The sequence below is a fragment of the Phyllostomus discolor genome, chromosome 1 (genome assembly GCF_004126475.2).
Source record: "Phyllostomus discolor isolate MPI-MPIP mPhyDis1 chromosome 1, mPhyDis1.pri.v3, whole genome shotgun sequence".
Taxonomy (NCBI): domain Eukaryota; kingdom Metazoa; phylum Chordata; class Mammalia; order Chiroptera; family Phyllostomidae; genus Phyllostomus; species Phyllostomus discolor.
Genome location: NC_040903.2, coordinates 27,311,093 through 27,599,450, shown reverse-complemented (window position 1 = coordinate 27,599,450; position 288,358 = coordinate 27,311,093). Strand labels below are relative to the sequence as shown.

At 36.6% G+C, this 288,358-nt stretch overlaps 1 protein-coding gene and 2 long non-coding RNA genes across 3 annotated transcripts; 1 reads left to right on the top strand and 2 right to left on the bottom strand.

Moving 5' to 3' along the window:
* The first annotated feature begins 72,186 nt into the window (after positions 1-72,186).
* Positions 72,187-273,523, top strand: KCTD8 (potassium channel tetramerization domain containing 8). The gene is made up of 2 exons (XM_028508151.2): positions 72,187-73,855; positions 272,172-273,523. Exons 1-2 carry the CDS (start codon positions 72,904-72,906, stop codon positions 272,630-272,632), a joined length of 1,413 nt encoding a protein of 470 aa, XP_028363952.1. The 5' UTR covers positions 72,187-72,903; the 3' UTR covers positions 272,633-273,523.
* Positions 110,297-125,333, bottom strand: LOC118499378. Its single transcript, XR_004901877.1, has 3 exons — positions 125,322-125,333; positions 121,200-121,202; positions 110,297-110,720 (listed from the first exon to the last, which is right to left on the bottom strand). It is a non-coding gene; the product is annotated as an uncharacterized LOC118499378 (long non-coding RNA).
* On the bottom strand, positions 132,754-133,921 carry LOC118499377. The gene is made up of 3 exons (XR_004901876.1): positions 133,408-133,921; positions 133,197-133,200; positions 132,754-132,805 (listed from the first exon to the last, which is right to left on the bottom strand). It is a non-coding gene; the product is annotated as an uncharacterized LOC118499377 (long non-coding RNA).
* Positions 273,524-288,358: the final 14,835 nt, after the last annotated feature.

Genomic DNA, 288,358 nt, shown 5'->3' with positions numbered 1-288,358 from the left:
TTGGATGAAGTTCAGTCTCTAGTTTTACCCAAGAAGAGCTCATAGGTACAGAAATCTCCCAGTTACTGAATGTTTAATATCATTTTTTCTATGACTTTGATACTTGAAAAACAACTTAGCTGGGACTAGTAATCATTGCTTCACACTTCTTCCCCTTGAGTTTCTTGAGAATGTTGCTCTATTCTTGCCATTCTTATAAGGTTGCTTTGAAAGTCTGATGCTAGTCTAATTTGTTTTCCCTTGTAAATTCTTTGGTAATATGGTCCAGATGTATTGAGGACTTTTTATCATTAAAATTTAATATTTTAATAGTACACATCATTGACTTGATTGATGTAGGCAAATTTTCCCAGAATCATGGTAGGCCTTTTCAATATATAAATTGAGGTTTTCTTTTATTTCTGAAAAGTATTATTAGATTATACTTTTAAATATTAGTTCTGTTCCATTGTTTTATTTTGTTTGTCCAGAGTCAATAATAATGTGCCTGTTGAATTTTGTTTGATAGCTTCCTGCTATTTTTCTTTCTGTTTTTCCTTTAACATATTTTATGATTAAATCTTCAGTATTTTGATAGTTTTCCTCCTTTTAGTGACTACTGTGCATTTTCTTTGAATGTATTCTCCTTTGAGAGAGGAGAATCTTGTAACTTTTAAATTATTTTAATATTATTTTTCCTTTTCCATTTCTTTTCTGAGCTCAATCATTTATTATTAATTCCCTTTCTGCTTTTTGATATATTTTTGTTTCAATTTTTGGATTTATGTTTCATATTCTTCTAATTTTGTATGTTCAATTCTATTTTTATAGTTATTTAATTCAATGTGGAGTGTTGTTTTACAGTTTTCTTACACTTTTTGGTGGGTATAGGGTACTTATTAAAAGAAATATTGAATTTCCATTTTCTAGTTGATTATTTTTAGTAGCTTTGTATAATAAAAACTGCTTGCATTCTAAGTTTTCTGGACATCTGTGGTGTTTTAAGCTTGTTTGTATGATTATAGTTCAAGAACATATTCTGTCATATTAAAAGACTGCAGTCTCTTTAGTGGATACATTTTTTTCTTTTTTGTAAATGAGGAAAGGGTCATTTTTTAAAAAGCTGTATTTTTATCTTGAAGATTCTAAAAATCTCCCCCTTACTTCTTTTCCTTTTCACCACCCAGCCTTCAGAGTGTCTCTCTCTCCCTTCCTTTTCACCATTGTTGCCCCAGAAGTAGCACCTCTTCAAGACCTCCTCCTTGAACCTTACATGCTCGCTTTGTCCCTTTTCCGTAGTACTCAGTGTTCCAGGGGACCAGAACTCTTCTTCAGTATTTTTGTTTGTGTGGACTTTCTCACACTGGAATTGGTGCTAGCTCACTCCTCTGTTCTTTATTTAGCATGTTTTTTTTCTGGGCCTTCCTACCATTCTGCAAAGAATTGTGTCAGGGACTCAATACATAGGTATGTTGGAAATTGGTATTTATTTTATTTTATTATTTTTATTTACAGATAATTTTAAATTTGTTATGCTGAAAAGGTAGGGGTTGTGTTGTTTATTTTTTGTTTGTCTGTACAGTTTGAGGAATGACTAGAAGGCCAGACAGATTTGGATTTAGACAACTGTGCAGCTGCCTGGAGGTCTTCTATTGTTTCTCTCTTACAGATCAGACAGCCAACACTTAGTGAGTTTATATATAAACTATATATATAGTTTACATTTCTGTGCATACAACTCACATGTCTAATTTACAGCAATTACTCCAGAAAGCAGGATTGATACAGTGGCAGAATAGAATATAGAAGTGTCCAAACTATATAAGAAACACCTTTAAGGTGATTTGGTCCAAGCTTTAGGGGAGAATAAGAGAGTAAGGTCAGAACAGACAAGACTATCATGAGCCTAGGTTCATGATACAGTCTTTCCGATAAGCCTGCCAAGCAGCCCGGCACCAAAGAATAGACAATAGTCACACACAGTAACTATGCTATTCACTCAGCTTTTATTGAATGCAGGTTCTCTCAAAATAGAACATCAACACACGTTGATATCTTACTCACACTCTAAAAATCTAACAGAAGAATAATACACACAAAGAGCAATCAGTGGAGAATAATAAACTGGAGTCCCAGAGTCTCATTCTGCAGGTCTGGGAGAGAGCATGGTGGGCAAGGGAGTTGTCAGTGTGTTGCAAGGAAGGGTCTCCAGAACCAGGGTGGGCAGTAGGGCAGACAAAGTCCTCAGTCCTGCAAGGCAGAGCCTAGGGCAGCCAATGCCAAGGGAGATCAGCGTGTCGTGGAACAGCACTCTGGTGTATGGAGCTCAGCTGTCTAAGCAGTGGGCTGGAGCCTGCCTCAGTTATACCTTGAGAGTGGTGTATTCCCACCTTCTGGGTCTTTTGATATGTGTCTTGGCACCCCTGAGGCCAACTGGGGAATTTGCCCAGGAGCCTATTGGTGGTGCATGGCTGTTTAGCTTGGCACTGCAGATGGCAAGTGTGGAATTTGCCCAGGAGCCTATCTATGGGTGGTCCCGCTCTGCAGACATGGTTGTTCTGATCACATGTGCACAGATCTTAGTTGTATCTCCTCACCAGATGTATCTGCTCTAAATTAGGTCGTTTTCCTTTTGAACCAAAGTGTCATGGCAGACAAGCAGCCATCTTGGTGGACATGAGTGACTCCACTTTGTTTTATATTCTTTATGCTATCTTGATTGGACAAACTGTGAAAACAGGCAAAGTGAAACAGATAGCATCAGGATAAATGCCCAGTGAGAGAAAGCAATTTCAGCAGTAGTAAAGAAGTAAAAAAGGTGGTGGGGTTAGAGGGATGCCATTTGTTTCCAGGGAGAGAAATCAGCATAAGAATTGGCTTAAGTCCAGGATAAGTACAATTAGGGAGATAAATTTGCACTTTCCCAAAAGCATAAAAGCCAAAGAAAATTAATGGGCTATAATTAATCTTTTGCATAATCCACACCATTATTTACATCTAAAAAATTAAGATTTGTATTTGCCTGGGTACATGTCATCTTGCTGTGAAATGGCAAGATGTATTTTCAAGGAGTAGTCACTTTCAAATATCTAAAGACTCAAAACATGAAGCTACTTAGAGGACAGTTAATTATTACTTCAAGACTTAGAGGAAGTGGATCTATGAACATGCAGAAAGATAAGTGCCTTTGGAAGAATGAAATATTCCCAGTGATACATTATATTTCTATGCCTCAGATGGATTCGGAGAAATGAGTGGTAAATCTGACTTCTGGATCTAGGGGATGATTAATATGAAATGTGTATAAGTTCAACATGTTTCTCAGGAAATCTTAAGCTTCCAAGGTATTAAGAGACTACCGCACCAGTCTAAAACCATATCTGCCTAGTGCCCATCTTGTATGTTTCTGGAAAACAGGCTTAAAGTTTTTATTGATTGATTGATTGACTATTTTCGTATTCTTCTCAGGGGGAATGTGGCCTGGTGGAATAGATAGACAGCTAGCTAGTAATTCTGTAACCTCAGGTTATTTTATGTTTTGGTGCTTTATTTCATATTAAGAAAATATTTCTTCTATGCCTATTTTTTAAAATCAGTGAGTGCCTAACTCACAAAGAACAGAGATGCAATTTGTAAGTGAATAAATCTAATTCTTGGGAACACCAGCAACATTTAACATTGTATTCTCACTCAAATGAGGACATGAGATTTTACTGGGAAGTATACAGAAAATGTATTGAAATTAAGGGAAAATGTTCTTTTTTGTCATTTATAGTGAAATAAATCACTTACAGCATATAGTCACCTATTTCATTTGACTTCATTGTTAATTGCTCTCTTCATCTTGAAATGTTCCTTATTTTCACACTCTCACCATTTTTCTCTCTCTTTCTTTTTTTCTTCCTCTGGGAAATAATGCATATTCACTTTAATTTTAATTTTAATTTTTTTAAATCAATAAAGCACACATAGCATGGTGTTTTATCATCTTAACCATTCTTAGGAGTGCAGTTCAGTACTATTGGAGATATATATATATATCTCCTATATCCATATATATATGGTTGTGGGAAGATCACTGCCCTCCATCATCAGAATTCTTTTCATTTTGTAAAACTGAATCAAATTTGCATTTCTCCCTCCTCTCAGTCCTTGGTGAACTACCATTTACTTTCTATCCCTAAAGCTTTGACCACTCTAACCATCTTATATAGGCAGATCATACAATATTTGTCTTTTTGTGACTGAGTTATTTCACAGTAAATATCTTCAAGATTCATTAGTTATAAAATGTCAGAATTTCTTCCATTTTAAGGTCGAATAATATATATATATATGTGTGTGTATTATCCACACGCACATACACATGTATATGAAGTCTTTTTATATAAAAATGCAGCCATTGTTAATGTAACGAGAATGGTTGTGTGACATTGATGGCAGCCAAGGACAGTGGACTGGAATGCACATGTGTCAACAATGATGACTCCACTGTATGAGTCAATGAGGGTGGTAGATGCTGTTGCCTGAGCATCTGTAATGTGTGATCATCACATTCAAAATGACTGAGGGAGTAGAGCAACCAATCTTCATCAAATTTGTCATTGAGCTTGAACATTCCTCCTTGGAAACTACTGGTGTGATCCAGAAGCCTGTAGCTATGGGCAACAGATGATTGGCAGCTTCATCACAACAACACACCCACTCAGTCATGAGGTCGTGTGCAGAGTATTTTGGTGAATCATCAAATCACCCAGGTGACTCAGCCCCTCTACAGCCCAGGTTTGGTGTGCCGTGACTTCTGATGACAGATGTCTCTCCAGGGCTTTGTTTTCAATTCTTTTGGATGTACAGCCAGGAGTGGAATTACTGGATCATGCGGTAAATTTACTTAAGTTTTTGAAGAACTGCCAAATTGTTTTCCATGCTACTTGACATTCCCATCATCATCGTACAAGGGCCCAATTTCCCCACATCCTTGTCAATACCTGTTACTTTCTTTTATTTTTTGATAGTAGCCATCCTAATGTGTGTGAGGTAGTTTTTCATAATGGTTTTTATTTGTATTTCTCTAAGGTTAGTGTTGTGTTGAGCATCTTTGCATGTGCTTATTAGTTCACTTATCTTCTTTGGAGAAATGCCTATTGAAGTCCTTTACCCATTTTTGAATGAAGTGTTTTGTTTTTGTTATTGTTGAGTTTCAGAATTTCTCCATATATTTGCATATTCCTATTTTTTTCTGAGCTTTTTTTCTACCGCCAATGAATATATCTCTAAGTGTATTCAGAAAACTATGTAATCAGAATCACCTGGGATATGTGGTTAGACTACAGTTTCTCTGAATCCACCACTCTACCTAGTCAATCGGTGACTAGATTTAGGGACCCTGGATAGTGCATTTAACAAACTTTCTGAGTGAAACTTCACAAGTGTTGAAATTTGAGAACTATTTCCTTAAATGTTAGACCTTTCTGGGATTTCTTTCCCAACTCACAGTTCTCAATTTCGTGGTTTAAGTATCAGCTACTGATGCACTGTGAGCTTTCAAAGGTATTATATCAGCTCCGACCATTTATTTTCAGACAACCAGCAGACCCAGACACCCCAAAGTCAATGCTTACAAAAGTTAACTTATCATCTTTCCCCACAAACCCGCTTTTTTATCTGTAGTTTCCACTGGTAGCACCATCATCTACTTAGTCACCGACATTAAAAATTTGAAAGTTAGAAAAGTGGAAATGACCTTTAATTTTCCCCTCTACTGCCCTCTCCAAGCAATTAGTCAGTACATTCGACAGATTTTACCTCCATGTATTTCTCAAACACTCCTGCTTCTCTGATTCAGCCATCATTGGTACAGGTTAGTCCCACACCATGTCTCAGCGGGAACACCTTTTCTCTCTGCTCTCTAAACCATTTCCTTTACAGCCCTCTGTTTGGCTTTCCTTTCTTCCTTCCTTCCTTCCTTCCTTCCTTCCTTCCTTCCTTCCTTCCTTCCTTCCTTTCTCATTTTAACTTTCTTTCTTTATTTTAATCATTTTTCAAGTACAGTTTTCTCCCTTTTACTCCCATTCCAGCCCACCCTCCCTTCCTCCCCTCCTTCCTTCCTTCCTTCCTTCCTTCCTTCCTTCCTTCCTTCCTTCCTTCCTTCCTTCCTTCCTTCCTTCCTTTTCTTTCTCTTTCTTTTTTGAAGCATGAGTTTTCTTTTTTAAAAAAATTATTTTATTGTTCAAGTACAGTGGTCTGCATTTACCCCTCACCACTCCATCCCACTCCAGCCATCCCCACCTCCCTCCCTTGCTTCCATGCCCCGCCCCCTTGGTTTTGTCCATGTGTCCTTTATAGTTGTTCCTGAAAACCCTTCCCTGCTTCCCTCCCATTATCCTCTCCCACCTCCCCTCTGGTTACTGTGAGATTGTTCTTAATTTCAATGTCTGTGGTTATATTTTGCTTGCTTGTTTGTTTTCATTGATTAGGTCCTACTTAAAGTTGAAATCATATGGTATTTGTCCCTCACCACCTGGCTTATTCTAAAGGCAAAGTATATCAGCTCAGGTCCCAACAAAAAACAATGGGCATTTTCAAAATAAGATCATACAAGGAAGTTTTTTCACAAAGAAACAATTTTCACAGGTTAGCATGTTGCACAACCAACCACAACAGATGGTATAATTATCTAGTCAAGTTGTTATCACCTTTAAACTTCATGGCATGAGGTGAGGGAGCAGTTACTGGAATATGGACAAATTAGGGGGGTAGTGCTGGCTGATTTAAAAGAAGTGGAGATCTCTGATTAATGAAGAGACATCCCAGACCAAAGTGTGTCCAGGTGTCACACACCAGGTCAGTACTCGGTTCTCACTCCCACTCTCCCCGATCTCCTGACTGGGGTGCCTATTAGCCAAACCAACTGAAAATCAGAAAGCATGAGAATGCTGTGATGCAGACTGTACTGGTTAGGCTTCAGGACAGAGCAAGAGAACTGAGAAAGGTGGAGAATGGACCTAGAAAGGCAGTGGAATGATCCAGCCTACAGATCTTACAGTGTATCTTCATTGCTTATAAGTATTTGGATTTCCCCATCTCCTAGGAGGCAACATTTCTGTTCTTTAAAATGGAACACAAACTTTCCTTTATTGCCCCATCGCTTCTTTGGCAGCCTCTGCCCAGCTTTCCATGTTACAGAATGCAAATTACTTGTGCTTCCATATTAAGATCCTAGTATTCTCACCTCTGTGTTTGGTTCAAATCTTCCCTTCTGGAGGAATTGCTCACTCCCTCTAACTTCTTCCAAAAATCAGTTTAGCCATAGCCCTAATATCCCTCTTCTTATTTTTTTTATAAAATCCTGATTTGGCTAGTTACTGGTTCTCAGTATTGTCTGAATCTATCATTGGGTTTACCACATTGTTTAATCACTGTGTGTTCATGAGTTTCTCTTCTGAAACACATTCTGAATTCCTTTTATTCAGTTTATAGTCTGAGGGCTAAGCCCAGTGCTTATTGGTTGAAAGAAAAAATGAATTAGTAATTTCTCCTTGTTTCTTCTCTCTTGCTATTCACGTGTTAATAGTCAGAGGAACCATTTTCAGATTTCTAACAAATGGTGTGCATCTAAGTACTTCATACTGGGGCTGCAGCCAGCATTAATATTGAAATGGTAAGTAATGGCCAATTTTGTTCCCTTTGTAATGGAAATTGATGGAAGAAAGATTCACTGTGGATAATTAGATTGATTTTAGTTTTACCACTTTAATATCCAGACAGTTCTTGAAAGTGATTGTTGTAATTACAAAAAGACAAGCTGATATAGAGAGCCACTTTTTATTTTTCTCTCTCTAGTCTAGATTCACTGTGCTGGTGAAAAGAAGTTCTTAATTCTTCTAATCTTCACTTTTGGCATACCTTCTTTAAACATACACATGTCTCAGATAGGCTTCAGAATATAAGGGGATACTTACCAGCCCAGCTGTGATATTTAGAATGGGTAGAGCTTCTTATTCACTGTAATGCTCTCAGTCAAATAAAGTGTCAAAGAGATAAATGCTGGCATCCAGACTACAATCGATTATTTTTTATGATGACAGTGACTTAGGTGCTATTTAAAATTTTAGTTAGAAACATGGAAAGAAATTGGGAGCAGGAAGAAATTTTCGCCCCCTACCCTACTCCAAACAATAACAGCCATTACACTGTGTTGCAATTACTTGATAAATTTCCTATTAGACAGTGAATGCTGTTAATGGAAGACATCAGTTTGATTGCTTGACTGTTATATCATTAACACTAAGTACAATGAATGACTTATGTTTGGTGTCCAACACGTATTCGGGAATGACTAGATGAATGAATAAATAAATCCACTAGCTCCGGTCTCTTGGCTGCTATAACTATGCTTTGTATTGTATACAACAGAAAGTTATAAATCATGCCATTAAATGTTCAAATAATATTATTTTATTGTTGTGCATCTGCTTGTGCAAGAAACTATTGTAAGCATTTTACATTCATTAATCCATTCAGTTCTCATAACTATTCTAGAGGTAGGTATTAATTATCATTATCACTGTTTTAGCTGTGTGAACTGGGACAAAAAGTATTTATTTTCCAAGGTCACATGTTAGTAATTACAGAGCTAATTAAGTTGATTCAATGCTCACCAAAAACCTGATTATAATTCGGCTCCTGTATCTTACAGACAGAATGAGTAGGTCACAGACAGGATATCTGTTTATTTCTATTCACATCATTTGAGGTGATAAATACCCTTTGAGCCTCTATTTGGAAATTATTTAGAAATATATGATATTCTAAAAACTAAAGTTATAAGCCCTGGCTGGTGTAGCTCAGTGGATGGAGCGCGGGCTGGGAACCTAAGTGTCCCAGGTTCGATTCCCAGCCAGGGTACATGCCTGGGTTGTAGGCCATAACCCCCAGCAACCGCACATTGATCATTGATGTTTCTCTCCCTCTCTCTCTCTCTCTCTCTCCCCTCTCTAAAAATAAATAAATAAAATCTTTAAAAAAAAAGTTAAAAAAACTGAACTTTTAAAACATACTTTGTTTTTCTCTCGAAAGAAAGGTGGGGATTATAGCACAAAGAGAGCATAGATGGATGTGGAAAGCAGCCCTGGGTGTGCATTCTGACCTGGACACTTACTGTGTGACCTTGGCTAGGCTGATCAACCTTGGAGTTTCAGCTTCCTCATTTGTTAGAAAGGGGAACAATTCTCATCACTTTGCATAGAGCTATAAAGATTAAATGAGATTAAGATTATCAAAAGTCCACTCATACTGACTGTCACATAGTAGCTACTTGATTCAGTGGATTAGTGGCTACTAAGAGTGTATTATTTAAGAATGCACATTACATTCTGCTGCTTGACACATCCTAGGGAGGCAAGGGCTAATTCACACTGCTCCGCTTACTTCACCTTCCCCTATTTTCTGTTATTCTTTCTCCCATTCTTGAGCTATTGAGGATGCTTGGTCTTTCTCTCTATATGAACTAAAGGTCCCTTTCCAAATCCCAAATATAAAAGATCATAAATATTATCCTACCATGAATTGCCCCAAATATATTTTTCTTTCATTTTTTAGGTCATTAGAAAAACAATAACAACAATAACAAATATTAGAATTAGAGGAAAAAAAGTTCTTTTAAGATCTGGATTTAAGTGTTGCATTTATTCATATTGGACTTTGGAGCAGATTCTTTTTAAATTAAAAAATAATAAGAATATCAAAGATTAAAGAAGGTTGTTGGATGTCTTAATGAATAGGAACCAAGGTGTTTAATTCCATTTACTATGTCATATTTTTAAAGCAAGATTATCACAGAAATAAATTATATACATAGAATATAGCATGTGTTCAGGTGGACACATTAACTTGTTTTCTATTAGGAAAGTAACGGTGATTTTTTTCATTACTAAATGATATCATTTTAGGTTATCATTCTTTCCACAGTGCCCCCAAAACTATCTAATCAATATATTCCTTTAGCTCTTTGCAGCTTATTAACAGAATTTAAACTGGGGAGATCTATGTTCAAAATTTAACTTATTTTTCTGTAATAATTTAAAAAATGAGGGAAGGGGGAATGTGTTTTTTGTGTGTATACATTGCTATACATTGAAATAGGTGCCCTAAAATTTTCATGTTGAAGCCCTAAGCCAGCATTGACTGTATTTGGAGAAGGGGCCTCTAAGGAGGGGATTAGAGGAAAAGGAGATCATTAGAGTTGAGCCCTAATCCGATAAGACTGGTGACCTTGTAAGAAAAAGAGGAGCTCTCTCACTCTCTCTCTGCATGCACACACAAAGGAGAGGCCATGTGGAGACATGGTGAGAAAGCAACCTTCTGCAGGAAAGAGAGGCCTCACCAGAAACTAAACAGGCTGGTACCTTGATCTTAGACTTTTAGCCTCCAGACCATGAGAAAAGAAATATCTATCTGTCTTTTAAGTCAGCCAGTCTTTGGTATATTTTTATGACAGCTTGAGGTGACACATATATATATATTTATATATATGTATATGTATATGAAATCTCAGTATACATCTTATATATATACATAAAATTACATACATATATCTTGTGTGTGTGTGTATATATATATATACTCACACACATATATAATCTTAGTATAATTTTAGATGGTATATATCATGAATATCAAATATCAAGTTCTGTTTTTTAATATCCACTTTAATCATATATTCTAAAATAATGCATATTTTTATGTCACACATTCTAAATCTCTTCATACTGCTTTGAGTTAAAAATGGTATTTTGCGGGGGGAAGTATACATAATTTGATATATCACAATGCTTAATATCCTCAATTAATTGTTCACAGAATTGCTTCATTACAATTGTGAATCCATCTCATAGTTAATTAGATGTCTGTTTTCATAATTGCCATATAGCACAATGTTATGGTGATGTTCAATTTTGTCTAGAGCCCATACACGACAGAAATATAGTTGATGTCTTCCTAATGGTACATGATTATAATTATAATAACTTCAATTTGACACAACATTATCTTTTCATGAATTCATCACAGCGTATTTATATTAGCTTCTTTACTGGAGTTTAGGTAATAAATCCCAATGCATTACAAGAACCAATTTGCTTTTGAGAGTTTTGTCTTTGTCTTTCTGAAGGTAAATACACTGGCGAGCTTCCTAGTAATGTCCAGAAGACAAATGCCAACCATTCTAAGTAGATTTCCCTCATGTTTCTTCAGTATGTGCTTTGCCTGAATAAAAGTAAGATTGCTGCCCTTTTAAAGACAGCATTTTAGTCAGTGGTTGGTAGTGGGCACAACTTGGATAATCAAATAATATTTTTCTTGTAGCTTTAGAATTATGCCATAAGCACAAGTAGATCCTCAGTGAGACACTGGGCTCTTAAATCCCCTATTTCCAATCCCAAAGCCCTCTGAGGTTGCCTCTTTTCTAAGTATTGTAGGAGCCACATGTTGTAGATTTCTAAAGAAAGAACTCTACAGACAAACCCTGTGCGTGTTCTATATTCTGTTTCTTTGGATTTCACTTTCACTGCTGCAGGTGCCTTTAGCTCCTTCATGCGCTTATGTCAAAACACTGAAAGAACACGTAAATTCCCAAATGAAAATTTGCATCAGTTCATGTATTTCTAGGTTATAAATGAAAGCATTATAACACTGCAAAAATTCTGCCCAGCTCCTGGAATGTCAACGGTTTGTGATGTTTCTTTGCAGGCAGCCCAATAACATGTCAGGAACCGAAAATGAAGGAGTTACCTGTTGTCCTTGGGTAGCCTAGGCCGTCTCCAAGGCTTTCTCTAATAATTCTCCTTTCTATTCAGATTCAGCTCCTGTCTCCCTGTCAAGACCCCTGTCAAGACCTGACAGTTGATTTTCAGGACCTATGAAAAACCATGTATTAAGGAAAAGAACTATTAAGAGGCCATTTTGTAGGAGCACAGAACTAGTCAGCGGTTGGAGTTCAGTTTAAAGCTGCTTCCAAAGAAAAGATAGAAATAAACTATTATTGCATAGGTTCGGTGTGGCAATAAAAAGATTTTCTGAAAGGACAGCAACCATTTCTTAAGCATTAGTCCTTTGGAGTTGTCTGTAGAGAATCCAGCTTGAAAGTCTAGGTCCTAAAGAAAAGGGTAAATGTTTGGGCCTGACCTCCTCACTCACACAGAGCCCAAATTCAACCCGAGTTTTTCAGGATCTCCACTTTGCACTGGCAGCCTTTAACAACAAGAGGGTGGGCATGGATCTTGCTTACTCATTTCAACTTCCAGCTTTTTATCGAGAATGGAAGTAACAGGTAGCGTCAAGTGTGAGATGCCGGAGATCCACTAGCCCCAGAGAAAACAAATAAAATGGTAGGCCAAGGAAAGTCTGGGGTCTGAACAACATGTTAATCCTCTAATCCATTCTTTCCAACCCTCAAGGAAAAGGAGCACTTCAAAATAAATAATTTATAGTAGGGATCAAAAATCTTTTTCTATAAAAGACCATACAGTATTTCAGGCTTTCTGGGTCATATACCCTCTGTAACAACTACTGAACTCTACCATTATGATGCCAAAGCAGCCTCGATAATGCTTCGATGAATGGGTATGGCTGTGTTACAATAAACTTCATTTATGGACACTGGAATTTGAATTTTGTATAGTTTACACATGCACAGGATATTAATCTTCCTTTGAGTCTTTTCTGTCTGGTCTAGAGACAGACAGGTGTGTTACATGTGGCATCAGTTTTCCAAGTGTACTTTTCCAAGTGCACATTTTCCAAATGTGAACCTGAAAAAGCAGTACATATTTTATATATATATATATAATTTATATTGTAATACATATAATGTATGTATAAAATATACTTGTGTGTGTAGGTTTGTATGTATGTATACACACATATGTAAAGCCTAGCCAGTGGCACCTTATGTAATGTTGTATGTCTAGTTTCTCCTCTGTCATTGAGCTCTTTCTGCACTGCCCTGTCATCTACAATGCAGGCTTTTAAACCCTGTATTAGTCACTTCTTTATTTCAATGTTAGAGCTGACAGACTGATAGAAAACCGTGCAGGTGGCTATACATGGAGTACAACCATTTGAGCAGCAATTTTCAACCTTTTTCTTCTCATGGTACACATAAGCTAATTACTAAAATTTGGTAGCACACCAAAAAATATAATTTTTGCCAATCTGCCAAATAAAATAGATTTAATTTTGATTCATTTACACCAGACAGCTGTTGTTGTGTTGGCTGTTGTCTTTTTTTTTTTTTAATTTGACAGTCAAGGGAAAAAGGTCAGTGCTTCTGACCGACAGTCAGGTGCTTCATGTATTAAAATTCTCAGAGCGCAGTGGTTGAAAATTGCTGGCTTAGAGTAACATAGAAAGTGAGGTCAGTTTAAGAAGGAAATTCTTAGCCCTGGCTGGCGTAGCTCAGCGGATTGAGCGCGGGCTGTGAACCAAAGTGTCGCAGGTTTGATTCCCAGTCAGGGCACATGCCTGGGTTGCAGGCCATGACCCCCAGCAACCGCACATTGATGTTTCTCTCTCTCTTTCTCCCTCCCTTTCCTCTCTAAATAAAAATAAAAATAAAAATAAAAAAGAAGGAAATTCTTTTTAATTACAGTACAACCTTAAAAATGTGTGACAAACATTTTCATGTGTACATTCTATTTCAAAAAGTTCTATGAAGCAAGACACTATGATTTAAATTTAATCGATGAAGAAACTGAGCCTCAGATAAAACAAAATTTTCTGTGTTTACAAGGTAGAAGTCTTAAATGTGAGTATTTAACTGGAACTGTGCAAAACTATACTTGGATGCCGGGTTACAAGGTGAAGGACTGAAAAAAAAGAAACTTCTGGCTCTTCTCTCTTCCAGTACAATGTTTTTTCTGTGCTTCATTGGCATCAGGCTGATGATGGTAGACATACTTCTGGAAGTTCTCGAGTTATCTATCCTAATTTTTAATATTGTTTTCAGATTGATTATAATAAAATCCTAACCTAAACATACTCTAGATCACTGGGCTGACTACATTATTATAATCAAATAATGCTGGTGATTTCAGTGTCTGTGATCGCTGAGATCTTTATGATTGCCTTGAGTGCCGTATTCCACTAATCTAATTGTTGTGTACCAATTAGAAAACAACGGCTGTGAATTTAATACTGAACTGACTCTATAAAAAATAAAAATGATATCAGCCTGCATTGGGTAAGCAAAATCATTCTTCAGAGAGAACGATGGCAGATTTGAGCCAACACAAGGAACCTGGTAGTGCACGCAGGCTTGCTGACCTTAGAACACAGATGCAATAGTAACCAGGACCTTCTTCATTTCAGGTGCAGAGACCCAATGTCAGCACAGCAACTCAGTCCTCCTCAAGGATCAGTGCAGCACAGTGGACAAGCACATAAGCTATTTGGAACCAGACAAGCTGGTATCAGATCTCAGCTTGGAGACTTACAGGAAGTGTGACTTTGGGAAAGTTTAGTTAATTTCTCTGTCCCAATTTTATCACTCCAGAAATAAGAATTATAATTTCTGTGCTTCTTGGGGTTGTTGTAAAGCTTACACTAATGGATGTGAAGCACAGAGAACAGTTGTACAATATAGTAAACCCCAAATAAGTTTAAAATGCAGTTATTATGAATAATCACTTTATACTGATTTCAAAAAACATTTTTTTTATTTTTTTAAGATTTTATTTATTTATTTTTAGAGAGGGAAGGGAGGGAGATAGAGAGAGAGAGAGAGAGAAACATCAATGTGTGGTTGCTGTGGGTTCTGGCCTGCAACCCAGGAATGTACCCTGGCTGGGAATCGAACCTGGGACACTTTGGTTCCCAGCCCATGCTCAATCCACTGAGCTACGCCAGCCAGGGCCCAAAAACCATTTTATTGAAGTATTATTGACATAGAGGAAAATGCATGCACATAAACATGTGACTTCTTGATTCCTTTGTTGTAGGTTAATTGACCATACATGCATGAGTCTGTGTCATTATTCTATTCAATGTAAGTTTCTTGTGGGAAAGTTAGCTGGGATTTGCTTTCTTTTTCCTCATGTTTCTTGTTTTGTTTTGTTTTGGTTTGGTTTTTATTGTTCATGCAACCCAGTTATTCAAGTTTTCTCCTTTTATCCAATATGACAATCTCTGTCATTTAATTGGGTTATTAAGAACTTTTACAGTTGATTCTTGATATATGCAATGGTTATGTTATAAAGTTAACAGAATCACTGAATTAGCAAATACTTAAACATTGTTCCTGGGGAAAATACAGTTAGGTTTCTAGAGTTTCTAGCCATAACTGCTTTGTCAGCTAATCAGTATATAACCTTTTTAAATAGGTGCTTCTTTATAAGACACCTTAATAGTATATATAGTTGATTACCTAACATTGAGCTCATGGCATGCAGTAACATAGCTTATGCCTGAATGAAGCTAACGTAACACACTCAGAGCCTTCTTGTGCTTGGAACCACTAGTGTTGAGGAACATTTAAACAGTTAAATCACTAGCAAAAAGCACAAAACACACAAAAATGTGGCACAAAATAGAGCATGGAAAGAATGTTCGTTTACAGTATTAGAGCTGAAACACAAAGACAGAGTGCCACCTTGTTTAACTCCATCTGAGAACTTGAATGTCTGGCACTGACCCTTTTTGCTGCTTTGTAGAAGTCCATGCATTACTGGGAAGGAGCAGCAAATATTGACTTGGGAATTACAAATAAATGTTAGAGAGTAGACAAGTTTGCAAATATAAAATCCAAAAATAATAAGAATTGACTGTACAATTAATGAGATTATTGATATAGTAAGATTTAAATCTACCATTTTTTTGTCTATTTGTTTTACCTTCTTTTGTGTCATTTCACTTTATCTTATTTAATATATCTTCTTGGTTTAATAGAGAAAACCATTGTTTTTTTTTCCTTAAACTCTATTTACTATTAGCATTAGAATTTATAGTGTACACTTTTAATATATAATAACCAGTATTCTTGTAATACTACACAACTTTATATATAGCAAATATACACTTTCACTTCTCTCTGCCTGGCCTTTGTGTTGTTTTTGTCATGAAGTTTACTTCTGCAGGAAAGGGAGGCCTCACCAGAAGCTAAACATGCTGGCACATTGGTCTTGGACTTTTAGACTCCAGACTATGTTGGTTTTAACCAATTTTATAATAACATACATTGCCATAGTTTCCTTTATGTTTTCCTTGCTTGAGGTTCATTGAGCTTCTTATATTTGTGAGTTAATAATTTTTATCAAGTTTGGAAAATGTTCGGTCATTATTTCTTCAAGAAATGTTTTCTCATTCTCCTTCTGTGATTACATTTATTCATATCTGAGATTGCTTAATGTTATTATTGCACACCTAAATGATTATTATTATACTTTATTGTTGATGGTTTATACCACTGTCTTCAAATTCAATGTTTCTTCTGCAATTTCTAATATTCCACTCATTCCACCAGGTATATATTTAATTTTAAATATTGTAGTTTATCTTTATAAGCTTAAGTTATTTTCAATATCTTTGATGCCTATTCTAAACATGTTCAATCTTTCTTCTTGCTTTTGGACATATGGAGTCTAGTTATATAACCGTTGTAATATTTTCACATGTTAATGCTATCATTTGTATAATTTCTGGGTTGCTTTTATAGTTTTACTCCTCTGTGGTCTTACATTCCTTCCCTTGGTGGTCTTATTTTCCTTTTCTGTATGCCTGATAATTTGTTTAATTGGATGCCAGACACTGCACATTTTACCTGTTGGATGCTAGATATATTTATAGTCCTAGATATATTCTTGAGTGTTCCGAGATATAGTTATTCAGAAGCTGTTTGATACTTTCCCTTCTGGCTTTTACACATTTTTGAGTCAGACCACAGCACATGTAGCTGTGCATGTCTGAGAATGCTGTTGACACCTTGTGAATTATCTTTCACTTCGGTTGTTGAAAACAGGCACTATTCTTATCTTTATGTGTGTTCCAGAAATTGTCCCCTCCAATCCTTTGGGTGGTTCTTCTTCCCACCCTTCAGTAATTTCTTCACATGCTAGTCCTGATCAGAATTTACCTGAAAACTTGAAGTAGATTGTCTCTAGATTTCGAGAGTTCTTTCCTTACCAGCTCTGTGCGCTCCTGGATACTTTCTGCAAATCTCTGTCCACTTTCGTCAACCTGGACTCCCACCTCTGTCTCTTAAACTGAGGAAGATGAGCAAGCTCTGCCTGCCTTCCCCCCTCTGCACTGAAGTCTGGGACCTTTCTCTAGTTGGCAGCCTTGGGCAATTTCAAAGTTCACTGTGTTTGTTTCCCATTGCTCATATATAACTCCTCTTCATGTTTCAGACAGAAGGCTAAATCTTTTCTCAGTTATTTTATTTTGATCAGAAGCAAACATACTCTGACATTGTTATAATTTTATGGGTTTAATGTCTTTGCTTATCTCTCTTACAATTTTAATTTTAATTGTATAGTCATATAATACCTATGAGCATAAGTAATATAGAGTGACTTTAATATTTTGGGGAAAAGTAATAACTGAAGCTACCCATATGAGTAGGAGAGGAAACAAGCACAATTTTATTGTTCTTAAAAGGTGTCCATATAGCATTCAAATTGGGAAACCCTGTTCCAGTGTGAAGCCGAGTATGGACTCAGTATGTTTTAGCCTCAAATGACATTTGTTTTTAAAATGAGTGCTTTTCCTTAATCTGTTGCCTTGCTATTTGCCTTGGAGTTCCTTCCCACAATATTTTATTTCCATGACTCCTGTGATACAGACATAAACTTTTCTTTCTCTGCTGTGTACTGTCTATAAATCTTATGATTTTTATTTATAGAGGCTGAGCACTAAAAGCACATACAAATGTAATACATTAGGTATTGAAAATTCTGGGATGGCTGATGGTACTCCGAACCAGCACAACTTAGATGCATAATAAACCGTGGGTAGTGAGAAAGCAGGGGAGCCCACTAAAGACCTCACCCTCAGTTTTGCCAACTCCTGATCCCCTCCCTGTCTTCAGAAGGATGTTCTGGTGATGAAAAATGGGAGAAAGGTAGAGAAAATATTCAGTCATCAGGATTTATACATTGTTGTGGAAGTTTCTTCCTTGATCCTTTTTTAAGATAGAAAACCATCTCCTTCCTTTAGGTTGGAATATCCACAGGGGCAGCAGCTATGTGTTTCTCATGTGCCACCAATTCCGACACTGAGAACATGGTCCAGAACATAGCTGAATATCCTAGAAATAACAGTACCAAGGCAATCTTCAGAGACAAATCAAGTATCTGTGTCTTCTCTAATTACTCTTAATTCTCTAAGAGGCCAGGACTAAGGTAAGAAGGCAGAAAAGGAAGATCTTAGTATCTGTAAAGCACAGCAGAGGTAACTGACAGATATTCTACCTGGACTCTACTGCACTGCTGTTGCTTCCATTAATGACTGGAAAACCTGGACTCTGATTTCCATGAGCAAACAAAGCATACGTGTTTTGGTTCTTCCTACATTCTCAGGGCCTAAAACATGTACAATACATATATAGCAGACACTCAGCAGAAATGAAAGAGAAATTAGTATTCAAGGTATGAGATGATTATGAACCATTGTGTGATTCTATGGGGAATCTGAGAGAGCTGTTCCTTACTGCCAAGTATCAGAAGAGAATAGTGAAATTCAAGTATAGAATTCATGGATCCAAATATAGCTCTGGTATAACAAGGGAAAAGCTATTTTTCATTATATATATACTACATATAATGTTTATAATGAATGCATAATATTTAATTACGTATGCATTTGAAATATATATACATATAGTTTTTGTCCTACCAACACTTGTTTCTACTTAATTTCTTCATTCTCCTATCAGTTCCTTGAATTATACTAAATTTAAATCCTGCCCTTTAAGGTACTGATTGAAAAAACAACAACCTTGGATAAACCACTTAAATTTTTGATGCCTAGGTTAGTCACTTCTATTTTCCTCACTAGGACGACATGAGTATTAATATTTAAAACATTCTGCCTGGTATTTGATGTGGCCAAGAAGCCATGATGACTTTGATAGTTGAGTAAATTCCAGTGATAGTCACAGCAAAGAGAGAAAAAAAGAGAATGTAAACAACTAGATGGGAGAATTTCAGCAGAGAAAGGGCATGTCAAAAGTTGTGTTAAGCCCTTACCAGTGTGGATCAGTTGTTTGGGTGTCATCCCACAAAGCAAAAGGTTGCCAGTTCAGTTCCCAGTCAGGGCGCATGCCCAGGTGGCAGGTTTGGTCCAGAGTCAGAGTGTGTACAGGAGGCAACTGGGAGAAAACCGATCGATGTTTCCCTCTCACATCAATGTTTCTGTGCCTGTTGTTCTCCCTTCTTTTCCCTCTCTCTGAAAATAAATTTTAAAAAAATTTAAAAAGGCATTCTAAGTTATAAAGGATGAATGACATGTGGTGCAAAGAATGGAGAGAACACCTCCATGTCTATCACCTATCATTTATCTATTCACTCGTTCATTCATTCATCAAACACTTGAATGTCTACTCTAGGTCAGATACTTCTAGGGGTCATTTTTCACATCATTGAACAAATGATCCCTGTTCTCATTATCCCTTCTTACATTCTATCGAGTGCAGGAGCAAGTAGCTATGAAGACAGAAAATGAATGATAGACTAAATAAATAAATAAATAAATAAATGTTATAGGGTGAGATAGGCTTTCAGAAAAGAAAAATAGTAATGTGGGAAGTTTAAGAGGTAATAACTGAGAGGGCTGCTGATTGCAGTTCTAAACAAGTGAGACTTGATAAAAAAATTTGAAGGAACTCAGGAAATCATCTATATACATAAGGACAGCTAAAACAAAAGTCCAAGGATGGAATGCTTCTGGTATGGCTTGATCAGAGGGAGAGGAGGGTTGAGGAGAAACAGAGAAAACAGGGAGCCTCACTGTGTGCAAATGCTTAGATTGTTGTATGAACTCTGCCTTTTACTCCTAATAAAATGGACAGCCCCTGCAGGATTCTAAGCAGAGGAGTGAGCTGATCTGATTTTGGCTGCTGATTGCTGTGTTAAGAATAGATTTTTGGTATGTGGGGCACATGTAATAGTGGAGACATCTATTAGGAAACTTTTGCAATAAAATATGGAAGAGATAATGGTTTTGACCAGGATGGTAGCAACTTGGATGGGAAAAAATGTCCAGATTTATAGATATTTTAATGGCAGATAAAGCAGAATTTGCAAATAGATTGGCTGGAAGATATAAAAGGAGTTAAGTGTGTCTCTAAGGTTTTTGGTCTGAGCATTTAAAACAATGGAGCTTCCAATAACCAAGATGAAAAACTGCAGATAAAGAAGGACTGAATCACTGTTACTATCTAACTAGTCTGCACATCTTCAATTTTACCTCCTTTTGTTCTTCATACGTCTAAAATGCAAACCTGACCGTGTCCTTAGCTAATAAAAGATGACTTTGGATCACCATTTATTTTAAGATAAAGTCTCAGTTTTTTAACCTGGCTTCATTTAGCTTTTACATATTTCTTCTCCTCATTTTTTTTCTCCCCTGCTTCCTATCCTCATCACCACAGACTATTAAGGGGCCACACTTCCTTTTCATCTCTAAGACACCCAGCTTCCATTTCTCACTCATCCTCCAAGTGCCCTCTTAGGTGTTACTTCTTCAGAGAAGCTATTGTTGAAAACTGCCATCCACCCTCCATATAACCATATATTCAAGTGTTGCTGTTATTAGAGCAATGTCTTCGTGATGTCATACTTGCCTATTTGATTTTTCAATCATTCACTGCCAGCTTCAGAAGGATGCAAATCTGACTGATTTTTCTCTGTTCCTGTTAGACATTGCTGTGTCACAAACCAGTGTAAAACATAGAGCCAAATGCAGGGATGATTACTTATTTTACTCTTGAATATGCGACAGAGGCAATCTCTGTGGGGAAAGTTTATTCTACGCTATGTGACATCAGCAAGCTTCTAGTGTTTAAATTCGTTCGTGTATGTGACTGGGAAGATGACAATGGGCTGTAAGTTCCTCTCCATGTGGCTCTCTTCATGAGGTTTTTGATTCTAAGAACAAGCTCTCCAAGAGATTCAGGTTGAAACTATCACCTTTTCATGAACTAACCTCAGAAGCTATGTAGCCGCAGTTTCATCATAGTCACAAGCTTGCCCAGGTTCAAAGGGAGGAAACATAGATGCCCAGCTCTCTATGGAAAGAACAACAAAGTCCCATTTTAAAAAAAAAGAGTCAGTACAGCTCTGGCCAGTTTGGCTCTGTTGGTTAGAGCACCATCCCATTAACTGAAATATCACTAGTTCGATTCCTGGTCAAGACACGTGTCTGGGTGCATGTGAAAACCAACCAATTAATGCTTTTCTTTCCCATAGTTGTTCCTCTCTCTCTCCCTCCCTTTCCCCTCTCTCTAAAATCAATAACCATATCCTTGAGTGAAGATTAAAACAAAGAGTATGCAGAATGGGAGCTATTCTTGAAGCCATTTTTGGAATATACAATCCACTATTGTTACTGCTGTGTGTATTTTTGCCACACAGCAAATTGTCTGGCATATATTAGAGGCTCAGTAAATACTTCTGAAATACATAAATGTTATCAATAGCTTTCTTTCTATCCACTTTAAGAAACTTCCCTTTATTATGGTTAGTTCAGTATACTTCTTTGTATTTTAATTTAAAAAAATCTGAATAGCATACTATTCATAGGGAGTTGGTCTGTGTAACTAACTCTGTGTTTCACCTGGCTAAAATATTTATTTCTTCCATTTGAGCAATTTTACTTATAAAGTATTTACAAGGACATGGTCCCAATATTTCTGTTTTTCCTTATTAGGATATGGCCATGTTTCTTCAAAAAATGTTACATAAAACAGAAGCTATTCTTGTGTTAAGCAATAAAATTTTATGGAAACCAACTGACTGTTTCTTTTTGCATTTGGGCTTCCTGTACAACTTTGGACTAGACATTACATTTTAGTTATTACAGTAACAAAACTAACACATATATTGATTGGATAAGTGCTTTTCTTCCTGCAAAGCCCAAAATCTTTACTTAATTATTTCGAGTAATAAATTAAGAGCCTTCTTTGCCATTCCTGGAATAGTAGCTATTATAATTAAACAGGAGTTACATTAACAAGGTCTCTAGAAAGTGATCATTTTTCTACTATGTCTACATCTACACATAGAAATAGATTCTCAACACAGCATAACAGGATGAATATTCAATACTCTCATTTCCTAAAGATTTGGAAGATGGGCAATAACATGTACTGAATGTAGTGGAATTTTATACTACAGGATTTGCAAATACACAAACCTCTGAGTCTCAGAGAGGCCGTAACTGGCTCAGTGTTTATCTGGTGCTGTAGTCTGTGCTCTTTTTAGTATAAAGAAGTTATTTTTTCCCAAAACCATACTTAAACATCCTTAATAATTCTACTTATAGTTGCTTATTTTGATAGAGGGACTGGTCATATGATACATATTTTCCCGATAATTTTTTATGTGATTTTAGATCTAAATCTTTAATATTTGCTAGGAAGATTTTCTCAAGTTCCCTAACAAATCCTATTATTATTCATATTTCCCTAATGTCCTTGTGCTTCTTTTTACCATACATTTTCACTTAACATATGAATAACTTTTAAAAATCTGTCTTCTAAATCATTCTAAGAGCTTTAAAAAAAGGACTAGATCTCCTTCATAGTTCTTTCCATAACACTTAGCACAAGTTCCAGGCATGTGATGTTTCTACACCTCCTATGAAGTAACGTACTTACCTTCTCACAATACTAGAATTCATACCTGGATTCTCTGTTCATTAACTCAGATTCTAATTTAGAATTAGAATTTGTACCTGTCCTTCCAGTCTCTTCAGAAAGATTTCTACCTGCTAACTCTAGACTCTCTGATTATGGTACTATTAACTTTGTAGACAGATTTCCCAGTAGGATTTCAGTATAAGATGTTCTCCATCATACTTCCTATTCTTTTCTCAACCATGGTTCCAACCATCAACATTGGACTGTACTTCTACTGTCTGATCTTTGGAACTTCCTGATTGTTTCTCCCCACCCAAGGTCCACCTGGTTTCTCTGTCTTTGTCATCGTTGATGAAGATCATGCTGTCTTTCTTCCAGCTGCTTTTTGAAACCCACTAGATTAAAATATATTTTTATGGCAGAAAAACAAACAGAAAACAATATAAAACATATGTGATTTAAATCTTGTAAATATCATATGATCTCACCTTTATCTGGAATCTAATCAACAAAAGAAAAAAGTAGGCAAACTATAACCAGAGACTTTGAAATTTAGAGCAATCTGACAGTAACCAGAAGGGAGGTGGGAGGGAACAAAGCAGGGAAGAGTTTTCAGGAACTGCTACTATAAAGGACACATGGACAAAACCAATGGGGGGAGTGGAAGCAAGGGACAGAGGTGGGTTTGGCTGGGGTGGGGAAAAATGCAAACAACTGTAATTGGACAACAATAAAATAAAAAATAAATAAAAATAGAAATATAAATCTTATAGAACAATACTTTCAGGTAGTTGACCAATCATTATACTGAATAAATGCTTTTCCAATGTTATGAAGCTTCTATAGCAGTCATTTTAGAATATAAAAGAATGGCTTTAAAAAGTTAAAAATACAAAGTGACAATAATTTATGGTGCCTTTCATATTGCAAACATACTTATGAGGTGATTTACTGTTTGCCACTCTGCCTCAGAGGGAAAGGTTGGCACCAAACCTTTGTTCAGAAAAAGCCACTCATTTTTTTTCTTGGTTAATTTTTTTTTATTGTTGTTCCAAGTACAATTTTCTGCCTTTCCCCCTGACCCCTCCCAACCAGCCCAGCCCTCCCCCCTCCCTCCCCTGTTTCCACCCCCCTTGTTATTGTCCATGTGCCCTTTATAATTGTTCCTGTAAACCCTTCTCCCTTTTCTCCCATTATCCCCTGCCTTCTCCCCTCTGATCACTGTCAGCCTGTTCTCACTTTCAATATCTTTGGTTATACTTTGCTTGCTTGTTTGTTTTGTTGATTATGTTCCAGTTAAAGGTGAGATCATATGGTATTTGTCCCTCACTGCCTGCTTATTTCACTTAGTGTAATGCTCTACCGTTCCATCCATGCTGTTGCAAAGGGTAGGAGATCCTTCTTTCTTTCTGCTGCATTGAATTCACTTATTTTTTATTGCTTCACCCCCAGATAATTGTGGTCCTAACACACAGGCCCATTATCTCTGAGCAAATATGAGCAACCATCTCTGGTGAGACAAACACAATGCTTATAAAAGATGCTGATGTGCTATTATGTAGTTGTTCAGTGCTAAAAGTTGCCTTTTTGTTTTGGTCCTGAGCCAAGTGCTTCAGAGCATTCCTTAAGCCCATTGCCAGTTTGATCAGTTGGGGCTAAGAATGGTGAGCCAAATGGAGCTGGGCCAGCTTCTGCACTGGAGGAACCTGCTCCACAGCTGAATGAGCACCACCGTGGAAACTCCAGGAAGACCAGAGGGCCATGCCAAATGCTGGGGAAAACAGGCTGCCAGTTGGGAGATATTCTAGTTATAACAAATTTGTCTACTGGAAAATATCACATTCTTATATTCTAAAGAATTCTGAGAAGGCTGTGTGTGCAGACACCATTTCATTGTTTATCACACCCCAAACTCTAACCTAGCATGAGCTGATCCTTTTATCTGTCTGAATTCTTCCTCCTTTCTAGACACTCCCTCCAGGCTCACTGGCCTCCTTCTGGCTTCTTGGACGTGTTTGTGCCTCAGGAGCTTTAAATGGTGCTCTGTCCATACTTCTTTCCAAACTCAGCTGAAACATGACTAAAGAGGTCAACTTTGACTCCTGATCAAAATAACCTTCCTCCCCTTCTCACTTTTAGCCTCCTCGCCATGCTTTATTTTTCTATATACAGTTGGTATATTACATATGCATGTATTTGTTTATAGTCTATCTCTTCCCACAAGCATTTAAGTTCTATAAGAACAGAGATTTTGGTTTCATTTTTGTTGAATGGATACATTTTAAGGGCGTTGCCTCACTGTACAATACATTCCACTTTGCTGTTCCAAACTTCCACTGAAGTCTGCTAATCATACCCATACGTGTGTGCATGCTTTCGAAGACAAATCAAGGAGAAGGGTGATTTCCCCCTTTACACCGGTACAAAGCAGATATAAACAAATGGCTTCAGCTTCAAGAGGATGAGCCATGAACTGGTTGAAGATTTCCATCAGAAGTTTTAGCTAGAGGTGACTATAAATATATAAGCTCCCCACCTGACTCATAGAAATCTTTGAATGTCAAGATACAGGGTAAGAAACTTGATCTAATTTTATTTAAACTAAAAGATAAGGTGACTGCAGTTGGCATCTACATTATAATGAATGGTGCTCCTGCTCTATATTACTTGCCTTATGGTCTGTGCTTTGGATCAGGTGAGGCAGGAGGCAGGGAATAGGAATTCTCGCTATCCATTCTCCTTCTTAATTGCTGAGCTTGTATAGTTGTTTGTTTTATTATGCTTGAAAACTAACTGAACTAAGGAGAAAAATAAAGACAGCCTCATAGGTAGAAAGTAGGCTAACACCTCCGGCGGACAGGTCCGTGGCTGGGTGTGTGGAGAAATCCAGCAAAGAAGAAAAAGAACCCATGGACACGGACAACAGTGTCGTGATTTTGGAGAGTGGGGGAGGGTAGATGGAGATGCAAGAGGGTATAAAAGGGATAAATGACAAAGGAGAAATACAATAAAAATAAACTATTGAAAAAAATATGAAATATCAAAAAATCACTGCCTACTGATTTCAGTGATGTAATACTCCTTAAAACACGTGTTGTCATTCATGTGAAACATGAATTTATCCTGTCTCTCCAGCCTGATGTGACCTTCTTCCAGGGGCAGACCCTGCCAAAGGATGAGCCCTGCCAGCGGCACATGAACACTATTTCCTTCTTCACTGGCACATGGAACATCCCCGACCCAAGCTCTTCCAGGATGGAATCTTATACTAGGTCAGTCTGCAAGAGAAGTTAAGCTGCTTATCCCCCAAAGTTGTATTTTATATTTCTGGAAATCATTTGTAAGCAATTGCCAAGTCATCTGAGGTATTATAAAATCAAACTTCTTGGACTTCATATGTTGCCTCTGGAAGGTAGAATTATCTTTACAGTTTTTTCTAAGTTAATGTTTTCTAGCCTTTGAAATACTTTGCACATTAATAAAAATACAATCTCAAAATGATAACTAAGGAAATGTATGAAATGTTTTACTTCTCTCTTGATCCCCATCAAGCCTCAAAGCACTTTCCTCATAATATTCACAGATCTGAGATAAACAATTTCAAATAAATAATTAAGCACCTTGAAAATCCAGGGAGTTATTTTAAATTGTTGAAACTTTAACAACAAGTAGTTGGAAATGGGAAGTTGAGCTATCACAGGAAATAGCATCTATTAAAAATAAGGTAGAGTCCAGGGCTGTTAGTCTATTGAAATATGAGGCCTGTCTGGAAAAAATCCAGCCATTGTTAATATAACGAGAATGGTTTATGTGACATCGATGTAACCTGATAGCCAAGGGGAGTGGACTGGATTGTGTATGCAAGAACAATGGCAACTTCACTGTGCTAATCAGTGAGCACAGTAGATACCATTGAGTGAATGTGTGTATTATGTGATATCACACCCAAAATGACTGAGCAAGTAGACCAAAATATCTACATCCAATTTTGCATTCAGTTTGTACATTCTTCCACAGAAACTGTTCTGATGATTCAGAAAGGTTTTGGGGAACAATACAATGAGTTCAGTGTAAATAAAAGTGTGACATAAACATTTCAAATATGGTAGAGAATCTGTTGAAAGTGGCCCACATTCTTGGAAGGCCTGAAACAAGCAGAACACCTGTGAATGTAGAATGTGTACCGGCTGCAATCAACAAAGGCGACTGACAGTGTGAGAACTGGAAGCTGATCTGAGGATTGCAAACACTACTGTTGTGAGATTTAGATGCAGGATCTTGGCATGAAACGTGTCATAGCAAAATTTTTCAGTGGCTTCTGCTACCAGAGGAGAAGGAACATTGTGCTGCAGTTGCTAATGATTTACTTCAAACCACTATCAGTGAACCAGATTTCCTCAAGAAGGTCATAACCAGAGATGAATGGTAGGTCTATGGCTATAATCCTGAAATGGAGGAGCAGTCATCCCAATGGAAGTCACTTGGTTCTCCATGCCTGAAGAAGGTGTGGCAAAGTCACAACAAGATCAGGACCATGTTAACTGTGTTTTGATTGGGAAGGAGTTTTCCATCATGAGTGTACTCCTCCAAACAATTAACAAGAAATAGCACTACTTCAGTGTTCCTCCTCAGTTGAGAAATGCAATACAATGAACACAAACACAGCCATGGGCATTCGGTGATTGACAGCTTCATCACAACAATGCACCCACTCACACATCACGTCTTGTGCAGAGATTTTTGACAAAACATCAAATCACGCAGGGGGTTCAGTCCCATTATATCCTATATTTGGCACCTCCAACTTCTGGATTTTTCCAAAACTAAAATCACCTTTGAAAAGGAAGAGATATCAGACCATCAATGAGATTTAGCAAAATATGATGGGGCAATTGATGGAGATTCCAACAAAGAATTTTACAGATTATTTTGAACAGTGGAAGAGATGCTGGGAGAACTGTGTGAGGTCCCAAGGTGTCTACTTTGAAGGGGACTGAAGTGTCATTGTCATATGTACAATGTTTTTGTATCTAAGCCTTTGTTTTTTATTCTAAGCTTTTATTCAACAGAACTTTGAGCACAATCAGAAGATACTAATTTATTAAGTCTTGTGGATCTCAATAATCTCCAAAACGTGGCATTAAATCAGCATCAACCAGTTTTAACTCAAACCATAGATGTCCATGGAACTCTTCCTTTAGTTTAGAATTTGGAGTCAGTTAAAGTCAATGATTTTTCCCCTGCTTCCACAGAACCAGAATGCTATTTAGAGGTAAGTGCTCCATGTATCTTTTTAATTTAAAAGAACATAGAACTTCCATGTGAGTTTAACCCATAGAAGTACAGTTGGAAATGGAATGCTCTCATTGGTCATTCCCATAACTAAGTTAACTAGGGTAGTCTCTGAAAGGAGCTCAGAGTCAGGTCACTGACCACTCTTCATGTAGAAAACATTATTTCTTGGTTTACGCCTTAAGTGGCTGGCAGACATCTTCCTGGGCAGGTTGCAGTGCAGCACTTTGTTTGTCCGAGCAAAGATTAGGGCTAGTCACATCTTCATCAGAAGCAGCATGGAAAAGCTGACACAGCGGCATCCTAGATGGTACAACAGGCAGGAGTGCCAGCAGCCATGGGAGCACACCGACATCGTGGTAGCCAGGTAAGAAAAGAGGTGAGCAGAGATTCAATATTCCCGTGATGCCACCCTGACCCCAGATGAAGCACGACTGGCAAAAATCACCTCCTCAGTTGCCCACATTGCTTCCTCACCTCCTCTACTTTTCTCCTCATCTTCTCCCCATCCCTGTGCCTTCCATAACCTTTAATAAAACCCTCAGTGACCCTTAGTCCTGAATACATTGACAGAGTGTCTTCAGTTAAAGCAATCATCTACTTGTTTAGCATTGGTTCCTGATTTTAATCTTTTTTAGTAACATGAGCGAAATTTTGGCAAAGGATGGAATTCTGCATCATTCAGTTTGTTTCTTTTCTGAGAGTTGCTACTGGCTTTTTGACAAACTTTTCCCCTCATACTCATTGATTCTAGAAAAAAACTTGACAGAAGAAGGGAAAGGAGAGAAAGAATATATTAACTTTAGCCAGAGGCTTGTTGGGGGGTGACTAGTAACCACCACTGAGGGCTTTAAATCATTTACATAAAAATTTCTTGAAATTGTCTCATGGGACACAAATGTCAAGAATTATTATTGAGCACATTTAGTTTTCCTTGTCATCTTTTTGCATGTATTCTACTATTTAGTGAAAGAATATGAAGACAATCATCCCATCTCCTTACTCCAATACAATTATGCATCTACTATGGGACAAGCTACATGTCCCATTGTTGGCCATCACTGCTCAATAACCCAGCTTCGTTTCATGAGCCATTTTAGACAAAGGGGATAGACAGAGTGATTTCAGGGAGAAAAAAAATAAATACAACACGAACAAAATCGAACAGGGATACATATCAGAGTCCCTTGAGTATTAATTGTGGAGTTTTTTATGCCAGGGTAAATTGCTCCTAGGATAAGCAAGTGTGGCATCTGAAAGAAGTAATAACCTACTTGGTGGTCCCTTCTGAGCACCCTTCCTGTTCTGCCTACAACCACCCTGGGAGGGAAGGCCTCTTCACCAGGAACTGATGCTTTAATTCTAGTTGTTAAAGCAGCATCTAGTTGGTGGACCTGTCTTCGTACTGATTTATCACTTCAAAATTTTCACAAGTTTATTTATTTATTTATTTTTCTCTCAATCCAGTAAGATTTTAGCAGGTAGCTCCCATGTCTCTTCTAGGGTATGCTTAATAGTAGACTTTTAAGACAGGCCTGTTCTCCTTTTTATGGCTTGATAAAATATATTTTTCCATCATGTGCTTCATCTCAGAGTCTGCTGAGAAGTGTGAGGGGTTTAGCTGTCCCACTAAATAAAGCCTAACAACACTCAGAAGGGATTAAAAAGTACAATGAGCCCTGTTTCTACCTCTATCCCCTATTTAGGGGACTAAATTGATTCCCTGCTCATCTGAGGAGAAATCATTTTTTTCTCATTATGTCCCTTATTTCAGAGTGTTTCTTTTATTCCTAAAGGCAAAAGTTATGAAATTCTAAGGGAGAAAATGATTATTGTATATTTATTCCTAAACTGCTTGAAGATTTCACTATCTTATCAAGCAATAAATATTCTCCAAACACTGCCATAAAAATGAGAGAACTTGTGAGTCCTTTCACTGTATGTTTTTCCAAAAGAAAGATATTAGGAGTTTCCTTTCACTGCCTAAATTGCAGGATTACAAAAACACAAGATAAAACATCAGTGGGTTCTAAATGTCACGCTGTATAGCATAGATATCTCTGAGGCAAAGAAATGGGCTATGAGGATCTCTAGTTATTTTGGTTTCCGTCTGGTTCAGGCTCTAAAGAGAATATGGGCCAGGATTTTTGCTCACAGTTATTGCACCCTTATGATGTGGTGGGGGGGTTGCTAGGTGTTGGGGATCAATACGTAGGAGAGTAGTGGGTGGGGAGATAGGAAAAGGTGGAAGGGACATCAGTTTGGGGCTCACACTCTCCCACTTTTTGCCAGGTGGCCTTAGGTGCACAATTTCCTTACTTATGAAATGTGCACAATAAAAGCTATAAGCAGAAGTGTTTTGAAGGTTATAAATTACTTTCGTAAAGTACTGTTATATGATTGGTATTTAGAAAATTGTTATCATTATTATGATAATGGTTCCTGAACTCCAGGAAATTACTATTCACTTAGGGAAGGAGATGATAAATACAAAAACAAACAAACACAACGGGCTGATTCAAGGGGTTATAGATGACATTCCCGTGAGTGGTAGAAATACTTGCTTCTCCTCAAGTAAGAAGAAGCCACTGGGATTTATTAGTTGGGACGTCTCTGAAGAGATGTCACTGGCGTTTGACTTTAGAGCATCACCGGTAGAAAGCCAGCCTGGGGAAGGTGTGATGGGAGTGAAGTATATAAAGATAGGAGTAGGAAACGGAGCTTAGCAGGGGGTACTAGTTTAAAAAAAGCACAAAACAAATCAGCAAGTACATTTTTGAGGGTTTTCAAACTAACTTAAACTTGAAGAGCATGATTTTATAGAATTAAGTCGATGTTTATGCACATTAAATTCTTACTCTGTGGCTAGCTAGCGTGGGGAATAAAAATGACATAGTCCCCATCCGCTGGAAGCTACTGTCTAGTGGGGAAGCCAATATAGCACCAGAAAGCAAACAGGAAATGTATAATGAAGTAATACAATTATTTTAGTTTTAAATCTACCTATTTATCTATAGTATATGTCTTAATATATTTAGAAATAAATGCCAAATGTCCACTGTAGATGTAAGGCAGTTTTCAGGAGGCCAGTTTTAACTGAGAGCAAAAGATAAGAAGGATCCCACACACAATGCAGAATGAAGAAAAATTTTTGAGGAGGAGGAAACAGAAAAAAAAATCCCAAAATTCAAAGTATAGCAAAAGTAGATTTACAGTTTTGAGTGCATGAAACAAAGCTTATACTTGTAGTGCTATTTATTAATTATTGTATTATTTTGCCTCACCCTGCACACACACACACACAAAAACTACAGGAGAAACAAAGACACAAAGTCTGAAAGCACTTGCTGTTCAAGAATAGTATTACCACAGATGAGCAGTAGCGATACCATCTGGCACACTGCTGGCAAGACTGGTTTCTTGGGATTTACCTCAGATCTACTGAATCTGAATCAGCATTTTATAAACATGCCCAAGTGATTTATACGCATGTTAAATTTGAGAAAGGGCTATACAATTGATTTTGAATTAGGTCAAGTGGAGGTCTTCACTGGACTGATCAACACTCTTGCAGCCCAGTGGGGTGGAGGCCAGATGAGAGGATGGGTTGAGGAGTGGCTGGGATGTGAGGTGAGAACACAGCATGTGGACATGACTTGTGATGCAGTTTTGATTTGAAGCAGGTTGAGAACAGAGGATAGAGAAATTGGGTGAAAGGGAATACAGGGTCAAGAGAGACACTGTTTAAGATGAAAAATGCCTATTCATGTGCATAAAAGTATCATATAGATGAGAGAGTGAGAATGATGATGAGAATATAGAGAGACTGTCTGAGGACCAAGGGCCTTGAGAACGGGTGACAGACCAGGAAGCAGCATGGCAAAATTAGTTCGTGATGGGAGGAGTGACACTTTCTACACTGGAGCAAAAGGGAGGATGGATTTATTGATGGGAATATGAGCAACTTCTGGCACGCTAATTATCCTTTGTCAGTGAAGCATAAGACATGAACATCAGCTGCAAACAAGTGGGAAGCAAAGGTGGAGACTTGAAAAGTGAGAAGTTAATGAACTAATCTCTGCAGAAGAACAATCTGAAGAGAAAATAAAGATAAAATTACCAGGTAATATAACCAGATAGTGTTCAGGAACTATATCTAAACTTAGCAAACCAAACATACAGTGAAATCTGTCCAGTTACACGATTCTTGTTTTTCCCCCTAGCTGTACTCACTCTGTGGGCACAGGTGCAGAGACAGCAGATGGCTGGGTTCGTGTAAGGTTGGGGTTAATAATCAGAAGTCATCGCTTAACACTGCAACGTGTCTAAATCAGGTTTTGGCGAATGTCTCTGTCTACAGAAGTTAGAGGTTAGGTGCAGACAGTTAGCTCAAATTATAAGCACATGGTACCGATTACTCACTTCCACTGTGCTCAGCTTTTGCATACATTTCATGGAAACTTAATAGCAACACATGAAACCCCACTTCACTGATGAAAATTGAGTAAGAAGAGGGTTCAGTAAACCTGAAGTAAATTTTAATGCCAAGAGTGAAATTAAGATCTACCTAACTCCCATCACCAAAGTCATGTAATAGTAATAATAGTAAAATTGCCTTAAAAAAGTAAAAATGAGTAGATTGGGGTTTCTTAACTTGTTTTCTTTTGCTTTATATTTTTGATTTCAAACAAATATTACTGGTTTTCATGGGATTTTTTTTTTTGCCAGTGGTTTTATGACATTGAGTGAAAAATTGTGTCTTTTCTTTCTATCTATATACAATTAGCAAATAAATATGCACTCTTGGAGACACTGCCTCTTACATTTCCCTACCACTGTGTGAGAAGTTGAAAAGGGTTTAAGCTAAGCACCATGTAGGGAGTGGGGGGAGAGGGTGGAGGTAGTCTTTACAAGTTTTTGAGAAGTCTGCAAAGGATTCATCTGAACTTGCTCCTTTTTTCATTGTAAAATATGAGGGAGACGGCATTTAATTTGACTGGTTTAAATTGCAAACATGTTAAACAATACAATTTCAAAATAAACTTCAGAACAAAAAATCAAATGACCAACTCAAATGTGCACAGAGGCCTGGAAGGAAACATGAAGGGATAAAAAGAGTCAGGCAGGAGATGGTGGAGGAACGCAAGGAGCTTGAGGTAGAGGAGGCAGCAGCTCAATTGAATCCAGCTGATGCCACGCAGGCATTCCAGCTCAATCTTGTTCAATCCTGCTATTACCCAATAGATGATAGCCTGAAACGTTGTGACGTGTAAACATTTTAAAACATTTATTGGCAAAACCAGACATGTCAACTGGCATGGTATTAGAAGTTAAACTAAAACATCAAAGCTTGTAAGTGTTTATTTAGGGAAAAATGAATTTGAATAGGTCAATACCAGATCAGAAGTACTGATTCAGCTAGTAGAGCTCCCCGAACAAAAGCCAGAGGAAAGACAGAGAGAAAAAGTACAGAAGCAAAATAAGGACATTCTTTAATTGGCCTCTTTGATTAATTAATTGAACAATGGTCTGGCCCATGAGCTTCTAGTCTGTCCTTTCTGATAGGGACAGAGATACTTTTAAATCACAGGTTACCAGTTGACAAGATATGGAAGCAGGCCAAGTGTTCCTCCGCAGATGAATGGATAAAACAACTATGGGACATTCATACAATGGGATGCTACTTGGCCATAAAAAAGAAGAAAATTTTACCCTTTGCAACAGCAAGCATGGGCCTAGAGAACATTATGTTAAGTGAAATAAGCCAGTCAGAGAAATAAAAACACCATATGATTTCACTTATATGTGGAATCTAATAAGTAAACTGAACTAACAAGGAGAATAGAGACAGACTCATAGATGGAGAGCTTGTGGATGAGGGGAGGTTAGGTGTTGGAGGAATTGAAAAAAAGGAAAAAGGACTCACGGACATGGACGACAGTGTGGTGATTGCTGGGGGCAGAGGATGTAAGGGGACTAAATGGTAATGAAAGAAAAGAGCAATGGGGAAAAAAGTGGGACAACTGTAGCTGAACAACAATAATTAAAAAAAAAAAGAAGAAGTAGAAGCCAAACACACCTTAAAAACTTTTTAAAAAAGACTCATTTGAGAAATATGACCTACCAGCTATAATTATAATTAGACATCTTTTCATTTGTTTTTTTAATTTATAGAAGTTATCTGAGAGAAGGAACTACCTTCCACCTGATGTTAAAGAATGTAAGAAAAATATGCTTCCTTTGTATAAACCATGGGTTTCTCTTTAATGAATGCGAAGGCAAAACAGCTTCCTTATGAAAGAAAGTAGGGGATATCTTTATTCAGCAGTGGTTTTCATTTATGCACCAGGGAGTGCATAATCAATTTATCATAATGAACCTCTTAAGGGTAGTCAACAAGAGCATTATAAGCACAGCAGGTGAGTTTTCCAACAATAATTATATTATGCTTCTTTCTGCATAAAGAAGCAGCTTTGTGTTTCAGATAAGTTAAGTACATAAATAAATGCCACAGTGACAAAAATCGCAGCTTATCAGCTAAGATTCACATGTGATATTGTCTAATTTCATCAGAGGAGCACTGAGAATGTGAATAAGGCTTTAATCTAAGCGAATTTCTTGCTATTCCTTAAATATGCCTCAAGATTCAGTGACTCCACATTTGGTATTAGATTTCTTTCCCCTACACCTGACCAGTATTGTGCCTGACAAAATACTTTCTGCCTTCCAAGCCCAGGACCAAAACAGCTTCCTGCCCACTGTTCCTAGTGAATGAAAGTTTCAGCTATATGTGTATGTATCCACCATAATATCAGATGTGCTAAAGTAGGTGGGTACAAGTAAGAAATATGGACTGTAGACATTCTTTCTTGGTAGAAAGGAAAGCGTCTCATTGGAGAGAGAAACTGACCAAACATAGGAACTGATAGCCAATCCACAGAGCTAAAATATCCAAGGAATTTGAAACAGTGGTAACTCTGTTATTTCCCATGTTATGTCCCTGAGAGCAATAGGACCTTAACTAGCAACCATAAATAGCAAGGAGAACGGGACAGAGCCCGTAAGGAAGGATATGCAGCTAACCCTGAGACTATCAATCTGGGTCTTGACTAGGCTCATCTGGAAACTAATGCCAAATTCCTGGGAGGAGAGTGTAATAAACAAAAAGGATCAATTGATGAGAGGAGCTTAGGCTTACCTGATATCAGAGCTGTACATTAACACAGAGTATGTAGCTGTATGAGAGACCTGTGGTCTTAAAACAGATTATTAATTGCAACAAATATGATCCTTTTCATAGGTACATTGCATTATATTTTTTTTCTGTTAAATTTGTAATTAACTCAGAACTGCATGACAGGCTACTCTCCAGAATCTGTGAGGATGTACCTTACATGCAAAATGGACTTTAGACATGTGATTATCTACAGAACAGCTGGTTTCCCTCCTTTCATGCTTGCCCTTTTGGTTTTATTCTCCAAGCAACAGCTTTAGTGTTATTTCATTTTAATATTTTAAATGAAATATTTTATTTTATTTTAATGATTTTATTTATTTATTTTCAGAGAGAGGAGATGGGAGGGAGAAAGAAAGGGAAAGAAACATTGATCGGTTGCCTTTCATACATGCCTGGACAAGGAACTGAATCTGCAACCCAGGTATATGCCTTCACTGGGAATTGAACCAGTGACTTTTTACCTTGCAGAATGATGCCCAACCAACTAACCAACACCAGTCAGGGCAGAATTCTTTTATAATGTACATCTGATCTCCACCCTCCTTGGGGAGCCAATGACATTCCTTCATACAGAGAATAAATTCCGAAGTCCAGAATTTGGCCTACAAAACCCTGTGCAATCTGGTTCCTCTACTACCTCTCCAGTCTTTCCTCTGCTATTCTGCTTCTTTTGTCCTATCTTCTCATCAACTGGACTTTTTTAAAAGTCTCTGGACATGCCACAAGCATACCTTCTTCAGGACCTTTGCAGTTGTTCCATGTGCATGGAAGGCTTTTCCCTCTGATAGCCCTCTGGCTTGCTGAGGCACTTCCTTCAGGTTCTTCTTGACCAGTAGCACCACCCTACCTAAAAGAACGTATCTCCGTTTGTTTTATCCTTGTCCTTCCCCCAGCTTTGCTTTTCTTCATAGCATTCATTACTATCAACCATCATACTGTAGATTCATTTGTTTATTTGATTACTGTCTATCTTCTCCACTTGGAAAGGTAGGGCCATGTCTATTTTATTCATTGCCATGCCTCTGGCACCTCAGACAATGCCAATTGTCTGGCATTGGAAATGCTTGCCCCATAAGTAGACACTCAGTTAATATTTATAATAATGAGTTGTAAATAGGCTAATCTTTTTAAAAGGTTTTTGCTCTCTCTTAAAATTTATATGTTACAAATGTAATATCTAAAGGATAAATTCTAGAGAATAACTTGTAATTGCTACAAGAAGTTTTCTGTTTCTCACTAATGTTTCTCAAGTGCCTAGAACCATGTCTGGAACAAGGAGAGCATTCCATAAATATTTAAAGAGTGAATAAATAAAATAGAAACTGTATTTTATTTCTGTCATGTGTAATTAACTCTGCCACCTTTCCAGGCCTTGGTTTCCCTGGATTTAAATTTGATGGGAGGGACTTGAACTTAACTCTCATCAAAATCTTTTCTACACTTAACCTTAAATTTTATCTTTTCTAAACTGACATTTTAAAATGTATTTTTATATTTAATATATTTTTAATATATTTTTAATATTTTATTTATTTTTAGAGAGAGGGGAAGGGAGAGAGGAAGAGAGGGAGAGAGACATGGATGTTTGGGAAGTACATCAATCAGTTGCCTCTTGCACTACTCCACCTGGGGACCTGGCCGGCAACCCAGGCATGTGTCCTGACTGGAAATCAAACCAGCAACCTTTCGGTTTGCAGACCAACATTCAATCCACTGAGCTACTCCAGCCAGGGCCATTTTTAGTAATATTTTATCAGCTGTTTTCACTTTAGCTGAATGAAACATCAAGATCATTGGAGTCCCCAACCCCTAATGTCTTCTCCAGTTTTACCTTCTGTATTAGACAAGTAACCACCAAACCCTGTTGGACTCAAACCAGACAGCCCTGAGTGTGTGGCTGCAGTGATTTCATGCCTCCTTCCTTTCACCCTCATCTGCCTGCTCTCAATATCCCACATACCCTCAGCTTTGTGAATCTTTTATAAGAATCTTCTTGGCACAGGATCCAATATCCCACCATGCAAATAGGCATATCTTTCCATTTCCCTAGCAATCACATGTCCCACAACCAGGACTTGGTAATTTTTATGGGAACAGAGTTGCTTCTTTTTATTAAAGTGCATTATAAATAAAGACATCTGAAGCTCCATTTTTCTTCTTTCCTGTGTTCTTTTAAGGATTTTTGGCCATTACCACTATTTTTCTTACTTCTCTATAATCACATCTGTTTTTCATTACATATTTTTTCACTTTATTTGGAAGTTTCTTTGGAACATCTCTTCCTTTCTCTGCATTTGTTTGCAATCCACTGGGTCAAATTACAATGCCCTAGATGAAAATGTTATATTCAGTTCTCATGATATTATCATTGAGCATCGAATTTTTTTATATTAGTCAAATAAAAAAAAACAATTACTGTCCTTTGACAAGTTCTTCTTAGTTTTCTCATCATGCCTGCTGCTAAAATCTATTTCAAACTTACAGTTTCAATTGAAAAAAAGAGAAAAAAAACTCCCACATTGTTCTCTTTCCTTAAGAACTTCAACACCAATGGAGATATAGTTCATGTTTATTCTGCTTGAGCTATCTACCCTTTCATGCACTAAAGGAAGCAGAGAATGGTCAGGAGATTTGGGTGCTGGCAGACTTTCCATATATCTTTGGCTACATTCAGAAAGCAGCATCCCAAATTTTCAACCATACCTTGCAGGCTTGCGTTCCTCTCAGCATCTCGTCTTCTCAGGATTATTAAAAAGATTTATTATAGGTGATTGTGTATATGAATGCTCTATTGTTATACAAGGTGTGAGATCAGAAGGTCTGGATTCATACAGCCTTGGAAGAGGTCATAACTTTTATTTATCAAAAACGATTCTGATTTTTTTCTCCTTCTCTTTTTTATCACTAAGTTTCAAACTCGGACTGAGTTTCAAACTCATTATCCTAAGTTTCAAACTCTGGACTCCTGTTTTAATTCCCCTTCACCACTTTGAATTTCTTAAACTTTCTGGCTTCCTTCCCAGACCTTTTTTTTTTTTTGGCTAAAATCTTATCTATGGTTTCTAGAATAGCAGAGCCTATGCAATAATTCTTCCAGCATTTATGTTTTCTCTAATACAGACATCAACTTGCATCAGTAATAAATTTAACTACAGTGACTTCTTTAAGCAAAGAGTTAAATATATTACTCCTAGAAAAGTAACATGTGAGCTTCCAGTGTCTCAGTTTTAACTCTAGTTTTTCCTGACTTCCCCATTAGATTCCACTGCAAAAATTGCTTCTTTGTCACATAGTTTATACTAGCTGGGGTTATTGGGAACTTGACCTGGAGGTTTTCCTGGTTATTCTCACAAACCCTCCACTACCCACTGTTACTTTATGTTATATCACTGGTTCTCAAACTCGAGGGCATTTCCAAATCACCTTGAGGGTTTTTTAGGACAGTTTCTAAATCAGTGGGTATAAGGTCTGACTCATGAATTTGCATTTCTACAAAGCTCCCAGGTGGTATTATGCTACTGCTGATTAGAGACTGCCCTTTGGGAGTCACTGGATTATGGCATCTAGAATTTATTAGTTCACCAAGCACTCAATGACCCTGCCTGAGGTCCGGAGCCTAGGACATTCAAGCAGCACTTCTTAACAACCATTGACTCAGTGGGTATTTTGCTGCCACAGAAACCCATTTTCCAGATTTCTTTGAGCATTTGGTGGTAGTGTCTGTAGCTACATTTTTAATCTTCCAGTAATCTGACAGTTTTAGTAGGTTTAAGATTTTCTTCTTTAGCCCAGGTTCTGAGTCTTTAAGAAGTATAGAGGAGGCAGGTGTATGCCACTGAGGAATATCCTCAGTCCCTTTCTAGCTCCTCCACATATTTGGAGTGATCCCCACCCTAGTGGACTTTGTTAACTGCTAGGAATCAAGCCTTATTCCCTCCACCATACAAAACAGCACACTCACAAACTGACCTCTTTTATTCATTTCATTTCAAAATATTTTATTCCAGTTTTCCTCCAAACTCCAACATTAACGATCAACATCTTTAGTCATATGTATGAGGTCGGTGACTTCAGGGGATGCATTAATACTGGCAAACTCCAGCACTTTCTCTGTTATATGCATTGCAGAAAGCTGCACAGAGACTTCCATCATGGGCCCAACTCAGCTGATGCAGCCCCAGGACGGTAAGTTCAAGACATGGCCAGCAGTCCACCTGAGAGCTTCTTCCAGAAACTAGTACCCACCAAATATGGCAACTTGATTGAGAGGTAAAAATGAGCTTTTAAGAACTTAAAAAAGCAATTTGCAAGACTCAAACAGCAACATCAACTTACATAGTAGAAATAGAAAAATCCGTATTTTCATAATTCTGTTTATTTTTATTTTGAATAAACTGAAAGCACTTTTAAAAAATTAGTGGATCTACCATAATTAGTGAAAGATTTTCTGTCATTTTTTCTCCATTTTGCTTTTACTGCCCTTTTGCACTAGAACAATAATAAAGCTATATAGTCCTTGAGCATTTTTTAAAAGCAAAGATTTTTTCTAAGCAATTTGTGTATATCATTATACAACCCTTACAAATATCCTGTGAAAGAGGTCCTATTCATGTTTTGCAGGTGAGAAACTTGAGACTTAGATGAAGGAATTTGTCTAAGGTCACAAGCTACTAACCAGCAGCACAACAGGAAGTTGCACTGGTCTTATCCCCAACTCAAACCTTTCGCTGTTTTTCTCTGAGCATCACAGCAGTGTCGCTGGCCACTCTGTCTTTTGGCTTCTACTGTTAGACTTCCCCACTGTAACAGGACAGAGCTGAGCAGTAGCCATATTTGGTAGGAGCTGACCAGCACCCGTTCCCAGACAGCAAGCATTCCCAGATGAGCGGTTATCTCAAGGTCATATGCTAATTCCCACTTTTAGCAGCTGCACTCCTTCCCCTCCTCCTTCTGCCAATGTAACAAGCATATAAGGAAACTCCAGCTTGAGCTCAATGCCCAGAATTTGGATTTTTATCTCCTCTGGGCCCCGCAAGTGTGAATAAACCCCACTTCGTAAACTCCCAGGCCGTCTGAGTTATCTTTTACGTAACACTAGCACCCTTACATGGTGAAGGCCGACACATGTGGAGCAGATTTCGGTCCTCTTTGCAGTAAAAGCCATAGTAGGAACCAGGCAATCAAAGGCACTGGTTGGATTATGGATTTGGCAGCCATTCCAAATAAAAAAAATCCTGACACTGTGTGTGTTTTGTGGCCTCTGGGGCACCTTTTCCAGATTTTATTTTTAGTATGTTGAGGCAGGTCCTCTAGCTATGTACTTAATCTTCCTGTAATCTAACAATTCCAATAGTTCAGCTAAGCATTTTCTTTTTCCTTGTTATTCCTCTTGTTTTTCCCCCTAAAAGAGAGAAAAGAGTCAATCGTAATGGCTAAGCATGTAAATTGTTTTAACCCCAAAATATTTTGTTTTCCCTGCTTGAATCTTTATCATTTAAATTGCTCTTATTTTGCCTTAATGATTTTTCTCTCTGTCTGATTCAAGCAGAATTATGAGTTTATTTACATCTCTAGCTATAAATATGTATAAGTGTTTCACAAAATCTTTATATGGATCAAGTTTCTCGTTTCTAGTTTTCAATAATAGGATTCAAAGCAACAATAGCCTTTCCCAAGTTCCAATAAATATAGAGGGCTAATGAAAGACAAATACCATGTAATCTCACCTACAAATGGAACCTAATCAAAAACAAGCAAGCAAAATATAACTAGGGACATTGGAATTTAGAACAAACTGACAGTAACCAGTGGGGAGGGGGGATAATGGGGAAAAGAAGGGGAAGGGTCATCAAGGAGCATGTATTTGCCCCCCACCATACACTGGGATCTGAAAAGTCTTTGAGCTCTAGTTAGCACACATTGGCTGTGGTGCTAGTGAGTCAAATTCCAGATGATAAATTAGCTCTAGAACATTGGTTCTTTTCTTTAAAAAAGATATATAAATCTGCATACTATAAAATTCACCCCTTTAAAATGTATAATTCACTGTTTTTTAGTATATTCACAAATTGTGCAACCAGTACCATTATCTAATTGAAGAATACTTTTATCACTCCAAAAAGAAGCCCTATACCTGGTAGCCCTCCCCATGTATTACTAATAGATTAGTAATGACTGATCAATTTCCATGTCTATGAATTTATCTGTTCTTAAAATTTCATATGAGTTGAATCATCTACTATGACTGGCTTCTTTAACTGAGCATAAGGTTCTCAAGGTTTACCCATGTTGTAATATGTACCAGTAGTTCATTTATTTTTATGCTGAATATATTCCATTGTTTATATATAGTACATTTTATTTATCCACACATCATTTATGGACATTCAGGTTATTTCCACATTTTGGCCACTATGAATACACTGCAATGAACTTGCTTGTTGAGAAGAATGTATCTTCTGAAGTTGTTGGGTGATGGGTTCTGTATGTGTCTGTTAGGTTTATAGTGTTTTTCAGATATTCTATTTCTTTGATGATCTTCAGTCTAGTTGTTCTATCCATTATTTAAAGTGAGGTTTTGATGTTTCCAACTATCATTTTGGAATCATCTACTCTTCCTTTCAATTCTGTCCATTTCTGCTTCATATATCTTGGGCACCTGTTGTTAAAGGCACATATGTTTATAAATGGTGTAAATTATTCATACATTGACCATTTATCACTAAAAATGTCTTCATCTCTACTAACATCTCTTGTCTTAAAGTCTATTTTGTCAGATATTTGTATAGGCACTCTAGTTCTCTTTTGATCATTGCATGGGTTATATTTTCCATCATTATATTTTCAATATTTTATATTTTTGACACTAGTGTTTCTGTTGTATACAGTATACAGATGAATCATGTTGTGTTCCTTTTCCATTTGCCAATCTCTGCCTTTTAATTGGTAGTTTAAACTATTTACATTTAGTATAATTAATGACTAGGCAAGGTTCATGTCTTCTATTTTACTATGTGTTTTCTATATGTTCTAATATTTTTTGTATTTCAATTCTTCCATTACTGCCCTCTTCTTTGGTGTTAAATAGATGCTTCCATTATATCATTTTAATTTCCTTGCTATTTCTCTTACTATATATTTGATTTATTAGTGGTTTTCCTGGGAATTAACATTAACCACTTCATTTATAAGCATGTAGTTCAGATTAATAGCAATGGCATGAATAATACATGAAAACTCAGTTCCTATATAACATTGTTTTCCTGTCTCCTTTATTGTGTTAATTTCACAAATTAAAATTAGCAAAATAAAGTTGTGGGCCCAGCAACTTAGATTTATAATAATTGCATTATGCAATTGTATTTTAATTTATATAGGCAACAAAATTTAAAAATACATCATTACTTTTTTATATCTACCTATGTAATATCTATATAGTTACCTTTACTGTCATTTTCTATTTTTTTCATTTGCACATGAGTCACTGTCTGATGTCTTTATTTCAGTTTGAAGGACTCCCTTTATTATTTTTTGTAGAGCAGATTAATTACAAATAAATTATCTCAACTTTTAAGTCTGGAAATATCTTAATTTCTTTTTTCTTTTTGAAAAACTGCTTTGGTTGACAGTTTTTTTCCCCAAACATTTTAAATGTATCATGTTATTGTCTTCTGGCCTCCACGATTGTTCTTTTTAAGGATGCCATAATGCCCAGGAGAAGTAGCAGGGGGATGGGACTAGGCATGTGAAAATGTCACAAATCTCACTGTTATTACTAAGATTTGGTTGTTTTTCTCCACAAAATGGTTACCATTCTCTAGACTGTTGCAAACTTTTGGTTAATTTCTAGAGTTCCATAACTGATTCTGATAATTTTTCCAGTTATTTCATTGCTTTTATGGAGGGGAAACTTTCAGACACCCTCACTACACCATTTTTGTCAAGGTCACCCCTTAAAATATTTGGTTCTAAGACTTGGTTGGTGGTTTTGTTATTGTGGGATGTGTGTGCACATCTCATAAAAGCTATGCATATAGTCGTGAGAAAAATCTGTGTGTGCACTCACACTGCCTTGTGCAACATTCTTCTGGATTCATTAACCTCTGAATCCTAGCAGAGATCCTTCACCAGAAAAGTCTGAGGTTAAGATACCCTATTTTAGAGCCCCTTCTTTCTGAGTTGACATCAACACTACTACAAAGAATTCTAGGATAAATCATTTCAGAAGCATAACCTAAGAGAAAATTTAGTAGATAAATTCAGTTGTACTGCCCGCCAAATTCCTTATTTGGAAAATCATACCTTATAAGATCGTTCTGAGGATAGTGTGAGAAAAGGACTATAATACTGCATGAAATGGTGCCAAACATTTGATACATACTTTATAAGTTCTAACCATTAAAATCATTATCACATGGAGAATTATCACATGGGGATTCTCACCTCTCTTGGGAGGAGGAGAATAGGGGAAAAGGTACGGGGAATAAGAGGCATAAATGGTAGGTACAAAATATACAGGGGGAGGTTAAGAATAGTATGGGAAATGGAAAAGCCAAAGAACTTATATGTATGACCCATGGATCTGAACTAAGGTGGGGGAATGCCAGTGGGAGGGGTGTGCAGGGAAGAGGGGAATAAAAGAGGTTAATTGGATAGCTGTGATAGCGTAATCAATAAAATATATATTTTTAAAAACAATTATTCTCTTTTCTTTCATTTCCTCCTGTTACTACTTCATTACTTCCCTGAGGAAGTTTCTTTGAAGAGCACTTCATTTGTGCTCATTCATTTAGGGTCTTTTGGAAATACACATCTTACCAACACACTGACATTATTTGTTGGAGGAGGTATTTGAGTATTAATCACCACTCTAAGGCAGGAAGGGTTATTTAACCACAGGATATGGCCTCAATTGCAATGGTACCAAGTATAAATATAAATGTACATGTTAAAAAATATAAAGGGAGGAATAATAGATGACATTGTTAGAAAATGCCGCACAACTGGAGGAAATGTTGTTTTCTATAATTTTTAATTACCTCATTTTCTCAGATATTTGTTAGATAAAATTCAAACCCAGTCTTATTATGTTCATTTCATTAAATTTTTGTGAGAGTTTATCACTAATATAAAATCATTTTTCCATGCAGAGAAGCAAAGTATTAGATAAGCAGAAAGAAACTAATATAAATTAAACATTAAAACCCTGAAATCAACTTATACTCTTAAAAACTATGACTTCTCAAGTTCCATCATCATAATTGCCCCCAGGGCTTAGTTATGGAGGAGATGAGTCTTCATGGATGACCTCACATGGGATAAATCATAAAATGAAATGAGTCCAAAGTCAACTTTAAGTAGTGTCTGTAAAGCACCTACTTGTTTACTGTGACGTACTGATGGGAACACAGAGACCAAGATTGTGGAGTCCTTTAGAATTTTATCTCTATCACATAGTAACTAATGGATGGATACTTTATATGTGTTATACACTTATCTCAGGAATTCTGGATGTGCTTCCAAAAGTTAGTAAGATTAAACAGCACAGTCAGTGGAGGAAATAAAATACTATGGAGTTCTCACTCTCTTAGGCCCTCTCTGGAGTCTGAGGGGTCCCAGACACAAGGATTAGAAGCTGAGCAGTTAAGATGTTGGATCAAATCATGTAGAAAAGAGATCATTTTATTTTACAAGGTCAACTTAAAAACAGGACACCATGAAAAACATACTACAATGGTGAAAAATGTTCTCATAACTTGCTAAAATGTTAGGGAATGCCACAAACACTTTATATGTAAATGCATTTATGTCCCTTGACTATTGTGAAACTTTGCTGTTATATTCAAATTTCTAGGCTTTGTTTTCATACCCTGTTCCTGCTGATCTTGTTTATTCTTTAGTGAAGGACACTGGGATAGAAATACAAAAGTGCTATAATTCACATTTCTGTTAGTCTGGATTATCCCAAACTTTAGATTTTAAGACTGTGTACAGAGAAGCCAGGACATTATGTTAAAAAGCAATAGCAACTTCAATTAAGATGATATATATATATATATATATGTATATGTATGTGTGTGTGTATATATACACTATATACATATTCCTGATGAGTTTTATAATATGTGATTCAGATAATTTCACTTTTTTCCTCTATTTTGAAGTTAGACTCATATTGAGAGTGAACTAGATTGTGTATAGATTTTGAAAGCTTGTCTAGGTAGTTTTATAATTAGACCTTCCCAGGTATCAGGAAATTTTGCTTTGTCTTAGCAGTAAACACCTGTGTTCCCAGCTGGGTCTGTTTGTTATAAATGAAAATGGCTCTTTAAATTTACATTCTCTACATGACTGAGCTTGGCATTAGGTACAGCTTCGGGAGAAAGGATGCCAAAGATAAGCACTGAAAGATGTCTGAAACTCTGGATCATTGTGCTAGGTAGCATTATCAGCCATAAATATATATTTCTATTAAAACCAAGTGATGTGACCAATGGATCTATGAAAAATGAATGGTTCCAGACTTTGTTTTTGTAAGGTGATTGAGATGAATCCCCATGATATTTCTATGGAACATAATGAACTATGAAATATGCAAGAATAGAGGTTGTGGCTTTATAGAACATTTGTTGATCCAAATGGTGATATTACCTTGCTTTAGGCCATGGGCTTATGAAAGAAGTGAATAATTTCTTCAAATAGTACCCATCAGACACCACAGAATTGAGTGATATTTTCCTATTTCCCTTAGAACTGTTTTGCTTCATGGTTTACCCTCTTTTCATTTCTTATTGAAATCAATGGGATGTACAGACTTTCCACTGAAGTTCCTGCAGCATCTTTAACAATTTAATGAAAATTAAAAAGGTTCCATTGGTACAAAAAGGCTATAAGAGGTAGAGTGTAGGAGACCGTTCTGCATGGCATGGGCCCAGCTCCCACTTGGAGATGCACAGGACCCACGCCCATGCATAGGTTCTCCCATGGGGAATCAGGCCTGCAATGTACCTAGGCCACTTTGAGACTTGCTTTTTTGCTAAAACTCCCTCATCCTGAATTGAGACAGCAAGTGCTTACTTTAATTCCTCAAATCCATGTTAAACCTTCCAAGGATGAGTTTAACCAGTTCAACCACTTTTGCCTTTTCATTTTCAAATATCCCTCTTCTGTGATGTGATTAGCAGCATTGGCTCCTTTGTTTTCTGTAAAAGGAAACCTCCTAAAGCCAATGGGGTATAGTAAATGAGCACCATCAGGTAAGGTGTCCAGAAAAAGAAATAAAGGCCTGTCCTGGAGGAGGTCTTGGCTTTTGGCTCTTCTTGAGCGCGAAATCAATCACCCTTTTCCTCCACAGGACTCAGTAGTCCATGTGAATGTCTCTTACCCATTTGAAATGTCATGGACTCCATGAGCCAGGGTCCACATCAGTAGCAGTTGCTTTGCTTTTTTTTCCTAAGCAGCATTTTCAGTTAATATCTATGGGGAAGGGTTGGGGAGGTGAAGCTACAAAAAGCTATAAAAATATAAACATGTACTTTAACTTCCCTAAAAAATGTTAAATTACTATTTTTTAATCCTTTCTAAAAACTTGCTCTGTGAAAATCAATTGAATGCAACTAAAAGTGACTTTTTCCAATATCTATTATCTTGAGTTGCATCCTTAAACCTACTAACATTAAAAAATGCATATGTGCATTTTAAAAGTTGGTTATATGTACAATGAACTTCTATGGAGAGAAAGTTCTTTAGTTTTTCATGTAATTTTTTAAAATTTCCCAAAGAAATGCAGAATGGTTGACAATCACATCTCTTTAGTATATTTTCTCTACTCATTTCAATAACTTTTTTAATAGAATGAAATATGTTCAACATGAAATATTTGCCCTTTCACCTCTACCTCAGTCTTTAATCACCATGTACAACACGGAAACACAAAAACTCCTACTCATTTACTCTTCCTCTGATTTCATCAGTTTTTATCCTTCATTACTCTATTTTATACTATCTGGTGAAAATTTGTGTATTGAATATGTCTAATTGAAATAAAGTAAGACATAATTCAAGTGTCCTTTCAATGAATAAGTAGGCACTGTTTTTGAGCAAGAATTCTTGGGTTAATGACTAATAATGTGTTTTTTTTACTTTTTCTGTTTTGTTATCACAGACATTGTTATAGATTGATTATAAAGTTTGAAAATACCTTTTCAGGATTTCCAGCAAAAGTTAATGTTTATTTAATATAGAAACTTTAAAGTATATCAAAAGGATGGTCTTTAAGTCATGTGACTAAGTTTCTGTGCATTTATATTTCAGCATTGAGATCAGGTCCTAAGAGACATGAGCTCATTTTTCCCAGCTTAATCTAGGCAAATAAAATTAGTACTTCCAGTTCAACTTCCTATTCCATTTGCGTTAATTGAAATTCTAGCACATAGTCCCATTTAAAACTTAGCACTTGCATACTTTAGTTAAGACTCTCAAAATGACATTACTGATTTATAATATTTTACTCAAATCACTTTACTTAGGCTATAACACCCTTTATATCTGTCGCTAAAATTGGTTCTGCTTATACACAGAAAATAACAAGAAAAAGCTAAATAATTCAGTTAAATATTGTCCCATGAACATTTTGAGAAGTGTTAGTAAGAAAATTCTACATATGTTAATTCTTGTTATCCTATTTAGTCTTCCTTACATGAGTAATTTATAATTTTGACCATTTATCATATGCCAGGTAAACATTCCACATGCAGTTTGTCATTTAATCCTCACTGTGTATACAAGAGGTTAGAGCTATCAGGATCTTGTGTCACAGGTGAGAAAGCTAAGACTGAGAGGACAAATCCTTTGCTCCAGATGACACAGAGGGTGATAAGTGAGCCCAGCCTGCTGACAGACTACAAGCCCTTCATGACACATTATCCAGTGAATCTTCAATATTTCTGGTTTGAATATTATTAAATTATCCTACTTGCTAAATTCATTTTTATCTCCCAAACTGATACCTCCTGCACCTTTGTGGGCATTTGCAAACTGATACCTCCTGCACCTTTGTGGGCATTTGCAGTTGCAAAACATGCGAGTCCCAGGTGTGCTCATCTGCAGCTGCATTCCAACAAGACAACACTCTGCCATCTTGCTCGACTTTTCATAGTGTAAGCAAGTTCTCTTCTCATAGGCTATTATTTTGCTTTTTAAAAATTTTTGTAGGCTATTTCTCTTTTTAAAAAGGTACCCAAACAGAAGCGTTAAAGTCCTATCTGGTGTTCTAAGGTATAAGTAGGCTTTTATAGAAAAAGATGTATGTGCTAGATAAGCTTCACTCAGGCATGAGTTACAGAGCTGTTGTCTGTGAGTTCGGTGTTAATGAATAAACTGTATGTATAAAAATGAAGTGTCTTTATACAGAGCACACATAAAACAAGATTATATATTGATCAGTTGACAAAAATGTGACCAAAGGTTGACCAAAACTTAACCCTCTTTTTCTTTTAGGACTGATGTTTTAGTTTTGTTAATGTATTTTTCCAGCAGCTGTATAAAACCAAGCTATCATGAATAATGAGACTCAACCATACTGACCTTCAATAATAATCTCTCTTTATTGAAGACTTAGTTTATATCCATTACTTAATTTCATTTTCCCCCAAATAAAATATGTTTGTCTTCATTTTACAGATGAGGATTTGAGGTAAAATTTTCACCCAGCTACTGTGTGATTATATGATATTTGAGTCAGGCTGTCTGCAAAGCTTTTCATTCTGGGTTATAGTTGTGACTATAGCCTACTTTTTTTGCTTCATAGAGGGTTTGCTTCATAACCCTCTAATTCTGGCTAGATTTTTTTCACATTTTCCCATCATTGAGCTTATAGTCTTTTATTTTAATGTCAATAAGTTTCAATTTAATTTGTTTTATAAGAATTCCTTTAGAGATTTCCTTTTAACTACTCTTTTTATCATTTTTTTCTGAATCTTAAATCTTCTAATAAAATTACTTCCTATAATGTCAAATAAAACCTTCCCTCTTTTAGAAAAATGTAGTTGCTTTAAACAAATAAATGTAATTTTTGTCCTCACATATTATCTGGTTCACTATGACAGAATGGGATTCTCATATTTTCAAAAATAACATGGCAGTAGGAGAAAGATATTTCAATGTGTTAAAATTAAACAGATAAAACTGTGTTACGGAAAATTAGTAGTACACATGTTTCTAAGTTATAAACTAATATTTTTTAAAGTTAATTATCTTCATTATTATCTCCTTATTCATTCATAGAAAATACACTCAAGCACTAGGCATATGTAATATATAGATTACAGATTTATTTCATTTTAGTAGCTTAGAAGAGTTAAAAAATAACATCTATACTCACAGAGATTTCCTCCTAACACAGCAGAGATGTAAATATAACCCAGTTAAATGGTTTCATTGATCTTTGTAGTATGGTATCATTTAATTATTTAATTCAGAGAATTTCTGAGCAGGAACACCTAGTTTTGTTTTAAAATCAGCTTTTTTAAATCAGCTGGTTTCTCCATTTTATCTTCATAGAACTTCTTTCATTTACTAAATACTCTTGGAAGAAACCACATTTTTTCTCCCTATAAAAAACCCTTAAATTTGTATTTCTTCAGATTCACACCCAAAGATTACTAAACCTGGGTATTTTTTGTTGTTTATTTCAATGGTACTATCATAGAAGGATGTTTTACTTTATTCTTGGTTCAGGAGAAATCTCAACTAGATTTTCCATGCATATACATGTAAGAAAGTGTCTTTTGAATGCCACCACTTTCTTTTGTCTGTAAATTACCAATATTCTGTGATGTTCCAAGGATAGTGGGGAAATGGAGAGGTTTTCCAATCAGGTCAGGCTTGGATTAAAATCTTGTGGCATAATCTGACATAATTCCTACCAGTGGACAATGGACCATATGCTGGTAGCTGTTGAATGAATGTCCTCCCAGTATACCAGCAGGAGGGACAGTACCCATCCCCAGTGGCAATATAAACAAAATAAGCAAATTAACAAACACAAAGCAATAACAAGTGTTATATTTAATTAAAAATTCTCAGATCCTTCCTTCTAATACCAGGAATTAGTCAAAACTCTGATATACTGCTATGTAACAGAGTTCTGGAAGTTTTCTCCAATTAAATACAAAGCAAAGATACATGCATGTGAATCAAAACAAAGAAGACAAATGTTCAGTACTTGTAATTAATTGATCATTTGAAAACCCTATAAAATCAAGAGACAACCTATTAGAACTTTTAAGACATTGCAGCAAGATCAATATGTAAAAATCAATAGCATTTCTTTGCAACAGCAATAACATTTAGAAACTGGAAAAGAGCCTCGAATGAATGGCTCAGTTTGTTGGATGATTATCCCATGCACCGAAATGTTCCAGGTTCAATACGCAGTGGGTTCACATACCTATGTTTTGGGTTCGATCCCTGAGGCAACCAGTTGATGTCTGTCTGTCTTTCTTTCCCCTTTCCTTTCTTTGTAAAATCAAAGCCATATCCTTAGGTGAGGGTTAAAAACAAAAGAAATTGAAATAGAACATAGGATACTCTTTATAATCACAATAAAGTCTATAAAGGTCCTTCAAATTAACCACCCAATTCTTGAAATAAGAAAGTTTGGAATCCATTCCCAATGTCTTGGTTTCTGTTACTCCTCACATCTAATTTACCATTATCTGAAGTATTTTCCAAATCTGTTCACTTCTCTTCCTCTCCATTACTGTTACCTTCATTATAGCAGCCCTCATGTCTAGATTTCTCCTCAGGATAGTCACCATAGTCAATACTAACAGGCAGTGGACAGATTGGGAAGTAATATTTGCAACATCAAAAAAATAAACTTGTTTTTATTATATAATGTACAGCATAGTGACCATTTTGGTGCCTGAACAAAATCAGTTCTGAGTCCATGCTTTCGTGGTTTGGTCTGTGCACTGGAATTCTCAGTACTCCCTGCTGCTACCCCAGGGGAGCCCAGTGTGTTGCCAAGACACAAAATTGTAACTTCAGAATATATTCACCAGAAATTGCCAGGATAGTACAGAGAGTTTATATATACATTGCAGACAATTACCTGTATTGTTAATCTCTCATATTGCTGGCTCCTTTGTCACAGTTAATGAATGTATACTGATCTAATATTATTAACTGAAGTGTATACTTTGTTTAGATTGACTTAGCTTTTATCTCTTGTCCTTTTTCTGTTCCAGGTAACTGAAAATATTATTACATTAATGAATAGTAAAATTGTAAAGGAAAATGTTGGATGACACATTATACTCATATAATTGGCAAAAATGAGAACATTGCATAAATCAGTGGTTGCTAAAGATGGCAGGAATGGAGACAACTGTACTTGAACAAGAGTAAAAAAGTAATAAAAACTTCCGGCCAAGAGGGAGGTGCAGGTAGACACACCGTGCATCCTCACACAACTAAAATAAGGGCAACAATAATTTAGAAACAAAATAACAACCAGAACTCACAGAAAGTTGAACTGTATGGAAGTCGGATAATAGAGGAATTAAAATAGACACATTTATCCAGACCGGTAGAGGGGCGGAGTCAGGAAGCCAGTTGGAGAGGGGTTGCAGACAAAGAGCGGTGGCACGGTGGCATGGTAAGGCATCCTGGGCATGCAAGACTGCAGCGGGTGGACCCTGGGTGCACAGGCAGTGGCTGGCACACCCCGGGTGTGGGGTGGCAACGGGGAGACCCAACGAGGTGGCAATAGAGAAGCAAGGCACTGTGCACAAGGCGGCTGGCTGACTGGGCAGTCCCACCTTCATGTGCAGATGAACCAGGCAAAATTGGAGAACAAGACAGACCGCACAACCCAGGGTCCCAACACTGGGAAATAGAGCCTCGGGGCACTGATCAAAAACACCTGTGGGGGTTGAGGCACAGACAAAGACTTCCAGCCTTACAAGAGAGTTCGTTGGAGAGACCCATGGGGTCCTAGAATGTACACAAGCACACTCACCCAGAAATCAGCACCAGAAGGGCCCACTTTGCTTGGGGGAAGTGGTGGAAGGGACTAAAATCCAACAGAAAGCAGAGCAAGCACCACTCTCAGACCCCGTCCCCACATATGGCGTCACAACCCAATGACTAGGGTGACCCACTCTGGTGAACACCTAAGGCTCTGCCCCTCATACATAACAGGCGCAAAAAAAAAAAAAAAAGACCCAAATGGAAGAACATCTCCACAGGAAATACAACTAAGAGATCAAGAGATAGCCAACCTATCAGGTGCACAGTTCAAAGCACAGTTCAAGGTGATCAGGATGCTCACATAATTGGTTGAATTTGGTCACAAATTAAATGAAAAAATGAAGGCTGCACTAAGTGAAATAAAGGAAAATGAACAGGGAACCAACAGTGATGGGAAGAAAACTGGGACTCAAGTCAATGGAGTGGACCAGAAGGAAGAAAGAAACAACCGAACAGAAAGGAATGAAGAAACAAGAATTCAAAAAAATGAGGAGAGGGGTAGGAACCTCCAGGACATCTTTAAACATTCCAACATCCTAATTATAGGGGTACCAGAACGAGAAGAGGAAGAGCAACAAATGGAAAACTTGTTTGAACAAATAATAAAGGAGAATTTCCTCAGTCTGGCAAAGGAAATAGACTTCTAGGAAGCCCAGGAAGCTCAGAGAGTCCCAAAGAAGGTGGACCCAAGGAGGAATACACCAAGGCACATCATAATTACACTAGCCAAGATGACAATGAAAGAGAGAATCCTAGAAGCAGCAAGAGATAAAGGGACAGTTACCTACAAAGGAGTTCCCATCAGACTGTCAGGTGATTTCTCAAAAGAGACCTTGCAGGCAAGAAGGGGCTGGAAAGAAGTATTCCAAGTGATGAAAGGCAAGGACCTACATCCAAGATTGCTCTATCCAGCAAAGCTTTCATTTGGAAGGGAAGGGCAGATAAAGTGCCTCTCAGATAAGGTCAAATTAAGGGAACTCATCATCACCAAGTCCTTATTTTATGAAATGTTAAAGGGACTTATCTAAGAAAAAGAAGATAAAAAACATGTATAGTAAAATGACAACAAACTCACAATTATTAACAACCACACCTAAAACAAAACCAAAAACAAAGTAAGCAAATAACTAGAACAGGAACAGAACCACAGAAATGGAGATCACATGGAAGGTTAGCAACAGGAGAGTGGGAAAAGGAGAGAAGGGTAAAGGTACAGAGAATAAGCAGCATAGATAGTAGGTAGAAAACAGATAGGGGGAGGGCAAGAATAGTATGGGAAATGTAGAAACTAAAGAACTTATGACACATGAACATAAACTGAAGGGGGGGAATGTGGGTGGGAGAGGGTGTGCAGGGTGGAGGGGAGTAAAGAGGGGGAAATGAGACAAATATAATAGCATAATCAATAAAATATATTTAACATAAAATAATAAAAAACAAGAAAAATTAAAAGAAGACAGCAGGAATGGGGATCTTATGCTCTTCTTTTGAGGGTACCCAGCAAAGTCCATTTTTGAGAGCAAACTGGCAGCATTTTAGTAAAATTGAGTAAGTGCCTACTCACTCTGAGACATGCATGCTCAGAAGACTTATCTCTAGGGGCACAAAACACATTTGGGAGAATATTTACTGTAGTATTATATAAGTTGGAGGCAACCTACATGCTCATCATAGATAAATGGGTAAATAACATGTAGTTATGTATATGTATCATAGAATATTAATCAGAAGAAAAAGCCTAGATTTACATGTAGCAACTTACACTAGAAATCAGAAAATGACATTGACTGGGAAAAGTAAGGAATAGGAAATAATATAAAGCACCATATCATTTGTATAATGTTAAAGTATATATGAAGAACAATACTATTTTAAAAATATATTTGTGAAAATAAATGAATATATAGAAATCAATCTAGAGACCATGCATTAAGGACAAACTCTGGCACTTAAGGGTCAGAGTTAACTTGGATAGAGGGTACAGAGGAAACAAGTACATACTAATACATTTTTAGTAAGCAGAATATAATCTACTGATGTTTTGTTAGAAACTGAGAAGTAAGATCAACTCTGTTCCTGAGGGTCAAAAATAGGTCTAACAACAACCTCAGTCAAAGCCAACCAGCCAACCACCATGACCATCAGCAACAAAGTTGTATGGTATAAGTAAAACCATTTGTTATGTTGTTCATCAGCAACATTTACCTTAATGCTTATCATTAGTAATTTAATAACTCAAGAAATAGTTTTGAGCTTTCAAAGTATTTGTCTTTGGCTCACTTGAGAACTCTACAAAGTGTATTTAAATCAAATTTAATAGTTTTCTAAACAGTTTTACACATCAGCACGTGAAGTAGTGTGACATATATAGCATTTCCAAAACACATTACAAGCATATTATTTTTGCGTTGTTCCTTGTTGTTGCTGCCTTTTTATTTTAAAATTTACTTCTCATAGACTAAACTCATCAATTTAAAATTCCTAGGGAAAGTCCATTGATACATATTCCATTCAGCTTCTATACTTGATAATCTTTTAAAATAAGTTGGGATTATTTATAGTATCCTTGTCTGTGAAGAATAACTTTTAAAACAATTTTTGTAGCTACTGCTAAAATTTGAACTTGCTCTCTCTTTTCATTTTCATTCTCTGTGAAACTTGTCAGATTTAACATTATTCTCAGACTGGAAGCTATTATTAATTTATCATTATCATGCAGCTTCTCTTTCATATGCAAAAACTTACAGTACTAAAGACCTCTCTTTGAATGTACTGGCTCTACATCCTATTACTACAATACGATAAAGTCAAAAAGCAGACAAAAATAATATCTCAATAAGTGTTGATTTTTATTTTATAACTTATACAACCTTCTTCTAGTGTAACATTTAAACTTTACTTGAATACAAAATACATGTTTAAATCTGGTTTATTAATATGTATACTTTTCAGGTAATAATATATTCTACAGGTCTCTTCATAGTCATATGTAGTGATATTCTTCATTTTCTTGTACAACACACCATAATGTATTATGATGTGAATGTACTGTTATTCATTCAGCCAGTCCCCAAATAATGGACACTTAGAAGGGACAAGTGCTCAGGATATATTTTCTAACTTCCAGGTATTATAGTTCCCTCTTTTTTTGTCTTCATACTGGTCATACATAAAGCCAGGGATATTCTATCTGGAGGTCCTTTTTAACTTTCTGGAACTTTCTTTTCATTTACATCCCTGTTCTGCTAATTTTGACAGTTCTAAACAAGTTCTCTTTTATCCTGATGAGGGCAGCACCAGCCTACTCTCCTTCCTCTAAACCCCATTGTAGGCGCCAGGCACTCAGCTGGAACTTGTAGAGTGGGGAAAACCTACCTGCCTCCTTCCAACATTTTTCTAAGGCCTGCTGTGCTTTCCCGGAGCATCTGAAAGAATGTGGTTTTTTCCTGTTCTCATGTCCGTGAGATGCCTCATTACTGCCCCCTGTCACAAATGTTGATAATACACACGTTGTACAGCTAAAGACTTTGTCATCAGATTTAGCAAATTAAAAAAAAAAAAAAGATTTACCATGTTAGCCAAATAAAAATTCAGGACACCCTGTTACATTTGAATTATAGATGAATGATGTATAGATTTTAGAACAATTATGTCTCATTTAATATTGGGGGTTCACTTGTACTAAAAGTTATTCAAATTTAATGCAATTTTTTACATCCATGTGGTAACCTAATTCATTTATTTTCATGAATAGAGGGAGATTTATAGAGGGAGATTTAAAAGCAATGCCACCACAGTGGTCATCAACAGGAATTTTTGTTTGTTTAATTAGTAAAATGTTTATTTTGGCTACATCTCATAGTTACAAAATGATCCTTTTTATTTATTCACTTTTTTAAAAGATTTTATTTATTTATTTTTAGAGAGGGAAGGGAGGGAGATAGAGAGAGAGAGAAACATCAATGTGCGGTTGCTGGGGGTTATGGCCTGCAACCCAGGCATGTACCCTGGCTGGGAATCGAACCTGCGACACTTTGGTTCGCAGCCCACGCTCTATCCACTGAGCTACACCAGCCAGGGCTATTTATTCACTTTTTAATTTAAATTACATGAAAGACAAATGCCATATGATCTCACCTAGAAGTGGAACATAATCAACAAAACAAATGTGCAAAATAGAACCAGAGACTTGGAAATAAAGAACAAACTGACAGTGACTGGAGGGGAGGGGGGAGGGGATAATGGGGAAAGAAGGGGAGGAGGCAAGAAAAGGAAAATGAATAAAGGACTCAAATGCACAGACAATAGCAGGGACTGACTGTGGGAGTGGGGAGTGGAAGGGGTAAAGTGAGCAGTGGGGAGAAGGTGGGACAACTGAAACTGAACAATAAAAAAATTTAAAAAATGAATTAATTACAGGATAGTGTTAAGTATCTTTCCAGAAAGATCTAGCTTTCTAATTTGACCTTTCTGTAAATGTCCAGAGATATTTATAACTAGAGATGTGTTGCTGAATGAATGTTTGTGTGTCCCCCCAATTCATAGGTGAGACCCTAACCCCCAGTGTGATGGTAGTAGAAGAGAAGGCCTTTGGAAGGTGATGATGTCATGAGAGTGGAGCCCTCTTGAATGGACCAGTGCCCTTCGAAGAGTGGCCCCAGGGAGCTCTCTCCCTTCTGCCACAGAGGACACACAGAGAGGGCTCTCTATGAACCCAGAGGCAGGTCTGCACTGAATCTGCCAGCACCTTGATCTTGTACTTCCAGGCCTCCAGAACTGTGTGTAATAAATGTGTGTTGTTTCAGCCACTCAGTCCACGGTTTTCTGTTGTAGCAGCCTAAACTAAGACAAGATGCATGAGTTTTAAATTCACCTTGCTCTGCCTCACACGTGTGTGGTCAGGATATTGATTGTGTTGGTGGTTAAGCCATTTGATAGGTCACAAATTTAGAGTAAAATGCAGTTCATGTTGAAACAATATTTCCAATTCAGTCAATCATATAATACTTTAAAGGAAGAATCACATATGACCTTGAAGGAAGAAGGAGATCTTAAGGTAATAATCTTAAGGTAACATTATAAAAAAAATAGCTCAGTGTCTAAGTGGGAAAGAACAAGAGTCCCAGCTATATCAAGCAGAACTGATTATTCATTCATAAATGGTGCAAGGGCAAGGGACCAAAGAGAAGAGGACACAGCATTCAGCTCCTAAGAGAGTAAAGAAATTAAGAGTCTTAAATAAAGGGGCAACAGAAGCATCAACAATTAAGAAAATGGGGAAGGGGGTTTTAAAGGTCAAAATAAATTCCTGGGATTTCAATTTATACACACACACACGTAAAAGGGAATGTGTCTGAAAGAAAAAAAAAAGCAAGAATCTTCTAGACAAAAAATGCTAATATACACACCATCTCCCCGACTCTTTAAAAACAATCATCTCCCATATTTAGGTTGAAAGTAAAAGGGTATTTAAGAGTGGAATTTAGAAGAGTGCTTTTATTCCAAAACACCTGAACACCCTAAACCGGACCTCTCCATCTTACAGACACAGTCAGTACAAACCAGAGCCAGGATTACAGGCAAAAAGGCCGTGGGAACAGTGAACAACAGCAGAAACAACTTCACAGGAGACCGTGTCTGTGATGGAAAAGTACCCATTATGGAGGGTAGAAAATAGTATAATTTGAAGATTTTTGAAGGGAGAAAGCAAGGGAGATATATGAGGCTAATAACGCTATAAAATATTAATGAAGAAGGAATGAATTTGAAGTCATTAAAGCACTTTGCAACTAACTGCCAGACCACTGTGAGCCCGACTACCGCAGGAGGCCAAGCAGGAATGTGAACACACTTGTCTTCTGACTTTGACCTTGACAGTTAGCTCTTTTTTGTATGTTTATATACTGCAAAAGTAAGCCATGCCAATTAACACATACTACTCTATAAAATGAAATTTTTTTCCTGTAGTTTAAATATAAGTTTTGACATTTTGGATGTCAACTGGAATAGGAATGCTGGGCATTTTTTCAATTTTTTTCTGTAACAGCTAACAGTGTTTCCTGGTCAGTTTTACTGATAATTTAAGTAGGCTCTAGATATTTTCAAGTTTTTTGCAAACTTCTTTGTTATTTTTAGAGAAAGATGAAAATAAATTATGGCAAGCATTCCTCTTAGGAAAGGGGAGGGTTTGCATACAAATTGTAATATTTTGGAATTCTCTAAAGCCTTGCCCTTTTTGCCCTGAATTATCAAAGATGATATTGAATGAGAAGGACCATTAAATGCTAAGCAAAAACCAGGTACACTTAAAGTGAAAAGTTGAATTGTAAGTGACAAGAAGTAGATCATTATCCATTTAGAATGTCACTCTAAGAACAAGTTGAAAATCACCCCAAAAGTAATCAAAGTGTACCAGAAGAATGAAGACTACATAGATAAGGAATAGAAACTTAGATTTCAAATCAGAAAGTAAGGAAGATATTTTGTTTTTGTTTTTGAAAAATACATTTTAAGCATTAGCTGTAAGGAGCAGTTCTGTAATAATGCATACGTTTTTAACAATACGGTAAAATATTAGAATGCATTGATAGTTATGCCCACAGAAGAAATAGGTACAACTTTGTTAGATTCAGCAAGAATGAGAGAGCATAGAGTCGCATTGCCCAGCAGAGTACCCACCAGCCACACGTGGATTTAAAACTCTTGAAATGTAGCTCATCCAAATTGAGATGCACTGTCAATGTGAATTACAGGATATCAAAAAGTTAGTATGAAGAAAATGTAAAAATCTCAAAAATATTTTCTGTTGACTATGTGTTCAAATGATAATGTTTTGGATAGACTGAGCTAAATAAAATGTATTAATAAAATTAATTCTACCTGTGTGTAGTAGACTTGAACCTTGTTCAAAGAGAAGTCTGACCTTTGCATTCGGCTCTTGGGAGGTAATCTCTAAGCCCTTGGAATGTCCTGCTTCTTCTGTTTATCTGGAAGTCTTGGGCCCCAGCAGACAGCTCTAGTAATGTGATTTATGAAAGGATCCTGGAATTACATGGTATGAGCTCAAACGTGGGAGGAGCTGGTGACTGAGGCCGACCATGTGGGCAGCCGACCCTGTCAATGCAATGAGGCTCCAGTAGAAACTCTGAACACCACATTTCAGGTGAGCTTCCCTGGTTGGCAATCCTCAGAGCTTAGTGCCACACAGTGATAATGGGCAAGTTAGCACTGTCTCTGACTCTCCTGGGAGAAGGAGCCTGGAGGATCCCATGTGAAGCTCTCCTGGGCTCTGTGTCTCCCTTGACTCATTTGAACCTGTTCCCGTCCACTGCCCTAAACCCCAACCATGGGTATAAATGTTTTCAGTGAGTTCTATGAGTTCTTTAGAAAAGTACTGAAAAGGAGAGTGGTCTTATAGACCCTGACCTTGCAACTGGTGTCAGATGTGAGGGTGGTCTTGAGGACCCTCAAACTCGCAGTTGGTGTTAGAAGTGAGGATGGTCTTCTGTTCTGCTCCTGAACTTTGCCTCTCTTCTCTTTACTTTGTTTAATATGTCTACTAGAACTTGTAAAATCATACATACCCCACTTTTGTAACTCGCACTCTATTTCTTTGGTACACTAAGGTAAAATCAACATCTAGCTGGCAAAGGTGGAATAAGGCAGTATGAAGTACCACAGTTCACAGTAGGAAGTAATGATTTAAATGCCAGCTTATAGTTATTTAAGTACATAGATTTGTTTGGCTTCTAATCACCTGGCTGGATTTGAGTCACATGTTTAGAGATATCATGAGTTTCATCCACAGCAGGGGTGTGTAGCATCAGTTTCCTGCCTAGGCCCTGTTTGGCACAATGCTTACAATGCCCTTTGAGGAAGTAGATCGACAGGCATCCTAGATTGGAGTAATTGAATAGGAAATAATTAATTTATAAAATGCATCACGAATTTTATTATTTGTTTTCTTTTACTGATGAAACAATTTGCATCTTGTCCTTACTCCTATTTTTCCTCTCAGGTGTTGAAAGCATATTTGATCTGTGATCTTATTAATCCTGGCCAAGCTCTATCAGGCATCAGAACAAAATTATGAGCTTGGTATACAGCCTAAGTAAGAAATGTGGGGCAAGAAGCAGGATCCCATGTCTTAGATTAAGGAGTCAAGATCTGTACACAGGATTTTAAGTATCAATACAGGAAAAGTGACAAAACACCTAAAAACAGTTAGAAGTGTGAAATAGACTCACAGTTCAAGATATACAGAACAGTCAGGAAAATTTTGCCCAAACCTGAAATTATGCATCATTTCAAAAAATATCTGGGTTCTTATTACATTGAATGCATTTCATCAATATTTATTGAAAGAGTAAGAAATGGAATGATAGACAAGTGCAGAGGAGGGGGCATTTCTTCTCTCTTACCAAGAATCTCTATCCAGCTGTCAGACTTTGATATACGTTGTGTGTGGATTTAAGGTACAGAAGGGACAAACTCACACTTACTGATTGCTTGGTGTGTGCTGGGCATATTCCTGGGCACATTTAAACCTTAATGCAGTTCAAGCAGCAAATATTAAAATTTCATTTTTACATGGTAATATTGAGGCTCCCGTTCAATGAGTAAGTATTCAAAGTGAATAATCCAGAAGCTAGATGGGTTTTCCTAAAGGACATGCAAGTCTGAGATTGATGGCAAATCCATGGCTAATGAAGACACCTAGTTATCCTGATCCAAGACTAGCACACGCATTTCCAGACTCCATTATTTCACATAGGCAGGAAATGTGAAATAGCATTTTGCTCTCTAATCCTGGTTACCTTGGGGGTCAAAGGGCAGCCTAAAACATTTGAGTTGAAATAGTTTAGCTTAGAAGCCTCCACAAACCTTAGCTTGCTTAATTCCTAACCTGCTAGAAGGCTGGTCGGACCATTTCTTGGTCTATTTGGGTGGCACCATTCCTTTCCCTCAGCCTGTTTAAAAAGGATTAGTTTCGCCTCTCTGCCAAGGCTAAACCCATCATTAATTTTCTTGTTACCATCTTTCTTCAGTCTTTTTCTACTGAGCAGCTTCTCTTTAACATTTTCTCTTTTCTATAAGCTGCTTCCTCTCAGCCTACAGGCATCTGTATTTTTCCTGCCCCTAAGGTCTATTTTAACCCTGACAGCATATTCTCAATTATTCTCATTGCAATCAAACTTTGTGAATGAGTTCTGCCTCTAGTCTTTCTCTTCAACAGCTTTCTGTTCTTTGCCAATCAGAGTTTACTCTCACATTGAAGTAACACAAACCTGGATTCAAATCCAAACGCAAACTCTAGTAGTTATTAGCTGTGTGATCTTGGGTGACTTGCTTACTATTCATGAATCTTTAACTACTATTTTGTAAAAGCAAGAACGCTATTGCAACATCTCCTATCAAATGCCTTTACTAAACTATACTTTAATGTTTGCAGCTTAGCACCTGGGCAGAATAAGTAGATTTGTTACTAAGCATAATCTGCTATAAAATTTATATCAGGTATATTATTTTTGCTATTAGTCAGTATTACATACTCAAGCTAACATATAAACATTTAACAAATCAATTTCTTTTTCTAAAGGGATTGTAAATTCTTTTTCTTGTGGATAATTTGAATTATGTAACTATTCACCTGTTTCCTCTATACATAATTTTTATCTATTTGTATTTTTCTACATCCATGTTTTTGAAACAAGTCAGCACAAGTATTGGGAGATGAATAATTTAGCAGATAGATGAGTAGATACATAGATCATCGAGACAGGGTTGTTACTAATTAGTCTTGGATTTGCTTATACTGTAATTTAGATTTAAAATGTTCTCTTTTTTGTCATTGGGTCTATGAAAATTATGTCTATCTTTTAAAACCTGTCTATTCCACCTACTACCCACTGCTTTTGGCATTTTTTACTCCTTCAACCAGAAGTGTTTTCTCCTTCTGTCTTTGCTAACTCTCTTACCACTTTTTGTATTCTTCTGTTAAAACATTAAATATACTCCCTTGTAATTCACCCTCTCATTATTTATAGGCTTTTCTAATTCTTCCTTCCCATGCTGTACGTTTTTAAAAACAACGATATATATTCTGCTCATTTTTATATCCCACAGTACACTCAGAGGAGTAAGTAACTGATATTCAACAAATACCTATTGAATTTTGTAGATATTATTTTTCTATAAACTTGGATTTTAAAGCTTCCTCAAATTTTATTCAAACTTTGTGTCTGACCCAAATATACATACCATCTTTTCTTTTTGATAGTTGGGCAAAAGTAGCTTAGTTTCTTTTTATTTGAGCAATTTCTCCAAGATTGGGCAAGCAATCTAAAAGTTTTGGTTTCATGGGTAGCCATGCACTAAGCTGTATTACATTTACTATCTTTCCAGTCTTTGAATAAGTAAGCGAAATGAGTAGTATGGAGTAAACGAGAGTAACATGGGCAATAATGAGAAAACTGACCATAATGGGTACTGCCAGACAAAGAACCAGTGCTTTTGTACGGAGAAAAGTGAACTTCAGAACACAGAAATTGATATTTTCCCAGTAGAGCTATAACCATTATGTGTAGTGATCAGGGTAGTGAAAATTGTTGAAAGCTGGGTAACAAGTACATCTTAAAGTGTTCGCAGATGTATTTGTGTTTACTAGGTCAGCATCTAAAGATGAAAAGAGATGATCTGAAGGAGAATGAAGACTTGCAGATGTTGTAAGGGATGTTAACAGAATGAGGCAGAGGAGAAAGTTCTGGATTAACTAGAGCAAAAGCAAATTGGCTGAGGCAATTTATTAGAGCAGAATAAATGATCATAATGAAAAAAAATGAAGATTTTTATTAGAAAAGAAGGAGACTCCTGGTTGTCCTTTCATGTTTTAAAATACTGGCTTAAGATTTTAGAGCACCATATTACTGTGTTAGCTGCTTCTGCCCGTGTGCATGCCTGTTTGAGGTCACATGTCCTATATATCTCAATTAGGGGTGAAAAGCCTATAAGATGCATGCCACAGCAAAATGCTATGGCTCTCTTTACAGAACCCTCTCTACATAAATACCATAAAGGGAATAATGATTTTTGATTCTTATGACTTTTGTGGCAGATTGTATTTTTCAGAAATGGCCACAATATTTTGTTGCATTTTTTCAATTTATAAGGGTGATATTGGTTAATAAAATTATATAGGTTTCAAGTGTACAATTCTATGGTATATCATCTGTATATTGCACTGTGTGTTTACCACCTGAAGTCAAATTTTCTGTCACCATATATTTGATCTTACCTTCTTACCCTTTACAACCCTTCTTCTCCCTTCCTCCTAAAACAATATGTTTAGTCTCACATGTTTGTACAGAATGTTTCCACTTTTCTTTCAAGCAGTAGAGTCTATGTTTCTTCCCCTTAAAACCGGGAGGGCCTTTGTAGCTGCCTTACTTAATAGAATCTGGTAGAGGTGACACTTTGAGACTTCTTAGGTTAGGTTATAACACACGAGGCATCTTCTGATTGGCTGTCTCTTCTTCGGGTCGTGCAGCTTTGAAGCTCTGAGTCATGATGATGCTTCCGTCATGACCACATGCATAATCCATGTTTGAAGAAAGAGAGAGAAATAGAGCAAAAAGCCCCAACTATTCCAGCCCTCAGATGTTTGAGTCTTCACAGCTCAGGCACCCAAGGGTTCCAGCCCAGCCACTGCCTGATTATAACCTGTGAGACCTGAGCAAGAACCTTCGAGGTGAGCCCAGAACCATTAAGATAATGAGGAAGTGATTGTTGTATAAGGAACTAAGTGTGAGGGTGGTTTGTTTTTAAAGTAGTAGGTAATCAACACAATATTTCCCAAAATATATTAGGATGTGTCCATTTGACCAGGTAGGGAGGCAAACAGAAACGATACTTGCTCTGGGTCACTTAGTGAATCTGTGTCATTGTTAGGGGTGAGATTACAGTTCAGAGGTTCTGGCTCTTATTCAGACCGGTGGTCTACTCTAGTTATGAAGGTGGAAAATGCACCTTAACACTTACTGGCATGAAGATTTATAACACAATGTACTTTAAAGCTAGATTTTTAAAAAGTTGTTTGCTGAAACTGAATAACATCATGTACTCACATGGATTTGTCCTTTAGTTGAGTTTATACCTTATATTAGAATGCTCTCCCAGATGGAAGCATTGTGCTTTAATTGTATTTTTAAAGTCTAATTTGACTGATGTATTTTTTTAAAGTAGAATCTGGAGATGCACAAATATCAATATTTTCCTATTTTAGCAGAACATAGTAAAAATTAAACAGCACCACAAATGCCTGTGAGTAGGTTCACTGCTGATTTGTCACACTGTAGATAAACTACTTGGCCATCATCATTTTAAACTCCCTGTGTGCAAAACACTGACCTAAAAATAAAACAACAGGAAAATAGGCCATGTTTTCAAAGTTTTTTTTTTTTAAATCTAGGTAAAGGTAGAAAACAATGAAAGATAATTCAGGTACAAACAGATTGTTCTTTGTATAAGTTATACATAAGCTCTGAGAGAACCAAGAGTGAAGTAGTAGACAAAACCTTTTTCTGAAAAATTATAAAGATTTATACATGAATGTTTCAACTCTAGTTATGAATTACTCATTTATAAATATTTAAGCATTTAGTGATATGGTGCTAGGTTTTTGTCCTTGTTACTAAAAACTATTAGGCTGAACCACATGAAATTGCTAAATTTTGGATATTTTTATGAAATTGTCTATTTGCTGTGGTTCAGCTCATCAGTTTGGTGAAGTTACTCACTGCTGCTGGCTCAGATAGTCAAGGCTCACCACAGACCTCAGTCACTTGGTTTACATTCAGTTTTCCACTTAAAAAACCCCAATGACAATAGAAGTAATATTATTTGTAAATAAACATTTTATTTATATCAGACTATCAAAATCTCCATCCATACTCTGTATTCATAGTTTCTAACAGGAGATTATCTGGAGACATTTATTTTAAAATTTCAGTTGCTTCTTTTTAGATTTAAGATAACTGTCAAGCATTTTACTAACTGCAAACCTTAGATTGAAGGGTTAATTTCACTAATCCAGCCCGTCCTGTGCTCCCACTGGAAACAGGACAGGCATCGTAGGAGAAATATATTTACAATAACACTATTTTGGTCTCATAGTGACTTCCTTTTAGGACTATCAGTTGTCTTAGGGCCATTATCTAAATAATTTTATGGACTAACATAGTAGGACAAAAGTTAAAAGTATAGGAGATGCTTGAATTACTAATGTGACCAGGGCTTTAATGACATAGTGAAACTCATCAATTAATAGTCAGTCACTGGTCCAAATAACAAAGTAAAAGAAAACCTGTGATTCGGGGGCATTCCAAAGGAAACTTTGGTTAGTGATCGGAAATTAACATTACTATGCTTTATATTTTAAACTGTTTCCTAACCAATGAAACTTTTTAAAGTACAGCACTGAATTGATTATACCTATATATCATCTATATCTATACCTATATATAATGCATATGAGATTAACAGTTTTAGGGTCTTGGTTTATGCTACCTGAAAGGGTTTAGAATCCACTCTGGATCAGAATATGATCTTCATTCTCCAGACTAGAATTTTTCCCCAGATATCCTAATGTTATGAGAAATTAGGTTGTCCTTTCCCCCTCTGGGGAGCTAAGCAGTGTTTCAAGGAGATGACCAGTTGGGCAAGATGAAACACTAGACCATATTTCACTAAAATATCCTCAGTACATATATTCCCACCTGCATACAATTAAATAGCCACCTCCAAAACCACGATCTTTACATCATATAAATTGATATGACAATGATTTATAAATGATTTTATTCATAAACATCTGTGATTACCTTTTACATGCCAGGCATTATATTAAGTGCTCAGATATACTGAATCATAACGTATACAAGCTTTCATTAATTTCTTTGAGTATTGAATGTCATAGATTTTTACCAAGTATCACCCTAACCTTTAATAGTGCTTCTGTGATCATTGTAATATAGGACAAGAACTCATATCACATTACATTAAGATATTTAAATTGCTGAAATATGCCATATAACATGCATGTCAAGCACTGATACTCGGTTTCCTAAATACCTCATTTGCAAAGGTTTCTATTTCAGAGCATCATTGAAATTCTCAAAACTGGTAGGTGAGATTTTGAGGTACACTAGATTCTACTGCAGTTTTTGAATTTGTAGAAGGTCATTTCCATCATACATTCAGCCTCATTTGTACCAATGTCGGACCTGGTCTGGCAGCAAACATTTTACTTCTTACTTCACACGAATCAATAGGCCCTTGACTTGGTCCACTTTTCACAAGAATGAAAAGTAACCTCACTCAGATGTCACCATTATGGGGGGTGTGATGGGTGTGAAAGGGAAACAAATCAAAATTCTTCCACTGAGAGTGTCTACATTATTTTCTTTTTTCTCTTTAAAGCTTTTCCTCACTTATTTTTTATGGGGGGATTGGTTAGAGGAACGCCTCAAGGTACCCATTCCGTGTGTTAATGATTTTATTCAGCTGTGAAATCCCAGCCTCCTCTCATTACAACTCCTATAATAATTTTTTAAAAATGCATGTTACCTTTCCTAATTCTCAAAACAATTAGGTATTTAAAAGTCAGAGCTCAAGAGCTGGGTTGTACAAAGCAATAGTCATTAGCCACATGTGGCTGTTGAGCATGTGACGGATGGCTAGTCCAAATGGAGATGTGTTAGGAGTGTAAAATACATGATCTAGTATGAAAAAATGTAAGTTACACCATTAACACATTTTCCTATTGATTACATGTTGAAGTGATAATATTCTGCATGGGCTAAATAAAATATGCTATAAAAATAAAGTTATATATATTTCACTTTTACATTTTTAATGTGGGTATTAGAAAGCTTAATTTTAGATATGTGGTTCACACATTTTTACAGGACAGTACTGCTCTAAAAATTGCAAAGCTTCTTATATGAAAAAAAAATCAGGCTCTTTGGTTGAGAATTATAAATACTTGAGAACTTTTTCTTTGTAATACTTTCAACTGCCTTGTCCAAGATAAATAGTTACCAGATGGGTTTCTGCAAATTAAAAGTGCAGTTGGCCTTGTACACAAGCAAAGTACAGGGATAATTAGACCACAGTCCAAAGACTGAACAGAGTAAAAAAAAAAAGACAGGACCAAGGTAAATTATATCAATGAAATCATATCAATGTCTAGGATGATAAAGTGCAACAAGAGAGAGCCAACAATGGCTACAGGCAGCGAAGGACATGCTGGGGTAGTGTGGAGATGTTCATGGTGGTGGGGTAGTGTTACCTCAAACCTTAGGGGTGAGACAACTGGAAGGAAGGTAGGTAGAGCTACTATAATCAGTCATCTGCTTTCGGATCTTGGATCTCTCTACTTAAGATGTGGCCCTGTTCTCAGCCCCCGAAGAATGGTGTATAAGAGACATAATAAATACAGTACACCCTGTCAAACTTGAATGGTGCTCTTGCTGTGGCATCATCCTAGTGAGAAGTCTGTGGTTTTTATTATTTCCACTATACCCCCAAGGAAACAGGTTCAGAGAGGTTAAGTAAATTTCAGATCACAAAGGCAGTTAAAGACAAAGATTTTAACACAGGTTTCTGCTGGAGTCTGAATCTCATTGTTACCTTCCGTGTTCTCCTTGCCCTAATCAAACAAAATAGTCTCTGCCTTCAAGTAACTCTCAGCCTAGTGAAAAATATTAAATTTATTTTAAATTACAAATTATTTGTTAAAACCTGGACTCAGTATATCATTTTTGGTGAGTTGATGGTACTTGTAGAGGCACATAGGTTTGACTGTGTTATTTTAAAGTGTGTTGGGAATGTAGAATGATCTAGTATAGTTTGTAATCAGAGAAGTTTGATTATAGCATTGGTGTTGATTCCTCAGTTCACCAAAAATAATTGTCTTTATATTGTCTCTTTCTTGCTTTCCCTTCTATTTTAGATCTGAGTTTTTATTTATCTTTAATTAAAAGTATTAAGGTGACATCAATTAATAAAATTATGTAGTTTCCAACTGTGCAATTCTGTGATACATCATTTGTGTATCACATTGTGTGCCCACCACCCAAAGTCAAATCTTCTCCCATCACCATGTATTTGAGCCCCTTTTACCCTTTTACTACCACCCAAACCCTCCCCTCTGGTGACCCCCATACTGTTGTCTGTGTCTATGAGTTTTTGTTTGTTTGTCTTGTTTGTTCACTTGCTGCTTTCAGTTTTATATGCCATGACATATTAAACTAGATGTACATAACTGACATTTACAGAACCTTTCACCCCAGAACACCACATTATGCATTCTTCTCCAGTGCACATGGAACACTCTCAAGAATAGACCATAATGTTGGGACACAAATCTAACCCCAACAAATATAAAATTGAGATTTTTTACATCAGACTCTGTTCTCACTTTTTCTGATTTTAATTGTGAAAGACTGAGTCTTACTCATTTCTACAGTCTCATCACTTAGCCAAGTATCTAGCACATAGATCATGATTCATCATCCATTCATGACATGAACACATTTATATGCAGTAAGCATTCAATGAACAGAAATTGACTGTTTCCTGTTGGATAGACACCTAACGATGGCACATCCTTGTGATAAACATTATCCATGTGTAAGCCCTGGGTGCTGTGACACTGTAGGATAGAACTTAACCTAGTTTGGTAAAAAGATTTCCAGAGAAGTGTTGTTTAAGCTGAGGCCTAAAGGAAGAAGTGGAGAAAGGAAAAAGATTGAAGAACTTGTAGAAATCAAAAGACATTTCTAGCAGAAAGAAGAATGACAGGTAAAGACATTCTGGACCTGCAATTTGTTCAGTTTGCAGTTTGGTTGGAGGGTACAGTTGGGGGAAGGGTGAGAGTAAGAGGACTACGGGGAGGGAGGGAGGAAGGAAAAATGTTCAGTCAATGTTGAAAGGATTATTTTAAGAAGCAATGTATCACACAATGCAATTCATTAAGAATTTCTAAGATGAATCATTTAAAATATAAATTTTAGACCCCTTTATCTTATAACACATTTTATAAAATTAAAAAAATTAAGGTGGATAACACCCTGATAATTTCAGAGACCTGATATTTGTGTATGCATATGCATATTTATTATATATCCACTTTGTTATGATTCTATGGTTTGTGCCATGCTTATCATTAGGGATATTTGCCTTATGATCAAAAGGCTTTATTAGTGGTTTGCACTATTATTATTTATTCATCTATAAAGGTTATAAAGCTTCTGTTAATTCATTTTCCAGGAACTATTATTTGAAATCTTGAAAGTTTTCTGATTTTAGCTTTTAAATGAAAAATGGTAAAGTCAGTTCTACTTATTAATTTAATTAATCAATAAGTTTCTAAATTTGGGGAGACAATATGCTTAAATGAAAGGACTGCATGGAGATGCTTATCACAAATCCACTTTTAAGTCATAGTTCTTTAGCAAATATGTTGTGTTTTTTCATTGGTAATTTTGTTACAGAACAATGGGGGGAGGGGCCTGGTACGATATACTATTACTGAAAGGAATCCCCCAGGTTTGTTATGTCCACCAACAGAGGAAAGACTTTTCTCAATGCCAGAGATTCGTGAAAAGGAAAGGAAATGTTTATTTAATGCTATACAGACTTAAAGTAGTGACCTAATGTCTTCATCAAAATCCCAAAGTCCCTTAAGAAACCCACAAACACACACAACCCTTCCTTCCCCCCTTTGCCCAGTCTGGGGTACTGTATCTCAGGAAAAGAAATAGAAGTCCATGGCTCAGGCAGCCCCTGATTCTTCCCAGTAATCTGTCTTGGCTGGTAGGCCTCCCTCGGTTCCCAGCCCTATCAGCTGTGTCGCCAGGACCTCTGCTAAAGCTGGGTGGTGGTTCCCCCTTCTAAAGCTGCGGGGGTCCCCATTCTGGCAAAGCCATGTGGCTCTCCTTTCTATTGCCACAGTCTCATGGTTCTCTCTCAGCAATGGCTGCAAGGAGGGGGGTCACCATTCTGCCAAAGCTGAGTGGTGGTTCTCTGCTAAATCCACATGGTGATTCTCTCTCACAGGTTGGTGAAGTACCCACTCTGCCAAAACTGCATGGTTATCCCTCCAATGTCTGATGCGTCTGGGTTTAAATCCCCACACCAATCTTCCTCTGCAGCCCCATTTCCTACTCCTCCCACAATTGGCTACACTTGCCAGCACTCTCATAACCTTCCAGCTTTACTGGGCTGCCATCTTGAGTCTGTGCTGGTGTGGCTCCATGTTATATCCATGTTATGGAGCCAATCTTCTCCAAGCTCCCACACAGGTGCTGTACCTTGGGGGACCTGATCCCCAATTACATCTTGGTGGGGAAGTTACTTCCATTCCCCTGGCTCAGAGCTTGGTTACAGCTATTTAACATATCTATGCAACCAGTTAAAGGCTATAGATATGTTAAATGACCATAGCAGAGGTAAGCTGCGAAGCTGTTGCTATGCAAAAGAGCTCTCAACCCCCACCTGTGGAGAGGCGGGTGAGGACCTCCTAATATTTCCTGGACACTTTGAGTTCTGGACACCATTCCAAATCCCTATTTGGGGTCCCCCCTCTTGGCTGCACCCTGTTACAATATAACTTCAAAATTGGTGTAACATTTTCTGTTGAGGTAGCCAATTAGGATTATTGAATTGAATACAGTTTGCAATGCTTGAAAGAATAATGTGTTACTTATAAAATTTTTTTATCACAAATCCAGTACCTTGTTTTTGATGGATTCAAATAGAAGGAATCCTAAGTAGACATTAAAATTTCTTAAAAAACATTAAAATCTTTGTATTACTTTAGTTGTTAATGCATAAAATTTATCTATATTATTATTATTTATATTATTATGATGTTTGAAGAAACTTTATCGCAGTATGCTGTTTTCACTTTTGCACTTTATAAATGAATGGTTCTTTATATCTATGAACACAGAAGGATAGATAGTGTGTTTGATTCTCCCACACCATAAAGGAAACTGTCATTTGCATTTTTTATCATCATTCTTTATGACAAATAGTGCTAATCTTGCAGACTGTACCTTTACCATATACAGTGGAAATTAAGTTGAGCTTAAATTCATATATTTTTGATTTGTGACTTGATCCATGGGGTTAAAAGACCAATGAAACATAAGCCATTTTGCTTGATCTATGGAGTTGAAAGGGAAGTGGGGAGAATAATGAAAGGATGATCAATCAGTGCTGGAAACTAGGAACAAATAGAGTTGTGTTCTCCCTGGCTCTGTCCCTTCCTCCACAAACACTAACTAAGCATCTCCTGTGAGTCGAATACTGAAGAGATGAAAGAATAATCACGTTACATACAATCCTTTATTCGTTTTGGGAACCCAGATCAGGTTTTAGTCCTAAAAGTTCTTCAGCTCTATGTAGCACATGCAGTTAAATATTTAATCGTGGCATATGATTGAAAATGCCCTGCAGGCATTTCGCTCTGCACTTTAAAAACTATAGTAAAACCACTACAAAGGATTCACCCCACTTAGTCTGTTCACAATCACTGCTCTCAGCCAACATAGTAATTAATGATTAGAAGATTGGCTTTTTTTGTTTGTTTGTTATAATCCAACCCTCTTCCCCTCCTCGCCCCAGTCCACTTGAAACTACAATGTAAGAGGGAAAAAAACAAACTAGTTTTACTGCGTGAAAGGGGACGAGGGAAGGAAGGACAGGACGGGAGAAAAGGGAAAGAAGGAGAGGGGAAGGGAGGGACAGCCTGATGGAAGGTGGGACTGAACGAAGGAGAATGACTGTCCCTTTCCCCTTTCAATTTGTAAATTTCCTGCTCTCTTCTCCAGCCTCCCAGCCAGGGAGCATCTCCTCCAGGCTTGGACCCCGGCCCCGCCCCCTAGCGTTGGAGCCGGCGTGCCTGCGGCTGGAGCTTATCTCTTTAAATGACAGCTGTGGCTCGGGTCCCAGCCCGGGCTTGACGTCAGTGCCGCCTCCCCGGCTGCGAGGAGTAGTTAGCGCCACCGTCCGCGCTCGGGACTCGCGGCGCTCCGGCAAGCTGCTGGGGCGGCGAGTTTTCTTTGCTCCCACCCCTCTCTCACCCTCCCCCCGGAGAGCCGAGCAGCGGCGTTAAGAGCCTCTTGCAAGTCTCTCTCACACTTCCCCGCCGTCGCCCCAAAGGAGCAGCCGCTCCTCCTAGCGCCTCCACCGCCTTCACCTCCGTCACCGTGGTACCCGCTGAGCTCCTCTCCCGCGCTTCGCTCCCCCGATGGAGCCCGAGCGCCGCGGCCGCCACCGCTGCCCCGAGCCCTGAACCGGGCCGCCCCCGCCCGAGGAACGTGCCGTCCGGCCCGAGGGCGCACCAGGCGCGCGTCAAGGCCGGGTGCTGCCGAGGGTGCAGGGCGCGGGCTTCGGGAACCAGAAAGTGCGGCTCTCCCGGGTCCCCTGGCCAGCGGCGGGGCGGACCATGGCTTTGAAGGACACGGGCAGCGTCGGCAGCACCATCCTGCCCATTAGCGAGATGGTCTCTTCGTCCAGCTCTCCAGGCTCGTCGGCGGCCGCCGCCCCCGGGCTCTGCGCGCCCTCGCCTTTCCCGGAGGTGGTGGAGCTGAACGTGGGCGGCCAGGTGTATGTGACCAAGCACTCGACGCTGCTCAGCGTCCCGGACAGCACCCTGGCCAGTATGTTCTCTCCCTCCAGTCCCCGGGGCGGCGCGCGACGCCGGGGCGAGCTGCCCAGGGACAGCCGGGCGCGATTCTTCATCGACCGGGACGGCTTCCTTTTCAGGTACGTGCTGGATTATCTGCGGGACAAGCAGCTAGCGCTGCCCGAGCACTTTCCGGAGAAGGAGCGACTCCTGCGCGAGGCCGAGTACTTCCAGCTCACCGACCTGGTCAAGCTGCTCTCGCCCAAGGTCACCAAGCAGAACTCGCTCAACGACGAGGGCTGCCAGAGCGACCTGGACGACAACGTCTCGCAGGGGAGCAGCGACGCGCTCCTCCTGCGGGGGGCGGCGGCCGCCGCGCCCTCGGGCCCCGGAGCGCCTGGCAGCGGGGGCGCGCTGGACAAGCGCTCTGGCTTCCTCACGCTGGGCTACCGTGGCTCCTACACTACAGTTCGCGACAACCAGGCAGATGCCAAGTTTCGGCGGGTGGCGCGCATCATGGTGTGCGGACGCATCGCACTGGCCAAGGAGGTGTTTGGTGACACGCTCAACGAGAGCCGCGACCCCGACAGACCTCCCGAGAAGTACACGTCCCGCTTCTACCTCAAGTTCACCTACTTGGAGCAGGCGTTCGATCGCCTGTCCGAGGCCGGCTTCCACATGGTGGCGTGTAACTCCTCGGGCACCGCCGCCTTCGTCAACCAGTACCGCGATGACAAGATCTGGAGCAGCTACACGGAGTACATCTTTTTCCGTAAGTTCACAGTCTCCGCATTTCCTGGTGGTCCCAGAATCCGGACGGGCTGGTGTCCCATAGGAAGCTGGTGAATTAATAGACGCCAGAGGTTACCCCTGCACGTCCCAGTCGCGTAGCAGACAGGGTTTGCGCTTTCTCCTTTTGCCATCGCTCCCCTCTTGTCCTTCAGAAGCAGTTCCCACGCGGTCCTCTTTCTTAACTTCATTGATCTTGCTCTGTTCCCTCCCTGCATCTGGAATCCCTGGGCTCACTTCTACTGCGGGGGGCAGGGAAGGGCCCTGGCAGCCCTGGCTGGGAGCGTAGGTTCTCCTCTCTGCTTCTGCCGGACTCCTGGGGATCAACTTCTGTGAATCTCAGTGCTTCCTCTCCAGAGGGCAGGTTGGCATGGAGGCGTCGCGGCGCACCTCCAGGATTACCTCCTCTTAGTGCTGGTCTGGCGCAGAAGAGTCCAATTACGGGTGATTTCGGGAAGGGGCAACTTGAGAAGCAATGAATGTGCCTCCAGAGTCCCTCCGGGGCCGGGGTGTGAGAGCGGCTGGTGGGAAAGAGGTCTCCATCGACCCAGAGAAACCTCACATTTTCTCTGCGCCACTCGTCATCTGTAATTGCTCTGTGATTTGGACAGTGGAGGGAACTGAGGAGTTTGGGTGGCTGTTGCCAAGCAGGGACTTGGCGTGTGCGTGTGCCTGCGTGTGTGAGAGAGAGAGAGGGCGAGGGGGGGTGGGGAGAAAGAGAGGGACAGAGAGAGGGATTGTGTTTTCCTTCTGGGCATCTCAAGTGCGAAAGGGGAGTTGAGTTTCCTTTCCCAGGGGGAATAAACCCTGGGATACTCTGAACCAAGGGAATGAGGGAGAGGATTTAGAAAACGTTTGGCATGATGCTTTGTGCAGTGCACTTAGGGAGGAGGCCCTGTGGATCAAGTTCAAGAACTCAGCCAAAGATCACTGGGGTGTGGGGGATGGGGAGGCGGGACAGGCTCAGTTCTCAGTGGCGTTTTAGAAAGCGAGCGGGACCACATCTAGAGAGCTATTTGGGAAAATGAAAAGCCATCTGGGATGCAGCATTTGGCAAATGGATTTCCTTCTGCAAGACACAAGAAGCTTTGACATTTGCTATGAGGGAGAGTAGCATTGACCACTTATGAAACAGACCAGCTTTAATTGTATTTATTTATTTATTTTGGTAATTTACTCATTGTTCTGGAGCTAGGCAATTTTCTGCACTTTATTTTGACTTGAGAAGTGGAAGGAATGTCTCCTTGCATAGCTGCATGCTTGACTGGAAGGTGCTCATTGTATATTCTAGTAACCTCGGAGGTAGGGTGACAAGACAGAGCAGGCTTGGCCTTAGAGTTAGGTTGTCTTTTATAATGATGCTGAATATTTTGAGAAAGCCATTTCAACAGAAGTATCCACTGAAGTGGTAGATAAGAATCTAATTGTCTTATTTATATCAAGGTATTGTTTCTTGTTGCACAATAAAAAGAAAAACCACCAAAACAAATGTATTATTCTATTGCTTATGTATAATAAGGCTTCTCCAATACATATTAAGTAATTAAACTATATTTATTATTACTCTTTACATTTTATCCCGTATCAGTGGGACCTTTATTAACATTTTAGATCTTAAACATTTATGTGATTCCAACATGGATATATTTTCAAGCATTTCAGGAGATGAGGTGAAAGGAACTTTTGACTTTCTTGTGGTTAGTGATTTTTTTTAGAGAAGATAAAGTTAAGTGTTCTACAGTTTCATTTCTTGCATATTGGAATCTTCCCGTTTTGGTTTTTCTTTTTCCTTGAGAAAATTGTGGGCTTAAAAATGTTCATTAGTTTCATTTTAAAGAGGTAACAAAAGGTTATTGCTAAATTATGAAAAGAAACGTTTCAAAAGAGCGTAATGAAGTTGGAAACTCAGTCAATTTAACTAATAAGATAATTTGAGAGATATTTGGAATTCAGAATATTTCACTTCTGGAGCAAGTATAGAGCATGTAATTATCTTGTTTAGTGGTCCCTATTTAAAATGAATATCAGTGTTATTCATTAAAAACAAAATTATTGGATAAATTTCCCTTTTGACACAGTGCTTTCAACACATATTTATGTAGTATATAACATGCATAGCCATTTTAACACCTTTTTACATTCAGGCTCTATTTGAACTTAGTTTGAACCTTTTCTGAAATCGATGAAACTGTAGTTTATACACTTGCCATTTGCCAAATGTGTGATATTGGTTAAATTATTTATTTGTTGTATGTCTCAGTTTCCTCATCTGATATACTATAGTACCAATTTAATAGTATTTGAGAATGCATGTAAAATGCTTAGAACAGTATTTGACCTGTAGTAAAAACTTAACAAAGGTGGCCCTGGCTGGCGTAGCTCAGTGGATTGAGCGTGGGCTGCGAACCAAAGTGTCGCAGGTTCGATTCCCAATCAGGGTACATGTCTGGGTTGCAGGCCATGACCCCCAGCAACTGCATATTGATCTCTCTCTCTCTCTCTCTCTCTCTCTCTCTCTTTCTCCCTCCCATCCCTCTCTGAAAATAAATAAATAAAATTCTTAAAAAAAACTTAACAAAGGTTAACCATTAAGAATTATAATTAAGAGAGTGCAGGCTTTATTATTCCTATTAATATTACATTTTAATTTTTATAGTATGTATAGTTGATTTAATTGTAAAGTTAATTGGACATTTATTTGGCAATTAAATGACAGCATAATAAACTTTCAGAAGTGTGAAACAAGCAATTTAATAACTAACTCCTTTCCTGGAACTGTGATTTTTTTCAGGCCAAGTTCAAGACACCTAGGTTTGCCAATCATATTCCAGTTAGTTTTTTTGGATTAACTCCAGCAGAATTCTTTTCCGATTCAAGGCCAAGCAGTGTTTTAATGCTCTCCACCAGGACCTGAAACTTTGGCAGTATTTTCTGACAAGCACTGAGCTAGATTTATATCTCCTTAAGTGCTTGTATCCAAGTCGTTGGGTTCTAACGCTAAAGGTTATACACAGGCTATTAAACATTTAATACCAGCTTCATTTGGCTACATGGACACATCCATTCTGAGCCTTTTTTATAAAGATTTTATTTATTTATTTTTTAGAGAGAGGGGAAGGGAGGGAGAAAGAAAGGGAGAGAAACATTGATGTGTGGGAGAAACTTCCATCCATTGCCTCTGGCAAACCTCTGACCAGACTTGTGCCCCGACCAGGAATTGAACCATCAACCTTTCAGTTTGTTGTGCGATGCCCAGTCTCCTAAGCCGTACCAGTCAGGGCAGCCACACCAGTCAGGGCTATTCTGAGTCTTAACTCATTATTTTATCAAGTCTTTTAGACTCTGCAACATATACTAGTACTATTGCACTTTATATTTCTCTTCTAATACTTAAGATAGATTGCCCTTTCTTGAAAAATGGTGATTTATTGGGCTTTTTTATAGAGCGTGTCTGTTAAGTGTATTTATGGCTGTTTTTAACAATATTTGGGAGAGAAAACATTGCCATTATATTACATGGACTATACATAGTTATCTGCTTGGAATGTGATACATGGGCCACCAATACTTAAAACTAGCATTGCATGTATCCTTTTTGTCTCATAATCAGTAGGCTTACAGACACGTAGTCTTGATTAATTGGTCTTCTCTTAACAGTGCTTCCAGTTTTGTTGGCTGAGTAATATGTTGTGTGAAAGTACACTTTTCTTGAGGATTCCTCTTGGTATTCTTTAAGTTCAGTGTATCTTTTTTGTTGTGATACATGAAATTAATTAAAAATTAATGCTATCACTGAACTAGGCTGTGAAATCTAATTTGTCTTACTATATTTTTATATCTTCTCTTTCAAATTCTGATTTAATTCATTCAGTTGGATTGAAGAAATCTAGTCAAGTTGGAAACCTTAAAACAGCTATTCAATCCTATGTTAACAGAGCTGTTGAATTAAAATCTTTCTAAGAAACATCTTAAAAAATACAATGTTTATAAGAAACAGTCTATTTAGATGAATACATTTAAAATTATATGTTATTTTTCAGTGCAAAACCACATCTACTTTTATCACCAAACATTGTTTTATGGAAAACAACTTTGTTAATGACTTTTTAAGTTTGTTCTTTTCCTCCTGAAAACATATTAGTTATTTTCATAATCATAATGTAAAAATTTTTCCTGAAACCACATGGTTGAATGACCTTTGGATCAGAGGAGAATAAGAAAAGGAAAAGACAACTTTATAAAACAGCAAGGCTCTTGTCTCATGTAAATAATTACAATAATAAAGCAAACAAAATCGACAAAAACCTTGGAGCACAAAAGGTTTGTCAGCAGTGCCATGACATTGCTTCCTATTTGAGGCCATTAAATGTTTATATTTGGCATAGTACTGTCTCTAAACTTGATCTTTTTTATAGCTTAGAATACTAGAACTTAGGTAACATATTGGGTGTTACCTTTCTCTGCTGCCATTTCTACCGCTTCTTGTTGGTCCATCGGTGTGCAGATGAGGAAGCTGAAATACTGAATGGTATTGCAAGCCTTGTTTGGCAAAGTTCTTTCTTTTATAGCTTAGAATACTAGAACTCACACTTTGTGTGTGTATGTGTGTGTGTGAGTGTGTGAGTGTGAAAATGTCATAGGCGGTTTTAGGAATTTTATACAAGAAAAGTAAAATTTTAAAAATGATCATCAGTAATTGCTAATAAAATCTTGGTTCATTTCCTTCCAGTCTTCATTATATGCATACACAGATGGTAAATATTTTTTAAAAGTTATGATTTATATTATGTAGATGGTTTGTCTGCTGTCTTTGTTTTGTTTTATACTCAATACATTTAATAAGTTGACACATTTAATGACATTTCCTGCATGGCATTACCTTCTTTATTGTCTTCTTATATAATACAGTATAATACAAGTCCTTTGCCTCAGGCGATATTATAAGTGTTAGTGTTGAATATTCTCCCTGCAAGCTTAGGAAGTATTTGACTGTTTTAGAAGTACAGAATGTGTAGTAAAAAGAACATTTACTAAGTACCTAAATTTGTGATGTGTTTTATGTACAACTTTGTTTACTTTTTGTAACATTCCACTTAAATTTCAAGTGTTAACGTAGTTGTATGCCTTTCTTATGCAGAAAATTAATTTACCTTGTGTGATGAAACACATTTTTAGAAGGTGGCAGAATAAAGAGGGTATTTTAGTTGAAATCAATTTTCTGAATTATATACCATTTATCAGTCCTAAATGTTCGTTAATGCCATTAAATTATATACTTGGTATAGATAGGCTCAAGAATGTATCCTGTACCTGTTGAGCATTGGGATTGGCTTTAATAGTTCCGAAGCCTTAACGCATTGTGGAAAAATATATATTTATAATGCCATATATATGTATAAACTTGAAAAATGCTTGAAAATTAGCATTTTGGATTACGCTCTAATCTATATTTAATTACACATATTTTAAAGGCCTCATATAAATTAACTTCAGGGTATCTGAGTGAACATTTAGCAGTTAGCAGCTGGAATGCTGCAGGACATGCTGGTGGCATCTCTAACGAGTTCCTTCTTTCAGTAGTGGGGCTACACCACGTGAGGCTTTGCAAGGACTCACCTAAAGAAGAGAGCAATTTTATTCACAGGATTCCAAAGTCACTCCAACCAGAAGTTAAATACGTAGGCTCCAAGGGTAATGGTGAACTTCCAGCTGCCGACTTGGATGCACATGCTCTGTGCCTGTTATCTGCACATTTCTCATCATTTGTTTCCACAAGTGAGCATTTCACGAAATGTAATTAATTATCCTACAAAGTGAACTGTCTTTTGCACTTTGAAAAACAGTCTATATGAAGTATTTTATGATGAGCTTTACTAACCCATTGGTTTTTGAACACACAGACTAGCCATATAATACTAGGTGACCCTTTACCTATAGCATCTATCTACATTTAGCCTCTGCATTCCTCTCTTTTTTTAACAGTATACTGAACATAGGGCCTCACTGCATTTCCTACAATTTGGAATTATCTCTGTTTCTCTTTCTTGATGCATCTTACCTCCAGCTTTATCGAGATATAGTTGACATATAACATTATATAAGTTTATGTAATACATGATACTTTATCTGTTGTGATGTGATGACCACTGTAGTGTTCGCTGACACCTCTACCACATGGAGTAATTACCATTTCTTTATTGTGGTGAGGAAATTTCAGATTCACTCTCACAGCAACTTTCAAATAGACAGTACAGTATTATTAATTGTAATCCTAATGCTGTGTACTAGGTCCCCAGAAATCACTCCTCTTTCAACTGCATGCTGTACCCTTTGGCCAGACCCCTCCCCCATTCCCCCAGACCACTTCCCATCCTTTGGTAACCACCATTCTTACTCTGTGTCTATGAGCTCAGCCTTTTTTAGATTGCATGAAAGTGATACCACACAGTGTTTGTCTTTCTGTGTTAGACTTATTTCACTTACAATGCATTGAAGTCCATCCATGTTGTCGCAAATGGCAGTATTTCTTTTTTTCTCAAGGCTGACTAATATTCCATTGTGTATGTATCACCTTTTCTTTATCAATTCATTTCTTGATGGGTGCTTAGCTGTTTCCTTATCTCAGCTATTTTGTGTAACGCCACGATGAATGTAACAGTACAGATATCTATTTGTGATCCTGTTTTCATTTCCTTTGGGTATATATCCCAACTAGGCTTGCTAGATAATATAATTATCAATTTTCCTGCTGATGTTTCCTCCTCAGCTTACTCTCCTCAAGAGTTGGCACCGGGTCTTATTATTGTGTTCTCAGCCGCGAGTGTAGTGGCTGGTAGCATATAAACAACTCAGTAAGTATTTGTTTTTTGAATGAAAGTGGAAACTAATGACTGACCCAGAGATGTTGGAGGTTCCATTAAGGTAGTTATTGAATTGAGATTTAGTTTCACTTCAATTTAAATTGTACTTATTGAGCAATTACCAGGCTGCAGCTTGGGGCAAGACATATAAATATGAATGACAGAGACCTTGTATTTAATGTGATCACAGCAGACTTCATGCCATAGTGAATTATGTTATGAGGAGTTATTCTGTGTATTAGTAAAAGCAGAGTAATGGCATGAGAAGTCATTACACAGGCGCCAATAAAGTGAAAATAAATGAAATGTTAGCTAAAATATGGACAGATTAAAATAATGTTATAAACAAAGTTTTTAGAATTATAAACATATACATGGATTCATACACACAGGCACATACATGCATTTATTTATAGTTAAGTGGTTGGTGGGATAGAAGGTATAAGAGATCCAGAATTAGCTGGCTTATCTTTTTAGTATATGAAAGATGTCGGGCGAATGCCTGGTGCTGCAGCCCACCTGCACCCGTGTTGTCCAGTACTTGCTTCTCAAAGAATCGTAGAGTGTAGAGTGTGGAGTGGCTGCCACCCCTGACATGGCCAGGTCTTGTTGCGGTGTCACACAAGTTCAGGAAGCATCTGGCTGTCCTGACGGGTATTTGCAAAGGTGAGGGCTGTTAACATTATATTGCTATCTCTACTCTTAATTTTTGAAAAGTACCTTAACATAAACCTAATAGGTATTACTGTTTAATGATCAATATTACCATATCAAGTTCACTTATATTCACTAACCTGTGTTAAGATTTGTTGGCAATAAGAGCACATAGTTTCATGATAACCAGTAGGATGCTCATTAGTTCATTTATTCACTAAACTTCGAATGCTATTTCTAGCATACTGTAAAAAATTTCATATGGAGACAATAAAAAAATTTAAAAAACTACTTATATAGGAAAAACATGTTAAAGGCAATAAAATAATGCAATAAAGAAATATATAGTGTCGACTTCAGGTACTAGAATAGTAAGTGAGTTAACCATTCAATTGTGCTACTTTCAGCAGTTATAATACAAAAAAACCTCGATCCAAATGAAATTGATAGATATTGCTCTTTCTTATCATTTTGTATGATTAGACATGCCTGATTTCTGGTACAACCAGACTAGGAAAAGCAGTGTTATCCTGAAGGAGTGACAATACCAGAATCTATTGGCCTCATGCCTAAGAAGCAAAACCTCTCAACACTATGAATAATTTAATATTTCTTAGTCAGATTTCTTGTCAAATTCTGGCTTGAGCTTTGAGATATTGGAAAAATAATTCAATCTCTCTCCTGAAGGGAGAGTGAGGAAAAATACAGCATGCATCTCAGAGGTTTGTTATGAAGATTAAATAAAGTAATATATGTATGTGTATATATATATATATCACTTAGAAGAATATCAAACACATATTAAATGCTTGATAGGTGTTAGCTATTGCTATTTATTAACTTAAAGGGCTCAAAATATATAACTAATTGAATTTCTGTACATGATAATTCTCTGAACCACATGTCTCTTTTTCTTTCTGAGGAATTTGGTAGCTGTATCTATTCAAAATTGCTCTGGTAGCATTATCGGTTTCTACTATTATTATCATCAGTATGAATTTCAAAAAGGTATTGACCTACCAAATGTAAAGTCAGTTGTAATTTATTATTAAAATAAGTGTTCTGGTTGAATCTTCACTGCTTAGGGAAAAATGCACTGTTCTAGTTCTAGTGCTGGGTAGTCATCAATTTTGATGCAATTAACAGGAATACTGGCATTCAGTGGTTATTGTCTCAAACTATGGGTTGTATTTAAGCAAATCACCTCTTAATCATACTCTATATAATTCTGATGAAGTCTTTTAGCTTTGATTGTTAGCAGTTTTGTGCAAGAGAACAAATTGTCAAAGGGCCAGGTGGGCTCAAACATTGCTCAAAGTTTGGGCATTTGGCCAAAAATCTCAGGCTAGGTTTTTGGATTTGAGTACGTAAGTACATATCTCCACAATTTTGGGAATACTATGTTAGATATCAACTCAATCAACTCCTATTGAAATTATGCCACACTTTTCGAATGTAAGTTTTCTAATTGCTGGAAGTCTAGGTATCTGAAGAAAGATATCTAAGGCAAATGCTGGCAGCCATTTGGAGATAAGTCTGGATATTTTGACCTGTTTTGGTTGGTGAAGGCTGCATCTAGAATGTCTCTTTGCAGGTGAGGTTAAACATTTTCATGCATGTAATTGAGTTCTCTTTTTTAAAAATTTAAGGTGCACTGCATGTTACTTTGATATATTTATGTATTGTTATATGATTGCTGATGTAGTGATACTTATCACACTACATAGTAATAATAAAATATTATTATCTATATTCATCATATTGTGCATTAGATCTCGGTGGCTAGTAACCACTTGGTACAAGCTTGTACCCTTAAACACTGTTACAATCACTCTGCCCCCCATTCCACTGGTAACCACCATTTGATTCTTGGCTTTTTACAGGTTTAACTATTTTAGATTCCACATGTAAGTGATATCATACAGTACCTGTCTCTGTGACTTATCTCACAAGTGCCGGTTGTCTCATCTTTAGTGGTAGTTAATCCAAGGGTGTGAGGGGTATCAGCCTGATCCCTGGTGTCCGCCTGATTCTCATCAATATTTATCTATCAGTTTCATCACTGATGACCATGGCCTGGTGCAAACATTACACTAGGAACAGTAAAACTTGGATTTTTCTAATTTTGCCATTTCTTTCACATTACTAGGTAGAATTTTATAATGAACTTTTCCTGAAAAAAACAAACAAACCTTAAAATATAGTTCATAGAGGGAAGACAGGGACATGCATGATTCTTTCTTATTTCTTGCCATTTTTCACAGTAAAGGAGTTGGTTCTCTAGTAACTTCCAATGATATTCAGTGAGTTGTGCCTATTACTTTGGTGTTTTGATGGTTCCTCTTCTTTTTTCCTGTTGTGTAGTTTTCGTCCTCGTTTCCCTCTTTTGTTGCTCATTCTTTTTCCAATTTCTCCTCTCTCTCTCACGTGTGCTGTGAAATCATGGATATTTTGTATATTTAAGCATTTCAGTCAATGATGGTTATTGTTTTGGATGCTCCTGCTGTTCAGTCTTTGACCAGTGAGAGACCCTGCGCTTTTGAAGCAGCATAGTGCTACCTTGGGAGACTACTTGCTGCTATGTAGCCACAACCTTTAAGTGCTTGGGTTTGTGGTATAGAAATAGCTGAGTTGGTCAGCTCCCTAAATTTCCAAACTTCTCCTTTCCCTTCTCTTACAGGCTTCAGGCAAAGGGATTAAAGAGCACCTCCTTGAGAAGAACTGGGTTCTCTTCTACCTCTTTTGGTGGGTTTGCTAGTGGGTCTTTCTCCCTTATCAGACTCTGCTGAAGAAGCAGGACTGAAAGAAACACTGCACACGAATATTCTGAAATTCCCTGGCATTTTCTCTCATGCTGTAGCTTTAGTTGGCACGTGTCTACCTTTTAAACTACAACAGATCATAATGTGACCAAATGGTCACCATCATATAATAGATGTTGCCAGTTTTTCCATCTGCAACATCCTTATCCTGTGGCCAACCACCTGATTGCATCCCTGCCACATTAAACTAGTACCATATTTTAGGTTTTGTTATTGCAGGAAGGATCCATATTCTCTAATCCAAGTTATATTTCTGAGCTACATAAAACCAAATGGACTCTAGTTAAAGCTGAAGGGATTTGTTAAGGATATAGATATTTTATATAAACATAGGAAGAGTTCAAGAAATGGATGCTTGACTGAATTCATAAGACTTCCGATCACACTGGAGAACTATCTTTGCTACCATCAGGGAACTCAGGGCAAGGACTCTGCCAGCATAGCTACAGGCCACTTCCCCTGCAACACCACAATGCCCTGTGCCCACCCTCCCCTGAGCAATGAATGAGAGTCTGTGGGAGGCAGAGTGGTGGAACGTGGACCAGATCCAGAAGCCCACTGCAATGGAATCAGGAAATTTAGTTTTCAGCTATCCAGCCTCTTTCTGCCAGTATATAGCAGGCCCATTCACTGCATAGTGCACATTTGAATGTGAAAAGAACATCTGAAAGATAATATTTTCATTAAAATACCTGCAAATATAATATTCATATACATCGCAGTCTTGCAAAGACATCATTGCATAACTCTTTTTATGCCCATTCCTTTATATACTAATGTATGTAAAATAGAAATAAGACTAGTAATTTTGATCTCATTATTTCAGTGCAAATTGTGTTTGAGGAAAAAGTATGGGAAGTAGGATCACAACTTGGATGACAAAAAACACCCGAGGAGCGTTCATACTGTGGAAGTGTGCAGTTCTAAGTGGTACAGTCTCGGATAAATGAATGTCTGCTAGGTTGTTAGAGTACTGTTGTAGTGATGTTCCAGGGTAAATGGATTCCAGCAAAGGTTAGAGGAAATCAGAGGATTTGGGGAAGCCTTTTGCTTCTGTAACTTTCTAGTTATTGACTCAATGAAAATCACTCATGTACTTTGAGATTATTCTCCCATCTCTCACCTGAAGAATGATCTGAGCTTAAATGGGACGATACTTGTCAGGGGATTTTAGCACCTCAGTTGAACTCTACTGTGTAAACTGAACCAGCAGTAACAACACAAATTATTTTGAAGTAAAATATGAAGAAACATCTGCTCTTAAGGAAAGAGCTGTCTTGTTTTTCTGGATCAGGTAAGATGCAAGCTGAGGTTCTGCCCTAGCTATTTGCCAGATGAATGACTCCTGCCTGGCATTAAATGTGCATTTAAGTTTGAGATGTAGGACAGGTGTAGGGGAATTAGAGGCAACAGTAATAAGGCTTGTACATTGTAATAAATATCCCCATAAAAACTCATGAATGAAAGCAATTACTGGTGACTTCAACTCCCCAGAGAAATTTTCTGTTAAACCTGATGCAGACGTTTTGGCCAATCAAGTTAAGGGGACAGTTTTCTAATAATAGCCCTGCTCAGTCTTTCCTGTGAAGTCTTGCTCTGAGTCTGATGCTCAGTTACTATTTCTTGAATGGAGTAGTGAAAGGTGTTATGGATTAAGTATGTTTTTAAAAATGAAATTGAAACTCCTGTTTCTGCAGTTACAGAGGATGATGTTTTTTAAATTTTATTTACTCTCTGTGCCTTATTCAGTGAAGCCTCACACTGTCTCTGGCACCAAATCATCATTTAGCACATGTTTATTGATTTTAATTAAGGAGTCTGTGTGCTGGGTGAGTAGAGATGTATTATGATGGGGTTAAAGAGGAGGGCTCTGGAGTAATCCAGGGCTACCTTCATATCTTCACCCTTTTAGTTCATAATTGTGATTTTGGGTGAGTCATTTATTGTCTCCAGACCTTGGCTTCCTTCTTGCAAAATTCATAGCATGATAGTATATATTTCAGAAGGTGCTTTGAGGATTAAATCATATGATCCATATAAACCACTTGGCACAGCAACTTGTTCAAAGTCGGGGTTTTCTAAAGTTAATTATTTTAATTGTAAAAAACAATGGGAACACAGAGGAGTTGTTTATTGCCTGCACAAAGTGTAGAGAGAGTTGGGGGAAGATGTTAGGGAAAGGGAGACACTGCTGATTAGTGACAGAATAGCAGCATCCCACGCAAGTGCTTGAGAGTGTCACCAGGCATGGCTTGATAGAGACTACCATAATTTTAGGATCGTAAGATGCACCGGACCATACGTAACACGTAAGTTTTAGAGGACAAAAATAGGAAAAAAAATTTTGAAGCAAAAAATGTGGTAAATATTTAATAACCTGTGACCCTGCTCCACCGCTGCCCCCCCCCCCACGCCCCACAGTGAGCCAGGTAAGCTACATTCGGACTATAAGATGCATTCCCATTTTCCTCCCCAAATTTTTTTGGGGGTGTGTGTCTTATAGTTTGAAAAATATGGTAGTTTGATTTGTCCAGAAAACAAAGAGAGTGTGTGGGGGGAAACCTGGAAATGTAGGCAAGGGAAAGCTGACGCAGTGCACTTCATATCAGGCAAAGGATTTTAAGACAGAAAGGGACATAATCCAATATGTTTATTCAGGAACCAAGTGTGGCAGCAGGTGACACGTGGACTTGGAGAAACTGAAGTTACTTGCTTGGTTGGTGATTATTGGAAAGCTTCAGGCCGGCCATGAGCCACCATGTTCTAGTAGAGACAGGGAGAAAGAGATGGATTCTAGTGTTGTGTAGGTGATGCAATCAATCCAGTTTTGGGGGGAAGGAGTTAAACCATCCAGCAGTCAGGATTCATTTATTCCTTTTATCACGAGGAAACCTTGGGAGAAAGAAAAGAAGGGAGGCAACCTGGTCTAATCTCCTTGTCAGCTGGCTCTCTAAGTAAATAGATGAATGCTATTTCTTGGAAGAGGAGGCTGTGTCTAGTGAAGGCTTTTACCAGATAACCCTGGCTAAAGGATAGCTTGTAGTAAATAAGTACAAAAGGCTTTGCTCCCTGGAGGATACCATGTAAGTTATTCTTTTCTCTGAGTATACAAAATTTAGGAGCTTTATAGCTTACATGTTTTTGTCCATGGGAGGAGCCCCATAAAACCTCCCTTCAGGGCTTCATCAGTCATCCTAGGCCAGGGAGTGGACATCCTGTGTGGAAAAGAAGGAACTGGAGAGCCGTGCGGGATGTCCCAGACCACTCTGTTTTATCCATGTCTCTAGTATCTAAATTATTGATGAAACTCGATAATCTGATGTCTTTCTCACTGGAGTCTGCTTTGGTGATCTGATTTTGTGTCTTAGCTCAAACTCTGTAACCTATTGGATGTAAAGAATGGGGAGGAAGTGATAACAGAGGATGACTCCAGAGTTGATGAGACTGGGGATACTGGAGAGGTCAGGCCCTGCCCGTTTCTGAAAGGAGAAGGTGATAAGTTCAGTGTTAAACCTGTTACATTTGAGGTATCTGTGTACCTTGCAGATGGAGGTGTCTCAAATGTAAGTACTAGAGATCAAATGAATAATCAGTGAGTTTGGAGAGGGAGGGGACTGTGTTGAGGCTGTTGCATGAGTAGATACAGAGGAGCCAGGGAATGGTTTTGAGAAAGGCCAGTTGGACATTGCAAATACCAGAAGAGAGAAGTGGTTGTGCAATGATTAGGAAAAACAAAATTTAAGCACAGAGAAGTGAGTTTTAAGCATGTCAGTGTAATGCTGTAAAAGGTTGACATAGATTTATACTGAAAACATCAATTAGATTGACCAGTTAGGAGCTCATTAGTGATTTTAGGGATGATTGAAGAAAATTATAAATTTATAGTGGTAATGAATTGCATGGCTGGAAGACAGTCTCTGGTGTGGAGGTAGAAGTAGAAAGGGTAGATAGTGGGACTCATTCAGGCTTGGGGATTCTCAGTGTGGTGCTATGGACAGAGCAGAGCTAGTTAAGGTTGATGCGAGAAGAGTAGTAATCAGCCAGTTGCTTGTTCCATGATGGGTCAAGAAATCAATAGCTTTTCTGGTCTGAAGAACTTGTAGTAGTATCAACTGGGATGTTGGTTAAAACAGAATATTTGTTCCCAACTGAATCAGAATCTTTGGGGGATGGTGCTTGAGAATATTCCTTTTAAAGCAACTTTCCAGATTAATGTTTTTTATTGCATTTTATTGTTTATGCTGTTATAGTTGTCCCAATTTTTCTCACTTTGCCCACCTCCACCCAGCCACCCCCGCCCCTCCCTCAGGCAATCCCCTTACAATTATCTGTGTCCACAAAGTGCGAGTATCTGTTCTTTGGCTAATCCCTCCACCTTCTCTCATCCAGTCGCACCCCCTCCACTCTGGAAAACTATCAGTCTGTTCCTTGTATCTGTGCTGCTACTTCTATCAGATTAATGTTTAAGAACCTTTTTAGTTATACACAAGAGAGTTCTGAGGAAAAAATATGGCTTTGCTGAAATAGTAAATGAAAAAACAGAACAGATCTGTATGTCTAGAATGCTGTTAATTATAATTAAAAATATGCAAGTCAATGTTTATACATTGAAAAGGCTGGAAGGAAATGCACTTAGTCATTTCTAGATTGTGAGATTCTAAATAACTTATTTATTTCTTGCAAATCTTTTCATCACAGGCTCTATTTGTTTTATGATTAAAATATACTTATTAAAATTAGTAGCTAGCAAATTATATATTTCCATATACTGGATTTTAGACACACATATAGAGAGATAAGACAGTGCCTTAAAGAGTAGGCTTTGATAATAATAGAAAAAAGAAAGAACTTAAAGGCATTTTATAACTGAATTAGGTTTAGAGAGAATGACATCTGAGAGAAACATGAAGGAAAAGCACAGCTTTGTGAAAAACAAATTCCACGGACTTCATAATTTTGCCTAGGGTGGCCCATCCTCTACCACCCTAGAGACTACAGATGTTCAAATAAAATTACAGATCACTCTGTGGAGTCAGTACACTCATTAAGTGGGAACATAAGTCTGAAAAAGCCTGAAATCATGAATCCAGCTGTGTTAGGAAAATCCCAAAGGTTGTCTTAGAGAAATGGCTGAAGTCTCACATAGATTACTAGTCACCTAGGAGTATATCTTTCAAAAGCTATCCTGATAAAAATTAAGTACAGGAGATCAGAATACTATTTGTAAGACTTAAACTAAAGAATTTGATTTTTTAAAAATAAGTTTTCTTCAAGGCAGGGAATTTTGTGAAGAAAGGGATTTTGCTTTTTAAGTTTCTTTAATACTAACTAATCTATTCAAATTTTCTTTCCTTTTATACTAATTTGACATTTTGTATTTTCCTGAAGTATATATTTTGCCCACATTTCCAAATTTAGTATCATATGGCTGCTTATAATATTTTTAAATTATCATTTAATATCTTTTTGTGTCAGTAGTTATTTCTCTCTCACTTTTTCTATCGCTTTTCCCTTCTTTCTCTCTCACTTCTCCTCCCCCCATTTGCCTCTCTCCTCTCCTTCTCCCTCCTTTTCTCTCCCACACTAATTGCCAGAGTCTATTTATACATTACTCTCCCTAAAACTTTTAATTTTTTTGTTTTCCCTAATTTGGGAAGGGTGGTTTGTTCTCCATGCATTGATTTTTGCTAGTGTATGTATGTGTGTATATATGTATGTATGTATTTCTACTTTCCAGGTTCAATTGATTCATTTTCTCCCCAAAGCTTCTGTTATTCTGTTCTGAATTTCCAATTCTTCTGTACTATTTTTTGCCTATAAGTATAGAGATGAAATTGGCACAGAGGGCAGAATGGCTATTTACCTTGTGTGTATATGTGGGAGTCTATCAGATTATGTAGAAAGGCAGGGTCATTTAGTAGAAAGGGCCCTGAGAATGCTGTGTTGGGAGTGAGAACAATAGGTAAGGCTGCAGGATCTGGTATTATGTATAAAGACAATTATAGACATGTGGCCACACTGGTGGATGACCAAAGGAAGAGTTGGAGGAGTTGGTGGGAGATATTGGATAGTCTCCTTAAGGCTTTAGAAAGTACTGGCCAGCTCTTACTGGTTTAGCAGCATCTTCCTAGACCTGAAGAATCAACAATGTTTAGTGCATAAAAGCAAACTGAAACCATTTGACTGGGTTCAATATGGAGAGTGTTAGATACAATCTATAGAAACTATTTCCTCAGTACTACTTTATTAGGTATAATTCACTATGAAATTATGCATATTGTTTTTACCATCAGCACCTGAAAATATGTACATTCTCTCTGAGTGAGTTTTACTATTATCAAGAGCACTGATTATTCAGAAGTCTCATTAAACTTCTCTTTAGGATAAATCTTGAGAGTATATAAAAGGTGTATGCATCTGCCAATCATGGCACTCTTATTTTTAATGTTTTAAGCAGCTCACCTTCTGCTCTTAGCTCAGTGGGATTAAAAAAGTTTATATATCTTCATCACTGTTGATTCAAGTAAACAATAAATAATCTCATGATACAATTATTACTTCTCTTCCCTGTTAACTTTCTAGTCTCCATTTTTCTTTAGAATCCTGGGTCCGCCTTTAGAAGGAGATGAAGTTCATTGTCCCCTGTGGACTGTTCTCTGGATCAAGAACTTTTTTCCAGCTTAAATTAACAGAAGAATTGGGTCACATTTTATTAAGCAGGCAGATTTGTAGACATTCTCTGGAATCACAGCTGTGTCAGTTAATGAACTGCAGAGACGCTCTTATTTCACTGATGTCTTGACAATTCACAACATAATTAACAGCAGGGCTGCTTTACCAATGGAATATGTTGTGTTCAGAGTGTTATGATTGCTTACTTCAAAAGTTGCTGAAGGATGGGAAAGCACACACACTGTTCTGTGTAGGGTGCTCAAGGAGGATGCAATGCAAGTGTGTCAAGTTCATTAATTTAGGTTAGGGGTTCTCAGCTTTAGTTGTATTGGCATTTTGGGTCCAATGATGCTTTGTTATGGGAGTTGACCTCTGAAAGATGTTTAGCACTATTTCTGGCTTCTACCCAATAGGTTGCAGTAACACGCCCATCTCATTCCCTTTGCCCATTGTGACAACCAAAAATGTTCCGTGATATTGCCAAATATCTGGGTGTAAAAACCCCTCCCCCTGTGCATCCTATTGCTCTGAGTTCTTTTGCTCGCTACCAATGAGAACTGTGGCTCTCAATGCTAGAGTTTGGTAAAAAGAAAGATACTATTTATTCAAAAGTTATACAGGTTCAAAATAATGGCAGAATATCACCATTAAATCCCAAAGTCCCTTTAAAATACCCACAACACACACACACAGCCCTGTTTCCCCTTGTTAGACCAGACCAGTCAGGGATACTGTACCTAATAAAGAGAAATAGAAGTCTGTAGCTTAGCTGGGCAGATTCCCATATGAATTCTGGCTCCCTCCAATACTCTGTGCTCAGCTACTTAGGCTCCTGCTCTTAATCCCAAACTGCATCCTTGTGGTGGACCAGTGAGTGAATCCTTCTGCATTCTTTCAAACCACATGACCAAGACCCTGCATGGCTGCTACATGGTCAAGAGGCTTCTTCTTCCCCAGCTGCATGGTCAAGAAGAGCAAGAGAGTGCGAGAGAGAGAGAGAGAGACAGAGAGAGAGAGAGAGGGGGAGAGAGGGAGAGAGAGCACCCATCTCATGGCTCTCCTACTCTTCTTACATGGCACAGAGCTCTAGCATTGCTAAAAGAGAGAGAGAGAGCATAGCTAAGACAGAGAGAGGGAACTCCTTCTCTGCTTCCAAACCTCACAGAAATCCTGGCTCAGATCTTCCTCTGTAACTCCATTTCTGACTCCTCCTACGCAGGGAGGGTATCTGGTTTCTTCTGCCTTTCTTGCAGCCATTGTTAGTCCAGGCAAACCTGGCCCCACGATGGAAGAGCTGCCACCAAGCCACTCTCTCAGGTGCAGGAAGCTGGTCCAGCTACATTGAATCACAGGTTAGAGTCATGCCCATCTCCCTGACTCTGAGCAGGCACGGCTTTAAACATTACTAAAGAAACACTTCAGGCTAGGAGGGGCTGGAAAGAAGTATTCAAAGTCATAAAAGGCAAGGACCTACATCCAAGATTACTCTACCCAGAAAAGCTATCATTTAAAATGGAAGGGCAAATAAAGGGCTTCCCAGATAAGGTCAAGTTAAAGCAGTTCATCATCACCAAGCCATTATTATATGAAATGTCAAAGGGACTTATCTAAGAAAAAGAAGAAGATCAAAACTATGAACAGTAAAATGACAGCAAACTCACAACTATCAACAACCAAACCTAAAAAAAAACAAGAACAAAAATGAACTAAGCAAACAACTAGAACAGGAACAGATTCACAGAAATAGAGATCACATGGAGGGTTAGCAGCAGGGAGAGGGGGGAGAATGGGGAAAATAAGGAAATAAGGAAATAAGATGCATAAATGGTAGGTACCAAATAGATAGGGGGGGGTAAGAATAATATGGAAAATGGAGAAGCCAAAGAACTTGTATGCACGACCCATGGATATGAACTAAGGGGGCGGGGGATGCTAGTGGGAGGGGAGTGCAGAGCAGAAGGGAATAAAGGGGAGAAAGAATAGAACAACGGTAAGAGCATAATCAATAAACTATATTTAAAAATAAATAAAACTGGCTAATTCTTCAAATATGCAGAGTAGCTTTCAATGGCCCTGCTCTGTTTCCCTTACCCCCAGAGGGACAGCTGTGGGGGCTTTGGGAGTTGGGGGGAACTCTAGCTCAGCACCCTGTTATATAGGGAAGGGGCAAAATTACCCTAATTAAGAGCCACTGACTTAGGTCAGTGTTAACATTTACCCTGGTAATTGAAGTAGTTAAATATATGGTTGTTAAAATGGAGTTGTGGTAGGGTCTAACTCTTTCTTAACCCAAAACAGCAACAAAAACAACAGCAGCCATCACTACTGCCCTTGGGCTGAGGGGCTGGAAAGGAATATTTGCTGGATATAAACTAAGTGCCAGGTGCTCCTCTAGGCTCTGCATGTTATTTCATTTACTCCTCCTAATAGCTCCATGAAGAGGGCATTTTGGTTCTCATTCGACTACCATGAGAATTGAGGCGTGACTAAGCTGCCTCCCCAGGGTCAGATACCTGATAGGTGGTACAGGTGGGAAGAAATGTAGCTGGACCCATCTGTAACCCTACTTTTTACACCTCTTTGCATTGTACCCTCAAACCATCTTCTGGAAGTATCACTATTTCTGTCAATGACAATGTGGTTCTAAGCATTCAGTATTCTGTTTCCTTAAAATTTTTATATGTTAATAAAATTATTAACTCTACTTTTAATGTGATATGGTTTTCTGTTTTAAATGAATGCATAAAAACTTTGGGAGAACTTTTCAAACGTCAACTCTCCAAAGAAGAGATCTGTATTAGTACAGATTATTTTGTGGCTGTGGGGTTGCTTCTAGCTTCTTCCCCCACTCCTCTATGCCGAAATTGGAAATCACCCTAATAGAGGTATCTCAAAGATATTTCTCTTCAACAATTGACAATGGAGAAAAAAATCCCATATTACAAACACCTCAATTTCTACATTATAAGGCCTTCTTTCTAATGACAAAGTTCGATGGGCTTAAATTCAATACTTTGTATCATTCCTTTGGAGAGAGGGGTCTGATCAAGAACCAAATGGCTAATAAGTAGGTAGAAAATCTATAGAGGGGTAAAATTCTAAGGTAAAGATAAATGTCAAGTTTGAAATGTCCATTCTATTTCTAAAGAGTGCAGTGCAGTACATTAAGCATAGACATTTAGAAAGATATTGTTAAGCAACAAAAATAAAATAAGAATGAATGGCACATATTTTAGGAACAGTTAATTAATGCCCATGCTCAGATCATATAATTGCTTTTAAACACAAAATAATTCCAATAAAGGAAAAAGAGGAGATTCATGGTTAAAATTGGAAACCATAAGCATTATTATGAACAAGCCATTGTGACTTTTTTTAATATTATAAGAATTCTGGGCTTTCTCCCAATAGTTGCTATATCAAACACTGAAATATCCGAAACAGATGTTGCATGTTTTTTTCCATAATTTACGAGGATTTTATCTATCAGAAAATGTAGCTGATGGGTAGAGAGTTATACAATACCTCTGTCAGGTGTATATTATGATTGTACTGTTGTGAATCTATTTGGATGATGCTCTGGAAGTCCAGGTTTCAGAAATTTATTCCATTCTTTGGAGAAAAATCCATACTATGTCACATTCAGTAAAAATCATAAAATCAGAGGTTATGAAGAAACATTTTGTTTTCAGGAAAACCCACTTATGCTATCTCAGTTTTCAGAATTAAACAAAACATGATAAAAATGACCAAAGAGAGAGAGAGACAGAGAGAGAGAGAGAGGAGAAGCAGTTTTAAAAACACCTCCACAAAGGGGTTCCACAAGTCTCCTGCCTTTCTGTTGGAAATTCATTACCTTCTTCTAAAAAGCAGCTTAATTTTTATCTCTGAATGAGGGTCATTCTAGATACTAAAAACCACTTTCTCTGTTTTAAACTATTAAATCACAATTCCTTTACAGCCGTCATTTTTTTGACTCTGCTAATTAGCTTCCTGACAGTTTTCTAATCCTTCCCTACATCTCTTTAATATTACCTGAATTGTTCTGTTAGGAATTATTACTTTATTTCACGAGAGAGATCCTGTCAGGATTTTCTCCGATCTTTTTTCTGAATTCCTGGGGAGCTGCCTGGACTAGGCTGTGCCCTCCCCTGTATTTATGGCTCCCAGGGGCTCTATGCTTTCTTGCCAGCACACACGGTCTCCACCAATTGACCAAATGTCTAGACTAGGGTTGGCAAACTGTAGTCTGTTGTGATTTTTTAAAAATAAACTTCTATTGGGATGCATCCAAGCTCATTTACTTCCTTATTAACTGTTTTTAACATAGCTGAGTAGTTGTGACCCAATCTGCATGTCCTCCAAAGCTAAACATATTTACTTTCTGATTCCATGAAGAAAATATTTGCTGACCCCTGTTCTGTTCTTACCAGTGTCTGGATGTATTTTGGCCAGGTGAAACTAAATCACTGCTTACCACTTGTCTCTCCTTTGATTTTGGGCCAGTTAGTTGCTCTATGACCATAGCCCTTGAGTAAGTTCATGTTGTTAACCTGCAGTGTGTTCATTGCTATAGACTGAATGTTCATGTCTCATCTAAACTCATGTGATAAAGCGTAATGGCCGATATATGGGGTTTGAAGGCAGGGCCTTTGGAAGGTGATCAGTCCATAAAGGCGGGGCCCTCATGAAGGGGATGAATGCCCTTACACTGAATAAGAGTGGTGAAAGTGGCTGTCCCTGTCTTGTTCTCACTCTGAAGGGGACATTAGTGCTCTTATGAAAAAGGCCCCTGAGTGCTCTGTCACCCCTTCTGCCATGTGAGGACGCAGCAAAAAGGGGGCTGTCTATGAAGCACGGAGCAGAATCTCACTAAACACTGAATCTATCGGCACCTTGATCTGGACGTCTCAGCCTCCAGCAGTGTGAGAGAGAAGTGTCTGTTGTTTATAAGCCACCCAGACCGTGGTATTTTTTTATAGCAGACCAAATAAACTGAGACAAAATTTATCATTTGTTGTTGTTGTTGTTATTGTTTAAAGTTGGAAGGAAGTTCCATCAACTCTCTACATCCTCAAGTGATACCCAAAAAGTCTCCATTTCTCCCTCTCTCCCGTTTTTCCCCCTTACAATTTATCTGTTAAAGAATTTGAGTTATTTGGTAGATTTTTCCACTATATGTTTTTTTTTTTTTGTAGTATTCAAGCAATTTGGTCCCTTGCTTTTCTGGAAGCTTTTTTTCTAGCTTGGTTCCCAAACTCTACTCACCCCTCTCCTGGACTTTCTCATTTCTTCCTTTCCTTTGTCTCTACCCTGCTGTATTATGATTCTGCCTCCAGCAGCTTTTTCTCTGTTTGGGGTCCTGTTTAGAAAGGAAACTTGGAAGATTTCTGTTTAGAAGTCATTGGAGATACATAGTATTTGTTTTTAGCAATTTATGGGTGAGGGGACCAGGCTTGGAGAAGTTGAATATGATTGACTCAAGGTAATACACTAATAATTAGGAAGATGGAATTCTAACTGTCGATTCCAAAAACCATGCCTTGGTCACTGTAATACACTTGCAGTTGTTCAGCAAGGCTTGTTTTTTTTTTTTTTTTCTTTTCTCTCTTCTCCAAGCCCTTACCCACTGCCTTAATCCTAAGAACTTCTAAAAATAACCCCTGATTCTTTCCCAGCTGCCTCCATGCTGCTGATGCTGATCTGATCCATTGCTTTACCAATAGAATACAAAACAAAAAGTGTTAAAACCTCTGTGATAAGTTCTAGCTGGTCAGAAAGGTATGGGAATGGGCAATATTTCAATTCATATTTTATTGCCACAGAAGAAATGCCAGCAATTCCACCACTGGTGTTTGCTTATCTTGTGCCCTGTTTCAGTGACTGCCCATTAGAAATTATTTGTTCTAGCCTCATCCATCTGTTCGCTTTCTGTACGACTGCCGTTCAGTTTCACCCTTGTTTATGCTCGTGCTGCCATCTCTTTATATAACGTCCTCTCTTTCCACTGTCATTTTAAAGCCAGATGCTTAGGTGGCCTGTTGTGTGAAGCCTTCCTTAGGTGGCCTGTTGTGTGAAGCCTTCAATGCTGAGTGAGAATTTATGGCTTTTTAACGGGCCTCACACAGTCATTCAAAAAGATCTATATCATAGCATTCATCAGAGCGTGTTTAGGTGAGTTATTTGTGCATCTGCCTGTTCTGCCAAATTCTGAGCTGACTGAGGACTGGGACAATACCTTACTCATTTCGTACTCCCAGAGCCTCCACATTACTTGGAACATAGTACTTGCTTAAATCAGTTTTGTTAGATGAACCCAGTTGTATCGGTGAGATTATATTGCTACTGTAAGACAAGTTTTAGCTTCTTGCTTAAAAAACATACTTAACAATTGCATACTTGTTTTGTTTTTCTGTTTTTACTTATCTAATAACATATATTCAAAACTATAGTTACATAAGCATAGACAAGCAGGCAGACAACATTTCATTTTCCTATATTTGCTCCCAAAATAACCTTCCTTTTTGCATGACAGTTTTTTGAGAATTATCTGAGTGTGAATAATATTTCTTCATGTAGCTCATCATAACCAGCTAAATTAAATATTTTAATTAACATTTGTAATCAGCTTTTCCTGTTCTAGGGTCTAGTGGTTTATATTCATTTAAACAAATTGAATTTTAGAGATAAACTAAACATTGCTTTTATAAAGCCACATTTAGATGGATTTTCTTTTCTCTAACCTCACATGCTTCATAAACTTACATTTCCATCATTCATTTATTCATTCACTCACTTAATAAATCTCATATGTATTGATAGCTAATAGCTGTCATCTCTAGATAGGTCCAGGATTTGCCCAAGTCAGGGGTGATGGACCTCTTTGGAAGAGACTGTGCTCTAATTTCTTTAAGTCACAATAAGACAGATGTTTAGGACATTAAGAGACACAGACTATATAACAGTGTTTTACTGTTTATTTATTTTCCAATCAAATACAACCACAAGCAATATTCAGAAGTTAATTGAACTGCTTCTGGTCCTCCACCTAAAGGTCAGATTATTCAGTCATCCCAGTGGGCCTAGATTCCAAGTTACCTTAGTTCTCTGAATGACTGACAATGATGAGTGAGGGTGTCTTACCTTACAGATATGTTAAACAGTTTGCTGGCGTAGAGATTCCTGTTTCAAGTGGATGATCTTCTCAGGGAAGAAATTATGGGTCTTTGGATGACATTGAGACTTAATTTTCTTACTTCACTTGTGATATTTCACAGAAAAATTATCTCTATTTTAAATAAAAATGTAACAGCAAATAATTTTTAGGAAACTAGAGGATATTTGAGGTTCTTCCTCTTTATGACAATATGCTTCCCCTAGTGGTGGAATAAGACACACAGACCTTAGGGAGACTCATTCAGGGAAATAGGTACAGTGCACACAATCACACACACAATGTGCTAATGTCACCCAGCTTCCCATGATAAGGCGGGGCCTTATTTCTGGTTGGTGTTGGTGCTGAGTTTTTTACACAAGGTTGAATTTCTCCAACATTGTCAGAGGTTCTCCATGAAGATCTGCCATAGGCTGGGATACAAACCCAAATAATACATGCTTCTTTCCCCAGGTAGTTTATTATCTAACCAGTAAAACATATCACCAATGATTATAAAAGAATGTGGCGAGGTCTTCTGAGCCAGTAAGTAATAAGAATAGATGGTATCATCATGTATTTTAAAATGGTTTTGAAGGCTAATGTTTTCACAAAACACAATTTATAGATAAAGTGTTCTCCTATAGAATAAAATTAGAAGTTATAATTTGGACATATTTTTAATGAGTTTTTTTCTAATTTTTGTGGGATATATAATTTAGAATCTGAGAAGTTAGCAAACTCCCATAAGACACCATTGAAGAATTTTTAAAATCTACCATTTCAAGACAATTTGCTGTGAGAGTGGAAAGTCATAAGGACTTGAAACCCCCACAACATGGTTGTGTCTTAGTTCAGAGATCGGTGATCACAGTTCAGAGACTGGGGCTTTGAAGTCAGACACACAGGGGTTCAACTTCTGTCTCCTCATTAATGGTATGACCTTGGACAGGTTACTTCCCCGCTGTAGGTATCATTTTACCTCTGTGTGATGCCTCAGAAATTATTTTGAGGATTAAAAAAAGATTATAATTGTAAACATTTATAATATATAGCCTGGCAGATAGCAAGCCCTCAAAGTACATTTACTATCTTTGTGTTACTAGAATAGTGTCCCTGAATCAGTTTGGAAATATTTCAAATAACTGTACATCTAGTCCAGTTATTCTAGTCAAGGAAGTGTCAAAAGAAGAGTGAGGCAGAGGTGTTACAAAGGGATTGTGGCAGGGCACCCACAGGGGCCATCAGTCCAGTCCTCAGCCACGAGGGCCAGCACTCAGTTTTGTAAAGATAGATTCTTGTAGATAGATTTGGGTTTATCACGAGATGCTTTCTCCTTTGGGCTCATTTTTATAGTACAGTTCACTACCTACAGCGCTTTTTTACTATTTTATCTCCTACAAACCAGTTTGGTCATTACAAGTTTTCACTGTGGGCTCAGAAGTTGATCAAAGGAAATTACATTGCTTTGTGCACTTTGTATCTGAGCTGCTTAAAAACCCAATGAGGTCTTCTGACTCAGCAGCGTATACTTTTCAAATAACTAGTGTACCCTTTTTTTGGTCAGTGTTAAGTAAAAAAAAAAAAACTACCAATCTTTTGCTTTACTTCAGTGTTCTTTTTCAGTGCCACATGAAGTTCACCATATTAGTCTCCATTGCTGCTCTAACCATTCGCCATGAACAGTGGCTTAAAACTACACACACCTTCCAGCTCTGGAGGGCAGAAGTCTGACATGGGCTCTAGTGGGCTGCCACCCAGGTGTCAGCAGGGCTGTGTGTTCTCTGGAGGCTCTAAGGTACCATCTGTTTCTTGCCTTTTTGGGCTTCAAGAGGCTGCCTCTATTCCTGGCCCTCTCCCCACTTCAAAGCCAACAGAGTAGCACTGCCACCTGTCTGTCTGTCTCTGCCTCTTTGTCTCCCTGTCTGATCCTCCTGACACTCTCTTTCACCGATAATGACCCCTGTGACTACATCGGGCCCATCTGAGGCATGCTGGAGTACTGTCCCCTTCTCTAGATCCTTCATCACATTTGCTAAATCTCTTTTGTCTCGTAAGGCAACGTATTAACAGGTTCTGGGGGTTTGGGGGTGGACTTTTTTAGGGGGTCTTTATTCTGCCTACACTAACGACCTAGATAGTCTTTCAGTGAGTATGGCAATGCTGTTGATTACATAATGACATTTTTCACTTTTAACAAGGATGCAGTCAGATTTTCAGACTGCTGCTTAAGTACTAACTAGGGAGAAATCTAGTTCTTTAGGCAGGTTAACTGCTCATCTTACCCCTTATGTGTTAAATTTACTAGTTCAACTATTTTTATTGTTTTTCAATTATAATTGTCCCCGTTTTCTCCCTGTTACACTCCCCTGCCTAACCCACCTCCACCTCCCACATTCAATCCTACACCCCCCTGTTGACTTTGCCCATGGGTCCTTCTAAACAAGTTCCTTGATGACCCTTCCCCTTCTTCCCCATTATGCCCTTCCCCCTCCCTTCTGGTTACTGTCATTTTGATCTTTATTTTCATGCCACTATTTCTACTTTGCTCACTTGTTTGTTTTGTTGATTAAGTTCCACTTGTAAGTGAGATCGTATGGTATTTGTCTTTTACCATCTGGCTTATTTCACGTAGCATAATGCTCTCCAGTTCCATCCATGCTGTGGTGAAGGATAAGAGTTCCTTCTTTCTCTCTGCTGTGTAGTATATCATGGTGTAAATGTACCACAGTTTTTTGATCCGCTCATTTACTGATGGTATCTAGGCTGTTTCCAGCACTTGGCTATTGTAAATCCTGCTGCTATGAACATACAGGTGCATCTGTTCTTTTGAATTGGTGTTTCAGGATTTTTAAGGTGTAATTCCATCAGTGGAATTACTAGTTCAACTCTTAACAACTAATATTTTATTCAAGTTCTAATACTTCTTTTATTCACCAACTAGAAATCACAAAGATATCAGTAATACACTAATATTTTAGAGGTTTCCATCTATGAGTTTTGTCTTTTAAAATTGAAAGTTTCAGTTTCCTCAGACATTTTGCTTTTGTGGAAATGCTCGTTTTCTAAGAATGCTAATCCAGGTAGATATTACTATACCTTATATAGGAATCCCTTACATTTGAACAAATACTTTAACCTGTCCACTCACTTTAATGTATTCCTGCTTTTCATTGTCAGTTTGGGTAAATTATGCAATGAATTTTTCTTTTCAAATGGTTTTCATATATGGATACAATATTTTTGAATTGACTTGGTGTTATAGGATAGGAACTGTTATTATAGAATTTCTTGTATTGAACAGCAAACTATAAAGACAGAGTGAGCATCTTTTACCTGGACGTGACTTCTAGTAGGTGTACAATATCAATGCATTTTATAGATCCTGAACTAATGAAAAATACTGCAATCACAGGGTGGCATAATCATGACAAAGTGAGGGAAACTGGGAGAAAAGGCTCAGAAGAAAGTAAATAAATGTATGTTTGTGCTTTGGATCAGCCCTTTGAATAAATAAAAGTTATCTACACTGAAAATGAAGCAGATAGCTTTATATTACATTAAATAATTTAATAAATTTATAATATGGCTCTAAAATTATAGCATTAATTTTAAATTGTATCATCAATGTCATTGTAGTAACTGTTTTGATTTTTCCATTCCATTATCTACTTGGGGGCTGTTTTGTTCAATGAAATATTCAACATTTGTAGTCTTAGGCCAAGCTTTGCCTGACAAGTTTATCAAAGAATTTGAAATCTTCTAGGATCACTTTCACGGAAGGCTAACTTTCAGAGATGTATGGCTCTATGCTGTCTTCTCATAAATGTGGTGTTCTTAGAAGTTGTACTAACTCTTTGAGCCATTAAGCTAATGCATAGTATCTTATGGATACTATGTTTGAGATATTGTAACTTGGGAAGTTCTTCATCACATCAATTCTTTCTTCACTAGAATAACACTTTTGCAGTGACTTTGAAGTTCTCTGAGATAACTCATGGAAGTGGTCAACAAAATGTCTGTGACTAGAGGTGGCTGGAGAGATAATTTTGGTAACATGAAGTAGCAAGTGTAGTAATTTATCTTGGTTGCTTCCTGATATGCTATGCATCTTAGTTAATCATCATAATAATCTTGTAAGGTAGGAGCTAGTAGCTCCATTTTCCAGATGAGAAAGTTGAATTTCAAACAGATGTTTAATTAGTTATTGTAGGTAAGTTTTTAAATGAAATTTATGGCATAGCATTTGTTAATAAGATTATGTAGGTTTCAAGTGTACAGCTCGATGGTACATCATCTGTGTATTACATTGTGTGCCCACCTCCCAAAGTCTAATCTTCTGTCACCATATATTTGATTCCCTTTACCCTTTACTACCTCCCACCCCCTTCCCTCTGGTAATGACCATACTATTGTTGTTTGTGTCTTATGTGTGTTTTGTTTTGTTTTCCTGTTTGTTCATTTGTTCTTTCAGTTTCACTAATATATACCACATATGAGTGAAATCATATGGTTGTTAACTAGACTTTTTTAAATTAATATAAACAAGTAGATCTCCATTGACCACATGAATATCTACTCTCAAGAGTCTTTCCACACTGTTTACTCTGTCCAATTATTACACAGTGCTTTACTCTAAGTATTGTACATTTTATTCCACATTCAAGGTATCAGAATTTAATCTTCTTGTAAACCATACCTGTTATTTATCTAAGGCTACTGTAACAATGTGCCACAAACTGGATGGCTTAAAACAACAGAAATGTATTCTTTCACAGTTCTGGAGAAGTCGAGGTATCTTTAGGACCATGCTCTCCCTCTGAGACTGCATGGAGCCTGCTCTTGCTTCTCCCCAGCTGCCGTCGGTGGCTCTCAGTCCTTGGCATCTCTTGGCTTGCAGCTGCATTGCTCCAGTCTCTGCTTCTGTCATCACACAGGCACACATCTCCTGGTGTGTCTGTGTGTCTTCACAGGGCATTTTCCTTCCTCCTCTTCTTGTAAAGACACTGGTCACATGAGAATAAGGGCCTACCCTACTCTGGTATAACCTCATCTCAACCAGTTACAACCATATTTCCAAATAAGGTAATATTCTGAAAGTTGGGAGGATTTCAACACATCTTCTTTGGGGGGTCACAATTCAACCCATAACACCATTTGTACCACATTTGGAAAATATGGGGTTATTTTTATAAGTTGTGTATTTTGACACTGTTTTCTCAGATTTATATTAAAGGATGCCACAAATAAGGATTGTATAAAAATAACTATTGTACTGTCTATACATAAGTTGCTTCTCCAAATTTGTTTCAAGAACTACATGTTTTTCAAGATGCTTTAAGAAAAATGAAGTGTTGCCAAATAACTGTAGGATATTCTGAACATTACTGTACATTTTATGTAGTCTAGTGCACCGTAGGTTTTTTAAATCATTGAGAAGCCCTGTGTAAAATCAATGAATCTAATTCTGAATTTCACAAATATGTCTAATGTTGGAAACCTTTTATCTTGTAACAATTGTTGTTTTATACAACTATCTTGGGAAATGTTGAATTATAAGATCACATCATAAATACTCTTGTCCCTTTTTATCAAGAACATGGGCAGATTACTTAACCTTTGTACGCTTCAGTTTTTTTTAACTGCAAAATTAGAATAATTGCAGTTATGTCATAAAAATTATTGAGACTATTAAATGAAATAAAGCAGGCAAAGTGCAGGATGCAAAAAGGGCTTGATGCATTTATTATCAATTCGACTAGCATTATAGTCAAGCTTGTCACTAGGCGTTAATCCAGAGTGATGTTGAGATCCATCAAAAAAGAGTGCCATACTTACTAGATTGAACTCAATTTTTATACAGTTTACAGAATAAAGAGATCATATATTTTACTCTACAAATATTTAAGTTCTTTGGTTGTTTTCTAGCAATACTCAGGAAACAGGAAAAAAGGTTGCATTAGAATCAGCTTACTAGGTATAATAAGAGAGGGAATTATGCAATACATTTTAGAAATAGTTTTGTGTAAATGATTTAATTAAGAAGGTCCCTTATTAAGGATACTAGTCACTTTATTGTGCTGTTAATAGAATGATGCCCTGGAGCCATTGGAATGTATATGCTGAGAGAACTTGCAATAAAAGCCCCAGAATGCCATGCTTTGGACTTTTGTGTGTTTACTTCTGTTGCCCTTTATCTCAGGTGACCATTGATATTTTTTTTTCTGCTTCCTGGGCCTTCATTCTATCACTTATTACAACCCTTGCTTTTTAAAAATATTCAATGAACTGGAAAACTGATGATGAGTTGTTTTTAAAATTGTAAAAATGGCTGAAAGGTTTTTTTCTTTCCTGCAAATCTTTGAGCATATGTTTCTACATGGTTTAAATTGCCAGCTCAGTGGATAACATGCTACTGCATTATGTCCCATAAAATGATTATTTTTGTGTAAGCTAAAGAAAGCTCCTACATTGCCACTTCACCATCATTTGTTAGTCTCTAAATGCCCCTCTTTCCCCTTCAGTTCTCATAATGTCTCAGAATGAGCACCAACCTGGATACCACCACACCTCTTTCAGATAGACCACCGGAGTCCAATCCTGCCCGTTACAGGACACAGACTGCTTTCCCAGCACAGCTTTATGCTGTATGACAGCTCTGTCTTAGGGAGGCTGCAGACTATGCCTGGGTCTCTCTCGGACGTGTAAAAATGTAGCTCTATTCTTTGTCAGCCATTTTACTCAGAAAAATTCTAATGCTAAAAGGAGTGTTAGAAATTTTCCATACAGGTAGGTCTGCATGAATTAAAAGATCTTCATATTCATTTCCCAACTTTAAAATATATATATAGCTCCTTCTAGCTGCTTGTGGCTATGCCATTTGAGGGAATGTTTTAATGTTTTATTAATGAAGAGTTCTACTTAAATGAAGTATATATGCCGATTATATATTATCAATTTTCAAAGAGCTCATAACACCTACACTAAGTGGGCAGCAATTAAAAGATGCCACAGAGACTTCATTTTGGTTTAATATTTTGGGGTCATTTAGTGAGTCAAGGTCATAGTTTTACCAACTGCCTTTTGACTATATTAAGAAGTACGGGTTAGTATTTCATAGACTGCTTGCCCATTCTTGTACTTTACAAATACAGTTTTATTTAATCTTTCATTGGCCTTATGAGTTTAGTTTATTATCCCCTATACTGCAGACAAAGAAGCTAAGGCATAAGGACTTAACTTGTCCTTCACAGTAGATGGATGATGGGGCTGGGATTTGATCTCAGATTTGCTGGAAAACTCAGAGTATGTATTTCCTATTCTATTGTACTGCTTCTGGTGACACAAAGGTAAAGAAAAATCAGAGAAGAGGTAAGACTGGATTAACTCTTACAAAGTATGAGAATTCGGTAGGCAATGAGAAGGTAGGAGAAAGACCCTTGTTTGTGCATAGTGTGGGGTGTGGGATAGAAACTGAGAAAATAAGATAATTAGGGTTGTCTGCAGTACTTGAAGAGAATATTTGGTAATAATTGTAGGGTTTGATAGGAGAAATTTTATGTAGTGTTAGCTTCAATAACGGACTGGACAGCAAAACATTGTTTCAGTAGGTGACGGAGAATCATTGAAAGACTTGATCTTGGGTGAAAGAATATTATGATAAAGGTGGTGAATAAAAAGACAACATGGCTCTACCAGTTTAATTGGAAAGTGGTAGACTTTGACACATTAAAATGAATTACGAGTCTATTGTCGTAATTGAGATGAGAATGATGAGAACTTAAACTAGGTTAATAGAATAGGAAATTTTTGAAGGCAGTCTCTTTAGCACTTGTTTGGGAGTGAAAGAGAAGGATGAGAGAATGATGCTGCTGCAATTTGCATTTTTAATAATTGGAAGAATTGTGATAATATTGATTGAAGTAAGGACGATGCACAGCAGTACACTTTTGAGGAAGAAAAAGCAATGCACTTAGGGAATTGTGGCATTATGGGTGTACATTGATATGGGTATGTCTCGTGGGCTACTCCACAGATGGACCCGAACTCCTGTTGGCTGAGGATTGAGGAGAAAATTAAGTAGTCATCTATATTCATTTAACATCCAAGATTTGTGTTCTCATGTTTATTTAGTTGTCATGCTTAATTAAAACATTTAACTACCCAACTTGAGCTCTTAAAATTAACCTGAGAACAGAAACATTTGTAAATACAATATGTAAATTTGAGGATGGAAATAATGTGACAAGAAGCACAGATGGGCTCTTCTTCACTGGAATCATGAATAGTTTTTCTTTGAAATTTTTTCTTCGCTTTTTTTTTTTTGTGAAGCTATCATTTCCATAGATATTTATGCTCTTAAATCCTTTTCTTAGACTTGATGTTTTATAGATCTTATTTGAGTTCAGAGAAGAGCCATATCTTTTAATACATAAAATTATGCTTTGAGCTTGACTGTTCAAGATATATTTAACTCACAAAAATATTTACCATATACTCTGGATATTGTGCTGACTACCAAGACTTGTCCCTTTTCTACCTTAACTTCAGAACTGATAGTCACTGTATCCACCTCTTCATCCTTGGATGCTCTCCCAGTGCCAAAGAGAAAAAGGATATCCAGAGCCATATAAAGACAGCAGAATTGTCTTAATCTACAGGAGACATGATACATTTTTCTACTGGCTGTAACTTTCCAAAGAAATGCATAATGCAAATGTTGATTTCAAAGAAAGCAAAGTTGCCAAAATAATCATGGCTGTCTTCTGGCACGGCCACCCATGGCTTCTACTCTTGTCCACTTGCCTAAAACCAAAACTTGCTAGAATAGCTCAGAATATAAAGACATGATTTGAAATGAGAAGCACACTGTGCTAGTGCTTGTGCTGTGGAGGAAACAAGCCCTTCAAAATACTCAGAGGAATAACAGATCTGACCCCTTGATCCAAAACTGAACACTAACCACCATTTGACTCTCTAGTTTTCCTCTGGGATTAAGATAAAAATGGATAACATTTTTTTCATGGCATTTAGGATACTTGAATAGCATCACAGGGAAGAAAACATAAAAAAATTAGAAGAGTGACACTAACTAACTCTGGCCATGTCTTTCTCTCCTCATCTATGACTTTAAGGATATGGCTAATCAGATCTTTGACCCTTGCTAAGAACACATTTTGCAAGTGATGTTTTTTAACACAAAACCATGTATGATTCTTTAAAATCCTTTTTCCTTTTCGGATGGAACAAAAAAGATAGAAATCCAGATCAAAATTCAGAAGCCACATGAAATTTAAATTTAGAAAAAATAAAATTGCAATTATTTACTTCAAAACATAATTTCATTAGGCTTTTCAAAAGAGCTTTGTCCTAAGAAACCCAAAACATTTTCCTTCGAACACTGCCAAGTGAAGGTGAATCGTGATTATTATGAAACAAAATAGGCTTTTAGCCCCTGAAAGTTTGACCTAAATTCTCAGCATTTCGGAAAATGTTCAAAGTGAGGTTGCTCGACATGCTTGGTTACATTTATGGGACTTCGAACATAAAGTAAAATGTAAAATGATAGAATCTTGAATGAGTGTGAGGTAAGGGATTTCTGGAAATGCAAAACACGAGGGTTTTTTAAATTAGATAACCAGTTAATTTATCTCATTATCCTGCAAGATATCTGTCAAACAGACCAGCTCCTGAGGTCATTCAGCTTATTTTCTCTTCTGGATTCTCTGTTCAGTCCTGAGGCAAAACTCAGATCCTGCTGAAGGGCATGCTGGTGTTCCAGGAGAAAGTGCATGCACAGGGTTTACCCAAGTAGTGCCCCATTTAAAAATGATGTATAGACTTTAATACAGAAATATAAAATGTCATACTTAGTTGTCCTGCTGGCAAGGTCAGACTCAGGTAGATATGGTTGCTGTTACTCGACAAAATTTTCCTGATTGGTATTGAAAAATATTTTCCCAAATATGACCTTTATATATAGAAATAGGAACAAAATATGAAATACAATATGAACAGAGCAAGGAATTTAGAACTGGGACTTTAAGGAAGGTTGAGTAGTAGGATAAAAAGCCACCTTCATTTTGGCCTTGTAGGAAACAGATTTATTACATGACATTTTAAAGATGGCCATTTCTTTTCAAAATATCATTTTCTATTGAAATGGAAACTGCATGTTCCTCAATGACAAAATGATTTTGATTTTAGAGATTAACCAATTGAATCCTAATACTTTATAAGGATATAGAATTTATGAGCTAGTTGTGCATCCTGGTTTTGTAGGGACTGAATCCAATAGAATATGGGGGAGGGGAGGCAGCTCTTCTAAACGAATATAAAACAAATTATAAATACAATATCAGTACAAAAGTGAACATACCTTTCACATGAGGCAATAAGTTGAAAAAATGCAGATTTAAAAACATGACAACTATAAAAATTTATAAAAATCTAGCCCTGGCTGGCATAGCTCAGTGGATTGAGCGCAGGCTGGGAACCAAAGTGTCCCAGGTTCGATTCCCAGCCAGGGTACATTCCTGGGTTTCAGGCCATAACCCCCAGCAACCGCACATTGATGTTTCTCTCTCTCTCTATCTCCCTTACTTCTCTCTCTTAAATAAGTAAATAAATAAAATATTTAAAAAATTTTTATAAAAACTATAAAAACCCATAATTTAACAAATTATTAATTACCTACAAAATTTACTTTTTTCACTACATTTTATGTCAGTGTATTCTTAGTGTCTTTTATGGGATGAACTTTGTTCCCCTTGAATGCATATGTTCAGACACTCACCCTCAGTATTTCAGAACAAAAATGGTCTTTTTCAGATATAATTAAGCTAAAACGAGGCCATTAGGGTGGGCCCTGGCACAACCTGACTGGCATCCTTCTGACGCGAGAAGACAGGACACGGGCAGGGAGACCAGGGACGTGTGTTCATGGGGAGAAGCGGCCACCAGCCCACCCAGGGGAGCGGCCCCGGGGAGAAACCAGCCCCGCTGACTCCTGGATTCGGACTTCTGTCTTTCAGACGGTGAGAGAATACATTGCTGCTGCGTAAGCCACCCAGTTGGTGGGATTTCCTTATGGCAGCCCAGCAGTCTAATGCAGTCTCTGTAGCTTCTACCTACTAAAATGATATTGTAGCTTTCTCTACAGAAAAAAAATAGAAAGATAATTCAGCTTTTTCTCTTGTAGGATTGATTGAAATATGTATTTTATTACTGGGATGCATAAACCATGTGACTTTACACCCAGACGCATTTGCTTTATGATCAGCAAAGAGTAATTCTGATAAATTCTATTTTGCTCAACTCCAACCCTTCCAAAATTATGCATTTATAAATATCTATTCTGCACTGTTGAGTATCTTGACAGGAGAGAAATTCAATTTTAATCATGTGCTGATACATTTTTCATTTTCAATTTTACATTACAGTGTTTGATAAGTGAAAGAATTTCTCACAGACTAGCCCCTGGCTTCATTTATTTCCACTCTTGTTTCTCATTCAGCGACCGCACACAGTTAGTGCTGGATTCCAAAAGACAGAATTATATTATGGTATAATCTTCCACCTATGCCTTTGTGTTACGAAGCTGAATATATTGTGCCAGCAGATATGTGTTCTTAGAAGTCATTTCTACACAGGGACCACTAATATAATGGAATCTACTTAAAGTCACTTCAGTGTATCCAACTGCATGTGTTCCTAACTCATCCTCCCTTAGCCAGACTCCTGAAGTGCTTACAAACACGGTAGTAACCAGCTGAAATGATGGAAGAAGATAGCAATTATAACCAATTGCAGTTAAAGAATCTTTTGCAAATTTTATGAAAATATAAATGTATATATCTTTCTAGGGCTTCTTGGGCCAAAGAGAGAGCCTTGAAGTTTAAGCTTCTCTGGTTAATTTGGCTTTGAACACTCAAGGGGTTTGCCTAAATTCACACAATGGTTACCTGGGACATTACCGTAGGTCTTTCTCTGTGTAGTTTTGTTGTCTTTTTTAAAGCACGGATCTATGCATTTTTAAAAAATATTTTATTTATTTATTTTTAGAGAGGGAAGGGAGGGAGGGGGAGAGAGAGAGAGAGAGAGAGAGAGAGAGAGAGAGAGAGAGAGAGAGAGACATCAATGTGCGGTTGCTGGGGGTTATGGCCTGCAACCCAGGCATGTACCCTGGCTGGGAATCGAACCTGCGACACTTTGGTTTGCAGCCTGTGGTCAATCCACTGAGCTATGCCAGCCAGGGCGATTTATGCATTTTTATTCTTTCTAATATAATTAAGTGTCATGACAGCCAATTTTCAATTATATGATTAAATACTGATATCCTGTTAAAGAGGAAATTGTTGGAATATTTGCATTCATAGTTTATTATTTATGAATCTCTGTTTAGCCAAGGTTTTCTGTGCTTAAAAAAGAAAATAAACATTTTAAGTAGCAAGTTTTAAATTTGGATGACACTACAGTGAGAAATCAAACAGCAGCAGGACTACAGTCTAAGAAGTAAACACGTTACCACCTGAATTGTCCTTTGTTCATTGCTCCTCTCCATAACAGCTGTATGGTCATTCTCTACAGTCATTCCTTTCTGCTGTAGAGTTATTAAAAGCCAGGTTTACCTTACCTTTGTGAATTCAATTACCTTTGAAATTTTGCTCTAGACTATGGATTTGCATACTACAATTTAGGATTTAAAAATATGTTGGGCTTGAAATAACTAAAGGAATCTTCGTGGACTATCTTGTGCTTTATCGTGTGTTTCAGTTTGTGCAACTTCATGGTCCTTTGTATGAAATTATTTGGGGATGTTTATGTTGCTCTTGGAAATATGAAAAATAGAATTCCTTTTTTCAAGACTGTAAAAACACTGCAATGTCTGGATGGAGCAGTGCAGGCATCTTGAGTAATAAGAGGAAATGCCTACGGAGACTAGTAACTGCTTCCATTTATTTGAGATTTAGTGTCTTCTGTCCTGTGTTAAAGCATTCTACATGTGTTAACTCATTTAATCCATAAAGCAACGTCAGCATAAGTAGTATTTCCATCTCCATTTCATAGATGAGAAGCCCAAGGCTCGGAGAGGTACAGTAACTTGTCCAAAGTGATAAGCCCAGGTGTTTCTGACTTCAGAGCCCATGTGCATAGCCTTTGATCTACACTGCCCCTTTGTCTTTGACAGTGAGTCAGTGACAGCGATAAGAAGAGGCGCACCAGAAAAACACACCAAAAACAAGCAAGGATGAAAACCGCAGTCCTTCCAGAGAGTTCTAAAGGATTCATGATTCTCTGATATGGTGATTTCGAAGAAAAGTATTGAAAGAAGGAATTGTAAAGTCTTTTTTGAAAGTACTCAGCTCCGTAAGACTACAGCATTTACTTACCCTACCAAAACTGTACCTTAAGAAACACATGATCAAAGCAAAATCATAAAATGTATTCACTGAACTAAAATAAAATAGCCGCACAGTGAATTCCCACGAGAAGAGTTGAGCGTGCTAGGACAGTTTTGGGTGTGTCATCCCCCCTCCCTCTGCCCCCCTCCACCCTGCTCCACCTGCCCCGTCTCTCAGGTCAGAGCATGGGCAGAGCAATGCTAGAAGAGAAGGAAATGTGGGTGGGGGGCAGGAATGTCGTGGTTTAAACCTGACATCACTGTCTATTGAAGCAATGGGAAAGTAGATGAAATTCTATGCTTCAAAAGATTTTTAAATGTTTTATGTCTGATGCAGACACTCGACAGATGCTACTGGGTAGGCAATGTAGGTCTTTATTTTAGCATTTGAAGGAACTTTTATAAAGTTATTGTCAGAAATAAAATACGACTTGAGAAATTTGAGCCTATTTTCTTCTAGTAATAAAATAATGCAGATTTATTTGAACAGAAACAGGTATCTGAAATGTCAATTACACAATTTCAAAATGTACTGTGAACAGTAGATTTGGTAGTGTAGTAAATTATCTAGTTTCTAGGTAGTAAGGACTCTTTATCACAGAAAAATAATGCTGGGTTTAAGAATGATAGAGGGAAATTCAAAGTTGTTTCAGAGTCCATCTGAAAAATGATGAGCTGGCTTAACTAATAAGGTAATATTTATTTGCTATACTATCTAGAGTAGACTTACCCCATCACAATTGAAGAGAGACAAACATCCTTCCTCTTGAGTTCGGGCCTTTTTCTTCTGTTGTGTGGCTATTTGTTAGACCTTTACTCTGACTACATTCCCTTACAATCACCTTGTGAGGGAGCCTGTGATCCTTCATAGCACGTTTTCTCCTTGGGTCCCCATGCCATAGACTCACTGCTGCTTTATTACATGACCTATGTCCTGCTGGGGGACCATCACTCCTGAATTGTACTAGCTTTTCCTAATCTTTAACAATGGCCATTGGTCTTTTCCTCCCTTGAACCTTGCCCAGAACAATTCTCCCACCTCTGACTTGGCTCTCCTCTGCTCCTGCCTCCTCTGTGGTCTTGCTTACATTCTCCATCTCTCCCTGTTTCACTGGCTCTTTTGCCTCTACCTACATTCAGACTAAAATTTCTACATGCCAACAAGTTTTTCCCCCACCATTACTTCCATCTGAGTGGTGCCTCTTCACTGTTTATTTTATTACTTTCACTTGAAAAGGCCAGTTTCATGAATTATTTTAGTAATCAATTATCTTTTACTTGTCTACAATATGGCTTCTACTTGTTCAATATTTTTTTGAAACGGTTCCATGGGGCAATGGACTGATTGCCGTGATGTGCCTGTAACGTTTGGCAGGGTTAATCAGCTCCCTTCTCCCCACCTGAAACTCTCTTCTCCTTTAGGCTCTGTGACATAGTTGTGTTGTGGTTAACTGTATAGTGTCTAGACTTGTGGGTTCCTTTTCCTTCTCCTCTGTACCAGAAATATGAAGGCACTCTTGAAGGTTTTATCACCAAATCTCTTCTCACATTTGTTTATTGACTTAAAATCAAATCCAACCTCCTTCTCATGATCTGGGCCTGGCTACTTTCTCACAACCTTAGCTCATACTTCTCTTCTTTGGCATCGATATGCTTCCATCACTCTGGCCTTTGCTCTGTTCCAAGAACCATGTGTGGTCTTTCCTCTATGTGCTTAGTAAATGCTATACCTGGCTATTCCCATGCTGCTGTTTCTTCAGGTGCCTGTTTTAATGATTATCTTATACAGAATTGGTCTGCTTTCTTGCTGCCCAGTTAAATCAGCTGTAAAGTGAACTTGTGCAAGACGTCCTCTATAGTTTGTTCTGGATCTTTAATTCTGTGATAGCCCTAAATGACCTAAGATGAAAGGTTTGAAAGGCCACTGTAATGGCCATCAAGTGAAATACCTTCAATATCCCTGTCACCAATTCTGTGTCCCCAGCTGGTAGAATATAGTCCATGCACAGTGGATTCTGAATGAATAAATCACTCATCGCTGTGTGACTTATAATAAATCACTTCTCTTTTGGACTCCATCTTTGATGTGTGTGCTTTAATTTTGCTTCTTTACTTTTTGTGAGAACTGAAAAAGAGAGTCTAATTTTTTCAGGACTAAAGGTAGCAAGTATTAAAGAGGACACATTACTCAGGTAACTGGGCACTGTCTTCTTGAATCTCTCAATTAATGGACTGCAGTGGTTGACATTGTGTACTTACTTCCAGGGAATGACTTCTAAGCATCTAGAAAAACAGATGAAAGTGGTTTGGCAGCTAAAGGCACAGCACTATATAAATTCCAGTTACTTACCTCAAATGTGTTATTTTAAAGATTTTTTATGATTTTTATAAAATGAAATCTATTTCTGAGTTTCATTCTCTGAACCTAAAAATACATATTTTAATTTTCTAACAGTGATTTTTCTACAGGAACATGGCAGTGAAATGTGCCCTTTGTATTAAAAAATACATATAAGCAAAAGGAAATTTAGCTTTTCTTTTTAAATGTTGATTTAATTGTAATTCATTGTGCTAGAACTGTGTTGTAACCATAAACAAATTAATTCCATTTGTTGGATACCTAACTGAAATAATTTGTGTTTGAAGAAACAGTTCAAAATTCTTGTGCTGTTTTCTCACATAGTAAGAACATTTGTCAGCCAGTGTATTTTAGTTCTAACACATTAGCCATAATAAATTCTAAATTCTTTTTTTCTAAAGGATGATTTAATTCCTCTTGTAAGAAACAAATACAGCCTCATTAATAAAAATTAGATAAGCAATATAGAAACATTCAAGAATAATAATAAAAGTTATTTAAATGTAACCAGTCAGAAAATACTATCACAAAAACTGTGCAGATGACATTCTAGTCATTTCTTTGTAAGACTTGACTCCTTAACTTCATTTTTAACCACAAACATAAACTCCTATATACCAACTAATTATTGTCTTCTATGTACTTATACATATGTTTGTATGTGCATGTCAGTGGGTGTATATGCTATACACAGACATATATATGCACTTTCTATATATGTATATGAATGTGCATAAATATATGTGCACATATTATCAATGTTTATACATATAAATATCAGAGAAATGGGTTTAATATTTGCTACTTATGGTCAAGGTACTTATAAAGCAATAAAATTTATTTCACTGATAGGCATCTGACCTATAAAATGGACTACTGATTCTTTAAATTTCTGTGGTCTCCTTTTTATATAAACTGATTAATTTAGATTTGGACTGATATCTTTATTTTATGTTTGACTAACAGCAATTCATAAGCTGGCTAAAAAAACCTGAAAACTTATGGCTTAAACGAATTAAGGGTTTTTAAAAAATATTCATGTATAGGGTCTAGATAGAGGCACCTAGGAATGATGTTGAGGCCCTTTCTTGTTCCCAGGAACCAGACTCTTCCTGGGTTTCTCAGCCTCTCTCCTCAGAGCAGGAACCTTCTCATGTTTGCAGATTGGCTGCTAGAGATTAATCACCAGGTTTTCATTAAAAGCTTCAAATCAGAGGAAGAAAAAGGGGAAAATGGGACACACCAGCTGAGCTGGTGCCTTCCCTTGGAGAAGCAGTCTCAACTTCAACAATTTACATTCCTAGTCTTGAAACATGTCATAAGGCCATTCCTGGCTGGTGGGGAAGGTGCTTCTCTTAGGAAAGAAGTGGGGGAAAAAAGACAATTAGTCTGGAAGTAGTAGACTTAGATATTTGCTTAGTGGTTGGGGACAAACAAAAATGGACTTATATTCTTTTCCCTTTTGATGTTAATGAAGTTGTTCTTTGTGTATTAATATCTTCAGAAGTTGTATATTATGAAAAGATCCATAAAAATGGTTAGGTTGTCTAAGATTTTTGTTACCTGATTTTTAGGATAAATAAAATTACAGGTATTTCTTTGAACTCGACACATTTAAAAACCTTCCCTTGTAGTTACCAGGCAAAACACTGTAGTTGGATCACATACTGACCCTTTATCACTTCCTTTTCCCCACCTTTTTGCTGGTAGGGTTGGAAAGCTCACAGTTCTGGCTACTAGACATTGGAGGAATTTGGCTAGCAGCATGTCCAGGAAAGCTTTAGTTTCTCATTAAAGGGAGTGACTGACCTCTCTCTCCTCATTCTTGCATAAGCACAGGATGCCTGAAATCTGAGTAGCTGTCTTGGGAACATGCAGGACCGTTCATGAAGGAAAAGCCTAGATAATCACAGATTTAAGCCCTAGTATTGTTGAGTTACTGGGTCAAGCCTATGTCAAATATAAATGACGTCCTAATGTGAGAAAATATTTGTCATTGCATGCTTTTCCATTATTTGTAGGTAAACTCCTGCCCAGTTTATGCAGTGTCGTTTCTTTACCAAAACAAAGTAAGATTTTTATGTTTGAGACTTTGGCGTGGTTTAGAATTATCATCAAAAGCCCCTAGAAGAAATGCTTCATTTATCAATAGCATGCATTCCTTAGCAAACAGGCATTTGTACAAGTTACCTGACTTGAGGTCGGTGTGCTTTTATGTTGTTAGACAGACTTGAGTTTGAAGCCAGGATCTGATCTTGAGGAACTGAATCTACAATAGGAATAATAATGACTATGGCATGGGGTTTTGTAACACTAAATATGATACTATGGGAACACATTTTGCACAAACATTAGCTTTTTCTTGGAGCCCTTGCACAAAAAAACAAAAAGTTTTCTTCTTTTTTTCTTTCTGAGTTTAAGGTGTTTTTTTTTTCATTTGTTTGTTTTTGAGACATATGATATTTATGTTGGGATCATGCAATTTGGCAGCTCAAAGAAAGAAAGTACTTAAATCCCACTTCTCTGGACTGTGTTACTTGATCTTTCTGAGTCTCTGTCTTCGCTGTTTCTTTGCTTGAATTAAAGGGCATATAAGTACAAACTCCCCACTAAATGAAGTGATATATGTGAAAACTAGTCCTTGCCATGTTATTGCTCAATCAGTAGATGTTATTTTCTAATTCACTTGAACTTGATACTCACAATTATGTTTTAGAGAAAATATCTTATATTTTGAAATAAATGTCACTTTTAATGCTTTTTGATGACTTAAGAGAAAGTAAACCAACAGTAACTAAACACACAGAATAATTGCAAACTATTATGTTCTCTTGAATTCTCTATTCTCATTGATAAAACTGTATTACATGCTATCAGATTCAAAGTGTTGGAGAGCTATAGATAATAATAGTGGCATTATTATCTATAAAATAAATACTATTATTTTTACATTAATGATTCATAAGATTTTAATGTTCTGATAATTATCATTCAAAAACTCCTTTGCTCATCACAGTAGTTTCTAAAAACATTCTCACTTGAACTTTATGTCTGGATTTTAAAAAATTTGAATTTAGTATTTGTAATGTTAGGTAGGTAGATAAGATTTATATATATATATATATATATTTTAGAGTCATCATTTAGTAGCTTCTCCGTTTTGAAAATATAGTACATTAATTAACATTACTGGTATAATTTTAATTGCTTATTTTGTGTGGGGTTTTTTTTTGCATTTTTTATTATTGTTCAAATACAGTTGTCTCCATTTCCCCCCCACTATGCTCTCCTGCCTCACCCACCCCTACCTCCCACCCTCAACCCTACCCCCCTTTGGCTTTGTCCATGGGTCCTTTGTACATGTTCACATACCTGTAGGGCTAAAAATAGGTAACTAAACAAAACATAAAAAAATTGTCTATTTTTTTGCTTAATTACCTATTTTTAGCCCTATAGGTATATGAATAACTGTAATGCCGTTTTAGAAATTTTTCACATTTTTTCCTAAGGATTATATTATTTGCAAGACCAAATCTATGTTCTTCTTTTAGCTTTCTTTGTAACTATAGGAAAACAGCATAATCTTTGTTTTTGTCCTTACCATGTCCCCTTTACTGAAATCTGTTCCTACATTTGAACAGCCAACAAAACTATAGTTTGCTGCGATAATGTTTCTGTGAATACTGAACTCATCCAAGACCACAGGACTGTCCTCACTACAACCAATGCTCATCTGTAGAAGGAGGAGTACTCTGCTGTTGTCGCAATATAACATTTTTCCCTCATTTAGTGGCACAATGTTTTCAGCAGGAACTGGGATTCAGTGTCAGCACTTTCTCAACTATGACTTAGCAGTGATAAGTATTCTTGCTTTGAAGGCTGAGAGGAAAGTGCTTCTTTGTCCTTATCTGTTCTGACAATCTGATATATTTAGCTTTATCTCATGAATATCATCAGATTATATTTTTGGCATTTCATAAAAATAGCTGTTTTTTTCAGCTGTACAGAGCTATAGTTTATAATAAACTTTATATTGCAGTGTTCAAGAAAGAAATTGTAATGAATCAAGACCATCCCCTGCCTGTAAGCCAAATCTCACCATTTTTATTTCTCATGTAACGTGGAGAAGAAATTGTATCCACTATTTGGCATTATCTCAACTGACTATTCTTAGCTTCCAAGGTCTTATGGTTTTATTATTTTATCATCAGCATGATCAAAAATACTTATTAAGCATTTTTATGGTACTTATGTGAGTAAATCAGCTGCTAACCTTTAGATGCTCATGAATATTGGCAGAGGAAACCAAGGTGCTCTGGAGCAATTCAGTCTTCTCCAAGTACACTCAAGCCATTTAACTAAAGTTTGACTTTGAGGTCGTGAGTGATCTCACTCAATGATAGTTGAAACTGTAATGACAAGTAAAGTCTCAGCTCACCAGCTCAGCTTGTGGTTCTTAGTGCCTTGATTTGCAGGTCACGTTCATCATTGTAGAAGGTTGCTATAACACGTCCAAGACAGGAGAGGGCTGCATGATATACCCACTTGGAGGACCAACTCTCTCTCCTTCCTCAAATCTCAGTGTCCTTTCTTAGCATGCTCTTAAAATAGGATGAAATTTTAGTCAAAACCTATGCATCCAATTCTATCGGTTAATGGAGTGAGCACCAGTCTAAATAATAAGATCTGCGTGGCTTAAGAGAAGATAAATAGGGATGCTTGACCAAAATTTTTTCTTAACCTACCTGCCAAAGATTCTGAAATTTGCACTATTGGCAAGACTGTAAGAGTTTTCTTTTTGGATCCTACTGAGGTTTGGCATAGACCTTGAAATTTAGACTACACCTGCTGTTTGGCTTTTGCTTCAGGCGCAGGTTTTGGAAGACTGATTTGCTAAATGCAATAGCTGTGTCAGTTTTGGCAGCCCTGAATTCACGTGGGATCATGAAGATTACCATGTGTAATGGTAATTCAAACAAAGTACAACGTTTATGTTGATTTTTGAAATCTAAACATGTTTCATTATTTAAAAATTTTAATTGTTGTAAAATGTATATAACAACATTTGTCATCTTTAATTATTAAGTAAACAATTCAGTAATATGAAGCTACTCACATTTTTGTACAACTATCTCAGTCCATTTTGGCTGCCATAACAAACTGCCATAGACCAAGGGGATTATAAAACACTGGAAATTTATTTCACAAGGTTCTGAAGCCTGGGAAGTCCAGGACCAGACAACAAGCAGCGGGCAGACTGGGGCGGGACCTAGGAAAAAAGGAACCAAGAGAGGCAGGAACACTGGGAAGAATGAGATGGGAGAAAAAAATCCTGTCATTTATTTTCTTTCATTCATTTATTCAAAATATATTTATTATCTGTTTGGTGCCAGGAATCATATTAGTCTTGGGCAAACACTGATGATTAAATAATTACAAAAAACAGCTAAATTTATATAGTATTATCTATGGGCCAAGTCCCAGAATAAATACTTTCAAAATATTTACTCATTTATCTCCCTAACATCTTATGAGAGTTATTGTTAATAGTCCTCATTTTATAAATGCAGAAACTGAGGAGGAAACAGACTATGTACAAATAGCCACGGAGTGGCAGGGCCTGGATTTGATCCCAGGAGGCCTTGCTCTGGAGCTCATGCTGTTAATCACAACATTGTACTGACCTGACCCTTTTTGAGGATCTGTAGTCCATGGGCACTGTAATGACAAAGACGATTAATAGACATTTGTTTGCATGAAAAGCATGGGAAGATAAGGGAACAAACAGTAAAGATTTCTCTCTCCAGGTTTTAGAGTTGGGAAAGGATTTATTCCAGCGAAGGTGAGGTTTGTGCCTGCTCATGGTTAGGTGGAGTTCAGCCAAGTGAGAGTAGGAGGAAGGAAGCCTGAAGAAAGGTGAACCCTGCTAGAAAGACATTTGTTTTTTTGCATTTACGTTATATAAAAGAAACAGTATTTGCAACAGCTGCATCATTCTATATTATTGAATAAAAACATTTCCCTCCATATTTTACATGAGCCGCTAAAAGCTATCATGTAGATTTCAAAAGCCATTGATACAGCTGGGGTTTTAAATATAGTTGTGCTATAATAAAAGATAATGAGTATATCTCTGCACCAAGCATGCAACTTGTAATGGTGTCTCAGGGTTTTTTTTGTGTTTTTTTGTTTGTTCGTTTTTTTTAAATTGAAGCAGTATCTCTGAAATGTGGCCTTATTTTCAGAAGTATAAATCAAGACATAAATCTGTGCCTGGGAAGACACTATTATTGGCTTTAAGACCTTTTCTTTCCAACAGAGAGAATGATGTTTATTAATCAGAACTTGCTGGATTTTGAATTGGGTTTGGGAGTAAAGTGACTGAAGGAAAAAATAACTCAGTTTTTTTCTACAAAAATGAATACACAAAGTGAATAAACAATGGATGTTCTCTTTTTCTTCTCGAAGGCTTTACCTCCCTTCCTTTCCTTCTAATGTCCACCTGTTTCTGTAACATGTCTGCTCTGTCATCACCCGCTCCATAAAGCTGCCTTGACCTCTGTCTCTTTGCCTCTCTCTAGGTGGATCTGTAGCCTTTCTCCACACTTGTACCCATGCCCTCATAATAGCTTTAGCATCACCCATGCATCTTCCCTATAATTGCACATAATTTTTAGTACATCTTTCTGCATTTTTTTCTAAACTGTGAGACCCTGAGAGTAAGGATTGTATACTGAATATTCAGTATAATAGATTTCATGACAGTCTGTCCTTACTAAAAGACTGGATCACCTGATACCATTAAACTATTATTTAGTGGAAAAATAATGCTATTTTAACCTAAAAGAGCAAATTCATGGCTCCCTAGAAATACAAAGATCATCATCAATATGCACTAGTATTTTATCTTTTTTCTAAAACCATTTCATGGCCAGGGTTGGCCTCATGTATGCAGAATATAACTTGAAGCTCCATATATATTATCTGGAGTGGAAATTGGGAAAACCAGGTGGGAAAACAAAGAGAAATCACAAAATTTAAAAACTAGGCAAAAATCTATTCAAAGAATAAGGAAGGGAAGAAAACAGATTCATTTGGATACTAACAAGTAAGATATACTCATTTCATTTCACTATCATAAAGATATTGTTATGTAGAATTTGTTACCCATTTTGCATTGTAGATACTAAAGCACAACAATGTTGTAATGCATAGTAATGCTAACTAGAGAGAACCACTCAACAGCCTGGAATACAAACTTGTTTGTATGAGGTCATACAAGTTTCCTCTGTTTATATAATATTTATTAGGAGTAAAGTCCAGTAGCCTTGATAGTCTTTGAAAAAATATTTTCAATGACTGTCTATATCCCACTCATTTATCAATCCACTCATTCATCACCCACTTACTGAACACTGCAGTGTGCCAGCCAGTGTGTGTCCCAGGGATACAAGGCCAAGTTCCTGTTGTCATGTAACTTATTTCCTACTGGCTGTAAGGACATGACTTTGGATACCTTTTGGCCATATTTCTACCTTGGCAACATGAAATATTTCATAATCTAAAATATAGGAGAATATCAAATCCAAATGAATGGTACTTCTTAACTATATATTTTCAATTCATTATGTCCTTTAAATGATAGATGAAATAGATTTGAGTTCTGAAATGCCTAGGTAATTTTTAACCCAGACAATGTGATGAGAATTTGTGTAAATTCCAGGAAAATCCCAGCCAATGATATGATATGCTTATTTTCAAAACCTGCAAGTAAGAAAAAATGCCAGTGAATGCAAATGTGTTCATCTGATATTAACTCATATTCCTTTTATTAAAAAATAATGGCTATCAAATAAGTTTAGCAAAACTCTAAGGAATAAGTGCTCTACAACTTCCTATCTCGAGCACATAAAATGTGTGCATGCTGCTGGCAGGTTGGAATGGTTGCTATCTCTTAAACATGCTCTTCTGATTTTTGAGCTATAGAGACTAGTCATTAATGTTCAGCTCACTTATGCAGAAGGGAAAACAAAAGCTTTCCTTTGGGAATTGTTTTCTAGTGCACTAAAAATTACCTAAGTAGAAGTACAGATATTCTTAAAGAAGCTTAAATGATCTGTCTCCAGTCAAGTACAGAAATTATGTTAAGGGAATACTTCTCCTTCTTTAATATATTTCTTTTCTAATACAGAGTCATTTTATGCCACTAAATATTCTAAATTTTCCCCTTAACTATAAAGGGACATTTTCATCCTGTGTTCTTTATGCTCATGTATATTCAATTACTACTTGAGCTGAGTCCTGGGTATAGAAAACCTGGCTGACCAGTTTACATCTAACTTTGCACGAACCAGCAGAAGGAACTGGGCAGTGTCTATAACGATGACTCATTAAAGCCCGGTCAAGTGTAAAATCAAGTTAGAAGCATTCCAGTCCAGATACCAAAATGTATCAGAAGGTGAGATTTCTAGAAATTGTGTTTTCTTACCTTTAATCCTTTCTCAAAATATCATCACTGCTCTTCCTATTTAATTATGATATGGTTTATAGTTGCTTTCTCTGAAGCAAGTGATTTTGAAAATACTGAGGGGTGAAGATGAGTCCAGCAGGATTTATTGTTTGTTGTTTCTGAGCTTACCTCTTTATTTTATAATTTATATAACAGCTTTCCCCCTTAAAAAAAAGACCTGTTCCCGGTCTGGATATCAAAATTCATATTTATCTTTCTGCTGTCGACTAATGCCAATGTAAAGGGATCTAAAGCACAGTGTGCCCTATCTGTATTTACAGTGGTTCTTCATATGCCAAATGTGGACCTCCACTTAATCTCACCAAGAAATAATTCTGTGTTTGAGCACCCTGCTGTTAGTTTAATGTCAAGAGTTTTCAGCATTGGCTGAATTCAGAGTATGGCTCATGCAGAATCTGATTTGCCTTCAGAAAGATATAAACCAGACACTGATGAAGCTGTTGAAGAAGCTATATGTGATGTTTTTAAAACACTGCTTTTATCTTTAATCTCAAAGATTGTGCATGGCTGCCTATATCAGGATTTTGGCTCATTGCCATCTTGATAATGCAACCAAAAGATTTTCTTAAGAAAAAATTTTCCTACTTTATCAGTTCATTTTTTTAGATCCCTATCACAATTTAAGGCAACATCCTATAGCGATAGCTTTAAAGACTGTATAAAGTCATAAATACCTTTGGATGATTGATGGTTTTTCTGGTGCAATTTGCTGCATTTTATACATCCATCAGCTGGAAAAATATTTAAAAGATCAGCCCTGGCTGGCAGAGTTCAGTGGATTGAGTGTGGGCTGCGAACCAAAGGGTCGCAGGTTCGATTCCTGGCCAGGGAACATGCCTGGGTTGCAGGCCAGGTCCATAGTGGGGGCCACACCGAGAGGCAACCACACATTGATGTTTCTCTCTCTCTCTTCCTCCCTCCCTTCCCCTCTCTAAAAATAAATAAATAAAATATTTAAAAAGAACTGAGTGGGCTTCTGGAACTGTTTGAAAATATATATATATTTAAAAGATCATCTACCTAGACTATCAAACTTATAAGTTTCTGTAGCCATCTCAGAGACTTTCAATAATGCCAATTTAGATAATTGAATAGATAGTGGCATTAATTCTAATTTCAGGATTGCTGAAGTTCCTCCCTGCCCACACACAAAAATAAAGTTGAATATTGAGAGAAAATACCTTTTAGTTTCATTTTACTGGTAGTTAAAATATTTTTAAAAAGTCAGTGATAGTCTCTTTATATATGATTCCTTGTTGTAATGTTTACAGTACAAACATTAATGTCTGATGTGCTAAACTAGAACCAATAATGGAGGGTGAACCTCTAAGAACTCTGTTAGCTTTGACTCATAGATGGAGAACAGGATGGCAGCTAGCAGGTGGGCGAAGGTTAAGAGGGGATTGAGCAAGAAGGAGAAAGGTCTCATGGACATTGACAACAATGTGGTGATTGCTGGCGGGAGGCGGTATAAGGGTACTAAAAGGTAATGTAAAAAATATACAATAAAGATTAAATTTAAAAACACTGTAAAATAATTTTGTTAGCTTTGAAATTGATTAATTCATGTATTTATTCATGAAATGAATGATTTATTGACTTCAGTCTGTGTACTGGCGTTGGAATAGTAAGCAAAAATAGACATGTTCTCTGTACTCTTGCAGCCTATCATGAAGTAGGAGAAAACATATTAATAAAATTTCTCATGAGTTGCAACTATGGTAAGAGCAACTGAATAAGAGGGAACATAATACTATGTGATTGCACAATAGTGGATTTCACCTAGTCAGGGAGGTCAAGTAGGGCTTCGCCAAGTACTTGGCACTGCCACGTAGAATAGAAGGACTGGAATAGGTCCTACCTGGAGTAGAAGAGGCAGTGAAGAAGGCCCAAAGAGCCTGTGGCAGAAGGGAGACTGGCCAGTCTGAGAGAATGAAGGAAGACAGGGATAACTGGAGAAGACTATGGTTCAGTGTGAGGCTGGAGGGGTATTAATAGTCACCCAGTGGGGTCTTAGGGTGTGTTACCTTTGTCTTAAGAGCAATGGGAATTAGTTAAAGGATTTTTACGTAGGAGATTTAGGAGGTAGGGCAGAACACATATAACGTGATAAAATCCCTTATTCTAAAGAAAGAATTGGAAAGAGGGAAGTGTATACCCATCAGCTGGTTAGGGTTGTCTAGGATTGTACGAATGAAAGAAGGCTAGTGAGAGAAAGACTGCGCTGCTGAATCAGGTTTCCAGAAATTTGTAATGATTGTTTTCAATTCCAAATCCTGTTACTGTGAATTGCTGATACAACATTTATGACGATGCTGATTATTAGTCAGTGTGATAGGCTAAACTATATATATGGCCTCATGGTCTTCATAAAAAAGGTCTCTGGTTTTGTTTTTGATTTTTTGTTTGCTTGCCTGACACTTTTGTTTTTTTTTTCTAGGCCTACATTCTTAAGTAGTATGTTATAAAAATAAAAGCAAAGATTCCCTCCCTGGTATACACGATGAAATCTAATGTACACATGCAGACAACCTGTATATAATTTTGTATCAATTATGATAGAAGCAAAATTTTACAATCTGCTTTTAAATTCAATTTGTAAGCAAGATTATAAAATATATTTATACATTCTGAATGTTTTTAAAAAGATTTTATTTATTTATTTTTAGTCAGAGAAGAAGGGAGTTAGAAAGGGAGGGAGAAAAGCATTAATGCGTGGTTGCCCCTCACATGCCCATCACCAGGGTCCTGGCCTGCAGTCCAGGCATGTGTCCTGACTGGGAATCGAGCCAGCAACCCTTTGGTTCACAGGCCAGCGCTCAATCCACTGAGCCACACCAGCCAGGGCCAGAATTTATTTAATAATTTCCCTTTTGAAGAACATGTGTGTTAGTTCTAATTTTCCCTATTATACAAGATTGGAATAAATATCCTTGCATGTAAATATTTTATCTTTATTTAAAATTTTAGATGAAATTATTGAGTCACTTGGTATACACATTTAAAATTTCAGTATATTTGTGACTTATCTGCACTCCAAAAATTTTTAAGCAATTTAATATTTATCAGATTTGGAGATCATGTCTGTTTTACAACATCTTTCTCAAGAGTGGATAGATGAATTATACTCAGATTGTCATTAGTATGTTTTGTTATTCCAATAGGTTATGAATGATACTTTTATTGGTTTTGATTTTTTCAATGGAAAAAGGACTCATGGAATGGACAACAGTGTGTCGATTGTTGTGGGGAAGAAGAAATAAAGGGACTAAATGGTAATGGGAAAATACAATAAAAATTAAATTAAAAATTCATGTCATTTTTCTCAACAGTTTTGTGTCACATTTTTGTGTACTCATTTTATTTTAGGAATTCATTTGAAATCATTCAATATTGTTAAAATATTTCAGTGTTTAATATAAGATATGTTTGTGGATTTGGAGTTCTTTCTCTCTTTTCTTATTCAGGAATAGTGTAACATTTTTGGTGGAACTAGATGCAATTAACATTTTCCTTGATGCTGTTCTGCAGAGCCTTATTTTTCTCAATAGTGAACAATTCGCAGATGTTCACTGTTTCTTTCTTAAAAATGAATAAAATGTATTTTTCTAGAACTGTTACACAGGTTTACAGAAGAGTTGTGCCCACCACCGTCCCTGCAGTTTCTCTATTAACTAACATTTTGCATTAGTGTGATGCATGTGTTATAACTGATGAATCAGTACTGATACATTGTTGTTTATGCTTCCTAGTTTACATTAGGTTTCACTCTTTGTGTTGTACATTCCATGGATTTTGGAAAATATATAATTTCACATATCTACCATAATATTTTCATACAGAATGGTTTGCTGTCCTAAAAGTCCTGTGTTCCACTTGTACATCTCTCCTCCCTTCCCTCACTCCTTGCCTTAACTCCTGGATGGCATTGAAATTTGTACCCTTTATTGTATTGACTTTTCCAGAGGGCCTTAGAGTTGGAATCATAGAATGTAGCCTTTCAGTCTGGCCTCTTTTCCTCAGCTGTATGTATTTAAGGTTCTTCCATGTCTTTTTGTGGCTTGAAAGCTTAATTTTTCTTATTGCTGAATAATATTGCAAAACAGAGTTGGTTTATCCAGTCATCTATTAAACCTCTTGGTTGCTTCCACATTTTAGAAACCACGAACAGAGTTGCTATAAACATTTGTGTGCACGTTTTTGTGCGAATGTACCTTTTCAACTCATTTGGATCAAGTGCTGGATCGTATGGTAAGACCATGTTTAGCTTTGTAAGTATCTCCCAGGCTGGCTTTCACAGTGGCTGTTACCATTTTGTTTCTCCACTGCTAATAAAGGGTTCCTTGTCCATGTCCTCCATGTCCTTACCGACATTTGGTTTTGTCTGTGGTTTGTATTTTAGCCATTTTAATAGGTGTCTGGCTGGTACCGGCATCAGGTTGTTTTAATCTGCAATTTCCTAATGATACTTGCTGAGTACATTTTTATTTGCTTGTTTGTCACTTGAGTATCTTTTCTGGTGTAGTGTCTGTTAAAATATTTTTACCAATTTTTGACTGTTTGTTTACTGTTGGATTTTGAGGGTTTTTTGTATCTTTTCAAAACCAGTCTTTTATCAGACATGTGTTTTGAAAATATTTGCTTTGGCTTGCCTTTTCATTCTTTTAACAGTATCTTTCACAAAGCAAAAGCCTTTTTTATTTTAATGAAGATGAATTTATTAAATTTTTGTTTCATGGACAGTCTTTTGGCATCAGATCTAAAAAAACCAAAGTTATCTAAATTTTCTCCTATTTTATCTTTAAGGAATTTCATAGTTTTGTCTTTTACACTTAGTTCCATGATTCATTTTGAGTCGATTTTTATGAAAAGTGTAAGTACTGTGTTTAAATTCACTTTTTCACATGTACATTTTTAGTTGTTCAAGCACCACAAATGTTTTCTGTTCGTGCTTCAAAACCTCAAACACCCCTGTGTAATTGATATTAAATTATACGTGTGGCTATAGATGTAGGTATAGTTCTGAGTATTTTGCTACTTTTCAATAGTTTGTTTGAAAACCAATAAAGTGATTTCATTTTATTCTAAAAGCCTTCAAGTCAGGATGCAATCGCTGGCAGGAGCACTTCTGTAATATCCAGTTTTCATAGAGCTGGTTTGTTGTTTAGGGATACACTAAAAACTATTCAAAAGTTGGTGCATCATATTCTTTACGAAATAATCCAGTGAAGGACATTTAGTTTTCTTCTGTGTCTTGGCTGTTGTGAATATTGCTGCAGTGAATGTAAGAGCACACATAACACACAATAGATCACAGATGCATTGTATAGTTGCACCGCTAAAATTTATATCCTGTTGTTAGCAAATGTTACCCAACTAAATCTAAGAAAAATGCTGTCTAATATGTCTTCACATATATAATTTTTTTAAAAAGTTGGTGAAAAGTTACAGGTGTGCCTAGAGGAGAAATTCTGTTTATTGTATCTTGCTTCTCTGTCCGGGTCCTTCTTGAAGCTTCTTATTTCACACGAGCCTGTGATCTCTGTCTTCGGTTGCTTGCAGTGAACTTCATTCCCTGATGTTGGAAGCAGGGTTTTTAGTTAAACGCTCTAGCTCCTCATCCATACCCTTGGAGACTAGCTGTAGTCTCAGTATTAATATATGCAGGAATACATCAAAGATATATTTTTCCATATCCTCCTTTAACCTTAGAATGAACAACATGGGAGTATTTCTCTTAGTTTGTAAGCTTTGGTATGACTTAAAATGGCATAAAGGACATAAGAGTGTCAGTTCTTTAATGCTTCTCTTTAATGGTTCTGTGGTTTGATCGAGGAAATACTTAAAATTCATGATGCTTTCAGTTGATTTGAAAAAGAAATGTATTTTTAATTTTGCTAGCATCTTGTTTAAATTATCATCTTTTATGTGAGTTCCTTTTACAGCATAAATGAATTACAAATATCAATTTCAAGAATTATTTTAATTCGTTTTACACCATGTTTATTTTTTGCCTAATTTTACCAGGTTATTTTAACCCAATTATAGAAACATTTAAAAAGTAAAACATATGGCTTAAATATTATAAATACATTTTATAACCCTATTAGTATTTACAGAATTATGTTAGGAATTTGCTGAGCTATTTCTTAGTATTTAAATATCTACTTATTTTTATTATTGGTCTTAACTGGGTTAGAGTTTTAAAGAATTTTTTTACATTTACCACGGGAAGAATTAGCCACTTGAAGTTATTCTGGTATTCCCTTTATAATTCAGTAAAGGAACGCTGTAGCTTCTTTGTGGTATTACTTGAAAAATTTCTTTTTTACTGCATTTATTGCAGGTTTCCATTTCATCTCACCTGAACTGTTTGTTATAATAACTTCATGATATCCCTGACTTCAGTCTTCTCCTTCACTGTTGTGCCCCACGCTCCACACAGTATTGGATCCTTCACAAACACGGCACTGCTCGTATTAGAGTAACTGTTCTGCATCACGGTGTAGAAACGGTATGGGTTCAGAATGAATGCCACTTACTATCTCAGTGATTTTGGGCACACTTTCTAATCTCTCAAAGGTCCAGTGTCCTTAGTTATAAACTGGAGTATTATTAGCAAACTCATAAAAGTTGGGATTATGATGAAGTGAATGTAATTCTCATTCTCTTAATACTTCTCATCTGCCTAAAGAATCAATTCCAAAAACTTGGACTACAAAATGAATGGAAATAGGGCTCAGACAACTCTAAACACTTAAGTAACTCACCTATATGTGGCCAGCATTTTAGCCAAAACCCATTCAGAGATCTCCTACCCTGTCCTTGGCTTCTCTATTCCTGTCCCTCCACTTCTATTTATAATTCTGCTGTCTAGAATTTCTGTCCTGCCCACTCATTGAAGCCAACAGATTGATATGCCCAAACCCCAAGTCTGTGACATTGGCAAATCCAATCAAATGCAGCCAGCATAGGGTGACCTTTCTTCTTCCTGATATTTGTAGGGAACTGATTTTTCCTTTCTTATGATACTTAGCAGTTACTGCTTCGAACGATGGTTACTTGTGTACATCTTTTCTAAAACATCGTAAGGTACTCAACATCCAGGCCAGTGTTATGCCCATGCATGCTGATGGCTCTTAGAATTGTGTAATGGACACAAAGAAAGTTTTCAATAACCTATGGTGAATTAAGGTATTATTTACCTTTTCAATACTCATAATTATCCTCAAGATTGGATAATTTTTTACTCATTAAACCATTAAAATCTGGTATATTTGTATTCCTCCCATATTGGCCCAAGAGGACTTATGTGACCATTTCAACAATATCGAGTGCATACACATCACTGAATATTTGTATCGCTATTACCTAGAAAATTAGCTCAGTTGTCTAATAGCAAAAAATTGTCCCCTAATGTGTCAGTTTCTGACAAATCTGAGACATTTTTAGTGAATACTATATATTTTTAAAAAGTCCAAGTTATTTCTGACCCCAAACATCTGAACCCATACCGTTCTATTGTGTTGCTAAATGAGTATGTTTTTGTGCAGAACATGTTGAACAATGCCCCAAATAATGCTTAATATCTCATCATACACCATGAGGCTAAGAAAAGCATTTTAAATTGTCTAGTATTTTTCATATTTTCTAGCCAAGCGTTACCTAAACCATTTCTGACAGGAAGATAACCCTTCTAGTCTTAATTACCCCAGGGGAAATTGGTTTCATAGCCTCCCTTATAAAATAAGGATCTTCACAAATGAGTGTGGTAAATGAACCCTAGAGCCATTGCAGTGCCAGATGAAATGTGTCAGTGAGAAACTTGGAATGAGTAAGATCAAGGAAAAAATTCTCACCTTGCCTGAGATTAGGTAAGCATAAAGCATATGTGAGGGCTCTTAATGATGCCTCACAGGAAAATTCTGCTTTGAGGGAGAGAGTGAGGAGATAATGAACTGTGATGGAAGGGGAGAGGAAAAGAGAAGAGCATCTGAGAAAACTAAAGCAAAAATATTGAGAATTGAATGCAAAAAAAAAGCCATGTGGAAAGAAATACTCTACCTATGAATAAATGAAGTAGAAAGGGCACAGAAGGGTCCCCAGACAGGAGGCTTTCCCAGATTGCATCTGTAAGAGATATTTAATGTCTATTGATATGAAGCTTAAAAACTGTGACCTATGAATTAATATTGTCTGGTCAATCTTCAAAAATTTAAAAGCTATAAATACTAAACCTTTATGATGGCTTTCCTCAAAGGATTCCTCAAGGATTTCTCTACTTTCACTTTGGTTAATTTTTTAACAAATGAATTAAATATAAGAATTGCCTTGTATTCTGTTTTCTTGATACTCCTGGCTGTTTGAAAAAACAAACAAATCTTTGATTCATTTAATAAACACTTGTTCATAGTCCTACCTCCCGAGACACCCAGCAGATGTAAGGGTAATTAAAACCATCCACTAGCATAGTTGTTGTTTTCCTTCTGGCAGCTCCAATTCTATTTTATTTGTTTGCATCTAAGGTTTCTTTCAGAATTTCATGAAATTGTCTGTGAAAGATAACTCAATGACCCTGGATGGAACTAATGGAAAGTGGGGTACGTTCACTAAGTGCGCAAAGCAGAACAGGGAGCAGGGCTTTTAAAAATTGTTTTTATCTTGCTGTTTAGGCCAGGTGCACAGAAAGTAAATAAATATGTTCTAGTTTCTTAGAGAATTTGGATGGCATGCATGAAACAATCTGGATAATCTACCTTTTCATTATATTTTTAGAATAGAATAGTTTATTGAAATATAAAAGCAAACATTAGTTGTTGAATTGCTGTTAACTTCTATCTACTGAAAAAAATTCATGGAAACATCTGCAGCCCCCTGTGTCCTAGGGTAAATAGTTTTGCTCTTGAGAAGTATGGCTATGTTTCTGTGAGTCTGTGTCAGCATAACCATCAACTCTCCTTTTAATCTTGCTGAAATGATTCATTATGCCTCATTTTTAAAAAGTCACTTGTGTATATATTTTTACATTGTAAGAATGAAAACATAATCTGGTTTGTTAAAGGATAATGTCCCAAAGATATTTAGGAGAGTACTACATGCAATTTTTAAATAATAAATCACGCCCTGGCTGGCGTAGCTCAGTGGACTGAGTGTGGGCTGCGAACCAAAGTGTCGCAGGTTCGATTCCCAGTCAGGGTACATGCCTGGGTTGCAGGCCATGACCCCCAGCAACCACACATTGATGTTTCTCCCTCTCTCTCTCCCTCCCTCCCTTCCCTCTCTAAAAATAAATAAATAAATAAATAAATAAATAAAATCTTAAAAATAATAATAAATCACTTACCTGGTTTCAATCTTGCAGTATCTGATCTTGATCTGATCAGCACTAAATTTATTCAGGATAGTTTTTCATGCTAGAAATATTGTCAAAGCCTAGAGAAAAGCTAACTGCTCTACCTGGGCTTACTTTGAATTAAGTCTCCAAAGCAGTAAGAACAAAAGAAGAGTTGAATAACTAAGGAAGTCAATGGCATTTGGAATAAAATGAGTTAATGATGTTGGGTGTTTTGAATTTTATGTTACTGCAGTGCAGGAGAATGTATTTTCCCTATATTTTATTTCCTTCTCAGTCTTGGAGGTACACTTACTATCCAGTCTACAAATACTTGATGCCTGGGTTGATCATTCGTTTTGTAAATGACATATTAAAATCTTAATTCATTTCATTCCAATGACAGACATTATCTTGCCATTAATTTCAATAAAATACCAGTAGAGTAAAAAAGTCATATAATTCTTTATGCTAGGGAAAGCCAGTTAGTAAAAGCGGAATCCGTGTATTAAAATCCTGCATGGTTCTAGGCAGGAAAATCAAAACAAAACAGACATGTAAAAATTACAATCCAGCTCATCAATATACATGGGACTTGGAGATTTTTAAAAGTTGTAATTTAGAGAGTAACATTTCTCATTTTATTTAATTTTCATTTTTTAATTTTGACTGTTCTTGCTAGAGCATGCATTTAGAGTAGTCTATAAAGCAAAATTGTGTGTATGATTTAACTGTTGTAAAGCCAGCACCTGTGCAACTGCATCTGGGACGGAGCGTGGACCTTGGCCCTCTCAAACCCCATCTGTGCTTCAGTCTCCAATGAATTTCCATGTTGACATTGTGAGTTATTTACTGGCTAATTTCCTTGCTTTTTCTTTAGAGTTTTAACTCCTAGGTGCACATCCCTAACCATTTTTAGTTTACCATTATTTAAAAATATAGAATGTGTGACCAGCTTCTTTTTCCCAACATGACATCTATATTTAGTAGAGATGTTTCATGTACCTGAAATTTTTTCATTTTCATTGCTTTATTGTATTTCCTCTGTGGCTCTCTCACAATTTTTAAATCCATGCTACCACTCCGGACATTTGAGTTGCTTGTATTCAGGTGTGGAACTGCTAGGTATGTCTGTTTGCAGCTGTAGTACCTAATGTGGAGCTGTTCTCCAAAGTGGTGTAACTATCCACTCCCATCTCCTGTGTGATATTTTCCCACTTCTTCACCTCCTTGGTAGCCTTTGGTATTTGTCAGGTTTTTAAGTTCTACCCACTGCGAGTAGTGTGTTTTATTGTCTTAGTGTACTATTAATTTATTCATCTGACTAATTAGGTTGACTTCCATTTGGCCATGGTTGATATATTACTTTAAATTTCTTGTCGTATTTTTCATTTGGGTTATTTTTTCTTTTTCTATTGATTTGTATGATTGACATATACACACATACAGAGCATGAAAGTCCTGTGTTGGTTATGTTTTTTGTAAATTTCTTCTACTGAGTGATTTATCTTTCAATTCTCTTAACACTATCTTCTGAGAACATAACTATTTTTATGTGGTCCAATTGATCAATCTTTTTCTTCATAATTATTGTTCCTGTTTAAGAAATCTTTCCCTGTCCTAGCATAAATATACTTTTCTATATTCTAGAAGCTTTATTATTTTCCCTTTCACATTTTTCTACATAGTTTACCTGGAATTGATTTTTATATATTTTGTAAAGTAGATGTCAAATTATTTTATCCTTAGAACTGTCCTACAATCATTTATTGAAAATGTCCTTTCCCTCTGTGTAAAGTGATAACTTTGTTTACACAATGCCCTTATATGAATGCATCCAGAAATGAACTCTCCGTTTTGTTTCATTTGTTCACTACTCTGTCCTCATGCCATTGACATATAGCCTTAAAATTGTGTTTTTATAATAACTCCTGATATCCCATAAAGCATGTCTTTCTGCCTCACTCTTCCTTAGCTATTTTTGGCCCTTTGCAGTTTCTGAGATTTATCTTTCCACCCATGCTGTACACGATGGGAAAGAGAGCAGAATACAATTCCTCAAAGAAAAACGGGTTGCTTTTTAAGAAGGTTTGAATGTTAGAGAGCAAAATCAACGAAAAGTCACTCCTCCTTAAAAGGTAATAGATGACAGTTTGGCACCCACCAGGGGGTGCTGTGTGAAGTTTAGTAGTAAATGCTGTTGTTAAATGTGGGTATGTAGTACAGAGGATTTTGGATCCACTGTATTTCTCTCTTCTATCTATCTATCATCTATCTATCTATCTATCTATCTATCATCTATCATCACCTATCTGTCTATCTATTTAAAGGATATATATATATATATATATATATATATATATAAAGAGAGAGAGAGAGAGAGAGAGAGAGAGAGAGAGAGAGATGTTAGTGTGTCAATACATGATACTTTATACCAAAAAGCCGTAGCGAAGCAGAGGACTAGAGAATTAAGAAGTCATCTTGGTGTAACAGTTTTTAATTTTTTTCATAGACGCTTGTGTTATTAAAGGAACTAAGAGAAATCTACCCTATAACTTAATTTCTCCAGGAGTTAAAATAAGGTATATAACTTGTATTTTTTTTTTTTTGACAGAGCAATGAGATCCAGTTAGGGTTGGTACTTAACCCTGTTTTTCATCCCCAAGGGCACCCCCAGCTTCAGCTGTGTGAGTCACAGAAGGAGCAACTCCCTGTGGGGGTCCAGACGTGTTAAGCTTGTGGAGATTGATTGCATTCAGAGTAATGTTCGTATGTGTGCGGGACTAAATTGTAGAATGGCACAGTAGTCTCTTGTACTTCTAGGAGACGTCAGAGATCTTTTAGTTCAATCCTTATTTGAAGAAGGAGCTGGGCCTGTATACCTCTGGAATACAATTGCCTAGTATCCATTCAGAGCTTCCCAGGATGACAAACGCTGGTCTCTCAGGGAGCCTTCTCCATCATTAGGCAGTACTAAAGTCACTTTCTTCATCAATTTTGTAAGGTTTCACTGCTTTACTTACTTTTTTATCACCTTTTTTCCTGCAGTGATTTTTTTTTTCATTCTAAAAACACTACCTTTTTAAAAAAATTTATACAGGTAGTATTGTATAAACAGGAAGTGAAAGCTTTGACGTTTCTTCTGCTGCTAAAGTAATTTCCCCCCATGTTAGCCCCACTTAGCTGTCCAAGTTTAGCCTTCTGAGGCAAGAGATATGGGTCTATTTTCTTTTCATGTGACGACACTGCAGGTGGTCCATCAACAGCTATCATGGTCTCCTTAAGTGTTTTTCCCCCGTTTTGTGTGCCATGTATTTTTGGTTGTTACAATACATGTGTTAAGTATAAATAAGGTATCTTTAAAAGAGAAAATGGAATTGTTTAATATGCTTTCATAGTAGCACTTGTAAGACATTTGTGGAGTTTGATGTTATCACTAATATTCAGGACAGACCTGAATAGATTGGCGTGACATTCTGAATTATGTTGCAGCTACTACTGAATTTTTAGTTGAATTCTCAATATGAATGCCTGTCAGTAGAGTATATGTACACAAATGCCATTTTTGTTAAGGACACTGATGCCATAGGAAGGAACTTCCTTCCTTTAACTTATCATTAAAACATATGTTTATTGTGAAAGTTTCCTAAATAATGAAAATGGTAATCGTAACTCTCCTTTTGATAAAAGCAAGCCAAAGGAAGCATTACTTTAATTTGTAAACTCACTGCATTGAAAGGGTTTCAGAGGGCCTGTGTCAGTAGTGCCTCCCCTTTTGATGAAGAGAAATGCCATTTCAAGGTCACATGCACGGAATCAAGTTCCCATGTAAACAGCTAATAACACATATTATCCACTCTTCTAAATAACAAAGAGGTTTTTACTGAGTAGACAACAGAATAATGGAGATAAGAAAAAATAGTTATGCCATTGAGATAAATTTTTAATATATTTTATTGATTATATTATTACAGTTGTCCCATTTTCCCCTTCACTCCCCTCCACCCTGCACACCCCCTCCCACCCACATTCCCCCACTTTAGTTCATGTCCATGTGTCATAAGTTCTTTAGCTTCTACATTTCCCATACTGTTCTTGCTCTCCCCCTGTCTATTTTCTACCTACTATCTATGCCACCTATTCTCTGTACCTTTTCCCCCTCTTTCCTCCTCCCACTCTCCTGTTGCTAACTCTCCATGTGATCTCCATTTCTGTGGTTCTGTTCCTGTTCTAGTTGTTTGTTTAGTTTGTTTTTATTTTTGTTTTAGGTGTGGTTGTTAATAATTGTGAGTTTGCTGTCATTTTACTATACATGTTGTTTATCTTCTTTTTCTTAGATAAGTCCCTTTAACATTTCATATAATAAGGGCTTGGTGATAATGAACTCCTTTAACTTGACCTTATCTGAGAAGCACTTTATCTGCCCTTCCATTCTAAATGAAAGCTTTGCTGGATAAAGCAATCTTGGATGTAGGTCTTTACCTTTCATGACTTGGAATACTTCTTTCCAGCCCCTTCTTGCCTGCAAGGTCTCTTTTGAGAAAGTGAGATACATTTCTTAACATTGCCCTCCTACTTGTATAATTTGTAAGAAAATTCTCACAGTATATAACTATTAAGAAACATGTTTTTAAAAACACTAATGCATATTTGTATTGGTAGATATACCCTGCAAAAAATAACTGCTTGTTTTCCCATAGCTTGAGTGTTCTAAAAACGAACTCATCTTTTCTGCTTTTAATGAGCATATTGGTCTTTTGATTGTTTATAACAAATAATATTGCAAAAACTTCTTTGTGAATATTTCCATAATAGAATCCTTGAAGCAGAATTGCTGGGTTCAAAGTATTTGATTTCAGCTTGGACATACAAGGTCAAATTGTTCTCTGATGGCATTATGGCTCCACTCATACTGGCGTGTGGCTTCGGACACTCATTTCCTCACGTTCTCTCCAAACACTGAGTAATAGTCACAATCTAATAGTTCCAATCTTTTTATTCTGGGAAAATCAATAGTCCAAAAATGACATCTCATTTTAATCTTCAAAAATGTTTGTTAAAGAGATTATAATTTGGGGCCATTTTAAGATCTTTTCCTGGAAATATCCTTTCCTCATTTTTAATTGTATTTGTCTTTTTATTATTAAATTATTAGAACCCTTTTAAAATTAGGACTGTTATACTTTGCCTATTATGTATGATGCAAATATCTAACTCCATGTGGTATTTGTTCTTTAACTTTGTTTATGGAGGTATTTCTTGCAGAATACATTTTCCCTATACTTTTAAGCTTATCTTTCACAGATTATGATTTTCCATCATGTTTAGGGCAGCTTTTTCTACCCCAAGATTATAAACTGTTATTCTATTTTTTCCTCTTTTTTATAGTATTTATTTTTTTAAACTAGATGCCAAAGCAGACATAAATTGAATATAATAATTGTTAATATATATTATGGGGTGCTTACTGCATGGCAGGGGGTTTCCTAAGATCTTTACAAACCCTAATCTATTTAATCTTCAAAACTATCTGATAAATTAGATTTGCCCCACTTGGTGGATAAGGACATGGAAACACAGAGAGATTAAGAAACTTCCCAGAAGTCACTCAGCAGATTGGTGGTGAGTCAGGAATCAACTCTGCAGTCTGCCTCTTGAACCTGCCCAGTAAACCATAATTAATTACTCGCTAAAAGAAATTAATTACTCACTAAAGAATTACATTTGAATATCCCTTTGCTTCCAGTACTTGATTGCATTCTGTGGGGAATAGAGTAGAAATTTAAGTGCTCTTGTCTTTTTACATGAAATGCAGAACAAAGAGAAGTGTGTAGTAACATGAGAAAGGAAAGCAAAACAAATTATTAGGTCAAATAATCAGAAAACAGATTATGTACTTCAGAAATGAGAAGCTCTTGGTGATAACATTCATTGGTTATATATAACAGAATTTTGTTTTTAAATGTCCTCCTTACCTCCCTCTGAAACATCAAATATATGTTGAATCAAAGAGGAACTTTGGAGGAACAGAACTCACTTGTTTGGAATATTTTTTAAAAGCCTCAAAGAAGAAAAAAATATGATAATTCAGCCCAATACATCATAGCATCTTAGAGATTTTCTGAAATCATCACTTTATCTTAGCAAAGAACAAAAGAAACTCATAGAGGAAAGTGATGTTTGCATGGCACTTGGCTGAGGTTCTGGGAAAAGAACTCAGTTCAATAGCTCCTAAATCAGCATACTTTCTACTGCATCCTGTTATTCTGCTACATATTGTTTATGTTGTAGTGACCTTGACTGAAATAATTTTTGACCTGCTAATTAAGCAGTGACTCCACCTTGAAATTTTAAGTAACATGTTTATGCTCATATAAATTACAAGAGTGTGGCTTCAAGGGGGTGGAGTGGGATCCCTGACCTTGGGAAGTCCTTCCTCTATGGATTTGGTAGAAATTTCCAACTCAGTTTCATCTTCTATATTTAGATACTTTAATAGCATTCAAGGTTACCATAAGAAACTATTTCTGGCACTATTTATTTCCTCTCACCTATTGTTCTTTTTTTTTTCTTTTTTCACTTGACTGCCAACTAGAAAAAAATAATAGAACAGATGAAATCCAGAATATCTGTATAAAGAATATTTAAATGTTTAGACAGGATCTTGAATCTTATGCTTGATATAATTACTACTTAACTTTCACATTTTCTCTAAGTTTGATATTTATTTTGATTGTATTTATTCAAATGGAAGGTATAATGTAACAAATGATACATCTACTTTCACATATACAGAATGTGATTTTTTCCTGTTTCACTTTTAGGTAAGTTACAGAATAGTGCACTGCTCCCACTCACACCCTCTCCCCGATATCCTCCATTCTGCTGATTCCTTTGAGCAGAGTCTCCCACATTTGAACTTAATATCCTTGTTCCCATTTGGTAAGGAATTTGCTTTAGGAGGGGAATCCTCTGCCATTAAATAGTGGTGGTAACTGACCTGTCCACAGTCAGAAATATTCTTGTAACACATTTTAGCTATTTGGTCTTTTGTGTTGAGAGCAAGGATAATTGTTTGATGGGATTATGTGTCCTTTGGATTGATCTTAAGAGCAGAATAGTGCTGTATTCATTCATTCATTCATTCATTCATTCAAATGTATTCCTCTGAGCTGGCAATGATGGAAGAGAGGAGGGAGATGGAGAGAGGGTAGGCTAGTGAAAAAAGGACAAGGGATGGCCCCCAGCACAGTCTCTGAAGTCAGGCTGCCTGAGTTCCCCCACTTTGCAAGTGTTGCATTTGTCAAATTATTTAACCTCTTTGTTTCTCAGTTTTCTCATATTTCAAAGGAGGACAGAATGCTATGGCAGATGTTAATTCAAGTATGTAAATAATAACTTTTTATACCTTTGTCTTGAAGAGGTTTTTGTTTTAAATGTATTTTTTTTTAGATAATTGCCTTTAGGTTGAGATCTATGGAACATAGCATGACATCTAACAAAGGAAGCCATACATTATCTACAAACCATACAGTTTACACAAATGTATTAAATTATCTACATTTTATACTGTTCTAAGCTTTCAAAATATTGTTTTAAACACCGGATTATTGAGTCTTATCACAGTTTTGTGTCATAGCCATTATGGTCATTCATGTTCTCATATAGACAAGGACTCCTATTTGAAGCTCCAGAAACCATGAGCAGCTAAGAGGGAAGTAGAGCATGCATTCCATAAATTCTAGTACACTGCTCTTGTTATTTGGTACTTCCTTCCTCAGCGTCTAGGCACTTGGTAGCAGGTAGACAAAATAAAGATTTAAGAGCGTGATAAAAGATCTATTGATTGGGGTAATTACTCTTTAATAATTGTTAACTAATAATGCTTAGTGTTTTTTTTCTCTTTTTTGATTTTCAGGGAAAAATAAAATGGTGCAAAGAAATGTAAGGGGAGAGAGTACCTCTGTTATTAACTCAGAACCAACTGGTTCAGATTTTTAGGATCTTAATGAATTTTAGATAAAGTAAGTAAAGAGGTAAAAAGTGAGGGGTCATAAAGTGAAGTCGTTAGACATTCTTAAGCTGTCATCAGAAATCTGAAAATTATGGAGTCTTGAGACTAAGTTAGAAGGATGTATACACCTGAAGCATGAGGGGCAAAGACTTCATGATGAAGCTCTCCACAGTGTACCCATATATACATTGGATGTATATACATACGGTGTGTGTTCATGTGCTTGTAATTAAACTTGGGGTAATTATACCCCAAGTTTAGAGTGATCAGTTTGCAAATTATTGTTGATGATAATATTCAGATTTTGTATTTCTTTGACTTTTCTATAAATTGTATTATTTTCTATACTATGAATTTTCTTCAGTGATTATATTTAACTTTTAGTAGCTTTATTCATTTATTAAATATTTTAAGTAACTACACTGTGCCATATAGAATACAAAGATGAATAAATCACATTCTTGGTTGGAGACTGATATTATTGAATGGAAAGAGTGCTAATCTGGATTCCTTAATTGACAATATTTATGCCCTCAACACGTAGATCAAAAATTTTCTCTAATACACTGGATGATGATTTATTCTAGTTATATAAATGTTCTATTTGTATGAGTCATATTCTGTAATTCTGACAGAAAAAAAAACAAATTTGCTAAGAAATAAATGAAAACAACTTCTCAAGGAAAACCTATTGCCAAGTCCATGTAGGATTATAATAGAGGAGAACCACCCATAAGGGCAGAGATTATTTTTTAAGTTATTTGCACAGTTGTGTTGCCCAGTTAATAAATTTGACATCAGAAAATATGAGCAGCAAGAGCAGAGTTACTGGAAGCGGAGACACCGTATCATGGTTCCTAATGAGGACAAGACACCAGAACAACATGCTCAGCAATGAAGCAAATGTTTTCATCAATCTCATTAACTCTGGATGACATGATCTTCTACCTGCATAGTTTAGCAATCAATATTTCTAATAAATATGTTACCAAGGCAAAGGCTAAACTACATTTTGCTATTTCTGATTTAAAAGACAGAGGAAAGCATATATGTTTCAAGAATTTTCTCAACAATAGAAAAATTTTAAATAGTGTTTTGCTAAATAAAGGGATAAACTTTATCTGAAAACAATTTCCAATGAAACTGTGAGCTTTTGAGATTTTCTCAATTGACTCATTTTTTTCATAATTTCCTATTCCAACTTTTATTTGGAGTAAAAATAATTATGCAAGATAAAGTGTTGAGGCAGCTAAAATTATTATTTACTAACTACTTCCTAGTTCATATGTTTTTATTTATTGTGCCACAATTATATCAACTTTTAAAAAGAGACTAACATTTCATGGCCATTATTTATCACTCTTTCTGTTTTCAAAGCATGAACAAATACTTACTGTAGTACACCTGTTATAGGCAAGGCCTTTGCCATGATGTTTTGCAAAGCTTCTGTCCTCATGGAATTTATATCTATGGTACTGTAAGTGTGTGCTAAATAATGCAGCACAGCATAGTGCTTATAAGTAGTGTAACATTAGACAACTTATTCATCATCCCTGTGTCTGCATTTCCCCATTTTCAAGGTAAGGAGAGTAATAGTACTTACCTAATTGGGGTTTATGAAGCTCGAATAAAAATTTCCCTAAATACTTAGACAAGTAAGTGGCACATAGTCAGTGCTTAATAAGTTAAAAAAATAAGATTGTATTATAATGGTTCAAAAGAAAGTGGTAACATCTTCAGGCTTCAGGAAAAGTAGGGTTCCTGGGATGGGCTCTAAGATTTGATTTTGACAAGTGGAGAAGGCAGGGCTCTGGAGGAGAAGGATGCTTCAGGTGGGAGGGCCAAGATTTGCAGATGGGACTTTGTGTCACGTTTAAGGAAAAGTCATCCAAATTTCATTGGCATGAACAGTAAGCATGAAAGTATATGATCAAATTTGGTAGATGCATTATGTTGGTATTAGGAAGTGAGAGGGTTGCTAGGCCAATCTAAGAAGATTTTAGTTAATTTAGAAATTACCACAAAAAAACAGATATGATTAAACCTGGAGGCTGATATGATTAGTTTTTTATCTTAGAAAATGAATAAATTTAGTTTGTTTAAAATAGAGATTGAAGAAAGAGAGGTATGTTGTATGTTATTGCTAAAAAACAAAGAAAGAAGATTAGTGATATCACAACTCAGAAACTGGGCATTATGGATAGATATTAGGAAATTAACTTTTGTTTGTATTGGGAATCTACTAGAATTTTTAAAAATGTTGGTTGTGGAGTAACCGATAAAAATGCTTGGAATACAGCAAGTTTTCCAACCATGGCCACATAACTGGGTTCGAAGTAGCTGTGTTTCCATAAACAGCTAGGACACCGGCTACAGTAGGTTACACAACTGCTTTTAAATGTTAAGCAGTGGGAAATCCGGGACTTCGATCACAAAGGGAAGAGAAGAAAATGAGGATAGCTCCATGACCACCTTGGCTTTTTTTTCTTGAAAACACTTTCTTAGCCTTGATGCAAGGAGGAAAAGTCAAGAGTCCAGTAGTCTCTCTGAGGTGAGGTGACAGAAATAGAGTTTGGGGAGGCCCAGATATCTGGAATTTTGAAGGCAGGAGGGAGCTGTGGAGTAAAAAGAGCTCCAGAAATCTGAAGAGTGGTATCATTGAGACTGTTGTTGAATACTAAGCCAGCCCAGGGGGAGGGAAATTCCACAAGGCTGTTAGGGAATGAGTAAGGGGCTATATAATGTGGTCAATTTTAGAGATCATACAAGTCAAGAAGATGTTTGAGTTCCAGCAGGCTAGAATAAGAACAACTGTTAGAATACCTCAGACATTTATAATGTACCCCATAAGGGTCATGCTTTAGAACCAGAATTCAATCTACCATAAAATAAAGTCTACATGAGACCTGCTACCCTCTTACCCCCAAATCTATAAAACAACCTCAGAAGCGTCAGGCTGGCCTTTATACAATTGCTTGTTGGAAGAAAAGTCTAACACATTTTTCAAAAAGTCAACAAAATGTGGTATTCAACAACGTGCACAATGTCCAGAAACAAATTATTAAGTATTCACAGAAATATCCAACCCTAATCTCTTCAGGAAAAAATGTGATAAAAAAAGTTAGAAATTATAAAAGTGGTGAAAATATCAGAAAATCACTTAAGTCACTTGTTATAAGCATGCTCAGGATTTAAATAGAAATAGGAACAAAATAACAATAGATGAAAAACAGGATAAAATGGAACTTGTAAGGCCATAATGTAAAATATCTGAAAAGAAAATTCAATTAGCTAGAATAATAGCAGTTTACAGAATGCAGAAAACAGCAGTGAATTTGAAGACATAGAAATAAAAACTTCCAAACTGAAACACAAAAGTAAAAAATTAAAATAAAAATACAAGTAGATTCTCAGGAATCTTATAGAACCTGTGAGACAATATCATGTGGTATAAAATGGAGACAGAGCAGAGAAATTTTTGAAAAAGTCATGGTCAAATTTTCCAAATCTGATCACAATTATAACCAACAGCTCGAAAACAAAACAAAATAGGATAAAATAAAGCCAAATACGGCTATCATAAGCTAATTACTGAGAACCAGTATTAAATAGATAATTACATGTATATAATAAATGTATATAATTCTTATAAAAATTGACAAGCTAAATATAAAATTTATATGGAAATGTAAAAGATCTAGAATAATGAAACCAATTTTGTAAAAGAAAAATGGAAATATTTAAACAACAGAATTTCAAGAATTATTATAAAGTCACAGTAATCAAGAACAAGTGGTATTAGTGTAAATGTTGACACAGATATTACTGGAAGAAAGTGAAGAGTCCAGAAATAGATCTGCATAATGTTGCCAAGGCAATTCAGTGGAGAAAGGTAGTGAAAAAATAGTGACAGGAAAATTGGATAGACATATGCCAAAAAATGAATCAGAGCCCTTGCTTCACACTTCAAGGGGGTGGAAGGACTGGGCAAAAATGGACTCATGGACATGGACAACAGTGTGGTGATTGCTGGCAGGGGGGGAGTACAGGGGACTCAATGGTAGTGGGAAAAATACTATAAAGATTTAAATTTAAAAAAAAACTTTAAATTGTTCATATAGCGAAATATAATAGTAAAAGTATAAAGTTTTAAAAGAATGATTTGGAGAAAAATTAATGATATTGGATTTAACAAAAATTTTTTATAGGAATCTTTGACATGAAAATCATGTAGTATAAATAAACATATTGACAAATTTGACTTCATCAAAATTAGATACTCTGCCCTTCAATACACTTACAGAAATGAGAAAACAAGCCAAAATCTGGGATAAAACATTAACGAAGTATATATCTGATAATTGCTTTACAAAAAATATCTCTATATATGTTATATACATATCATACATTATATAATTTACATTATATATTATATAGTGTATACTATATATTATATGTTATAATATATTATATATTAAAACCCAACTAACTTGGAAAAAAGACTTTAAGAGATATTTAATTCATATATATTTTTACACGCATATAAATACATATGTTGTGTATATATGTCTCATATGCATATACACATACACTGTTGTCTTTCTAGTCCCTTTATTAAATAGTGAATTTCCTGTCCTGTCCATCAACAGAGCAGTGCCTCCTCCTAGTCATCATCACATATATTACATCTTAACCACGTCAGCATTCAGCCCTTCAGAGGTAGCCAATAGATGTGTGATGTCAGCATAAGCTGAAAAGGTCCATTTAACATGGCTGACAAAGCCCTGGCTGGTGTAGCTCAGTGGATTGAGTGCAGGCTGCGAGCTAAAGTGTCGCAGGTTTGATTCCTAGTCAGGGCATGTGCCTGGATCGCAGGCCATGGCCCCCAACAACTGCACATTGATGTTTCTCTCTTTTTCTCCCTCCCTTCCCTCTCTAAAAATAAATAAATAATCTTTTAAAAGATGGCTAACAAAGTATGCATTTGGGTCAGCTGGCTTCATTTAATGAAATCTGGGCTGTGTCCAGGGTAGTGATCCAGTAAGTGAGCAAAAGCGCTGGGTTCATGGAATGGGAACAGAATGCTGACGTCCCTAGTGGCGATGAGGCAAGACATCTTCTATCTCTACACCCTTAGGCCCCTTCTTTTCCTTTCAACTGTTTATTATAAAATATAAAGAAAAAGATACATAAACAATTCATTTTTTTTTTCTTTTTTGACTATTGGTATATAGGCAACGGTGAATGGACATTTAATTGTGTTTGAATGTTGACTGTATAAATTGAAACTAAAATGTTTAATAAAGAAAAATGATTATTTTCAGCTCAATTAAACAGCTATAACTAATGCCATCCCTCTTACTCAGCAGTGTTCTAGGCAGAGAAATGATGTAAAGTTACTGAAAGATCAGATTCATGATTTCAAACATCTTTGTCCTATTATGTAGCATTTTGATGTTTTGCACTAGTGACATTTCCTGGATTGTTACAGTGTTAAAGTAATGAACCCTTATTTTTATACCACCTCATCTAAAATAAATATGGTATATCACTTCAATATATAAATGTATAAATTTTTAAAAAGGGAGGAAGGGGCTGTGGTCTGAAAACCTTCAAACTTAGAACTCAGTGTTTTACTCATTTCAGGAGTTTCTAGAGAGTGATGTTCCTGCTGAGAACCACAGAGCTCCTTGGGACTTATGGTCCATGAGCACCCAATTTGAAAATCAATGACAAAGATAATTTTTCAGCAATCTATATTATGGGTCTTTTTTCTGAAGAAACATAGCAGAAACAATAGGAACATCAAACTTGGTTGTAATACTAACTCAGTGGACCTGTTTAGGTAATTTTAATGTACAAAACTCCTCTTTTTAATAACTAAAAATTAAACTAATTTAGTCTTGTTTTGAAAATATTAAATCATCTAACCCATAATGTTGTTCTCAGAACATCATTTATTCACTCATGCCACAGCTATTTGCTGGCAGCCTGGAGCTGTTCTAAGTGCTGAGGATAAACTGGTGAATAAGATATAGTCTGTGTCCTTATTAGATTTGCTTTTTCAGGAGAGAGACCAAAAATATCAAACAATTTAAAGAGTTGATATGTAAATTGTCAAGTAATTATCCATATGTGAAAACAAAGCACAGTAAAGGAATAGAATAAATGGGGAAAATTCTATTTTAGATTAAGGATCAGGGAAGCTGATGAGCTATATTCAGAGAAAGATGTGAATGAAATTGAGATATGGAGTGAGTTAGAATTTACCCTGCAAGTGTTCTGGGAAGCCAGCATGGAGTTCATTGGTGAATGTGATAATGGTCTTAGTCAAGTAATGAGGATGGAAGACTGACTGCAGTGGACAGGTGGAAAGAAGAGGAAGGAAGTACGTATTGATAGCCTTTCAAGCACACGGGCTAAATTAAGGCTGAATATACCATATGATCTCACTTATAAGAAGAATCTAATGAACAAAATAAACTAACGAGCAAAGCAACACCAGAGATATGGAAACCAGGAGCAGACCGACAGCTGCCAGAGGAAAGCGGGGAGGAGAGGAATGGTGGAAAGAAGGGAAACGGGTTAGTCAAAGAACACATATGAATGGCCCATGGACATGGACAATGGTGTGGGGATGGACTGTGGGGGGTGGAGGAGGAGGGAAAAGGGGGAAAAATTAGGACAACCGAAATAAAATAAACAAAATTAAAAAATAATATAAGAAAAAAGACAGAAAACAAATATTTGTTAAATAAATCATGGGAAGAATGACTTTGTTTTTCTAATTCATTGTAATGCCATTTTGCATTGATAGCATTTCATAAATGTGTGACTATCATTTTTTGGTAACCAATGGATATGTTTTACTCATTTTGCCAAAGTATGTATTTTGTGGAGCCATCATACATAAACAGATATCTTTAGAACCTCACTAAATAATCTCATGAAAACCTTAAGTTTGCATATCACCAGATAATGTTGTATTGAAATATTTATTGAGGATCTACTATTGTAAATGGTGTGCTAGAAGCTCCAGTCTTTATGTTTATACAAAGAAACATACGTAGATTGAACTTGACCTCATGATCTACATATTCTAGGAATAAATGAAAACAAACGAGCACAGAAATAAAAAGAACACATGGCAGATCATGAATAGTCCCCAGAATGTTTTGTTTTGTTTTGTTTTGTTTTGTTTGTTTCAGTCCGTGTTTCAGTCTGTGTTTCAGGCAGGTTAACATCTGCCTGGGGTGATCAGAAGCTTTGAACTGTAGGACTTCAGAGGATGGGTGGGATTTTAATAGGTATTGGGATAATGGAATGGTGCGGTGCAGAGAAAGATGTTCAAAAGGGACCAGAGGCAAAGCAGAGGCAGGAAAGTATGAGGCATACTCAAGGTGTGGTAAATGATCTGTTTGGACACATGCAGGGGAGAAAGAACTGTGAAAGGGAATTGAAATGTAGCAAGCGCTTTTTGTGTCTTAAAATTATCTCAGTAAATTTTTGCACAACCCACTCCAAGTTTTCTTATTTTACTAATGAGGCAATTGTGAAAATTATACGTCTAGGAAGTAGTGAATAAAATCAGCATTTCAAAGCTTATCTCTCTGGCCTGGAGTGTCTTTCCTACTGCAGTTTATTGTCTCTTTGATAAATACTTAAAGAATATTAACTTCATTACTAAATAATAAATACACCTGACCCTTGAACTACACAGTTTAAACTAGGCAAGTCCACATATACATGGCTAAATTAAATGTACACTTGGCCCTTCGTATCTCAGGGTTTCCCATCTGTAAATTCAACCAACTGTGGATCAGAAATAGTATTTTCAATCTGCAGATGCGGAGGGATGACACACATTTTATGGAGATTTTCGATTACGCGGGTGGCCCTAACCTCCACCTTGTTCAATGGTCACTGTACACAACAAATGATAATATGAAATCATGCAGAAGGGTTTTTGAATAGGCATCACTACAATCAGGATTGTTCTTTGGAAAATTAATTGAGTGGCTGAACCTAGAACTGTTTGTTATGAAGAAGTCAGGACAGAACACAGCAAGCACGTCAAATGCAGTTGTATCCTGGGAAGGCGTAAAGAGAATGGCAGCCATGGAGGTGTGCTATCCACTCTCCCTTCCAGAAAGAACCCCCTGAGCCCCTGAAAGTTGTAGAGTTAGTAGGCAGATTTCTGATGTTAGTGCCTTCAGTATCCACATTTGTGTTTGATCCAGAGCAATGTTTTTTTCTGGAGAGTTTGTCAGCAATAACTGAGCATGTCAGGGGTTCTGGTGCCTGGCCATTTCTGCCCAAAGTGGGACTCCTGTAACATGAACACCTTCTTCCATAGCTTCCCTGTGGGTTAGCCAAGATGGTCCAATCTTTGCAGTGGTTTGAGGATGAATCTTGCTTCTTTTCTCACCACAACTTCTTTTCTTAAATATTTTTCAGATCTGTTATCACCGTCCAAATATTTTCCCTACCTAATCTTTCTTCTTCCCCTTTCATCTGTTACAGACATCATTCCCAACTGATCTCATGTGCTCTAAACTCCATCTCAAGAATGTTTGTCCTCACCCTGGCCAGTAGCTCAGTTGGTTAGAGCATTGTCCCAATGCACCCCAAGGTTGTGGGTTTGATTCCTGGTTAGAGTGTATATAAGAATCAACCAGTGAATGCATAACTAAATGGAACAACAAATCAATCAATTGATCTCTCTCTCTTAATCAAAATTATTTATTGATTTTTAAAATTAATAAACAATTTTTAAAAAAATGTTTGTCCTGAGATAATTGAGGTTTGAAAATCAAACAGTGAAGATAGATGGGAGAGACATTGCTAAGTGATGAGGAGGAGGAGAAGAAAGGATGCTCATAATGATGATACTAAAGATTACATTTACTTTAGCATCACTTAAGTTATTTTTTAAATAATATCACTGAGAATACAGTGTATAAGTGTACAGTTTCTAGCACTGACAATGGATGTAAAGAGGTGGAGTCCAAGAAAGAGAGAAACAGAAAAAAAGGAGGTTCAAGGATGTAAGAGGAGACTTTGCCAACAGAGGAGAGTTTTGGTGAGGAGGAGGAAATCAATATACAGCAAAAGGTCATGTTATCTGTTTTTGTTTGTTCATTTTTGAGATGTGGCTTTGTTCTTCAATGTTAGCATTAATGACTATGGGAAACAAGGACCAAGATGGGTCACGGTCTCCTAGAATCTTGTATCCATATCTCAGTGATGCCAAAAACCCTGAGTGAACATCACTCGCCCCCTGAAGCAAGAGATATATCTTTTATTAGTAGTATTTTTGATAAGAAATTAATATAAGGGTAATAATCAACCACAGTTAAGACAGATATTTATTATTAGAATGAATGTTATTGATCACAAGAATAGACACTTTGAAGATAAGCACACACATGTAGTTGGTCTTTCTTTTTGCAGTTGTGACCAGTTTGCATTCTTTCTCCACCCTGGTTGAAGCTTAAGTTGGTTTTCACCTATATTTTCTAAAGTATGACTTTCAGATTGATGTTACATGTACCATCTGCATTATTATACTTATGTAAAACTGCATTAAGAATGGAAAGTAGAGAAGTAGGGTTTGAATAATGACTTCACTTGTGTAATATTTAGCCCAATTGACTGTGTCATTTTCTTTGGTGTTTTTCACAGCTGATTTATAGTCTTTATCATGCGAAGTTGTGTGCTCAATTTTATGTAATATAATTATTTAAATTATGGTCTTAACTCTGTCCTTCTATGTTATTTGAAGCTAGACATACTCATTAGGAAAGAATAGTGTATTTCCAAGTAAAATTGGGCTATAATTCCTATAACCTGCTGTGTGTATTCAGAAAACAGTTCTCCAACTGTGATTTTAATATTACATTATTTATCATAGAGAAAACTTGTCAACTTATTTCAAGTGAAAGGCCAACATTATGCTTTACAGGGATAATAATGACATTTTTTTCTGTTTAAAAGTATTGATCTAATTATTTCTTTAATGATCCTAGAAGAAACATGTTGTTGCCTGCATTACCATTAGCATGATTCTGGTTTATATATACAATATTAAGACATATTTAAACTAATTTTAAAATCTTATAACTGATGGTACAATATACAGATGGTGTGTTATAAAGTTATACAACTGAAACATATATAATTTATTAGACATCACCCCAATGTATTCAGTAAAAAAATATTTGTTAATGTTCCGAACAGAAACAGACTCACAGATACAGAGAACAGGTTGCTGGTTGTCAGAGGGGAGGGGGTTTGGGGGAATGAGTGGAAAAGATGAAGGTTTAGAGAGGTACATATTGGTGGTTACAAAATAGTCCCAGGGATGTAAACTACAGCATAGGAAATATGTAAGAGGGGACCCCCCCCAAAAATAGAATTAATTTATGAAAAATTGTGTATTTATTCTTACATGTTTAAACTTCAGTCACTTTCAAAGGGCTCTCCATTTGATGCAATACCCCTATTGAGATGTTTTCCCACTGCTCTAGACAGTTTTTGAACTCATTGATTTTGATGCCTTTTTAGTGCTTCAGCCACTTTTCATTTCACTCGTTCCACATCAGCAAAACGTTTCCCTGTGAGGACCTTTTTCATCCAGGAAACAACAACAACAAAAAAGAGTTGCTCAGGGTGAGATCGGGTGAATAGTAAGGCTGGGGCACAGAGTGGGGTCATGACGGGTTTTTGGTTAAAAACTGCTGACCACTCAGCACAGTGTGAGCAGGTGCACTGTAAATCACCCATCACGAAATGGGCAAAGTTGAAATAGTGTTAAAAAATCACTGAAGCTGAATGCAGCCTCTCACAGCACCGCCAGCTGATACACTGTACAGATGAGTTCCTAGAACACTCACCTGGTGGGGGAAGCCTGTACTACAAGGGCCCACTCTCTAGAAGATAATTCTGGATTTTGGGGGGGCACCTCTTCATAGTCAATAATATTGTAATAATTATATATGGTGTCAGGTGGGTCCTGGAAATATCAAGGGGAACACTTTGTAAAATATATGATTGTTTAACCACTCTGCTGTACAGCTGAAATTAAAGCGAAATAGAATTGAATGTGATGTGGTGATTGCTAGGGGAAGGATTATAAGGGGACTAAATGGTAATGGAAAAATGCAATAAAGATTAAATCAAAAACATATAGAGAAATGTAAATTAAAGAAAAGTGTAGATGCCCTTTGGGGTGCCTATAGAGACTTAAAGGATCTATGACTTCTGAGTCCTAGGCCGAAGAAAAAAAAATTTTTAAAAACCTACAATGTGGTTAACAGAAAGAAAGAAAGAAAGAAAGAAAGAAAGAAAGAAAGAAAGAAAGAAAGAAAGAAAGAAAGAAAGAAAGAAAGAAAGAAAAAGAAAGAAAGAAAAAGAAAAGAAAAAGGAGAGAAAGAGAGAGAGAGAAAGAAATAATATTCTGGTTTCCTCCACTGCATTTACCTGAATGACTTCCTGAGAATCTTTCTTCCTGATGGTATATGCCGCCTCCTGGCTCACCACTGGGGTGCCATGTTTTCTGGGGCTCAAAGAAGCACAGAGAAGCTCTTTTACCAAAGGTGGGCAAGAAAAGAGAGCTACAATTTTTAGCCCTTTGTTGCTTCAATGGCCTGTGTATGTCAAGCCTTGATTTCAGAACCTTGTTTTGAAGAACCTTAGAGCATGCAAGAGACCAATGTTCCCTGGGTGCATGTTATACCGGCAGAGCAAAATCAATGTAGAGATTTTTATTGTCTGTTGCCCGTTTGCTGAGACGGTCAACTGGAATTTAGAACATGAAAACACTCTTCTCTATTTCAAATCAATTCAGTTAGAAAAGGCATCTTAAACAAGGAAAGAAAATGTAGACTAATTCTAAAGAATTCAGCGTTGTTATTTTTAGAGTTTAAGTCAAATTAAGGGATCTCATAGGGCTTGCTTAATGAATAGATAATAATTTGTTATTAGCACATTAGGTAATTAGGGTTTCTGAAACTTTTGAAAATGTGTGAAAATAGTCCCATTCTTTAAGTAATTTTAAGCATTCTTCCCATAATATTATCTATGATATTTTATCATAATGTGGAAAGCTTATTTGATAAAAAGGAAAATCTGAGCTTAGGCTCTGTTAGATACTGATTTTAAAAATCTGACTTAGTAGCATAAAAAATAAATAGGAAGTACCATTTTTTTCAGCCTATAAAACGTACCTTTCCCCCACCCCCAAATTTGGAATAATGGTTGTTAATGCTGCTGTTGAGTTCTATTTACATTTACATAGGTAAAATATTATGTTATTTATGTTATTAAATATTTTGCTACACTTTTTGCTTCAAAATTCTTTTCCTATTTTCCTCCTCTAAAACTTGGGTGTGTCTTATGGTCCAGAAAACATGGTATTTGTCACAGTGTAACAGGCACTGTTGATTCCTTATTCAAAAAATTGATAAATACTCCAGTTTCTTCCCTCCTCACAGTCTCTTAGAGGTCCTGGGTGGGACCGAGCCCCAGCTGTCCTCAGCTGAAGCCCTCTCATTAACACACTGAATGTTGGCCTCTTTCCCTCCCATGTAATTTCCCTGTCCCACTGGTACTGCTTCCTGGGGTCACCTCCCAATTCAACTACTCGGTCTCAAATATTTCTTACAAGATTTGCTTGGAGGGAACCCAGACTAAGACTGTTTGATATAGGGAAATCTGCATCATCTTTTAGGTTGCTTTTTGCCTAGGAACCAATTACTTATAAAAATGATGTTGAATTTATGAAGTGCATGAGAAATCATTTTTTCACTATGTTGACATTTTTAACCCACAACAAAGTGAGTGAGTTTACTGGAACAGAAAGAACACTGGAGTGTAATCCATTAAAAATTCTACTATCTTTTGGATCAGAACACATATAATTAGGAATTTTCTCTAATTGAACAAAATCTCCCCAATCACGCTCACCTTTCTTTTTCTGTTTTATTTTTATCCATAGCACTTATCACCCTCTGCCATATCATAGAATTTATTTGTTTATGTTTGCCTTCCTCCCTTAGAAGTATTTATTATTTGTTGATGGATTCCCTGAACTAGCATAAGGCCTTACCCATGATAGGCTCTCAAGAAATGTTAGTGGAGCCCTGGCTGGTGTAGCTCAGTGGATTGAGTGCGGGCTGGGAACCAAAGTGTTGCAGGTTCGATTCCCAGGCAGGGTACATTCCTGGGTTGCAGGCCATAACCCCCAGCAACCGCACATTGATGTTTCTCTCTCTCCCTCCCTTCCTCCCTTCCCTCTCTAAAAAAAAAAAAAAAAAAAAAAAAAAAAAATTAGTGGAATGAGTGAGTAGAGAAAATTTTTTTATATAGTAGCCAAATTGTAATCAGAAATTTTTTTGGTAAGCATGGACTCAAAACTAGAGAAAATATCATTTTTGAAGTATAAATAATATAGATTTCTTTTCTTTTTTAAACATAAAATAAACTTTATTTGAAAGACTTGAAATTTAAAAAGAAACCTTATAGTTGAAAGACTTTATATAAAATTCTTTTATTGTTCATAAATGTCAGAGTGTTGATAATGTTGATATATTTTTATCTAATATAATTTTACAACTGTGCATTGCCTGGAGGATGTGGGTAAAGCACAGTCTTTGGGAAATACTGACCAATGCCTTTAGTTTAAGAGAGTAGTCCAAGTTTTCACCCAGAACATCTCCAAAAGTCTCATTCGGTTTGCTGATGACATATTTGAGCACATAATATTTTCTATGTGGTTTCCTATTCTGTTTAATTTGAGACAGGAGTATTGATTATGGGCTTCACATGTTTCCCAGTCACTGTGTTAGATTTTCTATCTCTGTTGTCAATATCAATGTTGTGAATATAGCAGGCATATTGAAATTAATGAGTCATTGCACTTGCCCTCAATGTCTGTCTATCAAGTTGTTCTCAATTTCCCTCCTCAAGAGACATTTGACAATGTTTGGAGACATTTGTGGTTGCCACACCTGGGAACGACAAAAGGAATGGACAGAGTGAAGGTCCAGGATGCTGGCAGACACTCTATAGTTCACAAGAACAGCATCCCATGACTGAGAACTATGCAACCCAAAGTGTTAATGGTGCCGAGGATGAGAACCCCTGTCCTACCATATAAAAAAGGCATTTTTGAAAGAGTGACATGAATATGGAATGTGTGTGATATGTGGTGTTATAAAAATAGAATCATTCATGATGGAATTAGTGTGATAGATTTGCCTTTTTCTAGCTATTGAGATTTCTCTTTTAAAACAAAGCTTAATACAGTGAAAAAAGAGCTTACTCCTCTTTTATGCATTCTCGTCTTGTCCACTTCATTAGTAATGAAAACAAGCAACATAATGAGATCCTGTGTGAAAGTGCTTTGTGAGAAGTAAAACAGCACATAAGTAGAATAGCAATTGAAGGCACTTGAGACAATAATCATTTATTGAGCACTTATATACTGTCTGATTCTACTGAGAATCAAAATATTGAATACTATTCCATTTTTCTGTGTTGAAAAACTAAAACTTGTGTATTTGGAGTTACCGTATTTTTTAGACTATAAGACACTCCTCCCCGCAAAAATTTGGGAGGAATAATACTTGCTAATACTGCTGTTGAGTTCTTTTTACATTTACATTCATGAAATATTATGTTATTTATGTTATTAAATATTTTACCACATTTTTTGCTTCAATTTTTTTTCCTATTTTCCTCCTCTAAAACCTAAGTGAGTCTTACAGTCTGAAAAATATGGTAATAACTTTGAGAAGTGAAGATATTTGATTTGAAACAATATTTAGCTTATTTGTATAACAGACACATTCAACAGAGGAGCAACCTGACCCATCTTCTCTCATCTTCACTGCCGCAGAGCAGATCCACTCTCATCTCTTAGAGACATACCGAAATTGTGTATTGTCTGTGATTGAAAAAGAGGAGTTCACTGCTGACAAGACCAGTGGGGAAACACTGGCTGATGTAGTTCAACTGCTTCTGTGATCATTAAGAACACAAATGTAGAGGATGAGTGACTTACTCCAGATCATGTATCTAAAAATTGTTGAAAAGGTGGTGAAATTTAGGGTGTCTGACCCCTTAGGGTATTTTTTAGCATATTACACTGAACTCTATACCTGTTAAAAAGTGATGATCTCAGAGAATTTAGTCTGTGTATTAATTGAGGGCATCTATAAGTACCTGTAGAATAACTAATATAATAATTTCATAACACTTCTGCCTTATTTCACTTTTTTTGAAAAATTGGTCTTAGAATGATAGTCACTTTCATGGGCTCTTGTAGGTCTCTGTGTGTAGATCTGTATGTATATATATTTATATATATACACACACATATATACATATATACACACAAGGCCTGTCCAGAAAAAGTCCAGCTATTGTTAACATAATGAGAACAGTTTGCACAACATCAAAGTAACCTGGCAGCCAAGGACAGTGGACTGGTATGTGCATGTGTGAACAATGACAACTTCACTGTACTAGTCAGTGGGGGTGGTAGATGCGGTTAAGAGCATGTATACTGTATCACCATTGCATTCAAAGTGAACAAACAAGTAGAACAATGAATTTGCATCAAATTTTACATTAAGCTTGGACATTCCTCTGCAGAAACTATTTGGATGATTCACAAGGCCACAGCTATGGGCAAGTGGTTATTGGCAGCTTCATCGTGGCAATACACCTGCTCATGCATCAAGTCTCGTGCAGAGATTTTTAACCAAACATTAAATCTCCCACATGACTCAGCACTCCCTACAGCTCTACCACCCAGATTTGGTGCCCTGCAACTTCTGGCTTTTCCCAAAACTTAAATCACCTTTGAAAGGGAAGTGATTTCGGACTGACCATCAGTAAGATTTAGGAAAATATGACAGGACAGCTGATAGCGATTGGGAGAACTGTGTGAGGTCCCAAGGTCCCTACTTTGAAGGGAACTGAAGTGTCATCATCTTATGTACACTGTTTCTTGTATCTTATATCTTCTTCAATAAATGTCTAAATTTTTCATATTACATGGCTGGATACCTCCTGGAGAGACCAAATATATATGTATATGTATGCACACACATATGTATAGTTACATAGTTTTGTAAATAGCTATAACTATAGAGTATATATGACATGTAACTTAGGAAAATTGCTATCATCTCCAAAATAAGGAAGTTTAGTAGTGAATTTTCTACTCAAAGATGGCAGTGAGTGTTCTCTGCAGGTTAATTTGAATTCACATCTTGTCATATTTATTTTATAAAAATCAGTATGTTTATTCTGTTGCTAAGACCCTACATATGGACCTGTTTGTTTTCCACTGAGTCCAGATTTTTTCATGATTTATAATAGAATATAAATATTATATTGAGTGGGCATGTTTTTCTAAGAGAAAATAATTTAACAGTACTATGTTTGTTAAAGTGTATTGGAGCTAATTTTATTCTTATCATTATTGAATTAAACTATCGTCAACTCTGGTGTGCTTGAATGTATTCAACACACTAGTCTTCATTTGCTGACATCATTAAAGGATGCACTATTAAGAATGTGTATGTAAGGCCTTACATTTGGATCTATTCTTTTCATCAACATTTTTTGGCAAACTGAGACAAAAGAGATAGCTGCAAAGTGTATATATTTCTCATGTTTTATTTTCCCCTGGACTTTCTTTAGAAATCATGTGAAGCTATCATGCCTTCTGTCAGTTTACACAGTGTACTTAGGATATACAATGACTTATCCACTGATAGGAAATACTCGGCATGTGGAATCACGAAAAGTTAAAAGTTGTCTTATCATGAATCATCTGTTATTCCTTAATGACATGTGATGGGGTGGAGTTGGAGGGACAGTGTCACCATGCAGTATGCCTCCTCTTGCTCTAGGAAAATTGTTTGGGACAAAGCCTTCCTTTCTCTGACTCAAACAGAAAAGGGATGGAAGCTCCGAATCAACATAATTGACACATCCTTGTTGTCATTGAGATCACCGTCACCACCCTCACAATCAGCTCCGGTACAAAATTGTGTACCTATATTTACTATGTGCCTTGCACATGTTTCTCCACTTAGTTTTCACAGCAACTTTTTTGCTGGCTATTTTTTTTATACCTGATATAGAGACATATTCACTAAGGCTCAAAGAAGTTAGGTCATTTCACTCAAGTTCATACCTTTGGTAACTTTAATTTATAGTTGGGTCTCTCTGAATTGTATTCTGTGTTTTTCATAATGCATACCACAATTAACTACTTCTTTTTTATCATAAAATTTACTACAAAGGTGGGCTAGAGCCTCTGGAAAGTAGATAACACCCTGGAATCCTGATAACACCTATGAGTAATGAAGCTAATAACAACTGAAGTATGAAACTAAATCTGAGAGATAAAAACTTTCTAACAATGTACAAAATAAGAAGAGAAGTTGATGTATTTGAGAAGGGCACAACCAAACAAAACATGAGAATGACCCAGTGACAGTGTTACTGAAAGGTAAGGACAGGGTTGGTCTGAGTATTCAAGGTAATCCTCAGTGTGCTTACAGTTTTTTATAGCTAGATATTCACCTGAGGCATGACCCATATTTGTATATCTTACAGGAGATTCTAGCAGCATGTTACTGATAGCTGGCGGACAACCCAAGAGATCTCCCTACCTGCTGCATTTCAGACATGTCTAACCTGAAATGTGAGGCTTTGTTTTTATTTTGCATTTTTTTAAGATTTTATTTATTTATTTTTAGAGAGGGAAGGGAGGGAGAAAGAGAGAGAGAGAGAAACATCAATGTGCAGTTGCTGGGGGCCATGGCCTGCAACCCAGGCATGTACCCACCCTGGCTGGGAATCGAACCTGCAACACTTTGGTTCGCAGCCCGAGCTCAATCCACTGAACTACACCAGCCAGGGCTGAGGCTTTTTGTTACACCAGAAAAATAGAATGACAATAGAAAAAACTGACAGGTCACGTGCATTGTTTTCTTTAGTTGTTGGGGCATTTCTACATGGAACGTAAAGTGGAGGCAGAGGCCGGACTGTGAGGAAGGGAGGCACGAGGTTTCATGTTATATTTCCCATGGACTCCTAGGAAATTCCATTTGTGCTGACTCACTGTTATTCATTCTTTCTGTTGCCTCCTGTGAGGTAAAATTTATGAGGTCAAATTTAAATTTTACATGGAAAAGCTTATTGAAATATATAGAAGGTGATTTATTTGAATTATTAAAAATGATTTCCAGATTTAGTGCATGCTACTCCATGAATGCTTCCCTCTATATCTTATACAAAACACAGTAGCAATATTAATTGCATTTTAAAATCTACACTCCTTCTTCCCTGTCACCAGCTGCTCTTGTGGGTTGTATGCCACTGAGAAACAAAAATTAGTAATTAGAGTCCTTTGTAACCTAAGAAAATTACTCTGGTAGATCATTATTAATATTAAATTTAGAAGAGGAGCTCTACATTCTCAAGTCATTTTTGCTTTTCAGTAAATAAATTTATGTCAATCACTATAATCTAGTACAAAGGTTTTTATTGGGTTCTCACATTTTAATCTGCACAGAACAAGCTAAGGGTTAATTGTATCTCTGAATAGAATTAAGAACATGAGCATAATCGCATGTTGCATTTTAATGACCTTTACAGTTGACAAACTACAGTTGACCCTTGAACAATGGGGCTTAGGAATACCAACCACTGTATAGTCAAAAATCTGCATGTACCATTGTACTCCCAAGTCCATCCCTTGGCATTTGTGGGGGACTGGTTACAAGATGTCTGTAGATGCCCGAATCCATGGATTCTCAAGTCCCTTATATAAAATGACATAGAACCAAGCCTGCAGACAACCCTCCGCATCCACAGATTCCTAGCCACAGACAACTTTCAATTTGTGTTGGGCTGAGTCCGTGGACAAGAAGCTCAGAAATATGAGGGCCTCCTGGATATTTACTGAAAAAAAATCTGCTTACAAGTGGACCCATTCATTTCAAATCCTTATTGTTCAAGCCTCAACCGCACTTTTATTTCTTTTTAAATTTTAATTTGTTTCTTCATCATCATTTACCCCCCATGCCCTCTCCCATCCCCATCCTCACTCCCCGACAGTCACCAAACTGTTGCTTGTATCTATGAGTTCTTTCTCTTTTTTTCTTTCCTGCTCAATCCCTCCACCCTCCCAGTACCCCTCGCCTCCCCCCACCAGAGCTGTCAGCCTGCTATCTCTGAGTCTTTCTCTGTTTTTCTTATTAGTTCAGTTTGTTCACTGGATCCCACATATGAGTGAAATCATGATACGTGTCTTTCTTTGACATATTTCATTTAGTGTAATGTTCTCTAGGTCCATCATGCAGGTTCATAAAAGGTAACGTTTCCTTCTTTTTTTTTTTACGGCCAAGTAATATTTCATCATCTTATCTCTTGAACACTTTTCAAAGTTCAATCTGCATAAAAATCATTTGAGGATTTTGATAAAAAATGTCAGGTCTGATTCAGGAAGTCTGGACTGCAGCCTGAGATTCCACATGTCTCAGAAGGTCCTGATTGATACCAGTGTTGCTGGCCCACTTCTGGAAGTGGAAGCACCTTTTCCACCTGCTCTTCCTTTGCTACACCTGAGGCACCTGAGGCTGAAAAGGTGGAAGGACACACTCACATGGTGAGTCATACACGAGGGGCTTGCTGCAGACCAGCGCCCCTCCTGCCTCACTGTGAGGGCACTGAAAGCAGGGCTTACAGAGAGCCCTTCTGAAAAGAAATGGGAACAACAGTAACAGAAACCTATTAAAAAACATGTAGCATAGGAGAAGAGTTTTTTTTTTCCTCAGAGTTCTCAGAATACTCAGAAACTTATCTTTTGCCAGAAATGCAGTTGATTTGTAAATGATCATTTTTTTCATGTCTTAGCAAGTTATTTTTAAATAGAACAGATTTTAGAAGTAAAAAATAGTGAGGTTATTTCTATAAAAAACTGTAGAAAATTTGTTCTTAACAATATTAAAACCCATTAACTAGTGCAAGACACTAGGGTAATATTTAGTTCTTATGTAATATTCCAAAGGAGCATTTAGCAGATCATAAAAGAGATGTTTAGTGACAGTATGTAGATGAAAAAATAAAAAACCTGGCAGGATACATTCATTGCGCAATATCCCAACTAAGTGAGAGCAGAATGGGGGCTAGAACTCGGTTCTCCTTTTCTCTGCACTCATCCCATCAGCTGCAAGGAAGTGCCAGGCAAACTTGGTCCCCCCTGGCAGTCCATCATGAAGTAAATCTGAGTTCTCTCTAAAGAGTAATGGATTCTCCAAAGCAACGTGTGGGTAGTTACAACTTGACTCCATAAAAGTGGAACCATTTCCCCTAACTCCGTTCAGCCACATCTGTCATTTGTTAAATCCTGAAAACAATCCCCTGGATGGCACTGATTTTTTTTTTTTTTTTTTAGCAGCTTGACTCTCATGGTCTTTGCTAGTGCTGAATAGTTAATAGTTTTGTGTCCCTGATGGAAAATCATCTAAAATTATTTGTGTTGAGTACTTATTATGGGCAATAATATGTGCACATTCTGCAGATGCACTACATGTGTACAGTGAAAATTGCCATCAGCTGAGAGAATATACGTGTAGTACAGCCCAATCACTGCAATTGCCAAAGAGAATATGTTCACCGAGTGGTCATGCAATTCTCTGTTGTGCAAAGATTTCTTCCTAGTTTCAATGTGTTTGCTGGAGTCAGAAACAAAACATTCAGTTGCTGTTAGGGAAGATCCTTTAGAAGTGTCAGTGCCAACATGGTTGCCGTTGCCCCCAGCACACTGAGCCACTATGCACTTTGTATTTGTGCAGATGCTTCATGCAAACTGCCTTCTACAAGCGGTAATTCTAATTATTATGTGTTTGTGTTTGAAAATGAATACAGAGTCAAATATTAGTAAAACATATAAAATTGGTACTTGACGTGAAACCGGTACTTGACGAGACATGTTTTTTAAAGGAAGTACCTCTTAAGGAATGTATATATTCTGAATGTACTTTGAAAATTAATATTTTAAGTCTTTCTTAAAATTACCAGTTTTGAATTATAAATTGCTTAGAACAGTGTCTGAAGCAAAGCAAGCACTCAGTAAGTGATGTTCTTTGTTAAACTTTCAGAACAGCTCTATGAGTTAGAGCTGTACTTTATCCCCCACCCTCAAACCCCCTCACCCCGCTGATCAACACATGAGATTTTTGAGGCATAAATATGTTATCTGCCCAAGATCACACAGCTCAGTAGTGGGGAAGCTAGCATGTAAATACAGAAATGTTAACTCCAGTGACTTAATATTCTTAATTCCTACCCTTGTGAACATTTAAAGAAGATGATAATCATAGTAATAACATTAATGATAATGATAAGTAACTTTATCTCAGATTCCATTTTCTTCCCGAGCCTTGCTTATTTCACTAGATCCTTGGGGTTTGCGCTCAGTTCCAACATTTACGGCCCTGCAACCAGCGCTACTGAGGAGAACATTATGCAAACATTCTTTATTACCCCATGTATTAATTAGAAAATATTTTATTTGCCAGGAAATGTAAAACAGAAATCTGTAATTATAAGAAAATAGAGATGGTGTGGCTGAAGTTAATGCACATAATACGAATACGCATGAAGAACTGAGATATCAAAATCAGATTTAATTTTAAGTGGTTTTCAGATGAATGGCCCAAACTGTTAGAGGTAAATCACAGCAAAAATTGTGTTTGCATTTCACTTCTTATGCAGTTTGAATCTTCATGCTATAAAAATAAGAGAGTCTTTTGCCCCCTGATTTTTTATGCTTCATTTGTTTGAACTGCATTTTTATTTTATCACAAATTAAAAACCATATCTTTTGGCCAAGAGCTCATTAGAGAAACAAATCTTCCTTGAAAATGTTCTGAAACAGGCTTCATTTTCATCCCTGTGTGATTTTATTTCCAAACTGAGAACCAACTGAAGCATGTCAGAAACAGCTGATGAGTAGATGAAGTAATGGCTTCTTACATAACAAGATTAGGTTTCTCACTTGGAAGAATAAAGGGACAAAGAATACAGGGTGGTTAATTGCACTGTCAGAATACCTGTTACTGGTGCATGGGAACCTTTCTGGAATACCGCTGGCTCTAGCAGGTTCAGGTATTAGAAAGGCAGGAGAATCCGTTGTGGCCACACATGGTAAATGACAAGAAGGGAGAAAGCTAAGTAGAAAAACAACTTGGGCAACAAGTAGAGAAAGAAAGATACAACTTGTTTATACAAAAAATAAAAAAGCTAAAATGTGAAAAATAAAATTATGCTTATGCCAATCTGTTTAAGCAAATGTGGCGGAGAATGGAGGCAATTATCCTGATAATTCAGGCCCCAAACCTGACAGGTAAGTAAAATATATGGAAATAAACCTGAGGATTTTTAAAAACATACTAAGAGCTTTCAGTAATCGCATCTATTAAATCAAACTATTTTACTCATAATTCTAAATTCACAGAGATTCAAGGCATATGGCAAAATATTAGGATCCAAGCTTTTAGAAAATAATTAATCCAGATGGAAATACAGCTACCAAAACACACATGCACACACGGAAGGATGTGTGACCCCAGTGTGGTCAGCGTTGTGCTATTGTTCCTGAAGTAACGGTGAAACGGTGACCCACGCTAGGAAATGTTCCAAGTTAAAATATCCAAAAGGCCCATTACACATGCTCGATTTATTAAATGAGTGAAACAAATAAACAAAGCACAAAAACAGCACAAGCTGTGAACACAAGAGGAGAAGGGACGGCACACAAGGGATTTCACACGGAGGCTCCTCGAGCACACCTCTCATCCGGACGTCGCACAGCGGCCGTCTGGCTCTCTCCTGTCTCCCCTTCCTACACAGAGCGTCTGTATGGAGAAGTTGTGCATCAAGTGTAGATTCTTCCCACAACACCACTCTTTGAAGGACATGAAAAGTATACCTTGAATCGTACAAATTTCTTTCTGCTCTGATTTGAATTTCTTGTGCCTTATAACATCCATTGATTTTATCTTCTAAGCATTATGTATATGAGGATACACTCTTTATGTAGGGATATATATATGTGTGTGCGCGTGTGTATACAATTAAAATATACATTTTTATTTTATATAAGCATTTTACTTATATATAAATAATATATATACTTTAATAATGGAGAGAGAATAAGACTAAGCAAGCATGCTGCTAACATTTGCAGGCCTGGTGCAAGATTATATACCATATATACATATATATATGAATACCACATATGTATTAATATTGAAAGTTGTATTTCAAAGTAGGAAATTATTAAATAAAACAGATATTATCTTCATACCTTGACCCATATATTTTCTTAAAAACCTAGAAGGCCATGTTTAAATTTGGAATTCTTGGATAACCCACACTTCTGTTCTAGAATGGGACAGGCCGTGTTAGGAGAGCTGGTCCCCAGCGCCTGAGCTGCAGGTTCTGTCCCATTCTCTTCACCTGGGATCACTCCTGTCTTTTCAAGGGACTTACACACACAGACACTCACAAACCAAAGTTTCCCAGATTAGACATCCACACTCCCTTCTTCCCTCCAAGTAAGCTGCTGTGGCTAGCTATCTGCATTGGGTATATTCAAACAGACAATTGTGTTTCAAGCTCTTTTGCCCAGAATCATAGAAATTTAAAGTTAAATGATACTTAGAATTTCTTCTCTAATATGATTATTTTTACCTAATTTTTTTAATGACTGTATAATTTTTAAAAATAGGCTTGATGAATATATCACTAGGTAAAGAAGTTTAAAATGAAGTTTAGAGATGTCAAGTGACTTGCCTAAAATCACTTTTAGTGAGAGGAAATCCCACCTAAATTGGAACATTCAGATTAAAAGTTTTTGCTCTTAAAAAAAGAGAATAAATTGGTAATTTATTGGTGAATATTAAGCAACCAAGTGTTCAGAAATTTTAAAACTTCATATATAATGAAATTAATACATTTCTTAAAAGTGTCCAAAAGAAATCCAATATCAATATTGGGACTTTGGCAGAAGAATTGTTACTCATAAAACACAATTAGGAACAATTACTGAGCCTAAGGGGTAAGTGAACGAAAATTTAATCCAATAAAATTTGGAAGATTTTTTGGTGGATATTTATTTGTCAGTTTTAGATTGCAAACTAGGTATAGTCTATTACATATATTCTTTGTCAATATTTTATGACTATGCTGAAATATCTCAGGAGAACTTGGGAAAAATGGAAATGAAATTGCTTTCTGAGAGTTAAACTGTGAAGTCAGCACATAATATATCAGATCAGAGATATGCAAAGTTGCCTTGGAGAGAAAGATTAGCTTCCTGAATTGCAAGACTAAACTTAATGTAATCAGATGCATTAAAAAATCAAATGAAAGAATATGTCCATCAGGAAGAAATTAGAAAATGAAGTATAGGAAAGAGAAGGTCCCTGAATTAAGAGTTGACCGTGTCAATCCAAGTATGGTCTAGGGGAGAAGGTGCCTTCTCAACAAACAGAACATTCTTATCTCATTAGAAAAGTCATCCCTGACATGGGTATGCACATAACAGGCTGTCATATCCTGCCATCAAATATTTTTTTATTAAACTATCTCTCTTAGTTCTAACTCAGTATTTTCTAGGTGTTCTTCCGATAAATATTTTTAGGAGGCCTATATGGCTGACAATGATGTATTTTTGTTGTTGTTATATATTAATTAAGAGGCACTGTAGTGGTGTACACGAGACTATTCTCTGTTCAACTTTCTTTCTTATTAACAAGACCTTGATATTTTGATATTTTTGTACTATTTCCAGCTTAAGCAAATAAACAAAAACTACATTTTCCAGCCCTTCTTGCAAGATATTAAGGATGCAAAACAGAAAAATCAAGGATCTCAGGACAGTGGTAATGGAGAGTTGCCGTACCTTTCCTGAACTACTCCAGGTGACACTTTGCTACATGGAGAACAAAACAAAACAACTATCCACCTTTGGAAAAGCCACTCTAGAGTCCCTATTGCTTAGACCCAAATACAAGCTTAAACTACACAGTCAATCTTACAATCAGCCTTTGGAAGGCTGTTGTAAAGCTGAGGATGGCAGATTAATTAAGTCAAATGATAATCAAGTGCACACTCTGTAGGCTTCTTGGTGGACAGTAATACATGAAATAATATTGTTTCCCATTGAATTCTTTATACAGTAAAGATGGCAGTTAAAGAGAAGACAGAGAGGGCGAGAATAAATGAGTACAACTAGAACTGGTGTTATGATCAATGATTTGAAGGAAATAAACAGAATGAAGTGCTAGGCCTAGGAGGTGTTTCCCTAGGGTGGCTGGTGAAAGCTGTTGTGGACAAATGGCACTTTGGGAACAAGATGGAACAAATGGAGTGTGAGCATTGCAAGGGAGACGTTTTAGGGATGTAGACAAGCATGCACCAATCCTCCTGGGAATGCCCTTTTGTGAGGTCTCCTAGTTCATTATCAAGCGTCTCCTGTCTCTCTAACCTTGTTGTTATGCTTACCTTCTTAAATGCCTTAAAGCAAAGAAAGGACATTTGCAAAGAGGAGGTATGGGTAGGCTTTTTTTTTTTAGGAATCAGGAATGAACAGTGTATTTTTTTTCATTTCCTTCTCTTCCATTCTTCCAGTAAACATTGCCAGGGATTTATAGATTCATTAACATTGTCTCCATTTTCTCAAACCAAACTACTGCTTTACTGTCATGCATCCTAGTCTTACAATTTTAAAACCTTTCCTGGAAATGAATTCTAGCAGTGTCTTCTAAGGCTGTAATTATGCTCCCAAAATAAAAATGTTTTATTTGGTGAGACCTACTTTTCAGTGATTTTTCTCTATACTACCAAAAAGTATAAAGCCTTATTTCACAATATTTACAGGGCAAAATGTATCCATGACTAGGCACAGCTATATATCTGAATCATAACATGTCTTCTTATAATTTAAGACAGTACCAGAAACTAAAGTGAGATTTCTATTGAAGAAAATTCTGAAATATCCCTTTCTAAGTGCATTTGAAAAAAACTTAAGTGCAAAAAAAAAAATTTCCTCCAGATCACAGTTCCCAAACTTTTCCACAAATGGGTTCATTTTCTTTACATGAAATTGTGTCAGAAAGGATGGATAGAAAGTGCGGGAGAGGATAAGAGTAACTTCCTCCGAGATTTAATGATATTCTGTGGGAACAGGACACAAAACTCAACTTCTATTAGTGTCATTCTCAACAAAATGTCACTGAGAAACAAGGAGAGTATGAAGAATGAAAGATGGACTATAGAAACACCTGTCCTTTTCAAATTTCAAATCTATTACTTTTGGTCATGAGTAACCCTTTGCAAGTTACTATTCTGACACTTAAATTTTTTCATCTTTGAGAGAAATTGTACAATAATTCTTCAGCGTGGTGTGAGAATTTAACTAAGTGATTCATTTCCACAGCTACATGAGGGATGGATCCTGACATAGAAGTGCTTTATTTCCATTACTTTAAATTTAAGCATTCTATTCTCTAATCACAGCTCCTTTTCCTGCAACTCTCATATTCCATGTTCTTTGACTATCTTGGTTTTTTTTACCGCAAAAATATTGAGTTCTTAAATCCTCTGCATTTTCTCTGTCAGTTACCACCTGTTTTTACTTCCTTCTTATTCATCTTAAACATGATGGTCAAATTTCCCTGAGTCTCTTGACAATATTCCAGTTCTTTACTGGGTAAAACCCCAAGTCTAGATGAATCCAGCTGGGTCATTCTTTAGAACCCTTTCTAATTGTGGAAAGCTCTTATGGAAATTTACAAACTGAAGCTTGTTGCACTGCAAAAGAATGATACCTACCCTTGGTTCCTCAGTACTTCCCCAATATTTCAGTGCAATTTAAATTACATCTCTCTTTATTATCTATGGCAGCAATTCCAACCTTCTGAATTTCCTAGACTAGCTAACACCTAACATACATTGTCAACCAGTAACTTCCGTAGATAATAAAAGTGATAAGATGAAGTTTTGTGAACTACTGCTATCAATTTTTAGATTGTATTCACACCCATCCTTTCCTGGTTTCCTCTCATCTCCAACTTATCTAAAGCAAATTCTTTTTGTGATTGGAATTCTATTCGTTTCTACCTCTTCAAGGATATATTTCACAAATTATTCCCTCTCCCAATTCTTTCTTCAACTAAAATATTTTTCCATCTCAAGATTCTTCCACTAAATTTTAAGCTTGATATATTCACTTCTATGTTTAAAAGGAAAAACATCAATGAACAAGCAAAGTTCCACAATTTAATCACATATTCCAAGCCAGCCATGTACCAGCTTACTTCTCTCCCTTAAAGTCAAACACTAGAAAGTCATATATGTTAACTGTCTATTTTTCAAATCTCGATTATTCCCCAAGCTACTGCTCTCTGCCCTCTTGCCCTTAACTCTACTTAACCCACTGTCTCCTAGGTAACCAATGACATCTTGTTTCTATATCTGGAATCACTTTTCCACCCACATCTCACTTGAGGTCTCTGTAGTATTTAGCAATATTGATTATTCCTTCTTGTAAAACTTTTTTCTTTGGGAGTTTCACATATTAGATGACAGCTTGAGCACAAGCATCTAGCTCACTTATTTCCAAATGTTGTATGGACCCATCAGACATTTCGAGAAAACAGAAGATAAGATACACTTACAATGGTGATAAATAAATAATTTGTGCCAATAGTGAATAGGCACAATAGAGATTTTATGATAGTTGAGATATAGAAAACAGATAGTATAGGACTGACACAGAAAACACTGCAGACATCAGAGATAAGTAGGGATTCCCCTAGGGAGTCCAGAGATGTTATAGGTTCAGAGTCCATAACTTTAAAGACCACTGGGAGCTAACCCTTTAGACTATCTGAGACAGATACTTTTCTTTCCTCTTCCTACTATAAATTAAGTCTAGCAGTTGGAGTTTTGGGCATCAAGATGACACTGAGAACCCTTCTCTAGCCAGAAAAAGCGGTCTACCTGAGCACAGCTACCGCTGGGTGTCAGAGGATGAGAAAGACTCATCACAGAGACCAAGGGCACTCTAGACCCAGCATAGGGAAACATTTTGTCCACATAGTAAATATTTTAGACTTGAAAGACCAGAGTCTTGTGAAGCAACTGCTCGACTCTGTCTTAGACAGTAAATATAGGCAAAGTGTAAATGAATGAGTTGTGTTCTTATAAAATTCAATACACATGTCAACTCCTGCCCTAGATTCACACACACACACACACACACACACACACACACACATAATAAAGAAACAGGAGAAAAACATAGTTTCATCTAGTAGAGATTATTTGTACTGCCAACTTGCTTGCTTGTTCTCTGCTCTGGTAAGTGCAGGTGTTTGGCTTCCTGTTTCTTATCTATGTTACCTACAGGAACATTACCTTCTGACATGACCAAATATTTATTCAAAAATTGCAGTTGAATTTCCAATTCAAGATAGATCACCTAGAAGAGACATGCATACCTAGTGAGAAAACAAAACCTACCCACATACACCAGCAAACATAATACTTCATTTATATTTATGAATAGACAACAACAGGTTATACGACATTGGGAAAAACCAACATTATCAAAGAGAATAAGACAAATTAAAAAAAACACTGGAGGGTTAGTGATAACTCAGAGAACAAAAGAAAACTTAAAGCTAATTTTAATTGCTCTTATAAAGATTTAAGTAAATTTTATGTTTTTTGAAAAAATAGTTAGGAATTTTTAAATGAGTATGGAAGTAAAATGGACATTTAGAATCTGAATGACAAAAATGGACATCACTAAGTTGTACAGGTGGAAAAATATATCAGAATGAGCAGCAAGTCATCTGAAAGATGAAAATCAAGGAAGTCTGAAAGAATTTAGACAAAAAAGAAACTGATGAAAATCATGAAGAAAATTAAATGGCCAAAAAACTAAGTCAGAAAAGTTCAATGCATGTCTAACAGGAGTTTTAGAGGGAGAATAGAGAGCCACTGGTTTACCTTATGTGACTGTTTAACCTGCTTCATGACATCTGGTCCACAGATCACATGACCATGTGATCATTGCATTCATTATGACCTGCTCTAAATCTAGAGAAATATCTTCCTTTGTTAGTGTGCTCCGTCAAATGCTGTTAACGTGCACACACTAGTGGCACTCACCTCACGTTGGATGCCACCATAGCACAACTTTGTGAGGCATGTGCTGGTCAAGTGTCACCTTGCTCCGACTAGAGTTCATGGACAGATCAGAGGTGTAAGTCCCCAGCTTTCTTGTAATTCTGCAGAAAGCAGCGTTGAGCTGCTTGGGCTATACTGTTACATGAAAGTGACACACCACCCAGGTGCTCTCATTTTTTGTGTGTGAGATGAGTGTGAAAGTGATCTCAAACATGGGAGAAAATAGTCTTGAGTTTGGAAAAGTAGTCTGATCCAGGATATCAGCTGGTATTGGAGTGTAAAGCATTCCAGCTGCCTGCCAACTGCAGGCTTTGGGGAAAGTTAAGATCTTATGCAGCACTCCTTGTTGGGAGAGGAAGAAAACCGTGGTCTCAGCTAGTTTATTGCCAGGCAATTTCTGGAGAGTACCTGGATCACTCACTGAGCAACCCTGTTTGTCTTCCTACAAACATTACTGCATATATAAAATACCAACAACAAATAAAAGAATCAAATAATCTGTCTCAAATGTGTGTATAAAATGCACATATTTATGCATAAAGAAAATTGCGGAGGACTATATATCAAACTTCAATCTTAAAGGTAGCCAAGGGTGGGGTATAAGTAATGTTTGCCTTGTAAATCTATGTAAAACTTAAACTTTACTTTCTAGGTGCATCGCATGCACTTAGAAGTTAGTTCTGTATTCATACAGTAGCTATGTTTTCTCTCTATTGGTATTTTTTCAAGTTTTATACCTTGGATGATTTTATTTACTATTGCATTGAAAAAATAGTGAATGATTAAAAGGGGAAAAATAATGTCAATATCAATCCTAGTCTTTACTGTAACATAAAAAAGTAACAGGTTAGATCCCAGTGATTTAAGTCCTGGCTTGAATGGCCATTCTGTTCGCAGAGTAGAAAGTCTATTCAGTTCAATGTCATAATCCATTCAGGTGAGTTACCTGGCTTAGAACCCCCAACACTTGTTGAGCAGCTAAATGTGTTTTGAGAAACAAAGATAATTAAATGTTCCATCCACTCTTAAGGACCTCCCAAAGATCTACATATTTTATTTGAAAAATCTTTGGAAAACATTTTTCCAAGGCTTAACAACTTCAAAATCTGAAAATATACCTCTTCCCACACTCATGTTTTATGTAACTTTTTAAAAATCATCAATCAAGACACCTAAAATTCAAAAGAGAATGTCGGTTTTGCTATTGAAAGGGGAAGGTGACACAGAAAATAATTATGATCCTTTGTTCTTGATAGTTGTCTACAAAAAAATGAGTGAGCAGTTTGCTTACGATGACAGGTTTCCTTCAATTTTTCAGTCATTCAGTTTAATTATATATTCTCTATGATAATGGTGCAGAATTAGATAATGACAATGAAGAAACTAAGAAGAATAAAAATAGAACATTCAACATTTAAAATTCAATGTAAGGGTTGAGAGATGCAAATAAATTAATTTGGTCTCTCTTTTTTACAGACGCTAACTCACTTTCATCTCAACTATCCATACTGGAAAGCACTTTTGTTCATTATCCTCTCCCTTTGGATTTATTTGGAACTGCCACGTTTTGTTGAATACTAAATACTGTCTGTGGTCACATGGGTACTGATGCTGCAGCCCAGGCTCTCTGCGGGACTGGCAAAAGGGGTGGGTATTTCTATATTGCGATGGACATACCATGGTAACATTTGCTGACCCTAGGATTTCAAAATATAACTTTCTTATGATAAAACTATGGTGGATCTTACTATTTGTATATATAAATGTGGTTAAGAGTTGAATAAGCAATTTTCATTTTCATTTTACTGATTTGGATGTATCAGATAATCTATCTAGTAGGTTATCAACTTTTATAGTGAAAGCAGCTTCTATTCTTCCCATAGAAAATGCTTTGGAGATTGAAACCAACTCCGTGTAAGATAGGAAATTAATGGAGAGATAGACCTTATTGCAGATATTGTCTTTACTGTCATTTAAACTGAGAATGTAAAATAATTTTGAAAATCTTGGAAAGATGATGGGAGAATGAGGATATTAGAACAAACATTTGTTTATGTAGCTGATTCTAAGTGATTGGTAGGAACGTTATTTGTGGAAGAATTTGAGGGTCTAAACATGACTTTAAAGGAGAAATATAAGACAGTTATTTACCTTAGAGGGCATCACCAAGGCTGAAATTCAGACCTATATTAAAATAATACAAAGGAGAAATGGGCAGTGTGCATATGATCCCACTTACACGTGGAATCTAGAGAACAATATAAATGGACAAACAAAACAGAAACAGACTCATCGATACAGGGAATAGAGTGGTGGTTGCCTGAGTGAGGGCAGTTGGGGCCCTGGGTAAAAACGGTGAAAGGATTGAGAAGTACGGATTGGCAGTTACAAAATGGTCTCAGAGAGTTAGGAGTACAGCAGAGGGAATGCAGTGAATAGTATTGTAATATCTGTTTGTGGTGGCAGGTAGGTAACTGTAAATACCAGGGGGAGCATTTTGTAGAGTATACTGTTGTCTAACCACTATGCTATGCAACTGAAACTAATACATAATAATATTGAATATAAACTGTAATTGAATTTTTTTAATTTGAAAAGACAAAAATAGAAAAATAAGCAAAACAGAAAAAATAAATGAGGGGAGATCGAAGTGTGTACAAAATGATATAGAAGAACTCTGGAGAACTGGTGGTGTGATCTGTACTTAATATTCTAGTCAGTGGGAAGAAAATGGGTTTATCATGTCTAATATTTTCTAGTGAATTCAGAAAACAGTTGACTTGTATACAATTGCACACAAGTGAGAATAAAAATAAATTCCACACAACACCAAGAATGATCAAATCAAACGATTTTTCAGAAATTAAGGTAGGATTTGTGACTGAAACGTGTGTTTGTCGCATCCGAAGCACCTCTGCACACTGATGACCACTGATTATGTTGGGTTGCTTGGGTTTCCTCATTGATCTGGCCACTGTTCCTTATAATGCAACTAATGTTTCCAAGAAACATTTCAGAGTTTACATTTTTAATGGTACGATAGAAACTCTATGATAGTGAAGTAGTGTACTCTTTACCCTGAAAGTGATCAACCAGAAAATCAGTGGTTTAGACCAGATCAGGAGCCATAGTTTGATGGATTTGTGTTAAAATTTTATATTTTTATCCCCAATGTTAACATTTTTGATTATTTCATAAAACAGTCTGTAGCCTTTTTATGGTAGCACTAAAAATTATCTAGTTCAACAATGTTTAATTACACTTAATGTTTCTTGGTCTAGAAATAGGTACTATGGCTGTTTCTCTATTCAAAGCTAGATTATTCACTAAGTCTTTATTATACAAGCAGCATCTACACTATCAATCCATTTATTTCATTGGACTACACATAATTCAGTTTCAAATAGATGTGTAAAATGTCAAGTGTTTCTATGGTATCTATAAACAAAAAATGATTGTAGTTTTCAATTTGATATAATTTACTAACACCTGGCTCTATGCAGTTCTTTTTTAAAACTATTTTTCATTTAAAGCATCTTGCCAAGGACTTACAAGTCTCAGAATGATACAAATCCTATGATCACATTGTCTCCCAAGATTCAATACTTTCTTATGCAATTGTTCTTCATATTATTATTATTTTACAGATGCAATTATTGCAGAAACAAATTTAAAAATAATTAAGTGTTGAGAATTGGGAAATGATTGTGGCAGTAGTCTTATGAAACTTAGCATCTAACTTTTTGAGAACCATAATTACCACCATTTTATCTCAGCTATACAATTCTATAATAAGAGATGCAGAATATTTTGTGAGAAAGAAAATATAGCCAAAAGATATTACTGGATTTTCAGATTGTCAATGCTCAGAATAATTCAGTTTATGAGGTATAGATCACCCTAAGAGACCTAAAAGTTTCTAAAATATTATGTTAAAGTTATTATAACTGAGATAGCTTTGAAATTGAAATTCTTTTAATTAAAACACATGCTTCTGAATGTTATATTTAAATTTTTCAATTTTGTTTGTAAAGATAAGTCAAGGAAACACGTTATTTGCCTGACCTGTATTCAATTTTAAGATCATTATTTAAAACATTATGCCCTCTAGGATTAATGTGCTGTTTCAGGGCAAACTCCTAGAGTTTCTAATTTATAACCGTGTTATGAAATCTATATGCCAATAGTTCTACACTTATTTCTCTACATATCATCAAAAAATTTGAGTATCTTAGTGCATTTTTGTTAGTCTGTATTTTTGTAATAGATTAGTGTATTGCCTTATTTTTAAATTGCAATCTATGTTTTTATGTTTTAAAGTACTCAGTACGGAAAAGCCCATACACATTAAATGATATGTGTGCATAGATGCAAGCATATTTATTATTATTTAATAGTATGTTTTCCTTGTAAACACTACAAGCTCATAAAAGAAGAGGTATCCATAAAATCAAACTAAAATACACACAGAATGAAACATTTCCATACTACATCATATAGATCTTGAACATAGAATGGGTCAAATTCTATGTTGTTTTCTCTTACTTCTTCCTTTCCTATTTACAGAGGACTCTTCTGCCAGTTTATGATTAGTGTACAACCTGTTAAACCAGTTAAATTAGATTTAAATAATCTTGTTAATGAGCTGTCAGAATATGGAACATTTTCTGACATTTTTAGAGGGATTAAAGAGGTTTCATTTTTATAATTTAATGTCTGTGCGGGCATAGATTTAGTGCTTAATGAACACTTGTTGATTGATTATACTACACTAATATATCGGTTTGAAAGTTTTGTTAACATAGCCAGCTATGAGACATCACATATACTTAAATATTATTCCTTCATCTTGACCCATGAAAGGTTTTACTTAACTTTTAAATGTATGTCACTGAATTATATATGACAAAGTACCTGCATAAAATGGGCAGATATTGCATTTACATATAATAGTAATTAAACACTTGAAAAATAGACAAGGACCATATTTCAGTATATGGAAATAAGCGATAGTGTCTGTGGCAGTGGGCTACATTTTCATGTCTGTACGTTGCTTGAAGAAATGGTATTGATTTTTTCTAATTAATGAATCTGTCTTTGGTCTGGGTGTCTTTAAATTATGCATAAAACTCTCACACATTTTAATTTTATGGATTTTTGAATAGAGATTTTATTTAGGTACATAGATTTATATGCTATAAAGCTATGCATTTTCAAAAGTTATGTACACACTGTGACCTATTTTGTGATAACTTCTGCTTTGCTCATTATATTAGTTGCTATACAGAAAGCCATAGGCCGATATGCAGCTTGAGTCAAAATATTTTCTCTTGTGGTTTGAAACTTAATTATGCAATTAATTGGAAAATAAATTACAATGGAAGTATCTTGTGTTAAACCCAGTGGTTTATTACTTTTTAAATAAATATTTGTGTTCTTTTTGTAATCTGACATTAAAATGACATTATATTGAACTTCAATAAATATTCTTTTCTTACTTAACAAAACATTAAAAATGTGCATCCTTGTGCTGTACTATTTCTTTAAAAATGATATTCTTCTTGAATACATTGATGTATAAACAAGCATAGGATGACTTCACAATGTGAAAGTGTTTGGGCATTACCCATAACAATAAAACAGTTTTAGACAACAGATATGGGATGAGTTAGCTTAATTCCAACTCCACAAGTTTGATTAGTTCTGGGCAATATATGCAAAGAAAGTATGTGGTCATCATTACTAGAACTTGAACATGGGCTTAGAAGACCTCTTCAGTTTTCCTTCTGTAATCTTCCACTTAGACATATTGCCCTTCTACAATATCCTTAGCAAACATTCACCCTGACTGTGGTGAAAGTCTTAAGGAGCAGGGTTCTTTTTCATGGGTTTTGCTAGGCATGGCTGCTGTGGTTAAAGAATTCATCATATATTTGAAGGCTGCTGTCAAGTCACTCTCTCAAGTCATGTGTTTATGGTACCTTTAACCATTACTTATATCTCTTGGAGTTTTAGCACTTCTGTTTATTCTGGTGCGAGTCTTATATAAAGATTGTCTAATTTGTTAATTAGAGGCTTTTTGCTCTGCTTTTCTTTCTCCCCCTTTTTTAAACAATATGAGGCACAGAGCACTAATACCCTATTAAAATTCATTTTCTTCTTTACTAACAGGTTATTTTTTTAAAAGATTTTATTTATTTTTAGAGAGAGGGGAAGGGAAGGAGAAAGAAAGGGAGAGAAATATCAATGTGTGGTTGCCTCTTATGTGCCCCCTACAGGGGACCTGGCCCGCAACCTAGGCATGTGCCCTGACTGGGAATCAAACTGACGACCTGTTGGTTCACCACCCATGCTCAATGCACTGAGCTACACCAGCCCAGGCTAGAAGATTAGTTTTATTGGAGACAAATCTAATAAAATTCACATTTCTCAGATTGCTGAGATAGCCATTAGCTCCTTGTAGCCAGATTCAAGCAGAAAATGTTAGGTATGATTCCATGAAAATGCCTTCACAGGGAGATTGACTCACATTCATGGACCTTTTCCTTTTACTCTTCCCCTTCTTATTGGTTGTAATTTAAAATCAAGAGGCAGATCAGTCATTTTGGGCTAATCAGCCAATAAACACTTGCTAAAATTGTGAAACAGGTTGACATTGTAGAGCTAGTAACCATTTTATGTCTAAATTACTCTTGATCTAAGAGAGAAAAATTCCCTGAACTACTTAAAGTTTTTTTTTTGTTAAGATTATTGTTATATATAGCCAAACAATAGCTAATGCACCTTTTAAAGACATGGGTTTATTTCTGAGGTCTCTGTTCTGTTCCAATGATCTATGTGTCTGTTCTTATGCCAGTATGAGATTGTTTTGATTACAGTATAGTTTTTTTTTATCAGGTATTGTTATCCCTCCTACTTTGTTCTTCTTTCTCAAGATTGCTGAGGTTATTTGGGGTCTTTTTGGTTCTATACAAATTTTTATAATATTTGTTTTAGAGCTGTGAAATATGTATTGGTATCTTTGTTTTTTAAGATTTTATTTATTTTTAGAGAGGGAAGGGAGGGAGATAGATAGAGAGAGAGAGAGAAACATCAATATGCGGTTGCTGGGGGTTATGGCCTGCAATCCAGGAATGTACCCTGGCTGGGAATCGAACCTGGGACACTTTGGGTCCCAGCCCGAGCTCAGTCCACTGAGCTATGCTAGCCAGGGCTTGTTATTAGTATCTTAATAGGAATTACATTGAGTCTATAGATTGCTTTGGGTAGGATGGACATTTTAAGATGATAATTCTTCCAACCTATGAACAGTGCATATGCTTCCACTTATTTGTATCTTTCTCCCTTTCTTTCTTCAATGTCTTATAATTTTCTAAGTACAGGAATTTTACCTACTTGGTTAAATTTATTCCTAGGTACTTTATTTATTTATTTTTTGTTGCGATAGTAAATGGATTGTTTTCTTAGCTCCTCTTTTTGACAGTTCATTATTGGTGTGTGAAAAATGCCATTGGTTTCTGAATATTGACTTTGTATCCCACTACTTTGCCACATAACTTATTAGGTGGAGAAGATTTTTGGTGGAGCCTACAGGATTTTCTATGCCCAATATAATGTCACCTACAAATTATGACAGTTTTACTTCCGCCTTTCCAATTTGGATGCCTTTTATATCTTCTTCTTGTCTCATCACAGTGGCTAAGACTTTCTGTACTATGTTGAATAAGAGTGGCAGAAATGGATGCCCCTGTCGTGTTCCTGATCTTAAAGAAAATACTTTTGGTTTTTGCCCATTGAGTATGATGTTGGCAGTAGGTATGTTTTCAGGTATGGTATTTATTATGTTGAGGCATGCTCCCTCTATTCCCACTTTGATGAGTCTTTTATCATAAATGAGTACTGGGTTTTATCAAATGCTTTTTTCTGCATCTATTGATATGGTCATGTGATTGTTGTCTTTCATTTTTGTTTATGTGATGTATCACATTTATTGTTTTGAGAATATTGTACCATTTTCGCATTCTTGGAATAAATTCCACCTGATAATAGTGTATGGTCTTTTTAATGTATTGCTGGATTTTGTTTGCTAATATTTTGTTGAGGATTTTAGCATGTATGTTCATTAGAGATATTGGCTTGTAATTTCCTTTCTTTGTTGTGCCTTTACATAGTTTTGGAATTAGGATAATATTGGCTTCATAAAAAGAGTTTGAAAATCTTCCCTTTTCTTGAATTTTTTGGAATAGTTTGAGCAGCAAAGGTGTTAGTTCTTTGAATGATTGGTAAAATTTACCTGTGAATTTGACAAAGGAGGTAAAAGCACACAATGGAGTAAAGACAGTTTCTTCAATAAATGATTTTGTGAGAACTGGACTGGTCCATGCAAAAAAATGAAACTAGACCACCAACTTACACCATACACCAAAATCAACTCAAAATAGAAAAAGAAATTAAATATAAGCCATGATACCATAAAAACCCTAGAGGAAAACATAGGCAGTAAAATTTCTGATATCTAATGTAATGATATTTTTGCAAATATACCTCCTAGGGCAAGGAAAAATAAACAAATGGGACTACATCAAAGTAAAAACTTCTGCAGGACTAAAAAAGTCATCATCAAAATGAAAAGGGAATCGACTATATGGAAGAACATATTTGCCAATGATACATCAGACAAGAGTTTAATCTTTAAAATTTATAAAGATCTCATATGACTCAATGCCAGGAAGACAAACAATCCAATTAAAAAATGGGCAAAGGACCTGAGAAGACACTTCTCTAAGGAAAACATGCAGATGGCCTATTGACATATGAAAAAATATTTGCCATCACTACCATCAGAAAAATACAAATAAATACCACAATGAAATACCACCTCACCCCTGCCAAGATGACTATCATTAATAAATCAACAGACAACAAGTTCTGATGAGGTTGTGGAGAAAAGAGAACCCTAGTGCACGCTTGGTGGGAATGCAGATTATTACAGCCACTGTGGAAAATAGAGTAAAATTTCCTCAAAAAAATATCAAAAATCAAACTGCCTTTTGATTCAGTGATTCCACTGCTGGGAATATAATCTAAGAAACTTAAAACACCAATTCAAAAGAATTTATGCACCCCAATGTTCATAGCAGTGCTATTTACAATAGCCAAGATTTGGAAATAGCCTAAATGTCCATCAGTAGATGAGTGGATAAAAAATTCTACATTTATACAATGGAATACTACACAGCAGAAAGAAAAAAGGAACTCATAACTTTTGCAACAGCTTGGGTGGAGCTGGAGACTATTATGTTAAGTGAAATAAGCCAGTAGGTGAAAGACAAATACCATGTGATCTCATTTGTAAGAGGAGTCTAATGAACAATATAAACTAATGAGCAAAATAGAACAAGAGGCATGGAATCATAGAATAGACTGAGAACTGTAAGGAGGGAGGGGTGAGATGGGGACTGACGGAAAAAATGTGAAGGAATTAATGAAAAACATGGACAATGATTTGAGGACTGACTATGGAAGTGTGGGAGCGGGCTGGGTGGAGGGGAGGAAGGGGACAACTATAATAGCATAAACAACATAATAATTAAAAAATAAAGTATAGCTCTGGAATAAGGTCAGCTGTGAAGATACAGCATAACTTGGTGATCTTGCCAAAATATGGGCATGCTACTTCTAAGTGTGGACATATAATTTTAAATGTTACATTTACATATATATATGGCTTACATTTGTCTGTTACAATTCTCAGGTCTTTGGGATTTTTGTTAGTTTGTTTGTTTACATGAACTACCATTCAGCTAAATCTTCTTACATATGGATGTGGTTTTTTAAATCCAAAGAAATAAGGCGTGTCACAGGAGCAGAACACAGGGCTTTTGGAATCAAACAGGCCAGAATTGGGGGCTTCATTGGTTTATTGTGAGATTTAAAAACCTAGCACTTTGAATACCACATAGGTCTTGAGCCAGGTTCTACCTTACCCAGATCTTTGAGAATCTTGATTTTATTCTCTAATGCATTAACTTTTTCCAACACTATATGACTTGATCATTTGATGTGAGTATTCCACAGGATTCTTCATTCAGTTATGTTTGCTGCTGGAAGTAGGGTACTTGCAGTGTCACAAGAAAAAAACAGTTTTAGAGACCCCACAAGGTAGGGTGAGGTCTGGTGGTAAGACTTGTTTGGGTGAAAATAGAAGAAGGCTCATAGGTTTCCAGTGTCCCATTTCCACCTGCCCTGCCATGCAAAATCGAGGCCAGAAATAGGGCCAATGTCCAGAGATTCTGTGCCATATTAAATCTTAGTCCTTTGGAGCCTCTGTGGTGTGCTGCTGGCTGCTGGCTGCTACACCACATGGCCTCCATGGAAAGAACATGCCAGTGAAGGAGGAGGTAGATGGTGGAAGTAGTGATGGGGTATGTGTGTGAGAGAGAGAGAGGGAGACAGAAAGAGAGAGAGAGAAGGGCTTTTCCCTGGGATTATATTATCTGGAATTTGGGAAGGGCCAAGAGTTTGTCTCAAAATAACCAATCAACTTCCCAAGTTTTCCTGGGCTTCTGATGGGTCAACCTCCTAACCAATATTATCTCTTTCCCAGGTTAGATTAGGCCTCTATGGTCGCCGTTTTGGCTCCTATTGCATAAGCTGTATAGAAGCTCCTCTCCTTGTGCCATTTTGGCTTCTGCACTGTGCTTACTTCTCCCTGACCTGCTCCCCAAAATCTGGTACTGGAGGGCAGACTGCTCACTGTGTTGAGAAAGGGAGAGTTCTAATCCACTTGGAGGGAAAACGTAGTGATCCCTTGGGGAGTATGTGAAGCAGTAGCTTCCTGGTGAAACAAGGAGGCTTCTTAATATCAGATACCCTTTGCTCCCTTCCTTTATTAATAATTAGCTTTCTATGCTAACACTATGACAGTAGATGAATAATGAATTGTATATCACAGTGTTCTTACACTTTAACATGCCCATGAGTTACCTGGTCATCTAGTTAAAATACAGTTTCTGATTCATAAATCTAGGATGGGCCTGAGCTTCTACATTTTTAACAATCTTTAAGGTAATGGCAGTTCATAGATTATAATTTGAATAATAGGGTTTAGATAACCTTGATTTTGGCTTCTATATTCTATTTTGTGAAAACACTTTTTAAAGTTACTTTACTTGACCGTATGTCCATGCAGCTGGCAAAGCATAAACTAAAGAGACAAAATCAAGTGATATTATTTTTGAAACAAAATGTAAGATATTTAAAGAATTTAGAAAAATCCACAGCTTTTGGATATGGAGAAATTTGTAGAAATTTGGAGGAGTACCGTCTAGAAGTTCTTGTAAGTACAGAAGTCAGGGTTTACTTGATTTACCATTATTAACTATTATTAACCACAACTAACCATTTTAAAGGGGAAGCCAAATAAAGAGAAATCACTTTATGAGTTTGGGAATAGCCTAGGTCTCAACACATTGGATTTCTCTCTCTTTTTAGACAAATCTATTCATTGAGGCTGATTTCAAATGGCTGTTGATTTTTTTTAGTAGATTATCACTCTTTGTTACTTGCTGTCATTGGGCTGGAAATAATCACTGGCATTGTACCTGGAGATTGCATAAAGGAATTTTTTTACTAAATGATGCCTCAAGTGATAGAAAGGGTAAGGAAAATATTTTTTTTTAAATGTGGGCCTTTTACTTCCCCTCAGAAATTCTGTCTTTTTTTCACATTTTTTTCTTAATGAATAGTTATTGATCATGGGTTCTGTGTCAGAATTTCAATTTTTACTCAAACCTAGAATTATCTGTATACCACTTACCCAAACTTTCTTATTTTTTTATACTGATTGGGCTTAATAAATACAAAAAGGCTTTAATTTGGGGAAAATGGAGTCTCCCAGAATTGGAGATATAGATGGTCACTAGATGATATTTTAGGTAATGTCAAAACTCAGTTGCCTCAAGTTTGTTAATGTAGATTTCTTAGTACACAGGACAGTGTTAGAGGCTGGACTGATTGCATGTGCCTTACCATAGCTTAGTGTTACATGAAGTTTTACCAATGTGGCTTCACACATCTTGTGATATTGACTTGTAATCTGAATTTTTATTTGTCTTGCAGCTGTGATTTTGAAGCACTATACTCTTTCTGCTAACAATTACTAATTTAAAGAACTTCTGATTTCTTTAAGAAAATCTAAAAAATATTTAAAAGTCTTTGTTGATAATCATTCTAGCATAGATTAATTTGAACTGAACATATACAAAAACATACCATGAAAACATACATAGACTACAATAAGGTGATTACCAGAGTGAGAGAGGATTGAGGGGAGGTAGAAGAGAGTAAAGAAGGAGTAAATGGTGATGGAAGGAGACTTAGAGTAGTGAACACACAATACAATATGCAGATGGTGTATTATAGAATTGTACACCTGAAACCTATATCATTTTATTTAACCAATGTCACCCCAATAAATTCAATATAAATAAAAAATTAAAACATACCATAAAAGTGTGTAATTTATTACTAGTTATTACATATAACACTATTTCCTTTGCTGCAATCAGATTGCAGAGTTGGTTATATCGGTCTCACTTAATAGAACATTTCAAATAAGTTTTCATTTAAAAAGAGATGACAATACAGAAAATAATTTTCTCATAAAATATGTGAATGGGATCTTTTTCCTGATAGCACGATTGGAATTAGATCCATTTCGAAAGGTTCTTTACATTTATTACTATCTTATAATGCTAGCGATAAAAATCATGATTAGGAAACTAAAACATAGAAGCTATGTCTCTAATAAATACCAGACCCTTGAAGGACTATAATCTCTTCTAATTTGTGCGTAAATGGGAAGACTTAATTATACTGCAAAACAATATATTACACATCCGTATAGGTCATTTTAAACAACTGAATTTTCATTACATATTAAAAATAGATAAGTCAGTGATTTTTAAAAATTGCCCACTTTATTTCTTTTTCAAGACGAAAGGAGCACACAGTACCTCCCGTTAGTTAACCTTTTATTGGAGATATCCTGGAGTTTCAGCATGTGGGAATGCTGCGCAGGAAAGCAGGCCTGGTGGGCAGCCACACAGGATGATGTACCCACTCTTCAAAGAGAAATAAGGAAGAGTTTTCTCTGAAAATGAGACTGAGGAGACTGGCGAACATCTGTTGCAGTGTCTGATAAGGGTTTAGTGGTGCTTATCTTTCGGTGAAGCAGCTTTAGCTGTTTAATGTCCTGTTTTCATACAGTTCTGCTTTTCATACATTTTCACAAGTGTGTCTTCAGTTCTAAACAGGAAAAAATGATACCTAACTAATGCACATTAAAATGAATTGTATCGATGTCAATGTTTCTAAGCTAGATGCATGACAATTTTTAAAGAACCTTAGAATAATTACTAAGATTTTACTGTCACTGAAAACTTGGAATTATTATTTTTACAACCATATGCATTTTACCATGTAGGCTGTTTATTTACATGAGGTAAATGACTGTTTCAAAAGACCATTCACTTGTTACTACATTTGCTGTCATTTAATACATATTTATTTCATGGCTAACTTCTATGTTGAGTTCTGTATTTCTGGATCCAATGAGGGATATTGAAACTAGAAATGTTTTCATCTATCTTAAAAAGGTAGCCTTTTGTCATTTAGATACAGATCCAGTGGCTGAGAACTTTAGACATCTTAATATTTAAAAACATTTTGTCAGTTGAGGGAGCTGGTTTCTGATCACGACTATCAAGATGACTTTTGAGAAGCAAGTTCTAGGAACTTCTCCAGGGAGCTCTTTCCTATTGGTGCTGCAAGGCTGTCAGCTCTTCCTCTGAGGGGATTTAATAGGTATTTACACCCTACTCCTGCTTAAACAAGAAATGTAGGTAAAGCCAGTGGTAGGTGTGATGCTTTTCCCTCTTTTTCTCACTCATTCATTTTAGCTCTTTACTTCACAAAAAATAAAGAAGAGTGCAGGTCATTAGCATGAGAGAGATCTGGGAAGAAAAGTAGAGAATTTGCCACTTACGTTTGTGGGAAACAAAGGGCTCTTCAGACTCGCTAGACCTGAAAGGACCTGTAAGTCCCCATCTGAACACAGAGAAAAAGCACCTTTGGATACAGTAGACTTTTATTATTCCTGCACTATCTTGGTGTATAATTCATGTATGGACATCGTGGGTATATTCCCATTATAACTCCTTCTACACGCCTTGCTAAATGCTGAATACTGACATATCTGCACCAGGCACTGTGGTCCTTGTGAAGGGCAAGAAATAACTGCAATGCTTCTTTACTGCATTGAGTGAAGTCTAATGAATGCCAGGCTCAGATATGAATACACCAATTACAATATGTACAATAAAAGGATGCTGAATCTATTATGTACTCAGTGCCACGACTGGCCACTGATTATTAGTGGCAAAAATTCCTTGAAGAATTACAAACTCTTGCCATGTTGAATTACTCAAATTATATTGGTGTCTGAAGTACTCTTTTTATTTTTTTACAAATGAATAGAACTGACTTGTAAATTATAATGTCGCATAAATCATTAATATATCAAGTAGAACCATAACCGTAACATCACCAATGATTCTTGGATTCCTGGTTCTGCTCACAAATGTCTAATTAACTCATGTGGCACTATTATGGAACTGTTTAAACTAATACTATTTACCTCATTAAATCTGTGGGAAAGTAATTTCCAAAATCAAACACAGGTCTTCCGTTCAGGGAGACTGTGATTTCCCATAGCCTTTCCTTGTGTTGGCTCTTGTGGCTAGAAAGAAATTCGGTGTGGTTAGGATGGAAACAAAGGCAGAGAAATTGGCTTAGTGACAAGATCAGAAAAATGAGGGAAAATATACTGCTTTGCTTTTCCAGTAAAGGAAACTTTAAATTCTTTCATGTAATATGTGCCTAGATTTTAAAAAATATTTTATGATATGTATTTGCACTACACTGCTGATTGAGTAACAGGATCTTAGCATTCTTTGTTCTGCTGAAAAATTGCTTTTTAATAACAAACACGATAGGATATGAATTGGAAATATTTAAACCAAGGAAAACTATTATTGATGGCCAGGCAATTAAGAAAGAATAGGTAGAAAAGTTTCAAACATCTTGGAACATACAATATTTAAATTATGTAACAATGACCAGTCTAACTATTCTACAGAAGAAAAAAAAACATTAAAATGAAATTACTATTTAGAGAGTTACCAGTATTAATAATTGTATATCAAAACAAAGGCAAGGTAATACTTAAATGAAAGTTTAAAGAATGTGGATATACTCAGAGACAAATAAAATATATATTTATCTGCAACATTTAAAATATTTAAGGTTTCTTTTTTTCTTTGCTTTTCTTCCCTTCTCCAGAACCTGTCAAGTAAGTGATAAGGAAGACATCAAAGGGCCTGAAAGGAGGTCTCTGCTGGGCCTCACATGTAAGAGCTGTTGCTCTTAGGGCCAAATTTAAATTTACAGAATATTAGTTAGCTCTAGAAGGCCCTGTCAGAGGACTTGAGTGTAGCCCTCTAGCTTTTTCTGTCCCTGACAACCTCTTGTTTCCTCTTGTCCTAGAACATTTTGTCTCACTTTCCCCTAGTTCTGTGGGGTTTTAACTGCATTCTCGTTAGCCTTCAGATTCAATGGATATGCCTCAGGATGTCACAAGAAAAAAAGGGAAGCTTTAAATGTGGAAGGTGCTGGTTTTTCACTCTGCTTTTGAACAAATCAGGTATATTGGGTTCTGCGTAAGGTTCACTTAGGAAAGTAAGCCCAATTTTTAAAAATCTTAAGTTTGAAAATCCATGCACAAATCGATGTGTAGGAGGTGATGCAGAGCCAGCATTCTCCAGTTCTACTGAAGACGATGTCTGGTGCGAACACACGTGAAACCTTAGGGGATAAGTTGTCAAGAAAATCAGACGGCATGAGGAATTTTTCCCAGCATTCATGGGTAGGCGCTCTATGTCACATTGAGCCAGTGCTTTCATAAATCAAAACCAGATAATCTCACCAGTTGCTATGGTGCTGAAGGGTGATGAGGAAATGGATTCGAACTAAAAATAGATGTTCATATTTCAATGAGAAAGTCTGGTTTTGATTTATAACAGCATTAGTCAGAATGTGCTCTTACATCCTGATCTTGCCAGTTCTTTGATGGCTCCTTAGGTAGCAGTGGGCAAGTGAAGCTTATAAAATCTACTGGGTTACTAAGAGTTGAGCCAGCTTCCATTTCTCCAACATTACCACAGGACTCTAGGAACCTAGGTGTTTTATGAGGAGGGATGCCCAAGAAGGAGTAATGTAATTGTTCACTTTCCCTCCTGTATATGTACTTACACGTGTCAAGTTATTTCTGTGACTTAGTTCCACAACATAATACCACGTATATCAAAAATTTGGAATGTCACTTTCATTAAAACCTTGCCAGACATAAGCATTATCCTTTGTCAATTTTTAAGTAAAAAAAAAAAGGCATGACATTGCATTAACTTAAATAATTATTGGTCAAGCTAAATTTTTTGTTGATAATTTAGATAATACAATGTTTTTCAAGACTGTTGAATGAATAGATAAATGAACTTACCTCTCAATGCAATAATATTTTTATAACATTTCTGATAAAGAATTTTTGTTGTTGGTTTTCCATAGGTAGTTTGATAATATTTTTATGGTAGAACTTCTTCTTAAACTCCAAAATGCCAAAAGAATTTTCAGGTGTTACAGTTTTTTTTAAGTTTATTCCATTTTTTTGGCCTGGGTTGAAAAGGTTGTTTGGTTGTTTTCTTCTTTTCCCTTTGTCATCAAACAATTAATTGAAGTACTGTTAACTGACGTACCACATTGGATTCCCAGAGGGAAAAAAGCCTAGAAATTGTGAAGCAGTAAATATCATTTGCATATCATTTGCCTATCATTTCTTTTCCCTGATGTTTTGTTATGAGCATCATATGTCTTTATCCTTGATGTGCTGCATCTAGCAGTCACACCTTTACAACTTCCATGATTGAATGTATAGCTACTTATGATTGTTTGTCCTGATCAAACATAAATTGAGATGCACAACTGAGTTCAGAATCCTGGTAGCCATTTAGGTTAATGTTCATCAATAAGTACGGGGGATAATTTGAGCTCAGTAAATTGGTATATTTGATAACTTGACTCAATGGAAAAAAGTCATCAATGAGTAGGAAAAAAATCTTTAAAATAGTTTTCAAAAGAAAATTACATTTTATGGAAAACATCAAACTAGAAAAACAGAGGTGTTAGTTTCCATAATAATTTTGTGCTTAGATAAGGTTTCCATCTGTTCAGATTCTGGTTAGTTTTTTAACTAGTTGAAAATGTATTTATATTTTCTTTGTGGTATTTTATCATTATCTCTTAAGGATCTACAATGATAATTTACAATCTTTTAACAATTAGAGATTTGTATGTAAGAAATCTTGAAAAGAACTTCAAGTACAAGAGGTACAGAAAAATATTTCTTTTAGTTCCTATGTAAATATATAGAACTCGAACCACTTTGGAATTAAAAATGATAATTAAAATTTTGTTTTGAAATGGCTGATATTTCTGAGATAAAATTTAATCCTATAGAAAACTTTATAATGAATAGAAAATTATAGGCTTTTTCAAGTTAAAGAGTTATAAATGAAGACTAAATCTTACTTGATACATGTTGAATTTTCTACCCAAATGTACCTAATTCTGATAACTAGTCACTAAAGAAAAAAATACGTATCTAATTGTGTTTGAATGACAGGTAAGTAGGAACAGGGTTAACCTAAGAGCAATTATACTAGCTTTATAATTTGACTCGTATTTAATTTTGTGTACTTTGGTCTGTGATTACTTATGCCAGGATGATTTATTAATATATTGTGAGAGATTATTGGTACTGAAGTGCAGAGTCCCATATAATGTTAGTACTGTTATGTTATATTACCATAATAGTAATATATGTTGTATAATAATTAATATATAACATCATGCTATAATAATATATTATATATCTGTATATATAAATATATATTGTATATATGTATGAATATGAAACACGACAATTTAGTGAACATTTTAAATATATCGATTTGTTTAAAGTTCACAACAATCTTTGTGATAGTATCCCCATTTTACACATCGGAATTCTGAAGATATTCATATAATAATAAGACCAAAATTAAAATAGAGATTTTGAACGTATTTTCAGTATACTTTGTTGTTTTATAAAAATTGATATATATTCATAAGAAAAATTCAAATAAGACTTAAAATCTGGCTTTCCCACCTTCCCTGAATTTGATCCACATCTACAGCTCTCCATACATGTATGTGCAGAAAGGAGGCAGGAAAGTTAAATAGCTAGTCAGGATGACTTGATTTTAGAAAATGAGATGATGTAATACATTTTCAAGTAAAGATGAAAATATTGGTTTAATTTTTTACTTCAATGTAACTATAAAAAGGGAACAAAAGTAAAATAGGAGGAATGATTGAACTTGAATTTTTCTTCATTAAAAATGTTACCTCTAAGTTTTAAAAAATAGCCATGACCGTAAGTGTTTGGTATCAATGTTTTGACTGTTGCAGCTACGTAACGTATTCTCTGGCTGCTTGACAGGAAATAAAACAAGATTATTACCTTACAAAACCCATAGTTACTTAGTGTCCATATTGAAATAGATTCAGTAATCACCATTAGATGTTTTTGATTGGTCACTATTTCCCATTATTGATTTGTTCTGATTAACTTCTTGGTTGTATAGATTGTGTTTGTCAGTTTAGAGGTCTGCGTATTTTTTAAGGAAAAGCTTTCATAGGCTAAATTACCTAATCTCTTGCATAGTTGCCAGTGTGTCTTGATTACACAGGAAGGAACACGTGGCAGAATGTGTGATTCCTGATTCGTACTTTCCCATTAGGGCTGTGCAGTCACTGCTGAACCATCTTCCAGTGTCTGCTCTGTGCATCCTAAGGGTCTTTTCCATGGGAAAAAATTCGAAATCTTTTTCTGATTTGCTTTAACATTTTCTTTTAGCAGATGAGTTTGAAGATACTAAAGACATTTAGCCTGGAGAAAGAAAATTTTATATATATGTAAAATTTACATTTTTAACTAAAAGACTGTTAGCAAGAAGTCCACTCCTTTTTACCTTGTTTAGTCTAGGTCAGGGATCCTTTTCTATGCTTTGTAGCATTCTGTGATTTCTCTTATATAATATTTGTGAGGTTGTTTTACAGTCATCTGATAAATACCAGTCATTCCCAAACCATTTTTTAATTATACATTTTAATTCTAAAGTGGCCCAACTGATTTCAACTATTTAATTGATGTATGAGGTTGTATTATAATCATCACATACCAGTTTAGACAATGAATTCCTGAGTCCACGTACACAATAAGCACTCAATGTTTTTGACTCAGAGGGGTTAGCCTTATCTTCCGTTGATCCGTAGTGCCTTCCGAGAACACTGTGAAGAGAGTGATTCTGAGGTCACTGCTGACTCAGCAAGAACGGGTGCAGTGATCAGTCAGCAAGGCCTGCGCCGAGCCTAGGAATGAAAAGTGGTGCTAAAAGTGACAAATATTGTTCCTCCTAGATTAGATGCTATTTATTTACAACAGATGGCAGAATCAGGACTATTAGATAAATAATACTCCAGGAGGTAGATTGTGGCTCAATATAATGATCAGTGCTTTAACGATGAAATAAGTTTAAAAAGTGGCTTCAGTGCTAGAGTCCCTGGATAAGTGACTTTCCTTTCCCTAGAATTGTTAGCACATAGATTAGCAAAATATTTGAAAACTATTAAACATATGGACACTTTCCACTATATGATTTAAGCTTGTAGGAGTAGTTTATCAATATGGCCAAGACATGGCAAGAAATTAATTTTAAAGCAGATAAGTATTTTTAGGTATATGAAATAATTTTTAAAATTTCAGTGTTTATTGAACTTATGCAGGTTTTATGGTCTAACTCTATGGACCATTGAAATAAGAATAGTCTTTGGTTTATATGTTTGAAGATGCCACAAAACTACAGCAAATCAACATGCCTTAACTTAGTGAAAATAATATTACAATTTACCAGGTTATTTAAGTTAAGAACCCAGTGGTTACATTGTATCCATCAATAAGCTCTGAAGTTTCTACCCCAGACCTGAATCTTCCTTCTTCTTTCTGTCCCCACTGTTATCACCATCCCTCCTTGGTCCATAGAAATGCCTCCTATTCAACACCTCCTTGCTCCAATACCATTCATCCTCCACCCAGGAGCAAAGGTATCTTTCTTAAAACACAGCTCAGATCATGTCATTTTTTTACTTGAGGTACTCTAATAGTTCTATATCATAGTAGCATAAAATTTACCCAAACTTCATATATCTTTACCTAAAAAGTTCTCCAAATGTCTATCTCTCTGACTTCCCTCTACCCATTCACTCAGATGCCCAAACATACTGGACTTTTTATCATTTAGGGATATTGCATTATTATAATATAAGTGACAAACAAGGGTGGTAGTATTGGAGATAGTAAGTAGTCAGTTATGAATGTATTTTGAAGGTAGAACAAACAGCAATTCCTGACAGCTATATTGTGACAGAAAGAGGCTTTAAGGATGACTCCAAGAATTTTGGCCTGAGCAATTGGAAGGATAGAGTTGCCATCGATTAAAATGGGGGAGGCTAAACTTGAGTTGTTTGGAAGAGAACATCAGGAGTTTAGTTTTGGAGATGTTGAATTTGAGATGATGGAGAGTCAGCAATATGAGCCTGGAGTTGAGAAGAGAGTTCTAGGCTGAGATAAAGTTCTGCGAATTGTTGGAATGTACTTGGAACTTAAAGTCATAAGACTTCCTGTGTTTATGAAGGGAATAAATATGGATGAACATGAGAAGGGGCCAAGAACTGAGCTAGAGAGCACTAGAATATTAAGATGTTTTGGAAGAAGAGAATAAGTCTGTAAAGGATTCTGGGAAGCAGTGACCAGTGAGGTAAGAGGAAAACCAGAAGAATGTGGTGTTAAAACAAACAAACAAACATGCAACTAGAAACAGGAAAGATTAGCCATGTCAATGGCTGCTAACCAGTCAAGGAAAATGAGAACTGAGAATTGACCATTGGATTTGGTAACAAGTTCTTGACAATCTTGACAAGACCAGTTTTGGTGGAAATATGGAGGTTAAAGTTTGAATGGGTCTAGAGAGAATAGGAGGAACAGAAATGGAGGCAACGAATATAACCATCTCTTTTTTAAATGTACCTTTTTAGAGAGAGGGGAAGGGAGGGAGAAAGAGAAGGAGAGAAACATCAGTGCATGGTTACCTCTTGTGCGCACCCCACAGGGGACCTGTTTTCTGTCGGTGGAAATGTACATGTAGGAAGCAAAAATATGATACAAATGTGTGAGCAAGGTATATGTGAGTCTGTGAGAGAGAACAGGATTTAGTATACAAGTCGAGAGAATGGCTTTAGACAGGCACAAGCAGCTCTTCACAAGGAAGCAGAGAAAGTGGGTGCAGTTACTCAGAGGTGGAATTTTATAGAAATGCGTCCATATTTTATCAGGGAAACAGAAAGCAAAGCCATTTGCTGACAGAAAGTCTCAATTTCTTCTTCTCTAAAATGGGAGGACTAAATGAGAAATAGCAGAAAATATTTTGCAAACTCAAGTTCACCATATAACTATAATAATGTTCCAATGATTATCTCTGATCATATATTTAAATGGAAAGTTTGAAGTTCTGTGATATTCATCCATTGCTGTTCAATGAACAAATGTCAAATACTTTAAATTATAAAACTTAGGTGTTGAAATGATTCACTGGTGAAAAATATTGATCTCCATAACAGATTCTATAAAATATACTCACACTAAAAATATTTTTTATTCTTGAAATTAAGAAATCTAATAAGTACATTGGAACTCTTGTTTCTAACCATCTGGCTTTACTGCCTTGATAGAAATAGAGAATCATCACTATTTTCTTTCATAAAGATTTGAAAATTGATTTGTCGCTTAGTAAAATTGTGAACTTTAGTCAGAAATACATTTTTCCTTGGTTTCCATTGATTTTCTTAAAGTGCATGCAATTTGTTCAAAGAAAGTAATTATTATTAATCACTTTTATTTCTCAGGTTCTCTGTGAGTCAGTGGTCACATAATTTAAAAAATAATACCCTCTACCTTAATGTGCTATGATGAAAGTATTTTCACCTCATTTTAGACACATGGCTTATACATCCTTATATTTGAACTTATCCATAATTGACATTCAGAGCTTTAAAAATCTAAACTGAAGGCATTATGATGAATCTGGTACTGAAAATTTGTTTGTATTTTTGCATATTTATGTCTGAGGTGTAACTGATAGATGCTACATTGTTCTGATTTGTGTGATAGCCAATAGCTATCTCTAATTGTTCACTTACTGAAGGGAAAATTAAAGAATATAAAGGCAAAATACATTTTTATAAAGAACTCAAAAATATTTTGAGTGCCAGAGAAAAAACACGAATGCTTTTTTATTTACTTGAAATTATTTATTTTTTTAGCACTACTTTCACTTTATAGTCAGTTGGAAAGCTCAAAGAGCCATAATTTATCAAGTTTTTTTAATCGTAGGACTCCAAATAACTACTCACATCTAAAACATGTTTCATTTACTACAGTTGCAATATTTAGTAGGCTATTGTACTTTGATTCTTTAAATATTGTTAACTCCTGCTTATTTGCAACAGCACACCAGTCCTTGCTTATTTGCAGTAGCACACCAGATTATTCAATTTCCATAATTTCATAACCATTCCAGATGAGTTTATTGCTGTATGAATGCAGAAGAACAACTCCTCACAGGCATGATATTGTTTAAGCAATTAGGGACTTTTGCTGGGTGCATGAACACTCAGAAGAATTAAGCTATGTTATAATGAGCCATATATAGTTAAGCAAACAATATTTATTCATTGCTTTATTTCTCATTACTTCTCATTCATTTTAGAACACTTTTCAGCATGCAATTTATCCTCAGGGCCACGTTCTTTGAGGACATCCTTTGGGGGATGAATATTTCAAATGCACCAGGACCAGCCTTTTTATCATACAGATGGGGAGTGCAAGCCCTGAAACGCTAAGGATGTCTGCTTCTAACTCTTTCATTGTAAAGGATTCCTCCCATTATTGATAGTGTTTAACACCATTGGTATGCTATTAAAGTTGCCCAGTCTTGGTGCAAGGTTCTTTATAGTAGCTCTCAATCTTTTCTCTGCTGGTACATTTTTAAGACTAATTTCTACTAGGATTCTGGGCTAATTGAATGAGAGCAGAAAAGCATTTTCCGTCATTACCATTGGAGCAGGGACAGTAAATCACCACTGGTGCAAATTGGGAACTCCATCTTAATGTCCTTAGACAGAAGAAAGCACACGGAAAACTCTCATCGGTCAAACCCCAGCATTCAATGAGCGTGCACGTCAGTTTGTTCAAAGCAGTGTCCAGGAGAGGTAGCTGGACTCGGGTGTGCCTGCAACTGGAGCCATTTGCCATTTAATATGTGGAAGAGAGAGAGCACAGTACATATTCCTTCTAAATCCAAATAGAAAATATGTACACTTTATAAAATGAAGACTATTGTGTTGCATTCTATGTGAAAAAAATACCCATAAATTAAACTCGGTTGGACCAATAAATATTCAATGACCAGCAATAAGAATATGATCAGAGTTGGTTAATTTGGGTGCAGAAAAATGGAGACAGTTTTACAAATTGACAGAGGTTAGCAGAATTATAAAGGGGGTGGGTATGCTGTATAGTGGACCTAACATCAGATTGGCCACCTCCTTGTACAAATCCTTGCTAGTCCTGATTAAGTTGTGCCACTTAAGGAAAGTTACTTAAAGTCTCTTAACCTCATTTTTAAAACAATGTAATTGGATTAGGTAATTTTGAATCCCATAGCTCTGAAACCCTGTCATTCTTATAACAATGACAGTTTTTTTGAGAGAGAAAAAAATACTGATACTCTAAGTTACCTCTAGAAATACCATCTCACTTTTCACCTCTCTCCTAGTGAAACACTATAAGCACACATCCTTTTTCTCTCAACTTTAACTCAAACTGATATGATGGACATAAACCAAAGAAACCCAAGAAGAAACCCACGGGCATCATCTCGGCAGTAGGGAGCAAGTATTTCATCTGGATTCAGCAGGTGCTGTGAGATTGTAGTGGAAGGAATGTAGCATAAGGAAACTTCCAGAATGTGTAAAGAGTAACCATCAGTGTTACTACGGCCAGTCTGGAGGAGAGCTGTACGGTAGGAATGACAGTTTGACTCCCTGAGGTAGTCTCCCTAGCCCAGGGTACCTGTGAGGGAGGGTATTTATTTCCTTGATCCTTAGTAATGACATTACTCTTTGGCATCAATGAAGTTTGAGTATCTGGATGGCCCTGAATCTGAGGAGAGGATGCTACTCTTGACAGTGATGAAAAAGGTGAGTGTTTGGAGACAGGAGAAGATAACCCCAGTTGCTTTAAAACTTGAATTAATCTTCCAAAGGGAAACATGCTTAAGACTAACAGTATAGGTTGTATTGCCCAGTGGCTTCTGCCTGTTTTAAAAGAAATTTCTAGAGCTGTTTTATACCATTGTATTCGAGAAGATAAGCCAAGGCACTCTTTAGTTAATAGAGTCCTACTATGTGAGTTTTGGGCTCGGCAAGCTCATCAGAATTTCTAAGTACCTTAGAAAGGTAAGATAAATCTGTTTCCCCAGCAGTTCCTCTCCATTAGAAATTCTCTATGCTGGGAATGATAAAGGTTTCATGGAGTTCTGCCCATGGTGATTGAAAATCCCCCCAACTTTTATCAGTCCTAGATTAAGGTAGGAGCAAAGCATTTAGGCACCAGTTGATCATAAAAACTATTACTAATTATTAGTTCATTAATTTTTAACTGACATCTAATTCCCCCTCGCATGGTTACTTGTTATATGATTGTTACTCAGTAAACTTTTGTTGAATGAATGAATGAATCATTGTCAGTAAGCCTACTCCTCACTGGAGCATACAGAGTACAGCAACTGCTAACACCAAAAAACAGCTTTTTCCACTATGATATATAAGAAATAAAAACCAGTTAAAGAACACTATAAAGAGGTAGTTGCTTTTAGTTTTTCATAGATTCTTTTATGCTTTTAGTGGATTCTTGACATTAGTTAAGCTATATTTCAACTTCTAATTTATACACAGAAATCTGAAATAAGCTTGTGTTCTTGTTTGTACAGGTTTTGGATAACTAAAGACCCTCTCCTCCTAAAACTTTGGAAATTACCAAAGACTCTTGATCTCTTCTGCTTTCATGCCTATATACCTGTTGTGGGTATAATCTCCTTTTACATTTTTACATTAAAAAAAATACAGGGAAAGAAAGGAAGGGAAGGGAAGAGAAGGGAAGGGAAGGGAAGGGAAGGGAAGGGAAGGGAAGGGAAGGGAAGGGAAGGGAAGGGAAGGGAAGGGAAGGGAAGGGAAGGGAAGGGAAGGGAAGGGGATAACCAGGAAATAAGAGAGAGGGAGAAAGAAAAAGTAAAAACATCTCAGAGATAACTTACTTATATTCACATCTCTCACATTCCTATTGCCCTTAGCCTCTTTAGCACTTGGAGTTTGAGGTTACCTAGTCTTATATCTTGAAAGTGATTGGTGTCTAATTCCCATGTTCCTTTTTTAGGAAATGTTTCCCAACTTTCCCTACCTACTATTTAAGGAACAGTGTAATGTTTATATTCTGCCTCGTGCATAGTTTTATTGTTTGAGCAAGGCCTTCCAATATTAACTTTTATTCCAAGATCTTATCAAGACATATTTTCTTAGTAAATCACTTCATCTTCTAAAAGCCATTCTGGGTAATGAAAATGACTTTATAACTTGGTATACAAGGGCCAAGGAAGGACTGTGTACACATCAATGTGATATAATAAGGTTCAGATACTTAGAGCTGCTCCCACCTGACAATGTAGCGCGGTAAAACCATGTGAGATTGGAAGATTAATTCACAAGAGCTAAGATATGACTTCAGTGTGATCTTAAAATGAGCATTTTGTTTGACATGGAGCTTTACAATTTAGTGTTTCAGGGGAAACTGGAAGACTTTAGATAAGGATTATGGACATTAAAAATGGAAAATATTAAATTAATTTGAATATTTTTGGAAGGAAAAGAGAAAACACGAGGTGTCCCTGAAAACACCTGGTGTCATTCACAATAATGCTACCTCATTCTTATATTTTCCTGAGGCCAGAAGGTATAGTCTCCTTAAATTACTGCAGGGAGGGCCTAAAATATTTGAAATAATTTATTAAGTCTATGAGATATCTCCATCTAAAACTAGTATTATAAAATCGTTGTCACTGTCTCTAAATTTTGGGCAAACTTTCAAATTTATTAAAGTAATCTCTGATATAAAATGTAAAGAGTACAGAAGGTTTTGAAACTGGCGGTTAGATCAGGTAGGGTTTTATCATCTGTGTTCAAATTTGAAGAGTAAGCTGAGTGCGACTTTCTTTTCCTGTTGCTGCCTATATAAATGAATTCAAATAGCCAAAAGACTTATACAAAAGAAGGGTGTTAGATGGCAATCATCTGTTTTTTCTTAGACTTCTATATGGTTTTTAATAACATAACTGGAAACAGTAGGGGGATTCCACAAAAACATTAAGAATGGAACTATCATGTGATTTGGCTCTTCTGTCTCTGTGTATTTATCTGAAGGATACAAAAACATTAAGTTGAAAAGGTATATGCACCCTTATTTTCATTGCAGTAGTATATACAATAGCCAAGATACTGAAACAACCTATGGGTCCATGCAATGCATGAATGTATAAAGAAGTAGTAAGATATATATTCATACAGTATAATACTACTCAGCCATTAAAAGAGGTGAAACCTTCCCACCTGTGACAACATGGATGAATCTTGAGGGTATTTTGCTAAGTGAAGTAGGAGAGATTGAGAAAGACAAGTACTGTGTGTTTTTACTCATACATGGTATAGAAAAACAAAACAAAACAATGATGAAAACACAGACAAAACAAAACAAACTTATAGATGCAGAAAACAGATTGGTGGTTACCAGAGGAGAAAGGGGATAAAGGAAGGGCAAATGGGTAAAAGTATCAATTGTATGGTGACAGAGCGAAGCTAGACTTTTGGTGATGAGCATGATATAGTGTATATGTATGTTGAATTATAGTGGTTTACACCTAAAACTTATATAATGTTCTAAACAAATGTTAACTCCAAAATAACAAGTAAATAAATAGATATAATTAAGAAAATCCAACAAAACATCTATCTCCTCATCTTGAAAAGATAATTATACATGGGGAACCACCGAAAAGGGAATTTATTATATTTATTGCATATTTATTCTTACACATTTAAATTTCAGCCACCTGCACAGTTTCTCCACTTGATGCAATCAATAAACCTATAGAGACATTTTTTCCACTGCTCAGAACACTGTTTGAACATGTCGATTTTCACGCCTTTTAGTGCTTCTGCCATTTTTTTTCACCTTGTCCACTTTGGCAAAACATTTCCCTTTGAGGACTTTTTACATCCTTGGTGGGGAGGAGTTGCTTGGGGGCGAGATCAGGTGAATAGGGAGAGTGGAGCATGGGGGTCTTGCCGTTTTTGGTCAAAAACTTGAACAATCAGAGCAGTGTGGGAAGGTGCACTCATAAAACACCCATCATGAAATGGGCAAATGTGTTGAAAGAGTCTTCAAAAACTTCAGTGATGTCAAATGCAGCCTCTCACAACAACACCAACTGTAGTTTGATACAGATGGGTTCCCAGAACACTCACCTAGTGGGGGAAGCCTGTACTACAAGGAACCCACCCTCCAGAAGATAATTCTTGGTTTCTTTTGACCCCCATCTCAGAAACTATATTATCATTGTGGCATTTTTTATTATGATTGATCATTTTTGATATTTTGCAAATATCTAGATTATTTAGCTTAACTAGTGATGTTAGGCTATGCTGGTACCTGTATTTTTTCTTTTAACTATGGTATTTTTTAAAATATATTTTATTGATTATGCTATTACAGTTGTCCCATTACCCTCCCTTCACTCCCCTCTACCCTGCACACCCTCTCCCTTCCATATTCTCCCCCTTTAGTTCATGTCAATGTGTCATAAGTTCTTTAGCTTCTACATTTCCCATACTATTCTTGCCCTCCCCCTGTCTTTTTTCTATCTATTATCTATGCTACTTATTCTCTGTACCTTTTCTCCATCTCTCCTCCTCCCACTCCGCTGTTGCTAATCCTCCATGTGATCTCCATTTCTGTGGTTCTGTTCCTGTTCTAGTTGTTTACTTAGTTTCTTTTTGTTTTTGTTTTAGGTGTGGTTGTTCATAATTATGAATTTGCTGTCATTTTACTATACATGTCTTTTATCTTCTTTTTCTTAGATAAGTCCCTTTAACATTTCATAAAATAATGGCTTGGTGATGATGAACTCCTTTAACTTGACCTTATCTGAGAAGCACTTTATCTGCCCTTGCATTCTAAATGCAAGCTTTGCTGGATAGAGCAATCTGGGATGTAGGTCCTTGCCTTTCATGACTTCAGATACTTCTTTCCAGCCCCTTCTTGCCTGTAAGATCTGTTTTGAGAAATCAGCTGACAGTCTGATGAAAACTCCTTTGTAGGTTACTGTCTCATCTCTTGCTGCTTCTAGGATTTTCTCCTTCATTTTTACCTTGGCTAATGTACTTATGATGTGCCTTGGTGTGTTCCTTCTTGAGTTCAACTTCTTTGGCACTTTCTGAGCTTCCTGGACTTCCTGGAAGTTCACTTCTTTTGCCAGATTGGGGAAGTTCTCCTTTATTATTTGTTCAAGTAAATTTTCCACTTGTTGCTCTTCCTCTTCTCCTTCTGGTACCCCTATAATTCAGATGTTGGAAAGTTTAAAATTGTCCTGGAGGTTCCTAAGCCTCTCCTCATTTTTTGAATTCTTATTTCTCCATTCTTTTCTGATTGTGTGTTTTTTTTCTTCCTTCTAGTCCATTCCATTGATGTAAGACCCAGCTTTCTTTCCATCACTATTGGTTCCCTGTGCATTTTCCTTCATTTCTCTTATTGTACCCTGCATTTTTTCATCTAATTTGTGATCCAAATCAACCAATTCTGTGAGCATCTTGATCACCAGTGCTTTGAACTGTGCATCTGATAGGTTGGCTATCTCTCGGTTGCTTAAAAGTACTAATTGTGGGGCTTTCACTTCTGTTTGAGCCATCTCCCTCCACCCCCCCACCCTTTGGTCTGGTCATGCCTATTACATATGAGGGGCGGAGCCTTAGGTGTTCACCAGGGCAGGGCACCCCAGTCACTGGGTTGTCATGTTGTCTGTGGGGGCAGGGTCTCAGAGGGAACAGTGGCGCTTGCTCCATCGGACCTCAGTCCCTTCTGCCACTTCCCCCAAGCAAACTGGGACCCTCTGGGACCAATTCCCATGTGGGTGGGCTTGTGTACCCTGTGGGTCTCTCCAACGACCTCTCTTGTGAGGCTGGGGGTCTCTCCCTGCATCTCAACACCCACAGGTGTTTTCAGTCAGTGCCCTGAGGCTCTGTTTCCCAGCACTGGGATCCTGGGTTGTGCACACTGCCTTGCTTCACAATTCCCGCCATGCTGGGTCTGCTGGTTGCCCCCTCCTCAGCCAGGGTCTGCCAGCTGCTGCTTGCGTGCTCAGGGTCTACCCGCTGAGGTCTTGTCTGCCCCAGATGCCTTACTCGCCAGGTCCCAATGCTCTCTGCTCTCAGCACCGAGCCCTGTGCCCGGCTGCCTGACTCTGCCCCTCCTACTGGTCTGGATGAACGGGTCTATTTTAACTTCTTGGTTGTCTGACTTCCATACAGTTCAATTTTCTGTCAGTTCTGGTTGTTAGTCTGTTTCTAAATTATTGTTGTCCCTATCTTGGTTGTGCGAGGAGGCACAGTGTGTCTACCTACACCTCCATCTTGGCCAGAAGTCTAACCATGGTATGTTTTAAAACATATATTTCCCAAGAGAAGTATTTGTCAGTGGGAAAATTAAGACATGACCATATGTGAAGTGTCCTGGTCATTCGGTTTATGAGCTTCTTTCCTGACTTCAAGAAAGGTGACTTCTGTTTTTGGAAATATTCATTTTTCCCCACATGTTTCAATGATTGGAATAAGAGACATGTTCAGCATATTATACTATCTCTAATTCATATTTCAAACCTTTCAGTCATGAAAAATTCATTAAGGTTTTATGATGCCAACATTGAAAATGTCTTATTTGTTTTCTCATAGAAAATGTTTAGAGAGAAGTCTGTTAAAATTCATGTGAGTAAAGTACACACGTGTTGTTTTTTGGCTATACATTTGCTACTGGGAGAGTGAGGTTTTAAATCTAAATGGATAGCCAGCACCCTTTTGATGTCTGTGTTTTTCACCTGTATAGTGTCAGCTTGGTTAAAATGATGGCTTACATAGGTAAAAAGAAAACAGTGTTACCTTCTGAATATTTATAAGCATTTGATTTTTAAAAAACTGGGAAACATTTCTTTATAGGAAAAAGCTGTTGAAGAAATGAACTGTCATATGACATTCAGAATTCCTTAAGCATATTTGTGATTTGCCTATTATTCTATTTTCTGACTGTGTTTTCAGCTATTTAATTCTTCAAGCCATTTAAGTAATTTTGAGGTTCTTAACATGGGATGTGTCTCAGAAAAATGAGATAATCTTCTACATAGGAAACAAGCACTCTTCCTGGTTTCAGAACTATCAATAAGCCTGACCCTACTGAATATTAACAGTGATAAAAGGAACTGGAGATTTTATATTTGAAAAATTCTCGATTCTCTGTGGTAATAACTGTATTTCAGCCATTCCAAAGGTCCGTGGCTGCTTGACACCAGAGACCCAGCCTGTCTCACTCACCTCTCACTCACCACATACCCAGGGCCAGACACTGCCCGATGCATGATTAACATGAAAGTAGACCTGTTAAATTAATGTATGACCCAAAATGCACAATGCTATAGCCTGTGTTTCTAGGAAGACAATTCATATGCACACACTCCACAAATTTATGTGAGCTTTTGGTAACAGAAATTCATTAAGAATTCTTAAACAGACCTGGCCAGTGTGTCTCATTTGGTTGGAGCATAATCGCATAACCCAAAGGTTGGGGGTTTGGTTCCCGGTCAGGGAGCATATATAGGTTGCAGGTTGGTTCCTGGTCTGGGTGCATATGGTGGAAGGGCAACCAATTGATGCTTCTCTCTCATATCAACATTTCTCCTTCTCCTTTCCTTTCTCTCTAGAAGCAATTAAAAATGTCCTCAGGTGAGGATAAAAAAAGGATTCTTAAACCATTAAGTTCATTTTATATACAGATTATCAAAAATATCCTGTATAGATCATCACTTTTCAAAGAACATGAATACATGAGAATACACTTCTCTACACATATTTTAAACATCTGATGATTTATATTTCTTCACATTTAAAAATGCCTCATTTTGAATTGTCACTGTGTATTACTTCAGACTGAGTATAAAAGAAATGAAAAATTTATGCTGATTCCATATTATATCCTAGAAGTACCTTTACCGTTTTTTTTTTAATTTGGCTAATGTGTTTATCATTTGACCTTCTGAAAAAATCTGTGAGGAAAGTATTCCTATTGCTAAGTTTTGTAGGGTTTTTTTTTAAGATTATGGAGATTCACTTTGTGTGCATTTATCAGATTGAACCATAAGAAATGTTCAATATTTGACAGACAGTGACTTCGTGGCCTAACATATTATTAATAATAACATATTAATAATATTGTAGCTATTGATCGATGACCATTACTATTTATAGGCAATTAGTGTGTATCTTCTCTCATTTCATACTAACAAAAACACTATGAAGTGTAGATAATTGTGTTATCTTCATTTGATACAGAAATTAACAGGGTCACACACCCAGTAAACTGTGGCATTGGAATTTGAATATTAGAATTTAAAACCCAAATCTGTAGATTCTTAAGCATTATGCTTGCCTGTCTCCCAAAACAAAACGATTATTATCAAATTAATTATCTAGTGTACTCAGTATATCCCTATCATGACTGATTACTATTCATTAGGTTGACTATTTCTTATAGAGAATTGCAATTATATGTAAATATGAATGAAAATGAACTCCAAATGGAAAGACTTTGAAATGAAATGCATTATTTCTTCTGACAGGCGATGGTGATTATAATAAATTGAGATTTTAATTAATAACCTAAATGTAAATACTTGTATAACTTGCCATTACTCTGTATGGATTTTAGTTTCAATTTGACTCCTAAGTTTATATGTTTCTATGGTTCATGGAGGAGAATAATACTGTACAGTCATCATTACTCTCCCTAACACTTTAGTTGTAGTACATATAGTCAATTTTCAAAGTGTGAATACAAACAAAGAAATGAAAGAAGAAGATCAGAGGAGGCATATTGGGAAGAAAGAATGATATTCTGAGAATAAGTGGGTTTAAAAGAGAAACTCTTCTTATTTAAAATTTGAACCATCTTGACATGAAAATCATCTGGAACAAAATAAATGTTAATGTAAATATAAACACATTCCTTATAAAACAAAGTTATTGTTGAAAATAATGGCTTTCAACAAACTGCTTTCCAAAGTTTTCTTGGAATAACATTATACCAAATTATTTGTTAATTCCAAGTACTAGAACATAATAAGTATGAGAGATTTTCCAATAAAGTCCCAATCCTGCTTCAAGGAGTTCTAATTTAATATAGATACTTTGATGAAGCTTGGCAAGTGCCCTAATATGAAGGAAATAAGAAAATTCGACATTGACTTATGAAAGTGCTCATAATGGTTTAGATTTTATGTCGATTAAGTAATAAAGAGGTGAAGTACTGAACTCTGATTCGAACACTGAGGCAAATTTTGAGTAAGTTTCAGTTTTGAATTTAGGAGTACAAAGGAGTGACTCTTCATTATTTTAGGGCTAATTGTAATTTTAACAATAGTTAATATTATTTTTATGTATTTTGCATGATAACATTCTACAAATATTTGAAAAGCATATACCAAGAAGGTAGGATTTGTTATTTATCTTGGTACAAAGTTGTTGAACTGGCCCTGAAGGGGTGATGTTAAGGAGAAGGGGACTCAAGTTCAGAAACTTCCTGGAAGTTTAAACATTTCATTTGAAATGTTTAAAACCACAGTACGTTTCCCTTAAAAAATAATGGCAAATCAGTATTTTAGCTATTTACAACAAAATGAAATTTGAACCGCTGCATTGATGAATAAAAAACTTAAAACAAAAAGTTAATATTTATTGAGTACTTTAAATGCACTAGACACCATTTAAAACACCTTACCCTTGAATTCATTTTATCTTCACAACAACCTTTGAGGTAGAAACTAAGTTACCCCAATTTTACAGATAAGAACATTTAGGCCAAAGAAGGTAAGTTAGTATCTCTGGACTATTAAGTCTTTGGACAGACTCAAATGTGGCTGCATATCCCAATCCCTTGGAGACTGTTCCCTGCAAAGAAAAGGAATGACCGTTGATATCATATCATCAGGTACACAGGGCCACTTTTGGAAGACTGAGGAAATGCGTAGCTACATTTGGATATCACAAACACACAAGCGTGTTGATGGACACGCTTCTTGCCTTGGTGGGACATTCACCTTCATTTGAAGTCTGTTAATCAGGGATGCATTTTAAAACATTAGTAATCTTCATAGTGCTTTCTAATATTTTAAACCATTTCCCCCAAATTGGGTACTGCCTTCCCTTTCTCTCTGTTCTTTTTAACATAATGTAAAAAAAAAAATAATGAACTGTATATTTTGTTTCTATCCATAGACAGTAATAATGTAATGTTTATACCTTGGTTTTAAAAAGCAACAGCAAACAATTAAGAAGTAACCATTTTTTAGGACCAAAAATATCGATGCATTCACACAGAAGTAACTCCATTAATGCTGACTTGAGGTCGTGATAACATGCTGTCCCATTTATTCTCTTGGAAGGAAGCCAGAAACATAGTCAGGGGTTGCGTAGCCTGTTTTCTTTGAACAATAAAACAACTCCATTCCCCACCTACCTGCACTTTAATATACAAGTTCATGTTTGAAAGGAGGAAAGAAGCAGATTTTCAACTTGCTTGTTATGCCTAAAAGGTGGTGATATTAAGATTATCAAAGCGCAGAGGTAAAAAGAAAAACTACCATATAATTTCCATTGATGCAGTAGCAGAAGAAAGAACGTGTCAGAGTGAAATGTCTAATGGTCACGGGCAGAGTCTTTCAAAATAGATGTCAAGTCTTAACTCCTAATTCCCACTCCTGAGACATTAGTTTACACCTCTCCCATGCTTTTAACTCTATCTGGTCTCTAACCCGTCTTCCTGCTTCCAGTTTTCCTTTACTGGAGTCTATTTATCACAAGCAACCAGAGTGATGTCTTTTAAAACAAAATGTTTATCATGTCTATCACCTGCTCCTAAACTCCCTAAGTTCTTGGCCCATATCCTATGACCCATATGATCCCTCATCTAGGTCACTCATTGCTCATTTTCCGTCACTCTTCTCCTTATTCACTGTGGTCTAGCTATGCTGCTGCTGCTGCTGCTGCTGCTGCTGCTCATTGGGAATTGTAAACACAGTGACAGCAATCCCAAGGCTCTTTGCTTTTCCGGTTCCTGAGCTAGAGTACTCTCCTTGCAGATGTTTCCAGAGCTTAGCTCTCTCTACCTTCATTCTGGCCTTTGCTAAAGTGATATAGTACAAGAACATTCCTTGACCTTCCAATCTGAAGTGGTATCTCTCCTCACTGCCCCCTTAGCCTGTGTTATTTTTCCTGTGAAGAGCTTATCAGTGCCTGACACCATGTCTTGTATAACTTTGTTTAGCATTTTGTTGTTATCAATCTCCCTGTCTGGGAGGGAAGTCCCATGAAGTTGAACGATTTTCCCGATTTATTCTGTGCTGAATTTTCAGTGCCTAGAATACCGTAGGGTGTTCAGTTCACACATGGTGAATACATTATAATTATTACTTCCATACCCCCCTACATTTTTAGTTGATTCAAGATATTTTCTAATTTTATCTAATTTACTTTACTATAACTATTCTTATTTTTGTGTAAGAATTGCTTTTATAATTTAGCACAAAATATTTATTTCCATTTAGTGTTATCTCTTTCTGCTTACCACCAGGGTAGTTTTCTCAGGGTTTCAAATGTTAGTAATTCATTCTGTTCCTTTTCTGGCAGGTTTGCTGATGTCTGAATAACTTGTGGAAAGCTGAAGGACATAGAAAAGTTGAGTCTTCCTGTAAAGTTTCTGCCAAATACATGGAATTACACAAATAATATGTTTGAAAATTATAAAAATTGAAATAAATATTTAAAGATTTGGGGGGATGAGAAAAACTAGGAAAAGCTGAATACCTCAAAGAATAGATTCATATAGAAAAAAATGCCCTTAGACTCCTTGGCTTCTCCCAAATTTCTAGTATTAATAAATTCCAACAACTCACAAAGTGATGATATAATTCAGGCAGCTTCTAAGGAAGAAAAAGTCATGTGTAGGGAAAGGACAGGAAATAGTAATGTGGTTAAGGTTTTTACTTCTGAATTTCCTTTAGAAAGAACATTTCACTGTATGGATTATAAGAAATTAGAAGAGGTTGTCAAAGAAAAATGCATTTCTATCTCAAGGGGTTTGGGAGGATAACACAGATTTATTTTGGGAGATGGCTTAGGTACCTGGATTTAAGAAGGTAAACATATGCTTTCTGTTCTATCGAGTCTCTCTTTCTATAATCCTATGACCATTTCTACTCGAAAAGGGAAGTAGAAGCTTTATTTACAAGATTTCAAATGGTAGTGTTTCATGTTGACAGTAGATTTAATATAGGAACCTGCTGATGATAGCTGAAGAATATATAATTTCCAAGTGGCTCAGGAGAGAATAATGTAATTACCATCTCTTTTGTTATCCTGATACATGTAGAGGATGATAGATGATAGATAGGTAGGTAGATAGATAGATTAAAAAAAAAAAACAGACAAAAGTAGACCAAAAAATCTCCTTTGTAAAAAACAAACAAAATTCCTGAAGTCGCTATCCCAGACCCAGTACAGAATTTTTAGCTGCAAGTTTAAATGACATTGGTAGTGGGAATTGTGAAAAGGCTTCTTTGCTGTACAATTTTTTTTTCTAACTCACTTCATTAATCATGAAAACTGTGTACTTGGAACTCATTGGCTCTAAATGGCACAATAATTGTTAACATTTATCAGTGCTTACTATGTGTCAGGGACTTCACACTAATTTTACATGGTAGGTAGCATTATTATTCCAATTTTAGATGAAGAAACTGAGACGCTGCAGGACAGTTAAACAGCTTACCAAAGATTACACAGTATGTAAGCGGTGGACCTGACTTAACATCCAAGCGCCACTGCACCTAAAGATGGCCCAGTTTAAGGTATTTGAATGATATGGCAATATAGGTATCGAAAACTATCCTTGCAATCAGTTCAGATTAAAGGAAGAAGAGACATTATGAACATGGAATGGAACCCTAGTCTGAGAACAAGGCTCTGCTTCTAATGTGTGACAACCTATCCTTGTTTTGTACCTACCACTGCTCCCCTGGGATTCTCCTTCTTATATCTGCTGATTTCTGCTTACTTTAGTTTTGGTTAATAATCTCTTTTATTGATGCTTCTCATGACTTTCTTTGCCTCAGAGTATTGCTTTGTCTACTTCTACTTGCTCTCAATTTCTGTTTCTAGTTTATTTATCTCACACTGACAAATCCCTTAAGAGGTTTCTAAGACAGATTATCTGTGGTCTAGGTGCCCCCCTTCTGGTCCAATCACCTGTGACTCAGGTGATTTGTTGGCTCAGGTGAATGGACTAGCCTAGAATGGTTCCTTGAACAAAGGCTGTGGTAGGTGGTTTTCTTGAGGAGGGGCACTGTGGGTAATGCAAGTTCCCAAAGGTTAAAAGAGTGCAGTGCAGTCTTGAGTAATAAAGGCAGAAGAACAGAATGCTGAGCATGACTGCTTTATTTCACGACATAGACACAGAGACATTACAAAAGTTCATACATTGTCTGTTTTTCTTGCCTTTTTATTTTTATTTATTTTTTATTATTGTTCAAGTACAATTATTTCCAATTTTCTCCCCACCACTCCCCCACTACCTACTCATCCCCACCTCCCACCTTCGATCCTACCCCCCTTTGGTTTTGTCCATGGGCCCTTTATACATGTTCCTTGATGACCCTTCCCCTTCTTTCCCACATTATCCCCCTCCTCCTCTCCTCTGGTTACTGTCAGTTTGGTCTTTATTTCAGTGTCTCTGGTTATATTTTGCTTGCTTGTTTGAGATCATATAGTATTTTTCTTTCACTTTTAGTTTCAAATTCCAACTTGGAAATTTATCTCAAACTGAATTACAGAGAATAATAGTTTTTGCTTGATTCCATTATGTTGCAATTCAAGGCCTGGTTGCATTAACATTTAACATGTAGGATTGTAAGCTTGCTTTAATATAGATGATGTACAATACAATATAAGTGATGCACACTACTATATAGATGATGTACAGTGGTAATATGCCTGTAAGTAAACTGATTTTACATATTCTGTATATTCTGCATATATATGTGTGTGTATATCCTGAATTTGCTAAATTTTAGTGCTTTGATTCCTAGTTCAAATCTTTTTTATTAAATGTTCCAGATATTCCCATAAACTTAAAACCCTGAAATGAATTGGAAAAATACCATAATAATATATTTGTGTCCATGAACCGTGACTTGCCTTTTCTCTGAGCATCTGGTTTCTTTGAGGGCAAAGACTTTGTAACTCATTTTTGTTACCCCTTTAGTTACTTAAAGCAGCAATTTCTACTCATTAGGCAACTCAAAATATATTCCATTTAACTGAAAGGAAGTAGCAAACAGTAAAGAATTTAGGAAGACACAATTTAGTAATGTATCTTTCTTTTTGTTAAAGGTGAGTTGACCCATGGATATCAGCAGCCTGCCTAGCTACTTGGGTCTTAAAAAATGGGAATTCAGAACAAAGGACCAGGGCTTCATATCTAGACAGTGGGACATTTCTTTTTTTTCTATGTAGAGATAAAGAGGGATAATAGCGACTCCATTCATTACTCACAACTCATTTTTGTGCCCTGGACGTCAGCTGCCTTGCAACCGCACTCCTCTCCTCTGCAGGCAGAGAGCAGCAGCGCTGGTGACCGGTGTGTCCATGAAGGACTTGAAAGGCATCTAACTAGGAGTGACTGTAGCTAAAGCAGAGGCTCTGTTAAGATTTTCATCTCAATAGGGACATGGGAACACATAATTAGCAAGGAAAATATTGCCATTGTGTCAGTTTTGGGAAAATTTTCTGTGCATAGTTCAATTAACTATCCAATTAAATAGGCATGGCCTCATGACAGTGCTTAGGGACAGCCTTGGCCTCTGGTTAGGCCCTCGGGCCTTGAGAGGAAGTTTCCATTTTTAAATAAGACCTCAGAAAGACCATAGTTAATATTTGTGATGGATTTAGCCAAAGTGACTGTTTAAATCACTTCAATTTTTAAAAACATTTAATATTTCCCCCAGACTTTAATTCTCCCTGTTGTCAATCGAACAAAGTTTCTGGGTTATATTTTAAATGTGACTTTTTATTGCAATAGCAAATGCTTACAGAAAAATATACATAGAAAAGCGATAGATTTTCACAAGCTAAACCCCCTCATACAACAGTCTCTCAGCCTGAGGGACCAGCGGCCTTCACAGCGCCAGGCACACCTCTTTCGTCCCCATGTAGGCTCTGTGCTGCCCCTCGGGGGTGGCCAGTCCTCAAATGTATAACCAGAATCGTATTTAATTTTTAAATTTCATGTGAACAAATTGTGAAGCATTTACTCTTATGCATGGAGCCTCTCTGTGCGAACATTGTTTGCAATCTGCTCCATGTTGTTTCATGGGTTTATAGATGGTGCATTCTGATCGCTACACAGTCTCCTACTGTGTGACTACACCCCAGCTTATCCATTCTACTCTTGGTTGGTTACAGGTTTCTATCTTTCCACATTTCAAATAGTGTTGCCATGAATATTTTAGTATGTTCTTAAATAAATTCAGTCCCTGAAAGGAGAGACTAAAGAAAAGTTGTTTCAGAGGGTGCATTTTGCATTACTTCTCCTGTAACAAATGACCACAAACTTAGAAGCTGAAAACAATACAGCTTTAATATCTACACTCTCAGAAGTCTGATGCCCCAGCTGGACATGTTGCTGGTACCTTGGGGATAGAATGGGGTGGTTGGGGATTGAGGAGATTTCCAGTCTTTGGGACTTTGGCAGGTTTTAGCACCCGCAGCAAACAGAAGGAATGGCGTAGATTCTGCTAGAGTTGAAGTATTGGGGCCACCAATTCTTTATTAGCCAAAAAAAAAAAGCTGCAAATTGTGCAAGGATTATTTAGGAAAAAACCTATTTACCATCACAGCTAGGAGGCTATTATATTTTTTTGCCTGGACTTGGTGATAAAAACAAGTCTCTGTTTGGTCACTGAACTTACACAGGTTTTAAGTAGTGAATTTTCCTCCTCAACACGAAAATTATTTCTAGGGTGGTGAAACCCCATGGACACTGGTGGAAACAAGTACAAAATTGCTTAGAGGGTTTTTTCCCAATCCAATTTTAAATATTCTTATCTAAATAAAGCACACATAATAAATACACATACAAACATATTATGTCTCCAACCATGAGAGAGTACAGGATACCAGACATTCCCCACTACGGTAACAACTACAAAACTGGACAAGGTGTTTAACAAAACCTCCTCAGGTATCAGACAGGAAAAACAGATGAAGTGAACCTCGTATCTACCCAGCTTCTCCTTAAGGGAATACTTTACCACAGTTCAGGGAAGAAACACCCACGTTGAGAAGTGACCTGTGTTGCTGAGAAGGTGAAAGTCAGAATTCAGGGATGCTGAAGCGTCTGGAACTTGCGGAAGATAAACTTCGCACTGGGAAGAATTAGACATCTGTTCTGGGGTTCGCCACAAAACTTTGGCCAAGGGCTGGGCTGTACGTGTGCGGGTACGTCTCTGCAAAGCCTCGTGGAGACTGCCTGCTACACACTGAGAACTGGATCAGGTCTCCCTGGCTGAGTAGCCCAGGGGGTCATCAGCATCTTGATCCTATATTACCCTATGGGGGCCTGCATTTGATTTTTTTCCCTGAGACCATTAGTTATTTTAAAATATGTGGCTAGGATAGATGAGAAATTAGACACAGGTTTTTTTGTTCATTTGTTTTTTGCAAGCCCTGGGTTGGAAATATTATTTCTTCTAGATTCTGCCGAGTAACAGAACAGTTTGTTATGTAGTTCATCTGTCTTTCTCCATGCCTTAGCACATACAGCTGAAAGAGAAGCCAGTCGGAATTTTCAGTATGCTGCCTGGAAATCTTAGCCAAATCCACAAATGTACTAGATATATTTCTCATTTTTACTACTATTACAGGTGACATTGTTTCCACGTTTGCCACCACTGCATGCTATAGGTTGCCTGTCTTCTTCCTGCAATAAAACGTTGTCCCTACCCTTTCACTGTGCACTAACCCTTAAAGCCCATATCTACTAAAATATTGAATTTCTAATTTAAAAGACCTGTCCTATAAAGAAAACCTTGGACCTTGATGGTTTCACTGGTAAATTTTATGAAACAATCAATAAAGACCATCAAAACTAAAATTCATTCTTTGAAAGGGCTAATGAACTATAAAACCTCTAGCAAGGCCAAACAAGAACAAAGGAGAAAAGTTATTAACTTAAAATATGAGAATATTAAAAATAAAAGCACATAATGCTTTATTATGCACAAGTTTATTTCAATGTTTATGGAGCTCTAAAAATCTGATTCAAGAAAATAATGGAATATCTGAAACAACTTTTAGCCTCGAAATTAGCAAGCTCAGTATATTAAAGGCTACCCTCAAATACAAAACTAAACACCAGGCCAAGGAAGTTTTAAAGGTCAAGTTATGACAAGCCTTCAAATTGTCATTCTCTGTAATATACAAGCTATTTCAGAAAACAAGGGAGCACTTGCTTTCAATTCGTGAGACTGCTATGTAACTGGATAAAACATTTAAGTATGTTTTATGAAAAGAAAATCGTAAGCCTTCCCATATGTGGTTGTAGATGTGAAAATGTTAAATAAATATTAACACATCAATCCAGGAAGGTATTCCAAAAAAAATGCACTGGGACAAGGTAGAATCTATTTCGGCAATTAATACTGGTTTAATATTAGAAAACTCTATTATAAAATTCTGTACCTTAAACAGAAAAGGGAAAATAACTTTTTAGCACACACAAGAAAGCATTTAAAAGTTCTACAACTGATTATGACTTAAAAAGAAACAAAAATCTTAACAAATGAAGAATAGACCAAGTTCAGTGTTCTTAATTCCATAAAAGTTATCTTTCAACACTTACAACATATATCATACTTAATGGAGAAATGTTAGAGACATTTGACTTTAAAAGAGGATCAAAATAAGGAAGCCTAATGTCACAAAAATCTATAGCGTTCATAAATGCCAGCAATAAATAATAAGAAAATCTAACTTTAGGTAGCTATTATTTATAATAATGGCAAAAAACAATTGTTTAAGAATAAAACTAAGGAAAGTTATATGGAACTTTCATGAAAAAATATATTAAATTTCAAAGAAAGACAAAAAGACACAAATAGAATGAGAGATTTACCGTGCTCATGCTCTCCAACACCCACTGAAATAAAGATGTCAGTTCTCCCTGAATTAATCTGTACATTTAAATTATTCTCAATCCACTATGGAGACTGCTTTTTGCATTTGTCTACCTGATCCTAAAATTTACGTGAAGAGCTGAAAGGATGAAAACACCCAAGTCTTTGTATTTTTGTCTATGTGAGAGAAAATCCACCTCTCTCCATGGTAAAATTTATGAGAAGGATATGGAAGTTAAAATATTTCGACATCAGTTAAGACATAAATATCTAAATGAAAATGAACACAAAGCTCCAAAATAATTTGCATGGAGGAAATACAGTAAGTGTAGTGGCTGACATTCAAGTTCAGTGGAACAAAGAACAGATATTTCCATCAATGGTGCTGGTCAAGCTGGCTATTCACACAATAAAAGAAGGCTATGTAAAGAAGGAATCGTAAAGAAATATCTTTATGATCTTGAAATCAGAATTTCTTATTTAAGAATGTGAAAAGACAACCATGGAAGAAAAGAATGAAGTGTGATAATTTTACATACATACTTTTTTCAAGGCTCAAAATAACCTAAGAAAATAAAAAACAATGCTTTTAAATTGAAGAAAATATATGCATCTCGTAAAAATTTAAAAGTATTTACTTTTCAGAATATATTTAAAGCAAACCTAGGCAAACTGGTTTTTTTAAAAGCACAGGTTAAAAATAATGAGCCAATAAACCAAGGGTATATTATATCTAGGTAGTTCACAAAAAAGGGCATTTGATTTTTAATAAACATATAAAATAGTCATTAATTTCAATTGATTAATATGATTTACTCACACCCTTGCTGGTATGGCTCAGTGGATTGAGTGCTGGCCTGTGAACCAAGGGGTCACAGTTTCAATTCCCAGTCAGGGCACATGCCTGGGTTGAGGGCCAAATCCTCAGTAGGGGGCGTGTGAGAGGCAACCATATATTGATGTTTCTCTCCCTCTCTTTCTCCCTACCTTCCCCTCTGTCTAAATATAAATAAATAATTTTTAAAAAATTTAAAACATATAATTCACTCACATTTAGATAAAGGCAAAGTCAAGCCTAGAGAATCGGTTTCATGGGTATTGAACATGGACTTTGGAGTCAGACCCCCAGGGTTCAAATTTCAGTTCTACAGCTGACTGAGTGACCTTGGGAAAGTCACTTTACACCTTGGAGCCTGTGTTATCTCAGCTGTAAAATGGAGATGGAAATCCATCCCTCTTATCCTTAAGTGTGTTATGACTAACTATTTGGATCCTACTCAACATAATCACTTCAGAAGTTTAAGAAATCACTTAAAGCAAAGGGACTTCATTTACCACTCATCAAATAGGGGAAAAAAAGTTCGTTAGATAATGCCATGTGTGGAAAGATAAAAGGAGACAGGAACTAATCTATTTCTGGTGAAAACATAACATCTAATTTTAAAAGCATTTTGGAATAAGACTGAAGATACGTGTACTCTTAGTACTCAGCATTTCCACTTTGCAGCATGGATGTGTATAATTTTACACATATACATTTTATATGAGTATACCAAGTATACCAATGTGCCTATAAGGCACATTGTTCTTTAGGGTTAAAAAATGTACAAATTGTCAAAGAGTGAAGAAGAGTGAATAATGATGAATAAACTGTAGACACACCAACATATTATAGAGAGGGGAAAATGAACTAATTCAATCTACATGGTTAAATTTCAAGAGACAATGATTAGCGAAAAATCTGGCTGCAAAAGACCATGTACAGAAAACCTAGCATTTGCATAACTTTAAAAACAAGCATGTTAACATGCATCATTTGGATATGGGTACACGTAGGGGAAGCATATACATCCGCATAGGAACGACAGACACTAACTTTGGAACAGTGGTTACCTGTGGGTGTGATGAAGCAAGAAGGTATGAGGAAAGGGCAGGAAGTGTGTCATGGGTTGTATCTGTAATGTTTTATTTATATACAGAGAGAGGAAATGAGAGAGAATGGGAGAAGGGAGAAAGAGGAGAATTTATAGAGACAGAGATGGAAGGAAATTTTGGAGAGACAGATGGAAGGAAAGATATGAATATAGTTATTTCTGTGTTATTTATGAGGTACTACATATTTGGGTATAGATTGGACATTGGAAAACTACAACTTATGAGCCAAATTTTGCCTGTTATCTGTTTATGTAAATAAAGTTTTATTGGAATACAGTCATGCTCATTTTTTTTACATATTGTCTATGGATGTTGTTTTTTTTTTTTATTTTAATGATAGAGTTGAATAATTGTGACAGAGACCTTATGAAATTCAAATTCAAAAGTGTTTCTTATATGATCCTTTGCAGAAAAAATACGTGATGCCTGGTATAAAGTGCAATATGTGTTTTTCCCATATATTTGAAGTATTTCATATTTTCAAAAATATGCATTAAAATGCATTGACTTGTAAAGGGAATTAATTTCTGGAGTGGTTTTATTCAAAAGCCATGATGATGGTAACTTATTAACCTTCAATTTGTTCAGAGTTAGAAGTCAAAAATGCTTATATTTAATCATGAGAAAAAATTTGTTAACCTCTATGCCTTTGTTTATAAGAAATAATGGGGATATGGTCATCTTACATTATAATCCATGTTCCAAATAAAGACTCTGTTCTGTGCAGTTTTTCAGGGACCCAAGCTGGTGGCAGCTTGATTATCATCCATATGTGGATTGAAGGTCCCTCTCTGTATCACCAGCTCAAAGTACATGTAAGGGCTCTCTTTGGAAGTTTTACAAAACAGAGCTTGGTTATGGCACAGATGGCATTTGGTTACATTTCATTAGTGATGATTTGGTCACATGGCCACACCTAACTGCAGATCCACTAAGAAGTGGAGGCTAGCTGGGCAGACAGATGTGGAGCTATTACAGAGAAGGAGAGCATACCGCAGATGCAGAGCTGCCATTACGAGCAAGAAAATGTAGTGTTTTAAAATCCTAGAAGAGTAAAGTAGACCAGCAGTTCAAGTGTTTTTTTTCTTTTGGGGGAGGGTTGGGGGTTAGATAATGTACAGGGGTGGGAAATAGTGTTATGAATGGAGAACAGGAAGAAATTACTACAGAAGTAATCAAGTCCCACATCACTGGGGTTGCCAGAATAATACAGGATCAGAATAATACAGGATACCTTATTAACCTTGAATTTTAGAGAAATGATGACTTTAAGTATGTCCTATACAGTAATTTCACTTGCTAAATGTGGTAATGCTACATAGCAAGAAGTTATTTCATGCTTTTTTAAAAGCTTACATTAATTCTGGTGGATAATACTGTGTCATTTAAAGATTTTGAGCAGAGCATGTGAAAGTTACAGTCATGTGAATGTCAAAGAAAGTCACGTGGGCAACATAAAGGAATACAGATTTGAAGACAATAAAATCAGAGGAAGAAAAAAAAGCAGTGGAAGAGCTATTGTATCTCTTTGAGATCCAGATTTTAATTCTTTTGGATATATACTTAGAAGTGGGATTCCTGGCTCATATAATAGTTCTAGTTTTATTTTTTTGAGGAACCTCCATGTTCATTGCTGCATTATTCAAAATAATATATGGAAACAAACTAAATGCCCATCAATGAATGGATAAATAAAGAATATGTAATATATAACACAATAGAATATCATTCAGCCTTATTAAGAGAAAACCCTGCCTTATGCAAAAACATGGATGACTTGGAGGACAGTGTGTTATATGATATAAGCCAAGCTCAGAAGGACAAATAGTGCACGATCCCACTTATACGAGGTGTTTAAAGTAGTCAGGCTCATAGAAGCAGAGAGTAGGGTGATGGACACCCAGAGCTGGGGGCGGGGGAAATGGGGAGTTGCTGCAGAACAGGCATAAAGTTCCATCTATGCAGGATGAACAAGTTCCAGAGATCTGCTGTACAACACTGGGCTTACAGTTCAGAATACTGTACTGTGCACTTGACGTTTGATAAAGTGAGATGTCATGTTAAATGTTCCTACCAAGTAAAATAAAGTTTTAAATTTATTGTAATAGTCCAGTAAAGAGATTTTAGGGACAAAAGAGAAGTGACCACAACAGTACTGATAACAAAAATAAACAATCAGGAAATGAGTAGAAATTATAATTAATAGAAATGAGTGATTAATTGGGCAATTGAAGCATGGATCACTAAAAATCGATCTAAGATGACTTTTTTTCTATTTGTAAACATTGATACCATAAACAAAAATAAAGCATAGGAGATACAAAGGAAAGAGGTAAGGAGCAGAGGCATTGGGGGAGTCATACAATGGTAAGTTTGGGAACAGGATGATTTCAGTATTATGCAAGGTAGTCAGGTAATAATGACCAGCTGGCAGAAACACGAACTCCTATGGGATTTCTGGACTATGGATACACATCAGAAATGTTCACTCTACAGATAATGAAAATGCTACAAATAATGTGAACTGTCAAGTTAAAGAAAAAAGTAAGAGGCCTGCATGACATAATTCTGTGGAGTGCTACAATTTAAGGATATGCAGAGCAAGTTGATTCAGAAGTGATCTAATGGAATATCAAAGAGTAGGAGAAATGGGAGCAGAAAATGCAAAAGGCCAAACATGCAGTCCACATCTCAAAGGCCACAAGAGAGTATAAGGAATGAGAAACTGCCACTGGATTTGGCGACAGTGTTCATAGTCAGTTTTACCCAGGATATTTCCAGAGGAGGATCTGGGTTAAAGATGGGAGGGTGAAGCAAGATAGATAGATACCTGAGAGTGAGGGTGAAGTGAGGAATTAAAAGCAACAATAATTGAGTGCTTTCTGAAGAAAATGATTTAGGATAATTGAGAAAGAAAAAAAGAAAGTAGATGCAAGCCAAAAGGATTTATTTTCATAGCAGAAGTAACTTAAACCTACTTCTTCTGAAAGAAGGGTGTTTGCAGATGCAAGATCTTGGAGAAATTAGATATGGTCAATGGAGCATGTTCCTTGAAGAAACAGAAAAAAATGGGTTAAAGACTGTAGGTGGGTTGGCCAATGGAGACAAGAGCAGAGATACCATAATTGAAAGATGGAGAAGTAATAGGGTAAAATGTAGATGTGTTTGGTTGTTTGGAGAGCTGTAGTTCAGACCCAATGACTTAAAATTCCCTTTTAACTAGGAAGTAGAATCATTTGCCAGGAATGAAATGCATTTCTGGTTGGTATATCTTAAGGATTGTTGAAAAAGTTTGGGTTCAGTTTCTAGTACTTTGAACCAATGAAATGCTAGGATAGATTAGAAGGTTTTCTTGTGTGACAGGTATGAGTACACCATCCAGAGGTTTTTATCCATTGGAATCCATTGTAACTTTCTGTCAATAATTTTAGGGGCCAACCATTACATTCTCCTTTCTGACATGGCTGCAAATGAGAAATTATTTTGCTTCCTCTAGATTTTATCATCCTTTCACAATTTAAAAAAATATCAGAAGCACATGTGAAAAACACTGGGAGGATTACACAAATTGTATGATATGTTCTGAACCCTTAAATTATTCAAATTCTTTTAAGCACCTTATGGTCTATCTGGAGGCATCTTTGTTTTAGAAAACTAATTCCAGAATGTTTCATCAGAGTCAACTGATTTTTCTGCAAGCAGTCATCTACTTGATTAACTGATTCATAAGAACAAATACTAATTAATATGATTTTACTGTTGTAATTGTAATATTGACACATGAATATCTATTAGACTGCACACTTAATCTCATTGTCTTGATAGTCTCCTTTACCATTGTATCAAATTATGAGAATAATCTTACCTTTCTTTTCTACTACCTTAAAATAACTTTTCAAAATAAATTAAAAATTCTCATGCCATTAATACCTGATATAAAAGCCATAACAGTATAAAAACCTACATGTATGTTAACTCAGACACTATGTATATTGTTATCTTACTGTAACAGTAATTTTTTTTGTCAGATTATTTTCTGAGGTTTCCAAATATAAATGGATGCCTACATTTTGATAGCTGCCAATCTTAGTTTCTTTTGCATACTATTTTGAGTATGATATAGCCTGCTTTTACAGTTATTTTATAGTGATACTAATATTTTTATATATTTTAAGACATCCCAAGGATGATTCATTTCATTTCCAATCTCTCTACTCCTTTCCCTTCTGCAGAACACCAGCCAGTTCTAAGAGGCCCTATTCTCATTTTCCTTATCCGTAACACACCTTTTTTGACATGTTTTATGGAGTTTTGAAAGCCACAAATTCAAAAGTTTGTATTTTTTCTACTTTAGGGAGTTGCTAGAGGAAAGAGGGAAAGGTTAGGTATGTTTATTTCACTCCAAGGAAAAGTGGAAAAAATGTGCATGCTAAAAAAGTTTTCTGCAATCAAGTTTCAGAATCACAAGAAAACTCAGGCCCTATAAATCACTTTGTGTTGAATATGGAGATGAAGCCTAAGGAAAAGGAAGTTTAGACCTGTTTGTACTGGGAGCAAAAGTGCCAATAATAGAATGTGAACATTGTGCTTAGTCTAATGTCTCCTGGTAATAGGGTCAATAGACTTAGTAAACAAAAATGCAGTCTGCCCAGTTGGATCTGAATTCCAGATAACTATTGTGAGTGATTTATAAATATGTCCCAAATATTGTGTGGACCTCTTGTATTTTAACTCTGACTCTACCTGGGAATAGTCAGAGTGTGGGTGATAAAAGAGGAATAGTGGAAGGCCATCTTCTGAAATCCATTATCGAAAGACAGGGAGAGTTGGACTACAGTGTGCAGAAGAAAACGTGTAGTAGAAAGCTGGCCCTCAGGACAGCCATTAGATGGTAAGCAATAGTAACCTGTGAGAAGGACTCAGGAGGGTGCAGCGAGATGATGGTCAGGGCTGTTTCTACCACCAGCCATTCCCATTCTCTTCTGATTCTTTTTGCTGTCTTGTGACGAGGCAGCTGTGGCTTTGGAAAGAGATTTAAGTTTTTAATTCTGGTAGTGTCACTTCTTTTAAGTTGATGATCCTTAGTCAGTTTAATGAACATATATCGTGAGTTACTTTTGTCCCCACTTGTAAAATGAAAAGGTCGTTGTGAAGACCAGATGAATTCTTAAAGCGCTTGAATCAGGTTCTTGACCAGACCAGGTCAAGAGATCTATGCTGGGGAATCCAGAAAGGTCACTTGTCCAGGCCTCACATTTATGAAGACCCTTGCATTAAGGCTCTGATAATTATCTCTAAAAGATTTTATACAGATAGAGTTACAGAAGTGGAGGAATTAATGGAAGATATTCATTTTATCCCTGTAAACTCAGGCTCTGTAGTGGTGTACCATAATGCTATAATATTTATTAATACTGAAATTATTCTCTAAATACAAAAGTTGTACTCTTCCTTGAGGTAGCAACAGGATCAGCTTGTTAGAATACACATGTTTAGATTTATTAAATGTAAATGAACAACAGCTTTTCACCTTAGCACTTCTCCATATTTATTTTGCTGGAATCTGCAAAGCAAGCTGCCTCTCTTGACTTCAAAATTGTCAATTCCTTTCTATCTTTGTTTCTTTCTTTCTCTGTGGCTCTCTTTATGGACAAAATGGGGGCAAAATCAAACCTATCACAAAAACGGTTGATATGAAAATTAAATAGTATAGTATAGTATCTTGCACTGTCTTAAACATTTGTTGTATCCAGCACAGGATTTGCTTCAGAGTAGTCGGTGGGCTGGAGATTATAAAACCTGGACTGGGGGGCACAGTCCACGCACACAGTCTAGGTGTAAGGAGCAGGCAGGCATTGTGGGCCATCTCACTCTAAAACCCTACATCTATGTTAACATACATGTTAACATGACTGCTTTGCTGAACTCAGAAATGGTGTTCATACCAGGTTGACTACATCCACACACACACATCCACACACACATATATTGTCTTGTTAGCATTTATGAGAGAAATTTTTATTTTTCATCCACGTATAGCCCTACACATTTTTGATCTTTTGTGGAGCACACCAGTGCTATAACCATGATTTAGTTTTCTTTCTCCTAGATGTAAAGAGAAAATGCATGTAAAATTCATAGCCAGTGCTTGGCACCCAGTCTAGCAGAAAGTAATTGAAATATAGATTAGGGATTTCATAATTGGCAAAAAGAGGTCAGAGCAACATTGAGCTTCGAACTGGAGCTAGGGAGGAGTTGGTATGGAGGGAACTGCAGGAAAATAAAGCATGGGTTTTGATCTCAAGAGTGACGGTGTGTGTGCCTGAGACCATGGAGAAAGCAATGCAGGGTGGGAACCTCATCTCATGCCTTCATACGAATGGCTTCGGACAGGTGGTGACATGAAATAGAAATTCCTGTTTATTTCACTACAATTGAACAGTATCCTCAGGGACTATGAGGACTCTGCACATCCCTAAATGCATTATTTCGACCATGGCCTGCTGGTCTTTAGAATTGTCAGAGTGCCAGGCTCAGAAGAGTTTTACAAGCTGCTGCAGGGATGCATCTCGCCCTGGGTTCCTGGAGATGTGCGATTCCTGTTCCAAGCCTTAGAAGGACGACGACATCATTCATGAACACAAACAAGAATAAAATCCTGTGGCTGATAGTAATTTTGATTCACGGGTGGAGTTAAAGACATACATTAAAAACCTGCCGGGAGTGATACAAGGCGGTAATGAGAGTGCGTGGGGCTGAGCAGCCTGCTGCTGGCGATCACTGACTCACAAGTCTGTCTTTAATCTCAGCAAAGTGAGGGACCAGGGGAAGGAGGTACCTGCGACTACAGGATGGAACAAATGTGCACGGTGAAGGTTGTGGGTCTCTTAAGAGCAAATCATGTAAAATTCACTCAATTAATTGCTGTTTTGGTAGAGAAACATCATTTATGGGAGCTGAGAGCAATTGTTGTATCTCAATTCAGTAAATCATCTGTGAGTGTCTCGGGCAGCTTTACAGATTGATTTAAACAGGCTTCCATGTGACCCTGCTTTCCACACTGGAGACAGGTGGTGGAGTCCCAATAAAGGACCCCATGCGAACTTCCAGTGGTCTCTGCAGGAGTTACTGTTAGGTTGTTCCTCCAATTTCTTTATTACTGTATCTGCATGGGTTGGTGATTAGCTTGAAAGGAAGAAGAGAGCTTCTCAAATATTAAAGCGAAGTACACTCAAGACCAAGAGAAGGCAGGCAGCAAAGTTAGAGACCAAACTCTCTGAATAATATGGAGGCCCAGTCTGAGAATGAAAGTGCAAGCCCATGAAAAGAACCAGGTATGCCTCTCATTGTGGGAGAAGACAAAGGAAATGTGAAACAAAGACAGCAGACTAGCATTTCACACACACACACACACACACACACACACACATATAGTCTTGGCTATTATGAATATTGCTGCAATGAACAAAGGGCTACATGTATGTCATCGCAAATGTATGTTTTCAAAGTTTTGGGGTAGGTACCCAGAAGAGGGTCTGCAGCCATAAAAAAGAAGGGATACTGCCATTTACGACAACATGGATGGGTCCTGAGAGTATCATGCTAAGTGAAATACATCAGAAGGAAAAGCACAAGAACCATGAGATTTTACTCATATGTGGGAGATAAAACAGAAATCGACAAATGAAAACAAGCAAACCCACAGACACAGACAGCAGTATAGTGGTTACCAGAGGGAAGACGGTGGGGGAGGGTGAAGAGGGTAAAGGAGGTCAAACAGAAGGTGCAAGAAGGAGACAAGACTAAGGGTGGTGAGCACACAGTGGAATACACAAGTGTTGTATTACAAAATTGTATACGTGAAACTGATGTGATGTTATTAACCACAGTTATCCCAATCCCAACAAATTTAATTTTAAAAGACTACAGAGATAAGTAGTAAATGAAAATGATAAATTTCTTTTAATTAAATTTCAGTTAGCAGCACTATATTTCCCTTGATAAAATATTCTTGAAATGTTAAGTGAACAGAGAATTCTTTTTCCACGCAAAAGGCTGCAGAATCCACACCATTCAACAAAAGGAATCAATAGATCAGTGCATTCTTCCACAGCACTTGTCTCATGAATAATCGTTCATACTTAACTGATTGTCCATTCTGTGCTGGGCACTGTTCTTCACACCTTCCACATGCTGCTTCATTTCATCTCCATCACAGCACTGTGTGGTATATGCTGTTATTGCCTTCACATTACCCAGGACACAGAGGCAAGCAGAGGTGAAGTAACCTGCCTGCTGTCATGTGAGGAAGCTGAAATTTGAGGCCTGCCATCTGGCTTCTCATATTTGTTTAACTGCCGTTCACATATCCACTTAAGTTGAATCAGCTCAGTGTATTCCTGGGAAGGTGGTCACTGCTCAGTAAAGCAGCTGAAAGATTGAGTGCCAAGGACCTGCTCCAGAAGGAGTGTGTGAGTGGCCTAATGGGACCTTAAAATCTCAAGCTCATGTATTTTTTAATTTCAATTTATTTAAACCAGAAAAACACTAGTTCACTCATTTGTTTAAACCACCCTCACCCCACCTCTGTCAACCACCAGTTTGTTCTCTGTATCTACGAGCTTGATTTATTCCAAATATGAGAGACCATAGGATCCTTGTCTTTCCCTGACTGATTTCACTTAGTACAATGCCCTCAAGGTCCATCCATGTCATTGCAAATGGTAATATTTCATCCTTTTTTATGGCTGAATGATATTCCATGTGTACATATACCATGATTTCTTTATCCATTCATCTATCAATGCGCACTTATGATGTTTTCTTATCTTGGCTATTGTAAATAAAGCTACAACAAGCATGAGAGTACATATATCTCTCCACTTTACTGTTTTTGTTTATCACATAAATAACCAGAAGAGGAATTGCTGGATCACATGGTGGTTCTATTATTCGTTACCTGAGGACCCTCTGTACTAGCAGAAAGTATAGTGACTGCATCAATTTACTTTCCCACGAACAGTGCACAAGTGTTCCTCCCCCGTTCTCCTTGCCAAAACTGGTATTTCTTGTCTGTTTGATAATTGGCGTTCCACCAGGTGTGGGGTGATGGCTCACGTGGTTTAGATTTGCATATTCATGATGATAAGTGATGTTGAGGATCTTTTTGTGTACCTATTAGCCATGTGTATATCTTCTTTGGACAGATATTTAGATATTTCTGCCCATTTCTAATTGGGTTGTGGTTTTTTGTTTTTTTGTTGCTGTTGAGTTGTGTGAGTTTTTTACATTTTGGATATCAGCCCTTTATTAGATATGGTCTGCAAATATTTCTTCCCATTTGGTCAGTTGCCTTTCCATTTTTTGGTGGTTTCCTTCACTGTGCTGAAGCTTTTTATTTTTATATAATCTCATTTGCTTAATTTTTGCTTTTGGTGTCATATTCAAAAATTCAATGTTAAGACCTATGTGAAACAGTTACTGCCTATGAACACAGAGGCTGCATTCTTAATCCCAACACTTGCAGGATTTGGAAGAGTGTAATGAGCTTCAGAGTCAGCAACATCAAAATCCTCTCTGAAATTTCACAGCATCGGGATTGCCTGTGACTAAAATTTAAATTGTGCTTTAGATTTCACTGAAATGAGACCATGTCATTTTATACTGAGGTCTGTCCAGAAAAAGTCCAACCATTGTTAATATAACAAGAATGGTTTTTGCAGCATCGATGTAACCTGGCAGCCAAGAAGAGTGGACTGGAATGAGTATGCGTGAACAATGAAGACTTCATTGTACTAGTCAGTGGGGATGGTAGATGTGTTGAGTGAACATGTGTACTGTGTAGCCATCACATCCAAAATGAGCAAGTGTGTAGAGCGACAAATCTGCATCAAATTTTGTGTTAAGTTTGAGCATTTCTCCGTGGAAATTATTCAGATGATCCAGATGGCCGCAGCTATGGGCAACTGGTGGTGAGCAGCTTCATCATGACAACGCCCCCACCTACTCATGCATCATGTTTGGTGCAGAGATTTTTGGCCAAATATCAAATCACCCAGGTGACTCAGCCCTCCTAAAGCCCAGATTTGGTACCCTGGAACTTCTGACTTTTCCCCAAAACTAAAATCACCTTTGAAAGGGAAGAGATTTCCGACCATCAGTGAGATTCAGGAAAATACAACAGGTAGCTGATGGCAATTGGGAGAACTGTGTGAGGTCCCAAGATGACTACTTTGAAGGGAACTGAGGCATCATTGTCCTATGTATAGTGTTTCTTATATCTTGTATTCTCTTCAATAAATGTCTCTGTTTTTCAGAGTATGTGGCTGGATGCTTTCTGGACAGACCTGGTATGACTCTCCCTTGGTGGAGAAGACAGAGCAGATAGCACTTCTCTCATTTACACAGACGTTCAGGTTGTTTAAATTGACTCTTGCACATGACTAGCAATCTGTGGAATGAACTGAACCCAAGTACTCTTTTTCCCACAAAGCAATCTGCTTTTCCTATTCTGCTTCCTAGCATCTTATGATTTTCTTTTATAAATCAAAGCTAATATGAGACTGTTGAATATACAGCTTTATTTTGGGATAATTTATAATTTAAAAAACTCATTGGAGTGTCTTCATAGGTAAGGTAATATGTAATCATGCTAGCATATAAGTGGATTATATAGGATTTTAAAGTGGGATAATCATGCATGTAGTAAATAAATAATGTCATTGTGCCATAGCAGAGATAATTTGTAAAAACTTTACGCCTCTGAAATAAACATTTTTGAGAAGCACAAAGCAAATGAGTACAATCTAATATTAAATTAATTTACTTTTTAACATAAAATTGTCTTGAAATATACTAAATCCTATGACCTAAAACCCATAAAATCTATGTTATCAATATTTCTTTATGAATATCCATGGTACAACATGTGGATGGCTATTTTTATTAATTTGCTTTTGATTTTTGTCATTAATTGAACAGGTAGTTATTAAGACTCTACTAAATTCTATTATCAGTTGTAGGTGATCAAACTTACACATGGTCTTTCCCTTCATGAAGCTGTGGTCTACACTGAAATAGTTATTAGTCACATAATGCCATTGTTAAGTGAAATATCACAGCTGATTTAGGGGAGAGAGAGAGAGAGGGAAGCTAGGACTATGAGAACCTATAACAGTATCAATAACCTGAGCTGGAGAATAAATGAAGATAACCTAAAGAAGGGAAGTTCAATCCTAAGGAACAGTGAACTTACGATAAGGATGGAAAGACCATTCCAAGTAGCACTAACAGCATATCCAAAGGCCCTGTGACAGGAAGGAGAGTGTTGGGGTGGAGGAACGGAGAACACAGGGAGTACGGAGATTTCGGGATAAGATGAATCGTGAGTGAGAGAAAGCCCAGAGCTCTGATCCTGTCAAAAATGTCACACCTCATCTTGAAAGCAAGGGCACACAATGTTTTGTTTTGTTTTTTCCTTAGTTTGTTTTGAATAGAGGGAGTGGGGGCAGGAGCAGATCTGAGTGTTGTGTACATGGGACTGAGAGCTGTGAAATCTGGACCTCAGCTGTTTCATAGGTTTCTGCATCGTCTCTCAGCAGCGTATCTCCCATCCAACACCTGAGGTTAATGTAATGACTCATCTCACTGCCACGATGGGCCTACTCAAACCGAGGGGTAAATTAGAGGTCTTGCAGAAATGCGAATATGCTCAGGGTTAAAAAGAGGATTGGGAAAGAGAGGTTTCTTATGTTATTCATCCTCCAATACAGAGGTTGCTGAGCTCCTTTTAAGGGCGGAATCATAAAGATCATTCTTTTCTTCTCCTTCTAAGTTGCAAACTAATTGAAATGATGTGAGTGTTAGATATAGATCCACATGCTGGTAAATCTGAGTTGGAGAGTGCAGTTTACATCCAGATCACAACTGTGACCTGATAGAGTGCCATGAGTTTTACTCACCCACACCTCCAGGCCACTCCACCCCATCAAACCCACTGCCACCTCCCACATGGCAACTCGTACAGTCAGAGGCTGTGCTAATGAACTCAGCCCACAGAGGAACAGCAGCTCTTCTTCACCTCACAGAGGAAAATGGGAAGAGAGAGAGGGGAGAGGTGAGAGATGGACTCTGTAGAACCATTGTCCCTCCAGATGTCACACCTTCCCTGCGGAGGAGGGAGAAGACCGGAAGAGAGAGGCCCCTTCCCATGGGGTTCCTCCTAGGAAAGCAGTGGAAATTCCTTCCCCACAATAGAAACAGAAGTGTGAACTAATGCCCACCCTCCACCACAGCTATTCAATTGTGTTTTCATTTTTCTTTGTTTTATTTTGTTTCCTCAAATTATTTTCCAAGGGATCTGACCCTTTCTACTTGCCCTCCATGTAGACGTACCTATGCATCAGTGTGCACATTTCAGGCAAATTTAAACACAGCATCCCAGGTGGAGAAGAGTAATTGTTATATATACAGGGTACGGAAGAATAACGCCTGCTTGAGTGTGGTTGTAGGGTAATAATTTATAGTTTTAATTTGAACATTTCACCTAAAATGTCACATGGTGTGCTTGAGTGTGATGGTGTTATATTACAGAATTGCATGCTTATGATTTTGTAATAAAAAGGATGTTATTTGTGGCAGACCCTGTATTTATTTTTTCTTCAACATTATACATATGCACAGGTAAGAATTAAACACCGTCAACTCACATTTATGAAAACCATAAGAGGGATTGAGGGAGATAAACGCTCCTTCCAAAGTGGAACTCCTTTTAAATTGATACACTTTGTTTCAAAATGTATCTCTTTGATGCTTTTTAAATACATACATCAAAAATCTCATGTTTCTCTTCTAGATTCCTTTCTGGGTGAGTGCCACAACCACTGTCCACAGAGTGGCCAGAAGCCACGACCAGCCTAGACTGTTCCCTTCACCTCACCCTCCAGACCCCAGGAAGCTGACCCTTCTGCCCTGCAGCACCATGCTCACTTGCACTTGCACTCTGGCTTCTGACAGGGTTCAGGCAGACGGAGGCCCTGCAGGGCAGCAGGAGCACAGGCGCACAATGAGGTCAAGGCATTGATTTCCAGGCGCCCCTCCTCAGGGCTGCAGGTGGGCAGTGGCTGTGAGCCTGGACCCGGGGCAAAAGCCCCTGCAGCTTTAACCTCATTGCAGACACTGTTTCCAGGTCGGGGTAGATGTGCTCTCTTCTGACCCTTCAGGTCGGGAGACACAGTAAAAATTCCCCTCTGCTTCCAGCCCTGCAGTGCTTCAGCATCTCGTGTTTGGTTCCTCTATTCACCTTCCCCCTTTGTCAGTCGTCCCTTTGGTAACTTCTACCCCAGCAACATCTGTGAGTGCTCTGTTTGCTGTCATGACCTTGACTGATACAGGAAGCCATTGTAGTAAAGGTGAACTGTGTATAAAATTAAAGCCTAGAATACTTACAGCACTATAGAACGTGTAGGGGAAGAAGTAATTCATCAGACTCTGGATAAACCAGAAGGTGCCACACAACTGAGAGATGTATAATATTATATCTCTATTAAACTCTGTGTAGTATTTAAAATATCATAATCACAGATGAAATACTGTAATAAAACACTTTCACTGATAGGCTAAAAGCTATGTGGTCCATTCCCTGCTTAAGGGATTGGATTTCATCCAAGCTATTTTCAATTTATCTTAGTTTTTTAAAATCTTTATTGTATTTTTAATTCCATTACCATTTAATCCCTTTATAACCCCCACCCCCAAGCAATCGCCACACTGTTGTCCATGGCCATGAGTCCTTTTTCCTTTTCATCTCAGTTTTAATGACATTCAGAGAAATATCATGACAAATAAGGATGTGAGTCTCAGTTCTGCCTCTTACTTGCTCCCTGACTTTAGACGGGGTATCTAATTCACTGAAGTCTCAGGTTTCTCAGGTACAAAACATTTTCAGGGTTGAGTGACATACTGTGTGCGGAGTATGTAGCACATTGCCTGAAAAGTTTTAAATGCTCCGTCATACTTCTGTTCTTACTACTACTGTATTATTATCATTGTTATCATTGTTTTTGACCTCCATTGTTCAATGCTGATGCATGTTTTGATTTACTGATCTTAGGATTCTGACTTGTTATTAAAGTCGGATAACAAGAAAACATTACCTTCTGCCCAAAAACACATTATATATTTTATTTATGCTTTACACTGCTGCTTCCGTCTAAGCTCCTCTGGCACTTCTATCATGAAAAGAAATGTCGATTAGAAATGAGCCAGAATCTGCCTTTTCTAGACTATTACTTAGAAAAGTATTTTTCCCTGTGCAAGAGTGATAATTTCAGTAGAGAGGTCTTCAGTTTTTGTGAGTTCACATTGTCATGTAAAGGTCTTCCAGCTTTGAAGTGTGTCTGTAATATCCCCTGCTACTTCCCAGCAGGGCCTGGCACGTAGTAGTCTCCTGCATGTTCATTGACTAAAAGGGAGTAGGGAGGGTGGACAAAAGGAGTGGCTCTCTGCTGTGCTCTGAGAGTCAATGCAGAGAGATGCAGTGCAGACAGTCACACCCTAGTCTGCCTTTGACCAAGGACGGACTTCTCCCTGCTAACTTTTGCTGTCCATTTGGCACTTATGAATAATACTAGAGAAAAGGTTGGGTCCATATTCTCTCTACTGATCCTAAAAAACCTTTTCTTCAACTCTCTCCTTTGATATACAACTACCAAAGGACACCTACTGAGCCTAACCTTACTGTTGCCTTCAGAGTTCTCAGGAAGCTTGGTTTTTGTCTTCTTCAAATGGAGCCAGCTCTGCACTGACAGGTTTTCCTTTACCCTCCAGAGTGGGTCAGAGCATTGTGGTGTCTCCTGCCACCCCCATGTGTGTGCACATGCCCAGAGAGTAAGCACACCGGTCGTGATGGTTTATGCTCTGGATTTTATATACTCTCTATAAGAGTAGAAACCATACCTGGTGTTCGCCATCACACCACCATATCTGACTTCCCAGCATCACTTTCCTCACCTGTACAATTCAGGTGCTGATCAGGGAAACTCTGTCATGGGTTGTTTTAAGGATGAAAGTAGTATGTGACATGTGGTGTGTATTCTGCAAAAGTATTAGCTATAGTATTCATTAATTTAATCTTGTAGTGTTGATACTATTTTAAACCTCATTTTACAGAAGAGAACATTGAGGTATGGTTTCCACAAGGCCATGCAGCTCTTTGGAAATAACATATAAATGAATGAGAAAATATTCGAAACCACCCTATTCACAGACCATTTCTTTATTGAAATGTAAACATTGTGTTTATGTCAATAATACACAATTTTAAAGAAACCCTGATTCTTAGAAAAATACTTAAAATTCTTAAGGACTATATAAAGTATGCTTTTTCAGAGAATAGAGTATGTGTGGTAATAGTCTTAATCTGAAGGTTTAAATCCCTTGTATTTCCCTGAGATACAGAATTTATATAAAAAACAAGACAAGGACAAAGCAACATAATATATCTGACAGTCCCACGTGACAGCAACCCAGCTCCTATCCTTCATTTCATTGTATTGAAACTTGGGGCAATGGTATTTGCTACATTAAAACAAATTTAGTATTAGTGAAATCAAGGAGTGACATTCAAATGCTATGCCAAATTGCTGAAGAGGTAAACAAACCCAGTACATCTGAGACACCACCCAGATGTACGATGAATTAGGAAGCTCCTTGAAAAAGGATACATTGCCTTTGAGACTACTAAATTCACAGAAAGACAAACACTCTGAATTGAAATGAAAGATAAAACATGGTACAAGAATTGATCTTTAATAAAATATTTTGTGGCTTTGAAGAATTCTGTAAAGGGAGAAAATATTCAGGCAAATTAAAAAGCTTACAGAAAAACAGAATAATGTAAAAATAAAAACCAAAATGAATGATAAGGAAAACACATTTCTGTTTTACTTTCTCTCTCTGGAAAGAGTGTCATAAGATAACTTTTTAAGCTGATTTGCATGCTTCTAAGAAACAGCAAAAAGAAAAAAATTAGAAACCAACCAAACAAAAAACATTAGCTAAATGAGTGTCCAATAAAAATTTTATCTAAGTTTGCATGAATTGAGCAGTGCATTGCATAGTTGAAAAGGCCAACGGGTATTATAAGATGTGTAACAGAAAAGCAAGTTTCCTGTGTCATCATCTCCTGCTCCAGTCCCAAGTTTAGCTCCTCAGAGGCAACCATTTTCTACTTATCTCATCATTTGCCTCCATGTTTCTAGATAAATACCTAATTATTTTTACTTAAATATTTAGTTAAATCAAATAGGTACACATAATAATGTAATGAACCTATGTTCCGACTTTAGAAATAAAACATACCAGTCACAGTTGGACTGCCTTTCCCCCAAAAGAAATTACTATTTTTATTAACCCATCCTTGTAAGAGCTCCATCTATTTATTTTGTCATCATATTTTAAAGCGTAAAACTAGCACAAAGTTGTTTCTTCTGTTAATAGAAGGAAGACCACTAAATTCCTTTTCTCTGTAAATTCAGTGGCCCACTGTTGTGGCCTCCTTTATTCTCTAGCTGTGCTAATGACTCTTACAGCCATATCAGCCAGAGTCCACACTAGGTAGAACGGCCTGATACTGCCTCAGGGTGACAGAGGGTGGGCTTGAGTGCACTCGCTGCTCAATGTTTTGACGGCTCCCTAACCACTCCATCATTCATAAAGGAGGGTGAGATTTTGGCCATGGGGAAAATAAAGAAAAGATCTGGAGAAATTAATCAGGAAGAAAGATATGAAGGAATCTTTGAGCAATGTGAAAGAGACTTTTACTCTACAAATTGCTTCTGAAAATCTTGTTTCTAGATCTCTTAATATTTACATGATTGTTTAAAATCCGCAGAGTGATTTTTCAAAATATAGATCACACTTCAGATCTATGGAATCAGAATCTCAATGGTGGAAGCCTAGAAATTTGTATTTTAACCAACATACTTCCTTGGATAAGTTCAGTATAAAAGCTTGGAAACTAGTGATAGTGAAAATATTATCCCATTTTAAACTGTTTCCTACTTCATTATGCACACACCCAGAGATATCGGGGAGGTTTTTATTTTGGCCATTGACTTTGAGACCTGCCAATGCAATTTCATTTCTAGAATCACTGTTGAGAATCAACCTGGTAACAACTTGCTATTTCATCAGATAGACACACAGACAGAAACAGAGAAAAGGAGAAAGAGAAGAGAAAAGAGGAGAGTAGAGTGGAGGGGAGGAAGGGGATTGGTGTATTCCAGGAAAAATTTTTTATGAAAACTTGAAATTAAAAACATGTATTTTAACGGTTAATTTTTTGAGTATGTCTTTCGGATTCATGAAAAACATTAAAATAATTTTGTCATTGGGATACAAGATTGGATTGCCAGCGCTTCTAACATGATGCTGAAAATGTTTAAACAACAATTCAAAAATAACACCCCAGTGTGAAATACAGCCTCATCATTACTGTTTGAGAAAATAAGATAAAGGCCATAGGTAGAATCTCAAATAAATAAAATAAAAACCTAGATTTAATCATTCATCACGTCAATATTGGTGAATATCATAGGTAATTTTATACAAATTTTGTTATATATGAATCCATTTTGTAGTTGAATGCTTTGTATCAACCTCTCCAGGCTTACAGTGCTTGTGCATTATAGTTTCTGGATTGATTTTCCATAAATAGCCACTTACTGTGTTATAGCATTGATTGAAGCAATTATAGAAAAACCTGAAAATCACAGATAGGGCCTGTGCAGGGAGAAATGGGGTGACATGTGATCTTCTCCTAGCCCACATGTGAGACAAGTCACCTGGCATCTGCAGGATAATGGAGGCTGTTGACTGGGGACCAACTCTTGGCGCAGGTGTTTGGAACCCAAAATAATCACCTAAATGTGCATGTCTGAGTTTGTCATTCCCACTTAGCATCTCTGCTGCCCAGTTGAGGAACACTAAACAAACAGAGAATTAGGCCCCAATTTATAAATTTGCAAGCAAAATCACAATTTTCAGGGCATTTGCTTGGAACTACCCAGCACAGATGGCCAGATGGCTCAGAAACAACCCTCCTTTCCAGCCATTTTGCTTGAGAGTCTGGGTCGCTCCAATTTGTAGCTATTGAAAATGGAATGTTCTAATAAGATTTCTAAATCCTGAGGACAAGCTTTGAATGTTAAGAAATGTTCATGCCAAAGCCCCTGACTGTTTGGCTCAAGACTTCCCCTGAGAAGGAGTACGCAAGAGTGTCAGCAGCACGGCATATGAAACCTCGACTCTGGGTGCCTGCTGAGAGGCCCAGAGACATCCTGCATTCTGTTGTGCATTTCTGCTAGTCATTCGGTCTCTTTGCATCATTAAAGACCTCTTTTTAAGAAATACCTCAAAAGAGCCCTGGCTGGCATAGCTCAGTGGATTGAGCGCGGGCTGGGAACCAAAGTGTCCCAGGTTCGATTCCCAGCCAGGGTACATGCTTGGGTTGCAGGCCATAACCCCCAGCAACCACACATTGATGTTTCTCTCTCTCTCTCTATCTCCCTCCCTTCCCTCTCTAAAAATAAGTAAATAAAATCTTAAAAAAAAGAAATACTTCAAAAGGAGTTAATTTGCAAACTCTAGTGAAGTCCCTTGTAAACGGTGCTTCATGGAACAGAGCTTTGTAATCCAGATGATGACAGATGGTGAAATCAGTAGTAAGCAGCACCATTCATTTGGCAATAACTATATGATTCATAATCATGGTAATTATATTAATTTTTATTATTTCAATTACCCCCAATATTTTACATTTTCTTTGTATTGTCTCATTTGCTTTAGGTTGGTAAGTTGAATGGTATTTGAATAACTTAATCTCTGTAGTTTCTTTACCTATATGGTAAAGTCCTTGTGGTCAGAGAAAATAGCCTTAATCTCTTTTTATCAACTACTGCAAATAACTATACCTTGCGTATCTTTAGTAATAATAATGATAGCAACTGTTTATATAGTATTTATCATGTGCTAGGTGTAGTTCTAAATATTTTATGTATAGTTATTCAATTATAACAATGTAGTGTTATGAATATGGATATTACCAACATCTTGCAGATGTGGAAATCAAATAACAAAGAGGCTATTCAATGTACCCTAAGTCAGAGTTATGAAGTGATAAGGCTGAGATTCAAACCCAGTAAGGTTGGTGTCAGAATCTGTGTACTTTAAATCCAAAAGTTGGCAAGAAGTTTGAAAATACTTGATAATTTATTTGAGCAACTTTTATATTTCATAGAAGTCAAGAAAAATAACCATTGTTTCACCAATCATATTTTGAGACCCAGTGAAGTATGAGTCATTATGTTATGAACGGAAGGACTAAAGCAACAAATAAATGAGACAAATACCCGGCCTCATGTGGGTTAATTTTAAAGAAGGACACAGATGGTGACTATATTAAGCTGGGTTATGAGGGGGAACAGTGGGCAACGGTGGCACTTTAGATCTGTTGGCCAAGAAAGACTTCTTGGATGAAGAGACGGTAAGAATAAAAAAGAAAGAGAAAAACTCAGACATGCAAAGAACAGAACAATTTATTATCTCTCAGTTCTGGAGACTAAAAGCCCAAAACCAAGGCATCAGCTGGGCCATACTCCCTCCTCCCTGCCCCACCTTCTGCTGGCCCCAGATGTTTCTCAGATTATGGCAGCATCATTGCAATTTCTGCTCCATTTTCATTCTCCCCGTGTGCCTTCACATCTGTTTTCCTCTGTGTGAGTCTATCCCTGTGTCTGAATTTTTCCTTTTTATCATGACACCAGTCAGTAGAATATAACCCACTCTAACAACTTTATTTTAATTTGTAAAGATTCAATTTCAAGTAAGGTCACATTCTGAAGGACTGCTGATTAGGATATCAACATGTCTCTTTTTTGTGGCTGGGGAGGGATGGGGGAGCACAATTCAACCCAGAACAGTTCACTTCTGGAATGTACAGCCACACATTCTAAAACATTCATGTATTAGTAGTAGGCACTGTCTGTGAATCTCACCCTGACCTCAGGGACATTGTCTCTCAGAAACCATCACTGACTCCCTTTCTTCCTGCCTCACCCAAATATCAGTATTGCTGTTACACAGACAGGAAAAAATCTAGATGCCTTGCTCTAAAATCGTTTTCCAAATAACAGATTTAAAATTCAAAAATCCATTGAAATGTAGCATGTGGCTTTGTCACTCTTCCCCACAAGGAACACAAAGACTATTGCAAGTCATGGAAGGCCAGTAGAGGATATTGTCAAAAAAGTAAAAAGAGAAATTCAGTTAAAAACAGTAATGCTAATAGACATACAATACAATAGGTACTGATAAACCATGTTAAAATGTAATAATAGACTTTGTTAAAGTGCTACAAAGGTTAACTGTGGAACAGAGTTTATCTGAGTAGGAAGGTAGTGTGGAGATGAATGTATCATGAAAGATAGTTCAATGATTAAAATAAAATTAAAAATAAAAATTAAATTAAATTTAAAAAAAGAAAGAAAGATAGTGTGGCAGAGACTGCTAGCTGCCCACCAGATTCGTGTTCTCTGCTGATCCAGTGGACTTGTTACTGAGGCCTAACCTGGGACCATGTTCCTCAAATACCCATTAAAGTAGGTGAAGCCATATGACTAGTTCTCAGTAACAAAATACTGGTAGAAGCAATGTGTGTGATTTCTTTGGGATTAAAAAGCAGTGTCCCTTCTCTGTCACCTCTTCTCTACCTGCCAGCTGGTCCTTGATAATCAAGTTGAACTTGAAAGACTCACTTTGAAGATGGGCAGTCTTAACTGACTTTGTGGAACTGACCACCACTCTTCACACTTCATCTCATACTGATGACTATGAACATCTGCACTGAACTCTAACGTGGATGAGCCAAATTTGTGTTGTATTAAGTCACTGAAATTTAAGTTTGTCTGTTTTAGAAACATCAGCCTAACAAATGCACTTGGATATCATTGAAACTGCAAAACGGAGATGGAAAGAAAGGGTGTCCGATAGAGGGCATGACAGAGGAGTAAAGAAAGGCACAGAGAGGAGAAATCACAAAGGAAGGAGACCATTTTGGCTGGAGTCCCTCTACTGAGGTATATTTGGAGATGAGCCTAAACAATTAGGTCTTGATCATATGTAATGCGGGCTTTTTGAATCCCAGAATGGATGTTCATATTTAATTTATGAAGTAGTGGGGAGCTATTGAAAAATTGTGAGCTTGGGTGTTATATATTCAAAAGTATTTTAAAATATTTTTCATATTTATTTAAGAATGCCAAATCTCATTGAAGAAAGGATTATAGCAACTTTTGAGATTCTAATCTATTAGGATCTCGATCAAGATCCTAATCTTGAGGAAAGAGGAAACAAGAAATTCACATAAAAAACATATTTTAATACTTTGGTCTAAATCAGGGGTCTTCAAATATATCTTAAGGTTAGGTATTAAATAGTTCAGGCACATAGACCATTGTCTGTGTTGTGACTACTTAATTCCGCCTTTGCAATATGAAAACCATCATAGACAGTACAGAAAGTAATAGGCATAGCTTTGTTCCAATAAAACTTTATGTACAACATAAAAGCCTGTGGACTTTAGTGTTTGCCCACCCCTCATCTAGATGGAAAATTAACAAGATTTCAGGTTTCTTCTGGGAGTGGCAGGTGATGGAAGGACAAAGGAGTAGAGGAATATAACACAGAGAAATCAGTGAAACATAACTTGCAGAACTAGTGTAGCACTTTCAGTGTGAACTCCATAATTAACACACCCCTTTCTCTGCTACTGCTCAACTAGGAGCTCCATGAAGTAAAGACTCACTTGTATTCATCTGACTATCGGGAACATGGTAAAAATTTAATGAAATATTTGCTTAATTAATTAGACAAATTTTGACTTATTGAATACGGAGACTGAGAATTGATGAAGGCCCCAGGTGATTCAGAGTGACTATGAAGCCTGAGTTAATGGGAAATAGTCATGCCATGATTAGAAATATTTATGACTTCGAACATGGTATTTAACCTTTCTGCACCTGGTTGTCCTGGAGTCATCTCAAAGCTGGCAGGTATAAATGCAGCATTTGATTTTCCTTCCTTCTCCACCCCCAAATTTCATCCCCCCATGTTCTCCATATTCATCAGTGTTGTTGCCATTTATCCAGTCACTAGAAACAGAAATTCTATGAGCCAGTCTTGTCTCCTAAATTGAAGGAATGCAATTTTAGAAAAAAATATTTTGTAGGTTATACGCCTGAATTAAATTTTTAAAAATCCATTTATTTCTCTCCACCATCATTCTTCATATAGATTGCTGCAGAACAAACATGCTTCCTATATTGATGCCTTTTTTGCAGTCTCAGCATTGTTAAGTCAGTTTCTTTTCTGGTTAAAACTGCTCGATGAGTTCCTATTGAATTTGGAATAAATCCACACTCCACATCACGACCTGGATATCCATAATTAATCTTTTGCCCACATCACCAATCTAGTGTCAAGGCTACTTTCCACCTTACCTAGCAGTTACCAGTCACTGTTGATGTCATTTCATAAAATTCTCAAGCCCTTTTTTGCTTCCAGGTATTTTTGCTTTCTTTCTTTCTCCCTGATTGTCCCCACCCCCAACCCTGCCTTTGTGTGATAGGCAGGTTTAGTGGCTTTGTGCTTGGTTCTGACTAAATCAGAATTCCAAGATTTCCCTTCTGTGAATAGATCCAAGTTACCCTTGGACTATATATATATAGTCCAAGGTACAAGCGTTCTCTCTCTCTCTCTCTCTCTCTCTCTCTCTCTCTCTCTCTCTATATATATATATATATAGTATGAGACTTGGAAAGTGGTAATGAAGCATCAGCCACATTTTTTATAGGATCAAGGTTGGAATTCTTGAAAGACGCACATGGTTTCAGTAGTCATGGTCATTTGCATTTTGTCCCTGCAGGTTCCAGTCTGTTTTTGCTCTCATCCACATTCAGCTTTCCTTCATGGCTTCCAGTATTCATGATTCTATAGCAACTTCACGCTCCAGCCTGAAAACAGAGGCAGTAGGCTGCCTGGACTGTCCCATCAGCTACCACACTGGCATAAGGGCTACTTTTTAAGTTGCTACAGAATCATGGGAAGTGAAAGTCATGAGGAAAGCCTAGGATACATGTCACAGATCTGAGGCTATGAATTTGAAATGAAAACCCCAGACCTGTCGCCTCTGACACACACATGATCAAGGCCAGTGAGGCAGTTCTGCTCAGAAACTTTTCTTAATGACTTTTAGGGTGAACCTTTCTAGCTTATATGCAGATAACAGCAACTCCCTACGCAACGTCTACTCATTCTCTTTGTTACAACTCACAGGCCCTTTTTGCAAATATGAAATAATTCCCCAAGATGGATTTAACAGTTTCTTATGGAAAATGCTTTATGTCTTGTGTTTTAAATTCTGCTTCGTGCCTAGTCCCACGGCTGTAGTTATGTATCCAGCATGTGATCTCTTTGCCCTTTTTAAAAGGGTTCATAATATTGAGGCTTCATAAAAAAATTGAACTAGTAATTTCACTAAGGATTTTTAGAAAACTTTTTATTGATTAGATATTAATCTCATTCTTTAGTCTGAACATCCAGTATGAAATTGAAGTCTTCCATTTTTTAAAGTTGAGCATGATTTCCCAAAAATCTTAGTCTGTATCCAATTAAGAGACAGAGACCACAGATCAATTTATTAAACTCTGATGGAAGAATAAGTACGAAGATGTGACAGGAACTCTAAAAGGTACCCTAGGGCTAAGAGAGAATATCTAAGGAAGGGCAAATTTAGAAGAAGCTCTTCATTCTCGTTATGGGTCAAATTGTGTCCACCAAGGTGTTGAAGTCCTCAGCCCCAGTACCTCAGAACACGTGACTTTTTCTGGAATAAAATTATTGCAGATTTAATTAATTAAGTTAAGGTGAACTCACACTAAACTGGGTGGGCCCCTAATTCAATATGACTGGTGCTCCTATAAGAAGAAGACCATGTGAAGACAAAGACACACAGAAGAATGCCATGTGATAACACAGGCAGACAGAAGTGAGGCACCTGTGAGACACTGTATGTCAGAGACTACTGGCAAGCCAGCAGAAGTTAAGAAGAGGCAAGGACAGATTCTCCTACAGTTTCAGAGGGAGCATGGATCTACCACCACCTTGGTTTTAAATCTCTAGCCTGCAGAATTCCAAAACAATACATTTCTGTTATTTTAAGCCACCCAGTTAGTGGTACTTTGTTGCAGTAGCCCTAGGACACTAATACACCCTTGAAATCTGGGACCAGACCTCCTTCAGAAGGTGACGTTGGAGCACACAGGATGGAGAAGTTGCCCAGGAAAGAGGCCCTCTGGCATAGGTGGGTAGAAGCTGGTGGGTGGCAGGCAGAGGGAGTTGGGTTACTGATCTGGCCATGAGTCCTGAATCAGGCATTGTTATGTTCAGAGGATCATAGGAATGTCATCCCTGGACCTTGCCAGGTCTGTGGGATCCCCAAGGAATTGTCTTTCTGGGCCATGGCTGTGGCAGAGCACCATTGGATATCCCTAAACACACAACTTGATGGACCATACATCAGGAAGGAAAAACAAAGGAACAAGAGCTTGTCCATTCCTCCTGCAGTGGCCCACCACCACCGTCTACTGTCAGTGCTTAATACCATTCTCATTGTAAAGAAGGCGTGCTGCCCTGGCTGGTGTAGCTCAGTGGATTGAGCACGGGCTGCAAACCAAAGTGTCGCAGGTTTGATTCCCAGTCAGGCCACATACCTGGGCTATAGTCCATGGCCCCCAGCAATCGCACATTGATGTTTCTCTCTCTCTCTCTCTTTCTCCCTCCCTTCCCTCTCTAAAAATAAATAAATAAAATCTTTTGAAAAAAAGAAGGCATGCTAGAGATGCTTAAAGAGTGCAGTGGAGTTTGAGGAATTGCAGGTGAGTTCGACACTGTGAGACTGTAAATTGATAACTGCTGCAGAGCCCTTTCGGGGTCTTGGGAGCATTCTAAGGACAGCTATGAAGTTCCTGCTGATGAGAATTCTCCTAGTAGCACCTTTCTAAAGTCCAGCATTAAGCAGTGAAGACAACATGTTTCTAGCTCATTTCAGGATTATAGATTTAGTCTATTTATTCAGGGGTGCATGTGTGTTTGTGCCAGCTGTTGGCACGTAGGCCTAAAATCCATCACAGGTCTCCCAAATTACACCAGGTAGAAGCCAGGATCCTCATAATCTGTACTCAGCAATGGTTATATTTCAAACAAAAACAAACATTTCAACCAAAAATAATTTGTTAAACATTGTGCAGGGGGACTTAAAGTCCAGCTTAATTTTTTTTAATTTTCTTTTCTTTTTTTTTAAAGAATGGCTAATCATTGTTTCTTTTTCTTTTTTCTATTTTTTTAAGATTTTATTTATTTATTTTTAGAGAGGGAAGGGAGGGAGAAAGAGAGAGAGAAACATCAATGTGTGGTTGCTGGGGGTCATGGCCTGCAACCCAGGCATGTACCCTGACTGGGACTCGAACCTGCGACACTTTGGTTCGCAGCCTGTGCTCAATCCACTGAGCTACGCCAGCCAGGGCTAATTTTCAAGTTATGTTCCTCACATACCAGAGTAGTGAATCCTTCATTACAAATACTCCAGAAACTTTCCTTCCATCTTTGGCCATAGTTCCAAGTAACTGTTGTTTGCCTCTGACCACACTTACGTCTGCTCAGTGATAAGATGCCTCAGAGATCTTTGTGTGGCCAGGTTCATCCTCTGAGGGCAGAATACACAGGAGTCAAAATCAAAGGGCTCCTTAGATGGTAGCAGGAGCAGAATGTCTATAACTACAGACTTTATTTGATGATAACATCTCTCCTAAAGAACTATGACAAAGACATGAATGGTGTTTGGGGCAGAATCAGGAGTAGAATATGGTACCGCGCACCACATTCATGCCCTATTCATACCTTAGCCCATCTTCAAGGATATTTCTTATGTGTCTTTCAGAAGTATTTGTAATTGCTACTACATCCTAGGTTTTAGACAACATTAGGTATCCCCTTTCAGATCTATTTGCTCTAGTGTAGGAAAAAAACCATGTGTGTCATTTGATTTATGTTGTGGATCTCTAATTCTCTAATTCTTGTGTCACTGACCCAGTAAGGTTGGAAGATGGGGCTTAAGGAAGTGGTGCTGAGAAGGCCTTTGATTTGGCAGCAGTAACCAAATGGAGATATGATATTCTGTGCCAAAGGCAAACTAGTTTACCTTTGGAAACTAGTTTGAATGGCTCTTACTCACTTCCATGTTGGTCTGATGTTTCCTTGTTGCTTTCACAAATATTCCTCTTCTGGCTAACACAATCCATATGCTCCCCGAGACCCACCCTTAATTCTGGCTCAAGAATCATAATTCCTTTGGTCTGTCATTCCAATAGATTGTGCCTTTTTTTCCCCAGGAGTGTTGGAGAATGTTGGGGAAATGATGCTTTGCGGGATTGGGCCTGATATTTATGAATTAAAAAGTCAGTTTAATAAGACTAAGAAAACTAAGTTGTGAAATTGCATGATGTATATTCTGATAATCTTTATAATATGTTGAATGTCTATATTTTCACAAACTCTCATTGAGAATTGCCATTCAGAGAGTTAGTAACAGATAATTTTCATACAATTGAGTTTCTTCTACGCTATTTTCTTTTATGTAGTCTCTCTATGTTAATCTTTAAAGTGCCTTTTGGATACAGTGAATGTTAAAGTTGCCTCTTCCTGCTCTTCGCCATATTATCAGCTTTTGAGTGTTTTTTAAGCTTCTGAAAAGACATGACACTCTACAGGGGTCCTGCTTCTGGTTTTACATTCAAAGACTCATCGGTTTGGGGGAACACTCTGCTCTTCTCCCGCTTGTGGGTTCTTTTCTTTCAGGAGAACTGGACAATTAATATTGATGCACTAGTTTGTAAAAGTCCCTTTGTATTATATATTTCTGAATTAATTAAATCCCTGTATAAGTTTAGTGAAGCATTTCAAATTAGGAAGGTAACCATATCTTCAAAATAGATCTTGGCTAAAATTCATAATCAATTCCATGCAACATTTTCTACAACTTCTTTAAGAATTCTGAATTAAAGATATAACTCATTGACCTCCTAATTAAATGTAATACTGAAAATATATAAATGTGAAATTCAAAAGTCATAGTTTTCAATTAATATTTACAAGTGTTTCCACATAAACATTAAAGATAATGTTTTTAAAGCTTAAGCAAATAATTATATTATTTTATATGCATTTTATTTAAAATTAAATTATTCTTATTTATATTTATAATTGGAAAAATAAAAACAAATTTTTGTTATGATATTTTATTTTTATTTAGCAAACGGCTTGCTATCTATCTAATTTTATTCTAGTAAAATACTAAGCTGTACATTATTGTTTGTATTACTCTATATGCAAGTCATTAAAATGCTTGATTTCCCTTTTAAGCTGAATTAAGGAGAGCTTTATGTGGAGAATGTTGCATTTTTGGATACATCAGACATTGCCTCAAGCAGAAGAAAGTGGAGAGACAGGGTAAAGAGTAGGAGTTGAAGTGTTTACATAGGTCATATTGAGTCATAAATATTCAGCAAACAAGTTGGTCAAGAAGGAGTTAATTCCCATAGATACTGAAAGAATAAAGAGGTAATGGTATAAGGGCAGGTATGTTGCTTCACCTCAGGGGTTTTCCAGTTTACTTATGGAAAAAAACTGATATGCTTTAGAAATAAATTAACTATACAAATGGTCATAAATTAAGTGATTATGAACTGTGTGGTTCATATTATGTTACACTTTGATTTCAAAGGAGCCCATAATAAGGGAATTTATTAATAAGAGTTATCATATGGCAACAAAGGGAAGAAATATTGGAATTAGAATTAGAAATCCCAAGTTATAATGCCACCTCTGCCAGTTTTTACCTGGATTCCTTTAGAAAAAAATTCATAATCTTTCTGACGTTGAGTTTCCTAATCTGTAAGATGAGCTAGCTAGAGGTCTTCTTCCTTACAGCAGTAAAAACAACCATATATACACATTTTAAAGAATGGACTTGCTACGAGTAGATCAATAATGTTGGGAAAGTCTGGGGCTGCCAGGGAAATCCACAGGGGTCAAAAAAGAGGATAAAAAAAAAAAAAGAACAAAGAAGTGGAGCAGGAAAAGATGGAGAAGTGATGCAGATCCCGGTTTGTGCGGTCTTCTCTCTCAAGAGGAGAAAAAGCCTTGGAGTGCCTCGGCCACTCTCTCAAGAGGAGAGCGCCCTGACCCTTGTCTTGACAAGCTTTTATTTCTTTTTGGGACACATTACATGATGGTTCTCACTTACTGTGCGGAGGTTTGCTTTAGGTGGTTACCTTTTACAGAAAACAAATGAGAGGGTACCATTAATCACATCACAGAAGAAGGGTATTTGCAAATGCAAAGGGTAAAGTGGTTGAACTGGTTACACTCATCCTTGGAAGGTTTAGCACAGGTTTTAGGAAGTTACTTTAAATATATGCAGTAAACATTTGCTGCCTCAATTCAGAGTGAGGGAGTTTTAGCAAAAGCAAGTCTCATGACAGCCTAGGTACAAGGCTGTTATGATGCAGGCCTGATTCCCCATGGGAGAACCTATCCATGGACATGGGCCCTGTCTGGGCTCACACCACTCAGAATGGTCTCCTATAGAGAAGGGAATTTGAATAATGTCTATAAGCCAACTATAGGCAAGATCTGTATGGGGCAAACACCAATAAAGAAAGCAAATTCACTGAGAACTCATAGGAAGGTTAAGCCTGTGTTATCACAAGTTAAAGAGGCAAACTTGATATTTTGCATTAGTCTAGGGCTATTTGAGGGAAGAATGTCAAATTTGGGGCAACCTTAACCCTACTAGAAAGAAACCCAAATGCTTTTTTTTGCAGAATGTAATCTAAATTTAAGTCTTAAGGATTCTCATACAATAATCTAAATAAAATATGGAGCCATATTTAAAAAATAACCAACTTATAAATATATGAGACACCATTAATGAGAATTAATATGAAAAGTAACAGATTTAGTACATAAATACTCCAGATTTTGTCATTATTAAATTCAGAAGATAAATATGCATAAATATTTAAAGAATAAGTAAAAATAAAGATTAAAATTAAAAAATCAGAAAGGAATAATAAATTATCAGAAAGTAGCTGGCAAAGAACACAGTAGAATGCTTAGAAATAAAATCAGGACAAAGTGTAACTTAGACATCAATGTAGAACTTTTAGAAATAAAAAACATAATCAATGAAAAAGAATACATAAACTATCTTTAGTAATTTACATGCAAATGAAAAGAAAACTCATGGAACTGGAGATAGGAATGGAAAAAATGACCCACAATGTAGTTTTTCATTTAAAAGGAGATTGAAATTATGAGTTTAAAAAGTGTGGAATGCAGAATGGAAAGTCCTATCAATAGAAAAAGTAAAGGAGATATAATACTTGTAAAACTGATAGAAATTATTTTTAAGAGACCAAACCTATAAATTTGCCAGCCCAAAGTTTGAGTTATGTAAAAATGAATAAACAAAATGAATACCTATTATGCTGTTAGAGAAACTACAAAACAAAGGGAAACAACAACAAAGCAAAGAGGATTAAAAGAGAGAATGAATAAATGAATGAATGAATGAGAGAGAAGATAGACTGTCCTTAAAACTGGCAAGATGTGACAAAATTTAGCCATTTTTTTCTGAAAAGGGCCCCAAAGTAAATGTTTTAGATTTTATTTGTTAGTAGGATTACAGCCTTATAGTCTTCTTTCCTAATTCTTTAAAAATATAAGACCTGGGACTTCCGGTAAGATGGAAGCATAGATGGACGCACCATACACCACACACAACCAAGATTAGAACAACAATAATTTTAGAGGCAGAATAACACCCAGAACTGACAGAGAATTTATCTGAATGGAAGTCCGACAGCCAAGAAGTTGAAGTAGACCTGTTCATCCAGACTGGTAGGAGGGGCGGAGATGAGCTCGTGTCGCAGCGAGTGGAGTGCAGGGAGAGCTGGACGCCTAGGGCAACTGGGAGTGTATAAGCCATCCAGGGCGCACAGCAAGTGGACCCTGAGTACGCAAGCAGCAACTGGCAGACCCACTGAGGCTGCGATTGTGGACCAGGGCGGAGCGTGCAGCCCAGGATCCCAGGGAAGCGACTGAGATCCCAGGAGAGTGGGGCTGCCGCAATTGTTCCCTCCCGCCCCCGCCCCACCCCCACATACAATGTCACAATCTAGCAACTGGGGTGCCCAGCCCCGGTGAACACCTAAGGCTCCGCCCCTCACCGTAACAGGAGCGACCAGACCTAAAAAAAAAAAAAAAAGAGAGAGAGAGAGAGAGAGAGAGAGATGGCTCCAATAGAAGAACAAATCAGTGCCCCAGAACTCATCCTTTTGAGCGACCAAGAAATACCTAACCTATCAGATGCACAGTTCAAAACACTGGTGATCAGGAAGCTCACAGAATTGATTGATTTTGGGCGCAAATTACATGAAAAAATGCAGGTTACCATAAAAGAGATGAAGGAAGATGTACGGAGAACCAACAGTGACGGGAAGGAAACTGGGACTCAAAACAATAGAGTAAACCAGAAGGAAGAAAAAAAAAACAAACAGGAAAGAATGGAGAAATAAGAATTCAAAAAATGAGGAGAAGCTTAGGGACCTCCAGGACATCTTTAAACGTTCCAACATCCGAATTATAGGGGTACCAGAAGGGGAAGAGGAAAAGCAACAGATTGAGCACATATTTGATCAAATAATAAAGGAGAATTTCCCCATTCTGGCAAAGAAAATAGACTTCCAGGAAATCCAGGAAGCTCAGAGAGCCCCAAAGAAATTGGACCCAAGAAGAAACACACCAAGGCACATCATAATTATATTAGCCAAGGTAAAAATGAAGGAGAGAATCCTAGAAGCAGCAAGAGATAAGGGGACAGTCACCTACAAAGGAGTTCCCATCAGACTGTCAGCTGATTTCTCAAGAGAGACCTTCCAGGCAAGAAGGGGCTGGAAAGAAATATTCCAAGTCATGAAAGACAAGGACCTACATCCCAGATTGCTCTATCCAGCAAAGCTCTCATTTAGAATGGAAGGGCAGATAAAGTGCTTCTCAGATAAGGTCAAGTGAAAGGAGTTCATTATTACCAAGCCCTTATTTTATGAAATGTTAAAGGGACTTATCTAAGAAAAGAAGATAAAGAAAAAACATGTATAGTAAAAGGACAGCATACTCACAATTATTAACAATCACACCTAAAGCAAAACCAGAAGAAACTAAGCAAACAACTAGAACAGGAAGAGAACCACAGAAATGGAGATCACATGGAGTGTTAGCAACAAGGGAGTGGGAGGAGGAGAGAGGGGGGGAAATGTACAGAGAATAAGTAGCATAGATTGTAAGTTGAAAATAGATAGGGGGAGGGTAAGCATAGTATGGGAAATGTAGAAGCTAAAGAACTTGGAAGAAGTATGACACATGGACATGACTAAAGAAGGGGATATGGGTGGGAGAGGGTGTACAGGGTGAAGGGGAGTGAAGGGGGGAAAATGGGACAACTGTAATAGCATAATCAATAAAATATATTAAAAAAATATAAGACCCATTCTTACCCTGAGGGCCATATAAGAATAGGACACAGACCATGGGTTGTATTTTCCCAACTTCTACTAAAAACAGCTGGACAAAAAAGATAACTAAATGACAACAGACTTCTCTACAACTACAATGGAAGTCAGTTGACATTGGACAAATACATTTTAAAATGGAGATAACTGTACTTGAACAACAATAAAAATAAATAATTAATTTTTAAAAATTACTAAGAAAAAATGCAGTCCATCTGGAAGCATGTCCACAGCAAAATTACTTCCTTGGCATACAAAAAATCTTTTAAAAATATATAAATAAAACCAGAAAATTTACTATCAACAGATTCTTAAAAATGTTTTATAAAATAAATATATTAAAAAGAAAGTAAATCACTTTAGCAGAAAAGATCAAGGGCATAGAAATTAGTTTACCTGTATGAAAAAAAGATATATGTTCCAAAACTAATAATCATAATATCTAAATTGTGAAATTTCAAAAACAATAAAAATAAAATGGGAGTCAATACTATTACCAAATATGTCAGGAAAGTGGTAGTCACAGTTTAAATATTCTAGTTATTTGTTTTGTTAAAGTGGGTAGCCAAAATACTGATTAAATGTAGACTTGAAAACTAAAGGTATGAAGTATTCATAGTACATTTTTATACCTAGCAAAAGAATAAAAACATTTTACAAATCTCAAAGTAGTTGAATGAAAAGTATAATTAAAAATTTCAATCGCTAAAGAAAGAAAAATGGGAGTGGAGGAAAAGGAAATTTAGAAACAATGAAAATTAAAAAGTAATATGTCAGTAATCCAAATAAATATAAATGGAACAAAGTTGTCAGCTAAAATGTATATATTTGGGGATGAAATTAAAAAAATGAAAATTCTACCGAACACTGTTTGCAAGACTTATTTTTAAAATATAAGAAAATAAAAAATTTACAAGAAAGATAATGGGAAAACATACCAGGTAAAATTTAACCAAAAGAAAGCCATGAATCAATGAATTTTTAAAAAATTCAATGCTTGATTTTGAAATTATTGTAGATTTATATGAAATTACAAGAATAGCACAAAAGGGTCCTATATACCTTTCAATTTTTTTTCTTGCAATGATAATAACCTTTTTAAGTATAGTTTAATATCATAACTAGGAAATTAACATTGCATGATCCATTGACTTTATTTAGATTTCACTGGTTTTACATGCACTCATTTTGTGTGGACTTATTTCCACGCAATTTCACCACATATGTTGACTTGTGTAAACAATACCACAGTCAAGATACAGAACTGCTAATTCACTAGAAGCAACTCTCACTGTCTTTTGATGGCCACACAGTAACCTCCATCTCTAACCCCTGGCAACCACGAGTATGTTCTTTGTCTCCATAATTTTGTCATTTTAACAATGTTATATAAATTGAATGAGACATACCTTTTTAAGGCAACAAATATGTTAGGTATAAACAGGAATACTATAAAATTATAAAAATGTGAAATTACCAGGAAGTTATAAATATCATACAACTCTACAACAAAATATAAAAATAACATAACTTGTTTTATGGTTATGGGTATTACAAAATATATAAATAATATGGGCAATTTTACAGATTACTAAAATAATGAAAGATTTTTATTTCCTTGTTTAATTATATGTAAGTAAAACAGACAAAATAATTAGTAAATAAATAAAATGTAAAAAAATATGTGCATTGTCTAATAAGTTATTTCTGCTTGTACTGAACAGAATTGTGTGCATGTCTTGCTCAGCAGATAGAATGTTCACAGACCCACTGTTCATTAATACAAAAAGTGGGAAATTCCCACAATGCCTGCTTATGGGAAAACTGATGGAGTGTTTTTACACAATGGCATAGTATTCCTGTGTGAAAATGAATGAACTACAGCAGCTCACAACAATGCAATACATCTTAAAATGTGTTGGATTGAAAAAGACAATCATTCTGACATCATTTTCAGAAAGCTCGAACACTAGAAAACCCAAACTAAATGTGTGTATGTGTTCACAAACTACTTTTGAATCTATTAAAAGGTGTTTTGAACCTATTTTTATAAACAAGGTAAGTTATATTAAGCCTAATAGCTATCTTTGGGGGGTGATACACAAGAGAATGACATCATAGACATGCCACATGCCCTTTCAAGGCTATAGGTCAAGTTTTTCTTTTAAGTTTGATGGTGTAATCACAGTTGTTTGCTATATTATGTTTTATTACCATAATACATGTGTTACATGTGTTTTGTATATATAACATAACACATAATAATTTTAGATGAGTAAAATTAGTCTAACAATAATAATATGGTGTTTCAAAGATATTTTTAAAGCTATACAGAGCAAATGAAAGGGGAAATCTCTGTCAAATACAATATTCATCAACATTAGGTAAAACCATAATGAACACATTTCTGCCTCCAGATGACTGGCGAATTCTGCTTCTGTTAACCATCCCAGCTTGCCTGTGTGACTTGCTCTGTTACATCCGCACTGATAACAGTGTCTCTGCCCACTCCCGGAGAGCAAGCTTTCCTACTTCTCTGTCAACTGGAAGTGGAAAACCCCCCAGGAAATGCACTGCCTAGTGCCGCTGCAGACCCCAGCTTCCAAGCACATCTTAAAGCAGGAAATCGTGGTCCCTCTGCTTCCTGTCTTCCAACCAGAGATGGAGGCATGCCCCATCTCCATCTTCCTGCAAGAAGTTGATTTTATTCCCTTCTTCCAGCATTTGTTTTTCAGATTTAACTGAAATTTTGTGGAGGTTTTTAGTATAATTTTTTCTACTTGATTATCAAAACCAATAATGGAGAGGTGCTCTTTGTGGCAATAATGAAATAGCAGAGCAACCACTCATTTTAAAGCAAACTGCTTTATAATTTCCTAATCACATATACCATATTTTGCCAGGTATAATGTACATCCATGTTTTGTGTGCATTGTATGTGGGATTATTATTCCCATGGTATGTAATCATAATACTTCTGTATAATGCACATTCTTATTTTTTCCCTCAAATATGTGAGGAAAAAAGTGTGCATCATACATAAATATACATATACATAAACATAGACACATACATTTATATATACATATATATACACACATAGATATATGTAATCTCCCCATTTGATAAGACTCATTTCTTATTTGTTGTATAAGAACATTTACCTGATTATCTTTTTCTTCCTTCCAAAACAAAATTACTGTGATTAACTGGGGATAAATATATAAGATGAAGAAAAAGGCTCACCACTGTGATCATCTGACTTTGTAAAACTCTCTTATTTAAAACGATTTAATTGCGGTGAGGATAGAAAACATCAGATCTACCCTGCTAAGACAATTTTAAGTATACAGAACAGATTGTTAACTCTCATCGCAGAGTTATACAGCATATCTTTAGAACTTATTCATCTTATATAACTGAATTATGCCCACTGAACAGCAACCTCTCATTCCCAAAGATCTTAAAGGGTTCAGACACTTTGTTTTACACATGCGAGAAAATACTTTCAGGGAAAGAATTGAGAAGCAAAAGTAAGAGACAACTATTATGTGATTAACTGTTATAATATTTACACAATATCAGGAAAAATATATATATGTTGTGCATTCAAATGGAGAGATCTTAACCTGAGTTTAGATAGGTTAATTTGCCTTCTGGTCTCTCTTTTAACTCTGCTTTTCATTATACCATTCCTCCAATCTAGAACTCACAGCGGCTTGCACTTTGGGAAATTATTTAGCTAGAACTCCGTAACCTGCTTCGGTCTCTGTGGTGCAGTTCCTCTGTAGCTGTCCAACTTTACAATCTCGCTACCCAATCTGTCCAGGCTCTTTAATGTGTCTCTGCTCATACATATATTTTTGTTGTTTTGTTTTTCATTCACAATCTTACATTTTTATTTTATATATGGTGGAAGAGGGAGAAAGGAGACATTTTTCCTAAGGTCTGTAAAATAAAATGTTTACTGACTGAAGAGTGAACTCAGAGATGGAAATCACATTTGAACCTGATATTCCCTAGTGGGCATGTTGTCTTTCAACAGGAATTCTGAATCTCATATTTTTTTATTAAGTTCTCTGGCCCATCACATATCTTTTTTTCTGTTTCCCATCACAAGAGAAGCCATTTTAAAGCAAGCCCTGCTGTGTGTGCATAATAAAAACCCTTCAGAAAAGCCCCATTTTAACAGATCATTAAATTTATTGCCTGTGAGGTGGTAAAAATCCACAATTCTAGAACAAACACATTTTTATTCTTTTTGTTTTAATTTTCTATTAGGACAGTTTAAAAAAGTGAATGTCTTTTATGAAATAACAAACCCTCAAATAAAATCAGCATGCAAGGAAATAGAATGCCTCCTAATAAACAATAAATCAATAAATTTTCATATTGCCTGGAAATGTATATAGTGAATTAAAGATGAACATTCAGTTGGTTTGTAGTTTCCTGTTGTCACATCAGTTATCAAGTCAGAGCTGACAGGCACTGTAGAAATAAACATGTCCTCCCTAATGTCATTCCCGATTCCTAATATGATGATGCAGACTTTGCTTCCTTCATTTGCTGCAATATTTATAACTGGGGGAGACTCCTATGGAGTTTTATGAGGACAATTGAATGGAAGGGCAAGGCAATATATCAGTGAGAGTTGAGAGGCACAAGGCTTCAATAACTTCAGCCCAATTATTCTACTCCTAGACAAGATCTTAGGATGAAAAATTGGCAGCCATGGTAGTTTTGGAGCATACCAAAACTTCTTATTTAGGGTTCTTCTGAGGTTATGGATATGCTTTGTAATTGTATCCTGTGGCCTGACATGATGACTCTCTAATTAGGGAATGCTTCATGTTTGGGAAGTAGTGATAAGAGGTGAAGGTACAAATTCAAAGGCTACTCATTAAGATGCATTCTGTTGGTGGCATGGTTCTCTGAAACTCCCTGTGATTGTGCTCCCAGCTAATTGCTTCCCCCACTAGCTGGTCCTTCACAGTGCCAGGATGCACAGGGGCAAATCTGAGAGGTGACACCAATTGGTACTGACTCAGGAAAACTGCTGTAAAAATAATTAGCAATAGTGCCTTTGGTTAAACACTAAATGCAATGACTGTGTTACAATTATGGTAATGATCAGAAACTCTGTTTCCCGGAGAAAAGAAATGAATAGTACAGAAATCACTGCTGGGGTATATGCTCAAAGACTAAACCTCTCTAAGAGACACAGGATTCCTTAGCCTGTCATCATTTCCTGGGACTTAAACACTTATCTCCTGAGTTCCGCAAGAAGTTCTGATGTCACCAAATAAGTCAAGTGAGGTCATCTCAGCCGGGTCTTTGCACTTGCGATTCTCACCCCTGCTTTCTCTGCCTGTGTTTACACTGCTACCTACTCAGCAGCAGGACACTCCTCTTGTGCAGATCATGGAATAGACCTCCTGAGGCAAAGCAATTTCCCCTCTCAGCACTATTGGAGGTTTCCTGTAGAAAACAGCGGTGTTTTCCTCTACAGAAGAGTTTTTACTATATTATGCTCAGTGCTTGGGTAGCAGTTGACATAGGTAACACATGTTGGCAGGTAAATTTACCCCTCCACAGAATTAAGGAAATACCTGTTTGTTTAAAATCATTTACTTTCCATGTTGACACACACATTTGGTGAGAAAACAATTTTGCCTTTCAATGATATGGAACAGAATAGAAGTTTGTGTGAGAACTTTTCAGTCAAGATGGGAATCAGGACAGAAGTGGAGGTGGGTTACAACTTAAAATAGGATGGTCAGGGCCTGACTCGCCGAGACAAAGATATTGATCAAATCCATGAAAGCGATTGTGCAGCTTAAATCATTCATGTCATGCTTCAGCATCTGCGTTGCCTTTAAAGATTTAATCAGTTATTTAGTTTAAATTATTTATTGAGTACTCACGGTATATTTTGGACCATAAGATGCACCTAGGTTTTAGAGGAGGAAAATAGGGAAAAAATTTTGAAGCAAAAAATGTGGTAAAATATTTAATAACATAAATAACATAATATTTCACCAATGTAAATGTAAACAGAACTCAACAGTAGCATTAACAACCATTATTCCTCCCAAATTTGGGGAAAAATAGTATGTCTTATAGTCCAAAAAATACAAGTGTAAAACAAAACACCTTGAGAATGATACATTTTAACGTTTATTTCTGTGTAAGGAGTCCAACATATGAAGAGTTCAAGTAACTTATTCAAGGTTACATGCCTGGGAAGCAACAACACGAGTACTAGTTACCAATCCTCTGCTATCTCCGAGTATGTTCTCATCTGGTTCTTGGGCACAAATACACTGTTTCCTAAAGCCATTGTAATTACAGCTCTTAGAAAAGGGGTTGACAAACAGTGAAAGTTTGTGTCCAGTGGTTATTATTGTTATTTTAATCTTCCAGCTCTTAAATTAATAAAGCAAGCCTACCATGTGAGAAATGCTCACCTGCCTGGTATATCTCACGTATTCTTACTACAACCCTTCACAGATGGGGAGACTCATTGTAGGGGGGAGTTTCAGCAACCTTCTTATGGGCCCCTCCAGCTAAGAAGAGACCAAGCCTGAGCTTGAACCAGACCTGTCTGTCCTCAAAGACTCGGCTTGTGGCAACTATTCCAGACACAAATCCTTCTCATTTAGTTTCCAATCTAACTGGGGATGGACAGAAACTACTGTGAGTTTAGATGACATAATCTGGGTGTGGCATCTGGTCCCCAGAGCGAGGACAGGAGGCAGCAGGTCAGACTAAGGACTGCCTTGTTGCAGAGCTAGGTCACTGGACAGACAGGTCCCTTTCCCTTTCAGCAAGCCACACCAGAGCCTGTCGGATGCAGCAATAATCTGGGCATTGAAGGTGGAGTGGAATCACCTTGATTGCCACCAGCTGTGAACATTTTACACATGCCAGGTGTTGGCGGGAGGGGGGGGGGGGGGGGGCTTGTGGCTGGATGCTATTGTTAGTCAAGAGGTAGATACTAGGTCTTGCCAGAGGGAAACAATGGGCTCTAAATCCCCCTATCTTTCTTCTGGCAAATTTCAGAGCTGAAAAGGATCCCTTGTCATTATTTTCCCCATTGAAACAGTAATGCATTAGGGTCCATGAAGAAGTTCCTTCTCAAAGGGCATTCTGCCAGTAGCCAGCAGAACTGAGACTGAAAGCCAGCTTCCTTATCATGTCTCCCCACCTGCTCTTTTAATCACTAGGTAATGCAAACATATTCAGTGCATATTTAAAAAAGTAAAGTACAGAGGAAGAGCTCGATTTACTTGTCTCAATGCCTTGGTCTTCTCCCTGGAAAAACTACCCTTATTGTATTGGAGTGCTTCCTTTCAGCTTTTAACATCTTTTATTTGTGGCCCCATTACTTCCAGGGAAGATGCACTTTGCTTTGCTTCTCTGTGCCATGATCCTTAGAGGGCCCCATCCCCATAAAGGGGTGGAAGGGTGTCTGTAATTGTCTGATTCTCTCTGTGACACCGTAAGTTTATTTCTGGAGTGCAGTGATAGCAAAATTGTCTCTCGCACTAATTCTGTTTTCTGATAGTTTTATCACAATAAAGATGGCATTTTGACCTCCATCAGCCTATTTGATTTATCTCTCAATTGGGTCACAATTCGCTATATTTCTTGAGTTCTCAGGTGGTCACTAGTCTTTAATTTTGTGTTGGAATCATTACCCTATAGAAAGTTTACATTTTTACAAATCAGTTTGACATATTTTACCTTTATTGATTCTGAGTTTTATGAGTTATAATACCAGCATAAAATTTTCCAAAAATTTATATTTTCTTTAAGTGTATCAATAGTTTTATTATTTATATTTGGCCCTTTCATTAATCCAGAATTTATTTTCATATATAATGTGAGGTATAAACATGTATTTTTGCAAATGGATAGCTAATTACTTTAACACAGTTAATTGAGTAGTGCATTGCTTTCTTGCTGAATTGAAATATCAAATTTCTATAAATACATGTTTGGCTTCTGCATTTTTCATTCCATTTAATTGGCATAATTTTCCACATTGTTGCAATCCTGACAAAATGTTAAAATCTAATTTGATATCCGAGAAGGAAAGTCCCTTAGATTTTTTATATATCTCAAAATATTGTAGGATGTGTGCACACATATGTATATGCACACACATGTAAATGCATGCACACACGCATGTATATATGTGTATGTGAACATATATATATACATATATTCTTTCTGTAAATTATTTTAATATCAGTTTGACAAGTAGTATAAAATATATTGAGATTTGTATTAGTTTTACATTGGATTTATATACATTTATTTGGGGATAATTACATCTTTGTAATGTTATTCTAACAGGGAACATACAGCTTCTCTTCATTTACTTAGTTTCTTTGAGTCCCTCAATAAAGTCTAACAATCCCCAAGTCTCTTCATCTACCTCTTATTAAATTTTGTATAGCTAATGTGAAATTTTGCTTCTATGCTGAGTGTGATCTGTTTTCTATAGTATGTTTCAATTAGTATTGTTATGTAAAAGGAAGTGGTTGATTTTTGCATGTTAGTCTTCTGCTGGGTGATATCATATCACCTGAAATATTAATGTTACTTTTGCCTCTTTCCAATATTTGTACTTAATTTTTATTACTTCTTATTTTATTGACTATACCCTTCTGTACAACACTGAATAGCAATAATAGTAGGTATATTAGGTTTAATTTCCTTTGATACAAATATTTTTATCCCTCACTATTAGGTTAAGAAATTGTTTTTCTTCCAACTTTTAGTCTGTTATTTTTAAAAAATAAATCAACTATGGATATTGTATTCCATCTAATATTTCTTTATGCATATTGTACTGATTACATTGTTTTCTTATTTTATTTTATCATGTATTATATGTTTTCTAGTGATGAACTGTCTCTATTTTTGAAATAAATGTTACTTGGTTATCATACATTATTCTTTGATACATTATTGGATTAAAGTTGTATAAATTTAATTTAAGATTTTTACATCTAGGCTCAGAAAGTAGATAGATCTACAATATTCTTTCTTGTGTATATTTCTCTTTGGATTTGAGATCAGGGTTATTGATGCTTATAGAATTGATTAAGAATTTATCTTTCTTTTATTATCTGTTCTTTGGCTTAGTTTGTATAACATAGATCTTATAATTTCTCCAGAGATTTGTTTGCTGTAAAACCATTGGAACATGCTTCATTTTTAGGCTAGATCTTGAACTTATTTCCTTTTTAAAAAATTTTTATTTATATACATCTGTATACTTTTTTATTTCTTAGTAAGCCAAAATTGTTAATTTATGAATTTTAGAACATTGCTAATTTGAAATTTATTGATTTCATTGACACTTCATTTTTTAATTTTTTAATTACAGTTTACATTCAATATTATTTTGAATTAGTTTCAAGTATACAACATAGTGGTTAGACAATCACATACTTTACAGTGTTCCCCCTGATATTCCCAGGGCCCACCTGGCACCACACGTAGTTGTTACAAAACTAATGACTATATTTCCTGTGCTGTACTTTACATCCCTTGATATCTTCATTATCACAGTTTTCAGACTTAATGATGTCTTTTCTGTTTTCTCATTATTAGGCACACCACAAGATTGTTTAATTTTTCAATAGCCAGCCTTTCACTTTTTTATGCTCTATAGATTTTTCTTGTCATTTTCTGCTTTTCTTCTACATTAAGCTCCTATTTATTTTGAATTAGTTTGCTGTATTCCACACCCCTGAGTTGAATGTGAGGTTTAAATAAATATTTTTGTTTTTAAGTTTTCTATTAAATATATTTAAATCTGCCTTGTTTTTCTTTCTCTAATATTGCTTTTCAAAAGTCCTGCAGACATTTGCTATGTGGTAGCCTTATTAGTGTACATTTTAAAATAAACTATTTAAAGTCTTTCATTGACATAACTTGCATGGCACCATGCCGAATGAAAATATGAGGTCCCTGTCTTTCTTTTTTGTTCTCTTTCTCGCTGAACTCAAAATCACGAGACATCCAAATGCTATATGCAGATAGAATGGCAAGGAACTGGGACCCTCATGCTATCTCCTCTGCTTACATACAGGAGGAGGGCAAAGGTAGGTTTATAGTTATGAGTATGCAAAACACAGAGCTTATTCTTATGTTGTTATTTATTAATTACTGTATTATTAATTTGTATTAAAACTGTAACCCTACTTTTGTCCACCCCTGTATATGCTCCTTTATTTTCTTGGACTTCATTCGTAAACCACAAGTTCAGAAGAGCAAAGCATTAAACCAAACATGAGGTCTGTCTGAACACAGATTGTAAGACCATGAACTCTGCCCTGTCCTTTGGATGCGAGCATCATCTGTCTTCTTTAGAGCCCCACTCAAACCACTCACTCCTTCACCTGTGGCACAAATCCAGCATCACCTCAAAGCCCCACCTCTTTCATCAAGAAAGGTAGTTGATTCCTTTGCAGAGAAGCTGTTTTTCTGTCCTGGAATATAGCACCTCTGCTGCCTTCTGCTTAGTGAAATGGGCCAGGCCAGCCATACAGACATAGCTCAGGTCTTCTGACAAAGGGACCCAAGATTCCTTCTGTCTATTTCAGTAGTTTACTCTGGGCTTTGGGTTCTACTGAATCATTCTTATTTTTTCCTGTGAGTGTGTGAAACTCACAGGAGTTTTCTCTACTCTTTAGACTGATTCCTTCTGCTTTGTGTCACCCAGAATTTCCCCAAGATCTTTTCTTTTCATGACACTTTTTGTTTTCTAACACTGGCAAGGATTTGGTTCATTGGTTCTCTCTCCCTGCACTTTTCTGTTACAATTTAAAGGGCTTTGTAAAACATTGAGAAATACAACAAATAGTCTGATTTTTTAATTCAATCTCCTCCATTTCCTTTCTGTGCTTTATGGACTATATTACACTAGAGTAGGATATACTCTATATTCTTGATGCCTTATTTCCTGGTGATTTTCCATAAATACATAGTCCTAATAAAAGTGATGTGACTTTGATTCATTTTCCTCATAATTGCTCGAGTTCTCTGGAATGCACTGTGCCAAAAGGCCTTATTTTTAATAGACTATGTATTACCAAAAATTGGATTCTAAAACAACTTTTTTGCCTTGGCCAGTTATAGCATTGTCCTGATATGCCAAGGTTGCAGGTTCAATTTCTGGTCAGGGCACATATAAGAATCAACCAATGAATGCACAAATAACTGGAAAAACAAATTTATGTTTCTCTATGTTTTTCCTCTCTAAAAATAATGAATACATAAAACCTTTTTTCTTATTGATAAAATAGGTAAAGCATAGAGCAATTCAGACAAATAATACTGAAAATTTTTGTTATAAAGTTTTTCTGGTTAACACACCTTAACCATTCTTATTTCCTTGTGATCTACAAAATCAGAATCGTCTGACTCTTTTGTATAATCTTTGGCTTTGACCTTGCAGTTTTGCTGGCAAAATAGTTCACGGTCTATTAAAGGTAAATGGAGCAGCCTGCCATTCAAGCTGCTCCATTCTGAGTCTTCAATCATAGGCTAAACATCTTTTCTTTTTTATTTATCGAATGCCATTATACAATCACAATTGTATTAAAAATCAATTATAATGTGATAATTCCCAATTAATTGGTGATCTTTATCTATAGTCCTTGCCATAGAGTAATGGTAGCTCTAGTTTAGATCTTTGTTATAGATATTTTTGCCCTAAAAGCGGTGCATATATTTGAATTTTTAATCCAATTGCAAGTATTTTGTATAAGTAAGTTTTGTAAAGTGAACAAAGAGTGACCACCCAGGTTATCTTCAATGAACTCCATAACTCAAAGTAGGCTATTGGTTTTTTGTGAATCTTGGGTTCTCAGCACTTCCTGGAGAGTCATTCAACAGGCATCGTACTGGAAGCATACTCCACTACTAATGCTTCATATAGTAAACAATTTTCTACCTTCAAGGTTTCTAATAAGTAATTATTAATATATTATAATTACACATGATTTCTCAATGCATTCCAAATGTAAATGCTTCTTTTACATAGCCATTTGAGTGATCCATGTTAAAGGTGTTACCAGTGCATCTTTTTATCTTATAATAGTTTCATTAGCACCACTTCACAAGTTTTTGCTTTAATCTTTGAGGCTTTAATGTCAGAGACTGATGCTACTGCAGCTATGAGAATATTAGGTTTGGACTGAAGCGCACTACAGAGTTGATATGAAAAGTTCAAGGCACCTCCACCCCAACAGAACCTATTCATTAAGTATTTAGACTGTGGAAGCTCTCAGCAAAAATGCCTGGCTTCATGTCAGAACCTTTGCTGAACAAGAGGCACACGTCATTGGAAGGCTCAGTCTTGAATATGCCTTCTTGTACAACGAGAATTCTAATATTTTGGAAATTACAGTACTTGGCAAGTCATGAGTGTGAGGATAATTCTCTCATCTCTATTTCTTCTCTGCTATAATTCTACATCATTTTACCCATGTTTCTCATTATTTTTACTCTGTAAACTTTATAGTTGGATTTACATCCTAAATATATAATTTTCCTTTAAAACATATTTATTTCTCGACCTGTACCAACCCAAAGTAAGAGGCTTTTTTTTTAATCCAAAAAAAATATGCATTGTAGAAGACAGTGCCACGTAAGCATTTGTTTTGAAAGGAAAAACCTTAAATCAAGGTTGCCTGGTTAAAGTGACTTGGTGCCAATAATGGTCACAAGGAACTGAGTTAGAATGCACAGTTCACATTTTCATGTTTTTAGCCTTTGAAATTTATCTTTTGTTAAAATAAAGTTGCAGATAATCTCCAGAAATTCTAACACTCAGGTACAATTAAGAACTTTTACTCTCATTTTTTTACAGATATATGCATTGAAGTTTAATGTTATCAAGGATTAAAATTCATGAGTAATGTTAGTTTTAGTTTAGTATTTTAGGGAAGCTGGTTTACACACCATTCTCAGGATTTGTGAGGCAGTGTCTCTTGGAGGATAATGCAGCATACACTTAGGAGTCTGACAGATCTTCCTCTTAATCCATCTCTTCCAAATGGGACCCATCAAGTTCCAGAACCTCTCTTAGCCTCGGTTTCCTGTGGTGTAACATAGGCATAATAGCCACTAAGCTTTATGAAGTTATTGCGAGATGCATATGAGTTGCTACATATAATGTGCTTAGCGTGGTTCCTGGCCCATAGTAAGTGTTCAATAAATGCCCCTTATTACAACCTCACACTCACTTGGTAAAATATGAAATAAGCAAAACTGTCCAGGTTGCATACTAAGTTTGTTTCTCTAAGCTCCTTATCTCCTTTAACTAGTGGCTGCACAGGAAAAGGTGACACGAAGTGACATATTGCCTTGGATATGTGAAACGCTAATTTGATTAGTACAAAACATCTTGATTTCTGTATTTAACCACCCTCACATGATAAAGTATATAGTGTGTGTTTTAGTGTGTGTATCTTTGTGTTTACCTTCTGCCCCTATCCACTTTTGCAAACAGAACTCCACCCCCAGGACACAGGAATGGATTTGGGTCTCGGTCCGGGACAATAGTAGTGCCTTCCCCACTCTGGCCACAGGCTCTAAGGCAAGGAGGGGGCACATGTCTCTGCTAGTAGAATAGAAGTAAGTCTCCAGGATTTTCTAAATTATATATATTTTTATTATAATCATTTGCTCACAAATATATACTGATTATGTTTTTATGCTCGACTCACTCTAACATCCACAGCTTTTTGATCAGTAATGTGAAAATGCATAGAATTAAGTTTATGCATAAAGCACTAAGTGTTATAGTCCTTCCATGGCAAATGCAGCCCACATGCCACTCCACACACTTCAGGAAGAGAGATTTCAGTTATATTTCAATGTTTTGTCTGATAAAATATCTAAATAGGTTTGTGAAAAAGATAATTTCTGTCAATGTTACTATTTTATTTGTTCTAAAATACCTGTTTTATAGGTTGAGCTGAGAGAGGGATTACTGAGTCACATGCCCAAATATGACAACTCCCTTTGAGCTCTCAGTATCTTCTACTTTAGTTGGGGCTGGAAGGATTTGTTTCCTGCAGTTGTATCTGTGAGCTTTTTGTTCGGACATGTAAAGGCCTTCCCTCCCCCCCCCCCCCCGCCCCCATCAATAGTTCAAAGCATCCCAGGGGTTTTCTGTTATTGAACTACCCAGGCTACTTGCCTCCCAACCCACACTCTTGCTTCAGATTATGGGGCTGGGTTAGTAAGGTATTATGATTGGTTCAGTCTGAGTTATAATTTCACTCCTGTAGCCTGGGGCTTGGGGTCTGTTACCTAAGGTAGATAGTAGCCCCAAGAATATTTTCAGACACACATACCAGCCAGTAAAGAATGTACTCCATGTATATAATGGTACAAAACAGAAATCGAACCACCATTTGCACAGGTGGAGAATTGAAGATAAGAATACACATGGTCTTTAGGAGACTATTAATACTTCTAGTTTGGCTTGAATAGAGTGTGGGGGTAACTGAAAGTGAATTTTGGAGTTTAAAATGGGACTGTGGCACTGAAAGTTTGATTTATGAGACCAAGATCTTTGGTAAGTTTCTGAAAGCCATTGACATTCCCTGAGAACAGGAACTGTAATGTTTCTGTGATATGTAGCTGGGATCTTAGTGTGGAGAGTAAGGCAGAGATTCGAGATAAAAAGATCTCTAGAAGGTCATTGCAATAGGGTCAGTAAGAGGTTAGAAAGTTATTGCAATGGATTTAGTGAAAGGTACTGAGGATCATAAATGGACAGGTGAAGACTGATGATGAAGGAAATAATTGAGACATTATCAAAGTAATTTAATGTTTCTGTAGCTATTCATATGAGGAGGGAAACAATAGAAGTGTGGAATAGGAATAATGACAATGATTCTAAGATTTCAAATCTGTTGATTAAAAAGATTGTGGTGTTTTATAAAATAGTAAACAAAGGAGGAACTGGTTTATTGAAAAAATAATAGTGCAGTGATTTTTCAGAACATAGTATTTGAAGTTTAGGAGATGCCCACAAAGCAGTAAAATCATGGGCTTAGAACTTCAAGGAAAGACCAGGAGCTAGACATGTGAGTGGAATCAGTTATAGATGAGACACAGCTCTATGATAACATATATATAATGTGGGGGTGGGGGGGCTGAGTGTGTGTGTTTATAGAGAGAATATAATGTGTTATGGGAACAAATGTGACTGACATCAAGAGACTATGAACCTTATTATGCAAATACTGGCTGATCTGTATAATTGAGGAACACTTTGACTGGATGTGATCATTGTTTTACAGAATCTTAAAGGCTATTTTTTGGAAGAGAAAGAGGATTACAATCTGGCAGAGACTGAAAGAGATTACAATTTAATAAAGATACTAAGATATTATGGCTCAGATTCAATGTTTAGTTATTAAGAATAATATTGTGCTCACTTATGTGAGATGCCATAAGGCAACCAAGTGCCAGACATTAGACCAAGTAGATTTGTATTAGTTTCCAATGGCTGCTATAACAAATTACTACCAATGATGGCCAAAACAACAGATTACTTTGCTTAAAGTTCCAGAGGCCCAGAGTCTGAAACTGTTGTTGAACAAAAAAGGGGAATTCATCTGCCTGCCACCGCAACAGCCAAACTTGTGAAGCCTATGCTGTGTGAAAGAAAAGAGGTTTTATCAGATTCTGCGTGATCTGGAAGAATGAGGGAGCTCATCTCCTACACAAAAGCCAGACAAAGCCCCGCCATCCTCAGCAAGACCCAAACAAAAGGCAATGCCCAGAGTGCCTGATCCATTTTAGACTACCATCATTTGGAGCCCACAGGTAGCTGCTACATGGTCATCCAGGTAGCTTAGCTTGTCCCCCACTGCTGTCTGGCTTTAGGCTCCATCTGGGAGCTTGTGTGCAGAGCTGGTGAAGCTACAGGCCATGCAGTTACTCAGGCTGCGAGTTCACATGATTGTACCAGCAAAAGCTTCACCAGATCAGTGAGAGAGAGAAAGAGAGTCTCTCCTGGAGGCCATGGGTCAAGCAGCTACTAAGGCTATGTGGCCCTTGGAGAGAACAGGCCAGGGTACCATCCAAATGTAGGTCCCAAGTAGCAAGCAATAAGCAAGTGAGAGTGTTTCTTTGTTCCCCTGGGACGATATCTTTTTTTTTTTAATGTGGAGCAGACCAGGTGCTTTTCCAAAACAATCAATTATTTCATGGGCTTTGGGTAGGTCTTCCTCCCTGCCCCAACCGATCCCTTCTTTCCCCAAGCTAGACTGACAGGCCTCCTTGGTCCAGCACCTCCTGCCACCATCTTGACTTCTACTGCATGCCTGTCCACCCCCAACTGGTACCAGAAGGAGTAAGAGGTCCTTTTCCTCTATCCAATTATCTTGCTAACCTTGCAGTTCTAAGAGTAAAAACACCCCCCTGCCACCACTCTTGGCCATGGAGGGTACTCCTCTGATGCTCTCAACTCTGCACCTCCCATACTCTAGTCCCTGCAGGTAGCAAGTTGCCCACACTCAGGGCCCTCAGACAGAGAGTTACCAAATAAAAGTCCTAAGAAAAGGGACCCTGGAAACCCTGAGTGGCTTCTCAGGCAGCACCTGATGGCAGCCTCAGCAGGAAGGGTGGGGCATCTGCAGCCAGGAACAGGACCTCTGACCCCCAGGGATGGGGGTAGTGGGGGTGCAGGTGGAGCATCTGCCAGACAACACAGCCTCACGTGCAGAAGCTGGATTGCAATACTCAATGTCCTCCCGTTGGCCTCAGGTGGTTCATGAAGGCATTCTTTTACTGGCTGCACACCCTCAGTACTGGAACCTCCCACCTCCGGCCCTGAAGAGTGGGGCTAGGTGCACATGTGTCTTCCACATCCCATTTCCACAGCCTAGATTTCTTCCACAGCCTCCCCCTGATCCCCTGCAGCCTCTCCTGTTCCCCACCCTCAGCCTGCTCCTGGCAATCAAGACAGGCTGTCTATGAGCATCAAAGTCACTTTCACCAGCTGAAATCCTTGTATCAGCTGGGCCACATCCCCAGAGGTTCTAGGGGAAACTGTTATGCGCCTCGCAGCTTCCGGTGGTTGCCGGTACTCCTTGATTTGTAACCAGATCACTCCAGCTGACTCCGTGGTCACATTGTGCCTCCTCCTCTATGTGTATCAAATTCCCTTCCATCTTCCACTTATAAGGATACCTGTGGTTGATTTGGGGTCCATCTAGAAAATCAAGAATAATTTCAAGATCTCAAAAATTTTGATCTCATCTGCAAAGTGAGGTAAAGTGAGATTTATAGTTTTCAGTGGTTAGCACCTGCTGTATTTCTGGGGCCACTACTGTAAGGCTTTCCCTCACACATAACTTTACTTAAAGCAACTCTAGGCGAGAGGCACCGTATTTTTATTCCCTCTTAAGCAAAATAGAAAAATGAGTCTTACAGTCACGCTTGACATAGCTGGTAGGTGTCAGAACTTCACTTCTAGCACAGTTTTACTATTTGCAAAGGCTGAGCATTTGCTCAAATGGTCGCACATGAAATTAGACTCTGCTGTGAGCATGCATGTTTCCATTTTGTACTTATTATAGTGAGCGTGCATCAAGCCGCCTCCATAATAGGAACATTTTTGTAGATCTCAAAGTGAAAAGAGACAGCACTCATGTTAAACAGTCTGACAGCTACAAAACGTGCATCTCACTGACCTTGTTGGGAGTACTTGAAAACGTTTATTGGCAGGCAGGCACTCGAGATCTGAAGAAATCTAACAAATAACAATCCCCTCAACTATGACTTTCTGCCTGCAATTGCCACTGCTCCTGGATCCTCAGTATTAGCCGGGGTTTTTTGTTTTTTGTTTTTTGTTTTTTTCCTTCTTACAATCTCTGCATCCCCATTGTCACCAAGAATTTTTTCCTTAGGCCTGAGACAGCTGTTTTGTATTTTATAACAAGCAGTGATAATTTACAACCAGCATGGTTTTATGTTCATATAAACTTGTTACACACAGCACATCATAAATGCACCCCTGATTTGTATTTACAGAGCATCTTTTTTCTTTTCCTCCTAGAATCATCAGACGTGTGTTGTAGATATAAACTCTCAGCGATCTTGCTGAGCGCCACGTAGGTTTTCTAATCCACTGTCTATGGATATGGGACCAGTAAGAGTAGGCTTGTGCTCACATATTTGAAAAGCAGTAAATTATCCCTTCCGTATAGTATGTGCTTGTGAAAGCAGAGGCCACTAGAAAGTATGTGGCAAAAAAAAGCCCTTCTGATAATAATAAGCAATGGCAGATTTGAAATTAAGAACCTGGGAATTAACATGTCTTAATTCCAGAGTCTACTAGGAGCTTGAGCATCTGTATGATTTGTTTTTGTGGGGAGGTTTGTCTGTTTTTGTTTTTGTTTTTAAACACAAATGGTGAATGTCCCGCAGAACCCTGGCTCCCTGGAGTGAAATGCGCAGGTGTCCACAACCATTCTGGATGTGATAAGGCTTCTGAAAAGACACTTGAACACCTAATATCTTTTTCTACTACAAATATTTCTATGAAAGTATCAGGTAATCACTTAATTATGTAAAGTAATCATATAATCACGTAAGTAGTATAAAATTCTTTAGCAGACAAAGCAAATTTTTCCTCATTATTTACGGTCCCAGAATAGTTCTTATTTCACTTTAATAACATGAAAAAAACCTCCCCAAAGGAATTTTTTTCCTCACTACAATGATTGTAAAGTCCTTAAAGGTCACTGCAAATGGTTTATCTTCTCTCCAATTATTTTTGTTATTGTTTGTTTGTTTTTGTTATGTCCTGTAAGCTTAGTTATACCTGGGTTTATCATTTCTAGTTGAAACAAAACAAACAAAAATAATTTATTTGGAACTAAAACAATTCTCTACATGAGTAGACATTCTTTAGCTTTTAGTGCTAAATTTCATTTAATCCAGTTCAACACGTACTGAATTGTTAGCCTCGTCTCAGGGGTGGGTACTCCCATAAATGCAAAGATAGATAAAATGAAAGGGAAAAAAAAAACTTTGTCCCAGATTGACTAATGTAGTTTGTGCATTTGTTTTGTGGAGCAGAGCACAGGGGTGTAAGTTAAAAGTTAGTACAGAAATAACTTTTATTTAAGACAAAATGGATTTCCGATTTTGAGATAGATTCAAATAAACTGCCATGGGTCACTTAGAGAGTGAGAACTCACAAGAAATCACATACAATGTGAGAATGGAAGGTTTTATGCTGAGAGCACCATTTGGAGCAGGCTGAGTAGGGCACGGAACAAGGGGAAAATGCTATCCAGACAAAGGGAAACAGGTGTGGATACAGCCAGGCATTTGCCACTGACCACCAGTGTATTCTGGCTGCTCTATGCAAGATGAGTTGGGGTCATAACAAACTGAGGACAGCCCTCAATGCCAAAATGTGGCATTCAAATTTTATTTTTTAGGCAGAGGAATTCTTTGGGTTTTTGCGCAAGGGACTTGAAGGAATTAGACTGCAGGGATATTTATTTGGAAATGTACTGGAGAATGGTTTGAAATGAGACTAAAGTGGAGTCGGAAAACTGGTTAAGAGACACAGCAAGAAGTAATGAGAAACCTGCTATAACCAGTGGATATGGGAACAGAAGTGAAGAGCTAGTTCGGGAGGCACAGCAAGGCTAGAATTAACAAGACCTCGAAGTTAATTGAAAATAAAAGATGAATCCATTGGGTAGCCAAAGGTGATCTTGGACATCATCTACAGAAGTAATTAATAGGAAGACACAAATTTGTAGAATGGGAGAAAGGTGAAAGGACCACTTTTGAAAACCTTCTCCATTTTATGTGTTCCATTAAATGTACATTTCTCTCACAATTTTCCTAGTTACAAATGCTGACTCATTTTATTAGTGTCTTTGACTCAATGATAAAACAAATCATTCTCCTGCAATGTGTGATATTAGGAAGCTTAAGACACAGTCTCTGGTCTCACGGAAATTATAAGCTTTTTGAGGAAGATAGGAAACCAGAGATGTGCTATTGGGTGAACATTTATGGGGGGATGATTGGAAAATTATTAATCATCTAGGTGAGTATTTAGTAACATAAAAGGTAGTGAATACTGAGTATCAAATGAAAGATATAGTCAGTAGTAAATACTACAGGAATTTACAAGAGCGACAATTATTTTATTATTTGATCACGTCTTCATGATAAGCTAAAAAGACACAATCTTCGCCATAAAACATTTACAATTTTACAATTTAAGATTTAGAGACACACATGTAAATAAACGAGTACAATAAAAAGTTAAGTACAAAGAGGATCACAAGAGTATTTTAGTGACCAATCATATCAGGAAAAAAAAAGGAATACCACAACTTGTTTTTCTTTTTAAATTCCTTCTTTTACTTTCTCTTTTTCTCTTATTTTCCTTCATTCATAAAAGTGGTTAAGTAATACTAGTAGAAACTATATAAAAATTAATTTTACTCATTCCAATAGCCTTTTTACTCTATGACTTTTTTGTTTCAATTTACTATGAAAATGTAACTGATAAATTAAAAGTAATTTTAGTTCTTAGCTCATTCTAATCACAGCTTATCCCTGTTCCCACCTTCAGGCCCTACTCAAACTTTAGGTACAGCTGCATTACTGTGCTCGTCTCCCTACACCTGCACTACTGGAAATCCGGGAGTGTGTGTGTGTAGGTGTGTAGGTGTGTGCCCTTCATCTTGTAACTGACACTATGCCTGTCTGGTACATAGTAGGTGCTCGACAAATGTTCAACAAAAATGGAGTTTTTTCCCCTTTGACTCAGGCGCTTAACACTCAGAGGCATGTAGTGCTAATATTTGAGATAGATTGGTTCATTCTGTTCAAGTACCACATAAACATTCACACACTATTGAGTTTAGTACTATTAAAGGGTAATTTTCTTTCTGGGAATTGTGTCTCCTGCAGACACATTTTACATATCCAGTCTTTTTTTTTTACCATCCCTAGGCAGGTAAAAAAAAGCTTTTCTCAAGTGTGCAGTAATACACATAGACTTCATTTGGAAATGCCTGTGTATTCCAAGAAATAACAGGAAAGTAATCTCATTGAAGGTTCCCACACCCACAGCTGCCTGGAATCACACGTCTTTTTTAAAGGTGAAAATATTAACATTTAATTTCTGTACTATACTCTTCACCCAAAAGACTTATTAAGGCAATTACTTCCTCCTTTATATAGCAAAGTAATATAACCCAATGGAATTAATTGAATACCCTGATTTGCCCAATTTTACAAATTTTGGTTCATCATAATATCTTCAAATAGTTTTATTTTGTTTAATGTAATGTTTTACTATTGCTTTTACGCCACACATTTTAATAGCTTAAAGAGAGCTTTTGTGTTTTATTTTCTCAAATAAGTTCCTTTTAGTACATGAGGATTTAATGCTTAATAACCTCTCAAATCTGTTATAGAGAACTTTACAACAAAATTGCTTTGACAACAAATTGCTTTGACATGTATTATCTCTTTTCTTATTATAGCCATGTAACAGTATTACGATTCTTATTTTAGTTTTAATAGAAAAGAAACTAAGGCTGAAATAAGCCAAGAGACTTTTCTGTAGTTCACATGTTCATAAGGAGCATGCATAGAGCCAGAATTAAAAGGGAAGAATTTGTATTCTTCATTTAGGTAAGCAAGTATGCTGTACTCTGGCAAAATAGCACCAGATATTTATGCTGAATAATAATAAAAAAAACATTTTGAGCATGTAACATGCAAAGCACATCCTAAGTACTTTACATATATTGGCTTATGTAATCTGTGCCAAAACTCTATGAAGTTTAAACTTAAGAAATCAGAGATCCAAAGAAGGTAAGTGATTTGTCTAAGAAAACACACCTGACAAGTGGTTAAACTGGGATGCGAGCCCAGCCAGTCTGCACTGTGTTGCTTTAAGCGTCACTCGTATTGCTGACGCAGCTGACAAGAATAGACTTAATGAAACAAGTGCGAGTCAATGATGTCTCCTAGGACTACACTTCCCATCAATGAACTTAAAGACTTTATCTTTGAACCTGTAATTCTGTGAAGTACGTTAGTGGAAATTGAATTTTTCCCCTATTCGGAGAGGTAATTGTTAATAATGGTAAGCTTTTAATGTTTTATATTTAATATTTGAATAGAATTTTACTGCCTAGAAAATCCCTTCCTAGGCATTTCATAATTTAGGACTATAGAACTTTATCACATTTACAAAGTTAGGCCAATCCCAAAATATTAGCCAAGGACCAAATATTAGGGAGGTCTGAGCCAAGGTCAAACCAGATTTCCAATGCTATTCCCTCTCTGAGGAAAAATACGAGCATAAAAAATGAGTATAATATATATGTATGTGTACACTTGTGTGTACTGACTGTGCCTTAAAAAATAATTGTGGACAAGCATGACCTAGGCAGCCAGCTTGCAGTTCTGCTAGGTAGGGCTTTAATTAACCCTGAAAACAATCAACTCTCGGATGAAAATCCTAGTCAATTTAATGGCAAATAGCCAACTGAAAAATGAAAGGCTTAATTGTCCAAATGCTTTTTTGAAAGTTTCTAGATGTACATATGAATTGAACACCTATAAATAATTAACTTCTTTTAAAACTTAAATTTCAAATGGGCATGATATTTGTTTATTTACTTGTTGCTTACTTTAATATTTAGTGATGATTTTCTTTATGTGATGGAAGAAAGCCCAGCTAAGTCTACCATATTTCATATTTTAAATAGTAAGTCTGATTGGTGTCTAACTTGGAGGTCGAATTGTTTTTAAGAAGATCGTTTAGGTATATAATTGATTCTATTACTAGTTGAAGAGACAGATAATTTTCTTGAAATCAGGCTGTTCCCACATGTGCAAGATTTAGTGTTATTTATATAATTATTCACATTGTGTTTAAGAATTTCAAATGGCTTTGGAACATTGAATGTGATGATAAAAAATTAAAGCTTTCAGTTATCCTTGGAAACTTATAATTAAGAGGTATCTACAAGAAAACTAAGCAACCAGAGTAATCATTATTCTCTTTCAGTTCATTTTTCTCAAATTTCATGTCATAAAAATACATAAATCATTTTGTTATTGTACTTTAGTCCCAATTTGAATCCACTAAGTTTTAAGTAATGATTCAAAGCATTCTTAATCAAATAGCAATAATAATATCTAATATGTTATATATTATTAAAATTTTTAACACAAAAGGAGATTTTTTGTTATACTTAAGAACTTATTTGAAAAACTGTCATAGTATTCTATACATTGAAAGTGTGGACAAGATAAAGTCAAACAGTCTCCCCTTGGTCATATATAAACATCTGAACCGAGTTAGTCTCCTGGCTGGGGTCCAACTTGCCTACAGATAGCTTATGAAACATTACTGAAAAAGGAAAGCACGTGTTTGTTAATTCTTGTTGATACCTGTAGCTATTCTAAATTCTTTCAAAAAATAAAAGAAGCTCTTAAAAATCATAGTAAATTCAGGTGCTAACTTCTTTTTGTTCATAGAGTTTAAAGTGTACAGTGGGAGATATTCGGATGTGCCCCAGGCATTAACAAAGTTATAAAACTTCACTAAATAGCCAACAAGCTTCACCAGAGCATCTGCTATGTGCCTCTTCTAGCTCCTTGCACAGAGCATGGCACATCGTGGTGCTCTGTACAATTCTCTTGACTGAACGGATGAATGTCCTCTCAGAGAAATCTCCCTTGGTCTTACACTAAAGGAACAATTGATTTCCATCGCAAATAGGCTGCATTCTATTTTTCTTGTGGAGTTTCTGCATTTGTGTATGTATTGGATACAGAGGCTTATTTCCATGAATAAATTGTGATGTCATTAGACATAATAACTGTGTATAATTTATTTAGCTAAAGCCTGGACTTTATATAACTCTGCATTCTCCCTAGTGAATGCCATTAACTTTTCCCCCAGTGAATACAAACAGAGTGAAGCATTTGCTTCTGCGTTGCCTAGTACAGTTGACCCGTGACAGGTTCGAACTGCACAGGTCCGCTTATGCATGGGTTGTTTTCAATAAATACACACTGAAAAGGGATTTCTTTTTCCTTGTGCTTTTCTTAATAACATTTCTTTCTTCTATCTTACTTTATATTGTAAGACAGCATATAGCACATGTAACATACAAAATACGTGTCAATCAACTGTTTATGTTATCAGTAAGACTTCTGGTCAACAGTAGGCTATTGGCAGTTAAGTTTTTGGGGAGTCAAAAGTTGTCCGTGTATTTCAAACTGTGTGGGGGGTTGCCCCAAACCTCTGTGCTGTTCAAGGGTCAACTGTGTCCTTTTTCTGTGCTGTCTTCCTCTCTAATATTCTTATTTTTTCTGCCTGGATATCTCCATCTAATGTTCTAGCCCCATGCCTTTAACATAAAATGATTTCTCATTAATCATTTATCCTTAAATGTAAATTGGTTTTCTAGGGTATTTGCAGTGCAATTCCTTAGTCATTATTGGGAATGGAAATTATAGATTCCTTTTTAGAGATTTATGGTTAGAGTAATGGAGAGTAGTGATAGAAAGGATAAAAACATTGATTTATACCCTATGTCATACTGGGCTCATACTGGGCATGCAGCTAGCTTAGATCACATTCAGCTATAATGTTAATTAGATGAACAGATGCTGCACCTCCTCCCCTGCCCAGATTGCATAAATGTATACATATGAACCCTTCAGCAAATGCAAAATCTCTAGAGATGGATCTGGACATCTCTGTATTTAAAAAAAATGACAATGATATACTCTGATTGTTGTGAATTATGTTACTCAACCCTCTTTATGGTATTTCATTTCATCTCAAAATAATCCAATGAGGAAAGTAACTACTACCCATTTAAAAATAATGAAATTGACGTTAAAGGAGCTAAGTGTCTCTCTCCAGGCCACAAGGCTGTTTACTAGGGAGATAGAACTTGGTTCCAGGCCAGAACCATTTTCAGTATTATTGCCACTAAAATCTGGTACCACTGAAAACTGATCCTACAAGTAGCATACCCTTAGTCAATGAAGAGAATGGTTAGGGACCAGCCAGGGTCTACCAGTCAGGGTTCCAGAAGGAAGGGAAAGTACATTGTTTTGGGTGATTTGAGAAAAGTTGAATTTTGACAGTATACATTAGTGTGGGCAATACCCTCATGCCATTTACAATGAGGTGGTTAATACATGTGATCCTGGAGATAGGAGCCTCAGTTTAGTGGAATCTGGAAAGAAGGGGAGCAGAGGGAGGGAGAGAAGGAGGGAAGGAGGTAGAGAGAGTTGCCAAACATTGCCATGTCTCTTGGTCCAGGGATACAACCAAATTATGGAAATTGTGGGAGAGGAGTGGTGAGGCATAATCTTGCATGCTTTATCATTGACTGAATCCAACTGAAAGCCAGAGGGCATGGGGTCCCCAGAACATAGTCTGTGCACACCGAGCACACAGGATAAAGGAAGGCTCAGAATACCTCTAGGTAAGTCAGTCAGCAAGAAGTGTTAGGAGTGCACCATCTTCACCCTCGCCCCTCAGGTTCATGCCCATTCTCTTTAGCATAGATGGCAGGGCAGAGACAGGAAAAACAGCTGTTTGCTTTTGTTTTCTTTAACCCATGGTTGCAAATGCTTCTGAAATGTACTAGTGTACTTTCGTATTAAGCATTCATGAGCATAGACATTTGTTTGAAGTCTGCTACATTGCAGACAAAACAAGTATGGAATAATGGATAGGCCTGCCTTCAAATTAGGTACATATTATTTACCGCGGTGTTTTGGGGTTTTTTTTTGGTATTTTTTATTGGTTAGGTACAATCAAGGTATAGTTTACATACAGAAAAACTCACCCACTTTAGCTATGTAATTTTGTCAGTTCTCACAAATGCATACAATCCTATAACTAACATTACACTCAAGATACAATACAAGATATTTCCATCATTCCAAAAAAGTTCTAAAGCTCTTTGAAGTCTTCAGTCCAATTCAACTGAATATTTGGTATCAATATTTGTTTCTTGTGATTTTATAGGACAATTGATGTTAGCACCCAGGCAGTAAGTTGCAAGTTGCACACAGTAGATGCTTTGTAAAAAGTATTTTTGTTGGTTTGTTTTTCCACTCTTCTGAATAATATAAACTACTCATATTGTTTATACACATTTCATATGTAATAGGCTGAGGGAGTGTTCATAATTTTAGCTGCTCACTAACGTCACCTGGATCTATGAAATGACCCAATAGCCAGGTGACACCCACTTTAAGCAGGATGTCTTGGACTGAGACCAAGGTTTTAATGATGTAAGCTCACCAAGTAATTCCTTATGTGCCTAAGGTTGACACCTTATGAATTAGACCAATTTTTATTAAGTCTGGCTGCGCAGTGGATTACCTTGACAATTGCTTTAAAATACTGATGCCTTTCCCTCCACACTGATTTATATAACTTGTTCATAAAAGTTGACTACAAGAAAAAAATTAGATTTGGGTATCTCAATATTTCGGAATGGTTAGGCTCCAGTTAATCAAGGTTTTATTATAGTTCTGGGTATACGGTGGTGTTCAATAAATGTTAAATAGATGTCCTAATCTCACAGCAGAGTCAAGGAAAATAAAATATGCTCTCTCTTGGAAATAAACTGTGTGTGCATTTGAAATAATTATCTTGGCAAACTATCACTTCCTGAAAATTGTCCTCCTAGGTAATTTACCTCAACTGGTAAGCCTTGTATTTTAAGAGAACACTATATTTCAACTATATTTTTTTCACCATAATATTAGGTACATATATATCTTACAGCACTTTCATAATTCTCTCCAAGGAAATAGACAGGAAACAAGATTAAGAGACTGAAGATAAGATTTAAACTGCCACCCACTTGGAAGAATAAATGATGCTATTGCTTCTCAGAGCCTGGAGAATACTGCTGCTTTGTAGGATAGAGCAATGATACTTTCTGCTTTCATAATGGCAAAACATATATAGAATGAACACCTAATGTCAATAACTAGAACAGGAATGAATTAACTGTCCAATTAAATGGCTATGGAATTAGCAAAATATTTATATATAATAACTTCTTCAGATTTCAGGAAATAGTAACTAACAAAAATCTTTAAAGCATATAGTTAGCAATGACCTTTGTAAGGCAGAAATGCTCATTAAGCAAACCTCCCAAACTTTATTTTATAAATGATTAATCAGCATGTTGCATGGTTTAATGCAGACTGACTGCCCTAGGTGGTGTATTTAATCCCTCAACAAACAGCATTTTTCTTAATATAAATGTTCTTGGTTTAAAACAAAGGAACTATAATCCTGATTAATGTGGCTCATTGGGTTGGGCATTGTCCTACAAACGGAAACACACTGATGTCTCTCTTCCTCTCTTTCTCTCTCCCATCCCCTCTCTCTGCAAATGAATAAATAAATAAATAAATAAATAATCTTAAAAATCCAAATAAATTACAAAGTTTATTTAGTTTGACCTTTTCCTTTCTTACTCAGTTGTTCTACTTTTTTTTTTTCCTCTTTAGGGCCACCTCAAAAAATAGTGTCACCAAAACAAGAACATGAAGACAGGAAACATGACAAAGTCACAGATAAAGGAAGTGAAAGTGGGACTTCCTGTAATGAGCTCTCCACTTCCAGCTGTGACAGCCACTCAGAGGCAAGCACTCCCCAGGACAACCCACCCAGTGCTCAGCAGACAGCAGCTCACCAGCCTAACACCTTAACTCTGGATCGGCCTTCCAAAAAAGCTCCGGTGCAATGGATGCCCCCGCCAGACAAACGCAGGAACAGTGAACTCTTTCAGACACTCATCAGCAAGTCCCGGGAGACAAATCTTTCCAAAAAGAAAGTCTGTGAGAAGCTCAGTGTAGAAGAAGAAATGAAAAAGTGTATTCAGGATTTTAAAAAAATCCACATTCCAGATTATTTTCCAGAGCGCAAACGCCAGTGGCAATCTGAACTGTTACAGAAGTATGGGTTATAGTAATGATCACATTCCTACAGTACTCCAATGACATTCAATGTTTACTACAGTGTCACTACCTGACTGTGTCTTCACAATGGTCAGCGTGATTCTTGCTGCTCTTCCGTTTTGTGAACAGTGGATGTGGGACAGTATTTTCTTTTATTCCTTTTGTTGTTGTTTTTAGAAATATTTAAAAAAGAACAAAAGAAAGCCAATAAATATGAATAAAAAATGGTGTGTCTGAATCAAGCCACTTTTCAAGAATGAAAGTAAAATGTGCATGATCAAGAAGCTTAGAATCTTGATTTTTGAACTGTGGTCAACTGGATATGTTTGTCATTTGGTAACTCATTAAAAACAAATCATCGTATCACTCCAAATACAATGACAATATGGATGAAGCAACATCAAATGTTAGATGATGGTTTTAGGACCCAAATCCAAAACTGTTTAAATGTTAATGCAATAAACCAAGTATTATTTTTGCATGAACACAATGTTACAAATAAATCAAAGACATAGGGAAGATCTGTTTGATGCTTGAGAAGAAACCATATTATAAAAATGTAAAGTAAACAACATGTTTCAGGTAAAGCCTATAAATGTAAACTGCCTCTAGGAGATTGAATTTTATTTGTCCTGGAGCTGTGATTTCTTTGTGTATGTATATGGTGTTCTGTATGTTATGATGGTGTAAATATGCCTTATACTGTTGTGTTATGGAACTGACATTCACCCATTAATGCTAGCCATGATTGTTTCTGTGAAATGAGTGCTTACATCAGGCTGTGAAAATTGGTATAATGATGTTCTGAAAGACCCTACTATTGTGTTAATCAAAATAATTGAGGGAAATGGTCAAAAGCTTTATGTATTTATTAAAGGGGGAAATATATTAGAATTCCTTGATTTCTACTGACTCTTCTTTGAACATATTCAGTTTTTACATTGTCTTCAACTTTTTCTTAAAATCTCAAGCTGGAGAATGATATGTTCAAACTTAATGTTGACAAATTAGAATGTTAGTATATTTCAAAATGTAGCTAAAATCAGGTCCAGATAGTGTCGGTATTGATGAATAAATCCTTAGACCACAAAGGAAAAGAGGCTTCATCTGAGAATGCACTAAAATTTTATTCTAGCTGACAATGAGATTTAAAGCTTCTCCAAAAACAATTGGGAAGTTATTTCTTACATATTAAGAGACAGAAATGTCAATAGCAAGCTAAAAGTTCAACCTGAATAATAAAATATTTCTTCCTGGTTGCATATGCAGAAACAAGTTTTTATTTTTTTATTGTTGTTCAAGCACAGTTGTCTCCATTTTCACCCCACAACTCCCCCTGACCCCAGCCATCCTCACTATTCATGCTTTCACAAGCCACACAATTTTTTGCCTTACCATCCCTACAAAAAGAAATGCATAATACCATGAAATCTCATTAAAAATTGGCTTTAAGAGGATAAAAATATCCTCAAGAATTATAAAGCTCAATCTCCTCTGTGCTAAGTTGGAATAGAAGTTGAATAGGACTTGTGGATAATAAAGGCAGAAAAGCAATATTAACTCACAATTTTAAAATCTACATTTATTTTGGATACATTTTTAGATTTCTTACTGTATGAGTATATAAAATACTATCAAAAATGAACTACTTAAAAAAACCCAGATGTATGACTTACCTTGAATTACCAATCTGGATTTAAGGAAAGAACTCCTCTCAAAATCTGCATTGCATTTTGGGAAGGTTGGCTGTCCCATCATGGTATCATATAAATGCAATGCATTGGATAAATGGATAGAGCTCAGTGGTTAGGTTGCTACAGTTCAAATACCACCTTTACCACTTACCACCTGTGTGATCTTAATGATGTGGAAATAGTAATAATGTCATAGAGAAGAGATTTGAGTGAGGTAATTAAAGTAACATCACTACTCTTGGAAATGTAGGGAAAAGGGGAGGCAGTGGCCTTACCAGAACCCAAGGACCAGGGCTATCAGATATGGAATTTGGAATAGAGAGGAATAAGATCTTCAGTAAGAACTATAGCCACTAAGAAGTCATAGTCACTCTCAAAGATGCCTCCCAAAGTAAAGAGAGAAGGGGGAAATCATTCTGGCTCCCCATGCTCCAATTTCCTTCCAATGCTTCCTATTGTCCCACTCAGTGGAAGCCTGTTGACAAACAACCTCGGAGATGTAATTCATAGAGGTGATCCCCTTGTGATGCAAAGCTCAGCAGTGAAGGGTAGTGTTAAGATCTGAAAAATGCCTCACACCCTGTTCTGCTTTTTCCCCAAACAAAACCTCAAATAGAATCACAATGGCATAAGAGATCTGATGCTAGTAAAAATATTTATCCTTGCTGTCCTTAGTAAGTTGGAATCCATTTCAATAATAGCTTGTTAAGCACTTACCACAAACCAAGCATTTAGCTCAAAGATCAACATCTTCAAGGGTATGGGAGGGGGGTGGTAAATAGTGGCGGAAGGAAACCTAAGTTGAAGTGGTGAACACACAGTGAAGCACACAGATGACTGTGGAACTGTGTACCTGAAACCTGTATAATTCTGTTAACAAGTGTACCCCAATAAATTCAAAAATAAATAAATGCACAGATGGATAAATATACAAATAAATAAGAATTTTAAAAATTACCAGTTATTTCTATTAGGAAGAAGCTTATGTGGTCTGACTTTCTCAAACCATTATTCTTTCACTGAAGGTAGCAGCTGGGAGACCCCACAAGGAGTTACAAGAGGATCAAAGGAGGCAACTAGAGTGGGGCCTCCTCCCTATTCTCCCTGAAGGAAAGGAGACTTCAACATTTAAGCATAAGTGGTCTCAAACTGGTTTATAAAACTCCTTTTCCACAGGATTAGGAGACAAATATGAAGAGTCACCAAAGTCAAAAGAATTGGAAGCAGGCAATGAAGTTGAGTATACATGAGAAATAAATATATTTTGGATCTCACATGGTATGCCTTTTGTCTGATATACAGTTGACACTCAAGCTGTGATCTGCTATTTTTGTTAATTCAAGTGGCAAGATATTGAGCAGTCACTAAGATGGGAAAAGAAAGTAAATGTTAATTGTCCAATTTTTAATTTTAGAAAAATGGAGTAGACAAACTTGTCCTAATTCCTCCCACTAAGTATAACTAAAAACCTTAGAAATCATGTATAAACACACTTAAGAGGCTCTCAAAGGCTGAGAGAAGGGAGGCTGGCTAGGGAAATTGAGACCCAAGGGTATTATATGGTGATGGGTTTTGGGGATTTTCTTTTTGCCTCATCTATTCCAGTGTTGGAGCTGAAGAGACTGGTTGCCCATAAACACTAACAGGTGCAGACACAACAGGCACCACCACAATCCTGCCCTCTCTAGCCAAAGACCATCAAAGGACAGACAATCATCCTAGGAAGGCAGGATACGCTTAGATAATGACTGGTCTGCTGTGTCAGCTTACAGGTAGGTGTAGCACATAATCACTTAAAGGGTCCTCATTTTATAAGATTTTTTTAAAGAGAAGTTTTAGGTTCAAAGCAAAATTGAGAAGGTACAGGGATTTCCTCTATCTTTCCTACCCTGACACATGCATAACCTCCTTCATGACCAACATTCCCCACCAAAGTGATGTATTTGTTAGAACAGATAAACCTACATTGACCCATTATTGTCACCCCAAATTCATAAATTACATTAATGTTTAGTCTTGATTTTGTACATTCTATGGGTCTGCACAAATGTATGATGACATTTCCATCATTATGGTATTATATAAAGTGTATTCATTGCCCTAAAAATCGCCCTGTTCTCCCCAGTCATTCCTTCCCCTTCCCTCAACTACTGGCAAGGACTGGTCTTTATAATATCTCCATAGTCTTGCCTTTTCTAGAATGTTATACAGTCAGAATCACACAGTACACAGCCTCTTCAAACTGGCTTTTTCCACTTAGCATCATTATGCATTTAAGTTTTCCTCAGGTTTTCTTACAGCTGAATAAGTCATTTGTTTTCAGTGTCAAATATTTCATTATCTGCATAGAGAACAATTCATTCACTCACCCACTGAAGGACAAATTGGTTGCTTTTGAGTTATGGCAACTATGAATATAGCTGCAACAAATGTCCATATAAGGATTATTGTATAGACATAAGCTTTCAACTCTGTTGGGTAAATACCAAGGAATATGATTGCTGAATCATACAGTAAGACTATGTTTAGTTTTGTAAGGAATTTCCAGACTGTCTTCCAAAATAGCTGTACTCTTTGCATTCCCACCAACAATAAATGAGAATTTCTGTTTTTCTGCACACTCACCAGCATTTAATATTGCCAGTGTTCCAGACAATATTAAATGAACCATTTCTAATAGATTTGTAGTACCATGTCATTGTTCTTTTAATTTGCATTTCACTGATGACATATAATATAAAACATCATTTTATATGTTTTTTTGCCAGATGCATATCTTCTTTGGTGAGATGTCTGTTAAGATCTGTGCCAATTTTTAATCAGGTTGCTTGTTTTCTTATTGTTGAATTTTCAGTTTTTGTGTATATTTCATGCAACAGTCCTATATTTAAAAAATATTTTATTGCTTATGCTATTACAGTTGTCCCATTTTCCCCCTTTGCCCCCCTCCATTCAGCCTGCCCCCCACTTCCATAGTCAGCCCCCACACCATTGTCCACGGCCATAGGTCCTTCATATGTGTTCTTTGACTAATCCCTCCACCTTCTTTCAAAGTCCCTGCCTCCCCTCTCCCATCTTACAGTTCTCGGTCTGTTCCACGAGTCTATGCCTCTGGTTATATTTTGCTCATTAGTTCATTTTGTTTATTAGTTTCCTCTTAAAAGTGAGATCATACGGTATTTTGTCTTTCACCAACTGGCTTATTTCACTTAGCATAATAGTCTTCAGTTTCAGCCACGCTGTTGTAAAAGGCAGGAGTTGCTTCTTTTTTTTGCTATATAGTATTCCATTGTGTAGATGTGCCACAGTTTTTTTTAATCCACTCATCTGCTGATGGGCACTTAGGCTGTTTCCATAATTTTGGCTATTGAAAACAGTGCTGCTATGAACATGGGGGTGTGTTCAACTGCTTTTGAGTTGTTGTTTCAGAATTCTTAGGGTATATTCCCAGCAGTGGGGTCCCTGGGTCAAAAAGTAGTTTCATTTTTAGTTTTTGGAGGAAATTCCATACCGTTTTCCACCATGGCTGCACCAGTCTACATTCCCAACAACAGTACACTGGGGTTCCCTTCTCTCCACATCCTCCTCAGCACTTGTGTATTGATTTATGAATGATAGCCACAGAACAGTTCTTATGATATATTCTTTTGCAAATATTTTCTCCCAGCCTGCGACTTGTTTTCTCATTCTCCTGAAAATTTTTTCACAAAGTAGAAGTTTTCTACTTAATTTATCAAGTCCAGCTTATCAATTATTTCTTTCATGGATCATGTTTTGGTATAATATCTAACATGTCATTGCTATACTTGAGGTCATCAGATTGTCTTCTCTGCTATCTTCTGGGAGATTTATAGTTTTGTACACTACATGGAAGTCTATGATACATTTTGAGCTAGTTTTGAGGAGGGTATAGGTCTTTGTCTTGGTTTATTTTTTACACATGGATGTCCAGTTGTTTCAGGACCATTTGTTCTGTTGTCTTGCCTTTGTTCCTTTGTCAAAGATCAATCAGCTCTATTTTTGTGGGCCTATCTCAGGGAATCTCTATTTTTTTTTGTAGATCTATTTGTCTATTTTTTCACCAATACTATACTGTCTTAATAATGGTCACCCTATAGGAAGTTTTGAAGTTACATAACATCAGTCCTCTGACTTTGTTCTTCTCCTTCAATATTGTGTTGGCCATTCTGAGTCCTTTACCTCTCCATATACATTTTTGAAAATTGGTTGATATCTACAAAAAATATTTTGGGGGTATTTTTATTGAAATTGCATTAAATCAACAGATCAATTTGGGAAGGACTGACATCTGGACATATTGATTCCTCCTATTCATGAGTATGAAGTATCTCTGCATTTATTTAATCCTTATATGATTTATTCATCAGAGTTTCATGGTTTTTCTTTTATATATACACATATTTTGTGAGATTTATAGCTATTTCATTTTGAAGAATACTAATGTAAATGGTAGTGTATTTTTAATTTCAAACTCTACTTGTTCATTACCGGCATACTGCAGCTCTGCGCCTTTTGATAAATGAAGTCCAAACACCTGAGCATCTCATTACAGGTCCTCAATAAAGGGGTTCCGTATCAGTTTACCTTTCTTGGGCAACAAACCACTTCCCAAACTTAATGACCTAAAACAACCATTTATGAGCTTGCCATTCTGAGGATTTGCAGTGTGGGCTGAGATCAGCAGGGTTGCTCTTCCACTGATCACATCTGGACTGACTCTCCTCCATAATCTGCTGCTAATTTGTCAGAGGCCACGTGACCTAGGGAGGCCTCTCTCCTTATTTGGCTGTTGACAAGCTTGAATCTGGGTGCCTCAGTTCTCTGCAGATCCTCTCCAGGAGTCTAGCTCAGATTTATTCACATGCTGGCAGTGTTCCAAGAGTGTAAGAGATTACAAGGCCTTTAGAGGCCTGTCTCCAAACTCATACATCACACCTCTGAGTCTTGCTGGTCAAACCAAGTTTTTGCATAGTTAAGGAACACGGAAATACACTGTACATCTTCATGGGGGGAACAATAATTTGTAATCTATAATAAATTCAATCCGTCTTTCCAGATTCACATCTAGAAGCAAACTCTGCACACCAGTTTTTAGTAATTTAGTAAGAATCTACCCACACTCTAAAATCATCAAACACACAGACACAAACTTCTTTCATATTAGAAATCTTACCCATACTACATGTTTTAATCCAAATGACATCCATTTTCCAAAGTTTTCATTAATCCCTCAGGACAGAATTATTAATCACTCCACTCTTATATATCTTAGAAACATATCTTTAAAAACATTCTATCTTGCTGTATATATTATTTGCATTCTAAAATATGTAAGAGTATGAATGTACATTTGTATTTTTCATTAGTTGAAGAGATTTTTTTATATAGGTGAATTAACAGAAACAATGGCTAGACAGTTTCTGATGCACAGTAGGTATTAACTGTGTAGGTATTTTTGACAAGTGAATAAACACACTTTTCAATGTAAGAGTCTCAACAATCCTTGATAGATACTCTCCCTGCCTCACTAAGCTTGCTGAAAGCTATTTTACTGTTTTCTGGTCAGACTCCATTGACTGGTCCTGTATTGCTAATCCTTTACAGAGAGATGTCTCAAATGAGCATTTGTCAAAATATTTCATAGTTTGTTCCAATTTGTGTAAATATGGTTTAGCATCTCCTGCTAGACATGCAATAATTTGACCTTGAAATTATCCTCCCCCCACACTGTTTACCTTTTGTTTGGCATGCAGTAAAAATAACCTGTGACTTGTATGTTAGTGTTGTTTAGTTTAGCTTAGTTAAGCAAATATTATCAAAAATATTTATGGCCATTTCAAAAGGAAGCAATTTGAATGACTTTCCTATAAAGCCCTTAAATGTCAAATCTATTTTCAAACTATTGTATATAATTTAAAAAGTTCTCCATTTTCTGCCTTCTCTCTTTCTCCAGCTTTGTTCACCAGGTAGCATCATGTATGCATACAGTGCGCACACACACACACACACACACACACACATATTTTTCCATCTGTTTCTAACTGCTTTTAACTCACAATTAGAATTAGCCACTTCTTTCTTTGTGCCCACAAAGATAGTATTTATTATGACAAGGATAAATTATATTAACTTGTTGAATATTCTTTCCCCTGCTATTCCTAAAGGAAAATAAAGATTTGCCAGTTCAGTCCTTACCTATTTGGTGATACAGAACAAAAAGATTGAGAATACAAGTCACAACCCATTCCTACCATGTTTTTTCCTCTTTTCTCTTAGCTTTGTCTTCAGTGCAAAATAAGTAATAAGAATATAAGATCATTTTTCATATCTTAATAAAATAATGGATCTAAGCAACACATCCATCACTGGCTGCTAAAATTAATACATAGAAAGATAATGGGAAACTTTATACTGGGTGGATCAGACTGACAGTACACAACCTCAGTGCCAAATCTTAACATCATGCACAGGGAGACATTGAGCCTTAGTGCCACTTAATGTGACACAAGAGACACTAGGAAGCTCATAGCACTATAGCTAACTGCCACTTTACTGGAAATAAAGGGGATAAAGAAACGTTTTAAATGACAATAAAATGCAGTCAGAAATTTCTGAAAGGATGGAGTCTACATGACAAATTACCTAATTTCTTGTTTCTCATTTTTATTAAATTTATTGGGGTGTCATTGGTTGAAACTATATAGGTTTCAAGTGTACATTTCTATGATACATGATCTTCTTATGGGATTGTGTTCATACCTCCTAAAGGCAAATTATTTTCTGTCACCATATATTTGACCCCCCTACCCTTTACTACCTACTTATCACCCTTCCCTTTAGTAACCACCATATTGTTGTCTGTGTCTATGAGTTCTAGTTTGTTTTTCATGTTCGTTTGTTGTTTCCTTATTTGTTGCTTTCAGTTTTATATCTCACATATAGGTAAAAATCATATGATTCTTAGGTTTTTTCTGATTTATTTTGCTTTGACATTCTCGAGGTCCACTCATGTTTTAACAAATGACAGTATTTCATCTTTTCTGATGGCTGAGTAGTATTCCAATGTATATATGTACCACATCTTCTTTATCCATTCATCTATTGAAGAACACTTTGGTTGTCTCCTTGTCTTGGCCACTATAAAAGTGCTGCAATAAACACAGGGATGCATATATCTTTGCAAATAAATGTTTTCAAATTTTATGAGTACGTCCCTGGAAGAGGTATTGTTGGGTCATATAGTAACTCTATTCCTAACTCTTTGAGGAAATGTTGCTTTTTATAATTACTGTACCCTTTACATTTCCATCAGTAGTGAATAAGGGTTCCTTTTTCTACACAACCTCTCCGACACTTGTTCTTACTTGTCTTGTTGATAACCTGACAGGTTTGAGGTGGCATCTCATTGCAGTTTTGATTTGTATTTCTCAATAGCTGGTGAAGTTGAACATGTTTTCATGTATCTAATGGCCATTTATATATCTTCTTGGTCATCAAGGAGTGTCTGTTCAGGTCCTTTACCCATTTTTAATTTTTAATTGTTTGTTTGGTGTTGAGTTGTATGAATTCTTTATATATTTTGTTTTTCCCCCTTTGTGAGAGCAGTTGTTTGAAGTTGTTATCTTCTCCCATTTGGTGGCTTGCTTTTTTGTTTAGCTAGTAATATATTTTGCAGAAGTTTTTTACTTTGATATAATCTCATTCATCTATTTTTGCCTTGCATTTGGGATCAAATTCATAAAATCTTCTCTAAGACCAAGGTTCATGAGTTTAATATCTATGGTTTATTTTATGTAGTTTCTTGTTTCAAGTCTTATATTTAGGTCTTTGATCCATTTTAAGTTGATATTTTATTGGGGGTGGCAAATAGCAGTCTAGTTTCATTCTTTTGCATATGGCTTTCCAATTTTCCCAGCACCATTTATTGAAGGGGCTTTTTTTTCTTCATTGTATGTTTTTGACTCCTTTGTCAAATACTATTTGCTCATGTACATGTGAGTTTATTTCTTGGCTATCAATTGTGTTCCATTGGTCTCTGTGTTAATTTTTCTGCTAATACCATGCTGCTTTGAATATCATTGTTTCACAGTGTAATTTGAAGTCAAGTAGTATAATATCTCTGTTCTTTTTTCTCAGAATTGCTTTGGCTATTGTGGCCTTTTTGGGTTACATACCAATCTGATGGTTTTTTGTTCTATTTTTTTAAAAGATATCATTGGGGTTTTGATAGGGATTGCATTAAATCTTTATATTGCTTTGGGTAATGCAGGCATTTTAACAATGCTGACCCTTCTAATCCATGGACACAGAATCTTTCCATTTCACTGTTTCTTTTTCAATCTTTTCTAATAACGCCTTGTAGTTTTCAACATAGAGGTTCTTCACATCCTTTGTTAAGTTTATTCTTAGGTATTTTATTCTTTTTGTTGCAATTGCAAGAGAATTTTTTTTTCTTTTTTTTTTTTAAATTTCATTGTTAGTGTATAGGAGTGCAGTGGATTGTTGTACATTGCTTTTGTATCCTGCAGCTCTACTGTATTTGTTGATTGTTTCTAGTGTTTTTGGTGGAGTATTTAGGGTTTTCTATATAAATAATCATGTCATCTGCAAAAACTGACACTTTTACTTCTTCATTCCTAGTTCGATGGTCTTTTCTTTCTTTCTGTTGCCTGATGGCTCTGTCTAAGACTTCCACGACTGTGTTGAATAACAGTGGTGAGAGTGGACACCCATGTCTTATTCCTGATTTTAGAGGAAAAGCTTTCAGTTTTTCACCATTAATATGATGTTAGCTGAGGATTTGCCATATATGTCATATATAGCCTTTACTATGTTGAGGTACTTTCTTTCTATACCCATTTGTTGAGTGTTTTAGTCATAAATGGATGTTTTATGTCATGAAATGCTTTTTATATTTCTATTTATGAAATCAAAAGATGTTTATCCTTTATTCTGTTAATGTGGTGCATTACATTGATTGATTTGCATACGTTAAACCATTCTTGTGCCCCTACAATGAGCCCCATTTGGTCACAATATATCATTTTTAATGTATTTCTGTATTCAATTTTGCTAATATTTTGTTTAGGATTTTTGCATCTCTGTTCATCACAGATATTGATCTATAGTAGGTTTGTTTTGTTGATGGTGGTGGCAGTGGTGTTTGGGGTTTTTGGGGTTTTGGTGTCGTTTCCTTGCCAGGTTTTGGTATCAGGGTTTTGTTGGCCTTCAGAAATGTGTTAGAAAGCATTGCTTATTCAATTTTTGTAAGAATTTGATAAGAATAGTCATCAACTCTTCTTTGAATGCTTGGTAGAAGCCATCTAGTCCTGGACTTTTATTTGGGGGGAGATTTCTGATGGTTGTTTTAATTTTCTCACTGTTAATGGATCTATTTCAATTTTCCAGTTCTTAATGATTAACTCTAAGAAAGTTATATGTTTCTAGAATCTTGTCCATTTCTTCTAGATTATTGAATTTGGTTGCATATAGTCTTTCATGATATTCTATCATGATCCTTTGTATGTCTGTGATGTCAATGGTAACTTCTCCTCTTTTATTGCTAATTTAGTTCATTTGGGTCTTTTATCTTCTTTTCTTAGTGAGTCTAGCCAGGGGTTTGTCAACTTTATTAACAATCAAATGGTAAGGGAAACAGAAAGAGGAGGAAGGAAGGGTCCATAGTCAAAAGATACAGCATGTACATTCTATGTTTGTACTTTGATTTTAACCAAACCAGCTGCAAAAATTATCACCATCATCATTACTGTTATCATCATCATCATCATCCTAAAGAGTTTAAAGGTCTATTTTAATGATAATAAGAAATTATTATTTTATAACAGTGATATTGTGAATGTTAAAAATGTCCATATCTTTTAAAGACGCTTTCTGAAGTACAAATGGATAAAAACAATAATATATCCCAGTTTATTTCTAAAATAACACATGTAGGAGGAGGATATGTTGAACTAATGAAGCAAGTTTGACCATGTTGGTTGAAGCAAATGACAGATACTCATGGTCTCTTTCTGCTTTTGCATTTGTTTGAAGCCATCATTTTAAAAGATGTGAACTTCTTAAAAAGGATTTTAATAAGTGTGAAACTGTTGACTTAATCAAATAGTAAATATAGACAAAGTTGAGACCATTTCTGAGGTTAGTGAATAAGAATTTATAGTGGCATCAATTTATCTTTTTATGTGACTCTCTGAAGCAGCATTAGACTCCTGGGGTGGAAGGCTGAAGTGAAAACACTGAATTTGTACAAAAAATAATTATCTTCAAGTTAGTTTTTTTTTTTTATCCATTAGACTTATGTGATGAAATACAGAGAGGAAAATGAGATAAGAGTTTTGGGAGGGTGTTAATGAAATGATGGACCTTACAAACTCAACTGGGTTTTTAAAAATTAAGTGAATAGAGAAGAAAGCAATACATTTAGAGGTTGATAAGGCAGTAAACACTGTCTGAAAATCTCATTAAATCAAATCATAATCTCAGAAAGCATGTTTGTATATGCAATCTGAAAGGAATGGAGAGTGTGGTCACAGAAAACAATTCAATTAGTGATTTTAATAGAATAGGTTATAAAGGGACTCTAGAATGGTGAACATCATTTGAATGTATTTATTCCAACATCCTTTGCTAAGGATTTGTCTTCCATAATTCTGTCCTTATTACATTATTGATTAATCACTCCCTAATAATTATCCCAATATCCTCCCAAGAAAACAGGCCATATTAGGCAAACTTATTTTTCATAAGTGCTTTCATACTTATACTCACTCCTTCACTCAAAACTGTCAGTGGCCCCATGTCTACCTCCAGATTATATTTAAAATTCATAGCCTGTTATCCTCAGCACCTCTCTCAACCAGCCATACTGTGTTCATTTCACCTTCTTATTCTCCAATTCATATCAGTCTCTGAGCCAATAAGATATCCCTTCTTCCCATCTTTTCTTTTCTGTTCTTTTTATTCTCTAAATTTGGAATTCCCTTTCCCCATAATGTTTTTTTCATACCAAATTAATAACCTCATCAAAATCCAAATGAACACATCATAGAAAAGTCTGCCTGGATTCAGATCCAATCTCCACCACACAGTAGTCATACATATAATGGTGATAATAACAGCACTTCCCTTCAGAATTGTTGTGAGGCTTTAATATACAAAAGGCACTTTAGACAATGGTCAACATTCCTCAGAAACTTTTGTAACTACTTATGAAAGACCTCTTTACCATAATAATATTTCCTTAATTAAATTTCTTCAGTAGGGATATGTTTCTGTTTATCTCAAAATGTTTCTACATGTTGCTTTAGACTTGTTCTATAGTTACATGAAAGAATGGCTATAGCCTTTGATATTATTGTGTTCATTATATTTAAGCAGTATTTTGTGCCACTGGCTACTTAATAAATACTTATGATTAATAAATAATCAAATATCTAAACTGGATAAAAAGAGTGAACAAATAGATATATTAATGAATCAGTGAATGAATAAAAGAGATATTAAACAAAGTAGCATGAATGATGGATGTGTTAAGCAAAATTCAGGAAAATGTATCATCTCAAGTCCCCAACTTGTTCTACCATAGAATATTAATTTTTCACTGAAACATCAACCTTAAAACTCTAGATAGTGACCTTCCACTAATTGTTCATCACCATTCTGATTCAGAAAACCCAAATATATCTATTTTCCACCATTATAACTACTGCTTGTGTGTTAGAGAAGTTAATTTGCTATACAAACTGTCAAGAAATTATACTATTTTACAGAGGTTACAAAGGCATAGCTAAACTTCCTAGAGCTTTTCCATGTACTGCAGACATTTTAAAAAGTAAATTCTGAGCCCTGACTGGTGTAGTTTAGTCAGTTGAGTGTCACCCCAGAAAGCAAAATGTTGCAGGTTCAGTTACTGGTCAGGGCACTTGCCTGGCTTGTGGGTTCAGTCCAGTCAGGGTGCATACAAGAGGCAAACCATTGATGTTTCTCTCTTACATCAAAGTTTCTTTTCCTCTCTTTCTCCCTCTCTTCCTCTCTCTCAACAAGTAAATAAATAAAATCTTCTAAAAAAGCAAATCTGACACTAATCAATGTTGACATTTTAGATGCTTTCCATATAAATATTCACTCTCTCTGATATTCAGATTTATCTATATCAATGTAGTAAAACTGAACTATCTGAATGCTACTATACTTTGAGATTCTGATGAACAAAAATTGGGAGTGTTGCCATTGTTCCAAAGATAACATTTCTTCTAAACTTTTATTTAACATTACAATATCTCATCTGATAATTTTGAATATATATATAAGAATTGACATCAAAGCAAATGTCTTCTTTCTTCTTTAATAAACATGCTACCAGTGTCTTTTTTAATGAAGACATAATTCAGCACCACAAAATCCACCAGCTTACATTGTACAATTCAGTGATGATTAGTATATTTACAAAGTGGCACAACCATTACTACTATCTAAATCATGAACACTTACTTTCATCCTGTCTATGAGGCCAACCCATTAGCAGTAATTTCCTTATGCCCTTTCTCCCCACCAGTCCCTTAGAAATCATTAATCTGCTTTCTTTCCTTATGGGTTTGCCTACTCTGGCCATTTCATATGTATGAAATGATACAATATGTGGTATTTTACATGGAGCTTGTTTTCATTTAGTATAATGTTTTCAAGGTTTGTGAATGTTCTAGAATGAATCAGTACTTCATTTATTTTTAGGCTGAAAAATATTCTATTGTATAGATTAGGGCATTTTTTTATTATCCATTCCTCAACTGATGGACTTTTGGGTTGTTTGAGCTCTTTGTTATTACAAATAATGCTGCTATTTTTACCATAGGCAGTTAAGTAGTTATTAATAAAAAAGAGAGCAAGAGGAATTAGACTTTGAGTTTAGTAAACTGAGGTGTATGAGCCTGTTTGCTTTACCAAGAAGCCCTCCAAGGGATCATTTAACTTCTCCAACAAGGGTGTTAACACTCCTCCTTTTCCCCATCCTGTACTGGTACCAGATTTTGGGGGGGCTGCAGGGAGTGGCATTTGACCATAGAAGCCTGTCAGTCTAACTAGGGGATGGCCCTATCAAAAGCCCGTGAAAGCTTGAGAAGTTGATTGGTTATTTTGAAATAGCACTTGGTCTATCTCGAACTTAAGCTAATATAATCCTAGAGGAACAAAGAAACTCATGCTTCTCTCTCTTTCTCTCTCTCTCTCTCCCCCTCCCCTTCCCTCTCTCCCTTTTGCTCACCCTACAATGCACACACTGAGTTCATCATTTGCTTTCTCTCACCTGGGAGATGCAATCACGTGGGTTTAGCAGTTACCAGGGCTTCCAGCAGATTGCCTGGGCTCCAAAGAACTAAACTTAAATATGAAATGGGAACTCTGGACATTGCTTTTGTTTTGGCCCTGATTTTCTGTGGTGGGACAGACAGAGAAGGGACTTTGGAAGGGCATCCTTTTGGTTTTGTTTCCTGAATAAATCTTACCACCAGATCTCATTTTCTTTTGTGGGTCCCTGAAAATGCTTTTTATCACACCTAAAGAACCCCTTTTACTCATAAAACTAGGTACATGTGCTTACAATTTTTTGAGTAAACATATATTTTAAAATCTCTTGGGTAAGCAGTATAATCACAGCATCCTATAGGAACTCTGTTTAGCCTTTTGAGAAACTACCAAATTACTTTTCAAAATGGTCATGATATTGAATAATCCTGCAAGCAATCTAGGAAGGCTCCAGTCTCCATGTCCTCAACCGTACTTAATATTTGTATTTATCATTGTAGTCACCTAGTAGGTATAAACTGGTAGTTCATTGTCATTTTTATTTGGATTTGTCTGATAATTAATGATGATGAACACTTATTTAGAAGCCTATTGGCCATTTCTATATCTGCTTTGGAAAATGTGTATTCAAATCCTTTGCTCATTTTTATTATTTAATTAAATTTATTGGTGTGACACTGGTTAATAAGACCATATAGTTTT

Coding starts and splice junctions, on each gene's coding strand:
- KCTD8 (XM_028508151.2), top strand. CDS start 72,904: ATGGCTTTGAAGGACACGGGCAGCGTCGGCAGCACCATCCTGCCCATT. Junction 73,856..272,171: donor CACGGAGTACATCTTTTTCC/GTAAGTTCACAG, acceptor TTTCCTCTTTAG/GGCCACCTCAAAAAATAGTG.